General features: G+C 44.0%; 2 protein-coding genes across 11 annotated transcripts; one reads left to right on the top strand and one right to left on the bottom strand.

Moving 5' to 3' along the window:
• Positions 1-38,639: 38,639 nt before the first annotated feature.
• CD99L2 (CD99 molecule like 2) lies at positions 38,640-144,311 on the top strand. Of its 5 annotated transcripts, XM_059679011.1 has the most exons (12): positions 38,642-38,861; positions 102,374-102,433; positions 110,738-110,806; positions 112,376-112,450; positions 123,712-123,780; positions 123,894-123,977; positions 126,389-126,454; positions 133,818-133,856; positions 134,363-134,482; positions 138,306-138,323; positions 139,782-139,847; positions 141,278-144,311. In XM_059679011.1, exons 1-12 carry the CDS (start codon positions 38,795-38,797, stop codon positions 141,340-141,342), a joined length of 798 nt encoding a protein of 265 aa, XP_059534994.1. In that variant the 5' UTR covers positions 38,642-38,794; the 3' UTR covers positions 141,343-144,311. The 5 variants fall into 5 exon arrangements, with proteins under 5 accessions (XP_059534998.1, XP_059534997.1, XP_059534996.1 ...); XM_059679014.1 differs by lacking the exon at positions 112,376-112,450 and having other exon boundaries at positions 38,641-38,861; XM_059679012.1 differs by lacking the exon at positions 138,306-138,323 and having other exon boundaries at positions 38,648-38,861.
• A 1,187-nt stretch (positions 144,312-145,498) lies between these two features.
• Positions 145,499-209,477, bottom strand: MTMR1 (myotubularin related protein 1). Of its 6 annotated transcripts, XM_059679001.1 has the most exons (19): positions 209,123-209,477; positions 202,283-202,388; positions 187,619-187,642; positions 187,018-187,044; positions 185,402-185,452; positions 182,027-182,102; positions 178,493-178,587; positions 178,028-178,135; positions 175,811-175,912; positions 175,421-175,504; positions 174,821-174,970; positions 173,585-173,773; positions 164,670-164,855; positions 164,017-164,223; positions 161,722-161,814; positions 153,697-153,810; positions 152,111-152,287; positions 147,695-147,878; positions 145,499-147,587 (listed from the first exon to the last, which is right to left on the bottom strand). In XM_059679001.1, exons 1-18 carry the CDS (start codon positions 209,263-209,265, stop codon positions 147,717-147,719), a joined length of 2,094 nt encoding a protein of 697 aa, XP_059534984.1. In that variant the 5' UTR covers positions 209,266-209,477; the 3' UTR covers positions 145,499-147,587; positions 147,695-147,716. The 6 variants fall into 6 exon arrangements, with proteins under 6 accessions (XP_059534984.1, XP_059534983.1, XP_059534985.1 ...); XM_059679000.1 differs by having other exon boundaries at positions 145,499-147,878; positions 209,123-209,474; XM_059679002.1 differs by lacking the exon at positions 185,402-185,452 and having other exon boundaries at positions 145,499-147,878; positions 209,123-209,471.
• Between the last annotated feature and the right edge of the window lie 2,543 nt (positions 209,478-212,020).

Here is a 212,020-nt window from a genome sequence, read left to right on the forward strand (position 1 = left end):
TAAGATTGCTCCTCCTTAACCTGACCCATTACAAATTCACATCCAAATAACATGGGTGGGCCCCTAACCAGTTTGGCTCAGTAGATAGAGCGTTGGCCTGTGGACTGAAGTGTCCCTGCTTTCATTCCAGTCAAGGGCATGATCCGGCCTGAGTCAGAGAATGTGAAGGAGGCAACCAACTGATGTGTTTTTCTCACATCGATATTTCTCTGCCTTCCACTCTCTCTAAAAATCAATGGAAAAATATCCTCGGGTGAGGATTTAAAAAAAAATAACATGGGTGGGCAAGGATGTGAAGAAATCGGACCCCTCATTTACTGCTGGTAGGAATGTAAAATGGTTCTGTCACTGTTGAAAAGTCTTGCAGTTCCCCAATGATTTAAACATATGACCCAGCAACTCCACTCCCAGGTATAGACCCAAAGACCAGCAGTAACAGTGGAAGAAATGCAAATGCTCATGCCCCACACCAGACCTCTGGACTCAGAAGCTTTAGGCTGGGTTCCAGGAATCTGTGTTGTAACAAGTCCTCCAGGGGCCACTGATGTGCCCTGGAGCTTGCCAACCACAGAGCTTGTTTATCTGTGTCTGCCTAGGACTATTGCTACCTGGTCACCCTGGTCAGGGGTGAGGTCTGTCCTCAGTGCACCCACAGAGCACCCCTCTCCCAGCACCCTTGGGCCACACTGTCATCCTCTGCTCATATGTCTTTCTACTGAACTGAATACTGCCAGGGTAGGGGCTGTGTCTTCTTGTTCAAGGTTGTATGTATTCTTTTTTTATTATTCTTTTTAAATTTTTTATTGCTTTCAGAGAGGAAGGGAGAAATAGATAGAAACATCAATGATGAGAGAGAATCATTGATCAGCTGCCTCCTGCATGCCCCACACTAGGGATCAAGCTTGGAAATTGGGCATGTGCCCTAACCAGGAATCAAACCATGGCCTCCTAGTTTATAGGTTGACACTCAACCATTTGGGCGATGCCAGCCAGGCTGTATTCTTGACATTTGGGTTTTTAGTAGGCGCTCAATCAATACTTGAGTATCTGACTGGCTGAATGACTGACCTAATGAATGTGCTCCTCTGATGCTTGAGAGACACATGGTACCTACCCCTTGTATTTCCTGTCACCTGGCAGTGAGGTCTAGAGGCTTAGTGAAGAAATGTGTAATTTTGAAAAGTACTCCAGGTGTTCAAATAAAGTAAAAAGAACTCTTTCCTGTTCCCCTTTCAATTTAGGGACCAACCTTCCCTTTTCATGCCTATGTGAAAACCATACTCTTCACGGAGATCTCTGGATCTGCTGGCTTCCTTAGCTCACAAGGACACACAGAGGGCCTGGAAAGGACTACTACAAGTGACTGGAATAAGTGCGTTGGAAGGTGTATGGCAGAATACGTGTGAGGGATTACATGGAGGTATGCGTGTATGCGGTTGTGAGCATATGTGAGCAAGTGTGTGTGTGAGGGCATATCTATGAGAAAGAATCTGTAAGTGTGTGCATTTGTGTGAGAGTGTGTGAGTATGAGAATGCGGCTGTGTGGGGGTATGTGGGTGTGTGTATATGGGGGATGTATGTGTGTGAGAGTTATGAATGTATGTGGGTTTGTATGTGCAGCATGAGTGTGTGTATGTAAGGGCACATATGTAACTGTGAGAGTGTTGGTGTAGGAGTGTATGTATGTGAGTGAGGCAGTATACTGAGGGAGTGTGTGCATATGTGAGTGAGGGTGTGAGTGAAATAAGTGCTAAGAGAGAAGGATTCATAGTGACAGCAGATGGTCAGCCTCTGCTACGCAGTAGTGAGTATGACTTCCAAGCACATGCAAAGTATGCCTGTGCCACACAGTGGACCTGTGAGCTTTAAGCCCCAGGTTGGGTGCCCTATTTGGCCCCTTGCAAACCTGAGCAAACTGAGGTCAGCAGCCAGAGCTGCTGCTTTACCTTGTATTCCCTCAATGCTTGCCCGGGGCCTCTCACAGGAGGCCAGCCAGGACATGTGGATTGAATTAAATTGACAATAATTATGACTGGCTTTAGGACAGGCACAGTGAGAGTTTGCTCTGTCTGCACAGCCCCCTCCTGCTTCTCTCCCAAGGCCTAGGATCACTCTGAGCTCCACTCCTGTGGATCAATGAATGGACTGCCCTGAATCAGCTAAGTGGAATATGGTATGGCTTTCGAAGTCAGCAACAAACAATAACTGACCGCTGACAGTCCATAAAGCACACACTTGTGTAGAAGCCAGATTACTCCAACAGGACCTAAGGTAGCTTGTTGCTTACAGAAAGCCACACTGCTAGGCTGGCCTGTGAGCTCTGTTGGGCTGGTCACTTGCTGGGCAGGGAAGGCCTGTCACCTGCTTGCTGGAAGACTTGTTTGTGTGCTTCTGATGAGTAATAGGAAAACAGTTCCACACAAGTGGCAGCAAGAGAACTGGGCTCTGTGGTCCTCGCCCTCCAGCCTGCTCTTGCTTCTGCTTTCAAGAGCAGCCCAGGGAAGTGACCTCTAAGTGAGTTTTGGATCTTTTCGGAGGGTGAAGATAGAGGAGGAGTTAGTAGTGGGCTCTGGGCTTTAGACAAGGCAAGAGATGGGTGGGAAGAATATACCAAGGTGCCAAGGAGTACCAGGCTGGGTCAGGGCCTATCACAGGGTATCACTTGTGCTACTGGGTGACATGACTTTGTTCTCCACTTTGTTGTCCATCTATACTATTACATCATTTCTGGGCTTGGCCTCATCTCCTTGTCTCTGCCTAGGCAAGAATTAGGGCAAAGCAGTGTCATCAATAATCAATTTCAGGGAACACTAGAGTATGCAAACAGTCACCACTGGAATAACCCCTCCTCCCCCCAACAGAAGGATGTCAGCTGATCTGGCTCTGCCAGCAATTCCGTGGGTAGTTCAGAGGTGCATGTAAAGAGACCATTTTCTCCCCAACAAAGAGGCAGGAGATCAGAGAAGCTTAAAGCTAAGGTGTTGAGTGCCACTGGGGCCTGAGTGATGCTAAAGGAAGATAACCCCCTCTGAAACTGTCAATGAGAGAAATGGGTTTAAGACTAGATTTACATGCAAATCTTCAGGGATGTCTGAATCTCCAGATCCTCCTGCAAATAATGGTGGCCTGCATGGAGGAGAGGGCGCTTAAAAAAAGTAGGATCCACAGGCTTGAATGGGGCCCATATGGAAGAGTCTTCCTTCAGGTAGGAGAGGGCAGGGATCTTTATGCTGGATAGTCTCAAGGGTGATTGGAATGTTTGTTGGAGTTTAAGGACAAGGGCCACTCCAGAAGGACTATGACAAACTCCTTCCTTCCTAGGAGATTTCTGGTCTGGACTCCAACAGAGAATCCAGTTCAGCCATGGTGAGCCCCTGAATGACATATTCTCTCCTGTCTCCCCTCCTTCCCTACCCTGGTTTTCTTTGTTTGCCCCGTGCTCCCACAATTCCAATCATCCCAATACTCAGGCCTTGGCCTTGGGCCCCACACTTCTCTGAAAGTGCTCACTCCTTATGTGGCCTTGAAGAGTTATCTCTGTAGAGTGCCTCCTCTGCGATCTCTGCCTTCATCTGCCTGGTACAGAGGCTTCTCTTTGAGACCTCACTGTCACCTCCCAATCAAAAGAAACGCTCCCTTCCCCTCCTCCTCCCTCTGCCTCCCTTCTCGTTCCTCAGCCCTCCCTCTCCTCCCTGAATCTTTCCTTCCCAATCTCCCAGTCTTTGCTTGAGGCCTTTACCATTCAGATCACCAAGACAGAACAGAGAGGGTATTCTTTTTAAAAATATATATTTTATTGATTTTTTACAGAGAGAAAGGGGGAGGGATAGAGAGTTAACAACATCGATGAGAGAGAAACATCAATCAGCTGCCTCCTGCACGCCTCCTGCTCACCCCCTACTGGGGATGTGCCCACAACCAAGGTACATGTCCTGGACCGGAATCGAACCTGGGACCTTTCAGTCCGCAGGCCGACGCTCTATCCACTGAGCCAAACTGGTTAGGGCCAGAGAGGGTATTCTTGAACTTAGCCATCCCTATTGTTTGTCTCCTCTTCTGGCACTGGCACTGGCACTGGCACTGCCACTGCCACTACTTTCATTCCTACTTCCATTTCCCCTCCCTGGCCTCCTGGAAGAGCTTCCTAACTGGTCTCTGCCTCCAATCGTATCCTGCTTCCTGTTTGCTCAACCTTTCTCTCACCTACTCATAGGACAGCAAGAGCCTCTAAAGAAAATGCAAATTTGATCTGCTCACTCCAGCTCACACTTTTTATTGCCCCATGTAGGCCACAGGACCCAGTCCCCATCCAAGTTCCTTACTCCTATGGAGCTGTCCACTTTCCATTCCCCACTCCCACCCCCCATGTATACTCCCAACGCTTACAGTCAGCAGCTGCCCCTGGGGCTCTTTGAGCCCCAGTTTGAGAAGACCTGCCCCATGTCTCATGGCTCCAGCCTTTTCTTAAGCTCTAGCCTCTCACAGTGCTCTGCACATTTCTCAAAGAGGCACAGATTTCTACCTGCCACTCCCATTGCCTGGGTGAGAAGAAGAGAGTAAAGGGAGGAGGCCATGGTCACACAGCAGGTTGGTGTCAGGTTGAGCGGTAGTGTTGGGCAGTGCAGGGCACTGTGCTTCAGCAGGTACAATAGGCAGGGTCACTGGAGCCACAGCTGATATGGCCTTTGTGACCAGAAGATTAGTACCACATGGGGGAATTGGGCAAATAAGTAAATATATTGAGGATAATAAAGATCAGTTTTCTTGCTATTGGAAGAAGGAAGTGCAAATATAGTGGAGAGTAATAATAAACTCTGGGTTATTGGATTTGAATGGCAGGAATTGGCCTATCATGGTTTTTGACACATAGACATAGATGTGTGTACTGGTACATGTGTGCATATGTGCATGTGATTATACACACATATATTCCCTTGCTCTGTCCACTGAGAGGGCCTAAAAGCAATGAAATACAAGTAGCAATGAGCACACCTGGTCCCCAGACCTTGGTTTCTAAATAAATGAACCAGGGTTCCTTGGAGAAATGGTTAATTTCCTGGGACAGTGAAGTTGACAGATGAGTCTTGAACATCTTGTACTTCCAAGAAGAGGAGGATGTGCTCTGAGAATGATGGGGACATGCTGAAAGGACCCAGAAGCCAGTTTGAAAGGACTCTCACAGACCAAGTCTGGGACAATATGAGTAGCAAAATAAAGAAAATGATAGTAATGAATTATAGTTAGAATTCAACTGAGGCTTTGTAGGTGGAACAGAATATTGTCTCCCAACGATATTTGTGTCTTAATTCCAGAAACCTTTGGATATCTTATCTTACATGGAAACAGAAACTTAAGGATTCAGTGATTAAGTTAAGGATTTTAAAATATATATATATTTTTATTTATTCAGAGAGGAAGAGAGGGGAGGGAGAAATAGAAACATCAACAAAGAGAGAAAATCATGGATTGGCTGCCTCCTGCACGCCTCCCACTGGGGATGGAGCCGGCAACCCGGGCATGTGCCCTTGACTGGGAATTGAAAGTGACTTCCTGGTTCATAGGCTGATGCTCAACCACTGAGCCACACTGGGAGGCAAGTTAAGGATCCTGAGATGAGAAAATTATCCTGGACAATTTCGGTGAGCCCAATGACAAGGGTCCTTACAAGAGGAAGGCAGGAAGGTCAGAATCAGAGAAGGAGATGTTAGGACTAAAGCAGAGGTTGGAGTGATGCAGCATAAGACAAGGAATGTATGTGGGCATCTCTAGAGGCTGGAAAAGGCAAAGGTATGGATTCTCCTCTAGAGCTTCCAAAAGGAATGCAGCCATACTGTCACCTTGACTTTAGTCCAGTGAAATCCATTTTGGACATCTGACCTCCAGAACTGTAAGATACTAAACATGTTCTGTTTTAAGCCACTAGCCTGTGTCTATTGATTACAACAGCCATAGAAAACATGTCTACCCCATCTCCTCTACTGTGGACAGTGTGGGGTTCTCCAAGGCCTGAATTATCCTGCTCACATCCACATCCCTGCAGGGTCTCCTCACCTGAACCCTACTAGGTACTCAGGAAATATTAGTTTGAATTCACTCAACCAGGACAATGTAGGTTGGAGGAGCATGACAAATGTATGAGGCTCCTGAGGGACCTTCTGAAAGAATCAGGGTACCTATGGATGCTTACATCCCATTCTGTTTGCTAAAGATTGGTCACAATTCCAGTTGCAGGGATGGTATACATGCCTGAAGGGGCAGAGTGGGATAATTTTAATGCCTGAGAAAGGAGTCCCAGACCCAAGCACTTTGTCCAAGAAGCATCTGAAGCCTTCCATACCCCTGTTCCCACTTGTGCAGGTGCCAGCTGGCTCCAGTGATAGGCTGTATACCTTCACGGTCTCAGAGCTCCCCATCCCATGTACCTTCGCCATGCCCTCCTGCTAGGGCAGAGATACTCACACAGTGCCAGAGCTGGAAGGCCTCCACAGACTAGGTGGGCCCCCTCCCCAGTCCCAGCTCTGGCACTTTGTAGGACAGAAAAGCATACCTGGAGAGGGGAAAGGCTTGCTCAAGGTCTCATAACTGCTCAGTGGCAGAGCTGGGCTGAGAACCCAGGTGGCTGGCCCTCCGGTCACTGACCTTTCACTACCTGGGCCAGGAAGGGGGATAAAGGGACATTTTGCAACGCTGAGTGCATCTGCATATGGGGGGCAATGCAGGGTTTAAAAGACATATTTGGTGATGGAAATGTTCTAAAAAGTGATTACGGTGATGTTTGCACAACTCTACAAATTTCCTAAAAATCACTGAATTGTACAGCTACAGTTTATAGAATCTATATTAAACCTCAATACATCTGTAAAAAAATCCTCAAAGGCATCATACCACCTCTTTGTAAAATCCACAAAGAAACCTGTATTTTCCCAGCACAAACTATTGAAATGAAGGCTTGCATTAATATTTTGTCCACTGAGGAGTGGTGTTTTTTGTTTGTTTGTTTGTTTGTTTATTCTGGGAAGTGGATTTAATAAGGTGGGGCCCCTGTCAGCCTACCTAGGCCTCCCTGGGGCAGACACTATGGTTGACCCCACAAGCTGTTGTTTGTCTAAAGCTTGCCCCTCTCTTCCCTTAAGGAGCTTTCAGTAGGGAGTGAGATAAGGTGCAAACAGAAGTGTTTGACTACCAACGATATCTGGGGTGACAGGGATCAGTGTTGCCAGAAGGAATGGACAAGGTACCTGTGACTCTAGAGTGGGGAGAAGAATCAGCATGAGACAGAGGACCAGGACTTAGAGCCCAGTCCCCAACCCCAACCAAACACAGAGAGTGCCAGCCACCACATCAGCCCCCTCCAGCTAGCTGCCTTGGGTGCTGTGTGGCTGGGCCTCCCCTTGCAGCCTTCCCTCTATTCCTCCTTCAACTGGATCCATTACCTTATGTTTACAGCCTCTTCAGAGAGTATTCCTTGGCTTGATGCCAAGCCAATTTGATTTAATTTTCCAAGCATGACCCGGTGAGTCACTATATTAAATGCCTTCCAGATAGTTCTCATTGCTGCATACACACAGTGCATTTGGCCAGCCATCTGCAATCACAATGAGGTGCCCAGCCCAAAGATGCAGCACCCAGAACCAGTGACAATAGGTCCAATAATGATGCTGATACAGGCTGGGTGCAGACAGACCCACGGCACATGCTCTTCTGGGTTTGTTTGTTTGTTTGTTTTTGTAAGTTTAAAAGAGATAGGTCAGCTAAACAAAGGACTGCCCAATGATTGCCTTTATTTAAAAGAAAACAACAACTTTGTTGACATATAAGTCACATATCATACAACTCACCCATTTAAGGTGTACAGTTAAATGATGTAAATATATATATATATTATTGATTTCAGAGAGGAAGGGTGAGGGAGAGAGAGATAGAAACATCAATGATAAGAGAGAATCATTGATTGGTTGCCTCCTGCACACTCCCTACTGGGGATTGAGCCTGCAACCTGGGCATCAGTCCGCAGGCCAACGCTCTATCCACTGAGCCAAACCAGCTAGGGTCAATTAAATGATTTTTTTGGTATATTCACAAGGTTGCCCAACCATCACCACACTCAATTTTAGAACATTTCTGTCACCCCCAAAAGAAACCCTGTACCCTTTAGCTATTGTCCCTCTACCTCTCTACCCAGCCAGCCCCTGGCAAGCACTCATCTACTTTTTCTCTCTATAGATTTCCCTAGTATGAATTTCATATGAATGAAATATGTAGGTTTTAGTCAACAGCCTTTCAAAAGGAAAATTGCCCAGGGGTTGAAGATCGGGATTTGGGGGTATGGAGAGGAGGGTGGCCAAAAAAGGAAGAGGTCATGACCCTATTGTTTTAAGGCAATTATAAGGTGGGGGGGGGAGAAAAAGAAAAAGGTGGGGTGTGAAAGGGATTGCCCTCCTCCATTCAGTGTGGAACAGTCCCACTCTCTCCCCCTATCTCCATAGATACTTACCCTTCTTTGACACTTCATTGCCCCCACTCTTCTCACTCCCCCCCACTGTCCTTCCCTGGGGCTACTGCCCCAAAAAAGAGAGGAAAGGCCCTAATCGGTTTGGCTCAGTGGATAGAGTGTTGGCCTACAGACTCAACGGTCCCAGGTTCGATTCCGGTCAAGGGCATGTACCTTGGTTTGATGTTTCTAACTCTCTATCCTTCTCCCTTCCTCTCTGTAAAAAATCAATACAATATATTTTTTTAAAAAGAGAGAAGAAGGAAGCTGGAGGGTGCCCTGTTTTGTTTGTACCCCAGAGAAGAAGTGCACATACATACTTGCTCATGCATAGCCTCTATCTCCTTACAGAGCCCTTTTCCTGAAGGGACTGCCATTATGTTAATTTATTGCTAACTTCCTCCCTTCTCCTCCTTTCCAGAGCCAATTGGCCTTGCTCCAGCTCAGGAGAGTACCACCGAGGACATTGGCAGCCTCCCCACAGTCATCACTTGACTCACTGGGTAATCTATAAAACCCAAGCGTCTCAAGGTTGGAGGCTTAGACCCCTGTGTGTGGCTCAAACCCGGTCAAGGACTCATCTGCTTACACACCTCAAGTGACCCTCTCCTCAGTACCTACCAAGGCCGTCCTGGATAAAATCCTGTAGAAAATTCTTCCCAACATCTTCTTATGGCTCCTACTTTTACTGCTTAGGTCTCAGGGAGAAAGTCTAACTCCTTTCTCCTTTATAGCCCTGAAGAGATTTGAAGACAGGTACCAGCTGCTCTTGAGTCTTTTCTTGTTCAGGATGAGAAAAACAATCACCACCACAACCACAATTAGAACAACAATGCCTATATTTAAGTTTTATCTGCAATCCTCACAACAGTCCAAGGAGGCTATGATCAGACTCACTTGACCAATAAGGTAACCGAGGCACAGAGAGGCGCAGCAAACAGTCAAAGAATGTTCAGCTAGTAAGGAAGGAAGTTGAGACTTGAACCCAAATTCCCCTGACTCTAAAGCCCATGCTCTTGTCCTCTTCACCCACTACACACATTCAGTGCTGCTTGTGCAATTTACTTTTACTGAGCTAGAATTCACATACCAAGACATGCACATGTCCCTTTTAAGGTGGACAATTCCTTGTTTTTTAGTGTATTCATAGGGTTGTGCAACCATGACCAATTTGTAATTCCAGAACATTTTCATCACACCCAAATGGACTTCCATAACCAGTAAGCAGTCACTCCTCATTTCCCGCTTCCCCAGATACTGACAATCACTAATCTAATTTCTATTATAAATCTGCCTATTCTGGACATTGTATATAAATAGAATCATGCAATACATGGTCTTTTGTGATTGGCTTCTTTCATTTAGCATGATAGTTTCACAATTCATCTATGCTGAAGCATTAATCACTACTTCATTCTTTTTGATAGCTGAAAAACATTTCATTGAATGACCATAGCACAATTTGTTTATCCATTTATCTGTTGGATGGACCTTTAGGTTATTTCCACCTTTTGGCTAGTGTGAATAGTGCTGTAATGAACATTCATGTACAAGGTATTTGTTTGAACACCAGTTTTATTTATTTTATTTTTTTAAAATATATTTTATTGATTTTTCACAGAGAGGAAGGGAGAGAGATAGAGAGTTAGAAACATCGATGAGAGAGAAACATCGATCAGCTGCCTCCTGCACATCTCCCACCGGGGATGTGCCCGCAACCCATGTACATGCCCTTGACCAGAATCGAACCTGGGATCCCTCGGTCCGCAGGCCGATGCTCCATCCACTGAGCCAAACCGGTTTTGACTGAACACCAGTTTTAAATTCTCTTAGATCCAAAGACAGAGAAACAGCGATCAGACTATTAATCCCCAGAGGGAAAGTAGGGGAGGGAGGGGGGTAAGGGGAAGAGATCAACCAAAGAACTTGTATGCATGCATATAAGACAAACCAATGGACACGGACAACAGGGGGATGACAGCATGAGTGGGGGGAGGAGCATGGGGGTGTAATGAGGGGGATGAGGACACATTTGTAATACCTTAACTAATAAAGAATTTTTAAAAAAATAAAAAAATTCTCTTAGATATACAAAAATATGTAGAACTATTGGGTCATATGTTAATTACTATTAATACATTTTTATTGATTTCAGACAGGAAGGGAGAGGATGAGAGAGATAGAAACATCAATGATGGGAGAGAATCATTGATCAGCTGTCTTCTGCACGCCCCACACTGGGAATCAAACCTACAACCCAGGCATGTGCCCTGACAGGGAATTGAACTGTGACCTCCTGGTTCATAGGTTGATGCTTAACCTGTGAGCCACACCAGCCAGGTGGATCATATGTTAATTCTATGTTTAATTATTTTTTTAGCACCAGCAGTGCACAAGTGTTCCTTTTTCTCCATATGTAATACCCTTTGTAATACTTTAAGCAATAAAAAAAAAATTATTTTTTTAGGAAGTGCCAACCTGTTTTCCACCATGGCTGCATCATTTTACATTCCCATCAGCAATATAGGAGGGGTCCAATTTGTCAATTTCTTGATAGTGTCATTTAGAAGCACAATGATTTTAAATTTTGATTGAGTCCAATTTATCTACTTTTTTTTTGGTCACTTGTGCTTCAGGTGTCATATCTAAGAAACCATTGCCTAATCCAAGGTCATACAGATTGACAACTATGTCTTCTTCTAAGAGTTTTCCATTTTGAGTTAATTTTCATATATGCTGAGAAAATTCTCAGAGAAGGAGTCCAAATTCACTCTTTTGCATGTGAATATTCAGATTCCCCATCACCAATTGTTGAAAATACTATTTCTTCCCTGACTGCATTGTTAGGGCACAATTGTAGAAAATCAATTTGTCATAAAGTGAGTTTATTTCTGAACTCTCAACTCTATTTCATTGATCTATTGTCGATTCTTATGCCAGTACCATACCCATGCAATTTTTTTTTCTCTCTCTTTTTTAATCCTTACCCAAGGATATTTTTTCCATTGATTTTTTTTAGAGTGGAAGGGAGGGAGAGATAGAGTGAGTTGGGGCAGGATCGAAGCTGCAAGGTACATGCCCTTGACCAGGAATGGAACCCATGACCCTTCAGTGTACAGGCTGATGCTCTAACCATTGAGCAACAGGTTAGATGCCCATGCCATTTTTATTCAAGGGTATCGAAATAATATAAGGGCAAGGAATTATCCTCACCAGGATGTACCCTTGCCAGAATGTATTTTTTGAAAAGAACTGTTTTTAATTTTGATGCCATTCAATTTGCCTATTTTTTTTCTTTGTTAGCTTTTGCTTTTGGTGTCATGTCTAGATAACTATTGCCAAGGTCATGACAATTTACCTCTCTGTTTTCTTCTAAGGATTTTATACTTTCATAGTTGTAGCTCTCATATTTAAGTCTTTTATCCATTTTGAGTTAATGGCAAAAATGACAGGCCTGATTTATATTCTGTCTGGCTCAAAGTCTCATTTGCTAAGGTTGCTGTTTCATTTTTAGTTTCTGAAGGTGAAGTGCAGTCAGTGCTTGTTCTGCTATAACTTGATCAAGAGGTTTTGGCGGGGGGAAAAAGAGTAAGACTCTTTTAGCAGGGTCTGAGGAGCCTCTCACCAGATCCTCACCCTTTGAGGGGAGGAGCTGAGCACAGAATTTTTACAAATGAAGAGACTTGCTCTGGAAGAGAGGTGGCTGGCTAAAGGTCACACAGTCAACAGGTCCACTGCACGAACTCTAGCTCATGTCTTTTGACTCAAATCCCATGTTATTTATATTCTGTCATGATGCCTGCCTTAAAATGGAACAAATAAGAATCAACAGAGGCCCTGGCCAGTGTGGCTCAGTTGGTTGAATGTCTTCCCATGCATCAAAGGGTCACCAGTTTGATTCCCAGTCAGGGCACATGTCTGGGTTTTGGGCTCAATCCCCAGTAGGAGGTGTGCAGGAGGTAGGCAATCAATGATTCTCTCTCATCATTGATGTTTCTCTCTCTCCCTCTCCATTCCTCTCTCTGAAATCAATAAAACTAGAATAAATAATTATTCTCTCTATATAAAAGGCTAATATGCTAAGTGTCCAACCATCCAACCCGTCGCTATGATGTGCACTGACCACCAGGGGACAGATGCTCAACGCAGGAGCAGCTAAGCTGCAGTGACTTGGCAGTGGCAGTTCTTGGGTGACGCATGCCGAAACCAGAGAAGAGGGAGCCCGATTCCTCGTGGAGCTGCGTGATTCCACCTTTAGTGGTGGGTTACGTTGTTGCTGGGGCACTGTCAGCCCCGAATCTGGTTTACTGCACACTTGTGTTTGCATTCCACACCCTGTACGACAGCAACTTTGCGAGTGCCCTCTCACACTCCAGGACCCCTCGGGGGATGTCGGAGAGCCAGGCTGAGGGACCCCACCTGCCAGAGGGACCCCACTCACTCAGTAGACACCCTTCAAGCCACAGCGCCACCCCAGATGCAGCCAGGGAAGGACCGCGGGAGGTTGGCTCCAGGGCGTGTCCTGCCCTCTCGCCCAGTCCCGCCCCGCCTAATTAGTTAATTTCTAATTAATTTCCTTCTAATTAATTTCCTTTCAATGTGCACGAATCTGTGTATGGGATCACCAGTAAACAAATAAAAAAGAAAGACTGAGAGGCAGACTGCCTTTAAAACTAAGCGAATCAGCAGGAGACAGAAGCCTAGAGGGGAGAGAAGGAAAGAAGGTGAGTTCACAGCAGATCACTCAATGGGTATGTTTTAGCAGTGACAGATTGGACATAGGAGAATTTCTGGGTCTTGTAGGAAAGGTGGAGTAAAGTTTATTGCAGTGTGGGTAATTCCTAAAGAAAGCTTAAAGGAGTTGAAATGATTTCACCTAATCAAAAGGCCCAAATAAAGCAATGGTGAATTTCTGGTTTATGGGTGCTCTGTTTAGAAGCTATTGTACACTTGCCCTGAGAACTAAGCAAGAGCAAACAAAATGGGTTTCGATCATGGTAGGAAAGATTTAAAATAGCCCCAATGAAGAGCTCCTAGGAGTGGAGTTGTTAGTTGAGAAGAAGCCTAAGTGATGACCTTGAAATGGTCCAATCACTTGGAACCCCTTTAGATTGACCTTCATCTTCTCCTGGGGAAAGACCCAGTCAGCCTTGAGCACCTAGTATGTGCAAAGAAGTATGCCTGGGACTGATGGCACCAATCCCTTTCGATACCATTGGTGGAGAGCCTGCACATAGGGAGGTAGAAGATTTTACCTCATGGCATTTCCAAGTGGGAGAGTCTTCTATAGAAGACACAGAATAACTAGGGTACAAAATAGCCTCTGTTTCTCTCTCACAGTAATCCTCTGAGAGAGACTGCATCAAATGCTCAATCTAAAAAGGAACTTCATGGGGGCAAACTATAGTCTATTTTCATACTTTTGCATGTGGCTTTCCAATTTTCCCAGCCTCTTTATTGAAGAGGCTTTCTTTTCTCTATTGTATGTTTTTGACTAACTTGTCAAAAATTATTTGTCCATATAATAGTACATGTGGTTTTATTTCTGAGCTCTCAGTTGTTCCATTGGTCTGTGTGTCTGTTTTTCTGCCAACACCATGCTGTTTTGATTATCATTGCTCTGTAGTATGATTTGAATTCAGACAGTGTGATATCTCTGATTTAGTTCTTTTTTATATTCAACCCAATGTTTACTGCATCCTTATTCACAGTGGCCAACACATGGAAACAACCAAAGTGTTCTTTGATAGATAATTGGATAGAGAAGATGTGGTACATATATACAATGGAATACTACTCAGTCATAAGATGAAATACTGCCCTTGTGACAACATGGATGGACCATGCTAAGCGAAATAAATCAGTCAGAAAAAGCTAAGAACCATATGATTTCATTCATATGTGGGATACAAAATTGAAACTCAGAGACACAGACAACAGTATGGTGATTACCAGAGGGAAGGGGTGAGGGGGGTAGTAAAGGGGAAAGGAGGCCAAATATATGGTGACATAAGATGATTTGACTTTGGGTGGTGGGCACACAATGAAATATACACATAACTACCATAGAAATATACATTTGAGACCTATATAATCCTATTCACCAATGTCACCCCAATAAATTTATTTTTAAAAAATCCTCCACAAACTTAAAAATAAAATAAAAAGGAACTTCACTGCTATCAGCTCCTCCCTAAGAAAATGTCCTTTCCTAAATCCAGAACCAGTGACTATCTTACTTTACATGGCAAAAGGATTTTGTAGTCAAGGATTCTGGGATGCAGAAATTATTTTGGATTACCCAGATGGGCCCAATGTAATCATAAGGGTACCTATAACAAGGATACAGAAAGGGGGGGAGAGAGAGAGAGAGAGAGAGAGAGAGAGAGAGAGAGAGAGAGATTGAAAAATGCTATGTTTCTGGTTTTGAAGATAGAGGAAGGGGACATGAGCCAAGGAATGCAGGTGGTCTCTAAAAGTGAAAATAGGCAAAGGAACTGATTCTTCTCTAGAGCTTTCAGAAGAAATGCAGCCTGCACACACTTTGATTGGAAAACTTTTGATACCCATAACTATAAGGTAATACATTTGTGTCATTTGAAATCACTAAGTTTGTAGTAAGTTGCTACAGCAGCAATAGGAAACTAAAACATTCACTAAGCTTCAGGCTAGCCTTAATACTATAGAACAGAACAGAGTGAGGGTAAACATCAATTATCTTCAAAAACTAAGTACAGGTTATTCAGCAAACATAGATTTCCTTGTTGCATGTCAACTGAATCCAAGTGATAATTTTAAAATGTGGGTGGGGTACAGCCGAGTAGTATTCCCTTGTGTAAATGAGCCGTAACTTTTTTTAAATGGCTTGTCCAGTAACCAGTGCCACCTATGGCTTTTCATTTTATTTTATTTTTAAAATCTTTATTGTTGAAATTATTACAGTTATCCCCCTTTTTGCCCCATTGACCCCTTCTAGGCTGCACCCACCCCCTGCCCCAGGCCTTCCCTGTATTATTGTCTGTGTCCATGGTTATGCATATCCTATATAATAAAAGGATAATATGCAAATTGTCCCCACGGGAGTTTGACCAGGAGACCATGAGTTCAATCGCTCGCTATGACATGCGCGGACCACCAGGGGGCAACACGGAACATGGCAGGCAACCAGCGGCTGTGGTGACAGGGTGCTGAGGGAGTGAGGGAAGGAGGAGGCAGGGAGGCCAGGAGGTGGGGAACCTGATTGGCCCTGATTGCTGGCCAGCCTAGGGACCCTACCCATGTACGAATTTCGTGCACCAGGCCTCTAGTATGCATACAAGTTCTTTGGTTAATCTCTTCCCACCCACCCCTGCCTTCTGTCTGAGATTCGACAGTTTGTTCCATGCTTCTATGTCTCTGGATCTCTTTTGTTCATCAGTTTATTTTGTTCATTAGATTCCACATATAAATGAGATCATGTGATACTTGTCTTTCTGGCTTATTTCGCTTAGCATAATATTCTCTATGTCCCTCTATGCTGTCTCAAGGGTAAGAGGTCCTTCTTTTTTTACTGCTGCATAGTGTTCCATGGTGTAAATGTACCACAGCTTTTTTACCCACTCGTCTACTAATGGGCATTTGGGCTGTTTCAAGATCTCAGCTATTGTAAATAAGGCTGCAAAGAATATAGAGGAACATATATTCTTTTGAATCAGTGTTTCTGGATATATTCCCAGGAGTGGGATCACTGAGTCAAAAGGCAGTTCCATTTTTATTTTTTTGAGGAAATTCTATATTATTTTGCATAGTGGCTGCACCAGTCTGCATTCTCACCAACAGTGCACCATGGTTCCCTTTTCTCTACATCCTCACCAGCACTTGTTCTTTGTTGATTTATTGATGGTAGCCATTCTGACCGGTGTGAAGTAATATCTCATTGTGGCTTTAATTTGCATCTCTCTGATGAAAAGTGACATTGAGCATCTTTTCATATGTCTATTGGCCATCTGTGTGTCCTCTTTGGAGAAGTGTCTATTGAGGTTCTTTGCCCGTTTTTTAATTGAGTAGTTTGTTTGGTGTTGAGTTTTACAAATTTCTTTATAAATTTTGGATATTAAGTTCTTATCAGATGAATCATTGGCGAATATGTTCTTCTATCCAGTGGGTTGTCTTTTCATTTTGTTGATGGTTTCCTTTGCTGTGCACAAACTTTTTAGTTTGTTATAGTCCCATTTGTTTATTTTTCTTTTGTTTCCCATGCCTGTGGAGATATATCAGAAAAAAAAATATTGCTATGAGAAATGACCAGAAAAAAAACACACCTCATAGACACAGACAAGAGTATGGTGATTACCAGAGGGAACCAGGGGTAGGAAAGGTGGAAGAGGGTAAAGGGAGGGGGTGAACACACAATACAATATACAGATGATGTATTATAGAATTGTATACTTGACACCTACATAATTTTATTAACGAATGTCACCCCCTAATAAATTAAATAAAAATATGAAAAGAAATAAAAAATAAAATAAATACATTTCTTAAAAATTATGGGTGGGGTAAGCCCAAATTAATTAAATAAAACAACCATGTAATGACAAGGTAGTTGAGTGTGAGACTTTCATATAAGCATAGCTGAATGGGAAATATATACATACATAGGTAGCAAGAAATTGTAGCATATTTTTAAATAGCTCTATGGGGATATAATTCACATATCACATAATTGAACTATTTAAAGTATAAACTGCAAAAGTTTTTGGAAAATTCACAGATATATGCAACAATTACCATAGTTAATTTTAGATAATTTTCATAAATTCAAAAAAGAAACCCTATCTGTACCTTTTAGCTATGACTGCCCTTTACCTCCACCCCATCTCCCCATCTCTAAGCATTGACTAATCTGTTTTCTGTCTCTATAGATTTTCCTGTTATGGACTTGTATATGAATAGCATCACACTATATGTATGTGGTCTTTTGTGTCTGGCTTCTTTCACTTAGCATGAAGTTTCCAAGGTTCATTCATTTTATAGTATGTATCAGTACTTCATTCCTTTTTTGGCCAAATAATATTTCTACCATATGGATAGAATACAGTTTGCTTATCCATTCATCTGTTGATGGGCATTTAGGTTGTTTCTGCCTTCTGGCTATTATAAATTATACTGCTATAAACATTAGTGTACAGGTTTCACTTGATCCAAGTTTGGTGCAGAGGAACACCCACCATTACTAGGCCAGATTGACTGAAGTGAGTCAGGAGAGTAACTATTCTATGGTGTCTGGAGCTATACACATTTATTCACTGAGCCTGCTCACCGATCTTGAATACCCAGGCCATGGAGGTGGCTGCTTCTTATCCCAATGTTCTAGATAGCAGGAAAAAAAGGAACACCGTGGACGCTGAATGCGAGGAACAGTCAGCTTTGCCTCAAAGTAGCAAGAAATTACAAGACTGTTTGGAAGATATTATGGGTTGAATCATGTCCCCCAAAAGGATATGTTGAAGTCCTAATCCCTGGTACCTGTGAATGTGACCTGATTTGGAAACAGGGTTTTTGCAGATGTAATCATGTTAAGATGAGTCCACACTGAATTAGGGTGGGCCTTAAATCCAACAACTGGTATCCTTGTAAGAAGGACATATGAAAACAGAGGCAGAGATTGGAGTGATGCTTCTATAAGCCAAGGAACACTAGAAACTAGGAGAGAGGCCTGCGACAGATGCTTTCTTACAGCATTCAGAGGGAGCATGGCTCTTGGTGAATGTTTGATGAATGAATAAGCAAATATAGCTCAGACTTTAAGCCAAACATAGTTGAAAGCACAAAGTAGAAACCCATAAAAGGCTGATGATTGCTAAAATAAGCCAAGAGTTCACTTCTTGAAGTAGTTCCTAAAGAGGAGGCTTGTTAAGGCAGTGGAAGAATAATATTCCTGACCAGCCAGTATGACTCAGTGGTTGAGCACCAACCTATGAACCAGGAGGTCAAGGTTTGATTCCTGGTCAGGGCACAAGCCCAGGTTGCAGGCTCAGTCCCCAGTAAGGGACGTGCAGGAGGCAGCTGATCAATGATTCTCTATCATTGATGTTTCTATCTCTCTCCCTCTCCCTTCCTCTCTGAAATCAATAAAAAGTATATTTTTTAAAAATTAAGAATAACACTTCTTTGACCACATTCTGCCCTGACAGGTAGGGCAGATGGCACTGTCAGATAGCTAGGCAGAGTGAGGCAGGAATGGCTTCACCCAGAATCCCAGGCTAAGGGAATCTGATCCTATGCACTAGGAAGCTGGTCTGCTAAGATTGAAGAGTGTGGCCCTCCACTATGCCTCCTGTTATTCCATGGAATATGCCAGTAAGTTCCAGAACAGCCAGGGCATTAAACATAAAGGAACTTAGTTAGGCCAGTTTAGACTGTCCTTGGCAAAGAGCAAATGCACACGGAATGCCCTGTTCTTGAGCCCAAACTTCTGTGACTACAGTAACTTCTCAAAAGCATAGCACATCAGGGGAGTTGTATCCATTTCCTTTGGCTGCTGTAACAAGTTACCACCACATTGGAGGTTTCAAACAACACATCTTTATTCTCTTACATTTCTGTAAGTCAGAGGTCCAAAATCAGTTTCACTACCCTCTCTGAGGAGGCTTTAGGGGAAAATCTGTTTGCTTGGCTTTTCCAGCATCTATAACTTCATTCCTTGTGTTTCTTGGTTTATGGGCCCTACTTCCATCTTCAAAGCCAACAGCAGAGCATCGATTCAGTGGTCACATTGCCTCTGTGGGCAATGATCCTCTGCCTCCCTCTTATGAGGACATTTGTGATTATATTTAGAGCCCAGCTGGATAATCCAAGATAATCTCCCCCCCCCCCCGAAAAAAAAAAAGAAAGAAAAGAAAAACAAGATAATCTCTCCATCTCAGGATCCTTAACAAAATCACATCTACGAAGTCTGTTTTGCCATATAAGGTAATATTCATGGGTTCTCAGAATTAGGATTCCATTATCTTTGTAGGTCAGCCTCCCATAGGAATGGAGGTGGCAAATGTCTGCCTGTGGATTTGAAATTTCCATTGACCAACCCAAACCTTCCCCCTTAAATGGCAACGAGAAAGACTCCAGATCCCCTAAGAGGTTCTCTTTCTGCTGGTCTGTGTCACAATGACCCCAATTCCCATGCTCTCCGGTGGAGGGGGAGCAGCACCTGGTGGATCTAGAGTTGACTATATATCCACATTCCCTGATTCTTGTTTGTAGGCCACCTGCTTTTCTTTGCTGATATATCATTGCACTCTCCAGCCTTCATACATGCATTTGGCGTGGCTTAGTGGTTGAGCATCAACCTATGAATCAGGAGGTCATGGTTCGCACATGTCCAAGTTGCAGGCTCGATCCCCTGGGGGGGTGGGGGCGTGCAGGAGGCAGCCAATCAATGATTCTCTCTCATCATTGATCTCTCTCTCTCTCTCTCTCTCTCTCTCTCTCTCTCTCTCTGAAATCCACATCAATAAAAATATATATTTTTTTAAATTCACAGTTTGAATTTCAGCTCCCCTCCTGAGCCATGAAATGACCTCCTAAACCAGTGGTTCTCAACCTGTTGGTCGTGACCCCTTTGGCAGTTGAACGACCCTTTCACAGGGGTCGCCTAAGACCATCCTACATATCAGATATTTACATTACGATTCATAACAGTAGCAACATTACAGTTACGAAGTAGCAACGAAAATAATTTTAGGGTTGGGTCACAACATGAGGAACTGTATTTAAAGGGCCAGAAGGTTGAGAACCACTGTCCTAAACAGATTTCTTATGTATGTAGGGGGTGGTTAAATCCATTCAAGTGAATCTCTTTGAAGACATGCCACCTACAGGTCAGGGTAGTTCGACATCAGTTGAATTCTTTTCAAGTACACTCTGTGACAATTTCTTCATTTGTACAATATTTGCCTTTGAGACAGGCCTTGAGCTTATGCATTTAAAGGGGGGAGTGGGATTGAGAGACTGTAAAGCAAGCTAAATGATTTGGGTTGGTTTGTTCTGTTCTGTGCCCATGAATAGCACTTGATTCATGGACTGCAAATGGAACATTGCACAGGATAGGCTCGTCAATGGGCACAGCAGAATTAGTCTCGGAACACTCTCCAAACCTCTCTTCCTCTCTGACCAGATGGCAAGCTAAACTGAAAATAAGCACAAATCCTCTAATAAGGGTAATATTGTTTGCACTTCCAAAGAGCCCATAAGAAATGGCACTAAGAGAAGCAGCATCACCTGTAACTTAATGCTTGCAAATTACAAGCATTAACTTATTAACATTTAAATCAACAATTATCACCCCTTCAAATGCTGGGCTCCATTGGAGAGAGTCAAGTTATCCCTGTGTTGAGTCAGTAGCTGGTCCCTCCTGTGGTTTACAAGTGAAAACCCTGCTGGTGGTTAAAAACCACTCTGCTTGATTCGAACTTGGCAGAAGAATCTGACACAAATGAAAGGCCTTCTTAGAGGACCAGGCAGCAGGAGTGGCCCCCAGGGAGCCACTAAACAGCCACGGTCCAGGAAGCTGCACCACCAACAGCTCCACAGGAAGGCAGGAGGCCTGTTTTACATCATTGATGCTGTGTGACCTTGGACACGTGGCTTTCCCTCTTTGGGCCTTAGTTTCTTCATCTTTAAATTAGGGGCTGCTGAACCAGATAATATTGAAGGAAGGAGCCTTCTGCGCTATTGGGCTGAGCTGGGAAAGCCTCCCATGTACCTTTCATCATCCATCTGAATGAAGAACTCTGTAAAGGCATGGATCACACTTAAATGTCAGAATTTCATTTTTAAGAGATGAAAGGGCATTGTGTACTTTAGAAAGGATGGGCTGGGCCCCAATTCAGCAGCTAGACCCTGGCCTTGATCTAGATAGAATCCCAGGACTTTTTTCAATATGTTTGCTTTTCCTATTCATCTATTCATCTTGCTTCTAAATACAAAAGCTCCTGGCAGAAGCTCTCTCACAGCCTCACTTTCTCAGCTCAGCATCACAGGGTAAGAATGGAAAGGTGGGCAGAAAAATCTGTGTCCATTCAACTTGACCATAGGCAGGATGTGGCAAAGCCTCAAAGGTGTGTCTCAAATTGGGCTTAGACTAAACAGAGGACCTGCCAAACCCTCTGTTTGCTTTGCTCTAACAATTTTGGAAAGCAGCCTTTCACTATTGTCCTGGCCAAAACCTGGTGGGGGAGGTCAATGTGTCATAAGGTCTCCAAGATGGAAGAAACATCAAAGAAGGACTAGAGAACCAGGCCTAAGCATCCCCACGAGACCAGCCAGCTCTTCCATCTTTAGGTTGTTCTGACCCTTAGAAAGTTCCATCATCCCATAACTTGTCCCTTTATCTTTGTTTCCACAGTTGAGGCCACTCACAACAGTTCAAATCCCCCATAAAAACCCTACAGGATTCTCCATCATCCTTCCCCCTTTAACTCTTTTATATATATATATATATATATATATATATATATATATATATATATATATATATATATTATTGATTTTTTACAGAGAGGAAGGGAGAGAGATAGAGAGTTAGAAACATCGATCAGCTGCCTCCTGCACATCTCCCACTGGGGATGTGCCCGCAACCCAGGTATATGCCCTTGACCAGAATCGAACCTGGGACCCTTGAGTCCGCAGGTCGACGCTCTATCCACTGAGCCAAACCGGTTTCGGCACCCCCTTTAACTCTTTAAAGTCATCTTTTTCTCTTGCCTAAACACTTTCCAAGATTCCTTGTATGAAAGTCCTGAGCTCCCTTTGACATCTGGGTCGTTTATTCCTGGAACAAGTCCAGCTTGTTAATGCCTCTCAGAGAGGTTACTGGTAACCAGAAAGGGTATGCATCCTGGCACTGTGGGCTGACCAGGAGACAGGAGGACTGTCACCTCCCTGCTTATACAGCAGAACAAGGCTTTTTGAGAGGGTAAAGGGAAAAAATATGTAAAATATTTCTGTTGTGATTCAGGAAGTATACATACCCCAGATGATTTCCCTATTGTGCCTCCTTCCCTTCCCACCTACTTAACCAAACTAATAATAGTTAAAACAAAACAACAACTACCACCCTTGAGAGGTTATTGTAGTCCAGGCACTATTCTGTGTACTTTCTATGTGTGTTAATGTATATTTTAAAATATATTTTTATTGATTTCAGAGAGGAAGGAAGAGGGAGAGAGAGATAGAAACATCCATGATGAGATAGAATCATGGATCGGCTGCCTCCTGCAAGTACCACATTGGGGATTGAGCCCACATTCCAGGGATATGCCTTTGACCAGAATCGAACCTGGGACCTTTCAGTTTGCAGGCCGATGTTCTATCCACTGAGCAAAACCGGCTAGTGCATGTGTTAATGTATTTTTACAAGCCGCCCAGTCTATGGCACTGTTATAGCAGTCCGAACAAAGACAACGTTCCCAGCTGCAATCTTTGAGGGTTTAAATTCATCCATATTCCCACCAACACTTTGTCTGCCTTTTTTATTATAGCCTCCCTTGTGGGAATGAAGTTGGATCTCATTGTGGCCTATTGCTCTCTTTAGAGAGTATGTATTGGCTTCACACTGGGACAAAGCTCCCAGGTGGGAAGAGTGCTAAGGAGACAGTGCTTGCAGAAAAGGTGAATCTTTCAGGATGTGTTGTGAGTGGTCAGACATTCCAGGAAAGGAGATAGCCTGGACTGAGCCCCAGAGACATCCATATTCCTACTTCATTTTTTAAATAACCAAAGTGTGCCAGCCCTAGCCAGTTTGGCTCAGTGGATAGAGCATCGGCCTGTGGACTAAAAGGTCCCGGGTTTGATTCCAGTCAAGGGCATGTACCTCACTTGCAGGCTTCTCCCTAGCCTGGGCCTTGGTAGGGGCTCATGCAGGAGGTAATCAATCAATGTGTTTCTCTCACATTGATGTTTCTCTCTTTCATCCTAAAAATCAACGGAAAAATACCCTCGGGTGAGGATTAAAAAAAAAACAACAAAAGAAGAGAAACAAACAAACAAACCAAAGTGTGCCATAGTGCAGTATCAGAGTCATAGGAGTTATGACAGGGTCTGGGCCTCAGGGTCAGATGGTGGGGGTGCCTGGAATCCCACACTTAAGAGATTGGAGACAAGTTGCCATTTGTAAGCTCAAAAGTCAAAGGAGGAAATCTGTTTCAGGACAGCCACCCAACTGCCTGTAGAGCATGGGTTCATGGGTGCAGCGCTGGAGACAATGGGACCAGGGAGCAGCTGGTCCAATTATCCTGAAGTGAGACGGGGACAACTGGAACCAGGGAAAAGACAGTGGTGACAGCAAGAAGAAAGTCTCAGAAGACACAGTGAGGAGATCCCTGAGTAAGATACTTTCATTCAGTTCTTTTAAAAAAATATATTTTTATAGATTTCAGAGAGGAAAGGAGAGGGAGAGAGAGATTGAAACATCAGTGATGAGAGAGAATCATGGATTGGCTGCCTCCTGCACACCTCTCACTCGGGATCGAGCCCACAACCCAGTCATGTGCCCTGACCAGGAATCGAACTATGACCTCCTGGTTCAGAGGTCACTACTCAACCACTGAGCCAGGTCAGCTGGGCTCACTCAGTTCTTTCATAATTTTTCGCCACAGATAGATAGTTTCGGAAAAATTCAAAGGTCAGAGTTTCCAAAGGAAAATTCCCACAGATGACAAAGGGAAGGCTACTGACCTCCCTATGCTCTGTGCCCAATGCCAGCTCCCCCTCTCCCTCAGAGTCTGATGGAAAGAGTGAAGGTGCAGAGGAAGGAGGGACTCAAGTGCCAGGGGCACCTAATATTTAGATGTGCCCCCTCCTTTTCACCCAATCAACTTGACCAAATTTCATTTCATACCAATTATATGCACTGTGGAGAGAAACACAAAGTAAGAGGCGTCCCTGGCTTCCAGAAACTTTCCATCTAGATAAAATCAACATCAGGGTATATGTGAAAAATAGTAAAAGATGGGAAATGCCCACCCAAGATAGTAACAGATGATACCTTATTAAATAGACAAATAATATCTGACTTTCAAAGGCTTTGAGAAAGATGTACATGTTGCCCTTGGGCTTAGTGCCATTAGCATTTGAATACCAGGATACCCACTGTGCTAATGGGTAACAGAAAGGAAAAGATATGCTCACACAAAAACTTGTACATGCATGTTCATAGCAGCATTAATCACAATAGCCCCAAACTGGAAACAACCGAAATGTCCATCTATTGATGAATGGATAAAATGTGGTCTATCCATAAAATGGAATATTATTTAGCCATAAAAAGCAACCAGGATCATGCTACAACATGGATAAGCCTTGAAAACATTATGCTGAGTGGAAGAAGTCAGACACAAAATGTCACATAGTGTATGATTTATTTGTATGAAATGTCTAGAACAGGCAAATCCATAGAAACACAAAAGCAGATTTGTGGTTGCCAACGGCTGGGGAGGAGAAATGGGGAGTGCCTGCTAATGGGTATGTGGTGATGGAAATAATCTGGAAGTAAATAGAGGTGATGGTTATGCAATGCTGAATGTGCTGAATACCACTAAATTGTACACTTCATTTATTATTTATTTATTTAAAACTAGGGGCCCAGTGCACGAAATTCATGCACCTTGAAAGGAGCTGTGGGCTGTGAGGCTGTGGTAGGCACAGGAGCAGGTCTTGGCCCATCCTCCAGGCCCTCCATGGCCCTTGGTCCCCTGTCTGCTGGCAGTCCCGCTCCCACCTGCCGCCGCTGCTCCCACACACTGATGACACAGAGTGATTGGGGCCAATGCCAGCAGCGGGTGCAAGAGGTGGCTGCTGGCTTTGATTGCCCCTCAGGAGCAGGGGGAGGTGGAGAAGCCCTGAGGGGCGATCAGGACCAGCAGCCACCACTCACACCCGCTGATGGCACCAAGTGATTGGGGCCAGCATGGAGTGCCGGCAATGGTTGCTGGCAATGGGTGTAAGTGGCAGCTCCAGTGCCGGCAGCAGGTGCGAATGCTGGGTGGGACCACGGAGTGCAGGAGCAAAGAATTTTCAGTAACCACCAGAGGCTCACCCCGATGACAGCAACCAGTGCCCCACCTTGGTCTGGCACCCCCTGCTCACCTGCTCCACCATCTCGCCATGGCCAATGTCCACCATGTTCCATGCTCTGCTGCCTTCTGCCAATGCCAGCCATGTTCTGCATGTGCCCCCTGGTGGTCAGCGCACATAATAGCGACCAGTTGTTCAGTTGTTTAGTTGTTCTGCTGTTAGGTCTACTTGCATATTAGCCTTTTATTATATAGGATTGTACACTTTAAAAGGGTGGATTTTGCCCTAGCCAGTTTGGCTCAGTGGATAAAGCATCAGCCTATGGACTGAAGGGTTGTGGGTTCAATTCCAGTCAAGCGCATGTATCTTGCCAACCAATCGATATGTCTCTTTCACATCAATGTTTCTCTCTCTGTGTCTGTCCCCTCCCTTCCACTCTCTCTGAAAAAAGAGGGGCAAGTTTTATGTTATGTGAATTTTACCTCAATTTATAACAATTAAAAAATAAAAGCTTCTATCATGTTGCCAGGGTTGAGAACCAGGGCATCAGTGAGAGGAGACAACAATTTTCAAAGTAGCAGGCCCAGTTCTAAGGGACAGTCCAGCACAGAGACCATAGGAGTAGAAAGAATGGGCCCCTCACCCTTCTGTGGTGGGGGAGAGAGGAATAGGGAGGACAGTGTGTTCTAGTAAGGCCTGGGGGATAAACCAAAGCCAGTCAGGTGGAAAAGAGAAGGAAGGTCATTTAGTCAGGCATTGGGATTTGCTCTAAGTGAGATGAAGAGTCTTTAACATGAGATTAATGGACTTTAAGCAAGAGAACAACATGATCTGATTTATTTTTTAAGAGGCTCCCTCTGGCTGCTGGGTGGAGAATGGGCTGGAGGCAGCGACACAGTTATTCAGGGCAGAGATGGGTGCCTACATCTAAGGGTGTTTAAAATATGTTTTTATTGATGAGAGAGAGAGAGAGAGAGAGAGAGAGAGAGAGAGAGAGAGAGAGGAAGAGAGAGAGAGAGAGAGAGAGAGAGAGAGAACAGAAAAGAGAAGAGAAGAGAAGAGAAGAGAAGAGAAGAGAAGAGAAGAGAAGAGAAGAGAAGAGAAGAGAAACATTCATTAGCTGCCTCCCATACGTACCCCATACTGGGAGTGGATTGAGCCTGCAACCTGGGCATGTGTCCTGACCGGTCTCAGTCTTTCAGTGCAAAGGACAACACTCAACCAACTGAGCCAAACCAGCCAGAGCCATCCAAGGCTGTTTAGAAGGCAGAGTTTTTAGTACTTGATAATGGAGTGGATTAGACCAGGAGAGGAGTCAAGGCTGTCTCCTAGGTTTGTGGCCCTAGAAACTGGGAAATCCGTGGTGCCATTTACTGGTGGGGACCATGTGGGGGAGTGGCAGGGTGACAAGGATGTATTGTTCTGTTTTGGACATTGCAATGCCTCTGAAACAGCCATTAGACAATACAGAACAGCCATTTGAATGTAGATATCTAGTTTCACAGAAGAAGCACTGCTGGAGAGGTAAAGGTGGGTGTGATCTACACGTGGGAATGAATGAGATGGCCCAGGGAGAGAGGTTAGAGTGAGAAGAAAGAACCTGGCAGAAGGTACAGTGTGAGCAAAAACACAGAGAAAGGAAGAAGCACAGAGGTTTAGAGACCAGCAAGTGCTCCAGTGAGAATGGAAGCTGGGGCCAGGAGCAGTGGGAGGGAGATGGCTGAAGATGTCATCTGAGGCCAAGTTCTGCAGGGCCTTGAATGCTGAGCTCAGGAGTTTATACCAGGTCCCAGGAACAATGGCAAGAAGCTTGAGCAGGCAGGACTGTGATCTGACTGAACACTTTCAGATCCCTCTAGTATGAAGAGTAGACAGAGAAAGGGAAGTAAGGATCCCAGTTAAGATGCTCCATTTTCTTGCATTAGTCTCAGGTGGTCACTTGTGCTGGGGTGTCCTTAGTGGGGATGGAAAGAGGGGAGTGCTTTGAGAAGTCTTGAAGGAATTGAATTGCTAGGTACTTAATACACGGTAATAAGGTTTTGTTAAAATTCACAAAATCAGTTAGTGGCAGATCTGTACTGCTCTGATTTTTCTCTCCCTCAGGTTACCCATGCCTGGTGATAAAAGTCTGAAATCAAACAGAGGTTTGACATTTGCATAGGAGTTAATGGAATAGGATGGTCTTGTTGGATGGGCTGGTATTTGGCTACTGTAATATTCAAATTCACATCCACCAGTGCCCTATGGATGTGTGTGTGTGCGTGTGTGTGCATGTGTCTGTCTGTGTGTAGGAGGGTGTTTGATGTATTTGGTGCCCCAAAGAAGTGGCAATACCCATTGAAAACCAGCAGGAGGTTATCTGAACACAATGCTGTTACCATTAATAGGATGCTGCTTTCCACATTTGTGTCCTGTAACTTCTTCTGAGGGGTTTCTTGGACTGCTTCCATTATAGGAAAAGACATAAAGAGGCCAAATATTGGTTTCTGTGGTTTGTGTCTCCCAAGTGCTTCAGGTAGACTTCACTACGTAAGTTAAATAAGTTCCTACATCTTCACATTTGGTAGGCAAATGTTAAGTCCTATTCCTGCAGAGGTCAGGATTCAGAGTGGAAAATGCTGCCTCAGAAGTATTACAGAGACATAAATTATTTCTTGCCAAGTGCTTATGCAAATTTCATATTAATTCATCTGAGCACTAGAAAGAAATGTACAGAACAGTCTCTTGCATTAGGAAAACATGCAGGTATGAGGTTTTGCCCTGCTTGACTTGGCACACCGGCTTCCAGAAGATGGGTGGGCGTTTTGCATTTAGATTTCCAGAGAAGAGGACTCCTTCTCATGATAATGAGCCTTGAAACCAAGTCCTGACCCACTGGCATTTTGTACCCGTCTTCTTTTCCTCAGGATTGTTGTCACCATGGCCACCATTGCCATTATCATCACTGTTGTATGGTCCTTGGTGTATTAAAAAAAAAAAACCTCATGGGGGGGGGAGCAGCTGGGGAGAGGTCAATGGGGGGGGGGAAGGAGACATATGTAATACTTTTAACAATATAGAATTTAAATTAAAAAATAAAATAAAATGAAGAGAAAAGAACTGAAACCCCCAAACGTGAATTCTAACAGAAATAAAAAGGATGAGATGATTACTATCTAATGGGAATCTGTGGCACTGGATTACAAAATGCTCCGGTCAAAGGATCCCTTGGGGAGGTGGGGGTTGAGCAATTTTATGACACAAAGTTGCAACAGGTATGATTGGCGGGGGGGGGGGGGGGGAAGGGATTCTGCAGAGGTGACTTCCAGAGAAATTGAAGTCACCTCTGTCTATAAAGCTTCAGCTCCTGACCAGCCACACTGGGTTGTCTCCAGACAACCAGCAGAATCTGAGAGTCCACATCCCAGCTCTCTGCTCCACCTAAGCCTAGCTAAGCACTCCTGGAATTCTTGCCCCAGCCTCCTCACTCTTCTCCCTGCCTCTATGCCCCATCAAGATCCCCTCTCTACTTTCCCCAGCTTTTTATTCTTCAACTAGTGGCCTGGTGCACAAAATTCATACACGGGTGGGGGGTGTCCCTCAGCCCGGCCTGCACCCTCTCCAATCTGGGACCCCTCAGAGGATGTCCCACAGGGATCAGGCCTAAACCAGCAGTCAGCCATTCCTCTTGCAATCCAGGACTGCTGGCTCCTAACCGCTCACCTGCCTGCCTGCCTGATTGCCCCTAACCACTCTGCCTGCCGGCCCGTTTGCCCCCCACTGCCCCCCACTGGCCCTTTTGCCCCCAACTGCGCCCCCTGCTGGCCTGATTGACCGCAACTGCCCCCCCATTGGCCTGCTTGCCATCAACTGCCCCCCCTGCCAACCTGCTTGCCCCCAACTGCCCCCCCGATGGCCTGCTCACCCCCAACTGCCCCCCCCAGCCAGCCTGATCACCTCAACAGCCCCCCTGCCAGCCTGCTCACCCCCAGCTGCCCCCGTGCCAGCCTGTTTGCCCCCAACTGCCCCCCCCACTGGCCTGCTTGCCCCCAACTGCCCCCTGCTGGCCTGCTCACCTCCAACTGCTCCCCCTACTGGCCTGATCGCTCCAACTACCCCCCCGCACTGGCCTGCTCGCCCCCAACTGCCCCCCCCCCCCGCTGGCCTGACGGCCCCCAACTGCCCCCCACTGGCCTGCTTGCCCCCAACTGCCCCCCCCGCCAGCCTCATGGTCCCCAACTGCCCCCCGGCAGCCTGCTCACCCCCATCTACCCCCCCTTCCCAGCCTCGTGGCCTCCAACTGCCCTCCCAGCCAGCCTGCTCACTCCCAACTGCCCTCCCCTCCTGGCCTGATCGTCCCTAACCTCCTCTGTCTCGGCCCTGCCACCATGGCTTTGTCTGGAAGGTCTCCTGGTCTCATTAGCATATTACCCTTTTATTAATACAGACTAGAGGCCCGGTGCACAAAAATTTGTGCACTCTGGGGGAAGGGGGGGTCCCTCAGCCCAGCCTGTGCCCTCTCGCAGTCTGGGACCCCTCGGGAGATAACGACCTGCTGGCTTAGGCCTGCTCCCGGGTGGCAGAGGGCAGGCCCAATCCCTAGGTGCAGCCCCTGGTCGGGCTCAGAGCAGGGCTGATTGGGGAGTTGGGGCGCCACCCCCTGTCATGCACAGAGCAGGGCAGATTGGGAGGTTGTGATGCCACCCTCAGTCACGCTCAGGGTGGGGCCGATTGGGGGGTTGGGGCACCATCCCGTCACACTCAAGGCAGGGCCGATGGCGAGGTTGCGGCGCCATCCCCTGTCATTCACAGAGCAGGGCCCATCAGGGAGGTTGGGGCTCTGTACCCTGTCACACACAGAGCAGGGCCAATCAGGGGGTTTGGGCGCTGCCACTCTCACACTCAGGGCAGGGCCGATGGGGAGGTTATGGCTCTACCCCGTCACACACAGAGCAGGGCCTGTGGGGGGGGGGTTGGGACGCTGCACCCTGTCACACACAGAGCAGGGCCAATCAGGGGGTTGGGGCACCATCCCCTGTCACACACAGAGCAGGGCCGATCAGGGGGTTGGGGCACCGCCACTCTCACACTCAGGGCAGGGCTGATGGGGAGGTTATGGCTCTACCCCATCACATACAGAGCAGGGCCCATGGGGGGGGGTTGGGGCGCCACCCTCTATCACCCACAGAGCAGGGCCAATCAGGGGGTTGGGGCGCCACCACTCTCACACTCAGGGCAGGGCCGATGGGGAGGTTATGGCTCTACCCCGTCACACACAGAGCAGGGCCCGTGGGGTGGGGGGGTTGGGGCGCCGCACTCTGTCACACACAGAGCCGCAGGGTGATCAGGGGGTTGGGGAGCTCCCCCTCTATCAGGCACAGAGCAGGGCCGATCAGGGGGTTGGGGTGCCTTCACCTGTCATGAACAGAGCAGGGCAGATAGGGAGGTTGTGGCCCCGCCCCCTGTCACACTCAGAGCTGCAGGGCGATCAGAGGGTTTGGGCGCTGCCTTGTCACACTGATCCCGGTGCCGGGAGGCCTCTCAGCTCCGCTGATCTCAGTGCTGGGAGGCATATTACCCTTTTACTATATAGAATAGAGGCCTGGTGCATGGGTGGGGGCTGGATGGTTTGCCCTGAAGGGTGTCCTGGATCAGGGTGGGGGTCCCCACTGGGGTGCCTGGCCAGTCTGGGTGAGGGGCTGAGGGCTGTTTTCAGGCTGGGACTGAAGCTCCCAACTGCTCTTTTCTCTCTCTCTTTTTTTTTTTATTCTGGGCCAGCTTTAACTCTGAGGCTTGGCCCGGATTAGGGGATGATGGCTGTTTGCAGCTGGTCACACACCCTTCTGGGTGAGGGTCCCCACTGGGGTGCCTGGCCAGTCTGGGTGAGGGGCTGAGGGCTGTTTTCAGGCTGGGACTGAAGCTCCCAACTGCTCCTTTTTTTCTTTTTTATTCTGGGCCAGCTTTAGCTCTGAGGCTTGGCTCCAGCTCTGAGGCCTCAGCTGCTGAAAACAGGTATCTGGTTTGTTTCGGTTCTATAATCGAAACTCTGTATCAACTCCAGCTCTGAGATCCCAGCCAGCTGAAAGCTGGTTTCTGGGGTTTTGTTTAGCTTCTATATTTGTTACAATGTTTGAAACTGCAGGCTCAGAAGCCGGCAAGGCAGGCGGGGAACGTTGCAGTCCTCCGTCACTGAAGCAAGCAAGCCTCATGTTAGTTTCAAGCTGCCTGGCTGCCGGCCGCCATCTTGGCTGGCAGTTAATTTGCATATCACCCTGATTAGCCAAGGGAAGGGTAGCGGTCGTATGCCAATTACCATGTTTCTCTTTTATTAGATAGGATGGCTCTGTCACCTAGAGTAGCATTTTCTAAGGGAGATGCTGGATTTTGTACAAGAGACCCCTGAGTCTCTGTAAAGAAATGGATCCATGAGCCTGGCCGGCGTGGCTCAGTGACTGATGTTGACCTATGAACTAGGAGGTCATGATTCGATTCCCAGTCAGGGCATATGCCCAGGTTGTGGGCTCGATCCCCAGTAAGGGATGTGCAGCAGGCAGCCGATCAATGATTCTCTCTCAGCATTGATGTTTCTATCTCTCTCTCTCCCCTCCCCTTCCTCTCTGAAATCAATAAAAAAAAACCTATATTTTTTAAAAGAAATAGATTCATGAAATGCCAATCTGATCTTGTCACTCTGCAGTCTCACCCCGGCCCCAGTGAAAACTCTTTGGGGTTCCCAGTTGCCTTTGGATAGAGTCCAAACTTCATTTGCTCAGTGAGCCCTACAAGGCCCGGATACAGCTGACTCATATTCCATATGTTTTGAGCTTTCTCATTTCTGGGCCTTTGCTTTATCGGTTTTCACTCCCCCCCCCCCCCCCGCCCCCGTCACACACACACACACACACACACACACACACACACACACACACACCTATCTGTGTGGTGAATTATTACTTTTCCTTAAATCAGCTCAACCCTGGTCATCCAACTGGGATGGGCGCCCACAGTGCCCTGTGTTACCCTCCCTAATTGCCTGTATCACATGGAGTTATAATTGCTTGTCATCTGTCTCCTCCCCACAGGGCACCTGGGACTTGCTTTCCTCCCTGTCCTGAGAACTGGTACAGACCCAAATACCTATCCCCTCCTTTCATGGACACTGCTTCCTCTACCACATATGTACTCTGAATCTAAATAGACTCTTCTCTTCAGCCCCACAGATCCCAGCCTCTCCCTGCTAGATGATGCCAGTAGCCACTCCTATAGTCACTCTGCTGTTTAATGGTTAAAACCCTGTAGTGGCTTCCCTTTGTTCTCAGAATCAAATCTTTGCTCATTAGCATGGCATTCAAGGCTCTGCCTGACCTTGCCTTATCATAAAATCCAAGAACTCTGTGGAGAGGCGTAGAAGACTGAGAGATAATTTGCTTACAATTCAAAAAATATGAAAGGGATTATTGTTTTAGAATCAATTTTCAGGGCTTCTGTTTACATATGGGGTGTGGTGTGTTAAAAAAAAAAGTCCTGTTTCAGGGTCCTGGGTGGGGCTGAATATGCTGGTATAGGCAGTGATTCCCAGAATTGTGAATTTTACTAACAAGTAGATTTCTTTCTTTCTTTCTTTCTTTCTTTCTTTCTTTCTTTCTTTCTTTCTTTCTTTCTTTCTTTCTTTCTTTCTTTCTTTCTTTCTTTCTTTCCTTTCCTTTCCTTTCCTTCTTTCTTTCTTTCTTTCTTTCTTTCTTTCTTTCTTTCTTTCTTTCTTTCTTTCTTTCTTTCTTTTCTTTCCTTCTTTCTTTCTTTCTTTTAAATTTGGGGATGGGTAGGGTTGCCAACTTCCTATTTTGCAAAGTAAGCACATTAAACAAAACACTGCCATCTTTTCATGAAATAAAGGACTTTTGTATACTAAAAAGCCTATGATTTCAGAATAAAGGTCAGTACTCTAGCTTTATGGGGAAAAACTTGCAACAACAACCGCATTTTTCTTTTTTCGCCTGGGACTGGTAAAGACCTGATGTGTGATGTCAGGCATTTGGGGAACTGTTGTAGCCCTTGGTGCTCCCCCGCCCCTCTACTAGCTAGCCTCTGTAATTCCCATTGAAATGCATGAAGTCTTTGTCGCTTAATTGGCCTGCACAGTGGGGAGTTCAGGGGTAGGGGGGACGTGGCTCCCTTTCCCACCCCTATCGTGCAGGGGCCCACAAACTAGTTCGGTTAAGAGGGATTAACCAAAGGCTGTGCCAGAAAAGAGGAAGCAGGTGGAAGGGCTGTTGAAGCCATGAGCACAAGCTGAGCTGCCTTGGGTCCCATCAGCCTTTGTCGCTGTCCTCCCTCTCCATTCTGGCCCAAGGATCAATGGGAGTGGAGGTTAGCAGGAAATGGCACTCGTGACATGGACACTGGTGCTCTAAAGTGGCCCCTTCCACTCCACAGTGGTGGTGGCAGCGGTGGCAAGGCCTGTCCAGTGGCCTGGTGGGCAGATGCTTCTAAGTGAGAGTGATTTTGTTTTTATTTTATTCTATTTTTAAATCTTTATTGTTGAAAGTATTACATATATCCCCCCCTTTTCCTCATCGACCCCCTCCACCTACCCCCATACCAGCCCCAAGCCCTCACCACTGGTGTGAGTGAATTTGGCCATGGGTGAAGGAGGCCCCCTTGGGGGACTTTGCAAGAAAGGGTCTGTGACACTTGGGATACAGACTGGAACTCTGCACTATGATAGTGAGATATAGCTGTTTTGGAATTTAGAGTACTCTTCTCAAGGCTATGGTGTGTAATGAGGGTGAGGGCAGAAGGTTGGGAAATGGTGGAATACCAGGCTAGCCCTCAGAAGTCCTCCCAGCTCCATCTGTGCCTCTCTTGTACTCTCAGACTCAACCAACTTGCCTGATGGCCATTTGTCTATGGCAGGGGTGGGCAAACTTTTTGACTCGAGGGCCACAATGGGTTCTTAAACTGGACCGGAGGGCCGGAACAAAAGCATGGATGGAGTGTTTGTGTGAACTAATATAAATTCAAAGTAAACATCATTACATAAAAGGGTACAGTCTTTTTTTTCAATAGTTTTATTCATTTCAAACGGGCCGGATCCGGCCCGCGGGCCGTAGTTTGCCCACGGCTGGTCTATGGGGTATTTCTCTGTCAGAGCTGAGGAAAATAGGGCTTTTTAGGAGAGAAGCTTGTCAGACCAAATGGTTTTCCAATTGGTGACAATTTTCAGGATGTGAGAAGTTCAGGAAGGTGTAAGGACTTGCAAGAGGGTGGGGACAAGGCTGGCTGGGCCAGGAGTTGGCCCCAGTTCCCATGTTCAGGGGCAGTGGGGAGTGTATGTGTGTGTGTCCAGGGGCAGGCACAGAATCAGTTTCTAAGTGTAGAATTTCCTGTTGTAAGTCAACTCCATGTTCCATTTCAATTCAGCAGGATAACTACTATCTGATTGACAGGATTACCAAGTTCTAGGCTGGTCTTCAGCCTGGCAGACTCAGGACCTAGATGTCATCAGCCTTTTCAGACTCACACTAACCTAATTTATATGAGACTTAGAGACTAGCCTGGGCCCAGATGAGTCATTTTACATAGGGAGAGTTATCTGGTAGGATAACTGACCTCAGACATTTTGAATATTTTGATTAATTACATTTTTGAGTGGGTGTCTTTTGGCATACGGTAAACATTATCCTTTTCTCTTTTTTAAAAATATATTTTTACTAGTGGCCTGGTGCATGAAATTTGTGCACATTAAAAGGTAATTAATTAGAGGAAATATTTTAATATTGCTATTTGCCCTTTCTCTATAATGGAAGTGTCAGAAATGAAAGAAAATTAGTAAAATGTATATGAAAATCTTCTTCCTGTCAGAGTCTGGGGCATGCCACAGGACCGAGTCAAGTCCCTGCTCACCCGCGTGCACCTCGAAATCTCGTGAGACCCAGACCTAGCTGGCCCTACTCCCATTAGGCGAGATCCAGACCCGGCCCCACCCCTATCAATCCCTGCCGGGAAGGGGGCGCAGCCTCAGGTCCCCTGGCCCAGTGCTGGGATGGGGGGCGTGGCCTGAGGTCCCTCATCAAGCCCTGCTGGGTGGGGGGCATGGACTGAGGTCCCTCGTCAAGCCCCACCAGGCGGGGGGCATGATCTGAGGTCCCCCTTCAAGCCCCACCGGGCAGGGGGCACGGCCTGAGGTCCCCTGCCCTGGCCCAGTGCCACGCAGCCTCAGGTCCCTGCTGATTGCTCGTTATGGCTAGTTATGGGAACCCCACCTCCACTGTAGGAACAGCCATCTTGTGTTACGGCAACCCCGCCTCTGCTGTGGGTGCAGCCATCTTGTGACAGCATCATAGAGTGAGGGTCAATTTTCACATCACCTCTTTATTAAATAGGATTGACTTCAGAGAGGAAAGGAGAGGAAGAGAAAGATAGAAACATCAATGATGAGAGAGAATTTTTGATTGGCTACCTCCTTTACACCCCACACTGGAGATTGAGCCTGCAGTCCAGGCATGTGCCCCATACCTGAACCGTGACCTCCTGGTTCATAGGTCGACACTCAACCACTGACCTACGCCAGCTGGGCAACATTACTCTTTTCTGTTGGTTCTTATTCCTGTGTCATCCTGTGTTCTGGTGGAGCACACTGTTTAGGTCTCACACCGTCACCTGTTAATATTCATCCTTTTCACCCCTGGCTGGTGTGGCTAAATGGTTGGACATTCTTCTTGTGCACCAGAAGGTTGCCGGTTCAATTCTTAGTTAGGGCACATGTCTGGGTTGTCGGCTTGATACCCGGTAGGGGGTGTGTAGGATACAACCAATTGATCACATCCATGTTTCTCCTTTCCTCTCCTTTCCTCTCTCTCTAAAAAATTCAATAAAAAATATTTTTAAAATATTCATCCTTGTCAGAGTTCAAGATGCTAGAACAGAGGCCAGCAAACTTCTCTGTAAAGGTAGTAATTATTTTAGGCTTTATGGGCGCCATGATCCCTGTCACAATAACAACTCTGCTGTGCCAGCACAGAGATAGCCATCAACAATACAGAAATGAATGGGTGCACCCACAAACTTCATGGGCCCTGACATTTGAATTTCATATAACTAACTCTCCCATGTCACAAAATAATCTTCTTTTGATTTTTTTTCAAGCATTTAAACATACAAAAACACTCTTAGACTGCAGGCCATGCAGAGAAACAGGTGGGCTGGATTTGGCCAGTGGGCCAATTACCCGAGCTAGAAGATAGTTTTACTGTGTATTACACCATGACCAGTATTCTGCTGGTGGGGTTTAGGTGTCTGCATTACACATGTACCAGGTAGAGCTCCTGGTGGGTGTGACTGTCCAGGGCATGTTGACTGTGATGGCCTCAACTCAGAGGCTGCATTTTCCTCACTTCCTCAGTGTAGGCCACCCACTTTCCACCATGTCAGTTAATCCTTAGCACAACCTTATTGAGTCCAGCCAGGATTTCATCTCTGCTTGGCTCTAAAGCACATGTTCTTAGCCATTCACCCACTGGGCTTCCTAGTGATCCCCTTGTGCCTTTGGACACTAAGGAACTGGAGCTGATTTACTCTTCAACCTCAAGGAACCTCCATTTTACTTCTTTCCCTCATTAATCATTGAGATGCTACATGAAGTTGTGAGGAATAAAAAATAAGGGTAAAATACCTAGAGTATACCATGCATATAGTATGTGTTCGATAACTAGCTATTTCTGCTCGTAGTGACACAGAATTAAGCACTGCCCTGAAAATCCAAACAGCCTTATGTTTTATTTTTCAAGCCCCAGGATTCAGGGCAAAGGATGGAAGTCACAGGCTCCATTTCAAGGAGACCCTTACCCCCCACTATGGCTCAGAGGGTGATTGAAGGAAGGCACTAGTGGTGGTGGGGTCTCTGGTGGGGTGGGTCTGGCGGTGTGGGGGACAGGAAGTCTACGAAGGAACACTGGGTGGACGTGGTAGTAGCTGCCCTTTAAGGACGACGTGGCCCAATGCAGCCCATGTCGAATAATGGTAGGGACAGGCTTGACGCCCCTGCTCTGCCACTCAGGACAGCAGCGGTGCTTTCTCTTTGTCCTCGAAAGCTGGCTGCAGCTGGAGCCCTTCTTGAGGGCGTTCACCTCAAAGGCTGGAATGGGCATTTTGCTCTTCAGGGCAGTGCCAGAGTCTGATTTTGCCCGGTCCAGGACACGGACTTCGTTTGCGGGGGTTCATGGGAAAGGACTGCAGCGCGTTTGTCTATTTGTGAGCTCGTTTACAGCGCGACTCTGCAGATATGAACTTGCGCTTTCGGCACATTCATCAAAGTCTCCGGAGAGCTAACCCTGTGCCTACCCCTTTGTCCCCTGGGCCCCGCGGCACTCCAGTTTAGCCCGCCCCACCCCTTCCCTCTGGCCTGCCCTGGAGCCCCGACCTCGGGCTAGTTTCCTCCAGACATACCGCTGTTTTGCCAACCGTGGCCAGACACGAAAACAGCCCTTTTTGTTAACCTCTGGACGGGGTTCCACTACAGTTTCCTGCAGGCATCAGCGAGTGGGCGGGCAGCCAGCGGCTCTGAAAAACTAAGGTCGGCTACAGCGACTGAGGCAAAAGCGCGGGTGCCATCCTGGAGCCGCAGCCGGAGGGGCCTTTAGGGAAGAGCCTTTATCCTGATGACACCAAGGTCAGAAGGGGTAGAGCTCTGTCCAAGGGTCACCAGTCTGGCAGACCGCACCGGGCATGTGCGCCGCCCTAGGTCCCGCCACGGCCCGGAATCTGGCGCACTGCGTGTAAATCACCGCACACTCGCCTCCCGCGCCTCTGGCTCCTCCACTACTGTTGACTCACTGCTCTGGACCCGCAGGGTCCACCTCGGAGACTTCCATCTCCAGGACCCTGGTGGGAAGGAGCCTGCGGCCCGCTTGCTGGTGCTGGCCCCGCACCCAACCCAGACAACCCCGCCCGCGGGGTGTCTCTGGATCCGCCTCTGGCACACCAGCCCCGCCCCCGAAACTGCAGGCTCCCCCAGCCGCCCGCGTCTCTGGTGCAAACCCGCCCCCCCCCCCTCACCTCACCCAAGCCGGGCGCGCCCCCGGCGTCTGCGCTCGCGCGCGCCCCTTTCGTCCCTCCCGGTGCGCGCTGCACGCACCGGCTCTGGGCGGGTCCTGCGGTGGTGGCAAGGCTCCTCCTCCTGCTGCTCCGCCTCTTTCCCCACTCCATCTGGACCTACTCCTCGGGTGCTCTCGCGCAAACTGTTCTCCTCTGGGTCCCCTCCGTCCGCTCCCAGCAATGGTGGCCTGGCGCTCGGCGTTCCTCATCTGCCTCGCTTTCTCCTTGGACACTCTGGTCCAGAGAGGTAAGGCGAGCGGGGCGCACGCGGGGACCACCCCCCTAGGGCCCGTGGGGCGGGGGCTCGACGCCCTTGCGGCTCAGTGGTGCGCATGAGCGGCCCGGTGCCCGCCCCAAGGGCCTGCGCCGGACGCAGTTGGCGGGCGGTGGGGCGGGGGTGCGAGCCCCAAGCCCACTGGGGGCTGACCCTGCTGCGATCCACGTGGCCGGAAAGGAGGCAGCGGGACCCCTTCTGGTGCTGGGCTGGAAACAGCAGGATAGTACCCCTTAAAATTCTGAACAAGGTGTCACCACCGGTGACAACAGCTGTCCCCAGGAGATTGCCTTTGGGAAACCTTGAAGAGAGCACTCATTCCCTCCAGCGGGGCTTCTCGAAATGTGTTTCTAGGTCACCTGCGACAGAAACACCTGGCGAGCTTGCTGGGCGCCTTCCTACCCCCTTTTTCAGGATCTCTGTGGGGACAGCGAGGTGTAGGTCTAACCAGCTCCCCAGGTGCCTCTGGTGACCACCCCAGTTTTTGAAACATTAATGATATTTTTGCCAAAGATGGGGAGAGAGAAATCCTGCCGAATCAAGGGAGTAAGTTTCTTAGATCCTGGCTATTCAAAGTGTGGTCCAGGGCCCCCGCTCCATCACCTGGGACTCGTTAGGAATGCAGCATCTGGAGACCCCTGCCTCTGATCTACTGTGTCAGAGTCTTCATTTTAACTGGATCCCCAGGTAATTTGCTCTCAAGTTTGAGAAGCATCTTAGAATAAGTTGTCTGTGGTTAAAAATAGGGTCTCACACTTGTACTGGCAGAATCTTCTCAATTATTTATATCCCACCCCCACATCAAAAAAGGGGTTTAAAAAAAACAACACTGCAGTTGAGTACAGAATTGTGCTCTGAGCTTCTTGACAACCAAGGCAAATTCAACTAATGAAAAACAAATGAGCTGAGCAAAAATAAAAGTTTGTCCTAGCACTGACTTCTTGTGGGCTTTATGTTACATATAAGGAGCTCTAGAAAACAGTAGACAGTGCTAGACAAAATAGTTTTGCAAAAGATGCAGAAATGTTTCTCATGTGGGCAATTCTCCTGGAGTTGGTACAACATGGGGCAAAGGTGCCAGGCTCTGTTCTAGACACTGGTGGTGCAGTGAACAGAACTGAGACTGCCCTCATGGAGCTGATGTTCTGGTGGGGGGTGAAAACAACTACAAACATGGCAGTATGGCATATTGTTCGTGCCTTGAAGAAAAATAAAGTTACAGGGTTGTGGAATTTTCTATTTCTTTTTGTGTATAATGCATTTGTGGGAAAAATTATAATCATTTAATTGACTTGCATCTAACGATGTGGAAATTTTGAGTGTGGAAGCACAAAAAAGTTAGAAAAATGATACTCCTTTAAAGGCTATCTTCTGAAAGTTTTCAACATGCTACGTACATTGAGAAGGTGAAGAATGTAAATGATCAAGTCTCAGTTTTTCACCATCATGTGTTACACTAGGTCAGTGGTTGGCAAACTGCGGCTCACAAGCCACATGCAGCTCTTTGGCCCCTTGAGTGTGGCTCTTCCACAAAATACTGACTTCTGCGCATGGGCCATGAAGTTTCAATCGCACTGTACATGCGCGCCCGCACGTGGTATTTTGTGGAAGAGCCAGACTCAAGGGGCCAAAGAGCCGCATGTGGCTCACGAGCCGCAGTTTGCCGACCACTGCGCTAGGTGATTTAGGAGGTGGTAGAGGAAACTGCGAACTGGTTGAGCCTCAACCCATGAACCAGGAGATCATAGTTTGATTCCCAGTCAGGGAACATCTCCGGGTTGTGGACTCCATCCTCAGTAAGGGATGTGCAGGAGGCAGCCGATCAACGATTCTCATCATTGATGTTTCTCTCTCTCTCTCTCCCTCTCCCTTCCTCTCTGAAATCAATAAATAATTTTTTTGGTTAATCCTCACTTGACGATATTTTTAAAATAATTCTTTATTGTTGAAAGTATTACATATGCCCCCTATTCCCTCCATTGACCCCCTGCATCCCACCCCCACGCCAGGCCTTCAGTACCCTATTGTCTGTCCATGGGTTATGCATATATACATACAAGGTCTTTGGTTGATTACCTCCCACCCACTCACCCTCCCCTGTGTTCCCTCTGAGATTCTGCATTCTGTTCCATGATTTGAGTCTCTGGATCCACTCCATTCAGCAGTCGAGGATATTTTTTCCATGTTTTTTTCCCCAGAGAGAGTGGAAAGGAGGGAGGGAGGGGGAGAAATGAGAGAGAGAGAGAGAGAGAGAGAGAGAGAGAGAGAGAGAGAGAGAAAAACATCGATATGATATTAGAGACACATTAATTGGTTACCTCCTGCATGGGCCCTGACCGGGGCTGGGGGTCAAACTTGCAACCCAGGTATGAGTCCTAGACCAGTAATGGAACCCAAGACCCTTCGGTGCATGGGCCGACACTCTACTGAGCCACGCTGGCCAGGGCCAGTGAAACCATTTTACAGATGAGTAAATGGAGGCGAATAACTTTCCTCATGTGGCAAAGCTAAGATTTCATCCAGGCTTGTCTGATTCCACAGTCCTTGCTTTCAAGCACTATATATATGCCCTTACTCCTGGAGGTTGCCCTCCTTCTACAGCTTACTGGCCAAGTGGCCTTTGGAAAATACTCTGAACCTTGGCCAGTTTGCTTATCTGGATATAGCCTAACAACTCACAAAGCTTTGTGGAGGGGACCAGGTATGTGTCACTCTCAGATCTGCAGCGTTGTCACCAGCTACCATCTCCAGAGTGCTTGCTGTGTGCTAGGCACTTCACATTTATTGTTTTTAATTACCCCAACAATTTTGCTGGTCCTTCCAATTGAGGGACACCTGGTCAAATAGCTTAAAAAAGAGAGCCAGGATACCATCTAGATCAGTGGTTCTCAACCTTCCTAATGCCACGACCCTTTAATACAGTTCCTCATGTTGTGGTGACCCCCAATTTCATTGTTACAAATTGAACATAATTAAACATAGCGATTAATCACAAAACAATATGTAATTATATATGTGTTTTCCGATGGTCTTAGGCGACCCCTGTGAAAGGGTTGTTCGACCCCCAAAGGGGTCACGACCCACAGGTTGAGAACCGCTGATCTAGATAAAGCTGCTACCCAGTGAGCTTTTTTATTTTATTTATTTTTAAAATATATTTTAATTGATTTTTCAAGAGAGAGGAAGGAGTGGAGAGAGAGAGAGAGAGAGAGAGAGAGAGACATTGATTGGCTGCCTCCTGCACACCCCTTACCAGGGATTGAGCCTGTAATCTGGGCATGTGCCCTGACTGGGAATTGAACCTGCAACCTTTTCATGCAAGGACTATGCCCAACCAACTGAGCCACACTGGCCAAGGCCTTTTTTATTTTAAGTAAGAAAGCTGAACCCGAAAAAGCTTTTATTTTTTTCTTTTATTTCTTTTTTTTTTTTTTTTCAGAAGAAGCTTTTGCTTCAAGGTAGGGCCCAGGTTTCTGGATCTTTTGTGCAAAATACAGTGATAATTATGGGTTTCACATTGGTGTTTTTTTCTAGGTATGTGGGCAGTTACAGTTTTAGAATGGCTGTGTCTCCTGGAGCCCCAAAGTGGTAGATTGGGTGGGCCTGCCCAAGAGCCACTTTATTCTGGTCTTCATCCTCAACAGTGAGGTGTGACTGAGAAAGCCTAATTGGCTTCAGAAAGCGCACACAACCTTGAAGCATGATTTGTGAAATCCCTCCAGATGCTGGCAAGTTGAAACAGACTTTAGGCTCCAAGGAGTTTAAAAGGGTGGTTAAGAAATCATCCCTGTTCTAATTACAGATGGGTTTTTAGTGCATTGTGTATTTTACTAGTTCGGAAAGCTCTGAGGACAGGTCTCTAGCCTGTGTGCACCTACAGAAATGGGAAGCTGTTCTTTTGAGCAGTGGGGAGAAGCAGCTCAGTGGAACAGGTGTGTAGTAATCATAACGAGGGCTCTGTTTCCCCAATGTCTTCCACACTCCAGGCCTTCAGTGCCTCACACCCATCTCCTCATCATAACTGCCCTGAAAGGTTGGCATGGTGACTCCTCTGTCTCCTGAGGTCTATAAGGAACATTTGCCCACAGCCTTGAAAGTAACTGAGTGGTAACCCCTATCTCAGATGAAAAATATGTGGTCCAGTGAGGTTTAGGTCTTGAATGCAGGTTTATGCTGAATAACCAAAGCAGAGGGCATGAATGCAGACAATTCTAGGATTGAGGTAGGTCATAGAAATGTGAGAAGTGGTCGAGAATAAGTGTGGTGAGAGAGCCTGCTTCCTTAAAGAGAGATAGCCCAGCTGACAGGGAGAGTGAAGGCTTTGGAGCAATCCTGCCCAGTGCTACTACACCCTGGGGCAAGTCACTTAACTGCTTGGTACTTTGGGTTTCTCATCTGAAAAATGGGGATAGCCATACCATCCATCTCATGGGATTGCTATTAGTATTACATGAGTGCAGTGTTTAGCAGAGCACCTGGCTCCAAGTGAACTTTATGTTAGTAATTATTCTCATTGCCTAAGACCTTCCAAGCCACATCCAAAAAATACACAGTGCCAACCTTGAAGTAATTATGCTAAGTGAAAGAAACTGGACACAAAACCTCACATATTGTATGATCCTACTTATATAAAACTAGAGGCCCAGTGCATAAAATTCGTGCATGGGTGCGGTCCCTAGGCCTGGCTGGTGATTGAAGCATGAGCGTCTGGCATGGACGGGCAGATCCCAGCTGACCTCTGGGCCCGGGGCAGCACCTGGGCCCCCGCGTGCCCCACTGCACCTGAGTCACAGTGCCTGAGTCCCCACATGGAGATGTGGTGAGTGTGGTCGGATGCCACAGGCCAGGGTGCAGCGTGGGCCTCTGGGCTGCCCAGCAGCACTGTGCAGAAGCCTGGCAGGCAGCACACTCTTTCCTGGCTAGCCTAGCAGACTGGCTCCTGCACGAACCTAGGGGGAGACTGACTGGCCCCTGTGGTCCAGTGGCTGTGGCCTGGCTCACCCGGAAGTGGCCATGTGGGTGCAGGGTGGGCTCCTCGCGGGCACCTGAGTGTGGGGGCTTCCCAGGCATGCCAGCCCTAGTGTCTGGGGGGTGGGAGGGCGAGTATCAGGGGGAGTGAGAATGAGCAGTGGACACCCTGCATGCATTCTCACCACACCTCTGTCCCATCACCCCCACCCCCAGGTAGCCAGCGAGAGGTCACAGCACATCACCAATGCCTGTCATGTTCTGCACTGCTCCCTGGTGGTCAGTGCATGTTATAGCAAGTGGTCAAACTCCTGATCTCCTAGTGAAATGACCTCCCGAGGGGGCAATTTTCATATTAGGCTTTTATTACATAGAATGTCCAGAGTTGATAAATCCATAGTGATAGAAAGTAGATCACTGGTTGGCAGGGACAGAGGGAAATTGGGAGTAACTGCTTAATAGGTATAGGGTTTCCTGGTGGAGTGATGAAAATATTCTGTAACTGGAAAGATGTTGGGGTCCAGCCCCAGCAGGTCCAGGGGTTCCCAAAGGTGTGGACGAAGTCGGCAAAGAAGGAATGACATGGAGACAGCGTTCAGTTGATCAGCAGCCTAGCCAGGTTCTGTAGCCAGGATCTCCAGCCAGGTTCTGTCATTTATTGTCTTGTTACATCTGTTTTTATACCAGTTGATTTTAATCCTGTCAATTTCTATTCCAAAGGTTAGGGCGTTTCTTATCTCCATTCCAGGGAGTAAAGATTATGTAGCTTAAGGGTGATTGTTCATAGTTCAAGTGATTAACTACCCACCTGGTATTTAGTTAAGGGGTTTTATTCCCTCCCTAACTTCAGGGAAAAATCCCTACCTGGGGAAACAACCTTTCTGGGAGAGGTGACCTTGGATAAAACACATAGCGCCAAGAAGGTGAGCAAACATATTAAGAACAGTATGCCATATACACCAAGTCCCTTGAAACATATGCTGTGCAGATGTTTCTTCCCTGCAGCAACTGTGTCAAGCAGCAAGGATGGACCTGCTTCCGGCAAATTCCCCCTTTTTTATTTTTTAAATGATAGCGCATGTAAATCAGTGGCCACCTCTCAGATTGGGTTGTTTAAGACTCGGAAGAAGACTGACAACCAATGATAGCGAGCATAGCTATAAACATAGTGGATGGAGTGCACAAGGAGCCTTGTTCCTGTAGAAGGTTGCTGGCCTCTTCAGTCAAGGGGTTTCAGCTGTCCTCAAGTCAGTGGTTTGGTTGTTCTTGTTGATCTGGCTAGCGGGCGGCGTCATTGGCGACGGGCTTCCCAAAGCATCAGCGAGTTGAACAGCTGGATCAAAGGGTCCATCAGGGCTGCGCTTGATGGTGGTGTTGGCGTCCGAGGAGGAGTCAGCTGTGCCCTCTGGGTCGGCTGATATGGATGATACCGGGGAGGAGGAGGGGGAGGCAGAAATGGAGGGTAGTAGAGAGAAAAAGAAGAGAAATCAAAAGAACTACACATTGGAAGTGTTTAGAAAGCACTTGGGAGGACTGGCTGCAGGGGTTCCAGTCCCCCCAGCCCAGACTTTGCCCTCTTTGAGGCTTGGTCACAAGTCCACTGACTAGCCAGTCTTGGTTTGCATGTAAAAGCTTAAAGTCATACTAAACACCTAATAAATGGGCAGGAAAACCTTTCATGCAGGTTCCAAATGGAGGCAGGTGGGAATAATAATAATAACGACCCCCAGAGATTTCCATGCCCTCATCTCTGGAACCTGTAACTATGTTAAGTTACATGGTAAAGGGGAATTAAGATAGCAGGTGGAATTAAGGTAGTTCATCCTGGGTTATCCTGGCCAATTAAGAACAGGGTCCTTTAAATATGGAAGAGGGAGGCAGTAGAGTCAGGATCAGAGTGTTGCTATGCAAGAAAGATTCAGCTGGCCTTTGCTGGCTCTGAGAATGGAAGAGTCCTTGAGCTAAGGAAAGCACATACAGCCTCTAGAAGCTGGAGGAGGCAAGGGAACAGACTCCTAGAGCTTCCAGAAGAAATGCAGCCCTGCACACACCTTGAATTTAGCCCAGTGAGACCTTATTGGACTTCTGACCTCCAAAACTGTAAGATAAAAATGTGTTTCAAACCCCTAAGTGTGTTGTATTTTGTTATAGCAGCAAGAGGAAACTAACAGAGAAGCTGAGGGGTAGATATTAGAGTCCTCTTCATTCTTTGAAAAAAACTAGCTTGTGATGTTTCTTTTACATTGTTTTAATTTTGCCAATTTAAATCCATCACCAATACTCTCTGAGTTTAGGATTTTAAGGTAAATGTGCATAAAATTGGATGGCAGCGATGATTTTGGTGCAGCAATAAACCTCAAAGGGCTCTGGAAGGCAGCCTGATTTCTTTAGCTTGACTTTGATTTAAAATTTTTTTAAATCGATTTCAGAGAGGAAGGGACAGGGAGAGAGAAAGAGAGAGAGAGAGAGAGAGAGAGAGAGAGAGAGAGAGAGAGAGAGAGAGAGAAAGTAACATCAATGATGAGATGGAATCACTGATCAGCTGCCTCCTCACACCCTCCACTGCGGATCGAACCCAAAACCCTGGCATGTGCCCTGACCGGGAATTGAACTGTGACCCCCCTGGTTTATAGGTTGATGCTCATCCACTGAATAACACCGGCCGTGCAAGCTTGGCTTTGATTTTAAACTACTTCACAAGGAGATTGGAGCCTGTCCCTGTTTCAGAATGCATCCCGTTTTGTAGGCCTGCAGTGGGGGCCACCGGCTGTCTCCCAAGAGGCCTTTCTCCCTTCCCCAGTCCTGATGGCTGCTCATGAAGCAGGAAACAGTCTAAGGCCAGCAGACAGAGGGTGTTTTTGAACAGTTTTTTGGGGGAACATTACTTGTAACCTTGGTGTATCAGGACAATGCTCTAACCCACTGAGCTACCAACTGGCTAGGGCAGACAGGGTTTCTTATATGTTGAGCCTAGGCCTGCCCCTTTGCTGCCAGATGACTGCTCTCTGGAGGCAGGTGGGGGGAGAGGAACAGAGCAAGGGTTGATAGCCTGTACCTCCACTCTAGCTTCAACCAGTTTTGAGCTCTGTTTTTTATTAGTTTTCTACCCAGGGCTGCTTAGAAGATGTCAGAGTGTTCTGCAGCTTTAAAACAAACAGTTGCCCTAGCTCAGTGGTTCTCAACCTTCTGGCCCTATAAATACAGTTCCTCATGTTGTGACCCAACCATAAAATAATTTTCGTTGCTACTTCATAACTGTAATGTTGCTACTGTTATGAATCGTAATGTAAATATCTGATATTCAGGATGGTCTTAGGCGACCCCTGTGAAAGAAAGGGTCGTTTGACCGCCTAAGGCGTCATGACCCACAGGTTGAGAACCGCTGCTGGTTTTTCTCTGTGGTGCAGGGGTGGGCAAACTTTTTGACTCGAGGGCCACAATGGGTTCTTAAACTGGATCGGAGGGCCGGAACAAAAGCATGGATGGAGTGTTTGTGTGAACTAATATAAATTCAAAGTAAGCATCATTACATAAAAGGGTACGGTCTTTTTTTTTTTTTAGTTTTATTCATTTCAAATGGGCCGTAGTTTACCCACCGCTGGGTTAGAGCATTGGCCCACGGATTGAAGGGTCTCGGGTTCGATTCCAGTCAAAGGCATGAACCACAGTTGGAGGCTTGATCCCTGGTTAGGGCATGTGTGGGAGGCAACCAATGGATGTCTTTCTCACATCGATGTTTCTCTCTATCTCCCCCACCCCCCACTTTCACTCTCTAAAAATCAAAGGAAAAAAATATCTTTGGGTGAGGATCAACAACCACAAAAAAACCAAACCAAACAAAAATAAAATAAAACAAACAAAATCACTTTGAAAACTAGAGTAGAAGAATGCTATAGGTGACTCCCACTGAGAGGAATGCCCCTGCTCAGTGAACATCTGTTTAAAGGAGAAGCTCGACATCTGGCTGGCATCGTGAGGTGGCTTTATTTGGGATTATTCTACTTGGGATTATTTTCTAAATTAGAGGCAGTATCCTCAGCAGGAAGCATTGTTGCAGTGCAGAACTCATTACGACCAAAACAGTGCCAAGGCACAGACAGGGCTCATTTTGGCATTCTTCTTTTTATTTATTTTTTGCTGCCTCAGCTAGCCTAGGATGAGGGAATTAACACAGGGCCTGCATTCCAGTGTGGCCCCACCATTTGCTGTCAACAGTGGTCTTATCTGATCTCTGCTTTGTTGGCCTCACAGAATTGTCTGAGTAGGCAATTAATTACTAATGCAAACAGACTGTGTGTTGTCAAGGTATTAACCAAGTTAGGCTCCCTAGAGGGGACTAGAATGCAAAAGGGGCCACCTGCTTCTTTGGTTCTAATGAGAATCCAGGGGCTGATGTCCACACAACAGCGTTTGGCCAGAACCAAAGTGCCAGCTAAATTACTGAGATGAGCTCAGGAGGAATTGCCCCAAGAGCAACTCTAATTGGGTGGCTTACATATCCTCTTGGCTTCCTGCAGAGTTTTACAGTTCATTCATTTGGCTATCCAGCTCAAAAAAAAAAAAAAAAAGCCAAGAATCCAAAGTGGTACATAAAAAGAAACCAACAAAATCCATGTTCTCATCTTTTACTTGTCAAATACAATATACCACTGTGGAGTTGTAGTTTGGGGCTCTCATTAATTCCCTCCTAACACTTTGCTTCCTACCTCTCCCAGGAGACTGCTCCTTGCCATGGTCAGTGATGTCTTCTGTGTTGCTAAATCAGGTCATCTGACACCTCTGATCACACCCTCCCCCTGGAAGCATTTTCTCTATTTAGCTTCTGGGAAGCCGAACTTTACTACTCATTCTTGCCTTTCTTACCTCCCTGACCTCAAGACTGGTGGCAGTGCCTGGGGCTTAGTTTTTGGTCAGCTTCTTCTCTACAGGCTTCTTTCCCCACATTTGCTTTCCAGATGCTTCCACCAGCCTCATGGCTTTAAATGCTTGTGAGTCTTCAGTTTCTATCCCCAGACCTGCTCTCTCTTGACCTCCAGGCACCTACACCCAACATCTCCATGTGGTTGTCTCATGCTCTGCTGGGGTAGGTTATTGAAATCCTTCAGGTTCACATATTCTTCCCACCTAATATTCGAATCCTGGCTCTTACACAAAGCCCAGCAACGAAGGGGTTCATGCCTTGCACAACATGTTAAATTAGTTTGACTATTACCCCTGCTAATAGGCATCTTGAAAGGACCCTGTGCAAACCTGAGTTTCTGCCTGCTCCCTTCAAACCCCTTCCTCCCACCTGAGTAACTGGAAGCCCCATTCTGCTGGTGGCTCTGGCTACTCCTCCAGGGTTGCCTTTTCTTTTTGCCCCACAACTGATCTCTCACTAGACCACATGTGAGTACCCTCAGAATCATCCAGACTCCTACCTCTTTTCACCTCCTCTCTGGCTACCTCCCTTGTCTAGACCACCATCCCCTCTCATTGGAGCCCTTGCAGTGTCCTCCCCACAGTGTCTCAGAGTCCACTCCTGCCCCTACAGTTACCTCCACACAGCAGCCAGACAATCTTAGAGACCTAAGTCACATTGTGTCCCTCTGCTTAGAACCCTCCAGTGGCTTCTAGTTGTAATGAAAATAAAACCCAAACCCTTACCATGGCTTATAGGTCCCAACGGAATGGACCTCTGCTGGTGATCTGACCTCAGCTTCCACCCCTGCCCAGGGCTGGCTTGCCAGTCTTCCAGTGTGCTAAGTGCTCCTCCACCTTGGGACCTTGTGTTTGCCCTATCCTCTGGCTAGTTCTTCTCCCAGGGAGGTGTATGTCCTTACTCATACTTCTTCCCAAATGCCCCCACCTTGGAGAGGCCATCCCTGAACACTGTACCTGAAATTGTACTATAAATACCCTTCTATCACCAGCTTGCCCTTATCTTCTGGTATTATCTGCCCAACTGTTTCTTTGTTTACTGTCTGTCTCCAGCACTTGACTTTGGGCTCCATGAGGGCAGGGATTTTGTCTTTGTCTACTTTGTTACTAGTATCTAGAACAAAACCTGGCACAGTCAGGGACTGGGCAGGAAATGGGTGGCACCCTCAAACCAAGTAATTGAATATCTAAGCAAAAGGCTATTTACAAGATATGGGCAGGGTTAAGGGAGACCAACAAGGGGTGGTGAAGCCCCTTGGGTGGTGAAGAAGCATCTGGAGGGTTTACCACCCTGGGAGTAAATGAGAACATAACCAATCTTTGTGGATTGGTAGCAGCTCCCTTTGACTCTAGGAGTATACCCTAGGCTCCTTGGTGAGCTTTGGGCTCATCCTTAGTTCGATCAGGCACATCACTAATCTCTTTAGAGAGTTATGTTCTGCCTAAATTCCCAGAGATGGCTACCCCATTTATTTTGTGTTGATCCTTATTAGTTTCAATTTTAGATGGTGGCCTTGTCTTTTTAAATATGTTTTACAATTTTCTGAGAACTGGTGGAAAAGAATAAACAGAAAACTGAGCTGAAGACTTGACCAGGTAATTCATACAAGAAGAAATCAAATTGGACAACAAACATGAAAAGATTCTCAACTTCATTAGTAATTGGAGAGATTCAAATTAAAAGATAAAAGATAAAATTACATGCCCTCCAGTAGGCTAAAATTTTAATAAAATCTGACAATACCAGGTGTTTACATGGCCAGAAGAGTAATATGTGCTCTTGGTAGTAAACTTGCAAATGTAGAAGAGTGTAGAGAAAATGCAAACAGCATAACCCAGGGTTAACCACTGTTAACATATTGGAATACAGTATTTCAATACTTTATTTCTCTGCAGAAATATTTATTTTACATTATTGGTATCAAACTGTATATATAGCTTTTCCCCTTTTTGTGAAATATAAATACAGAAAAGTGTGCAAGGCCTTTAATGAATAAGTGTAAAGTGAAAATCTGTTATCACCAATCAGGGTGAGAAATAGGATGTTAACAAACACCCAAGTAGAACTCCTTTGCCCCTCCTGATCACAGCCCCCTTCCCCCCCACAAAGGTGACTAATAGTTTCACTTTTATGCAGTTACTTTCTTGCTTTACCACCTATAGTTTAGTTTGGCCTGTCTTAGAAATCAGATTACACTGTATACAGGCTTTTGTGTTTTGTTTCCTCCCCCCCCCCAAAAAAAAATAACCCCCATAAGATTATGATCTGTTGTGTGTATTTGTGCTTCATTAATTTTGATTGTTATGCATTATTCCACCTGTATGAGTATACCACAAGTTTTTTTCTTTTTCTTTTTTTTTCTTCTTTTTTCCACAAGTTTTTTCTTAATTCATTCTTTTATTGATGGGCATTTGAGTAGTTTTCTCCTTTTGACTGTTTCAGGCAGTGCTGCCATGAATATGGTTATACAGATATGCATAAGTTTCTCTAGGGCAGTGGTTCTTAAATTGTGATTTGGGGACCCTTGAAGGGCCTCTGAGACTTCAAGGCTTAACTGTTTTCATAATGACACTAAGGTGTTAATTGCCTTTTGCACTGTTCTCAAGAGTGTACAGTGTTTTTCAGAGTTGATGTGACTTGTAATATCATTGTTCTGATGCCTAACAGAATGTTTGCTGTGTCTTCTTGTGTTTAAAATTTTCTCAGTTTTAATTTCTTTTTTAAAAAAATATTTTTATTGATTTCAGAGAGGAATAGAGGGAGAGAGAAAGAGAGAGAGAGAGAAACATTAATGATGAGAGAGAATCATTGATCAGCTGCCTCCTGCACACCTCCTACTGGGGATTGAGCCCACAATCCGGGCATGTGCCCTGACTGGGAATCAAACTGTGACCTCCTGGTTCATAGGTTGATGCTCAACCACTGAGCTATGCAAGCTGGGCCTCAGCTTTAATTTCTAATGTGAGAAATATAATGGATATAACCCACATAACAAAAGCTCTTTTGAGATTCTTAATTTTTGAGTATATAGAGTCCTAATACCAAAAAGTTTGAAAATTATGGTTCTAGGGTTCTACCTAGGAGTGGAGTTTCTGGATTATGTAATGTTTATAACTTCAATCTTACCAGGTGATGCCACACTGTTATTCTAAAGTGTCTGTACCACTTTATATTTCTATCAGGATTGTATAAAACTTTCTGTTGTGCCAAAGCCTCACCAATACTTGGTATTATTAGACTTTACTATAATTTTAGCAGTTGATAATTGTGTAATTTTATATTATTACTAGAGGCCTGTTACACGAAAAGATTCGTGCAATAGGCCTTCCCTTCCCCTGGGAGCCGCCTTCAGCAACTTCACTGCTCCGGCCAGAGCCTCCTTCAGCAACGTTGCTGCTCCGGCCAGAGCTGCCTTCAGCGCCTTTGCTGCTCCGGCCAGAGCTGCGTATACAAATGAACTGCCATCTTTGCTGGCGGTTAATTTGCATATCTCGCTGATTAGCTAATGGAAGGCGCAGCGAAGGTACAGTCAATTACCCTATTTGTCTATTATTAAATTAGACTAGAGGCCTAGTGATTGAAAATTAGTGCACTGGGCGGGGGGGGGGGGGCATTCCTCAGCCCAGCCTGTGCCCTCTTGCAGTCTGGGACCCCACAGGGGATGTCAGACTGATGGCTTAGGCCCACTCTCCAGGGTATCAGGCCTAAGCTGGCAGTCAGACATCCCTCTGGCAGCCTGGGAGTGGGCCTAAGCCATTAGTTCAGTGGTTCTCAACCTGTGGGTCACGACCCCTTTGGGGGTCGAATGACCCTTTCACAGGGGTTGCCTTAGACCATCGGAAAACACATATATAATTACATATTGTTTTTGTGATTAATCACTATGCTTTAATTATGTTCAATTTGTAACAATGAAAATACATCCTGCATATCAGATATTTACATTACGATTCATAACAGCAGCAAAATTACAGTTATGAAGTATCAATGAATGAGGAACTGTATTAAAGGGTTGCGGCATTAGGAAGGTTGAGAACCACTGCATTAGTTGGACATCCTTAGTGCTGCCGTGGAGGTAGGAGAGGCTTTCACCGCTGCTGCTGCACTGGACAGCCATGAGCCAGCTTCTGGCTGAGTGGCGCTACCCCTGTGGAAACACACCACCAGGGGGCAGCTCCTGCATTGAGCATCTGCCCCCTCATGGTCAGTGCATGTCATAGTGACTGGTCGTTCCGCCCTTAGGGTCAATTTGCATATACCTTTTTATTATTAGGACTAGTGGCCTAGTGCACAAAATTCGTGTGTGGAGGGGGTTCCCTCAGCCCAACCTGCACCCTCTCCAGTCGGGGACCCCTTGGGGGATGTCTGACCCTGTGGGATCGGGCCTAAACTGGCGGTCAGACATCCCTCTCGCAATCTGGGACTGCTGGCTCCTAACCGCTCACCTGCCTGTCTGCCTGATCACCCCTAACTGCCCTCCCTTGCTGGCCTGATCTCGCCCCCAACTGCCCTCCCCTGCTGGCCTGGTTGCCCCTAACTGCCCTCTCCTGCTGGCCTGATCTCACCCCCAATGGCCCTCCCCTGCCAGCCTGATCTCTCCCCTAACTGCCTCTGCCTGCCTGATCGCCCCCAGCTGCCCTCCCCTGCTGGCCTGATCTCGCCCCCAATGGCCCTCCCCTGCCAACCTGATCTTGCCCCCAACTGCCCTCCCCTGCAGGCCTGGTTGCCCCTAACTGCCCTCTCCTGCTGGCCTGATCTCACCCCCAATGGCCCTCCCCTGCCAGCCTGATCTCTCCCCTAACTGCCTCTGCCTGCCTGATCGCCCCTAACTGCCCTCCCCTGCTGGCCTGATCTTGCCCCCAATGGCCCTACCCTGCAGGCCTGATCTCTTCCCCAACTGCCCTCCCTTGTCAGCCTGATCTTTCCCCTAATGGCCCTCCCCTGCCGGCCTGATCTCACCCCAAACTGCCCTCCTCTGCTGGCCTGATCACCCCTAAGGGCCTCTGCCTCAGCCCCCACCACCATGGTTTTGTCTGGAAGGAAGTCGGACGTCCAGAAGATGGCCAGTGGACCTGGGCTCATTAACACATTGTTTGCGGGTAGTTTTTATCGCATGCTAACAGGTGGCGCGGGCCATTTTTGCTAATTTTTTGTGCAAATGGCAACGTTCAGTAAAATTACAGTAACTTTAGTTTACATATTTATACGTTACCCACATTCTACCGCTAGTCTATAAAAAACGTATTAATATGTGTCCCGCGCTCTACTACACTGGTAGAACGTATGAACACGTAAAACGTATAAATACGTTTCCTGCATACAATGTGTTAACATATTACCCTTTTAGAAGTATAGATAGATTATATAGGATAGGATTGCTTAAATGGGGGGGGGAGCCTTTTTCATCAGGGGGAGATGCTCTTGGCAGACAAAAATACATAATCCCTATATCTGGACTGATAGCTAGCCATATGCTCTATACTGTGAAACCAGACATTAGAAAATTGAGCTGCTTTCTTACACCTTACACCAAACAGCTATTGCCCTTAAAACCCCTCCTCAGCCCCCACCTTAGGTTATGCCTTCGCAGTTCACCCAGATTAGGTTCTGATTGGTCGGTTCCTATGCCAGTGTCAGCAGCCCCAGCAGAGGCCCAAGAGAAAGAGAGGCACGGCTGCTGGCCAGGCTCAGAGCAAAAGAGAGTGGCAAGTGCTGATCAACAGCTGCCACAGAGGCTACGGATCAGACCCTGCTTTTCTCTCCAGGCCTCTCTTTGGGCCTGATCCGCAGTCCCCTCGGCAGTCAGTGCTGAGTCGGGGCGCCCAGAGCAGTGGCAGTCAGTGCTGGGTCACCTCGGCAATCCAGCACTGACTTCTGGTCGGTCGAGCATTTGTTCGTTTTGGATGTTACGGACCCTGGATTTTTATATATTTGGTTGTTTTGGATGTTACGGACCCTGGATTTTTATATATTAGCATGTTTTAATTTGCATGTCTTTTGTTACTGATGAGGTTGAGCATCTTTCCATATGTTTATTTTCCAAATTGATTTCTTCGTTAATGAATTGCCTGGTCAAGTCTTGGCTCATTTACCTGTTGTTTTTCTATGGTTCTCACTCATGATGCTTTATTTTCTCTTGTGCTTGGTTATTTTTGGCTGTGTACTGCTCATTGTTCTTAAAATATATTTGTAGGGCTTCTTTGAAGTCTAGGGCAGTGGTTGGCAAACTCATTAGTCAACAGAGCCAAATATCAACAGTACAATGATTGAAATTTCTTTTGAGAATCAAATTTTTTAAACTTAAACTATATAAGTAGGTACATTATTATTAATTAGGGTACTCCTAAGGCTTAGGAAGAGCCACACTCAAGGGGCCAAAGAGCCGCATGTGGCTCGCGAGCCACAGTTTGCCGACCACTGGCCTAGGGTATGTGTGCCTTCTTCCAGAGAAGATTTGGCTTTGATTTTTGTCAGGTGCCTTGGGATGTTATTAGCCTGGGATCATCTGAAATAAGTTCCCAACCTTTTTCCCTTGTTTCCCCAGCACCAAGAAGCTTCCATTGCTCTCCTCTGGAGATTGAATTGGGGAGAAGCAAGTTTGTTTCTGAGTCACTCTTACACCATGGGTGTAGCCCTTTGGAATCCCAGTTTAATGTGGGAAGGCATTATATTAGAGTCTTCAGTTTAGGTGGTCATGGGCCTAACTTCAATCCCTTTGCCTGCCTTGGGAGGTGGCTGAAATGAAAGGCAAGTTTGTCCAGCTTGGCAAATGCCTTTAGATTTGTTGGCTTCTATCTTTGTAGAATTTACTAGTATGCTGTCTCTTAGGTTTTTTATTTTCCCATGATCAGTTTTATACTATCTTGTCAGTTCTTCAGTCCTTTTAAGGGGATTTTTAAAAAATCAAGCATTTTAGTTGTTTTTAATTGGAAGGTTGGTCCATATAATCTATTCTGCCATTACTAGAAGCACAAATTGATATACATCTTTATCCTATTTAGGTATTTAATGTTATTTGAGTATTTTCTTATATAATTAGATGATTTTGAATATATGATTTTTGATGGATATTGTGTGGACTCCAGGTCTTTGCTGTTATAAAGTATATTTCAGTAAGTGTCTTTGTGCATAATATTTAGCTGAGGATAATGGTACCTAATTACAGGGTGGCTGGGAGAGGTTGGAGAGAGAAGTACTGAATCTTACTTAATAGATATTAGATGCATGCCAACTATTGTTACTGTTATTATCACATATGCACATGGAGCGGTCCTGTCTGATGGCCTCAGTCTTTTCTATGGATGGGGAGGCAGGTCTTGTGCTGAGAGTGCCGGGAGCTGGCTGTAGAGTTAAGGTTGGAAGGAGTAATGCCAGGGAACAAAGGGAGCTGATTATGGAAATGTGGATTGCCAGGGTACCCTGAAGGCCAGTCTCAAATCAAACATTTTGAACTGGCAGTTGTGCTAATGCTAGTCAGCACAGGGATGTGATACCTGCTACTGCAAAGTGGCGCCACCGCAGAATGCAGCAGGGCAGGTGGCAGGATCACTCGGCATAGTCAGTTTATTTCAAGCAGTAATTAAATGCTGCTTGAGTGCCAGGCACCCTGCATGATGCTGAGCCAAAGGAAATGACTCAGACACTGGCCTTGTTTCAAAGAGCTCTCAGTCTAGTGTGGCTACAGAGTGGGTTCTCCTGTCAAAATTGGGGATTGGTGGGAGAGGGTAGAATGTTGTGACAGGAATTGTCAGTGCTGGCTTGAGTCTCTGCCATGACTGACTTGGGACTGTTCCAGGTGGGAAAAGTGGAGGAGTCCGTTAAAATCCCTAAGGAAAATAGGAAGGGATGACAAAGGGCTGTCTGGCAGGTTCTGCCGATCTGCTGGGGCAGGAGGTCTGGCCAAACTTGGGAAGATAGTGCCAGGCCAGAGAGTGAGATTTCCAACGTGGCACAGTTTCTTGTCCAGAGTGGGGATGGAATTGCCTTTATCTAGGAGAGGTGAGTGAAGGATGTTGGAGATGAGGAAGGAGGTGAAGGGGCCAAGGGCAGGATTTGGAGAAGATCCAGGCCATAGATGCCAGCATAGGACAGACAGGCTCATAGGGTAGCGAGAGAGAACCCAGCCACTGCCAAACAGCATTACCTCATTCCATGACTAGGAGGCAATGTGCTAGAAGTCATAAGATGATGGTCTCAAGGAAAGGGGCTGCAGCCTTAAAAGTGAAGGGAGGGTTCTTTGACAGTGAATGTGGGTTGCTTAGAGGGCCCCAATATTTTCTCTAGGGGAGGAAACAAGCAGAAAGTCATAAAGGGACTTGCCCGTGGTCACAGATGGGATCTTTATATCTGCTACCTCTGAACTACAGAAGCCTTTGTATAGCAGGTTGATTTCCTTTCCCCTCCCATATGTCAAAACAGTTCCATTTTCATATGTTATACAATTCACATACTTAAAGTGTACAATTCATTGGTTTTTAGTATATTCAGAGTTGAACGACCATTTCCGCCACTGAATTTTGACACATTTTTTCAACCCCAAAAGAAACCCTTTAATCCTTTAACAGTCCCCTCCCCCAGGAACAACTTATTTGCTATTTATATAAATGGAGTCATAAAATATGTGGCCTTTTGTCCCTGACATCTTTTATTTTATTTTATTTTTTAAAATATATTTTTATTGATTTCAGAGAGGAAGGGAGAGAGAGAGAGAGAGAAACATCAATGATGAGAGAGAATCATTGATTGGCTGCCTCCTGCACGCCCCCTACTGGGAATCGAGCCTGCAACCCAGGCATGTGCCCTTGACTGGACTCAAACCCGGGACCCTTCAGCCCGTAGGCCGACGCTCTATCCACTGAGCCAAACCAACTGGGGCTCCCTGGCATCTTTTAGTGGCATAATGTTTTCTTTTTTTTTAAATTAAAATGAAAAAATATTTATTGTTGAAAGTATTACATGTGTCTCCTTTTCCCCCCATTGACCCCTTCTAGCCTGCCACCCCTCCCCCTGCTCCAGGCCTTCAACACCCTTTTGTCTGTATCCATGGGTTATTCAAATATGCATACAAGTTCTTTGGTTGATCTCTTCCCACCCACCACCTCCCCCACCTTCCCTCTGAGGTTCCAGTTTATTCCATGCTTCTGTGTCTCTAGATCTATTTTGTTCATCAGTTTATTTTGTTCATTAGGTTCCACATATGAGTGTGATCATGTGATATTTATCTTTATTTGACTGGCTTATTTTGCTTAGCATAATACTCTCTGGGTCCATCCATGCTGTTGCACATGGTAAGATTTCCTTTTTTACAGCTATATAGTATTCCATTGTGTACATGTACCACAGCTTTTTTACCCATTTATCTGTTGATGGGCAATCGTGCTATTTCCAGTTTTTATCTATTGTAAATTGTGCTGCTATGAACATAGGGATGCATATGTTCTGATTGGTGTTTCTGATTTCTTAGAATTTTTCCTAGAAGTGGGATCACTGGGGCCAATGAATCATTTTTAATGCTTGATATGGTTTAAGGGAAGAAGCTTGTCAGGGGTGGGCCTGCAAAGGAGCAGAATGGAAGCAAAATGACCAAGGCAGGAGTCAGTAAAACAGTGAACTGGGGGAAGAGCCAAAAGTCACCTTCTAGAATCATCTAGTTCAATCCAATTGGTGACCAATTGGTTGCAGGAGGAGCAGGCAATTAGGTATTCCAGGAACATTTCTCAGATCATTCTAAAAGCTCCATTCTGTTTCATTTAGCACCAAGGATGGGAAGGGAAATGGATAGACAAACGCTATTTCAAACATTCCCAGATCCTGGTTACCAGATGGTTCAGAGTGTGAGTGTCTGAGAAGACGAGGGGTAAGCACACTTCCTAGAGCAAGTTTACCAGGGAATTTGGGGGACTGTCCATGGAAAAACTATAGACAGCTTAAATAAGGAAGCTTTGCTGGATTTAGCAATAAAACTCTATTCTGTTCTGATACGTGGTAGCAAGATTTGACCAGTTTGACCATGGTCAGACCATTACATTTAGCTGGAGCCTTCCTGTTATATTTCTTACCTAAATTAGCTGATGAAGGAAGAGCTTATGATTATATCAAGTTCTGATAGATCCCAAATGGTAGAGGTTGAATTTCATCCCCAAATTTTCTTGAAGAGGATTCCTGATGTCCATTTCACCTGGACTAAGATTTAGTAGCAAGGCAAACAATATTGGTTAATATTGATTGAGCACTTAATATGTGTCAGGCACTTAGCTAAATGCTGGACTTAAATTTACTTATTTAATCAACATAGCATCCCTTCAAGGATAGTTAAGTATCACTCTCACATCCATTCACATTTTATCCCGTTTACACTATTATTATCTCCATTTTACCAATGAGGAAATTAAACTGGTGTGCAGGGAATTTCAGTAACTTATTTCAGTAACTTATCCAAAGACACCCAGTTAAGAAATGGCAGAGCCAAGATTTGACCTAGGCAGTCTGCTTTTGGAGCTGTCACTGCCAGCCACCCCATTGTCCTGCCTCATATCTATATTGTGCTGCTCTGGGGCGTAAAGCAGAATAGAGACACTCCCAGAATTGCTTGAACGTGCCTTTTGCCTTTTTTATTACTACACTGATAGATGTCTTTTGGGTTTTGCTCACAGCTGCCCTATTCACTTGGGATTTTAGATATCGTGCAGTAAAAGCCTTGCTAATTTCCCAGTAATGAATTATAGGAGAACCAACTTACTTAAGGGAGAGGTCTGAATTAAATAGTGATTCCATAAATTCCATGTGGTGGCATGTTTCTTTCCCTGTTTTTCAGATCTGTGATTTCCCTGTAATACTCAAGGGTGATGGAGGTGAAGCAGATATGGTTATCTTCATTTCTCAGATGAGAGAATTGATGTTCAGATTTCAAGTGACTAGGTAAAGTCACACACCTGATATTGCACAGGAATTAAGGGATCACATAATATGCCTAGGTAGATGATTTATCTCTTCTGGTGATCATTTTTTAAAATGTATTTTATTGATTTCAGAAAGGAAAGGAGAGAGAGAGAGAGAGAGATAGAAACATCAAGGATGAGAGAGAATCATTGATCAGCTGCCTCCTGCACAACCCCTACTGGGGGTTGAGCCTGCAACCCAGGCATGTGCCCTGACCATGAATCAAACTATGACCTCCTAGTTTGATGCTCAAGCACTGAGTCACACTGGCTAGGCTGGTGCCCCCCCCCCTTTTTTTTTTAAGAAGCCTAGACAGAAGGATCAAATCACTTATCAGAGGAAAAGAAGCTAGGTGTACTTCACCCTTTTTCATGACAGGAGTTGATGTCAGAAGCCAACAGGGCAATACCTCTATATAGCTTTGAGGGGAGGTAACACAAAGGCACTTTGAAAAATGTAAGGCTTCCTATATGCAAATGTTGATGGCAGCTTTATTTCTAATTACCAAACACCAGAATCAGCCCACATGTCCTTTGATGGGTGAATGGATAAACAACCTATGGTGCATCCGCCCCATGGAACTACTCAGGAATAAAAAGGAGCAAACTGTTGATACAACAAGCTGGATGAATCTCAGATACATTATGTTGTGTGAAAGAAGCCAGACTCAAAAGAATATATATTGCATGGTTCCATTTCTATGATATTCTTGAAATAACATCATTATAGAGATGGAGAGCAGATTAGTGGTTGTCAGGTATTAGGGGCATGTGAAATGGGAGACAGGTAGGTATGCTTATAGAAAGGCAGCATGAGGGATCCTTGTGCCAATGGAATTGTTCTTTATCTTGACTGTGGTGCTGGTCACATAAATCTACACATGTCATAAAATTGTATAGTACTTAATAAATGCACACAAATGAATGCAAGTAAAAATGGGGAAATCTGAATGAGATGGGTAGATTATATCAATGTCAATATCTTGATTGTGATCGTACACTATAATTTTGCATAATATGACCTCTGGAGGAAATTGGGTAGGTATAAAAAGGATCTCCTTGTATTATTTCTTACCACTCTATGTGAATCTATAATTATCTTGATAAAAAATTCAATTTAAAAATGTAATGCTTTGGAAGCTGTGTGTCACTCAGAAACCCTACTGGAGACATCTAGTTAATAATACAAAAGAGCCAAGCAAGGGGTGATTCAAAATGATTCAGAAAAGGGGAAGCCAAGGGAAGGAAGAGTTGGCAGTAAACACTGAAGCATTTCAGCAGATCTCAGGCTGATCAATCAGAGAGGTATCTGACAGGAGGCCCTGGGTCCAGAGCTCAGAGCCACTTTGTGTTGAGGATTTAGATTTGGGAGGGGGCAATAAGAACTGAAATTATGGGCCCTGGCCGGTTTGGTTCAGTGGATAGAATGTCGGCCTGTGGACTCAAGGGTCCCAGGATTGATTCTAGTCAAGGGCACATGCCCAGGTTGTGGACTTGATCCTCAGTAGGGGGCGTGCAGGAGGCAGCTGATCAATGATTCTCTCTCATCATTGATGTTTCTATCTCTCTCTCCCTTCCTTTCTCAAATATATTTAAAAGAAAACTGAAATTATGGGAATAGGTGGGATCAATCTGTGAGAGGGTGAACATGAGCTATCTGGGGAACACCAAAATTGAGTGGGAGGGGAGAGACAGAGTAGGATTGGTGAAGAAGAATGAGAAGCAAGAGGACAAGAGCCTGAGGAGGAAGTGTCACCCAGATTCAGGATAAAGTGTTTCAAAGAAGGTCACATGCTCTGGAGGGGTCAGAAAGACGAGTCCTATTGTAAATCATGCTGCAGTGAACTAGGGGTGAATATATTGTTTCAAATTAGTATTTTTCATTTCTTTGGATAAATACCCAGAAGTGGGATTGCTGGGTCCTATGGTAGTTTTATTTTTAATTTTTTAAGGTAACTTCACACTGCTTTCCACAGTGGCTGTACCAATTTACAATCCCATCAACAGTGTATGAGGACTTCCTTTTCTCCACATCCTTGCCAACACTTGTTTGTTGTTTATTGATGATAGCCATTCTAACCAGTGTGAGGTGGTATCTCACTGAGGTTTTGATTTGCGTTTCTCTGATGATTAGTGATGTTGAGCATCTTTTCATATGTGTATTGGCCATCTGGAGGTTCTTTGAAGAAATGTTTGTTCAGGTCCTCTGCCCATTTTTTTATTCAAATATTTTAAAATTAATTATTTACTTTAATATTTTTATTGATCTCAGAGAGGAAGGGAGAGGTAGAGAGAGATAGAAACATCAATGATGAGAGAAAATCATTGATTAGCTGCCTCCTGCATGCCCCATACTGGGGACTGAGCCCACAACCTGAGCATGTGCCCTGACCGGGAATTGAACCATGACCTCCTGGTTTATGGGTCAACACTCCACCATCAAGCCACACCTGCCAGGCCAGGTTTTTTTTTTATGTTGGGGTGTATGAGTTGCTTATGTAGTTTGGATAGTAACTCCTTATTGGATGTATCATTTGCAAATATCTTCTCCCATTCATTTTACTTCACTGTGCAGTTTTTTTTCTAGTTTGATGTCTCAGTTATCTATTTTTGCTTTTATTACCCTTGTTAGAGGAGACATCCAAAAATATATCACTATGACCTCTGTCAAAGAGTTTATTGCTTTTGTTTTCTTCTAGGACTTTTATAGCAGGGCAACTGGTGGTTACTAGACTTGTGGTGATGACATCATAGCTATATAAATGTCGAATTGAATCACTATGTTGTACACCTGAATACCAACTATTCTATATAATAAAAGGCTAATATGCAAATTTTCCCCTCAGGAGTTCAACCGGGAGACTGGGAGTTTGATCGCTCACCAGGGGGTGGTGTGGAACATGGCGGGTGACCAGCAGCAAAGGTGGGGTGCTGAGGGAGCAAGGGAAGGAGGAGGTGGGGAGAAAGGGAACCTGATTGGCCCTGATCACTGGCCAGGCCTAGGGACCCTACCTGTGCATGAATTTCATGCACTGGGCCTCTAGTACTTTAATAAAAGGCAATTTTTAAAAACTCAGAAGGATGAGTCTTCAAGTCTGCCTGGACATGGCATTTCTCCCCGAAGCTGGCCTCTTCTCCTATGCTCCCCAGCTTGGTGGGTGGTATCACCATTCTAGCCCACATGTCAAGGGACACGTGTAAGTCATCCTCATACTCCTCTCACACCTGCATCTCTTAACTGTCCTCACTACTCTTCCCCAGTTTGGCCTTTCTCATCCACCTTCTCTGGCCATTCCCTGCCACATACAGTGGGGCCTTGACTTACGAGTTTAATTTATTCCGAGACCGAGCTCATTAAGGAGCTCGTTAACTCAAATTACTCTATCAACTCAATGCAAAAAACTGGCCGAGAGACAGCTGGTATCTCAAAAAACTTGTTAGTTGGGACACTCGTAAGTCAAGGCCCCACTGTACTTTGTTCTAGCCCTCCTAATTTCTCTCTCCTCATGATACCTCCTTGCTCTCTGAGAATGGTGGCTGGGCTACTGTATCTCTAAGGCAAAGGTGGGGAACCTTTTTAGTGCCAAGGGCCATTTGGATATTGATAATATCATTCACGGGCCATACAAAATTATCCACTTAAAAATTAGCCTACTATATTTGGTCAAACATTTAATTAACTCATCCCTCATGCTTTGGCAGGGCCAGATCAAATGATTTCGCGGGTCTTGGGTTGGATGTTCCCCACCCCTGCTCTAAGGTTTGACTCAGGAGGTTTCCTTTGTGCCAAGGTCGTCTCCCTTTGCTCCCAGAGAATGCTCACTTTCCTAAACTTAGCCCAGCTTGCCACCCGCTCCTTAAAGCCTGCCAGGCAGAGCAAGTGATGTGCTGCCAAGATGCACAGCATCTGGCACATGAAGCTATCATTACCCCAATTGTTTAAATGTCTTCGCCACTGGACTGAGGTTAAGAACTGCTCTTTGTTTTCATCTTTCTCTCTTTCCCAGTCTCTGGTATTTGCTAGGTCTTAAGTGTTTGGTGACTAAATAGTTCTGTGTGAAGTTTCTGGTTCCATAAACCTATGAAAAGCATTCACTAAGGATTTCCTTTAAATGAAAGCTCCTTGGGTCACTGAAAATAAGATTGCATTTGCAGACATTTGAGTCACATGTAGCAGGGTCAGAACACTTTTGTTGTGTTTAAGCAAATCGTATCAGCCCCTGGAAGTACACCCTGTTTTATATTTGGGCAGTCAGGCTCAGACCCTGGTTAGGAGCCAGGTATATTTATAGTGGGCAAGACATCTGCCCTATCTCTCCTCCTCTTCACACCCCAGGTACTGCTTACTTCCGTTCTTCCTCCTACTTCCTATTATCCAGGCCAGCCCTGGTTTTAGATGGGAGTAGGAGCTGGGGCAGCCAGAATCCAGCCCAGCTCCCTGTAGTCTCTGACTCATATCACCTTTACACTGGCTTCCATATGAATATATCCTCTTGAAATGTAGTTTCCTTTTTCTATGGCTTAAAATTTTTGAGATAAAATTCACATAACTTACAATTCACCCTTTTAAAGAGTGGCATGGAGGACATTCACAAAGTTGTGTGACCATCGCCTCTGTCTAATTCTAAGACATTTCATCACCCCAAAAGGAAACCTCATGCCAATTAAGCATTCAGCCTACATTCTCCTCTTCCCTCCAGCCTTTGGCAACTGCTAATCAGCTTTCTGTCTCTATGCACTTACATATTCTTGATGTATCATATATATGGAATCATGCAGCATGTGCTCTTTTGTGTAAGACTTCTTTCAGCAAAAGGTTTTCAAGGCTCATTCAGTTGTATGTAGCATGTGTCAGAACGTCATTCCTTTTATGGCCAAATACTATTTTGTTGTACAGATAGACGACGCCTACTAGAATGCTGCTCTGTAAGGGCATCACTTGGAGCTGCCTTGTTCATGGATGTTTCCTAGGGCTGAGATCAGAGATGGGCACCTTGCCATGCTGATCAGTAGCTATTTGTTGGATGAATGAATGGAGGTTGCTGGTTTCCCTGTGTCTGGTGATTCTCTGTGTCTGCTTGTATGCTTGAGTGGAAACCCAGCTGGAATTTCCTCTTCCTGGACTGGGAGGCAGGCTGCAATCTGGGAGGATGGGAAGGCTGCATATTGGGGCTGTGGATGGTCAGAGAGCTAGTGAACAGGCTGGGGCTGGCCTGAATGGATCCCCTTCTAGGTCCCGGGACTGCTCAGCTGCCAGCTCCTCCTTGCCAGCTTGCTCAGTTTCTTTAGAGAGGACTAGATTTTCAGCTTCTCTGCAGCGAGGGGGCTGTGCAGGAGGCCAAGGGGAGCACCAGGTCTGCACACAGTTCCTAGGCTCCTTCTCCTTCCATCTCCCACCATCTACCTCCCCTGACACTGACTAGAGGAAGGGGTAGGGGGTCTTCTACCTAGCCTGCACACCTCCTTCTGGGCAGGTGATGTCCTCCTGAGTTTGGCTCCTTCCCACATTTTTTCTTGTTAGGTTCTTTTTTATGGGAAACATGTCATATTAGAAATCAGGGAGAATTGACATCTTTCTGATATTGCAACTTCCTATCCACAACTTAGTATTCAATTGTTCAGGTCTTCTTTTAGGTTCTTTAGTATTATTTAAAAATTTTAATTAATTCTAGTACATTTGCTAAGTATCTTTTTAAATTTACATACAAGTAAATGCTAACTTTGAATGCATATCAAAACAGACCATTTTTTTGCCAGGGTCCAGGGGTTCCCAAAGGTGTGGACGGAGTGGTCTAAGAGTGTTTTATATGGAGACAGTGTTCAGAACTCTCTAGCTCTCTCTAGTCTCCATGGATCTTCCTGTGCCTGGCTGAGGCCACAGAGAAAGACCCCGAGGCAATCTGAGCCTTTTTTTAATAGTCAGAGGTAAACAAGGTAGTGGTTACTAAAGTTACACTGTTCTTGTGAGTTTCACTTGTTTTTGTTCTTGTTGCACTTCCCTCAGCCCATTAGCTTCCCAGATAAGATCTAGGGAGTGTTATAAGGTCAAGCCTAATTATGCTTAAGAGGACTGTGCCCTCTAAGCTGGGACTTGTTTGTGACTTTGCCAACAGGTCAGTATAAGGCTTAACCCTATAGAGGCTCCCCACAATTTTTATCACCCCAGAAATTTCCCTTATATCACTTCCCAGCCTCCCCCTCCCCCAGGCAACCACTTACCTGATTTTTACACTATAAGATAGTTTAAACCATACCATGTTTACTTCTGTGTGTCTAGCTTTTTCATGCAGCACGATGCCTTCAAGTTTCATCCATGTTACAGCTTATATCAGCAGTTCCTTTAAATTGCTGAGCAGTTTTCCATTATATGGATATCACAGTTTATCCATTTTCCTGTTCACTGACATTTGGGTTGTTTCCAGTTTTGCACTATTAAAAATCAAACTGCTGTGAAGATTTGTGTACAAGATTATTTGTGGACATATGTCTTCATTTCTCTTGGATGGAGACCTACAAGTGAAATTGCTAATTCATGGGGTACGGATAGGTTTAACTTTTGTTGTTGTTGTTGTTGTTAATCCTCACTGGAGGACATTTTTTCCATTGATTTTTAGAGAGAGTGGAAGGGAGGGGAGAGACACACAGAGAGAAACATGGATGTGAGAGAGACACATCGATTGGTTGCCTCCTGCACTTGCTGCAACCAGACCCAGGGATCAAGCCTGCAACTTGAAAGGGCCAGTCGTCTCAGGGCCTGACCACGCTGCTGGCGGCCTCGGGCACCGACTCCCCAGCCCATGGCGGGAGCCCGGCGCAGGCTGCCACCCGCCCGCCGCCCCCGGACCGGACCCACGCGGCAGCAGCAGCAGCGGGGCGGGGCGCGTGCCCTCGCCCGAGGAGATGGAGGAGGAGGCGATCGCCGACACCCCCAGGAACGAGACGGAGGATGTGGACTTCCTGCCTGGGCTGGAACTGGTCGATCTACTGGACCCCCAGCAACCGGACTGGCCCCTGGAGCCCGGGCTCAGCTCGCCCTGGGGGGGGCTAGGACTGCACCCTCCATCTTGCCCTGGGTCCTCCATTTTTGGGGCGGCCGCCATGTGCTCAGGAGAGTGCCTTCTTCCCGGAAGCCCAGGCCCCTGCTGGCCACGCCCAGGATTTCTTTAAACTAACCAATGACAATCAAGGGACGTGCGCGCCATAGAGATGACCCGACTCGCGCCTGGCCAATCAGTGGGGCCCACAGTCCCCTCTCCTGCCCTCACTCCACCCCCCTTTAAAACCCCCTGTCCCATCAGGCCTCTCTCTCTCTTGGCCACTGGAGCTTACCGTTACATCGGTGAGTGTGGCAGGGGAGCCAAACCCGGGTTTGAAATAGATGACTCTTTGCTTTTGCATCGGACTGACTGGCTCCCTGGGGGTCTTGGGAACTTTGAAATCTGGGCACAACATTTTGGGGGCTCTCCCGGGATTCCCAGGACCACTGAGGGACCCCCAGTCCGAAGAGTCTGACTGACCGCGGTAGGTGTGTGTCCTTGTGTGTTCTGTTCTGTTTGAGCTCGTTTCTGGATTGCCTGAGGGGTCTAGGCGGACGCGCCGTGAACGACCACAGGCGGGGGAGAGTTGGAAGATGTTCCGCTCCCCAGGAGGGATGGATATGCCCCTCAGAGGGATGGATATGCCCCTCGCGGAAAGCAGGTCGCTCCTGCTAGCTAGTTTGGTATAAGGCCATTGTCTAGCTTTCGGGTTTGGCTTCCATGGAATTGGAAGCCTGTATTTTCGGGCCCTGTTTAGTGTTCTGTGTTTGTACTGGATGGATGTTATGGGATGGACTCAGACTGCACCTTTGGGTATTGTGATTGATCATTTCAAGGAGACTGGGGGAGGCTTTAGAGCTCCCTCAGGGGTTGGGAAGTTGTTAGGAATTGAATGGATTGTTTGAATGTCTGAGTGTGGAGGGAGGGGGACTGCCCTCCCCCCTCCTTTGTGTGGTAGTCCACGGCCGCCTGAGTGAGGGTCTGTGGAAACAGGTCACCCCCTCCCCAAGTAAATGCGTCTGGGATTTCTGTGCACTTGTAGGGAGAAAAGCCGGCTTAAAACTAATGTGCGCACCGTCCGATTTTGGATAGGGTTTTAAGCTAGCGTCTCCTTTCAAAAGTGCAGGATAAATCCCAAGACTAATCCATAATAAAGAACAGTTTTTCCAAAAGGGAAAAAAAAAAAAAAAACTGGTCCTTTGTTAATTAAGAAAGCTTTTCTTAATGGAGGGAGGAGATAGTCGCCTCCTGCCTGCAGCAAAATCTTAAAGAATGTGGTCAATTTACATCTGAAAAGACCAGGGAGGCCAAAAACCTGTCTTGCAAGGCTCGAATGTGGTTCTCCAGAGCCACTTGAAAGTAAAAAGTAATTTGCCTCATGAAAAATCTAGAAGACAGAATTAAATCTGTTGGTTAAGTATTGAGAAATGAAATCTAGAAAACACTGCCTTCCTTAAACTAAGGACAATTAAAGGTTATGTCAAAGTGTAAGGCCGCTGAAACCTCCCTTCCCCCTTTTAACTAACTTTTCCAGTAATCCCTGGTTATTGTAAGAACAAAGAGAAAACCCCCCCTCCTCCTGTGTTTTAACTGACCTTTCCAGTAAGCTCTGGTGCCCTGGTCTGGTCATAGCATAGCTATCTTATCTCTTCCTGGGATCAGTATGTGTAAAGACAGACCACCCTGCCCCTTAGGAAAGGAGTCAACTACTAACACAGGTCTGCCCCCTAGGAGATGAGTCAACTGTTAACTGTTAACCTAGTTCCCTGTTTTACCGGCCACCTGCGTGTGGTTTTTGCCTTTATAAACTCATGTCCTGCAATTGCTCAGGGCTCCAGTCAGCCAGCACTTCCCTTGTGTTGCTGTCTGTCTGCCTGAGAGCCCCTGCGCTGCGCTTGTAATAAAGAACCTCTTGCTTTTGCATCAAGTTTCGGTCTCCGCGTTTGACTTGGGGTCGTCGCCCCCTCCGTCGGACTCACCGGGGGTCTTGGGACCTTACATTTGGGGGCTCGTCCGGGATTTGGGGCGACCACCCCTCAAGCGCCGACATCGGTCTTGGAGGTAAGCAGACTCCGGAGTCGTTCAGTGTTTGTCTTGTCTTTTGTTCGTTCTCAGTTTTGGTTTTTCGGGAAGACAGGTTGTCGGCTCCGTAAGGAGTCGGCTCCTCTGGTCGAAGGGACTTTGGCCAGAAAAACTGTCACCCTGGGGGACGCCCCAGGGACGGGTGGTGACCAAGAGGAGGTCTTGGTCACTTCTGGTTCGGGCTGTCCGGCAACGGGCACTCGCGTGTCCGGCCGGACTAGCATCAGGGAGGGATATCATCCCTCAGCGGGCATTCTGTATCTGGGTAAATTCTTGTGGATCCGGTGTCTTGTCGCGTCGTTGTTTGTTCTTTGTTTTTGTCTTTTACTCCTCTTCTCCCATCCAGGTAACATGGGCCAAGGAAGCAGCACCCCTCTTTCTCTTAACCCCTCAATCTGAGAAAAGGCGGGTCGCTCCTGCTGGTTGGCGCGCAGCCAACGTCTGGCTTTCAGTTTGTTTTGTTTTTTGTCTTTGTTTTTTTGCTTCCATGGAGTTGGAAGGCTGTATTTCTTTGGGCCCTTTAGTTGTTTGTGTTTCCGTTTTATTTTGTGGACTTGCTGGATTAATAATTTCAAGGAGATTGGGGGAGGCTTTAGAGCTCCCTCAGGAATGGGGAAGTTGTTAAGAGTTGAATGGATTGTTTAAACTCTGAATGTATATCTGGTGAAAGTATATAAATGTGAAGGGAAGGGGACTGCTCTCACCCCTCCTTTGTGTGGCGGTCGGGCGGCCGCCTGAGTGAGGGTCTGTGGAAACAGGTCACCCCCTCCCCAAGTATTCTAAAATTAAAATCCTTCTTGTAATTGAAAAGCATTTGCAAATTTATAAATGCATCCGGGATTTCTGTGCACATGTAAAGGGAAAAGGCCAGTTTAAAAACGAGTGCGCATAGTTTTGAGCTGGACTTGACTTTTTGCTGTGTACAGAATAAAAACCCGACTGTTGTGGTCTTAAAAATGGCAAAGATGAACCTGAGAAAGAAATACAGGCTGGTTTCCCAAGGCGATCTAAAGTAGCTCTTTTGAAATTTCTTGACTTCCCCAGCAGGAAAATTGTGACCATTTTGAAATTTAGCAGTTATGCCAGGCTTATTGGCTGGAAACTTAAAACTTTTAAGTTCAAATCATATAAAGTATTGAGATTTATAATGCTGAAATGTTGATCTGAGTATGCCTAGTATGAAGTCTAGATGATAGAAGTTAATCTATTAATTGAAAATGCCTTATATTTTATTTGAAATGTATCCTTAAATGTAAAAGTCTCTTTTCTTGCCATTGAAAAAGTTTAAAGCTACATACTTTTTTAATGGAAGGAGGGGTAGACACGCCCTTCCCCTAGCATGTAGGTAATCCAATTCCCGCCAGCAGCCATCTTTAGGAATGTTAATTTGCATTTCAATGGCTACACCTTTTGCTAGAGACCTTCCAAGAAAAGGTCAAGCAGCCAAAAGGTGGCTCCTTTGAAATCAGCTTTCCGCCAGTAGTCATTTTGTTAATACCTACAAGTTCGCTTCTCAGTTTCCCCATGCAGAAAAAAACATGGTTTAAAGTTAATTATTAGATTTTAAAATTTATTCTTAAAAATATAAAAGTGTAGTTAATCAAAGAACTGCTAATATTTGACTTGTAAGCTCTGAAAGTTTAAAGTGCAAATTGAATCGGGAGAAATTAATTAAATATCTAATGTATAACTTGTTTTTGAAAAAATAAAATGTGTTTTCTCTTAAATGATTAGGAATTCAAAATATGTTACTCATTGGTCTGATTTAAAAAGGAGGATTAATTTTATGATCTCAACAGAAAATTTTTTAATACAAAAACCAGTTTAAATTTGATTGATATGCTTTAAGATAATTATAAAAGGTATAAACAGCTAATGAGATTTCTGTTTGTCTAAAATATAATGTTGGTCATCTATCTTTTAGGGGTTTTGGTTTGCTCTGTCAAAGAACAGTGTAGACAGCCGCCACTTTGAGCTGCCTGACTTGGCAGCCGCCATGTTGGCCGCATGGCCTGCCGCTCCCCTGGGGGCCGCCATCTTGAAACAGCAAAGGCCCCGCCCACCCTCTGACTTAGCCAATCACAAAAAGAGTGTCTGCTTACTAAGGGAGGATAGAATTTCAGAGGTGGAGTTTTAAGGCGGAGTTTTACTGTGGAAATGCGGATGGGGCAAAAAGTGTGCTAGCCTCGTGGATTTATTTAATACTTAATAAATTAGCAATCACGGTCTTAATATAATTTCAGTGGTATGATAGCAGTAGAACCACAGTTATACATAATATCATAAACAAATTAAAAGTAATTGATTCCATGGTCAAGACTAAATCCTATTATGTTGAGAACTGTTTTTAAGTGTTGAAAATGTTTTCCTAAGTTTTACCTAGGTTACCCAAGAAAGATTTTTCTTTTTTCTGTGTCTCTTAAAATGTATTGCTAATCACCTAAGAATTAAGGCTAAAAGTTCTAGCTACCTGAAAAGCATGGCCTTGATATAATAAAAAGAAAAAAATATATATTAAATGAATAATATACCAGTGAGCTGGGACTGGTCACTAATGGTGGATGTGAGAAAGGGAGCCCTCCCCATCTGTTCCTGTCTGCTCAAGATCCCAAGACTGTAAAAGTATTTGTTCACTGAAAGGATGTAAGTATAAATGTTTATTTAATGTTTGTATGTCTACTTGGGTATAATTATTTGTTCATGTAAATGTGGAAGTATATTCTATGCTAGGTTGGGATTTTGGAATTCTGGGGTAGATTTAAAAGGTATTTGTGGCTTTTCTAGTCTGATTGGGACATTTAAGGGTGGGGCTCACAGTTCCTCAGGGCAGGGATTCCATGGGCCCTTCCCCCTGCCTGTGCTGAATTAAATAATACAGGCCAGTGTCATTTAGCTTGCTGGTTAAAGGAAGACAATGGGCCTTAGAATCTGTAACGGTGGGCAGGAATGAAGCTGGTCAAATGTACTGAAAGGGTTTGGTACCTGTTGCTGCTAGCAAAGGAGGGGCTGGTACCCCTTCTAGCGCACTCCCTTGAAAGAGGCCTGGTTGATGCTCTGCCACAAAGGGAACTGATAGAAAGGCAAGAAAGCAGAGCGCTGTAACTGATAAACAGGGTTACCTAGAAGCCATCAGGACTTTGAAGTTCTCCAAGAGAGGAGGAGTCTGACTCAGAGACTTGTGAGGACTGGGTCGCTTTTTCTTTAACTATCTCTTTCCTTGAGAGGGCTCCAGAGGGCGCACGAGGACATTTGGCCACGCCTCCGCGCCATCTATGAGACCAGCCCAACCCCAGCTCCTCATCAGCACAGACCAGGAGATTGGGTCTACATCAGAAGGCACCGCCGGGAGACCCTAGAGGCACGTTGGAAGGATCCCTACATTGTGGGGCTGATGACCCCCACCGCTCTCAAGGTAGGCGGCATCACAACCTGGGTCCATCCGGAAAGACTTCATCACCAAATGGAGCATCGATCGATCGAAATCAACCCAACCTGCTCAAGCTCAAGCTACGGAGTGCTTGACCTGCCTGATGCCGGTAACATGAGTCGCGATCGCTCCTGTCACCAGGAGCCCCCACAATACTGTGTAATACACTTAGATAATGCCTGCATCTTCATGGACATGGCTCCAAAGAGACAAGGACCATTTATAGAATCACATGTTTAGTGGTAGATTTGGCTACCTGAAGCGGCATGATGCCAATATTATGTTTATGTTATATTAACCTTTGATTCTTTTGCAGGTTTGAATGTATGTTGGCTGTCCTGGAAGGGAGCTGTGTGGGGTGACCCCCAAAAGTAAAGGGTGCCTAGCTGCCAAGGGGGCAGGTGCCCAACTGGGCAGGGAAGGGTGCCCATCAGGTTTTGGTCTCTGTTGAGAGACAGCTAACAGTTGACAGCCTGTAATACTGTCTTGCAGGCCTGGGTCACCATGCCCATGTCAGGGGTAGTGAAGCTGGTAAAAGCCTATTTAGACTAGAAAGTCTGAGGCATGGTTATGCATAGAAAGAAGGTTTTATACCAACAATTACTGTTTTGTTTTAAACCCATGAAAAGGAATTAGCAAGGAAAGTCAGAAAATCTTAGAGTAGATCAGTATGTTTTTCTCCTTATGTAATTCCTCCGAAATCTGGCAATGCTAAATAAGTACGTTTCTTTGCATAGATCCAATGAGACTGGTTCCTAATAATGGTTTTATTAACGGAAAACTTTGACTGGAGTATCATGTTTTAAAGAGCCCTGCCTGAGCTCTAAAGACTTGAACCCACTAAGAATGCCACGAAGAAAGCCTGGTATCCTGCTTGGGAGCCCTGAAGATGGCTGGCGCTGGAGCGTCAGGCCCATGCCCTACCATCACTGGCGGTTGGTAAGAGTAGAAGGGGAGCAATAAGGATGCCTCTGCATCTCTGCGAAACCCCCACACACTCTGGGCCGCAATGAGTAGGAGGGCTACTGAGATGGGCCTTAAAGCCTGGAGCGTGGGCTCAGGTAGAGTTGCTACAGGTGAGGGATTCACCTAACTCAGCAGATACTGCAGGCAGGCTTGATGGCAGCTGGATGGCTTGGCTTCCTGGCCCTACGGGGCACATTAAGGTTCAACCATGAAATTCCAGCAAAGGTAGTCAGTTACCATTCTTGTTGTGTTTATGCAAACATCAGGACAGTAAATAAATTTATCTTGATTTGGCTTTTTAATAGCCATGGAGGAATTTTAAGAAGAAAAATCCTATTTCAATGGAAGTTGTTAAATCTAAAATGGTTTCTTTCCCTTCCACCGGACCATTTGTTGAGTGTATAAAATAGTTCAGTTGATAGTTCTGTGTGCTCACTATGGGCCCCTAGCGACAGTGAAATAAAAGTGCAGTCCATCTCATGATTGAGACGGAAGTTCAAAGAAAAGGGGGGAATGTAAGGCCGCTGAAACCTCCCTTCCCCCTTTTAACTAACTTTTCCAGTAATCCCTGGTTATTGTAAGAACAAAGAGAAAACCCCCCCTCCTCCTGTGTTTTAACTGACCTTTCCAGTAAGCTCTGGTGCCCTGGTCTGGTCATAGCATAGCTATCTTATCTCTTCCTGGGATCAGTATGTGTAAAGACAGACCACCCTGCCCCTTAGGAAAGGAGTCAACTACTAACACAGGTCTGCCCCCTAGGAGATGAGTCAACTGTTAACTGTTAACCTAGTTCCCTGTTTTACCGGCCACCTGCGTGTGGTTTTTGCCTTTATAAACTCATGTCCTGCAATTGCTCAGGGCTCCAGTCAGCCAGCACTTCCCTTGTGTTGCTGTCTGTCTGCCTGAGAGCCCCTGCGCTGCGCTTGTAATAAAGAACCTCTTGCTTTTGCATCAAGTTTCGGTCTCCGCGTTTGACTTGGGGTCGTCGCCCCCTCCGTCGGACTCACCGGGGGTCTTGGGACCTTACAAAAGTCCTTCAGGTAGAAACTGTGGTTTCATACTGATCTTAAAGGGCTCCAGTTACCTTGCCAACTCAGTATTTGGGAGACCCAGGATATGCCTAAGTTTAACCTAGGTTCTAGATAATGTGTTTACTTAAATATGTATCTTTGTTGTTTAAAATTGTTTAACTAGTGCTAATCACCTAAAAATTAAGGCTAAAAGTTCTAGCTACCTGGAAAGCATGGCCTTGGTGTGATAGGAGGAAAAAAGATATGTTAAATGGATGGTAGACCAGTGAGCTGGGACTGGTCACTAATGGTGGATTGTGAAAAGGGCTGGTTGTGGCCTAACTTCTCCTTCCTTGGTACCCCTGAAGCGTCAGAGGGTACTTCTGGCCTTGGTTTTCCAATGTGTTTAATCTGTCAATTTTGTTGTTTCGCCGAAATCCTCTTGAGTGACATTGAATGATTCTTTCCTTCCTCTTTAACTTTTGGGGGACTGTGTGAATGGATTAATAGCTTCTAGATGGTATTCACCATCTCTGAGACTTCCAGAGAGAAGTCAAAACTCAGACTGGCTACACAACTGAAACTGATTTGTTGGTATTTTGTGATATAAATGTGGACCGTTTCTATCTGGATGAGACATAGGTCAAAAGTCCTGTCCTAGGATGTGAGAAAGGGAGGCCTCCACATCTGTTCCTGTCTGCTCAAGATCCCAAGACTGTAAAGGTAGACGGTGTCGCGACCTGGATCCATCACACTCACGTCCGGTCAGCGGATCCATCCATGACCCAGAAAGACTTCATCACCAAATGGAGCATCGATCGAGATCAACACAACCCGCTCAAGCTCAAACTACGGCGTGCTCAACCTGCCTGATGCCGGTAACATGGCTCGCGATCACTCCTGTCACCAGGAGCCCCCACAATACTGTGTAATACACTTAGATAATGCCTGCATCTTCATGGACAAGGCTCCAAAGAGACAAGGACAATTTATGGGGTCACATGTTTTTCATTGTATTGATATGTTATATTAACTTTTGATTCTTTTGCAGGTTTTGAATGTATGTTGGCTATCCTGGAAGGGAGCTGTGTGGGGTGACCCCCAAAAGTAAAGGGTGCCTAGCTGCCAAGAGGGCAGGTGTCCAACTGGGCAGGGAACGGTGCCCATCAGGTTTTGGTCTCTGTTGAGAGACAGCTAACAGTTGGCAGCCTGTAATACTGTCTTGCAGGCCTGAGTCACCATGCCCATGTCAGGGGTAGTAAAACTGGAAAAAGCCTGTTTAAAATAGAAGGTCTGAGGAATAGTTATGCATAGAAAGAAGGTTTTATACCAACAGTTACTGTTTTGTTTTAAATCCATGAAAAGGAATTAGCAAGGAAAGTCAGAAAATCTTAGAGTAGATCAGTATGTTTTTCTCCTTATATAATTCCTCCGAAATCTGGCAATGCTAAATAAGTACGTTTCTTTGCATAGATCCAATGAGACTGGTTCCTAATAATGGTTTTATTAACGGAAAACTTTGACTGGAGTATCATGTTTTAAAGAGCCCTGTCTGAGCTCTAAAGACTTGAAGCCACTAAGAATGCCACAAAGAAAGCCTGGTATCCTGCTTGGGAGCCCTGAAGATGGCTGGCGCTGGAGCGTCAGGCCCATGCCCTACCATCACTGGCGGTTGATAAGAGTAGAAGGGGAGCAGTAAAGATGCCTCTGCATCCCTGCGGAACCCCCACACACTCTGGGCCGCAACGAGTAGGAGGGCTACTGAGATGGGCCTTAAAGCCTGGAGCGTGGGCTCAGGTGGAGTTGCTACAGGTGAGGGATTCACCTAACTCAGCAGATACTGCAGGCAGGCCTGATGGCATCTGGATGGCTTGGCTTCCTGGCCCTACGGGGCACATTAAGGTTCAACCATAAAATTCCAACAAAGATAGTCAGTTACCATTCTTGTTGTGTTTATGCAAACATCAGGACAGTAGATAAATTAATCTTGATTTGGCTTTTTGATAGGCATGGAGGAATTTTAAGAAGAAAAATCCTATTTCAATAGAAGTTGTTGAATCTAAAATGGTTTCTTTCCCTTCCACCGGACCATTTGTTAAGCTTATAGGGATAGTTCAGTTGATAGTTCTGTATGCCCAGTACGGGCCTCTAGCAACGGTGGAATAGAAATGCAGTCCGTCTCATGATTGAGCCGGAAGTTCCAAGACAAAGGGGGGATTGAAAGGGCCAGTCGTCTCAGGGCCTGACCACGCTGCTGGCGGCCTCGGGCACCGACTCCCCAGCCCATGGCGGGAGCCCGGCGCAGGCTGCCACCCGCCCGCCGCCCCCGGACCGGACCCACGCGGCAGCAGCAGCAGCGGGGCGGGGCGCGTGCCCTCGCCCGAGGAGATGGAGGAGGAGGCGATCGCCGACACCCCCAGGAACGAGACGGAGGATGTGGACTTCCTGCCTGGGCTGGAACTGGTCGATCTACTGGACCCCCAGCAACCGGACTGGCCCCTGGAGCCCGGGCTCAGCTCGCCCTGGGGGGGGCTAGGACTGCACCCTCCATCTTGCCCTGGGTCCTCCATTTTTGGGGCGGCCGCCATGTGCTCAGGAGAGTGCCTTCTTCCCGGAAGCCCAGGCCCCTGCTGGCCACGCCCAGGATTTCTTTAAACTAACCAATGACAATCAAGGGACGTGCGCGCCATAGAGATGACCCGACTCGCGCCTGGCCAATCAGTGGGGCCCACAGTCCCCTCTCCTGCCCTCACTCCACCCCCCTTTAAAACCCCCTGTCCCATCAGGCCTCTCTCTCTCTTGGCCACTGGAGCTTACCGTTACATCGGTGAGTGTGGCAGGGGAGCCAAACCCGGGTTTGAAATAGATGACTCTTTGCTTTTGCATCGGACTGACTGGCTCCCTGGGGGTCTTGGGAACTTTGAAATCTGGGCACAACACAACTGACGTACTTGACCGGAATCAAACTCGGGAATCTTCAGTCCACAATCTGATGTTCTATCCACTGAGCCAAACCGGCTAGGGCAGGATATGTTTAACTTTTTAAGAAACTGGTAGAGTTTTCCCAAGTGGTTGTACCATTTTCCACTTGTACCAACAGTGTGTGAGAGGTCCAGTTCTCTTACATCTTCTCCAATATTGGGTGACATTCAGCTTCTCTGACTTGGATTTATGTTATTCTGATCTCATCCACCTTTGTATTTCTGAAGTTCATCTCTTCCCCACCCCTTCTTGCTCCCAGTGCTATTTTGAATGCATTCATGCACTCTGTTTCTTATATCTCCCAGGGGTTTTCAGAGATAGGGGGTATAAATATGCTTGGTCCACCATCTGGAACTGGAAGTTAGGGCAGATTTTTAGTTATCTGAGTAGTCTCTAGTGTGACATTTTATCTTGAAGGTCTCTGTAAAAAAAACCAAACCAAAACAACAACAAAAAAACCCAACTGTTTTCCTGTCTTTCTCTTTTCTGTACTTGTTTTTAAAGCAGCAAAGAAAAAAATCAGTGACTTCTGTTTTCTCCACACTTTCCAATAAAGGAATATTAACATTTCGGCCTAAACTTGATTGCATGTCCAAGAATAACTTATTTAAAGGGAAATGGGACTATTGACATTTTACACAATTTTAAATGTTAAAGATCTTTTCATGGGTAGGATTGAATGGAAAAGGTCTGTATGAGACAGAGGTGGAAGATGAGTGGTAGGAATTGTTTCACTCAGTCTGGGGAATACTCAGTCCCCAACCTGCATGTCATGTGCAACTGGTACCATCACTTCTTGCATTTCTCCTTCTCTGGAGTATGTGTTTGCATGGTCTCGCTTGTCACATCTTCAGAAAAAAATAACTGCTTGAAGCTTTTTCTTCTCCCCAGAGCAATACAGGCTCTCCCCAGAGGGTTAGGGACTTGAAGGCTGGTAGGAAGGGGGTGAAGTGGGGCAAGACAGTGGTTCTGGCTGTCCTTGCCCCAGTTAGGGGAGTGTAGTAGGTGGGTCTTTCTGCTGGCAGCAGTGCCTGGGCTGGGTGAATATATGAAAAGGACATCCATTGTGACCAGGCATTAAAATGTTTCATACACATAACCTATACTTTGGGGGTTTAATGTATTGCTTAGGTTATCTTTTTGAGAATAGAATATGATATATCTGAAGAGCAGGGTGGACAAATTTGCATGGTGCTAAACTGCTAGGAAGCAAATTCTAGAATTCACTGCTGCTGTTCCTTTGCTGCTGCCTCTGAAAGTACTAGTATGGCTCAGAATCTCTGTACTCTGCAATGTGTCCACTTTTTCTTCTCCCTAACAGTCTTTGGCTATCAAGGGTGTGTTGAAGAAACATGAACATGCTTTCAGCAAGGAATATTCTGCCTGGGAGGGAAGCACAGGGTGCCAGCCCAGGTTGTAGGCCTGATGATTTGAAACATCTCCTTTCAACAAAATGTCTCACAGCCAGCCAAGCTAGGAGTGGGGGGTGGGTAGAGTAAGGAAGAAACCTAATTATGCAAATTTTGATCTTAAACCTTTATTCATATGTTTCCTGGCAGGCTGTTCTTTAATCTCAAGAGCAAGATTGCTCAGAATTACCATGTATTCCAGTTAATTGCGATAAAATTATAGCAAAGGTTGTTTTTGCTATAATCAAGAGTGATTTTGATTAATACTTATGAAATCAAATGCCTCACCAGCACTGGGAATGAGAACAACCTTTTCAGTCAGCCTTCCTTTCTCTCCCCGCTCCCTTTTCCCAAAGGCCAAGATAGAAATATATTTGAAAGGTTTTTCTTTTTTAAATCTATTTACTTATATGGATAGTCATTTTTAAATTTTTTTCAAAGAGAGAGTCTGAGTATTTCCCTCTGTTTTTAGTGCAAAGGTTATAAAATAGCTCTTTATTGAGGAAAGCAAAGAGGACCTTAGCAGAGGTCTAGGCTAGTGACAGTGACAAGAGCACATGCCATGTCCTAATTGGCTGTCCTGGTACTGGTAGAGATTCAGGGCACTCTAAAGGGTATTTTCTATTGGATCATTAGAGCACCTTGGGAAGATCCAGAAGAAACCTGCTGGAGAAGAGATGACAACACACATGAAGAAGACAATCAAATTAATATAGGTATCAGATAACAAAGTGGAAATTAACTATAGAGCAAGGTGTGCACACTTAAAGGACTAGGGTGGTGAAAGTGGGCATGAAAGAAATGGCTGGACTTGCTCAGCCGGTATGGCTTAGTTGGTTGAGCGTCATCCCATGCACCAAAAGGTTGCCGGTTCGATTCGCGGTCAGGGCACATGCCTGGGTTTTGGGCTCGATCCCCAGTAGGGGGTGTGCAGGAGCCAGCCGGTAGATTTTTTTTTCTTCTTATAGATATTTCTATCTCTTCCCTCTCCCTTCCTCTGAAATCAGTAGAAAAATATTTTTAAAAAGAAATGGCTGGATTTAATATTTTTCAGTTGAATTGACTGCCTTCATTGATGAGTTGGATGTGGGTGGTGAGGGGATGGAAAAATCAAGGGTAATATAATGCCCAAATTTTCAGCCTGAGTGGCTGTAACTGGTAGTTCCACTTACTCAGATGATGATGATGATGGGTGATGATTTGGGGAAACCTAGTCTCGAGAAGGAAAGTCAAATGCTTGCTTTTAGCTCTGATAGAAGCAGTAGGCAGTGGGTGAGACAGCAAGAGCCGCTAGACCAGAGGTTCTCAACCTGTGGGTCGCGACCCCTTTGGCGGTCGAACGACCCTTTCACAGGGGTCGCCTAAGACCATCCTGCATATCAGATATTTACATTATGATTCATAACAGTAGCAACATTACAGTTATGAAGTAGCAACGAAAATAATTTTATGGTTGGGTCACAACATGAGGAACTGAATTTAAAGGGCCAGAAGGTTGAGAACCACTGCTCTAGACTCTAGACTCTAGAATCTAGAGTCATTCTAGGGTGTACCCTCTTACCTCAGGGTTGCAAATCTACCTCTCTGTCGGGTCACTCCCCAGTAAGGACTAGAATAAGTCCCACTTGGCCGAGGTATTCATGAGAGCATTCTGGGGGATGATGTAGAACACCTAGTACAGTGTCTGGTACCAGCTTCTTCCTGAGCCTTCTGGCTATAGTAACAAACTACAAAGGGAAGAATGCCTATCTTCCCCATCAGCAGAGAAGTTGGTAGTTGGACTTGGCAAGGATGCACAGTGTTAGGCCAGTGGAATCACTTGCCAGTATGGGTGGAATGATACAATTTGAGCATACTTTATGTGTCAGAGACCCTTTACTTTTCAAGTACTTCTGCATATGCTGTCTAAGGTTTATATCCAAATGTATACTCTGTGAGTACAGTAGAGTAGAGCTATTGTCCTGACTTAAGAGATGGTGAAATAGAGGGATAGAGAAGTTAAACTGCAGACGGCCACATAGCACATTATGTAATGAGCTCTGGAGTCAAGAGACACCAACCAATACTAAGCACCTACTGTGTGCCAAGTAGTGGGCCACTTCAGTATTTCTGAGATATGTAGGGATTGTCAGCTCCAATAAATTGAAGAGGAAATGAGTCTTGGGTGTAGGTGTGCTCAGAGGAGAGACCATGGTATGGCCTAGGTCGGGGCTGGAGACGTAACTTGGGAGGTCTCAACATGAGATGAAAACCAAGTCATGGTCCTAGACCACATCACCCAGGAAATGGGGTCAGGAAGGAAAAGAGGGAGGGAAGAAGGAAGAGTAACAGCATAGTTTAAGGTTGAGGAAGCAATATCATCAGGAGCCAGAGAGGTGGAAAGAAAATCAGAAGAAAGAGAAGCCCGGGTGGAACAACTCAAAAAACAGGGAGCCCTTTCCTGTGTTCTAGCTCACATTCCTGAGAACAGTTTCTTGGAGTGGTGGGTGATGTCAGACTGCAGCAGGTGGTGGAGTGAGGCCTGGAGTCCGTATTTGTCTTGCCTAGGGAGTGAGGGAGGTATAGAGAGGGCAGTGGCTGAGGGGCAGTAGGGACTAAGGAGACTTGACTATTTCCCAGGCTGTTCAAGAAAGGAGACAATGGAGGTGGGGGAGGATACCATTACTGGATCAAGTGCCTCTACACACATGCACATCCAGGATCTCATTAGGGCCTCCCTGGACCCATGGGAAGTATAATGGAGGAAACAGAGGTTCTGGGAGAGGTACAAATCTGTCCAAGGTCACATAGCTAGTGAATGGCATTGCTGGGTTTGGATGTAGTTGGCCCAGCAATTTTGCCTTTGAACAGTTGCCAGCAGGCCCTGTGGCCAGAGCTCTCAGTTTTATGTTCCTGCATAGGAAGTGTGATTTTCAGATCAGCTCCCCACTGCCTTGGTATGGCTGCCTTCCCCTTCTAGATCTAGTGGTGTGTCATCTCCATGATTAGCCATACCTCCATGGTCAATGTTAGTTACAAAGATGAGGGAATCTTAGGGCTGGACTTTGGGACTGGGTGATCGCGGTAGAAAGTAGGAGCTGGTAGCTCCCTGGCTACTTCTGAGGACCTTCATGTCAAAGACAGTGCAGCTCCAAAGATGGGTCTGTAGACAAGCAGGTCCCGGTGCCTCTTCTGCTGACCACCACAAAAAAAGCTCTGAAAACTAGCCACTAGGTCGGGCCAGGTTCACTGGAAATGACCTGATATGTACAGGGAAACCCTTCCCTAGTGCTACTCGGCTCCCCAGGGAGCTAGTGCAATGCATTACAGGGGACTTTCAAACCCTCTCGTTATCACCTTCACCTTGCCCTTTCACTCTCTCGTCTCTGTCCCCAAAGCACATTTTGTCACTGCGTCCTATTGATTGTATCTCAGAAATATGCTGCCTCCTCTATATTCCCAGTTTCGTTATTCAAATTCACCTATGCTATCATATTTTTTCTTTGACATATAATTCACATACAATACAAATTATTTTTAGTACATTCACAGTGTTGTGTGACCATCACTACTGTCGAAATCCAAAATATTTTTATCATCCCAAACAGAAACCTGTACTTATTAAGAAGTCACTCCCCCGCCCCCCCATCTCCTAGCATCCACTAACCTGCTTTCTTTCTCTATAGATTTCTCTGTTCTGGACATTCCATATAACTGGAATCATATAATATGTAGATTTCGGATTTCGGCTTCCTTCACTTAGCATGTTTTTAAGGTCCATCTGTGTTGTAACATGCATCAATATCTCATTCCTTTTAATGATTAAATAACATGTTCTTTTTTAAAAATATATTTTTATTGATTTTAGAGAGGAAGGGAGAGGGAGAGAGAGGTAGAAACATCAATGACAAGAGAGAATCACTGATTGGCTGCCTCCTGCATGCTCCCTACTGGGGATCAAGCCCTTAACCCAGGCATGTGCCCTTGGCTGGCATCAAATCCGGGACCCTTCAGTCCACAGGCTGACGTTCTGTTCACTGAGCCAAACCGGCCAGGCCTAAATAACATTTTCTTTATCCATTTATCTGTTGATGGATTGGTCTTTTAAATATTTACATAAATGCTGTTATTTTCTATGTATCACTATTCCACTTAGTTGTATGTCTTGAGGATCTTTTCATGTAGACCTCTGTCATTCATATAAACCATTGGCTTATATCCACATTATCATTGTACCTGCTTTGATGAATTTATCCATCCATAGTCATTTGGATTGTTTCCAGGTCTTTCGTATAGCAGTGCTGCAGTAGTCATCTTTGTATAATTGTCCCTATGCCCGTGTGCCAGATGGGTGCTGAGAAGTAGACTTGCAAGGTGATAGGATTTGGGTTTCGGATTTTGATACTGTCAAATTGTTTGCCCTCCCTCTGGGAGCAGTGTGTCAAGGCACTACAAAAACTGTTTCTCTTGGAGTTAATGTATGTATGTATGTATGTATGTATGTATGAATGAATGAATGAATGAGTGAAAAATGAGTGAGCGATTTATTGGCTCAAATACATCAAAAGCCCAGATGTTAGTTTCAAGTGCATATAGATCCAGCCTCTTAAATGATGTTACCTTGACTATTTCTTCCCACCTCACAGTTTTGCTTTTCTCTGAGTTGGCTTTATGCTTTGGTATGTTCTTGGCAAAGTAGCCACAGGCAGCTGAAGTTTACATTTTACCAGCTTTAGAAAGAGTTTTTCTTTGCCAACAGTTCCAAAAAAGTCCTGGATGTTTTTGGTAACTGTTCTTAATTAGGACTTTTTTTTTCTGTATGTTTCTCTTATTTCAACTTAACTTCCCGAGGGCAGGGCAAGATCTCCCTCTGTGAGCAAAATCAGAGCTTCTGATCACCTGAGCAGAGGCTGGAGATGAGGCCAGGAGTCCAGGTGAGTTACCTGTGTAGTGGAGGCAGAGTCTAAAATGTCTACAAGGGCTTAGATCCTACTTGACACAAAACACCTCCATGGGCTCTATTAAAAGGAATGAAGTCTCCAAAGGAAGCCACCCATCTTTTTGAGTCTCTTAAACCCAGGCTGAGAAGTAAGATGAAGTAGGATCAGGGACCTGTCTAAACTTTTTGAAAAAATAAACTTTAAATTTTAGACCAGTCTTATATTTACAGAAAATTTTCAAAGATAGTGCAGAGTTCCCATATGCCCCATACCCAGTTCCCCTGTTATTAACATCTTAAGTTAGTATGGTACATATGTCATAATTAATGAATCAATGTCAAGCTAGGTCCCAGCTTTATTCAGATTTCCTTAGTTTTCCCCTAATGTCTCTCTTCTGTTCCAGGATCCCATCCCCTACCTGGCATTTTGCATCCGACAATTACTGGGCTGAATGGTCAAGAATTCCAAGATTGGGGTTCCCAATGCCTTTGGGTTCTCCATGGCCTGAATTGTAGAAAGTTTCCTAAACTGGGTTTTTGAAAACACTACTACCAAAACTTCAGTATAGGTTTCATCCTCTTTTTTCCTGTTGCAATGAAAGCTGATGGAGTTCAAAGTTACCCCATGAATCTGTTTCCATGGAAAAGTGTGTTAATGCTGGGGAGGGGAGAGTTTCCATTTCCTGAGGACTTCCTGTGTACCAGCCACTGTGATGGGCTGAGGTCTTCTTTGCCTTGTCAGTCTTTCTCTCTTAGCTCTCTAGTGTGGATAATGGAGTTCATCTCATTTCTTGGTACTGACCCACTGTCACCATGGTGGCCTTACAAGGCCTCTCTTTCATTTTGTTTTATATTAGTTTTTATTCCCCTTCATCCCCCTTCCCACCTTCTTTCACCTCCCTTCATTAAACACTTGTTCTTTTTTAAAAAACATATATTTTTATTGATTTCAGAGAGGAAGGAAGAGGGGGGGAGAGAGAGAGAGAAACATCAATGATGAGAGAGAATCATTGATCAGCTGCCTCCTGCACACCCCCTACTGGGGATGTAGCCCGCAACTCGGGCATGTGCCCTGACCGGGAATCGACCCTTGACCTCCTGGTTCATAGGTTGATGCTCAACCACTGAGCCACACCAGCCAGGGTAAACACTTGTTCTTGATACATGTTATTAAATAAGTACATTTCTGTGAAATGTATAGAGTGTGTGATATGCATAAATCATATAGTGCCTATCTCTTGTTTGCATTCAGTACCATGTTTTTAAGATCTCCCCATGTTATCACATTGGATTTGTTGCTTCCAGCCACCCTATGGTATGAATATTTCTTTGTAAGCAGTCACCATGTTGTACTTTGATTCTCTGCCAGCCATGGACACCCTCTGAAGTTGTCTCTAGTTCTCCACCTTGCTCCCTCTTAGACTATGGATAGACTCCTTGCCTCTTCCTAGCTTCTGGTGGTAGCTGCAATCCTTGGTGTTCTTTGGTTTGTTTCTGTATCATTTTAATCTCTGCCTCTATCTTTATATGGAGTTCTTCCCTGGGTCTGTGTCCAAATTTCTCTTAATAAGAATACCAGTCATTGAATTAGGGGCTATTCTAACCCAGTCTGACCTCATTTTAATTTCATTACTCCTGCAAAGACCCTGTTTCCAACCAAGGTCAAATTCACATGTTCTGGGTGAACTTGCATTTTGTATTCTCGGTTTGAATGACCAAAATATGCTTTTGTCAGGTAAATAAAGGCTCTGGTAGTTAGACCACCATCATTTGTCACCTTGCCCTGCAAGTACAATAATTGGAGAAAACTGCACAAATGACAGAACAATGGTGTAATGTTCACAAATGCCAACTTATAGCAAAGGTCTAATAATATACTAGGTGTGAATTATGGACCATAATTAAAGCCTTTGTCAGTCATATTACCCAATTAGAAAATCCATAATTGTAAGTAGGACTTTTTTTTTTAAAAAAAGTAATTGCTTGTTGAAAGGGTGACATTACAGGTTTAGCAGAATAGGATCTGGAAAGATTTCTAAATGAATACTGCCAACCTGTTAAAAGTAAAGGTGGGCACTTAGCCTCTTTCAAACAGTAGCATTTCTGGTGACTTCTCCAGGGCAGGGGATGCATTGTTCTTGCTATTCTCCAGGTCTGGGATGATGTGTTGCTCAGCAAAGTTTTGTTGACATAACAGATGAACACTTACATGGAAGAAAGGAAGGTCTATTGCTGCTGTAAGAAATTATCACAAACTTAGAGGCCTAAAGCAACACAAATATATTTTCTTACATTATGGAGGTTGAGAGTCTGACACAGATCTCACTGGGATAAAATCAAGGTGTTAACAGGGCTGCATGTGTTCCTTCCAGAGGCTCTAGGGGAGAATCTGTTTCCTTGCCTTTTCCAGCATCTGGAGGTTGTTTATATTCCTTGGCCCATGGCCCCTTTTTCCAATCACATTGACTTGTGTACCCTGCCTTTTCCCTCTTTTACTTATAGGGACTCTTGTGATTAGCTTGAGTTCACTCAGATAATCCAAGAGCATCTTCCCATCTCAATAGCCTTAACTTAATCACATCTGCCAAGTCCCTTTTGCTATATAAGGTGACATATTCACAGGTTTCTGGGTTAGGATGGGGACTTCTTGAGGGATTCTGCCTACCACAGGGGGTATTGGTTAGTTTGTGTTACATTACATTGTTTTTTTTTAAATAGTTTTGTTTTTGAATATGAAATTAATAGATTTGAGAAAATAAAGAAGAAAACAAGCATCTCCTCTGGATAACTACTGTTACTATTTTGTGATATATTATTCCAGACTTTATGAAAACACCTCGAGGAGGTTGGTGAAGTGGGTGGTAGATCTGTGGGCCCTCAGAGGCTATTGTAAGGATTTTGGCATTTACATTTCCCCCCAGTGGGTGTATATTTTATTGAAGTATAATGGACATACAATAAAGTGCACGCATTCAAAGTGTATGGTTTGATCAATTTTGTCATATGTATACACCTGTGAAACCATCACTAGAACCAAGATAATGGCTGTCTTCATCAGCCTTAGATGTTTCCTTGTGCCCCTAAGAAATACCTCTCTGTCCTTATCCCCATCCACAGGCAGCACTGATCTGCTTCCTCTCACTATAGATTAGTTTACATTTTCCAGCATTTTTTAGAAATGGGGTTATGCAGCATATACTCTTTCATTTTCACCTGGCTTCTGTCACTCAACATAATTATCCTTAGATTTATAGATGTTGTGTGTATATTAGTCATTCGTTCCTTTCCCTCCCACACAAGAGAAAAGCCTCCTTTTTGTAGGTTTTCGTGTTACTAAAAAATACTGGGCTAGGTGACTTCATTTAACAAACGTGCTAAGTGCCCAGTGGGTCTGTGCCACACCTGGCCTTGCTTCAGGTGCCATGGAGGAGAAGAGGCACAAATCTCAACCTGAGATCTCCTAGACCACCGGTCGCCAACCTTTCGGACCTCACAGACCACCAGTGGTCCGTGGACCACCGGTTGGCCATTGCTGCTCCAAAGGTTTCCTCCCCCTTTCTGTGAATAAGGTAGTTATGAAGAGAAGTTAGAATTCAGCTTTCTGAATTTGTTTCTGTCTTTGTCAAAGGTGCCAAGACAATTCGAGTAGCCTTTGTTGCATCATTTGTTGCTAGGTGCATGTCTAGGGATGAAAACTATGTTTCTACTAACTCTGGGATCTATGTCGGCAACAACTGGAAGATAACTATGGTCTGATGAGTTGCTGAGGTTCTTAATGTTGAGCGTGTGCACTGCTGAGCCTGGCTTGGTTCATGTTTTAAGGGACACATTTGGGCTGGAAAGAAGCTTAACAAATACACAAGTTGGATTCTGTTCCATGACACACAGGAAGCTTTCTTGGGGCCCTTCCAGCTTCCCTATCCAAACTGAGTAGGAATGTTCAACAATGTAGACTTGCAGGATGCTTGTCATTTCTAGTGGATTTTTAAAATTGTCATTGTGTCCTTAGCATCAACCCCCATTGACTTGTGTACAGAGACACAAGTAGAGTGGTGAAAAGGTAAAAGGTCAGCTGAAAAGCTATGATTTCATTTTGTATAGTATTAAATACATTATTCCCTCAAAGAACTAGCTCATTTACGGACTTATTTGACTAAATCAAGTAGACACAGGCCTGGATATGTTCCTTAAAGTTGCTATATCGCCTAAGACACCAATCTTCCCTTTTCTACTCAGGTGAAAACTGGGGAGGGAGTCTCATTCCTTTTGAGGATTTGTGTTGAAGGATGAGTTAGATTGATGGCCTACTTCAGTGATAAGCTAGCCCCAGAAGGAGCTTATGGAGCAGGATATATTTATACCCAAAGACTGGCTCTTCTGTTTTACACACAGCTTCCAGATTGCTTACTCAGTGTTTACAGAGTGCCATGCAAGTGCCAAGGGATGTTTGTCATTGGATATATCAGGGAAGAGAATTGGAGGAAGGTATTTCTTGCAGATATGACACACATGGACAGGTTTATGGAGAAAAGTTGTTCAAGTCAAAGGGAGGAAGGGGTTGAGGAAGAAGTGAGGCATGTGGCAGGGAGATGAGATCTGGTGCTGGTGACTGGTGATCCTCACCCCAGAATTCAGGTGTTTGTCATGGGCAACAGGGGATGGACTTATTCGTTGTAGTGCCAGAGGATCAGGGTCAGTTTGGGGTCAACACAAAAAAAGAAGTTTCCAACAACCTGCCTCTTCCAATGAATGACCTTCAAAAGCACCTGCTAGGGCCCCCAACTCAATTGATTCTGAGAGAAGAGGTTCCTCAGCCCATCCCTCCTGGCTGAAAACCTCTGAGTCATACATTGGAGATGAGTTTGCTGTTTTCTGATGAATGGTTGATTAGTTTACATTTCAGGTTCTGCCCAAAGTTAATAAGTCCTGAGAAAGTTGACCTTGCCTTTGTGAAGTTTGTTTTTAAGAATCATAGCTTGCCCAAGCCGGTTTGGCTCAGTGGATAGAGCATCGGCCTGCAGACCCAAGGGTCCCAGGTTTGATTCCAGTCAAGGGAACATACCTTGGTCGCAGGCTCCTCGCCCCCCTGCCGGGGGGGAGGGCGGGCCTGGTCGGGGCTCGTGCAGGAGGGAACCAATTGATGTGTTTCTCTCACATAGATGTTTCTCTCTGTCTTTCCCTCTCTCTTCCACTCTCTCTCTCTAAAAAAAAAAAAAAAAAAAAAAAAGGGGGGGGGGAAGGACAAATATCCTTGGGTGAGGATTATAAATAAATAAATAGTGTTTTTTAAAAAAGAATCATAGCTTGCTGTGGTTTGTTAAATTTTTAATTGTGGAATAAAGAAAGCAAAAAAATTTGTGGTAGAAAACACAAAACCTAATGTTTACCATTTTACACGTTTCTGAGTTTACAGTTCAGAAGTTAAGTATATTCACATTGTTGTGCAACCAATTTCCAGTTTTTCATCTTGCAAAATTGGAACTCTGTACCCATTAAACACTAACTCCCCATAATCCCTCTCCTCTCAGCTCTTGAAAACAACAATTTTACTTTCTGTCTCTATGAATTTGATTACTCTAGACTTCACATAAATGGAATCATACATTATTTGTTCTTTTGTGATTGGCTTATTTCACTTAGCATAATGTCCTCAAGATTCATCTATATGATAATCACTTGCTAATATTTTATTTATTTTTTCACATCATGTAAGATTTCCAGAGTGGACATACATTATTTGAAAACAAATTTAAAAATTTACATAACACATTGAGAAGCATAATACAGGAGAGACTTACAGAGAGAGATAGGCAGGGGCCAGGTTAGTCTGGGCTTTGCAGGCTATAGTTTGGCATGTGGAGTTTATATTCAGTATAGTGAGGAGGTCTTTGAGCAGGGAAATGATGTTTGTTTAAAAAAGAAAAAGGGTGTCTCCCTGCCTACGGTGTGGAGATTTGGTTACGGTGGGGAGAAGGCCTAGAACGACCAGGTGGATGGGTCTTATGGTTGTCTAGGCAAGAGATGATGGCTGCAGTGGAGATGTGGATAAGTGGGTGGACCAAGGGCATGTTGTGGAGGTAGACTTGACAGTTCTTGACGGTGATGTGGTTATGGAGTATGGGAGAGATGGCTAGGGTGATGTGTAATTTTCTGACTTGGAAATGGGTGGGGGTGGCTGTGTCATTCAGTGAAACAGATGAGAATCCCAGGAAAGGGTCTAGTTTGGTGGGGCAAGTGCAGGTATTTGGTTTTGGACATGCTGAGTATGAGGGGACTTTGAGGCATTAAGGAGTGATTGGGAGGGGTGAGAATGGAGGCATGGAGTTAAAACAGCCATTTTATAAGTTTGGTTATAAAGAGGAGGAGAGAGAAGGCAGTGTCCATTTGTATAGTAAAAAATCAATTTTCTAGTTTAAAGTGGGAGAGATTTGTGCACGTTTAAAAATAGATGGGATAATACTTCCCAAATTGATCTACAGATTTAAGGCAAGCTCAGTCAAAATCCCAGCTGTTGCTTTTGCAGAAATTGACAGGGAGATCCTAAAATTTATATGGAGATTCAAGGGACCCGTAATAGCTAAATAGTTTCGAAAAACAAGAATTAAATTGGTGGACACACACTTCCCAATTTGAAAACTCATTACAATACAGCAGACTTCAGGACTGGCTATTACTCAAATAAGGATAATCATATAGATCAATGAAATTGAATTGAGAGTCAAGAAATAAACCCTCAAATTTATGACCAGCCAAATTTTGACAAAGGTGCCAAGATAGTTCAATGAGGGAAAGAACAGTCTTTGCAACAAATAGTTCAGGGACAACTGGAGATATATATATATATGAATATGGATTCCTACCTCATACCATATGCAAAATTAACTCAAAATGGATCATAGATTTTATTTTATTTTATTGCTTAAAGTATTACAAAGAGTATTACATATGTCTCCTTTCCCCCTCCCCCCCTTGACATTTCCTCGGCCTCCCTTACCCCTCAGTGTCTTGTGTCCATTGGTTATGCTTACATGCATGCATACAAGTCCTTTGGTTGATCTCTTACCCCCTACCTTCCGCCCCTCAACCCTCCCCGGCCTTCCCGCTGTAGTTTGACAGTCTGTTCGATGTTTCTCTGCTTCTTTATCTATTTTTGTTCATCAGTTTATAATGGTCTTAATTATCCATGAATGAGTGAGGTCATGTGGTATTTTTCTTTCATTGGCTGGCTTATTTTACTTAGCATAATGCTCTCCAGTTCCATCCATGCTGTTGCAAATGGTAAGAATTGCTTCTTTTTTACAGCAGCATAGTATTCCATTGTGTAGATGTACCACAGTTTTCTAATCCATTCATCTGCTGATGGGCACTTAGGCTGTTTCCAGAGCTTCGCTATGGTAAATTGTGCTGCTATGAACATAGGGATGCATATATCCTTTCTGATTGCTGTTTCTGGTTTCTTGGGATATATTCCTAGAAGTGGGATCACTGGGTCAAATGGGACTTCCATTTTTAACTTTTTGAGGACACTCCATACTGTCTTCCATAGTGGCTGCACCAGTCTGCATTCTCACCAGCAGTGCACGGGTGTTCCCTTTTCTCTGCATCCTCTCCAGCACTTGTCGTTTGTTGATTTGTTGATGATAGCCATTCTGACAGGTGTGAGATGATACCTCATTGTTGTTTTGATTTGCATCTCTTGGATGATTAGTGACTTTGAGCATGTTTTCATATGTCTCTTGGCTTTCTGAATGTCCTCTTTTGAAAAGTGTCTATTTAGGTCCTTTGCTCATTTTTTGATTGGATTGTTTATCTTCCTTTTGTTAAGTTGTATGAGTTCCCTATAAATGTTGAAGATTAAACCTTTATCAGTGATAACATTGGCAAATATGTTCTCCCATGCAGTGGGCTTTCTTTTTGTTTTGTTGATGGTTTCTTTTGCTGTGCAGAAGCTTTTTATTTTGATATAGTCCCATTTGTTCATTTTCTCTTTAGTTTCAAGTGCCCTAGGAGCAGTATCAGTGAAGAAATTGCTTCGGCATATGTCTGAGATTTTGTTGCCGTTGGATTCCTCTAGTATTTTTATGGTTTCTCATCTTACATTTAAGTCCTTTACCCATTTTGAGTTTATTTTTGTGTATGGTGTAAGTTGGTGGTCTAGTTTCATTTTTTTGCATGTATCAGTCCAATTTTCCCAACACCATTTATTGAAGAGACTGTCTTGACTCCATTGTATATTCTTGCCTCCTTTGTCAAATATTAATTGAGCATATCAGTTCGGGTCGATTTCTGGGTTCTCTATTCTATTCCATTGATCTATATGTCTGTTCTTGTGCCAGTACCAGGCAGTTTTGAGAACAGTGGCTTTGTAATACAGCTTGATATCTGGTATTGAGATCCCTCCTACTTTGTTCTTTCTCAGGATTGCTGCAGCTATTCGGGGTCTTTTTTTATTCCAGATGAATTTTTGGAGAGTTCGTTCTAGGCCTGTGAAATATGCCGTTGGTATTTTAATGGGAAGTGTGTTGAATTTATAGATTGCTTTGGGTAGTATGGACATTTTAATGATGATGATTCTACCAATCCATGAACATGGTATGTTCTTCTATCTGTTTATGTCTTCCTCTATCTCTTTGTTCAACGTCCTGTAGTTTTCTGAGTAGAGGTCTTTTACCTCTTTAGTTAAGTTTATTCCTAGGTAGCTTTATGTTTTTGGTGTGATGGTAAATGGGATTGTTTTTGTAATCTCTCTTTCTGAAAGTTCACTATTGGTATTGAAATGCCTCAGATTTCTTGGGGTTAATTTTGTATCCTGCTATATTGCAAAATTCATATATTAAGTCTAGTAGTTTTTTGATGGAGTCTCTAGGGTTTAGTATGTATAATATCATGTCGTCTGCAAATAAGGACAGTTTTACTTCCTCTTTTCCAATTTGGATGCCTTTTATTGCTTCTTCTTGTCTAATTGCAATGGCTAACACTTCCAGTACTATGTTTAACAGGAGTGGTGAGAGCGCGCATCCCTGTCTTGGTCCAGTTCTTAGGGGAAATGGTGTTAGTTTTTGTCCATTGAGTATGATGTTGGCTGTGGGTTTGTCATATATGGCTTTTATCTTGTTGAGGTATGATCCTTCTAGTCTCACCTTGCTGAGAGTTTTTATCAAAAATGGGTGTTGGATTTTGTCAAATGCTTTTTCTGCATCAATTGATATGACTGTGTGGTTTTTTCTTTCAATTTGTTTATGTGATGTATCACGTTTATTGATTTGCGGATATTATACCATCCTTGCATCCCTGGGATAAATCCTACTTGGTCATGGTGTATGATCTTTCTGATGTACTGCTGGATCCGATTTGCTAAGATTTTGTTGAGGATTTTGGCATGTATGTTCATGAGGGATATTGGCCTGTAATTCCCTTTCATTGTGTTGTCTTTATCTGGTTTTGGTATGTGGGTGATGCTGGCTTCATAGAATGAGCTTGGAAGTGTTCCTTCCTCTTGAATTTTTTGGAATAGTTTGAGGAGGATAGGTTTTAGTTCTTCCTTGAATGTTTGGTAAAACTCCCCTGTGAAGCCATCTAGCCCCAGGCTTTTGTTTGCTGGAAGCTTTTTGATGACTGCTTCAATTTCTTCCATAGTTATTGACCTATTGAGAATTTTAGAATCTTCCTGATTGAGTTTTGGAAGGTTGTATTTTTCTAGGAATATGTCCATTTCCTCCAGGTTGTCTAGTTTGTTGGAGTAGAGTTGTTCATAGTATTTTTTAACAATCATTTATATTTCTGTGGGGTCTGTTGTTATTTCACCTCTATCATTTCTCATTTTGTTTATTTAGGTCCTCTCTCTCTGCTTCTTGGTGAGCCTGGCTAGAGGTTCATCAATCTTGTTTATCCTTTCAAAGAACCAGCTCTTGGTTTCATTGATTTTCTGTATTTTTTTTTTTGTCTTTATGCCATTTATTTCTGCTCTGATCTTTATTATCTTCTTCCTTCTGCTCACTCTGGGCTTTTCTTGTTGCTCTCCTTCTAATTCTTTGAGTTGTAGAGTTAGATGATTTACTACCATTTTTTTTCTTGTTTTTTGAGGTAGGCCTGTAGAGCTATAAACTTCCCTCTCACGACTGCTTTCATTGTGTCCCATAGGTTTTGGATTCTTGTGTTTTCATTGTCAGTAGTTTCCAGGAGTTTTTAATTTCTTCTTTGATCTCATTGGTAACCCATTCAATATTTAATAACATGCTATTGAACTTCCAAGTCTTTGAGTGTTTTGGATTGTTTTTATTGTAGTTTATTTCTAATATTATGCCTTCGTGGTCTGAGAAGATGCTTGGTATGATTTCAATCTTCTTGAATTTGGGGAGACTTTGCTTGTGACCCAATATGTGGTCTATTTTTGAAAGCATCCCATGTGCAAATGTTCAGGACACTGTTGAGAAGAACGTATATTTTGCAGCTTTAGGGTGAAATGTTCTGAAGATGTCAATTAAGTCCATCTGATCTAGTGAGTCATTTAGGATTGCTGTTTCTTTGCTGGATTTTTTGTCTAGAGGATTTATCCAGTGATGTTAGTGGTATATTAAAGTCCCCTACTATGATTATATTGTTGTCAATCTCTCCCTTGATATATTCTAGGAGTTTTTTATGTATTTGGGTACTCCTGCATTGGGTGCATATATGTTTATCAGGGTTATAGCCTCTTGTTGTATTGATCCCTTTAGTATTATGAAGTTGCCTTCTTTATCTCTTGTTATGGCCTTCACTTTGAGGTCTATTTTGTCTGATATAAGTATTGCTACCCCAGCTTTTTTTTTCATTTCCATTTGCCTGAAAGATATTTTTCCATTCCTTCACTTTCAGTCTGTGTGAGTCCCTTCTTCTGAGGTGGGTCTCTTGTATACAGCAAATGTATGGGTAATGTTTTTTATCCATTCAGCCACTCGGTGTCTTTTGATTGGAGCATTTAGTCCATTTATGTTTAAAGTTATTATTGAAAGGTATTTGTTTGTAGCCATTTTTATTTTTGTGTGGCTGTTTTCTTTCTGAGCTTTTTATTTCTTCTTTTTACACCAGTCCCTTTAGCATTTCTTGCATTGCTGGCTTGGTGGTGAGAAACTCCCTTAGCCTTTTTTTTGTATGTGAAGCTTCTTATTTCCCCTTCAATCTTGAATGATAGCCTTGCTGGATAGAGTATTCTTGGATTCAGTCCTTTGCTTTGCATCACTTTGTAAATTTCCGTCCATTCTTTTCTGGCCTGATGTGTTTCTGTTGAGAAATCATTTGATAATCTAATGGGATATCCCTTGTATGTCACTTTCCGTCTCTCTCTTTCAGCCTTTAAGATTCTCTCTTTGTCCTGAACATTTGCCGTGGTAATTATGATGTGTCTTGGTGTGGGTCTTTTCGGGTTAACCTTGTTTGGGACTCTCTGTGCTTGTGTGACTTTTTTCTTCCCTACCTCAGGGAAGTTTTCTGATATTATTTCTTCAAATAGGTTTTCTAAGTCTTGCTCCTCTTCCTGTTGTTCTGGCACCCCTCTTATTCGTATGTTGCTTTGTTTCATGTTGTCCCATAGCTCCCTTGGGCTCTCCTCCTGTCTTTTAATTTTTTTCTCCAATTGCTGTTTAGTTTGGGTGTGTTTTGCTTCCCTGTCTTCTAATTCGCTAATTCGGTCCTCCCCTTCTCTTAGTCTACTGTTGAAAAACTTTCCATAGTGTTTTTTATTGCTTCTATATCACTCTTTATTTCTTCTTGATTCTTACATAAGTTGTTGATTATTTCCTACAACCAGTTTATGCACTCTAAGACCCTTATTCTGAATTCTTTTTCTGACATATTGAATGCCTCCATTTCACTTAGCCACTTTTCTGGTGAGTCCTCCTTTTCTTTCCTTTGGGGGTTTCTTTGTCTACCCATTTTTGGTCTCACTGACTGATGTAGATGTCGAGTCGTGCAGGGGCTGCTCTTTGGGTGGCAGTGGTTCCTCAGGCTGTAGTTTTTCAAGTGGTCGCAGTTGTGGCTGCTCCTCAGTTGGCAGCGGCTCCTCTGGTGGGTGCTGTTTGCAGCAGTGGTGTCTCCTCTGGCTGGTAGGTGAGGCTGCTCACACAGCTGCTGTTCCTTGGACAGGGGTGGGCTGATCATAAGGCTGCTGTTCTTCAGGTGGGGGTGGGCTTAGCTCGGCTGCTGCTCCTTGGACAGGAGCAGGCTGTTCCCGTGGCTTCTGCTCCTTGGATGGGTGTGGACTGCTCACGTGGCTGCTGTTCCTTGGATCGGGGCTGGCTGCATGCTGCTGCTGTTCCTCAGATGGGGCGGGCTGCTTGTGTGGCTGCCGCTCTTTGGACTGGGACAGGTTGCTTACAGGGCTACTGCTCCTCGTACGGATGTGGGCTGCTTGCGCAGCTGCTGCTCTTCAGATGGGGGACGGGCTTCTTGCATGGCTGCTGCTCCTCAGGCGGGGGTGAGCTACACATGTGGCTGCTGCTCCTCAGATGGGGGCAGGATGCTCACCTATCTGCTCCTTGTCGGACAGGTGCAGACTGCGTGTGGCTGCTGCTCCTTAGACCACTGTGGGCTGCGCAGGGCTGCCGCTCCTCAGATGTGGTCAGTCTGTCTATTCGTGTGGCTGCTACTCCTCGGACAGGGGTGAGCTGCTTGGGCGGCTGTGGATCATAGATTTGAAATGTAAGAACTAAAACTGTAAAACTCTTCTGAACACCTTTGGAATTTTCTCTGAACAGTTGTGTGGAAAGGAAGAATAAAACATCTTTTAATTAGTGAGGTGACTTACGCAATTTGTAAAAAAAAAAAAAAAAAAATCCTCCTCCCATCTTTAAAATCAAGCTACTTTCCATGTATGTAGGACACATAGACACTTCCTAGGAATATGCAAAAATGCTTTTAGCAATGGCACCTGAATATAAATCCTTCTCTTGTTTACCAAGTTTTCCTTTAAGTAGCAGGTAACTGGAGTGCAGTGTGTCCTGTGAATACCTGTAATCAAGCGCCTGGGTCGGACACTGCAGATGTGTTAATGGTGGTGGCTGTTTTGGACTGAAATGCTGATCCCTGGCTTCTAGTGAACTACAGCTTTTGCGTCATTACTGTCCTCTCTGGGAGTGCTTTAAATTTATTCATGAAACTAGTGGGAGCTCAGGTGGCAATAGCTATATCCATTTAGTAATCAGAATAAGAGGAAATCCACTTTCATGTTCCCTTGCAATGCTGCAGTGCTTAGCTAACCTAGAGGATATTAATTACTCAGCATGCTTTGAGGTGTAAAAGCATAAATTTGGCAAGACAAATGTGTTCAAGTCTAGATTTAAGCAACAAGAGTTAATTTAAAACAGTGCAGAATTTCAGGGAAATCAGGGACTAGCATAATTTAGTGTTTTTGGTTTGCTCCCACCCTCTCTAGCACCAGGTGGGAGACCTACTTGTTTGTGTTAAGGAAGAAAAGTTATTTTTACCAGAGACATTTGTAAAATTGACCATGCGTGCCAGTGAGTTTATTGCATAAATTTCCCACAAGCAGTGTTCAGGAATGTTTCCATGGCAGGCAGAGGCTTCCTGCAGCACAGAGGTATAAAGTTGTTTTTCTGATCTGCAGGTTTTCCTTTTATTACTCTCTAGAGGCCCAGTGAATGAAATTTGTGCACGAGTAGGGTCCCTAGGCCTGACCCATGATCAGGGCCAATCTGTGGGGTGACGGGTGGGTGGGGTGATTGGGGGACCCCTGCTGGCACCCGCCTTGGCTGGCCTGGGGCCTGCAGGCTGGAGGCAGCTCCTGCGTAGAGCGTCTGCCCCCTGGTGGTCAGTGCACATCATAGCAACCAGTCGTTCTGCCATTCTGTTGATTTGCATATTAGGCTTTTATTATATGACTAGAGGCCATAGTTTTTTATTGATTTTAGAGAGGAAGGGAGAGAGAGAGAGACAGAAACAGAGAGAGAGAGAAACATCCATGATAAGAGAGAATCATTGATCTGTTGCCTCCTGCATGCCCCCTGATGGGGATTGAACCCACAACCTGGGTATGTGCCCTGACCGGAAATCGAACCGTAATCTCCTTGTTCATAGGTCAATGCTCAACCACTGAGCCACACTGACTGGGCTAGTCTTATTTTCTGAACCCAAGTGATTATGGGTATATGCCAGAGTCCTGTTAAATGTGTCATGATTTGACCCCTTAGATAAGAATTTGATTCTGGCCCACCTTCTAGTGGGTCCTCCTTGCATTGGACAAATTTAAGTATAACATAGATGTTTATGGAAGCTCCATTTAGACAGACAAATGGAAAATCCAGAGATGTCATATTTATGATTTACGAGTCTCAGGTGTCCTTTGCATGCTTATTTATCCACAGAAAAGGGCCAAGGTTTTAAAATTTGAAAACAAAAGCAGTTTATGTGAGTTTTTATTCATGTAGGGTTTGTACTGGACCCTTTCCAAAAAGGAAAAAAAAATAGAAAGTTTCTCATATGTACATAGGAAAAAGGGAGATGAGAAACCATCCTTAGAGAGCAGGGGAATAGATATAATTGGACACTTGAGAGGCTCCCATCTTCCTGGCTGAGTTGTGACTATGCCTCTGAAATCTTTAGCAGCCAGAGGTCCATATCTCTGCAGTTCTTAATCCATCAGCAGAGAGCAGACATGTTCCTCTGCAGAGATGAGTTTGCTATTGGCATGAAACCCAAATGGATTTGTCACAAAATAATATCATGTACGATCTACTGGTGAGTCTGTGGGGAAAAGATCGAAGGTATTCTCACAATATGGAGACACCCTTTGAATAATCACAATGAACAGGGAGTGCCTCCTTACTTCTGGGCCTGTGCATAGGCATGGAGAAGACCAAGTCCTAGTCTCTGCTTCAAGCAGCTCACTGTCTAGAGCAGCACGTGCCAATGGAACTTTCCATGATGATGGAAATATTCTTTGTCAGCACCGTCGAACACAATAGCCACCAGCCCCATGTGGCTATGGAGCACTTGGAATGTGGCTAGTGTGATTAAGGAACTGAATCTTAACATTTTTATAGAATTTTCATTAGTTTTTATTTAAACAGCCACATGTGGCTAGTGGTTCCCATGATGGACAGGATAGGGCTAGAGAGAGAATGAACATATACACCTAACTGCAAAGGGCAAGCTTTCAGGAAAAACTAAGTGGAACAGGCAGGAGAACAGAGGAGAGTGGCTAATTAAATAAAATCCAAATGGAAGACTACTTAAGGGGCACATCACGTGGGTGCTCTCATGGATCAGACATTTCAATCAAGACAGCTGCTGGGTCCTGCCAGTTCCTGGTGGAATTCTCTAACAATTGCCTGCTGTGCCTTGTTTTACAGCTCTCTGAAAATGTGCCCTTAGCTTTAGACCCTAGTCACAGTGGGTCAGGTTGCAATATGAGGTCAAGTTTGTGTTCCCTCCCCAAGGGACAAAATCCACGTTAGGACAGACACAGACCTCTGGGCTATCTGTGGGTAGAAGCAGCGTTTTCCTTACTAAATGGATCTTCTCAAGGACATGTGCAGGGCTTTGTGTAATACTTCCAAAAGTTCTGCTCTATGAAAGGATGTTTTTATACAGGTGTGACCAGTTCATTACATGCTTTTTCCATTAAAACAAATTTTTGTGACCCTCTGCAGTGGAATGAGGTAACTTTTCTTTTTCTTTTTTTTAGAAAATCAAGCAAGACTTTATTGACAGCAGCAGAAATATCATGAGGTCCCTTAGAATTGGGGGATATGTACCTGCAAGGGGGGGGGGGGAGAGGCAATGGCATGGGTGTGCTACCTGGAGGGAGAGAGGGCTGAATGAGGTAACTTTCCTGCCCCATACTGGAACACTGGTCCCCCAGATACACAATGATTTGGGGTTTGTAAATTGACCCTACGATGAATAAGCTGCTTTCTAATGTGTGCCTGGTGCCAAATGATGAGCCAGTGTTGTTAAAGTGGAGCATCCTTGTCTGCCTGCACCCAAACTGAGTTATTTAGTTACAGATTGCATAGAAGAGGTATGGAATACAACTCTACTTTAGACCATTTGAGGTGTGGTATTTCTCATGAAAATATTTGTTCCCATCTTGATTTTAGCAGCTATGCTTGGTTGTACGCTCTGAAGTAGCCTTAAGAGCTCAGGATGTATTAGATTGAGATTGAATGGTTTTGTCCACAGATGGTTTGGGTCTATTGAATCCAAGGCCAATGAGGGATTAAGAAATACTGCAAAATTGTGTTATATTGTTCCTAACTCTTTACTTGATGATATATAACAGAATGTGTCAGCAAACAGTAGTGGAGTGGCTGAGGCTAAAAATATTACTTGTGCAAGATGTTACTTGGAAGAACCTATTCTTCCAATTCTTGGACTAGAAAGTAAGAATAGAGTTTTAAATGGAGACCCAGTAGGATGATAGGCTTATGATTTTGGAGGGTTGATACAGAACTTTTAAATTATCATTATCATCATCATAAGAGAAATATATGTACATTATTAAAAACAAAAAAGGCAGAGAAAGGTTTAAATTAATAGTAAAATGCTCATTCTTCCTGACTCCTATTTTCATTCTCTAAACATAACTACTGTTAGCAATTTTTCTAGAAAATTTTTATGGATATGTATATAGACAAATGGAAAAATACTCTCTGCACCTTGCTTTATTTATTTAATAGTATATTTTGGAGCCCTTTCCTATCTATAATAATAAAACTGTAATATGCTAATTAGACCGGACAGCTGAATGACCTTCTGCTGGACAAAGCCGCGAGGCAAGCCTGCGGCTGCGAGGGCTGAGCCCCTTGCACGAATTTCTTGCATTGGGCCTCTAGTGTCATTATATAGGCTTTTGTTATCCTTTTTTCAATAGATTTAATTTTTTTATAGCAGTTTTAGGTTAACAGCAATATTGAGCAGAAGGTATGGAGTTTTCTTATATACCTTCTGCCCTCACACACAGTCTCCTCCATTTTCTTTTTTTTTTTTTTCAGTTTTCATAAAGGTCTATTTTATTGTTGGTAGGTAATGCATTTAACAGTTAAATATATTAAATAATATATGGGTGACTGCATCCTCCATTATTAACAATCCCCATCAGAGTGGTACATTAATTATAATTGATTAATCTATATTGACACATCATTATCACCCAAAGTCTATAATTTACATGAGGGTTCACTCTTGGTGTTAATATATTCTATAGTCTTGGACAATTATGTTTCCTGCTTCTTTTTTCCATTTAGTGACTTTTTTGGATTGATTTTAGTTACTGTTGTTGAACTTGCATGTTTACTTTTTGAAAGAGTTGAGGTTACAGATCATCTCTTAGTGGTTACCCTTAATTTTTGCTATAGGAAATGGATATTAAAATATACTTTATTTTTAGAACAGTTTTAGATTTACAATGCAAAGCTAGTACAGAAAGTTCCCATATGCTCCACACCCAGTTTCCCCTATTATTAATATTGTACATTTGAGCTCTTGCCAGTGTGGCTCAGTTGGTTGAGCGTTGCCCCATGCACCAAAAGGTCACCAGTTCGATTCCCGGTCAGTGCACATACCCAGGTTGCAGGTTTGATCCCCAGTCAGGATGTGCGTAGGAGGCAACTGATCTATGTTTCTCCCTCACATTGATGTTTCTCTCTCTCTGTATCTCTTTTTCTCTCCCCCTCTCTCACTTCCCTTCCTCTCTGTCTCTAAAATAAATAAAACATATAAAAATATGGCACATTTGTCACAATTAATGAACTAGTATTGATATACTATTATAAACTAAAGTTCATATTCCATTCAGATTTTCTTAGTTTTTATCTAAAGTCCTTTTTCTGTTCCAGGATCCAATCTAGGGTACCACATAACTTTCCATAACTATATCTCCTTAGACTCTTCAGGCTACTCCAGTTTCTTAGACTTACTTTGTTTTTGATGGTCTTGATAGTTTTGAGGAATACTGATCAAATATTTTTTAGGATGCCTTCAATTGGAATTTGTCTGATGTTTTTCTCATGATTATACTGAGGTCATGTGTTTTTAAGAGAAAGACCACACACGTACTATAGCACCCTTCTCATCGCATCATATCCAGGGTATATACTATCAATATTACTCATCACTGTCCGTGTTAATCTTGATTATCTGACGCTCCAACAGTGAGAAAACTAGCTTCTACAATCCACCATTCATTTACTTATTCAGTTCCAGTGAGAATGCATAGCTGTTTTCTTGAGACTTGATAATGTATATACCCCCATGGGAAACTACATGCCGATCTCAAGGGAATGATAGCTGTCAAATTCCAAAACAAGCAGCATTGAGCAGATGGAATGGAAGATTCTTTGTGGAAAGCTTTTCCCCAGAGTCTTTTCAGTTATGTATTATTGGTTAGAGCTACTAGTCTAGGTGTAGGTGCTAGGGTCGGGGAGGAGGGTACCCTGAGTTGACAAAATGCAGAGTAGCTTTTGTGAAACCTGGGGTGGGGTGAAAGATCTTAGCCCATTTTCAGTGGAGCTTTGGGCTCCAATATTACCTGTTACAAAAGTCATACATAACATGTAGAAATATTTTTGTAAGATTGTACTTTATGTTCTATACACTTGGGCCTTCACACTTCTAGTGGACTGAAGGATGTATTTTTTTGGGGGGGGGGGGCAGGGATAAGTTGTTTGTGGAAGGATATCAATTCATTATATCTTTGGGAGGCTTCAACTGATCTTCTTTTGTGGCATTACCTTCATGACACTAGCTAAAGAGAAATGGCCATTACAAGAGAGTATTTTAGTATTATTTTGTTTCATGAAAATATAGTTAAAATTAAAAAATTTTATTTTTTAGGATCCGCGGACTTTGATTTTGATCTGAGTGATGCATTGAAAGAAACTTCCTCAGTAAAGCGTGAGTAGTAAATTGAATAATCTATTAAAAGCAAACAATAGCAATTAATATGTACCATCCACTCAGAATACATACTCAAGGAAAATGGGTGGCCTGTATTGCACTTGATCAGATAAAATATGGGTATCATAAATTATATTATTCAAAAGAAAATTTGAATATTTAAATATTCTTTATAAATATAAAATAATATTTAATTATTTTATTTAAATATTTAAATATAAAATATTCTTTTGTGGAGAATACCAAGCAATATGTAATAACTGATACAGCATTTTCTCCAGCTCCTGTCATAGCCTGTACTGGTATAACATGCCAGCAGGCAGTGGCCTCCAAGCTCAGAATAAGGTACTTCCCTACCTCAGAATAAGGTACTTTGAAGTGAATAAGGGATTTGTTTCTCCTTTTAGATAAAAAAAAAAAATGGCTTTACTTAAGATGGTGTCTGCATGTAATCTCTCAAATGGTAAGCTTTGTTATCAGCTTGTCTTTACATTTAAAAAATGTATGAATGCTTAGAAAGTAAAGCTGAGATTTTCCTTGACCGCTCCCCATCCTACTAAAACCCACTCCCACTCCAAGAAGGAACGGCTGATTAGTGTTCTATGTCATTATGCACATCTATACACATAGTTCTTTTTTTGTTTGTTTTACATAACGTGTAGGACTTTTTAATTTAGTCATATGAATATTATTTCATAACTTGTTTTTTAGTTAATATGTATCAAAAGACCTGAGTGAATATATTTATTTATATTAGTTTCCTAGGGCTGCCATACAAAGTACCACAAACCGGGTGGCTTAAAACCACAGAAATTCATTCTCTCAGAGTTCCTGAGGGCAGATGTCCAAAATCAAGGTATTGGCAGGACCATGCCCTTTCCTAAGGCTCAAGGGGAGGTTTCTTGCCTCTTCCAGATTCTGGTGGTGGTAGCAATCCTTGGTGTTACTTGGTTTGCCGCTGTGAGATTCCAATCACTGCCTCCATCTTCACACAGCCTTCTCATTTGTGTGTGTCTTTTCCTCTTCTGTTTCTTATAAACACAGTTTTTGTTGGATTCAGAGCTCACCTGGGTTATCCTGTGTGGTATCATTTCTAGAACTTTAACTTAATTACATCTGCAAAGATCCTTTCTCCAAATAAGATCATATTCCTGGGTTCTGTGGATTAGGTCGTGGCTATATATTTTGGGGGCCACCATTTAACCTACTGCATTATTCATATACTAGTATCTCAGACACAAACCTGTGCTTTGTGGAACTAGCATTTCAGTGATGTGACTGTGGACATGGCCATTTTGTTACTGGTGGACATGTAGTTTGTTTCCGTTCTGCACATTTACAAATAAGGCTTCAGTGAACATTTTTTCTCCGTATCCTTTGTGCCCAAGTACAGTGGAACCACAAGGCCGAAAGGTATATATATTTTATATTTTAACAGATTTTGCCAAATTATTTCCAAAATGAATTTACCATTATGTACTCCCATTGATACTGTTATAATAGTACCTTTTATCCCAGCCTCACACCACCACCAGATTTTACCAATCAAAAACATTTTACCAATATGATGGACAAAATATCTTACTGCTTATTATACATTTCCCTAATTATACTAAGATGGAGCATTATGTTACATAATAAAAGGCTAACATGCAGATTGACTGAACAGCAGAATGACCGGTTGCTATGATGAGCACTTACCACCAGGGGGCAGACGCTCAATGAAGGAGCTGCCCCCTGGTGGTCAGTGTGCTCCCACAGGGGGAACACCGCTCAGCCAGAAGCCCTGCACCAGCTTAGGCTGTCAGTTGGACATCCCCCAAGGGCTCCCGGACTGGGAGAGGGCATAGGCCTGGCTGAAAGACTCCCCCTCCCCTGCTGAGTGCACAAATTGCGTGCACTGGGCCTCTAGTTTCATATTTTTACTAGAGGCCCGGTGCACAAAAATTTGTGCACTCAGAGGTAGGGGGTCCCTCAGCCCAGCCTGTGCCCTTTCGCAGTCTGGGACCCCTCGCGGGTGACCAATTGCTGGCTTAGGCCAGGGGATTGTGCCTAAGATGGCAATCAGACATCCCTCTGGCAGCCCGGCAGCCCTCAGGGGATGTCCACTTGCTAGCGGGGAGAGGACTAAGCTGCAGTCGGACATCCTTAGGGCTGCTGAGGAGGCAGGAGAGGCTCCCACCACCACCGCTGTACTGGCAGCCATCAGCCTGGCTTGTGGCTGCGCAGAGCTCCCCCCTGAAAGAGTGCCCTGACCACCAGAGGGCAGCTCCTGCATTGAGCGTCTGACCCCTGGTGGTCAGTGTGTGTCATAGTGACCAGTCATTCCCAGTTGTTCTGCTGTTAGGGTCAGTTCGCATATTACCCTTTTACTATATAGGATAGAGGCCTGGTACATGGGTGGGGGCCGGCTGGTTTGCCCTGAAGAGCATCCTGGATCAGGGTGGGGGTCCTGCTTTGGTGCCTGGCCAGCCTGGATGAGGGGCTGATGGCTGTTTGCAGCTGGTCACACACCCTTCAGGGTAGGGGTCCCCACTGGGGTGCCTGGCCAGTCTGGGTGAGGGGCTGAGGGCTGTTTTCAGGCGGGTGGGTGACTGAAGCTCCCAGCCTCTTTTCTTCTTCTTCTTTTTTTTATTCTGTGATTTATTTACCTTCTATGGCTGTCACTGGAGCTGAGAGCTGGCTCCAGCTCTGAGCCGGTGCTGGATGAAAGCAGGTATCTGGGTTTGTTTAGCTTCTATAATTGAAACTCTGTTACCATCACTGGCGCTCTAAGCTCTGAGCTCGCTGCCAGCTGAAAGCAGGTATCTGGAGTTTGTTTAGCTTCTATAATTGCAACATTGTTGCATCCGGAGCTCAGAGCTGGGCTGCGGCAGGTGGGGAACCTTGGCTTCCTCCGTCACTGGAACAAGCAAGCCTCATGTTCGCTTCAGCTGCGTGGCTGCTGACCGCCATCTTGGCTGGCAGTTAATTTGCATATCTCACTGATTAGCCATTGGGAAGGGTAGCGAAGTTACGGTTAATTACCATGTTTCTCTATTATTAGATAGGATTGACCATTTGCACTTTTCTCTTTGGTGAATTGTCTCTTCATATTCCTTCCCCATTTTTCAACTGGGCTATTGGTTGTTTTGGGGGGGGGGTTTATGGGTTTGTGGGATCCCTTTGTATATTGTGGATTGAGAAAGGCAGGAGCTTTGGCATCTGATTTCCTGTGTCTGAATCCTGCCTCTGCCACTTATTAACTATCACCTTAGGTGAGTCACCTGACTTCTCTGCTCCTCAGTTTTCTCATGTGTTACATGAGGCTAATAATAAGCACTACCTCCTAGGATTTTGGTAAGGTTTAGATGAGCTGGCCCTTGTGAAGAACTATGCAAAGGACTTGATATAAGGTGAGTGTTCAGTGTATGTGTGTGTCATTATTGTTGTTCTTTGACTGATTTGATTGGAAAGATTGGGTCTCCAGTGTAAGAGTCAGGCATATGTAAGAAATACTCACCTGCTTACATTGATCAACAGACTAAATGCAATTTCCTGTCAAAATCCCAGCTAGAGTTTTGCAGAAATAGACAAGCTGATCTTAATTTCAAAGTACCCAGAATAACTAAAAAAAATCTTGCAAAAGAAGAAAAAGTTGGAGGACTCACACTTCTCAATTTCAAAACTTACTACAAATCTGCAGTAATCAAGTAGTATGGTACTGGCATAAAGATAGACATAGAGCTCAATGGAATAGAATTGAGAGTCTAGAAATAAACCCTTGTATCTATGACCAATTTATTTATTTATTTATTTATTTATTTATTTATTTATTTATTTATTTATTTTTAATCCTCACCTGAGGATATTTTTCCATTGATTTTTGGGGAGAGTGGAAGAGAGATGAAAGGACAGAGAGAAACATCATGTGAAAGAAACACATTGATTGGCTGCCTCCTGCATGAGCCCCAACCAGAGCCTAGGCTGGGGAGGAGCCTGCAATCAAAGCACATGCCCCTGACCAGAATTGAACCCAGAACCCTTTGGTCTGCAGGCCGATGCTCTATCCACTGAGCCAAACTGACCAGGGTGACCATTTGATTTTTAAATTTTTTTGATTTCAGAGAGGAAGGGAGAGGGAGATAGAAACATTAGTGATGAGAGAGAATCATTGATTGGCTGCCTCCTGCATGCCCCCTACTGGGGATCAAGACCAGAACTTGGGCATATGCCTTTGACTGGAATCGAACTCAGGACCCTTCAGTCCACAGGCTGACGCTCTATCCACTGAGCCAAACCAGGTAGGGCCCATTGATTTTTAACAAAGGTACCATGACTATTCAATGGGGGAAAGAATAGTCTCTTCAATAAATGATGCTGGGACAACTACCTAGTCACATGCAAAAGAATGAAGTTGGACCCCTGCCTCACATCTTATACAAAAATTAATTTAAAATGGATCATATACCTAAAACTATAAATCTCTTGGAAGTTCATTTTTATGTATGCTGTGAGGCAAGATCTTAGGGTATTCTCAGGTTTTTGCTGAGCATGCACACAGTCCTATACATTCAGGTAGCCTTTTAGATTCCTAAGAAAAAAAATACAACTAATTTATTATCGGTGGTTTTAATGAAATTAAATTAACATCTCCAAAAACAAACATGATCTAAAACAAAACAGAAAAACTTGTTAAGTATAAACAGACCACCAATTAGTAAATTTATTAATTTCCTACTGGAGGGCTTTTAAATATTTACATCACCTTTTCAGTCATATGCCTGTCCATCAGATTTTACTCATCAGCACCCATCAGCCAGTGTGTCTGGGATGCATAGGACCACCAATACAAGATGTCTTTGGTTGCACATGATGTCTTGGGTTGAATGATATCCTTTAAGACCACATCACTCTGCCATCCTTTATTTTTCTATTTTAGCTTACACTTTATACAACTAAAATTTCAAAGACACAGGCCTGCCCATCTCTCTTTGGCTCAATTATTTTTCTGGCAGAGAATGTTCTTCTTTGTATATTGTACATTTCTTTTTTAAAAAATCCCTGAACCACCTACGTCAGGGTATTGTAAAAGGCTTTCAATAATCCATTCAGTAATGTTTATTGAGTACTTGCTTGCTGCTAGTCACTATTCCAAGGCTGGACTTACCAGGTGGCCTAGGTCAATTTCCTCATGAAATTATTTTCTCTGGAAGGACATAGACAGTACATAAAATAATTTCAGGTACTACTGAGCACTCTAGAGTAAATATAGCAGAGTGATGGAACAGGGAGAGCCCAAGGACGTGGTAAGGGGTAACTACTTAAACATGGTAAAGAACTCTCTGGTGAAAGTTGACATGCATGGAGCCGGGAAAAACCCTTGAAAGCCAAGGGATTAGATGAAAGAACCATACAGCAGAGACTTAGCTTGGCTCTAGGGCTTAGAAGGTAGTCTATGTGATTAGGAGTGTAGATAATGTTGGAGAAAAGACAGAGAAGTTCCCAGGAGATAGAGCATATAAAGTCTCAAAGGCATAGTGACACTTTATTCCAATTACAAGAGGAAACTCCTGGAGTATATATTTAAAAACAGCCTTATTGACATATAATTCACGTACCATACAGTTTACCGGTTTAAAGTGCACAATTCATTGGTTTTTAGTGTATTCACAAGGTTGTGCAACTATAACCACAGTCAATTTAACATTTCTGTCATCTCAAAAAGAACGACAACCCACTGTACCTTTTACTTATCACTCCCTAATCCCCTGATTCTTCCTCACCCCCCAGCCCATGGCACCCACTGATTTCCTTTCTGTCTCTATACATTTTCCTATTCTGGTCATTTCATATCAGTGGGGTAATATAACATGTGGACTTTATGTTTAGTTTCTTTCACTGAGCATAATATTTTCAAGGTTCATCCATGTTGTTTTCAGAATTTTGTTCCTCTTTCTCTCCCCCCTTTTCTCCCTTCACTCCTTCCCACTGTCTCTCCTTCCCCCACCCCCCCACATCCTTTCATCTTTCTCTGTGTGTAATCATCTCACAGGGGAATTCACTTCTCCTCTTTTCAAATAAAGCTTTGTATGAGTGTTCTCTTTTCCTTGGAATACCATGGGTACCATCATTAAGCCATGCCTGGGAAAACCTGACCAGTTTTTTGTTGTTGTTGTTTGTTTGTTTTTAAATACTTATCTGAGGATATTTTAACAGAGGTACATGTCCTTGACCAGGAATCAAACCTGTGATCCTTCGGTCTGAGAGCTGATGTTCTGATCACTGAGCAAACCGTCCAGGGTGAACCTGACCAGTTTTATTTACTTTTTAAAAAATATATATTTGTATTGATTTCAGAGAGGGAGGGAGTGTGAGAGAGAAACCTCAGTGATGAGAGAGAATCATTGATTGGCTGCCTCCTGCACGCCCCCTAATGGGGATTGAGCCCACAACCCCGGCATGTGCCCTTGACTGGAATCGAACCTGGGACCCTTCAGTCCGCAGGCCAACACTCTAGCCACTGAACCAAACCGGCTAGGACTATTTATTGTTTTATTATAGCACATATTATAAAGAATCACTCCTGGTAGGAATGCCATATTGCTGACAGTGTTTGCTGAACAGCAAAGAATCCTTTCTAAGTTTTATTTTGAGAAAGGCTTCATAGAAATAGGTTTCTTTATTTTAGGAACTCGCTGCTTTAGTGAAGTTGACTACTCTTCTAATTCCTTTATAAGTAACTAGAGTTTCCTCATCTCACTTATCCTATTTAAAGGCTAACAACAAGATCTGTCGCTAATATTATCTTAAAAAGTGCACAGATCCAAGCTTATGTTCCATATCACTGCAGGCTCAGGCTCTGACAGAGCAACTGGTTCCATATGCATGTAAGGAAGGCCCTTTCTTGAAATGGCACCTGAAGATCTTCAGAGAAACCAGACATTTCTAGAAACTGTGCATAGTAGGGCAGAACTCCCCAAAGCTGTAGTAATCAAGACTTGTGTGATATTGGCATAAGGATAGACATGTGCAGCAATAAAAAAGAAATGAGTTCAAAAATAAACTCTTACATCTATGAATTGATTTTTTTTAAACTGGGAAAACAAGTATTTTTATGCCAGTTGTTGTTGTTGTTGTTAATCTTCACCTGAGGATATTTTTTCCATTGATTTTTGGGGAGAGAGAGGGAAAGACAGAGAGAAACATCGATGTGAGAGAAATACATCGGTTGGTTGTGTCCTGCACGAGCCCTGACCAGGGCCCAGGCCAGGGAGGAGCCTACAGCCAAGGTACATGCTCTAGACCAGAATCGAACCTGGGACCCTTTGGTCCACAGGCTGACACTCTATCCACTGAGCCAAACTGGCTAGGGCCATATATGTTTTAAATTGTATTTCTTCCTGCTGGATTCATCCTTTAATCATTATAAAATGTCACTCTTTGACTCCTGTAATGTTTGTCTTAAAGTGTATTTTATCTGATATAGTTACTCCAGCTCTCTTATGATTGCTATTTGCATTCTATAGCTGTATCTATCATTTTACTTTAAATTAATTTATATTTTGTTTTTTTCCTGAGTAGTCAATAATTATTGAGTGATTGCTGTATATAAACCTAAACCTGTTTCATCTCTGCTTTCCCATTACTCAAATTTTCTTTCTCTCTACTACTTCCAATAGTTTAACAGTTACAGCACAGTCTTGATATTTAAGAAAAGAAACTATTGGAAAACTTGTACATGGCATGCCTTGTAATTGTTGTAAAAGAATTCCACAATTTTAAAGGAATATGGTTAAGCCCATAGACCTAATATTGGCAGTAGTTGCCACACTGATATAAAATAATACCTTGGTGTTATAACCACTTTTAGTTTATAAGACACTCCCATACTCTACGGGGATCATAACTTCCATCCATCCATGGGCAGTAGTGTCTGTGGTTATGCTGCCAGGTTGATAGTGGTGGAAACCAAGGCTTGAAGCTCACAAGGGTCATGCTCCAGCTCTGGAACTCACTGGACCATGTGCCCACCTTTAACAGATCTGGGAGGAAGCCCCCGCTCCATTAGTCACAAGTTGCATGTGGGACAACATCTACCTCACCACCCATCCTCTGAAGAAATGTGAGCAGAACTTGTCTCTTTTAAACCTCCTATATCTCCTTGTCATCCTTCTCTAAGTGATTCTCAGAGGCCTACTAGGGGACTCAAGGACCAAGACCAGGGTACGCTACTCATGATGTGACTTCCCTGAGCCATGAAGTGGCTGCTATATTTTGTTACTAAACGTGCTCCTCTTGCTGTCCCCCTCCCTCCTTTAGAGCGATGGGACCATGTCACTACCACAACCAAGAGGCCTGGAACGACCAGAGCTCCGGCAAAGCCTGCAGGTAACATGCTACTCTAATGAGGGCAATGAGGAAGGACCCTGTGGAGCTCCCTCTGGGGTAGTATAGTGTCCAGATGAACTACCCATAGCTTTAAGCCCTGTATATGCAATGCCAACCAAAACCTTTATCTGAACATTGGATTTAAATTACTAGTAATAGAGGATATAGCTGGCCAAATCACTGTCTTTGTGTTTTTTTTTTTTATGAAAAGTTTTACTTGGGAAAATTTCAAGAGAAAAACCTGTTTGGATTTTCTTCCCCTTTCAACCATTTCACATTCTAAAATGTGAAAGATGTAATTGTATAGGTTTTATCACCCCCCCCTTTCCCCCCCTGTCAAATGCTTTCTCAGGCTGTTGGAACATTTTGGATGACATTTATTTTACAGTGCCATTTTCAGTAAAGGATTTTGGAACTTGATGTTTCTTTGTGACTTTTTCCTGAAGTTGTTTTAACCTTTGTCCAGATGGACCATCTTACTATTCGGACATCTTCACTGATATAAAGACAAGCTTAGCCTTGGAGTGGGAGATGCAATCATTGATTCTATCTGGCAACTTGTTACTAGTATTTAGGAGCATGCTACCATGTGCCTTGAAGTAGGGTTACTTCTAAAGAGACAGTCTTGACTCAGGAGAGATTTACTATCGCTTTATGATTTGCCCTTGTGTCTTCACATTTGCACCCTCAAAAGGGTGGGGTTTTTTTGGGGTGTATGCGACTATGAAGTCTCCCTCTTGATGGTCCAGTTTATGCACTCTATACAGCTGGTTTTGAATATTGGGTTAATATCTGTAATCAGTGAGTATGCTGTGATCTGATTGCTGGCCTAAGGAAAGCGTATATAGAAATATAAAAAGTAGAAAGTCCTCCTATATAATAAAAGCCTAATATGCTAAGTGTCCAGTCGTCTGGTCAACTGGTCGGCCTTTCAACCAATCAAGGCATAATATGCTAATGATATGCTAAGGCCACTCAACTGCTCGCTATGACATGCACTGATCGCCAGGTGTCAGACAGTTGACCAGTCGGCCAGTCGCTATGACATGCACTGACCACCGGGGGCAGATGCTCCCACTGGTAGGTTAACTTGCTGCTGGGGTTTGCCTGATCAGGACTGAGCGAGTTGGACCGGACACGCCCTGGAACCCTCCCACGGTCCCTCCCCAGCTGGCCAATCTCCCACATCTCTTCCCGGTCCCGATCGTGCACCGGTGGGGTCCCTTGGCCTGGCCTGAGCCCTCTTGCAGTCTGGGACCCCTCGGGGGATGTTGGAGACCTGGTTTCGGCTGATCCCACAGGCCAGGCTGAGGGACCCCACTGGTGCACGAATTCGTGCACTGGGCTTCTAGTGGTAATAACATGCAAAGGCAGAAAGCAGTAACTTACTCCATCCTGCTGGTATTTTCATTATTGATATCTGTGGAAGGAGTTAGAACCCAATTTAAGTTTTTTTTGGCTTAGTCCATTGATTAACTGAGCTCATGGGTGTAGTTTTGCCTTTTTGGAATCTTGCACCCAGTCGTTAACTGGTTGGCTGTTTCCTTTATGTTTTGGTGCCCATTGAAGGTGATGATTTTGACTTGGCTGATGCTTTGGGTGATCGAGATGATGGCCGCAGAAAGCCAAGTGCAGGAGGAGGAGGTAAGTTGTAGCTGGTTGAAAGCACTGGCCTGCACTGTAGCTTATCGGTCGAGTTGTAGCTCATTTACTACTGCAGCCCACAGAGCCACTCCTGGCTTGGCAGAGCTGGGGGCACTTCAAGGCACAGGAGAACCCTAAAACAGTATTCTTAAACTTTTTGGACCCCCCAAATTATTGAGGATCTCAAGGGTTTTTGGTTATGTGGGTCATATCTATCAATATTTATCATCTTCACCCTAGCCCAAGCATGTAGGAGGTAGCTAATTGATGTTGATGTTTCTCTCTCATTGATGTTTCTTCTCCTCCTCTCCCTTCGTATCTCTAAAATAAATAAAAACAGCCCTGTCCAGTTTGGCTCAGTGGATAGAGTGTTGGCCTTCAGAGTAAAGGGTCACAGGTTTGATTCTGGTCAAGGGCATGTACCTCGGTTGCAGGCTCCAGTCCCGGCCCCAGTCAGGGTGCGTGCAGGAGACAACCAATTGATGTGTCTCTCTCACATCTATGTTTCTCTCTCTCTGTCTCTCCCCCTCCCTTCCACTCTAAAAATCAATGGAAAAAACATCCTCAGGTGAGAATTAAACACAAAAAAAGTGAAGTAAAATTAATAAAAGCGTATTTTTTAAAAACACACATTTATTATCTTACAGTTGTAGAGGCCAGAAGTATGATCTGGGTTTCACTGGGACAAAATGAAGGTACTGACAGGTCTGCATTCCTTTTCGGGGTTCTAGGGGAAAATCTGTTTCCTTGTCTTTTCCTGATTCTAGATGCCACCTACATTTCTTGGTTTGTGGCTACTTCCTCCATCTTTAAAGCCAGCAGTATAGCATCTTTAAATTTCTCTCTCACTCCCATCCCTCCTTCCATCATCACATCTCCTTCTCTGACTTTCTTGCCTCCATCTCTTTCCCTTATATGTGCTTTTGTAATTACATTGGGTCTACCTAGATAATCCAAGAGAATCTACCCATCTCAAGGTCCTTAGCTTAATCACATCAGCACAGTTCCTTTTCCCATGTAAGGTAATACAGTTACACATTCAGGATTGTTGGCAGAATTCATTTCTCTGCAGTTATAGAACTTGTATCTACTTCTTCAAGGTCAGCAAGAGACTCAGAGTCTGCTTCCTCTAATGTCAGCCCAGGGAAGGCCTAAACAACTCTTTTCATGGGCTCACTTGATTAAATCATACATAATATTCTCCATTTTGTGTAATTTAGTCATACTGATTGGGCATCTTAATTCAGCCTGCAAAATCCCTTCACCTCTGCCATATGTCATAACCTGATTATGGGAGTGAAATGGTCCATCTCATACTCAAAGGGCTGGGATTATACGGGGTATGTATATCAGCAGGGCAGGAGTCTTAGCAACTATGTTAGAGTTATACCTACCATATTCATCTAGGACAGTGGTTCTCAACCTTCCTAATGCCGCGACCCTTTAATACAGTTCCTCATGTTGTGGTGACCCCCAATTTCATTGTTATAAATTGAACATAATTAAAGCATAGAGGTTAATCACAAAACAATACATAATTATATATGTGTTTTCCGATGGTCTTAGGCGACCCCTGTGAAAGGGTCGTTCGATCTCCAAAGGGGTCACGACCCACAGATTGAGAACCACTGATCTAGGACATTAAGTAAAACTGGCATTCTCTTTCAACTGCTTTTGTATAGTGAAGAATCTATTGATTCCTCGTACTGTTTGGTGCTACTGCCTTGGTTCATTCTAGGGCCAGGTTTACTCACCATTGCTTTTACCTCATAGTGCAAATATCAACCCTGTAAAAAGGGCAAAAAATATCTGAGGATGATTATGAAAATAGTTATGACCTCATGAACCCCAGAGGTCCATGGAACAAACTTTAAGAACTTTCTGAGAAGATGACTACATATTTATGTAGCATCCTTATGTTTTCCTTCAAATCACTGAGCTCTTCAATATTAATGTGCAATGAGCATGTATTTGTGGAGTTGGGGCAGGAAGGTCATTTTTATGTGTCTTCTGTGTATTAAGTTATACTTTTATAATTTCACTTTTGTGATAATCATATAAATTAGTTAAACGTTTTAGGAGGGCAATTTGAGAAAGTCTTTGAACGAGCAGTTCTACTTCAAAGCATTTTCCCTCTAGGTGCACTTATGTATGTGTGCAGAGATACAGTTGGAATGGCTTCTGCAGCTTTCCTGTGTTTCGTATCAATCTAAAATTACTCTCACCAGGCCGGTGTTACTCAGTGGTTGAGTGTCAACCCAGGAACCAAGAGGTCACTGGTTTGATTCCTGGTCAGGGCACATGCCCGGGTTGCCGGCTCAATCTCCAGTAGGGCGCCTGCAGGAGGCAACTGATCTCATCGATGTTTCTGTCTATCCCTCTCCATTCCTCTCTCTCTAAAAATAAAGTAAAATATTAAAAAAATTAAATACTCTCAAATCTCATGGTTAAATTCATAAATTCTGAACTATTCATACTATGCAGCCATTACAAAAATATGGTAAATCTCTAGAACTGACATTAAAAAAGCAAGTTACAGAATAGGATATATGTAGTATGACTCATGTTCTTATCAAATATAAGTATATGTGAACATGCAGACACACACACAGGGGCATGCATGCAGGTCTGAAAAGATTCATGGTAGCCATTTCTGGAGAAAGATTTAAGACTTACCTTTATATTTTCTCTCTTGCCATTCTACACCACTGGATTATTTTTTTTTTTATATTGAGCATATATTCCCTTTTGAATAAATTTCAACTTTAAAAAAATTAAAGCCATCTTTATTAATGAGGAAGAACTCTAGATGACATAACCCGGGAACACCTTAATGAATATGTCCTCCTGTCATTGTTCAATTGAGAGGAACTTGTCCAACGTCCTGCTGCAAGCTAACAATGCAGCTGGACTGGAGCCCAGAGATTCTGGCTTTACCTTGAGGACTTTTTCCTCTGCTGCATGCTGCCATTGGAAGTGCTTGCACAGGCAGGGTAATGATGACCCCAAAGGTGAGTTTAAGGTCAGTTGATGCACCCTGGCTGAAGAAGCCCTGGCAAAGGCCTCTACTCATCCATAGGTTAACCTGCCCCCAGAAAGTTGTGGCAGCACCTCGAAGCCAAAAATATCAGCTTTGACTTGTAGTGTATTACTAGTCTGCTTTGCAGTTTTCTTAGACCTGGAAGATTAGATCCAACAATCTAGAAAGCTGAAAAGGGGACTAATCTTTATGAGGTAAGCACAGTGTGATCACAGAAAAAAGTGATCCCGGGCTCTCTAGAAAAGTTGTGTTTTATATACTCATTTCAAATAGAGAATTGTGTTACTTGCTCTAGAAAGATATCCTTTGGAGAAGAGTTTCAGTGTTGTACAAACCATTGGGATCAGGAAGGAAGAAGCTTCAGTTGTCTGAAAATTTTCCTTGTGTATACCACCTCATTTCTAGATGTTCTTACCTACGGCTATGTTCCCCCAACTCAGGACTACATGACTTACTCCTTAGTTTTTCAGATTGATAATAGCCATTCCTGGGCCCTTGAAGACCAGTCATTTATGCGTCAGATTTTTAAAAAAATATATTTTATTGATTTTTACAGAGAGGAAGGGAGAGGGATAGAGAGTTAGAAACATCGATGAGAGAGAAGCATTGATCAGCTGCCTCCTGCACACCCCCCACTGGGGATGCCCGCAACCAAGGTACATGCCCTTGGCTGGAATCGAACCCGGGACCCTCCAGTCCCCAGGCTGACGCTCTATCCAGTGAGCCAAACCATCCAGGGCAGTTACATTTATTTTTATATGTTTTTATTGATTTCAGAGAGGAAGGGAGAGAGAGAGAGAGAACCATCAGTAATGAGAGAATCACTGATTGGCTGCCTCCTGCATACCCCCTATTGGGGACTGAGCCTGCATCCCAGGCATGTGCCCTGAGTGGGAATAGAACTGTGACCTCCTGGTTCATGGGTTGATACTCAACCACTGAGCCATGCCAGCTGTGCTCAATCTTTAGTTTTAAATTGACTTTTTCTTTTGAGGTAATTGTAAATTCACATGGAAGTGTAAGAAATATTACAGAGAGATCCTGTACATCCTATACCCAGTTTCCCAATGGTAATATCCTGTAAAATTATAATGTCACAGCCAGGAGATTGACATTGATATAGTCTAGTGATCTTATTCAGGTTTTCCCAATTTTACTTGTATTCATGTGGATGTTTTCCCTCTTGTGCAATTTTTAAAAAACATATTTTTATTGATTTCAGAGAGGAAGGGTAAGGGAGAGAGAGATAGAAATATCAATGATGATAGCAAATCATTGATTGGCTGCCTCCTGCACAACCCCCACTAGGGATTGAGCCTACAACCCAGGCATGTGACCTGACCGGGAATCCAACCATGACCTCCTGGTTCATAGATCGATGCTCAACCACTGAGCCATGCCAGCTGGGTCCTCTTATGCAGTTTTATTACCTGTGCAGGTTCATGTATCCACCTTGATAGTCCAGACAAAGAACAGTTCCTGATTACAAAGATCTCCCTTGCTGTCCTTTCATGAACAGAACCCTTCCCTCCTACTACCCTCCCACCTTTTTCCTTTCCTAACCACTAATTTGTTATCCACTTATAGAACTTGGCAATTTAAAACAAGTTATGTAAATGGAATAATCTAGTATGTAATGTCTGGGGATTTTTCACTCAGCATAATTGCCTTGAGATCCATCCAAGTTATTGCATGTATCAATAGTTTGTTGGTTTTTTCTTGCTGAATAATAATCCATGATTTACCAGTTTATGAAGGTCATCTGGGTTGTTTCTAATATTTGGAAATAAGTACTTATATACAGGTTTTTGTATGAACATGAGTTTTCATTTCTTTGGGGAAAATGCCTAGGAGTGTAATTGCTGAGTCATATGATAGTTGTAGATTTAGATTTTTAAGAATATTTCAAAACTGTTTCCTAGAGTGGTTTTACCATTTTAAATTCCCACTGGCAATATATGTGATCCAGTTTCTCTGCATTGTTAGCACTTGGTGTTATCACTGTTTTTTTTATTATAGTCATTCTGATAGATGTGTAATGGTAAATCATTGTGTTTTAATTTGCATTTCCCTAATTGCATATGCTTACTGGCCATTTGTATAAACTCTTCAGTGAAATTTCTCTTCATGACTTTTGCCCATTTTCTAGTCAGATTTTTTTTTTTTTTTACTATTGAATTTTGAGAGTTCCTCATATATTCTAGACCAGGGGTGGGCAAACTTTTTGACTCGAGGGCCACAATGGGTTCTTAAAACTGGACCGGAGGGCCGGAACAAAAGCATGGATGGAGTGTTTGTGTGAACTAATATAAATTCAAAGTAAACATCATTACATAAAAGGGTACGGTCTTTTTTTTTTATTAGTTTTATTCATTTCAAACGGGCTGGATCCGGCCCACGGGCCGTAGTTTGCCCACGGCTGTTTTAGACACTAGTCCTTAGTCGGATATGTTTTGAAATATTTTCTCCTACTCTGTAGCTTGTCATTTCATCTTCTTAACAGGGTCTTTTCCAAAAGGAAATGTTTTAATTTTAGTGAGGTCTGATTTAACATTTTTTTGTTTTATGGATCGTGGTTTTGCTTTCAAGTCTATGAACTCTTGACCTAGCCCTCATTCCTGAAGATTTTGATAGGGCTTATGTTAAAGACATAATAAGATCAATTGGAGGAGAGTTGACATCTAAGTCTTCAAATCTATGAACACAGTATGCCTCTTTGCTTATTTAGGTAGTCTTTGATTTCTCAGATTAGCATATTATTTTCAGCATGCAGGTCCTGTACATGTTTCTTTTTAACTGAAATATAGCTAACATATAACATTAATTTCAGGTGTACAACATAGTGTTCACCATGATAAGTCTAGCAACCATTGTCACCATTCAAAATTTTTATGATGTTATTCACTACTAGAGGCCTGGTGCATGAAAATTCATGCACTGGAGGGGGGTTCCCTCAGCCCGGCCTGCCCCCTCTCACAGTCCGGGAGCCCTCAGGGGCAGGAGGAAACCCGGCGATCAGGGGAAGGTGACGCCCCATCAGACCTCTGCTGCTGCCACTGCCAGCAGTGCAAGCCTCAGCCGGCCCTGGTTACCTGAGTCTTGGGCTGGCCCTGGACGGGTGGGCAGCCACCATCCGAGGCTTGCCTGTGCTTCGGGCAAGCCCTGAGTGGCTGGGTGGCTGAGGGGACTGGTCGCCGCCATCTTGTGGCTGTGGGCACTGCCATCTTTGAGGGTGGAGCAGTCAATTAGCATATTCCCTCCTTATTGGTTGTGGACACCACCATATTTGAGGGTGGGGCGGTCAATCAGCATATTTCCTCCTTATTGGCTGTGGGCGCCACCATCTTTGCTACAGCATGAGGGTCAATTAGCAATTGCCTCTTTATTAGATTGGATATTTCCTGTGCTATACATTACGTCCCTGTGACTTATTATATAAGGAAGTTTGTACCTCTTATTCCTCTTCACTTATTTTATCCTTCTGCCCACCACCCTCCTCTTTGGCTATCATCAGTTTGTTCTCTGTATCTTTGAATCTGTTTCTGTTTTATTTTGTTTATGCATATGTTTATTTTTTATATTCCATATATAAGTGAAGTCATACAGTATTTGTCATTCTGTATCCAATTTATTTTACTTAGCATAATGCCCTCAAAGTCCATCCATGTTGTCACACATGTTACGCTTTCACTCTTTTTATGGATGGATAATATTCCATTATATTTATGTACCACATCTTTATCCATTTACCTATTGATGGGCACCTAGGTTGTTTCCATATCTTGGCTATTGTAAATGATGCTGCAGTGAACATTGGATTGCATATATCCTTTAAAATTAGTACTTTCATTTTCTTAAATACCCAGAAGTAGAATTACTGGGTTCTGTATATGTTTTTTTAAGTGTACACCTAAATATTTTATTTTCTTTGGAACAATTATAAGTGGTAATGTGTTTTAATTTCATATTTCATATCTAATTACTATTATATATGATTGATTTTGATTTTTTCAATCTTATATTTTGAGACCTTTTATTGGTTCTAAAAATTTTGTTTTGTAGATTCCATGGAATTTTTTATCTGCAAATAGGGGCAGATTTATTTCTTCCTTTTAAATCTTTAAAAAAGTTTTTTTCTTGCTGCAATGTTATCACTTCTAGTATTATCCTATATAATAAAGCGGTAATATGCAAATTGACCCTCATGTCCTCACAAGATGGCTGCTTACAACCAGGCGAGCAGGGGGGTTAGTGAGAGATGACCAAACGACTGAACAAGCAGGCTGCGTGGGGTGACCAGGCGAGCGAGGGGGGTTAGTGAGGGACGATCAAACAACTGAACAAGCAGGCTGCGTGGGGTGACCAGGCCAGCAAAGGGATCATGAGAGGCGACCAGGCCGGCAGGGAGGGCAGTTGGGGGTGACCTGGCTGGCAGCAGGGGGCAGTTAGGGGCAACCAGGCCAGTGGGGGGGCAGTTAGGGGTGATCAGGCCGGGAGGGGGGCCAGTTAGGGGCGAACAGGCAGGCAGGCAGGCAGGTGAGCTATTAGGAGCCAGCGGTCCAGGATTGTGAGAGGGATTGGACCTAAACTGGCAGTCGGACATCCCCCGAGGGGTCCTGGATTGGAGTGGGTGCAGGCTGGGCTGAGGGGACCACCCGCACCCCGCCCCCCCCCCGCATGAATTTTGTGCACCAGGCCTCTAGTGTTAAATAAAAGTGGTGAGAGCAGGTTCTGTGCCATGTTCCTGATCTCAGGGAGAGAGTATCAGTCTTTCATCATCAAGTCTGATGAGAGTTATAGATGTTTTCTAAATGTTCTTTATGAAGTTGTGGTAGTTCTATTCTTAATTTGCTGTTTTTTTCATAAATGGATATTGGATTTTATATGTCAATATAATTATACTAGTGTCCCGGTGTATGAATTCGTGTACATTGAAAAGAAATTAATTAGAAGAAATATTTTAATATCACTATTCACCCTTTCTCTATAATAGAAGTGTCAACCAAATTCATGATCAACAATAACAGATTGAAACACACGTGTGATTGGCACCAGTGAGAGCTTTATATGTATCATGCATGCACGAGTCAACAGCCTTTTATAGATATAGAATAAACTTACTTAATTAGACCTGCTTTCTGATGTAGCTAAACTTTTTCCAGCCCAGTGAAGCACCCCAACTTCTCTTTCAGGTAATTGTCAGCAACACAGCAGTAAATATCAACATGAAGCAGATTATTATTGTAGATCAGGCAGGGAGAAGAAAGAGTAAGATATTTAACTGCAGCAGTGTTTGACTATATTCTGCACAGTGAGAAAACCTGTCAAGTTCCACCATTTCTTACTTCTTTTAAGTTGGGTCAAGTTTCTAAACTTTCTAAATCTCCGTTTTCCAGCTAATGAAAAGAAAATAGGATTCTATGGAGTCTCGTATCTACCTACTCCAGGACTTCTGTGAGGATCTAATGAGATGAGGCATGGGAAAATGCTTCACAAACATTTGGTTAAACTGTAAAATGTTTGCACCTGGCTATAAAGCAAGTTGGGTTGCTGGGCTGAAGGAACTCCAAGGAAGCTAGTTGCTAGGGAGAGGAAGCTGGGCGTTGCTATGTGATGTCATTACCTGGCATCCACAGTGACCGTTTCCAGGCTGGGCTGGGCTGTGGGTCGCATTTTGTGCCATGGGGTCTCGGCAGCATTGGCTGCAATTTGGTGGGGTGTCACTCCGGGGTGGTGGTGAGGCCTGTGTCCCACTTGGGGGAAGCTGAGTATTGGTTTGTTGGTGCTAGGTCCATGGTGCTGTTTATTTTTAAATGGCCAATGTGCGTCATGGCAACTCCTGTGTTGAATGTCTGACCCCTGGTTGGTCAGTGTGTGCCATAGCTATGGTCAGACAGACAGACACTTAGCCTTTTATATATATAGACTAGAGGCCTGTTGCACGAAAAGATTCGTGCAATAGGCCTTCCCTTCCCCCGGCTGCCGGCACCGATTTTCCTCCGGCACCCGGGACCCAGGCCTTCGCTCCAGCTGGAGCTGCCTTCAGTCTTCGCTGCTACGGCCGGAGCCGCCTTTAAGCCTTTGCTGCTCCGGCCGGAACTGCCTTCAGTCTTTGCTCCGCCGCTTTGCGCCTACGTATGCAAATTAACCACCATCTTTGTTGGCAGTTAATTTGCATATCTCGCTGATTAGCCAATGGGAGGCGTAGCGAAGGTATGGTCAATTACCATGTTTGTCTATTATTAGATAGGATGGTTTTCCTTCTTTAGCCTGCTGATATGATGGTTTATATTTGTTTTTAAATGTAGGTCCAGACTTGCATAACTAGAATAAATCCCATTTGTTCATGATGTGTAATTCTTTTTATATATTCTATTCAGTTCACTAGTATTTTGTTGAAGATTTTATGTATTAATTCATAAGAAATATTGATCTGTAAATTTTTTATATGCTCTTTTTCTGTTATCAGGTTCATAAAATGAGTCTTCCTCTTGGGAATTAGTCTTCCTCTGTTTTCTGGAAGAGATTGTGTGAAATTGGTGTAAATTCCTCTTTAAATATTTGGTATACTTCAGCAGTGAAACCATAAAAACCTGGAAATTAAGTTTTTTGGAAGTTTTAAATTAAAAAATTCAGTTTCATTAATGGTTATAGGAATATTGGGATTATGTGTTTCACCTAGGTTGAATTGTGGTGTTTTTGTGTGTGTTTTTTTAAATGTATTTTTATTGATTTCAGAGAGGGAGAGAGAAATGGAAACATCAATGATGAGAGAGAATCATTGATCAGCTGCCTCCTGCACGCTCCCCACTGGGGATCGAGCCTGCAACCCAGGCTTGTGCCCTTGACCAAAATTGAACCCAGGACTCTTTAGTCCACAGGCTGATCCTCTATCCACTGAGCCAAACCAACTAGGGCATTCAATTGTGTTTTTATTGTAGTAAACATACATAACAAAATTTACCATTTTAACCATTTTAGTGTATGATCCATTGGCATTAAGTATATTCCCAGCATTTTTTAAACATCACCTATGTTTAACTTTTTGAGGAATCACCAAACTGTTTTCCACAACAGCAGCACCATTTTACATTTCCACCAGCAATGTACCAGGGTTTCAATTTATTCACATCTTCTACAACACTTGCTGTTTTTTTCTTTTGATAATTGTTATCCTAATGAGTGTGAAGGCCTATCTCATTATGGATTTAATTTGCATTTTCCTAGTGTCTAGCAATGCTGAGTATGTTTACATGCATTTATTGGTCATTTGTGTATCTTCTTTAAAGTCATGTCTATTTAAGCCCTTTGCCCATTTAAAAATATACTGGTTTTTTATTGTTGAGTTGTAGGATTCTTTTATATAGTCTGGATTTTAATATCTTATTGGATATGTGATTTACAAATATATTCTCTTATTCTATGGATTGTCTTTTCACTCTCTTGATAGTGTCTTTTGTACAAAAGCTTTCAAATTTTGATCCAGGCAAATTTATCTATTAGTTTACCTGTGCTTTTGGTGTCATATCCAAGAAATTATCACCAAATCCAATATCATGAAGGTTTTCCCCTATATTTTTTCTAAGAGTTGTATAGTTTTAGCTCTTGTGTTAGGTCTTTGATCAATTTTGAATTAATTTTTATATATGGTGTAAGATAAGGTTCCAACTTCATTCTTTGCATATCCAGTTTCTTGGAACCTTTGTCAAGAATCTATTGACCATATATGTGAGAGTTTATTTCTGGGTACTCTGTTCTATTCCATTGGTTTATATGTCTGTTCTTATGCCAGTACCACACTGTTTTGATTACTATAGCTTTGTAGTAAATTTTGAAATTAAGAAAGTGTGAATTCTTCAACTATGTTGTTTTTCAAGTTTGTTTTGGCTATTTGGGGTCTTTTTAGATTCCATATGAATTATAGGGTGGTTTTTAATATCTCTGCAAAAAATGTCAAAACTATTGGAGGTCTATAGGTCGAATGAGGGACAACATCCACCTCACCACCCATCTTCTGAAGAAATGTGAGCAGAACTTGTCTCATTTAAACCTCCTACATCTCCTTGTCATCCTTCTCTAAGTGATTCTCAGAGGCCTACGAGGAGCCTCAAGGACCAAGACCAGGGTACGCTACTCATGATGTGACTTCCCTGAGCCATGAAGTGGCTGCTATATTTTGTTACTAAATGTGCTCCTCTTGCTGTCCCCCTCCCTCCTTTAGAGCGATGGGACCATGTCACTACCACAACCAAGAGGCCTGGAACGACCAGAGCTCCGGCAAAGCCTGCAGGTAACATGCTACTCTAATGAGGGCAATGAGGAAGGACCCTGTGGAGCTCCCTCTGGGGTAGTGTCCAAGTGAGCTACCTGTCATTTAACCAATTGATTTTCTCTTTTATGAAGTTGATGATTTTGACTTGGCTGATGCCTTGGATGATCGAAATGATCGAGATGATGGCCGCAGGAAGCCAAGTGCAGGAGGAGGAGGTAAGTTGTAGTTGGTTAAAAGCACTGGCCAGCACTGTAGCTCACTGGTCGAGTTATAGCTCATTCACTACGATAGCCCACAGAGCCACTCCTGGCCTGGCAGAGCTGGGGGCACTTCAAGGCACAGGAGAACCCTAAAACAATGTTCTCAAATTTTTGTACCCCCCAAATTATTGAGGATCTCAAGGGTTTTTGGTTATGTGGGTAACATCTATCAATATCTATCATCTTTGAAATTAAAACTGAATAAAAGTATTTATTAATGAAAAATGAACAGCAATAAGCCCATGCATGATAACATAAATAGCATAGTATCATGTGAAATAACTATGCTTGGCAAGATAAAAGAGGACTTTAGTGAGAAAAATTTTTGCAAATTGATATGATGGCTATCTTAGTGGAAGTGCTAGAGTCTCACTGCTGGTTCCAGATTCAGTTGTAACATGTTGTGATGGTTGAAGTATATGGAGGGAATCTGGCCTCATATAGCTATGCAGCTGGGGAAGGGAGGAATATTTTAATAGACTTTTCAGATCACTGTGGACATTCTTGGATAAGACACTAAAAACTTAAAACTCAACCAGTAGTTATTTCTTTCAGGTTAAGTGCAGTCTCTACGTATAAAAGGCTAATATGCCAAGTGTCCCCTCGGGAGTTCGACCGGAAGACTGGGTGTTCGATTGCTTGCTATGATGTGTGCTGACCATCAGGGGGTGGCATGGAACGAAGGAAGGCCTGGGCCGGTAGCTGGAAGGAAGGGCCCAATCGGCCCTGATCATCAGCCAGGCCTAGGGACCCTACCCATGCACGAATTTCATGCACCGGGCATCTAGTGTGGAATATAAAATTGTATCAGTGAACTTCCCATAATTGAGTTAAACCCCGTTCTTGATTTATGTACATTGTGCTTTGGTCGTTTGGAAAATATTGTTGCCCCTAGGTCCTTTGATCTTTCAAATAATGCCGTTTCATTATGCAATTCCCTAAATTCACTTTTGTTGATATTACCACCCATCTCATCAGAAAAAATCTTTTATAAAAAAATACTTTTACTGATTTCAGAGATGAAGGGAGAGGGGAGAAAGAGATAGAAACATCAAAGATGAGAGAGAATAATTGATTGGCTGCCTCCTGCATGTCCCCTACTGGGGATGGAGCCCATAACCCAGGCATGTGCCCTTGATCAGAATCAAACCCAGGACCCTTCAGTCCACAGGCTGACGCTCTATCCACTGAGCCAAACCAGCTAGGGCGGAAAAAGTATTTAAGTAGAGGGAAGTTATTTTGTTCACAGTGGTAGATAAAGATTTTTGAAATTTTAATTCTTGTTTGAAATCTTATCATTGACAACAAATACCTCCAGGGATTTTAAGTGACAGCCTATTTCATTCATTTTTAAGAAATCATCAGCCCAATATTTAAGATACCACAATCATAGTTTGCCCATCACTCAGTCTTTCCTGTGAAAGTTGTCTTCCATGACACAAAGCATCTAATACAACTCAGAACTGAACCAATCACGCGGGTGCTTTTATGAATTAACTATAATGTTTTAGAGTGCAACAGAAATGCTTTAAGCATACTTTCATTTCATCACATAGAATATTAAACAATGTGTACTTAGTGGTTGAGCTATAATAAAATTAATTACTGTTTCCTAGTATTAGTTTTCTATTGCTGCATAACAAATGATCCAAACTTAGTGAGTTAAGACAACACCCATTTATTATCTCAATTTCCTTTGTTGGGGAGTTCAGGAACAGCTAAGCTGAGTTTTCTGTTTAGGGCTTCATACAGCTTCCGTCAAGATGTTGACCAAATCTGTGGTCTCATCTGTGCTTGGGTTCTCTTCCAAGGTCATGTAGTTGTTGACTGAGTACATTTCCTTGCAATTGTAGAACTAATGGATCTTTGCTTCTCCAGGACCAGCAGGAGCCAGACAGTACAAAGACAGAGAGGGGTAGAGTGGAAGAGGACGACTAACTCTGTTGTTTCTAGTATCTGAATTCAGAGAAGGTCTCAACACTATTTTAAAGGTCTCATCTGATTAAGTCAGGCCTTTCTAGGATAATCTCCCGTTTGATGAATACAAAGCCATACTCATTTGGTGCCTTAATTACATCTGCTAAATCCCTTCACTTTTGTAATGTAATATAACCTAATCACGGGGGCAATAGCCATCCTATTCATGGTCCTGCTGGCACTCAAAGTAATGGGATATTATACAGGATCGGTATACTAGTGGGAGGGAATCTTGTGGGCCATCTTAGAATTTTGTCTACCACATTGATCAAGAACATTCTTAAGTGGCAATTATTGTCTGGGGTTGTTGGGCAACATTAACCTATACAAGTTTCTTGTCACTGAAAAATGTATTTTTGCCATTGAAGTATATATTTTTTTCTCTCTAGGTTTTTCGGACAAGGATCTCGAAGACGTATTAGGGGGTGGTGACTACAAACCAGACAAGGGTAGAGGTAGGGGCATTTATCTGTCCAAACAGCTTATTCTCATTCACAATGTGATTACATGATTCGCCTCTGGGAAGTCAGAGGTAGTTCCCAGACATCTGCGCTTGCAACTTGGGGTTCACTTGGAATGATGCGAGCTCTGCAGCTCAAGGAGGAGAGTTTATAAGACAGTTTGGCAAGGTCACACATTTTCTCTGATGTTCCTAAAGCCAGGGTGCTGCATGGGTTAACGTCTCTACATTAGAAGAAGCCATTTGCCAAGGCAGCACCAATTACAGTAACTGAGGGTTACAGAACTCATTGGGAAGTCCCCCACCTGGGAAGCCTGTCACTCTTGGGATGGGAGAAGCAAAAATCATTGTGACAATCATTTTTTAAGGAGATCCATAGCAAGCCAATCATCTTTAAATGTTATATATATATATATATTTTAGAGAGAGAAGAAGAGGGATAGAGAGAGAGAACCATCGAGGAGAAACAATCAGTTGCCTTCTGCTTGCCCCTACTGGGGATTGAGCCTGCAACCTGGGCATGTGCCCTGACTGGGAATCAAACCAGTCACCTCTTGGTTTATGGGTCAATGCTCAACCACTGAGCCACATTGGCCAGGCAAGCCAAACAGTTTTTAAAATATCTTTTTATTTTGACATAGTCTAATGCCCACAAGAAGTAAAAGCTGTGTATCTATCACCAAGTTTCCCCTATCTTACGTAACCATAGTACATTGTCAAAACCAGGAAGCTGATATTGGTATAATACTGTTATTAAGTCAAGCATCAACCTTATTTAAATTTTATTAGATTTTATATGAACTCATGTGTGTATTTGTGTGTGTGTGCACATGTGTGCATCTGGGTCTATCACATTTTATCACAAGTGCAGATTTTAATAACCATGTGTACAATCTGAATTCAAAATGCAGAACTCTTCCATCACAAGCAAACTCCCTCATGCTAAACCTTCATAGTCACATCCTCCCCCAAAGCCAGTTATTTTTAATTGCCCAAAATACCAATAATGCAAAACTTTTATCATAATACTAGAGGCCTGGTGCATGGGATTTGTGCACTGGTGGGGAGCGTGGCCTGCAGGGATTGGCCCACTGTGGGAGCACCGCTCATCTGGGTCAGCTGAGCGGCTATGGATCTGCCTCTGAGCAGCTGCTCCCTGGTCTGGCATCTTCTGTGGAGCCAGAGCACTCACCTCTCCAGGGGACCCGGTCAAGGCCAGGCCCAGGGACAATAGCACTGAGAGGAGGTGGAGTAGGCCTCAGTTCTGCAGTGGCCATGAACCCGCCTCCCAGCCTCTGGGGTCAGCTCTTCAAGCCCAGTGGTGGCTCTGCGTGACCTGTGGGCATCCAGAGGAAGCAGCAGGGGGCGAGAAGGAGGAGCCTGGGGTGAGGAGGCAACAATTGCAGCCCTGGTTCCTGCTCATTGACCCAGGATTCTCAGCGGAAGCAGCTGCTCATCCTGGTCAGCCAAGTGGCAGCACAGTGACTACCGGGGGGCAGCTCCTGTGTTGAGCATCTGCCCCCTGGTGGTCAGTGTGCATCATAGTGACTGGTCCATTGGTTGTTCTGGTCATTCCGCCATTCGGTCACTGGGCTTTTATTATATAGAATATGTCAAGATTTTATCTTAATATGGAGAGAATATTAGCCAAACTTGATGTGAAAAAACAGGTTGTGGTTGTAATTTGTGATTGTTACTTATGGTTGTAACCTGTTCTGATGGTAAGCTATGGTTGTAGCAGTTTGTGGTTGTAACTTGCTGTGATGGTACGTTGTTACAGTTATGTGTGTGAGAAGTTATTGGTAGTAACCCTGTGATACTCCCCACAGTTCTGGCAGTGGTACTAGCATTTGCTCCTTTTTTGCAGGAACTGTGTACTTTTCATATGGGAAGAGTGTTTTCTTCTGATCAAAGGATACTGTAGTCAAATTTGTCCTTCAGAACACCTTTCCAGACAGTGTCATCTTGAGTAAAAAGCTCTAAAGGCCTCTAAATGAAACTTGCAGGTGTCAGGAGTACATGGAACATTTAAAGGGCAAACCCAGCAAATGAGCCAATTACTCCTGGGTGACAAATGGTATTTCCAGATGGGGAGATTAGGGCAGTAGTAGTGTATGTATGCATGCACATGAATAAAAGTCTGAATGATTTTATTCCTTATTAAAAGTACATGCTTTAGCAATGAGGAAGTGTTAGGAAATTCTTTAATTAGGCTCATATTTGAACTTGTCTTATAAAGAATCAGTTGTTAGCTCAAGTTTTACCCTCTGTCATTATGGATCTCAGTAAAAGAAGATAAAAGGGGTCCTAGCAAAAAATACAAGTGTGAAACTGAAACATTTTGATAAGCACATGATGCATTTCCCACTCTCCTCTGTGCCAACATGCTAATGCCATGTGTGAAGATAAAACATCACATTTAAATAAATGATGATCTTCACCCTAAAAACAATTATAATTCATGCAACCTTGATTCTTAGGCACATAGACTCAACTATAGTTTTGGAGTGTAATTCTGAAATGTTATTTGTTATATATTTTTTCTCCAGAAAACATTTCTGCTGGCCTTATAAGAGCCCCCTTGTCTGTAGGTGACAGTGACAGTCTTGTCAACAGGTTGCATCTGTTATCTCACCTCCTACCTTCCTATGAAATCCCTGTTGAGTTTACTGGTTGGTGGCTTGCTCAGGCTAAAGGAGCCGCTGGCTCTCCCTATTCACTTGCTACTGAGATTGCCACATTAACTGACAATACTGCAAGTCACGTGGGTCCCCTTTAGCAGCTGCAGTGCAGTTGCTGGTTTTTATGGCCTGTTTACTCCACCTCAGTTGAACTAGTCTGGGGGAGGGGGGAATGTGAGCAAGCCTGGGCAAAAAGGCCGCAGACTCCAGCTGTTCTCACTGTTCCCTAAAATGGCTGTCTTTGATTATCCACAGTTAGAGTTGCTTTTTGAGGAGATGATTTATTCATTCCCTCATGCCAGAAATCCTCCCCCTTAGTATCTTTTGAAACTGGAATATTACTTCTCTTTGCCTCCCCTCAAGCCCAGACCCATGTCATCTCTGCTTGGGTCATCACCTTAACCTCTTAACTGGTCTCCTGGATGTAGTTTTTCCTCCTTGCAGTGGCCAGAGAGAACCATCAGGAATATGAAAGTGATCTTGTCAGACCTCTGCTTAAAACTATTGTATATTAATGAAAAGATAGCCCAGCTAAAAATGAGCATAAGATTTGAGCAGAAACTTCACAAAGGAAGTTATATGAAGATGTTCAAAGTCATTAAGGAACTGCAAATTAAAACCACAAGAGATATCACAACACACCCACAACAATGGCTAAAATTAGACAGATAATACCAAATGTCGGTCTGGATGTGGAGCAACTGAAACTCATACATTGTTGGTAGGAATGTAAAGTTTCTTATAAAACTGAACATAGACTATGCATTCATTGACTCTGCAATTTCATGTATTTTCAAGAGAAATGAGAGCTTACGTCTAAAAAAAGACTTGTAAAAAATGTTCATGGCAGCTTTATTTATAATAGCCAAATAAAAGCAAAAAACTGGGAGCAACCCAAGTATCAATAGGAGAATCAGTGGATAGATAATTTATGATATACACTCATATGATGGAATAAATTACTGGTACACATAAAAACATGGATAAATGTCAAAACATTATGCTAAGTGAAAGAAGCCAAAGGGAAAAAAAGAGTACATACTAAATGAGCCCAAACATATTAAGTCATAATACTTGCAAACTAATGTGTTATGTTAGAGATGAGATTCATGGCTGTCAGGGCTGGGATACGGACAGGGAGTGATTGAACAGGGACATGAGAGAAATTTCTGAGGTGATGGTAACATTGTGTATTTTAGTGGGGATATGGATTTTGAAGTATATTCATCTACCAAGACTTATCAAATGGTACACTTAAGATTTGTCTATGTAAACTTTACCTTCAAAAGGAATCATAAGCAAATGTGGAACTCTAAATATGTTTAGAGGTTAGTATACTGATATCTGCAACTCTGAAATGCATCACAAATATAAGAAATATCATTGGATGGACAATGATAAAGCAAATAATGCAAAGTGTTCATTATAGGATCCAGATATTGGATATACTAGTATGAGTGTTCACTCTACAGTGCTTTCAGCTCTTTTGAATGTTAGAAAACTTTTTTAAAGAAGCAAACAAATTCTCTTTAATGGCTCTCCACTGCCTATAAAATACATTGAAGCCCCTTAGCCTGCTGCCCTATTTTTCAGGCCTGGACCACCAGGTTCCTTTTATTTCCAAACATATGAACTGGTAATGCTTATCTTTAGGCCTTCACATTCTGTTTCTCTGTCTAAAAAGCCTTTCTTTCACCAGATGAATTCCCACTCATTCCCCAGAGAGTGCTAAGCCACCCATCCTTCAAGAGAAACCTTAGATTGCTTCTTCTCTGTTTTCCATAGCAACTAGACAATTTTACATTCCCATCAATAATATCTGAGGGTTCCAATTTCTTCACATCCTAGCCAACACTTACTTATTTTTTTTATTATAGGCATCCTAATGTGTTTAAATCAGTATCTCATTGTAGGTTTAATTTGCATTTCCCTAATGACTAATGATGTTGAACATCTTTTCATGTGCTTATTGGCCATTTGTGTGTCTCTGGAGAAATGTCTATTTGCATCCTTTGTCCATTTTAAAATCTAGTTATTTAACTTTTTATTATCAAGTTGTAGAAGTTCTACATATATTGTCAGTACTAGTTCCTTACTAGATATACAATTTGCAAATGTTTTTTCCAATTTGTGGGTTTGTCTTTCCATTGTTTTGGTGAAGTCTTTTAAAGCACAGAAGGTTTTGATTTTGATGAAATCCAACTTATTCTTTTTGTTTTGTTGCTTGTGCTTTAGTACTAAAGTTTTTACTTTTGATATCTCTTCCTTTTTAAGTTTCTGGATTTTGGGTCATGTTTGGAAACTCATTCCTTGCCCCAAGACAATATAAATGTTGTCCTACATTTTCCTGTAGTGCTTTTATGGCTTCATCTGTTTTGTATTTATTGGGAATTTCCATGGAAGGTATTGGATTAGATAAATTTATTTTATGCCAGTGGTTCATCAGTTGTCCCAATACTATCTTTTATACAGCATGCATTTCATAAAGGAACTGGGTTCATTCTGTGCTCAGAGGAAGTAAATAGAGCTCTGTTGCCGAATGAGGATCAAAGCCATGACACTGGCTTGGCTAACTGCAATGGCAGGTCTGTGTGGCTGACTTTAGTTTAGGTTCATGCAACTAGAAGGGATGGAAGGATCTTAAATGCCTATTTTTTTCTAATTGTTTAACCTCACGGTGTTTCTAGCTCACATGTCCATCTGAGCAATGAGTCTCCCACAGGATGGGATCACTTTTTTTTGAAGGGGAGAGAAATAACATGGTTTTTTAAAAAATAATCTTAGGATAATGCTTCCGTACAGTCACAGGTTGTCAGTTAGTGAGGAATTTGTAGAGATGTGTTGAGATTTTGAGTCTTATTGACAGCCTGGGAGAGTACCAGGTCTCTGTTTGCATCTGGATGAACAATAGCCAGCGGCAGTCCTGTTTACATTTCATGTAACACCCTCTTAACTCAGCCATCATATAGACTGTGAGGTTCAAGTTGCTGTGAATCCTCATGACCATATCATTAACAAGGAAAGAGAGACTTGTGAACACTCAGCGTCATTTCCCCTCAAGGTGAAAGAAAGAATAGGTTGAATTGCTCAGATCTATCTGGAAATCTGGTGACATGTCAGTAGAAGACGCCTGTGAAGGGGCTTGCCTCTCTAGCACAGCAGAGGGGGGCCACTGATGAACCCCCATTGTGGTTTTTAAAATCCCAGTGTTCCTTTCTTTGTAAATAACCATTCATATCCAATCATGGGTCTTTATAAAATGCATTTAACCCAAGGGTTCTGCCCCAGGTGGGAACATAACAAACCTCATTTTCTCCCACAAGATTCTTTTTAAAAAATAAACTATTTTTTTAGAGCACTTGTAGGTTCACAGCAAAATTGAGCAGAATGTACAGAGGGTTCGAATATCAACCCTGCTCCCACACACCCACAGCCTCCCCCATTACCAACATCCCTTCCCAGAGGGTGGACATTTGTTACGATCCAGGAACCACATTGCCCCAGACTCTTTGATTGGTGAAGGAAATGTCAGAGTTCATTGCCTCCAACATCCCAGGGCGGTTCCCCCTGAGGACTCTGGGCTTTGTGAACAGTCTCCCTCCGTTAATGAGTGTTATGTCCTGAGAAGAAGAGGGCGACATGAAAGGAGTGCTCAAGGCTAATTAATGTCTTGAAATGGCACCACTTGCTTGGCAGGGAGCTGTTGGTCTGGGGAAGTGTGTGTGTGTTTGTGTTTTATGAAGTTTTATCTCATGTATAGATTCCTGTGACCACCACAGTCAAGATAAAGGACTGTTGTGCCATCGCAAGGATCCTGCCTGTTTTCCTTTTATAATCACAGACAGCCACCCCCCCCACTCCACCCTCCTTAACTCCTGTCAGCCACTCATCTCATCTCCATCTCTGTGATATTTCAGAACCTTTTGAATTTCAAAATCCTGGGTAAGGGATTGTCAACCTGCATTTGTGTATGTTCCAAGAACAACTCCAAATCTATGCCAAGCTGGAAGTGGAAGCCCTTAAAAACTCTTATGATTTAATCCTGTAGCATCTCATAAGGATGCTGTATTTTACCTAAGTTACATGAACAGAAACATCTGGATGTGAAGAAAAACAGATAAAGTACTAGGCACAGGAAGAAAGTAAATTGAAAATATTAACTGTAAATCTCACTGGCTGGTGGGATTATGAATATTTATGCTAGCCTTTCATCTTTTTTAAAACAAAGTTTTACATACACTTCAGATAAAGAATAAATACTTCTTACCATAGTAGATACATGGGACACACATACTGTTGTCATTCAGAGTCAGGCTCACCTGGCATGAGCCCAGCTCAGCCACCTGTTGGCAAGTCCTTTAGCTTCTGCTCTCTCTTCTGTAAGATGGGGATGATCTGCCCCATTTGATTGCAAGGAAATTCAGTGGAGTACTGTGCATTAGGATCTGGGATATAACAAATGCTCAATGCATAGTTGCTATCATTTTGAAAATAAAAATTCCTACCTGGAAGCCTGGGCTTTGCGAGTCCTGCTTCATTTGGGAGGTTTACTGGCTGGAGCCTGTGCAGGGGGTAATAAGATGGGTCAGGGAATTGGAAAGGGACTGTTTCTCCTAACCCCGAGCTGGATGGTCACCGACTCACAGCGGACACTATGTGCTTTTGTCCTTTCTCCAGGTGATGGCCGGTATGGCAACAATGATGACTCTGAAGCTGGTGAGTTTGAGTCCCAAGATTTCTGTTGGAAACCACAAGGAGACATAGTGCTTGCCCACTCTCATCGCAGAGTTGGCCTTCCAGACCTTCCCCTGAATGTTTCTGCTAAAGAACTGTGAGGCCAACAGCAGAGGGACAAAGTCATTTAAAGGAATGAATCATGAAAACATGGATCCCCAGGGAGGTCATCCCATGGGAACCTCGCTGGCATGAGACCCAGAGACCTAACTGGAACTGAGTTAAATAGGGAGGGACTGCGCCATTTCCATGTCCACCTTTTAAGTTTCTCAAAATGGAAATCCTTATGGAAAATGAGAAGCATTTGGCAAGTCCAAGGGGGCACTATGTCACTTGAACCCTTTTGATACAAATGGCTGGGCCTCTCAACACTGGCTCAGAGGTCCTGAGCATTAGAACAAACTTAGGTCAGTGTCTGAGCCAATCCTTGTGGTACAGTTAGCTTGACCTTGAGTCTTCTCCTTTCTCCCACCCTCACCTTTACCCAGGAATGTCACCAGAGACCGGCACCATTGCTGGTGTGGCCAGTGCCCTGGCCATGGCCCTGATTGGTGCCGTTACCAGCTACATCTCCTACCAGCAGAAGAAGTTCTGCTTCCGCATCCAGCGTAAGTGGATCTGCCTTGTAGCTGCTTGTGGCTGTGCCCGCAGCAATTGTATTCCCCCCAATCCTGGATGTGAATGAATGGTTAAGGCCTTTTGAGGGAAAGGGGAAGAAACATGAGCAAGTTGAGATTCTGGTCTATTCCACAGCCTGCCTGAGAGCAACTCCAGAGAAGACTTCCTGGGGGTGGGGCAGGGGAGTTGCAGTTTTGGAAATCCTGGAGGACAGGTCTAGGCCAAACTGAAGTGTAAACCAGCCTAGAAGAGAGGATGGGGCTGGACACATTGACCTTGGTCTTCCAGGGTTCCAGTTTCTAGAAGCCAGATTTCTGTGGGGGCAGAGCCCAGTGGCCATTGTGATGTTTCCTTGTCATAGAACAGGAGAGACCCTGGGAGCTTCAGAGGCTCTGGGGTCAACAGCTCCCTCTTCTGCTGTCATTTTTCTCCAGAGCAGAAGGCAGCAGTCTCTGGGGACCACTCATTCTGGCAACCTTTCCCTTCCTTTCAGATCCCAAGAAGTCACTGCCCTGGTGTCCCTGCTCCTCCCCGTGTGAGCCAGAACATCTTAAAATACGTGGAATTGTGAATTGTTTTAAAGGAGTAGGAATGCAAGAGAGAAACTAAATGTAGTTTTGCCCCTTCCTTTACATGCTAGATTTGTGAAAGCTAGGATGCATCTGTTTTATGCCATGGTTTTCTATAAGCTGTGGTACAAATGGAATTCTGTCTTGGAAGCTGTCAGGTACCCGTGGGAATGCTGTTGGGCGGGGGCAGAAAAACCACACTTGTTGGTTTTATAAGCACAGCTTTGATGTGTCACTGTTTGCTAAGAGTGTATCCCTAAGACTGGTGATTTTTAGTTCAAGGGACAGTATCTGACTCAGCAGTAGATTTCCTCTTTCCTAAATTTAGGATTATCCCCTATGAGGCTTCTCTTACCCTTGCTCTAGGACTCTGCCCTTAATTATAGCTGGGAGCTGAGCTCCCCAGAAAATTAACCCAAGTCCCAGAATGTTTTGAATGTGGATATTGCTGAAATCTCCAACTACTTTTTCATCTGGCCATCATATTTGCTTCTTTTACTCTTATACAACATTCTTGACCAGGGCCACCACATACAGCTACACAGACTGCGCATACTACTCTGGGGGCACCATTCACATCTCAGTACACAACCTGTGCAACTGTTCATGGTCTCCCTGCTGGAGATACTGTCACCTCACCAGGAATTGCGAAGCTTGGCTGTAGAGTGGTGTGAACAAGGAAGAGTCAGAAGGAGTGCAGACCTGGAGGCTGGATTGTCCTTAGAGCTTTCCTTTGTCCCAGCATAAAAGAAAAGAAACGGACTGGCTTAAAACAACAGAAATCTATTCTCTGCCAGTTCTGGAGGCTAGAAGTCCAAGATCAAGGTGTCAGCAGGGTTGGTTTCTTCTGGGAGCTCTAGGAAATGATCCTTTCTTGCCTCTTCCAGGTTCTGGTGGCCCTAGATGTCCCATGGTATATGGTTGCATCACTTCAGTCTCTGCCTCTGTCTTCACATGGCCTTTCCCTCTGTGTCTGATTCTCCTATTTTGTCTCTTATACAGACACTTGTCATTAAATGTACGGTCCACCTGGATAATCCAGCCTGATCTCATCTCAAGATCCTTAACTTGATCACTTCTGCAAAGACCCTTTTCCAAATAAGGTCACATTTACAGGTTCCAGGACATATCTTTTTGGGGGCCACCATACACTCCAGTACAGCATCATTACCCAAAGAGTAAGAACTCCCACAGCCCCACTGATTAGGGATGACGTACACCCTCATCTCATAGATGAACAGAGGCACAGACAGTCCTTGAAGGAACTTACTCCAGATGGGAAGCCATGAATCCAGAAGGGGTACCAGTAGGTAGAAACAGGGAGGAGAAAAAAGGTTCATTTCCAAACTAAAAAAGAGATGTCTGGGTTGTATCTGTTTGTCTCTGTGGGGGTACTAAGGTGAAATGAAAATACATTATTTTCACATAAAACAGACAGATATGAGCTTTTCAAATTGGATTATCAGGGAAGCCAAATAAAATGTGAACACATGAAGGACTTGGTGTGTAGAACTGAGCAATTTATATGATATTTGGGAAAGAATAAACCCAAAAGAGGGAGTGTTAATGACAGCTGAAAGTTATGTGGCAACAAAGCTGGAAGGCATGGATGTGACCTTTCTGGGGGGTAGCCTCGAGGTGAGGGTATTGCTGGGCCAGGCAGTGGGGGTGAGCCTGCTGGCAGGGTGGCATAGGCGAGGGAAGCAAGTGGGCTTGTAGGACTATGATGGCTCCAAAGAAGTTCATGGAACCCACTGGCCTCACAGATCCCTGAGTGGGAGCCAATGGGCCTCTCCCCAACCCCCCATTCAGTCTAAAGGAAGGCTTCCCTCCCTGCCACAGACTTCAGACTACACCCTCTGGCTCCTGTATGAGTGGACCCTCATCTTTGGCCCTGTTTTTTCCCCCCTTCAGTCTGTTAATGATGTCATTATCATTGCTTAACCTACATTGTCCTGAATCCCTTTACTGGACACTTGTGCAAGTGCTAACATCACCCCCAATTTACACAGAAGGGAACCAAGTGTGAAGTATCCCCCAGTTTTGAAAAGGACCTCTTTTGCTTCTGTATCCACTCCCTGTACTACCAAATTTCTCTTCAGAGTTTTTAAGTTGCGTCCACCCCATCCTTGTGGCCCCTCTCACAGATTCCACCAGTCCTCCTGGATCCTCCTGTCTCCTCATGCCACATCCGTGGTTTACCAATCCTGGAGCTTGTGCCCCCTGCTCTGGGGTCACACCACCACGGCCCATGCCTTTCCAGGGCCAGGTCTCCTAGTCCTCTATCTGGATGGTTCCATCAGCCTCCTGCCTGCCCTAGTGTTCCCCACACTTCCCCCTGCCCGGAGCAGCCAGAAGGACCTGCTTAAAAATGCACAGAACCAGCTCTGCCAGGACCTCCCATGTTCCCCACTCCTCCCAGGTCATGGCTGAGCCCCTGAGCTTGTCATTCTGTGGTTGGTTCCACTCAAACCACAACCCTGCCCTTTCGCTCCCCTCCCCACCCTTGCAGCCATGGCCCCATAAGATTTTCTCCATAGCCATACTCACTTCCTTGAGTGTGCCTTGGGGCCTCCAGCATCCTCTCTTGCTGTCCCCTCTTCACTTAGCCTTTCTCATTCTTTGGGCCTGGGTTACCTTCCCAGGAAGCCTTCCGACCCTCCCAGCCTGATGGCCCTGACTAGATGTCTCTCCTGGATGTGCCCACAGCGCCCCCTGCTGACTGGTATGAGATCATGAGGAAGGATTGGGCTTGATTGTTTGTTTCTGCATCTGTGACTGCTTCCCTGTTCACTCTCTGGACTGTCAGCCTGTGGGAAGACTGTGTGTGCTTCATGTGTTATGTTCCTGGTACCTACACTGGGTGGGAATCAGGAGGAATCCCATGGATGTGGGGTGGCTAAAACCACTGTGAAGCTGGGGGCTGGGACTTCCTGCCCAGGGTGGCCTCAACTATCAATGCGTGGAGGTCAGGAAAAGCAGAGCAGAAACCACTCTGCACGGGGTGCACCAGCAAGCCCCCCAAGGGATGGCGTGTGGCTACTAGGAGGGTCTCTCCCCAATGTGGCCCTCAGGGGCTTCCAGCCTTTTCTGCCATCAAAAGGGCTCAGGTTTTGGGTACCCTTTGCTTCCCGTCTCTGCCTTCAGTGCCAAGGGCCAGCGTGTTTCACCAAAAGCCCGTGTGCTTTGTTGCCGGGGGCTGAGTTCTTGCTCCAGGGTCCTAAGTTTTGTGTCTTGCCTTCAGATGCAGCAGAAGGTCAAGGTAACAATGTACTTTGACTTACTTGTTTTTCTCTTCTGCTTTGGCCTCAATGCCTCATTGTCTCACCCCCCTCCCCCCACCATCCTGCTGCTCTTGCTCCTTCTCACCGCTCTCCACCGCTCTTCCTTGGCACTTTCCAACTTGGCTGCAACCACATCATCTTTAGCTTTCCCTGATACACACGGGAGGGTGCCACCTGCCAGACTTTCTGTTCCTAGGCTGGGTTCAGGGATGTGTGGGAGGGGGTGAAGGTCCTGTATAGGATTCAGATGCCCCCTGGTGGTCATCCCTGAGGAGCAAACCAGATGGCTGCCCACAGGTAAAAGCCAGTCCACTGCATGCCAGGGTGGCAGCTGGACCGTGATCAGAGGTCAAGGAGTCTCCCATCCCCTGCCCATCAGCTGGGGATAGCTTTTCCCAGCTCCATCACCTACCCTGTCCCATATGGGGGCCAACCACACCTGCTGACAGATGCCCACAGTTTTACTGGACCCATCTGGTATCGCCTTGAGCCAGCAAGCATCAGGGCATACAGGCATACTTTTCTAGGCAAGGAGCCTGAATGCAGCCTAGGAGGATGGAGTGACTTACACTGGTGCCTACTCATTTGGTTGGTTGGTTGTAACCATGATCCAGTGTTCCTGCAGGCCCAGAGCTCTGATGAGATTTCCAGTCTCTTGCCCATCTAAGGATAAGACAGGGGCTCTTGACTCTCCCCAGGCAGCAGGGGTTGGGTCCACTCTGAGTCCTGAGTAATGGCCCTTGTGTCCAGCATGGTGCTGCTCAGTGGCCAGAGCGCTGGCATGCAGAGCATGCTTTGTAGAGTCCCCAAGTCCCTCTCGAAAGTAGGTGGGAGAAAGCCAAATAACTAGACTAGAGCAGCTGTTGCTGGGCCCTAGCACCTGTATGTGCTGGGGCAGGGCCAGTGCCATTCCCACTGCCTAGAGGATCTGGTTGGCCTCTCCATGCAGGTGTTGCCGGGAAGGCTGTACACTAGCAGGAGGCTTTGCAGGCATCTCCAAAGTGAGCGCCACTCAGCTATCTGCCCCTCTACTCAGCATCCATCAGTTACTCATGCAGTGCTTGGCTCCCTCTCTGCCTCCCTGGCCCCTGGCCCAGCATATGGGCCCATGGGTGACACTGAGCCCTGCTATTGGGTGCCCCCTCTGCTGAGCGGAGCTGCTGTCTGGCCCACAATGTACATGCGGTGCCACCTGCCCTATGCGGACGGGGTTTGTCAGGGGCCTTTGCCATGTGATATCATTTGTGAGGAGGATGATGAGAATTGGGCAGGCAGCACACTCCCAGGCAGCCACTCTGCCTAGATGAAGACATTTACGTGGCTCAGGGTGCAGGGTCCGAGTCTGTGAAGGGAGTTGGAGGACTTAGTCGGGAGTGCTTGATCATGGTGGGAGACCCTTTGGTTCAGTTGCTAACTCTGCCCTTTGCCCTTTGCAGAGGGTCTCAATGCAGACTACGTGAAGGGAGAGAACCTAGAAGCTGTTGTGTGTGAAGAACCTCAAGGTAAAGACTCTTTGGTCAGTGTCCCTTGCCAAAGGTCCCCTAGTTGGTGAGCCCAGCACTGTGCTAGGGAAGCAGGAAGTGCAGAGGTGTCTGTTTCTAGAATATCCAGGCAGAACAACGGCTGCAGTGGCCTAGAGGTCCCTGCACTCAGCCCCTGATCAGATGGCCATCAGGGAGAGTGGGACCACAGCCAGGGCCAGCTGATGCTGTGTTGAGGACTTCGGTGCACTATTGGGGCTCGGGCTGTGCTCCTGAGTTATCTGAGCATGAGCCCCAGGCCCCTGTACTCCCTATAATGAAAATAGATGACTCCAGACAAATTCTCATAGAGCCCTGGGGAATATTTTACCCTAGACACATAAACTTTCCATTTGAAAATTGCCAAAGGCAAGAGGGAACTTGGTTAAAACATAGACCCTATTATTGGAACCCATCTCCCTCCCTTCCTTCCTTCCTTCCTCCCTCCCTCCCTTTTCCCTCCCCCTCCCTCATTTCCTCCCTTTCTCCCTCTACCCTCCTTTCCCCCCTCTCCCTCCTTCCTTCCCTCCTTCCCTGTCACCTTCATGGTCATGAAGCCCTTTCTGGGTGCAGGAGCCATCAGCAATGGAGGCTGCATAAGGTCAAGCTGCTGGCCTGGAGGGCCAATTACTCAGGGTAGATACCACCTGTGGCTCTAGAATTTGAGTGGGGTGGTCAGGAAAGGCTGTTTTCCTCAGTAGAGGCTGGGTAGGCATCTTGTGGCTATATTAGAGGGCAGCAGCAGTGGGGGTGCACAGCGTGCCCCATGCCCTTGCTTAGGATGGGTACTTGACAGTACTGCACTGAATGGATTAAAAAGCCCTGAATTAAAACATGGGAAAGCTGGCTCGACAGCAGCATTCACTATAAGCATTTTTTAAAAATATATTTTATTGATTTTTTTTACAGAGAGGAAGGGAGAGAGATAGAGAGTTAGAAACATCGATGAGAGAGAAACATCGATCAGCTGCCTCCTGCACATCTCCCACTGGGGATATGCCCGCAACCCAGGTACATGCCCTTGACCGGAATCGAACCTGGGACCTTTCAGTCCGCAGGCCGACGCTCTATCCACTGAGCCAAACCGGTTTCGGCAGCATTTTTAAAACTCTTAGCCAACATTGTGTGAGCACGTTCTGTAGACCAGGTACTGTGTCGAGTGCTTTATTTAAAATCCGCCCAGCAACCCCATCAGAAGCATTCCCGTTACAGATGAGGAAATGGGTTGCCCTGACTGGGGACAGAGTGGGCACTAGAGGGGAGTTTGGCCAGGAGGAGCTGTGCTGCCCCAGCCCCTGAACAGGACAGACAGGGAACCAGCTCGCTGTCCCCAGCAGGGGCTGACTTGTGTATTTGCGCCTTCTGTGCAGCGTGGAAATGAATCCCTTCTAACGGGTGTTTTCTCTTCCCAGTGAAATGCTTAGAACTGCCACCACAGTCCGCGGAGCCACTGCAGCCCCAGCCGCCTCGGATCTGAGGGTCCCTTGCAGCAGCCACTCACAGTGGTCCTGCCACTGAGGACCAAGATCCTTATTTCATTTGGACCCGCAGCTGCTGTACTGTTCCTTTGATATCATTGGCTTCTCGTTGTTCTTAAGTTTTCTGGATGAGCTCTTGGTGTTTGTGAGTTTGGTTTCTGTGCCCTGCAGACAGGATGGTGGTGCCCTCCCTGCCACAGATACCCTGAAATCCAGCCGTGGGAGCTGCTGGGTCACCCACTCCCCAAAACTAGACAATCCCAGGCCTTAGTGAGCTGGGGAGGGGGACCAAGCTGAGAGAGGCCAAGAGGACACTTGTGCTTAGGGGACAAGATACTGACCACAGGGTAGTGTGGTTCCTGACTCACTGGCGGATTTCTGCCAAAAGGCAGCCCTAGTGTGACCCAGAGAACAATCAGGGGGCCCAGCTAACATACGGTGCTTAGAGCCCCTGCAAGGAACGAATTAGTGAACACCAGGTAACACGGCACACACGACACCCAGGGTGGAGGTGGGGGGTCATTTCTGTCCTTTCCAGTTCCAGCTTTGACACTCACTGCTGGGCTTCCAGAGAGCTGGTCCATGTGGAGACTTTACATTTTACATTTATTTAATTGCAAAAATGCATGCCATGCTAGTCCTGCCCTCAGAGTTTAGGAATTTTCTAGACAAGTACAAGCTGTGACTCTCAAGTCTAATTCCCATCTGATTCCATAGGGGACTGGATGTGGTCTCCAGGCTGACATGATTAGTTTTTAGGAATCATTTATGTACTAGAAATGAATTTATCCCCCTTCTTGTGTTCTTATTTGGTAGCAAAAGATACAGACATCAAGAATGAGCATCAAAGCCAGAAGCATGCTTGTTGTTTGCTTAGAAATATATTTGAGGGGAAGGGGAGGGGAGAAGAGGGAAGGGATGTTTGCTTGGTTTAGTGACATATGCCTGCCTTGGCAAGTTTATAGATATACTGTCTGGCCTGTTGATGATGAGCACTGGGGGCCTGCTCACTGTGGGAAACACCAGAACCCAGGGACTGGCTCCTCACTTGACCTGGCACTATCTTATTGGGGCTGGAGCAGAGCTGACTTCCTGGAATGTTCTCTTTGGCCCACATGTGGTCCTGTTTCTGGGAGCTCTGCTGTCAGAGGCTGAGCTAGAGTATAGAGTCACTGTCTACTGATAATAAGTTTGGAGTGTCAAAAGTTACTCCCTGAGAACATAACGAAGGTCAGCAGGAAGATAGGCTCCTATTTACACAAGTTCATGTGCCTCTGCCCTGCACAGGAGGCCCCACCAGTCTCCCAGGCTCTGTGTTAGCTCCTTGTCTGCTGAGCTGGGAGAGCCAACTCCAACTTAAGGAAACAGTTGAAATCTGAACAGATCCCATAGGTTATCTAATGCATGCCTCCTGTGTTCATTTATGCACTTGTTTTAAAAACATACTCCATTGTGTGATGGTAATCAGTCCAGTTGGATTGTGTGGCTCAGTGCTGCCCTTCAGATCCATTCCCAATGCAGGCCTGCAGGTCCTAAAATGCCTTCTGTGTGGAGGTACCTCCCAGTCAGGCCAGGGGTATGTGTCTTTGAAGGGGCGTGGAGCACTGAGGACACTGGAGGAAGGAAAATGTGGCCTCCCCATGTTCCAAGAGATCGAGCAGGGGAGTCATTGCTTGCAAGGTATGCCTGTTTCTAACACCTCCCAGCCCTTCACTAGCCAGATTGTTGTCAACTTTGCCCGGCTTCCCCATCCCAACAATGACAAGAACTGATGGCCTGAATCCCTGGCCAGTGCTGGGCTGGAGGCAGCTATGAAGGATTTTTGCATCTATGGCTTGTTGCTACGTAGATAGGTTGACCTCAGGACCCAGGGACAGCCAGTGTCCTAAGGACATGAGTCAGAGAGGGATTGTGTTAGGATGTCTGAGCACCAAGGCCCTCCTGAGGCCTTTAACGGGGAAAAAAAGGGCCAGTGTTTGCATGTGATTAAATACTCTCTCCCTGCCACTGGGAACTGTGGCCATTTTATAGAGAAGTCAGTCACAGCAGTGAGTAGGATGAGGAGTGATGTGGCCTCATCATTGATGTTTCTTTTTTTAAAAAATATATTTTATTGATTTTTTTACAGAGAGGAAGGGAGAGGGATAGAGAGTCAGAAACATCGATGAGAGAGATACATCGATCAGCTGCCTCCTGCACATCCCCCAGTGGGGATGTGCCCACAACCCAGGTACATGCCCTTGACCTGAATCGAAACTGGGACCCTTCAGTCCGCAGGCCGACGCTCTATCCACTGAGCCAAACTGAGGCTTGTGATGGCAAAGAACCTGCACCCCTCCATCTGGGATGAGAAGTCAACACGCTCTGTAAAGCCACATTCTGAGCAGCACTGACTTCAGTTGCCAAACCCATTCTGTTCCTCCCTAGCTCTCGGGGTGCCTTCTGCAGAATGAGTGCTCAAACCTGCTGCTAGTGGCTGGCCAAGCCTGGAAAGTCACTCAGAGCTGTCAACCCAGGTGGAGTACTGATACTTGCAGAAGCCTATGGGGCTTTTGTAACTATGTGATTATCTGAAAGTTGCATTGGCTGGTGTGGGCCTCTCTCAGATGATAAGGGAGATAAAGTGAGTGAATTAGAAGGGCCAGTTGAAAAGAGCCAATCTGTATCAGCTTAACGTGGTGGGCAGGTTGGGTGGGAGCTGGGGTGGGGTGGGCAGAGCTGGCTCAGTGTTATTAACAGCACGTGGAGGAAGGAGACATGGCAGTTTTGTGGGGTGGAATACCCTCTCAGGTCAGACCCATAGAACAGTGCCAGTCCACTGCCTTGGCTACTTGATTTGGGAGTTAGTATCAGTTCTCTGAGGAAGAAGAAATAGAGACTGATCAAGACCCCAGTACTTTTCATGTGCTTGTATTTAAGAGTGAATTGTAAACTGTCTCGTCTTTGCATTAAACAAAATGGAACCTAAGAGATTATTGCATTGTGGTGGCGTTCAAGGCATTTCCTTTGTCAGGTGATGCTGTTTTTTTTTCCCTAATGATATGGAGCTGACCTCCACACCCTCCCCAGCCAAAGGTATTTCTTTGGAAGGAGAGAGGTAGGTTAGGGCTTCCAGCGGGTGGCCCCACTCAGTGTATAAGAAGCTAAGGCCTAGAGCTGTACAGTGACGTGCCTGATGTTCCAGGGTGTGTGAGGGGCAAGGGGTGGCGGGAGGGCAAAAGCTCCAGACTCCTGACTCCCAAGCCCACTGCTTTGCCTTCTTCAATGAAAGGCAATATCGAGGGTGGCTGTGAGGTCTGTGCAGTGGTTTCAGCCAGAGAAACTGAGCAAGGAGGAGGGCCCTGCACCCCATCACTCATTGCTGCTCTGTGTGGAATGGCCTATTTGGGATAAAGTGTGCTCTTGTCATGACCCCACAGCTTGGCTTACAGAGTGAAAAGACAGCCTGACATTTCAGCATGAGCAAGATGCGGTGGACAGTAGGAGGGCTTCCACATTGAGGTGGGTGACATTTTTGTTCTACTAGTAAAACAGCACTAAGTCTTCAAACCCAAACCCACCGAGTGACTTTTCAGTGCAGAGGTTCTGCTTGGCCAACTGGGGTCTCACACAGTGGCCCTCCCAGACTTGCCACTCAGCTGTCACTGCTGAGGACTACAGCTATAGTGACTGCTCCATGGAGAGGGACAGGGATCGAGGACTTTTTAAGAAGGGTGAGCCTCAGGGGTACCATGGTTTCATCCAAGCCCTTACAGCACTCCAGAAGGCCAGCATTCCTTATGTAGACTTGGGTTGGGGACTCTGGGGCTTCTCAGAAGTGCACCCAGTTTTAGGCTCCAGGACTCATGGCCTGGAAAGACAGTTCTGCCTCCTCAGAGCTGCATCTGGTTCTCAGGTGTCTCCAGTCCTTTCCTGTGTCCTTAACATTTTTTCAAGGTTAAGGTCAAGAGGCATTTCAGATTTTTAAATCACAGTACTTACCCATTTCAGCCAAAACACTGAAGACTTAAGATAAATTGCATTTATGATTTAGTAAATGAATTCAATTATTTAAAGGCACATAATAAAATAACATGGATTGAATGTTTACCATGACTAATTTCCCCCAAGGGAGGGAAAATCTACCCAAACACTTAAAAAAAGAAACCACAGAGCAAAGATATTATCATTTTAATTACAGATTGTAATATAGTGCATCAGGTGAGGCAAATACGATACTGTACCAGTTTTTAAAAATCTGCACCGTAAAGGTTTTACATTCTAGTACACTTAAATAAAACCGAAAAAAAGAACTGCTTAGGTAACAAAACTATACTTCAAATTATTTTAGAAATAGTTTTGTGCTAGGAACATATCAAGGAGAATGATCTCGATTGCTGCTTTCAAATCGAATGGGAGTTTCGAGGGCTCCTCCTAGGGCCCCACATGCAGAGGAGGGTGCGACAGCCCAGCCTAGGCCCCCACCCTGCCCAGCACCAAGCTAGCTGACCTGGGCAAGAATGAGCCCATTCTGCTGCTCTGGTTCTGTCAGAAGCCTCATCCAGTCCCCACCAAGTTTAATAGTCTTAGCGCAGCTGGGGATTAAAGGATATTTGTAGGGAACAAAAAAAAGGGAATGTCTCCATTTAGGAAGAAAACAGTGTATCAATGAATTATCCAGTTTATCCATTTGTAAATAAGCTTTCAGGTATGTTGGGAGCATAAATCAAAAGCTAATATAAATTGAACTATGATTTAGAAACAAATCCCCAGCTGATAAAAATGGAGAATTCATTTTAGGTAATCAAATTACTTGGAAGAAGTACTTCTGATACCTTACAAGTACCAGATAATTTTCTTTAAGAATCAGAAAGTTCCAAGTTGAAAAAACATCTATTCTCTTAACTATTTGTAAAAAAATCTTTTTCAAGAATATATTTTCAAAAATAAGGTCAATATGTCAGACTGTGCATGGCGTCCACTAATTAAACAAACTAGATATTCCAATGCAGTTGTACTCAGCTCTAACCCTATGGGCTTCTGAGGCTCCCTGACTCCAAAGGCAAGCTTAACTCCTGCAGTGATGGGGGTCCCAGTGATTGGCAGAAATGGGCAGGGCAGGGGGAGGGTTTGGCCTGCTGGAGCGGGTACAAGATTCTGTGACACCACACAGAGGAACTCAGCTCTAGCACTAGTGGATGGACCAGCTGATGGTAAATTAGTTCCTGCCCACAATGACAGAGTCCCAGAACCCAAATTCAGGAGGGAAGGCTCAAACCTGGGAGGAGAGGCCTGGCCGGAGAAGGTTGGATCTGAGATGAGAAGACCCAGGGAAGTGCGTGTTATGCTTTTGGCAACTGAAGCCACAGCTCAGTGGTTGCTTTAAAATACTGACATGAAGTCATATGAATAAACTGAAAGAGATCTTCAGACAGGCAGATAACAGGTGAGAGCGGACTCAGAAGCAGGAGGCTGCAAGGTCAGACAGGCCAGGAGCTGTGGACAGCTCTGTGAAGGAGCCCACGGGGAGGCCAGCGCAGAGCTGCCAGAGTCCTCCCCCTCTGCAAAGCCATCCCGAGGGAAACTGCTGCTATTGCCATCAGTGGCCTAGGCCACCTCAGGAGGCAAGTACCAAAGTTAGGTGAGGCTAGAACACAATGCCTTTTAAACAACAGTATTCAAGTTGCGTTTTAAATGTACCACATAAAAGTTATCATGAGCTGTTTTTTAAAAGAATTTCTCACAGTCCAGTTAGCAGATACCTCCTGGGATGACTAGTATAAACATAAAAAAGGACATAGGAAAATAAATGCATATTTCTCTTTTTAAAAAATACCTTACATGTACACAGCAGTAATTGGTACAGGGGCCCCCTTGCAAGAACTCTAGAACAGAGGGCAATGGTCTGTTTTTCCCCCAAAATAGTTAACTTTAAAACAGTCAAGTTGTAGCAAGGAGCTGAAAGAAGCCCGGGGCTGGCAACATGGTCTCTAAGTAAATGGTGTTTGTTTTAATGAAGGAAAGAAATGGTATGAGACTTTCTTGAACCTAAGCACTATGTTCCATTCACTATGGCTTCTCCCAAGCGCCTGGGCCGGTCACAGGGTCAATGGGACAGACAGCCACCCCTGAGAAACCCCACAGGAGGGAAATGGGATGTTCAGAAAACAAAAAAGTATAGACGACAGTGGGAGCTGGCACCTAGCCACACACAGGGTCGCTGGTTGGAAGTGCTGTCCAGATGTGGAGGGCACTGGGCCTAATCCTAAAAGACAAGATCACAATGTATAGCCGAAACAGGTCGCAGGAGCCTTGCCTGAGTCACCCGGGAAAGCAGTGGAGCCGCAGAATGGCCTTGATGGCTGGACTCACCGGAACTACTGTCTCTGCAGCATCAGACTGAGGTGTGGACGGGTGTGACTGAGTGGGAAGGCGAGGAACCCCGCTCAGATGGGGATGAGGCTCGAGTGGCCACCTCCCGCTGCAGGTCCTCCACCCTCTTCTGCAGCTCCGCCCTCACAGCCAGCAGCTCCTTGAGATTTTGGTGAATTGGCATCTGGGGGCAAGCAGGACACAGCTGCATTAGCCACTCATGGGTACTTGCAGCATGCAGATGCTTCTAACTGCAGGATGAGTTCACAACCAAGATGCCCATGTGTCCTCATGCCAAGCTACAGGGACTCTCTACCCAGGAGCCAGAGATTCCAGCTAACCCCGTGGGGATGCTTTTGTCACCCTGTACTCCCCTGCCAGCTTGGCCAAATTCCCAGAGAACACAAGCGGGCTCAGGTGAAACCTCAACCTGCGCATCAGGCAAGGCCACAGGTACTGACTGGTCGTAAAATGCTACTGGCTTCTGTCCCTCGCACGCATACATACCTCCATTGCCTCTGAATTTTTACAATTTTATAAATAGCTCTGCTGACTAAAAATGCTTCTGTTAAATCAGCACTTTCTACAACTTGAAGTTTTATTCATTTTCATTGATTGGAATAGGAGCTAGCAGAAGCCCCTGGAGAGAGCAGTGCCAGCAGAGGGGAGTCCCCTGGGGACACTGGCTCTTCCCTCCCTCCTTCCTTCCTGGCTCTTCCCTCCCTCCTTCCTTCCATACAGCTAGGCACAACCACTTAACACCCTCTAATGCAGCGGGTCTCAACCTGTGGGTCGCAAACAATGAAAATACTTCCTGCATATCAGATATTTACATTACAATTCATAACCACAGCAGAATTACAGTTATGAAGTAGCAACGAAAATAATTTTATGGTTGGGGTTCACCACAACATGAGGAACTGTATTAAAGGGTCGCAGCATTAGGAAGGTTGAGAACCACTGCAATGGCTTCTTTGTGCCACCCTAAGGGTAACAGCCTGGCCTGGTCCTCAAGGCCCTGTGTAGTCTGACCCCAGCCTGCCTCTCCTGCTCACCTCTCACCAGGTCCAGCATTCCAGAACCTTCCAGGTATTGGAAGCATGTGCTGTCCCTTCTGCCTGGAGTACTCTTCCCCAGCCTTTTCACACACGTGCTTGCTTCAGCCCATAGGGACCAGTGTAAATAGCACATGCTCTGGGGGTGGGGGGACACTTTTGGACTCTCCACTCCTACCAGGCCTATTTCATCATTTACCTCCACCAAAGACTGAACTGTCCCATTAGGGAAGCCAATGATGACAAGCCTGACTGGAAGAAAGAGGGAAGGTGGAAGACAGAGGAGCAGGTCAGAGATCAGAGAAGGGGGAAACAGATGAGAAAGGGACAGATGAGAGGGAGGGGCAGAGACATGAGAGAAAGAGGAAGAGAGAAACAGAGACAAGGGGGTGACAGAGATGAGAGGGAAAGAGGGACAGGCAGAAAACGAAAGCGGGACAGAGATGTGAGTGAGCGAGCCAGAGAAGAAAGGAAGTGAGATGAAAAAGAGACAGGGCAGCCAGGTGCCCCCATCATAGCACGGTGGTTTGGTGACCAGCACAGAAGAGGCCGAGAACAAACTCCTGACTTTGGCAGGTCAGAGGAAGAAGAGAGCAACAAGGCCCAGACCTACCACCCATCAAGGTACGAATTCATTTTACACTTGTACCCACAAGGTCTCAGTGAGGCTAAGGGCCTTGCCCCACATCAGGCATCAGAGACAGTCACCGCCAGAAATAGGATTTGGCCCTGGCTGCTTGGGGGCAGCCTTTCCTTCCATAACTGGCTGCACCAGGAGGCCTTGTGTGACTGACTTTGGCCACTAGGGGATGAGTGGCTCAAGGAGCAGGCCACTCCAAAGAGGAAAGGAGAACAGATTTTGGAACTGTGCTTGTGAGGAAGCTTTCTGGAGGCCAGATGATTGCTAACTGATATCATGGCACTCTGCACAGATGTCACAGAGCTAAGGACAGATGCTCGCTGGTACAGGGATAAACTTTACTGAACATTTAAAATGAGTTACTAATGGCTTACTGGCCACAAGTGAAATTAAAAAAAAAAATCTGTATTTAAAACATTGACCACTGACCAATGTATACTAAATGTATACTATTTGTTTTCATGGAGTAAAGAGTTGAGACTGTGTCTCTCCAGCTTCAGATGTTCTTCAATAAAGAAAATACTTTACAACTCTTAGAAGTTAGCATTTTTGCTACTCAAAGCACACACTACTAAACCCAGAACCCGTTTGGTATGTAGAAATGTGCTCTGGCTGCCTTAGTGCTGAGATCCCCTCACACCAGTGTGGACATGTGTGCTTCCCTTGCTACTCTGCGCTGTAACATAGGAAGTGGCTAGTAGTCCCTTGCACCACATTAGAAATCCGCATGAGACACGGTAACAGCAGCTGGGCCCTCATATAGTAAATGGAGGGGAGTTTCAAATTACGGAAGTGTTCTAAAGAAGGTTCTGAGACCACCAGCTATTGCTACCATGAGAGGCAGAGTAGGGGGTGACTCAGCGGCAGCCTGAGGGGCATGGAGTCCATCAGTCTGGGAGGAGGGGTGGCAGAGGCACAGGTGCAGGGGAACCTGAGGCCTGGTTCTAGGACCTGCTTGGACAGAAGGACAAGTACTGGGCTGAGCGGGCCCTGATCACAGAGTTCTGGAAAATAGGCCTCAGGTCTTAAGGGTGGCATGGCTGACTCAGAGGTTCCAGAGTTGGAAAGGGCTTCTGTAGCTAAAGCTTCGTGGAGCAGATGGAATGACACAGGAAAAGAAGCAAGTGATGAGCACCTTGGGCTGTGGTGTGAGAGAAAAAGGGAGCTGGTCAGGAGATGAAAAGCAGTGCCTTGGGCAGCAATTTGCACCTGTCAAACAGAACCTGGAGCTAAGTCTACAGTGAGTGACTTTTCCAGTAGGGTGGGAAGGTTAGTGAAGTGACAGTACCTTCGAAGTTCAAGTGCCAAGCCAACTGAAAAGGGAAATGAACAGTTTAGTCTTCCCCAAGGTTAGTGGGGCTTGGGATTGTTATAGGTGGAATCGTATCCTATCCCCTCATTCATATGTGAAAGTTCTAACCTCCATACCACAGGTTGTGACTATATTTGGAGAAGTGTTTTTTATAGAGTTGATCAAGTCAAAGTGAAATCATTAAAGTTGTCCCTAATCCAATAGGACTGGTGTTCTTATAAAAAGGGGAAATTTGGACACAAACACACATAAAGGGAAGGTGGTGGCCATCTACAAGACAAGGAGAGAGGCCTGGAGCAGATCATCCCCTCATGGGCTTCAGAAAGAACCAACCCAGCTGACACCATTCATCTTGTCCTTCTAGCCTCCAGATGTGGGAGACAACACATTTTTATTGTGTGAGCCACCCAGTCTGTGGTACTTTGCTATGGCAACTCTAGCAGATTAAGACAGATGAAATGTGCCTGGAGAGACTGAAGACACTGAATGAGGGAAGAATTGAGAAGGAAGAGGGCAGAGAGGAAAGGCAGATTTGTGTATCTGTGGCCAACAGAAGCGATGATGTTAAGCAAGGCCCTGGAGACATACTCCAGGTGGACTGCCAGGAAATCCTAACAATATTTAACTTTAAAAAACAACTTCAGCAAAAAGCCTGTCCACGGAGGTGAGGGCTGCCTCCAACAGTATGTTCCCCACCTAGCACCAACCATGCCCTGGCCACCCATGTGGAGGAGATTGAGGGTGGGGCAGGACTGTGTAGAGCAAAGGTTTGAGGAAGCACCATGGGGACCCTAACTGGTAATGTCTGAACCACAGCTCAAACTGAGCCCCTGAAGACCAAGGGTGACCACAGCCGGGCTGGGCTGCCTGGTCCTGATGTGCACTGTTCTCTATTTTTTTAATCTCAGAAAATATCAGTGAAAAAGTGTGGCAGGAGAGGGAAACTTTACCCCTTCTTCAAGGGGCACTGTTCTGCGGCTCAGCACAGGCCCCCTTTCTGCTGTGCTACTAGAATCTAGAAACAAACCACGATGCATTTTTCAAATACCCTTCCACTGACTCCCCATATGGTACTCTGCATAATTGGTACTGCTACCCCCATAACACCTCTGAGTCAAGTTCCTGTAAAAGCTGAGTCAAACTTGGTAGCTAATAATACTTCATCTATGTACCATCAGCATAAGACAGAGGTGCTAAGATTTTTAACTCTAACCCGGCAAATGGCATCTGGGTTGGTGTGTGAAAGGAACCTGCTGGAACATGACTGTAAAGGGTTGAACCCTGATAGTCAAGGGCAGAGGGCCTTCAGTATAATGTGCTTACACCTAGCATGCACCCATTTCTGAAATACCATCTTTACTTGAACAGAAAGACATGCTCTTTTGAAAAGAAGAAAAACAAAAAGATACCTGAGGCCTCATTCGTGGATTCCATCGCACATAATAGTTTACCCATAATTCCAAATGACTCATACTAGCAACAGGATATAAGACGTGGTTTTCATAATTCACAAAGAAGGGATTAGAAAATTCATCGATCTGACTATTGATATAAGACCATAAGGATATAGTCTTCGTATATATATCCTGAAAAACAAAAAAGGAATACATTGAAATAAATTCAGCTTTTCTTCACATCCTTAAGAATTTGTATTACATAAAGAAAAGGACTTGCATAACAAATGAATTGAATTCAAATTTTTATTTGAATTCAATTTACTAAGCCCCACACCCATCCCTCTGTCATGCATCACCTCATGCTAGGGATGACATGGAAACACACACTGATTACTGTCCTGGAAAAATGGATTGCTGAGTTAACATCTGGCAACTGCGTCTGTGTGAAGGCGGAATGAGAACTTTCTAACAGCCATGGAATGATGGGGCTCATCCATAGCAAATACATTTTTAATTTCGGTTTGCAGTTCGTTTTTTGACTCTTAATATTAATGACTGTGGGTAGAATTTACAGATAAGATTCCTTTCATTGGGAAACCATGGCTACCTTGTGCGAAACACACCAGGGTTGCAGGCTGGAGAAGCCTTATATAGAGAAGTCAATATATCATTAAATTATATCTCCCTGATATTATACCACCTGATTTTGTGGTACATGGTTTAGAAATGTTATAATCATTTACATTGCTCATGTTTATAAATGCTATCATTTACATTGCTCATCTGAATGAGGATATCCTGGTGGGGCAGGTAAATATTAAACATGGATCAAGCCCAGTGACAAAATAAAAACAAGAAAATGATGAGGCCAAGAGTATTTTCTACCATTCTGCTCTTTCCAAGACAGCTGACTTCCTCACAAGCTATCCAGACTCTGAAAATTCAATTCAGACCTTTTCATTACTTTATAAGAGAAACACCAGCATAATTCAAGGGACCCTGAATAGCCAAAACAATTTTGAAAAAGAACAAATTTGGAGGTCTCACATTTGCCAAGTTGAAAACTTATTACGAAGATACAGTAATCAATACAGGTGGTAGTGGCATTGCATGGATATAAATGTGGATCAATGAAATAGAAAAGAATACAGAAACAAATCCTCACATTTACAGTCAACTGACTTTCAATAAGAGTGCCAAGAAAATAGGGGAAAGATGATGGTCTTCTCAACAAATGGTGATGGGATAACTAGATAACCACATGCAAAAGAATGAAATTGGACCCTTACTACACATTGATGGGAAGTGATTGCTAATGGTATAGGATTTCTTTTGAAGGTGACAAAAATTTTATGAAAAATGGTGATGGTTACACACTCATTATACTAAAAACCACTGAACTGTACACTTAAAGGGTGAATTTATATCTCAAGAGAGCTGTTTTTTTTAGAGTACATTTTAGCAAAAAAAAAAAAAAAAGCGGGGGGGGGGGGTTACACCTATGTCCCTCTCCATTCAGTCCCCCTTCTACAGTGGCACTTAATGGGAAAGGCACTTGAGCAACTTGGAAAGCAATGGACAGGATATAATGCACTTACCTCTTTGAACCGCTGCTGTTCACAATTGCACAAGAAAGTCCCAAAGAGACAGCTATAAAGGTGATCCAAGATTGTAATCAAGAATAGCTCATTAAATTCGAACGCTGAAGGAAACTTAAATGGAGAGGGAAATAAGGTTAAAGGTCAATGTCTAAAACAGATTGGTACCAATATTTTTGTGAAAAGACAGCTGACACATAACTATCTACAGTTTCAAGTCCAAGCTTATAGATCTGGCTGAACTGGAAGCAATAAAAATTGTACCTTCAATGCCTAAAAAGCTTATGGAGCCCTGGCTGGTGTGGCTCAGTTGGTTGGGCATCCTCCCATGCACCAATGGGTTGCTGGTTTGATTCCTGGTCAGAGCACATGCCTGAGTTGTGGGCTCAACCCCCTGGGGGGTAGGGAGTGTGCAGGAGGTAGCTGATCAATATTGCATTTTCACATCCATGATTCTCTCCCCCACTACCTTCCCCTCTCTCTAAAAATCAATTAAAAATCCAAAAAAACAAACCAAAACTCATGGAGCTCCCATTTCTCTATGATGGTAGAAGTTCATATTCACTCTTCTGTCAGAAATAACTAGAAAGCTGGACAAGATATATGAAACATCTGTTTTCAGAAATTAGCACCAGACAGCATGGAACTGTGACCCCCAAGAGAAAGGAAATAGGGAGGCGAGCCCTACTATTGTCTCAGGTTTCCACCTAGAGGTACATTCTGGGCCATGGAGAAGGGGGAGGGGAGGGATTACAGGCACAGCATATATCAGAAGTGACTCAAGGAAAAATAGAAAGTCTATATGTATTAAAAAAACAACTCATAATTTAAAACCTTCCCATGGAGAAAATACCTTGCACACACCCCCCCGCCACCAAATACGAACCAATATATAAGCAATTGAACCTGGCAATACATAAAAAGGGTAGCAATACATGTGGGGTTGACTTCAGGAATGAAAGGTTGGTTTAACATTTGAAAATCAATAATGTTACAAAAAAATCAATTAGTGAAATTCACCATATTAACAGAGTGAGGAAGAAAATCACATGATCACCTCAACTGTTTTAGCTAATTTTTTTTCTATATATTTTTATTGACTTCAGAGAAAAAGGGAGAGGGAGCAAGAGATAGACACATCAATGATGAGAGAGAATCATTTATTGACTGCCTCCTGCATGCCCCCCAACTGGGGATCGAGCCTGCAACCCAACCTGGGCACGTGTGTGTGCCCTCAACCAGAATTGAACCTGGGACACTTTAGTCCCCAGGCCAACGCTCTATCCACTGAGCCAAATCAGCTAGGGCTGTTTTAGCTAATTCTTAATGGGATTTTGGAGAATTCTAACAAAGACTTTTCCTTTGCTAGGAGATTCTAACTAGTAGCTGGCATTTAGTAGCCACGAGAAGGCAACCTGGAAATGATAATAATGATTCTAGTAACAGGCATGTATGGGGGGTGGGGGTCCTACCCTGTGCCAGAATTCTAATTTTAAAACAAAGTGCCCTACGATAGAGGACTGGATAAAGAGGATGTGGTATATATACACAATGGAGTACTACACGGCCATAAGAAAGAATGAAACAGCATCATTTACAACAACACGGATGGACCCTGAGAACATTATGTGAAGTGAAATAAGTCAAACAGAAAAAGCTAAGAACTATATGATTTCACTCGTATGTGGGATATAAAACTGAAACTTATGAACACAAACAGCAATGTGGTGGTTGTCAGAGGGAGGGGGGAGGGGGAAGAAAAGGGTCCTAATATGAGGTGACAGAAGAATATCTGACTTTGGGTGGTGGGGACATGGTTCTATATACAGATTTTGTAAATTAGTAATCCACACATGTAACCTATATGTTCATGTTGACTAATGTCACCCCAATAAAATAAAATTAAAATTATAAAAAGAAAGAAGAGCAAAAACACAGAAAAAAGCATAGTGAAATATTAATCATCTACTGAATGAAACAAAGCCAATTAGAGCAAAACCAAATAGAACTACCCAGCATGTTTTTGTCAATTTAAAGACCTATTCCCCACTCAGAATGATGTTGGCACACTATCATGACTAATCCTGTCACCTCTAGAGTGACAACCAGGGTCACTGATAGACAAGTTTATTTTTTAGCTTAGTCAGGACTGTCCAAACTCCAACTGAGATTATTTTCCTCACCAGGATATTCCATTCTCCAATTTAACCAATTCTTCTCAGCTACCTTGGATTAAGGTCAGCTTCTCTCCATCTTAAGGATTGCTCTTATAGAAACACACAATTCTGTTCTAAGAAGCCCCATCAGAATACCATTTATTCAATAACTTCTAGGAGCTGTGGTGGTTGTTCCTTTTAGCATTCTTGTTCTCAGATTATCTAAATTAATGATCAACTAAATCTGTTTGACATGTTAAAAATAGCTACTGGTAAATCTTCTGTCAGAGCCTTTAAGATTGCCCCTTACAACTCTGACAATGGCCTCACATTCCAAATGGCTTTTAAAAGGGCCAAGTGTATAATATGTCCACTTTCCCAGTCTTTTACTATGCATCTTAGTTATGCCCTATTCACAAATTATTAGAACCATGAAGTTTAATTTTAAGCAAATATATAACATTTGTGTTTATTGAAGTTTTATTAAATCAAGGATAGGAATGGAAAAATCTATTTTCTTTTCAAACATTTAAAAATATGTTTACTAACAGGACAGCAAGACTTTTATTGACATACTAGAGGCCCGGTGCACAAGATTCATGCACTGGAGTGGGGGGGGGGGTGTCCCTCAGCCCGGCCTGCACACTCTAGCAGTCCATGACCCCTTGCTCCTTATCGCCTGCTTGCAGTGGAGGTGGGAGAGGCTCTGGCCACCACCACTGCGCTCGCCAGCTGTGAACCCGGCTTCTGGCTGAGCAGTGCACCCCCTGTGGGAGCGAGCACACAGACCTCCAGGGGGCAGCTCCTGCATTGAGTGTCTGCCCCTGGTGGTCAATGCCCATCATAACGACCAGTCGTTCTGCTGTTTGGTTGATTTGCACATTACACTTTTATTATATAGGATTTTTGAATCTTATGAGTCTTCATTCCTAAGCCTGCATTCTGGATCTGGGAGCTCAGTTAGGTACATTCTAAAACAGCCGTGGGCAAATTACGGACCGCAGGCTGGATCTGGCCTGTTTGAAATGAATAAAACTAAAAAAAAAAAAAAAGACCGTACCCTTTTATGTAATGATGTTTACTTTGAATTTATATGAGTTCACACAAACACTCCATCCATGCTTTTGTTCCGGCCCTCCAGTCCAGTTTAAGAACCCATTGTGGCCCTCGAGTCAAAAAGTTTGCACACCCCTGCTCTAAAACCACTGACTCTGAGCCTTATTCTGGCCTAGTGGGCACCAGTTATGGAAGGTGACATGGGGCAGCCCTCAGCCCAAGCCCATCAGCACTCAAGACACTGGAATGCAAAGGCTCCTACTCACCTCAACTGCTATTCTCATTCAAAGGGCATTGTGGCATTAAATTCAACTCAGAAAACATTTCATGAGGGTAAGTAGCAATAATTTGTTTTGGCCTCTTCTCCTGGAAACTATACCATTTACATAAAAAGTGTGGTCTTAAACCAGGGGTGGGCAAACTTTTTGACTCGAGGGCCACAATGGGTTCTTAAACTGGACCGGAGGGCTGGAACAAAAGCATGGATGGAGTGTTTGTGTGAACTAATATAAATTCAAAGTAAACATCATTACATAAAAGGGTACGGTCTTTTTTTTTTTTTTTAGTTTTATTCATTTCAAATGGGCCAGATCCGGCCCGCGGGCCGTAGTTTGCCCACGGCTGTCTTAAACACTCCACTGAAATCTACACTAATAAAAGAGAAAGATGCAAATTGACTGTACCTTCACGACACCCACCAGCCAATCAGAAGTATGCAAATCAACCCAATAAAGATGGTGGTTAATTTGCATATGCAGGCGCTAAGCGGCCAGGGGCAGGGCAGGACACTTGCATCATTGCCGTGGCGACGATGCAGGCGTTCCCACCGCCCCAGCCGCTCAGGGCCTCTGGGCAGCGTGGGAAGGCAGAAAGGCAGCTCCAGGCCGGAGTGAAGGTGGTGCCGGCAGCCAGGGGAAGGAAGGCCCTTTCTTGCACAAATCTTTGTGCATCGGGCCTCTAGTCCATAATAAAATTCTGCACTTCTTGAGGGGCAAAAATAACAACAACTTAAACTTATCCAAAAAGGTAGAGTCTGTTAAAGTCTGGCTGTTGTAGAATGTCTTTAAGACTCTTTTCTAAAGAATCCCTCAATTTTCCCCTTAGTTCATTTTATATCAATTTGTGTACAGAGATTAGTTTATTTTATTCTGAGTTTTCTGACAGCTTTATACTGCATTAACTTACTTGATTTAGCAGCAGACAACCTAAAAATAAGTTAATCTTGTTATATTAACACATCTTTTCTAACAAGTTACATCCATTCACTTGTGACTTAATTGATAGATAAAGACTAATCATTCATGTTTCTACATCTAATGCACTAACAATATCATTTAAAAATAATTATGCACATTTCATGGACAGAGTCTTAGAGCTGTGAAAGGCATCTGAAATTTTCGAATCCAAACCCCTTATTTTCTTTCTTAAAAACAAGCAGTACAAAAATGATGCAGATTAGACATGAAAATAGGCACTAATCAACATGACAAGTGGTAGTCAGATTGAAGATGTTAATAACAGACGCACATTTACCTAGACATTTGGGAGGAATAAGCTACTTCAGATCCACGAAGTGGTGCTTATCCCTTCAGAAGCATCAGAATTACTTTTTGTGTTCAATTTTTTTAAATATACTTTTATTGATTTCAGAGAGGAAGGGAGAGGGAGAAAGAGATAGAAACATCAATGATGAGAGAAAATCATTGATCAGCTGCCTCCTGCACACCCCCCACTGGGGATCAAGCCCACAACCCAGGCATGTGCCTTGACCAGAAACGAACCATGACCTCCTGGTTCATAGGTTGACGCTCAACCACTGAGCCATGCCGGCTGGGCTGTGTTCAACCTTTTTATACATTTTTTCTATGATGGATTTCACACTTCCTTTTCTTAATCTGAATGTTACCAACATTTAATTTTTGTACTGGCTTGGTATCAACATGAACAGCAAGAAGTGCATGGCACAAAAACAGTGAGACTTCTGGCCAGCCTTGTGAGTACGTGTTTGCTGTTACCTGTCTATCACTCATACCAGGGTGTCTGCCTGTGAGAACACCACTTTTACCCCAACAATCTTTTAATTGACTGCTTTCAGTCAGCTGTGACCTGGCACTCAGATGACTGTTGAGCCCAAGCAGCTCCCTGGTCTAAAAGTAAAATTGAGTTCCAAGAGAGGCCCAAGAACTCTGGGAATTTACTTTGGTTGCTCTGATCTACTGCCCCCTTTTTACTTATTTCTGAAGGTATGTCTATGCTCTCTAGATCCTTGCTGCTCCAAGTGTGATCTATGGACCAGCAGCATGACTTATTAGGTATTTATTAGAAATGCAGACTCTCAGGCTCACCCCTAGATTCACAAATCAGAATCTATATCCTATATAATAAAAGGGTAATATGCAAATAGGCTGAACAGCAGAACAACTGAACAACCAATCAAAGCGTAATATGCTAATGACATGCTAAGGCTGCTCAACCACTCCCTATGACGTGCACTGACCACCAGGGGGCAGACAGCCACTGGTTGACCAGTCGCTATGACATGCACTGACCACCAGAGGACAGATGCTCCGACTGGTAGGTTAGCTTGCTGCTGGGGTCCAGCTGATCGGGACTGAACGAGATGGGCCGGACATGCCTTGGAGCCCTCCCGTGGTCCCTCCCCAGCCTGATTGTGCTCCGGTGGGGTCCCTCAGCCTGGCCTGTGCCCTCTCGCAATCCAGGACCCCTTAAGGGATGTCGGAGAGCAGGTTTCAGCTCAATCCCACAGGCCATTCCCCTTGGGAGGGCGCCAGATGCAGGGTTCATGGCGATCGGGACTGATCAGGTGGGAGCCTGCAGCAGGCACATTGGGGCCAGGATGAGCGGGAGCAGCAGATAGGAGCTACAGGTGGCGTTGGACTGCAGGTTTCGGCCTGATCCCTAAAGGCCACCAGAGGGACCCCACCCATGCACGAATTCATGCACCTGGCCTCTAGTTTTACTATAAGCCAGAGGGGATTTCTGTGCTCCCATTAAGTATGAGCTGCACTGGTCTAGGGAAGTCCTCTGCCTGCCTCCTTCGCTCCCAACCTCTCTCCTTGCTTCTTCCCCTCTCCCCAGCCCTTCTCCCTACCTCTGACTTTCTTTCTCTAACCCTGCCCCCTCCCTCTCTCTTTACATCTCCCCTCTAGCTCTCTGCCTCTCTATCTTCCTGCCCCCTTCTGCTTCCCTCTCTCTCTACTACCCTCCCAGCCTCCCACCCCACTCTCTGCTTCCTTCTTTCTTTGCCCCCTTTCCCTGCCTACTCTTTGCCATCCCTTGTGTCCCCTCTCTTCCCTGCCTCCTCTCTCTACCCCTTCTTTCTTACTCCCCTCTCTTTCCTACCCTCCTCTCTGTGGCCTCTCCTACCCCACTCTGCCTCCTGCCCCTTTTTCTGCCCTCTTTCTGCCTCTGTTCTTGTATCTGTGCACCCCTCTCTGCCTCTCTTTCTCTGCCCTTCCCTAACCCCTCTTGCACTTTTTGCCACTCTCTGCCTATTTCTGCCTGTCTCTCCCTGACCCTCTGGCTCTTTCTACCACGCCCTACCTCTCTTTCCCCTTTCTCTCTGCCCTTGCCCCTCTCTGCCTTTCTCTGTCCCTGCCCCTGCCCCTGTTATGTCCCCCTCTCTCTCTCCTGACCTTTCCTCTCTGCCCCTCTCTTTCCTATACTCCTAACTCTACCACCCCTCTCTCCTACCCCCCTTCTGTCCCCTCTCTCCTACTCTATTCTCTGCCTCCCCCACTACCTCCTTCTGTACCTCTCTGCCCCCATGTCTTCCTCTCTGCCCCTCTGTCCCCCCTCTCTACCTTTTTCTGCCTCTCTCTGGCCCCATCACTCTCTGCACCCCTCTACCTCCCTTACTCCACCTCTTTCTGGCCCTCTCCCTGCCCCTTTCTCTGCTTCTCTCTACCACACTGTCTCTGTGACTCCTCTTTTTTCCTGTCCCTCTCTGTCCCTATCTCTCTCTTCCCCCTTCTCTCTCTGCCCCTCTGCCCCTCTCTCTCTGACATCATCTCTCTTTCACTCTCTGTGTCTCTGTCTTTCTCTCTCTGACTGGCTCTGGCTCTGTCTCTCTCTGATTCCAGGTCCATTTCCATGGCACAATCTCCCATCATGATGGTAAATCCTCAAACTCAGGTTTGGATGTTGGAGATGAGGGGAAAAACAATACATACCTCATGGTCTGCTTTGAATTAAAGCCCTCCAGGTCCAACTGGCTTAGGTGGTCCATGTATGGGCTTCTTGCTTACCAGGGCCCTTTGTGTTAGGGTTTTGAAACTAAGCACCAGGATATGACAAAATACTCTGCAGTTTTCTATCTGCCATTGGTTCTTGAATAGTCATTTCCCTCAGTGACCTTGGGGTTAGAGGGGCTGTGGCCTGGGGGCAGGGTATGGAGACTCCTGGATTCCCTGGTCAAATCCCCTTTGCTGGCCTTCAGTCCCATCCCCATTTCTAACACATTACATTTCTGACCCAGCAGGGGATTGACAGAAAGTGAGCAAGATAAGTAGAATGGCTAAGGAGTAGGGCCTTGGTTTGCAAGGCTTGGGGACAGGATGCTGACAAAGAACACTTGTACAAGAAAAGTAAATTTTGGTGAGAAGTTGTTTGTTTCTAATTTTTGGCTTATATTTCTAAATCTAAATGAATTAGAATAAAATGAATTAAATAATAGAAAGGATCATATTTTACACACGTCTTCATTTTGAATGAACATCAAAATTTACTCTTCAATTCTAAGGAATGTTTGAATCAGACTGTGTAGGTCAAACATGTATTTGAAATCTCTCACCTGTCTTGTCATTTGCCAAACACAATCAATAAACTGAAGAAATATTGGAGACCGGTCAGCATCTGCATGGTTGTCATTGCCATGGCCCACTCGCTGTAAAGAAACAACAGGTTAAATGTTTTAATGTATGCATGGTCCTCTCAAAATTGCCTGGTGACAAGAATAATGTCTCTTCAGAGGGAAGGCAGGGGAGGGTGGATGGGAAGAGATCAACCAATGAACTTGTATGCATATATGCATAACCCGTGGAAACAAACAATGGGGTGGTGAGGGCATGGGGGGGGAGGCATGAGTGGGCTGGAGGAGATTAATGGGGGGAAAAGAAGGACTTATGTAATACTTTAAACAATAAAGATTAAAAGAAAAAAAAAAAGAATCATGTCTCACTCCTATGTCTCAAGGCCTAACAGAATTACCAGCACATAATAGGCACTCAAAAATGTTCACTGAATTGAACTGACTTTCATTAGTCTTAGGAAAAAAATTTCAGTGTACTACATTTTTACACGATGATTGTTTTATAATGTTTCTTTCATATAGCTGGGATCAAGAGTTATAAGCAAAGAGCCAGCATTTTTCAGTCCAAATGATGGGGTCGCCCCCAGCCACCACACCAAGTGCACAGTGTCACCCTGGAACTACCAATTAGCATCTCATAAAGCACATTATGATTGCCATTTTCTCCACAAGTGAAAAAAACAAAACACATTTTTTCCATTGTTCAGAAATGTCAGGAAAGTCTGAGAATAAAAATAATCATTAACAATATACAAATTTTAAGCAATTTTCTATGACTCAGAGAACCCCAAAAATCTCACTCTTGAAATAATAATGGCTAGAGTCCTTGTTCTAGGAGTCCAGTGTTGTATTAATTTTTTTCCAGCTGAGATATAATTGATAGCTAGAATTGTTTTTCATAGTCTTTGATATTTTAGAAGATATTAATAGATTCATACAAAAAGTAAAAGATAATTTCAATCACATAAATAGGACTGATAAAAACCATTGAAAATAAGTCAGATCAGAAGTGAGATTCTTTCTTTTAATAGACATTCACTGAACTCCTATGGTGTCTGTAACACATCTTGCCTGGCCCTCAGGATTTCAGGCATTTTCATGGTGTCTAGTAGAGTCCAGGACCTTGGTTAGGCATCTGGGGTACAAAGACAAATGAGACAGAGTACCCATGCTTGATGATTAATTCATTTATGGTCTGGTCATGGGAGAAAGACCTATAAATAACAAGAGCAATAAAGTGTTCCAAGGGCCACAAAGGAGCAAGTGGCCATCTTAATATGGGGTAGATGAGGGAATGAGGAGGGAAAGTCATACACGTCAGTCATGGAGGAGGTCTCATTTGAGATAAACCTTGGAGGACAGGAAGATGCCTGCTACCTGGCTGGCCAGGGAGATAATATATCAGAAGCAATGGGGGCACCAGGGTGCCATTATTAGCTGGGCACAACTGAGGCTCAGAGGATGAAGCACAGCAAGGGAGACAAAATGAGGCTGGAAAGATGGACTAAGGCCAGATGACCAAGTGCCTTGAATGCCAAACTGAGGAGTTTGCCCACAATCCCATAGGCCATAGGAAGACTCTGAGGTATTCACGCTGGGGAGTGGCCAGGACCTGAACTCTACACATTAAATGGTTAACTCTATGTTATATGAGTTTTACCTCAACTTTTATTTTATTTATTTATTTTTTAAATATATTTTTATTGATTTCAGAGAGGAAGGGAGAAGAGAGATAGAAACATCAATGATGAGAGAGAATCATTGATCGGCTGCCTCCTGCATGCCCCACACTGGGGATCAGCCCCCAACCCGGGCATGTGCCCTGACTAGGAATCAAACCATGACCTCCTGGTTCATAGCCTGATGCTCAACCACTGAGCCATGCTGGCCAGGCTCAACTTTTATTTTAAAAAGCCAAACTGCCCTAGCCAGTTTTGCTCAGTGGATAGAGCGTCGGCTCACGGACTGAAGGGTTGCAGGTTCAATTCCCAGTCAAGGGCACATACCTCAGTTGCAGGCTCAACCCCTGGCCCCAGTCAGAGTGTGTATGCGAGGCAACCAATTGATGTGTCTCTCTCACATGGATGTTTCTCTCTCTGTCTCTCCCCCTCCCTTTCACTCTCTCTAAAAATCCAAAGGAAAATATCCTTGGGTGAGGAGAAAGGAAGGGAGGGAGGGAGGGAGGGAGGGAGGGAGGGAGGGAGGGAAGGAAGGTAGGTCATACCTACATCAAATAATGGAGCAAAACAGTTGAAGCATGAACCTATCTCAACTTACCAGTGCAAACCTATGTCCAAAACTTATCCACTCCTTTTCTATGAGAATCTCAAATCCTTTAATGGTGCGGTAATAACTGTCCAGCATCAGCATAGCCAGAGATGTCAGCTGGGCTGTTCTGTCCCAACCATCGCTGCAATGCACCACCACTGAGGTTTTCCCAGATTCTATTTTATCAGCAATTCTCACTGCCCCGGCAAGAAGCATCTTCAGAAAAGAAGGCACATTAGACCAAGCAACATATCATTTCTGTTATAACAAAAATAATTCTGGGGAGAACACAGGAAGTTCAGATCAATAAGCCAAACAAGAATGTAAGGAATTGAAAATCACTAGAAAATATTAGTAGTATCATGGGAGGGGGAAATTTATACTAAGAAAAACTATAGCAGTAACTAGGGTCCTTTACTATAACAGCCGAAATGTACTTAAAAAGACCTGATGTAAGGCAAGCACTATCTCTTTTTATTATATCACAGAAGCCCCCCAAAGAAGACCAAAGTCTGGATGCTTCCCATAGAAACTAAGGAAGTGCAAGCACACAGCAAATATGTGCTAATTTGCAATGTTGAGAAACCACCTGGATACAGATTTATGGCACCAACACAGAGAAATCTTATCCAGAAAGCATGTAAGGGACTGGCCCTCTTTACCCTGATATACTCCAGCCAATGTGTCCCATCCACGTTGGATAGCCACCGTGTCTCATCAATCGAAGGGTACGCAATCTCCTTTAATTTACGTAGTGACTCTCTCATCACATGAATGTTGTGGATCTCCAAGAAGACAAGTTCCGCATTTGGGTAAGCACTTTCACTTTCATATCCTCCACCCTTTGCCTGTGAAAGACAAAAGAAAGACATCACTTCATCTGAGTTAACTGTTGTCCTCTCTAGTATTACCAAATAGAGACCATTTAAAGAAGCAACAAACTCATCTGTTTATTATAAACTCCCTACATCTTTCATATGAGTTTCCTGTGGCCACTGGAACAAAGCACCACAAACCGAGTGCCTTAAAACAATAGAAGTGTCTTCTCTCACAGTGCTGGAGGTGGGAAGTCCAAATTCAAGATATTGGCAGGGCCATGCTCCCTCAGAACACTCTTGAGGAGGATCCTTCTTTGCCTCTTCCAGCTTCTGGCGGTCCCAGGTATTCTTATTTTATAGATACATTACTCCAGTCTTTGCCTCATCATCACAAGTCCTTTTCCTGTGTCTGTGTCCCTTCTCTTAAGGACACAAGTCAGATTGGATCAGGAATCACCCTAACCCAAAATGACCTCATCATAACTTGATTACATTTGCAAAGACCCTCTTTTGAAATAAGGCCACATTCACAGGTACCAGGGTTTAGGACTTTGACTTTTTTTTAAATGGAGATACAATTCACCCAAAATAATCCTCCATCACCCATTGTCAGTTTTTAAACCATTAAGAAATGGATCTTACTCAAGGCAGTTTAGGCTTAAAAAGTTCTGTTAATGCCATCTGTCTGAACACAAAAAGTTATACAACCACAAAATTAATAAAAATAATAAAATCATTTGTAAATCCCTTACAATGATATTTATTTAAGCAATTTTAGTAAACTAAAATTGTAACAAAAAAGGGGAATATGGTTCACCCCTTGGTAATCTCATAACAAAATATGATCTAACTTATATTTTGTAGAGATCAACATTTAAAACACATCTGTGATGAGAATGTAGAGAAGTTGAAACCCTAATACATTGCTGGTGGGAATTAAAATTGCATAGTTTGTGGGAAAAAATGTTGGTGGTTCCTCAAAAAGTTAAATATGGAATCACCATATGACACAGCAATCCCAGGCCCACGGAATTGAAAACAGGTATTCAAACAAAAACTTGTACACAGATGAACACATCACTATTCACAACAGCCAAAGGTGAAAACAACCCAAATGCCCATCAATGGATGAAGGAATAAACAAACTGTTGTAGGCGTGAAAGACTACATATTGTATGACCCTGCTAATATGCAATGTCCAGAACAAGGAAATCTATACAGCAAGTAAATTAGTGGTTGCCAGGGATTGAGGAAGGGGAGAGAATGGGCAGTGACTGCCAATGAGCACAGGGTTCCCATTTGGGGCTATGAAAGCATTCTAGAATTAGACAGTGGTAATTGTTGCAGAACATTGTGAATATACTGGAAGTCACTGAACTGTAAAACTTTGGAATGGTTAAATGGCAAATTTTATGTTATGTGAATTTTATTTTATTTTTTTATTGCTTAAAGTATTACAAAGGGTATTACATATGTGTCCTTCCCCCGCCCCCCCCCCCCGCCCTTGACAATCCCCTGGCCTCCCCTACCCCCCAGTGTCTTATGTCCATTAGTTATGCTTATATGCATGCATACAAGTCCTTCGGTTGATCTCTTACCCCCCTCCCTCCTGCCCCCCAACCCTCCCCGGCCTTCCCAACTGAATTTTATATTAATAAAAGCAATAAATGCATCTGTCAACTCAAAGACCACACTCATCATTTAGTCTCTAACCATTTGCCTAGTGGGTACTAATGCTCAACCCTGAGTTAAATACTGGAGCAACAGTTATGAACAAGTGTAGACTATAATCCTTAAGGTTTTCAACATTTAGTGGGGTAATCAGGTGAAGAGAAGGGCACGTAAAGAACAGGGGGCAAGTCCTTTCCTGCAGAAGAGCGTGAGGCTGCCAGGGTGGGCAGAAGAGATGTCTATACAAGTTAGGAAAGCTTTGCTGTGGGGAGGAAGGTCGAAAACACTCAAGGTAGAGGGGCCAATCATGTTTACGTGACCAGAGATGGGTGAAGATGTGGTTTCCTGAGAGGCAAGCAAGATGTTCAGCAGAGAACACTAGGGCAGTTGTGAGAGCAGGAAGAGAGGAGGCCAGAGTGGTCAGGTCCTGAATCAGACTTTTACTGTAGAATCAGCACTGGCTACATAGGGACAGAAGGGACTGGAGAAGGGGGGACTTTGTGCAGGTGGACCAGTTCAGAGACAGGCGGTTACCTGGCTGAAGGAATCATGATGGAGGCACCAGGGCAGAGACATGCACCTGCTTTGAGATATTTAAGAGGCAGGACATGGTGGCTGATTGGGGCAATGGAACTGGGGAACACAGGAGGTGACACTGATGCTTAAAATTCTGGACTGGGTAACCTGAGAGATGGTGGTATTATTTACTGGGATACACTATTAAAGAAGAAACAGTGTTTGGCTTTGAGTATAGTAAATACAAAATGCCTGGGAGGAATTCAAGTGGAGAGGCCTGCAGGGTGTGGGATACACAGGTCTGAAGCTCAGAAGAGAGGACTGAGCTGTGCATATCAATATGAAGTCGAGGACATGTGGATGATATTGGAGGACAAAGGTCTGGCACATGGTGCTCAAGGATAGCATGTAATGTGAGGAGACAAGTAAAGACCAGGAACTTGAAGAAGGCCAACATTTAAGGAATATAAAGCAAGAGAAGATCAGCCAGAGATTGAAGGAAAAAAAGAAAAAGGGGAGAAGTATTTTGAAAAGGAGAAAGGACTTAACCATGTCAAAAGCTCACGAAAACAAGGAAAAGAACTAAAAAAAAAAATACACATTGAATTTTGTGAAAAGAAAACACTTGGGGACTTTACCAAGAACAGCCGGGGTAGAGATGGGGATGGGAGCTAGTTTCACATAGCTTAAGGGGTGAGTGAGTGGCAGTGAGCACTGAGGGGGATCAAGGAGGCAGCTCCTCTAAGAAGTCTTGTAAAGGGCAGGAGGAGCTCGCTGGAAAGAGACAGTGATGATGAATCCAGGGAGGGCGTATCTATGTAGATGGAAATGACTCCATGGGAAGGAGTCAGTGGAGGGGAAAGGTCAAAGATCCCAGAGCAAGAAAAGGGATGACTGAGCAGGTGGAGAGGTTGGGAGCTAATGGCAGGGCACAAGAAGGCGGCCGCCCCTTCCACAATAACAGGAGACAAGAGGCTGCCACAGACAGCAATGCAAGCTAGTTTCCATGTGTGGTGGCAGGAGCAGTGGGAGTTCCTGTCTTAGGATTGGTTTACCCTCTGTGGAGAAGGAAGGTCAGCTGTTGAGGATGAAAGGGATAGAGCAGGGTCATACAAAAGTCATTAGACAAGAGTCATGAAGAGGCTGAAACAACTCCTGGGGAGTCTATTGGGTGATTGAGGGGGGAAAACTTTCCAGCAGTGATGAGGGCCCAGTCTGGAGAGTATAAATCTGGAGTGGCTCCAACCTGCACATTGTGAGCCTCTTATCCTCTGGAACACTCAGCAGCCCAGATTGTGGGCATGAGAAAGGCAGGCAAGGAGAAGTGAACTGGGTCAGGCAGGAGTGCTGAAGGGCTAATGAGCCAAGATGCTGGCCAGGAGACAGACAACCTAAGGAGCCCAGGCTGGGCAGGGTCATGTGGATAGTCCCAGAGCTGAGAGAAACAGGAGGAAGTGCAGGGTCTGGGGGTCCGTGCATCGAGGACCAGCTGTGGAGCGGCCTGTAAGCACAGGCACAAGAGGCTAAGGTCTGAGAGGACAGTTTGCATCTGAGAATTCAGAAGGAAAGCTGCTCTGGGGAAGACCAGAGGCTGTGCGTGAGGCTGAAATCCCGGTCTCTTGGATGTAGGAACAGTTGCTGAATATCTGATAAAGTCTGTACGTGGCAAACATGACTAACAGGAAAACAACATAATTTTTGTATATTTGGATGCCAGCTTATACTCCGTTATTTTACAGAATTATATGAAACACCTAAACATCATTAAAACACTTTTTGAACACCAACTATGGACAAAGCAGTTTAGAGTCCAGTCCTGCTTTCCGTGGCATAATTATGTTTTTCATAAAAAAATATAAACCTTAGCACCTGCTGAAGATGCTGCTTGCTAAGGTAGGAACAGCACAGTATAATGGTTAAAGGCACAGGCCTGGGTGGCAGGGAGAGTGGGTTTGTAATCCCAGTTCTGCCACCCAAATGCCACCTCAGCTTTCTCACTTGTAAAAATCTCAAAGGGTCACTGTGGGGATTAACTGCTAAGTAAATTAATAAAATAAAATAAATTATCTTAAAGCTAATCCATGCAAAGCTTGGTGCCTGTCCACCATCCCCCAAAGTCACTCAAGCACTGATATAGTATTACCTCACCAGCACCTACCATGTCCGAAGCCATGGGCCAGGCGGAGCCCTTCCCTGAGAGAGTGCTGAGGAAGAGGCTCTAGGAGGGGTTGGGCAGGGCCTCGTGCTTATCAAACATGTCATCATGGAGCTCATGCCAAAAGCTGGGTTTAAACAGGAGAATGTATAGCAAGGCAGTTTGTTGCCTGGAAGCTAATTACTAAAGATCCAAATGAGGCAAATGACAATCAGAAAATGGGGTTGTAGCCCGAGCTGGTTTGGCTGTGTGGATAGAGCGTTGGCCAGCGGACTGAAAGGTCCCAGGTCAAAGGCACTTGCCCGGGTTGTGGGCTCAATCCCTAGTTGGGGGCGTGCAGGAGGCAGCTGATCAATGATTCTCTTTCATCATTGATGTTTCTATCTCTCTTCCCTTCCTCTCTGAAATCAATAAAAATATATTTAAAATTAAGGAAAGAAAATGGGGTTATAAAAGAGAAAGAGTGTGATTACCCACTCTAAGCCAGGACACAAAGAACAGACAGCTGGAGGTCTTGAGACAGAAGAAGGGGAAGGAGGGTGAGAAGTGTCCCAGCTGGAACAGGGAGAGAGTTTCAGAGAGTTCTGGAAGACAACTTGCTGGCCAGACCTCTTTCTATGGGGGCAAGCAGGGCTCTGAAGAGGAGCTAGTGACACTGGGGCACTGTTACAGACCAGCCCCCAAGTTTGCAAGAATAAGCTGATAGCAGCGGAGATAGGGCCATCCCAACACTCTTGGGAAAAGGAAACCTGAATACCAGTAGCCGGCTGAAGGATGTACTCAGATTTCCTTGATTTCAAACAGCTGTTCAGTGCTTGTTGAAGGTGTACAGCACTTTCTGCCCATCAGCATGCCAATCCTCAGTAGCAGGGAGGGCTCCCAGGTGAGAACACTGAAGCCTCAGAGAGGGCAGGCAACTCCTAAAGGCCAAAGGGATAAACTGCCAGGGCAGTATTCATTCCCATGTCCCCAGACTCACAAATCCACACTACTCATTATGGACTGCATGATTCTGTCCCTGAAAAATTCATATGTTGAAATCCTATCCCCCAAAGTGATGGTATTAGGAGGTGGGGTCTTTGGGAGGGGATTAGGTGATGAGGGTAGAACCCTTATAGGAGACACCAGAGAGCTGGCCTCTTTCTGCTCTTAGATGTGTGAGGACACAGCAAGAAGGTGGCTATCTAGAAACCAGGAAATAGGTTTTCACTATACACGGGATCTGTTGGCACCCTGATTCTGGAATTCCAGCCCCCAGAATTGTGAGAAGTGTTTATTGTTTACTAGAGGCCTGGTGCATGGATTCGTGCACGGGTGGGGTCCCTTGGCCTGCCCTGCACCCTCTTGCAATCTGGGACCCCTTGGGGATGTCAGATAGCTGGTTTCAGCCTGATCCCCACAGGCCCGATCCAGACAGGAAGGAGCCCGATCCCTGCAGGCCCAATCCAGATAGGAGGGAACCCGATCCTATGTGTTAAGCATCTGTCTCCTGGTGGTCATAGCGAACAGTCAACCGGTCATTCAGTAGCTTAGGCTTTTATACATATAGATAAGCCACCCAGTCTGCAGTGTTTTGTTATATCAGCCAGAGCTGAAACACCCTCTTCCATGGTGTCCTGCTTCTATCTCTTCCACATTGGATGAAACACAATGAACTTCCCTTGCTCTGTTGGATGTTTAGAAGATCACCTCTGTGAATATAGCTTTCATCTTGTGTTTTATATCTTTGGGATAGTATTACAGCAGTGACAGGAAGTATGCAGAGACATAGAAAGACTGACAAGGGTTAGTGATCCACCAGATGTGGGTAGCAAGAGAAACTGACTAAGATATCCACATCAAATCCCTGGCAACTGTGAGCATGACCTTTTTTTTGAAAAAGAGGTATTTGCAGATGTGATTAAGTTAAGGATCTTGGGATGAGGAGAACTCATGGATTATTTTGGGTGGGCTGTAATGTCATCACAAGTATCCTTAGGAGAAAGGAGAGGACACAGACACAGGGGAGAAGGCCATGTGAAGACACAGAGGCAGAAATTGGTGTGCTGTGGCTACATGTACAGAATAGCCAGCAGGATCTGCAAGAGGCAAGGAAAGATTCTTCCGTGAAACCCTGCCAAATTTCAGACTTCTGGCCTCCAAAACCATGAGGGAACAAATTTGTGTTAAGGTGCCAAGTGTGTGGTAATTTGTACTGCTGCCTCAGGAAACTCATGTACTGCTCATCTCCATCCCCACCCTGTTCCTCTTCCAGTCTTTCCCATCTCAGTAGCCGATGCCACCCATCACTCCCCAGGACAGACACCTGAGACAGTGAGCTTATCAACGTCATGTACTGAGTTCTGAGGATGTACCCAGCACGGAGCTGAGTCCCTTATGTGCATTATTCCCACTTAATTTTAATCCTTACACAGCCCTCTACACAGGGCACTGTTATCTCCTATTTCATAGAAGAGGAACCTGAGGCTTATGAAGAGGTGAGGTAAATGGCTCAGGGCTCTACATAGAGTCAAGTGGCAGAACCTGAAGAAAAACTCAGTTGTAAGTGATTACCAAGCCAAGGGTTCTTATACCCTGCCTCAGAAGTTGCTGAAGTTGTTACCTGGGAGACAGCCAAGTGGAGATGGCAACTAGACAACAGATGGAAATTTTGTTTAGACCTCAGGAGGAGTGAGGGTGGGATAGAAAATTGGATGTGAAACTCAGCATATAGATTGTTTAAATTCATGGCATAGGAGGAGAGTGCACAAAGTTGAAAAGAGGATCCCAGATTGAGTTTGAGGAGCTTTGCCATTTGCAGGTTGGGAAAGGAAGAGGAACCAGTGAAGGAGACCAAGCCAGCCAGGTTGGAGACAGAGAAATCCAGGGGGTGAATGTCATAAAAGTCAAGAGAATGGAGCAGTACACTCTGAGGTCAGTAACAATGACAGCTAAATTGAACCAAATGCTTTCTCACAGGGTAGTGTCCTAGGCCCTTTACAGTAGTCTCACATCCACTCCAGGAAGTAGGTTTACTGTCACTGCCACTTTAGAGATGAGGCAATCATGGTGCAGAAAGATGAAGTCATATAGCAAATAACCAGTTTCTTTCTATGCTCTCTCAGAGCATATTTCATGTTCCTCCATACCTCAGAGGATAACCATGTGGCAGTTGCTGTGACTACTTGTTCACTATGTGTCTCTCCCAATACCTAGCAAATGCCTGGCCCATAGCAGGCACTCAAGCACTGAAGGAAAATGGATGGCTCATTTGCTCCTTGAAGAAGAAGGTAATGGCTTCTCTGAAGAGTGAGATGGGGGGAGATGGGAAGGTGGCTTTTTGGAGATTGTGGTCAAGTAAATAATCACTGAGGAAATAAGAGGTTCAAGTTGCCCAGAGACACAAAGACCTCCCTAAGCACTGCTGAGGAGAACATGAGGGATCATGACCATGCTCTCAGACATCTTCCTTCTTGCCACTCTTGTGAATGACATGCTCTGGCACACTGTTGGGTAGGTACATGTGCTCTCTAGAATGCCCTGCTTGTCTCCACCTGCTAACCATCCAAAGTCAGCTCAAATGGTGCGACCTTCGTGAAGCCTTACCCAGCTTCACAAGCAGGCCTGGCCAGTCCCTCTCCTGGCTCCCCCAGCACACTGAGTTGATACCTGTAAATAGCACCTCACCTGGTCTGTTGTGGTATATCCTCCTAGTAGGTACTTATTACATGTTTGTTGCCCAAAAGACATGAGATGGTAAGGGCTGTCACCACCTTCCTGATACATGAAATTACTTGTGGAAAGGGCCAAGCCCTCTGACTGCCAAATACCTACCTGTAGTAACACATCGCTGGAAAATCAATCATGGGAAGTAGAAATGACTCAGTTCAGAGCCTTTTCTATTTGGATAGTGGGTATTGGAGGCTTGATGTCATAGCTATTGCTAGGTTTGAAGGATCCTGTCCCCTTCAGCTACTGAGAATCAAATGTAGTGGTCTGCAGATGCTTCTGCTCCATGTGATTTATGGAAACATTTATATTTCCCTAGTTTCACATATTTGACTCCATTCTAACAGACCTTCAGACCAGATGTGAATTAGTCAAGCAATCACCATATTTCACAGGTTAAAGGACTTCCAAGGGCCTCACGATCATTTCATTAAGGTACTTACTTGTTTCTTTTGGTGATAATTCTCTTTCTGGGTCTTTGCTTAATTAATTCAGCAGACAGGATTGTGGAGGAACAATAAGAGAGACAAGATCCCAACTCACATGAGACATCCACAGGCTATATCCCAGGGAGGAATAGCTATGGTCTACTTGGAAAGATTCTACCTTCAGGTGGGGAGGAAGTCAATGGCTATTTGAACTGCATAACAATTTACAGACAGTACATGAGACAAGACCTACTGGTTCTGCAATGTCATCAAGAATGTACCTTGTTGGTATCGGCGACACTGTTTTGTCGGGCATCGAAGATGATAAGTTTGTGAGACTGTGCATTAGCATCCATTATTGTCTGCAAGTATTTTTCATCTTCTTTGCAGCGTTTATCACTGGGACCCACAAGTGGCTGGCTGCACCGAGTGATTGTTGCCTGACTTTCTGGATGAATCCATGACAACACCTAATGTGTGTAAGTAACAAATATGAGTACAGTTCCTAAAACAGTATGTGCTCTAAATTCCATGTAGTAAAAACAAGTTCTCTTCTCAAGCACAGCTTCTTCTGTATATTTTCCTCAAAGTGGAGAGGTCAGGCCAATCACAGCAATGACAGTGGCTATGAGATGCAATGTTTGGGTCAGGATGAAAAAAGTCTGACTAGATGAGCTCTAAAAATCCCCTTCCACATCTAAACTTCTATGATTCTAAGAAAAGCAGAAACTAAGTGAAAAGGTTATTAACATCAAGCCCCATTCCTATTTGATCGACTAGTTTTATTTTGTCTCCTAATTGAAAAAACATCTTTGTATCTCAACAATGATATATGTGGCCAGATAAGGACAAAGTGAATATACAGTCTCTCATAAAATCTAAAACGATATCCCCAAACCTCCTTTTTTCTTCCTGTGGCCAAGAGAATCAGGATTGTACCAGACTGCAAACTCTAGGCTCAAAAATGTTCACTCCCTCCTGGGTTGTGGTGACAGTATCATGGGGGTACGCATATGTCCAAACTCATCACATTTTATACATTAAACATGTGCCATGTTTTTGTATATCAATTAATCCTCAATAAAGCTATTTTAAAAACCCATCCCCTGCTGGCTCCTATGTTTCTTTTCATAATGGTGTCCCGCCCATGCAGCTGCAGCCTTGCACTCAGCATCCAAGAAAGAGTGTCTTTCTCCGAGATGAGTTGGTGAAACCAGAGACACAAACCATTAAAGCAATAACATGCTAACTCATTCTTGCTGTCTTTTGTTATACGTACTACATTTTGAGAGCTAAACTGAAATTACCCTTGTACTTAGTAATGTGAAGTCATATGAGGCAGTCAGCAAACATAATGTTTACATAATTAGGTAGTTCCTGAGAATCAAAGATATGTTCAGGTTTTCAGGCTTATTTTTCTACTTTTCATTTTGTTCACTAGATTTTTTTTCTATTTTCTTCCCATATTAGATCTAACACAATATGTTTATACCTAAATGACAATGTTTATTACTTACAGGGACTCTGCCTTTTGCTCGAAAGGCTGCTACTTTTGCAAGGTCATCATCTTTTACATTAGTTGGCACAACAATGATAGCAGGGTAAGTGTCACAGAACTCATAATTACTGTTTACTTTGGATATTTTCCAACTCTCATTTGGCAAGCCCTGTAGGGTGTTAGAGAAGAAAGAAGAGGGGGAAAGCATACTTTTATACTTTTGAAAAGTACTAAGCATGAACCATATCCATTTCCTATTTTGTGCTAAAATCTGTTTATAATTTGTCCAGTGCTAGTTAAAAGTTTAAATATATATTTATCGAATATGACCCATTTCCTACCCATTTAAAAATTTAATGAAGCATAAGAATTTCCAAACATACTAAAAAAAATGAAAATTATATACTAGAATCCCAGTACTATACATTTCTTGTAGTGTTTTTATAAAGAATGAGCATAGTGTTGTCTTCAAAAATACTCGTGAAATTCCTCTAGAGACAGAAATTTCTTACCAATATCTAAAATAAGTAATACATATCACCACAACATTTCTAACCTTTTAGAAAACAAAAAGATGTTCAACCTATTATTTTTAGTTTCGATAAGCAACGTACTTTACCTGTCTTTTATATTCAGCTACTGGATCATAAACTTTCCATCCATTAATTGGAAATTTTTCTTTATAGTTGAATGCAAAGAGTGTCTGGATACAAAAAAACACAAAATACATGTCAGCATTTCTTTGCTATGTCATATACCCAATATTAAAGCTTTTCATTCAGTTATAAGCTGAATGTATTAAGATTCCTCTTTTAATTTGTAAATGCTGAAGCACCAAATATGCAGCTTTCTTAATCATTACACAGAACTGCTGAATTTTAAATATTCTAATATTAGTTGCCAAAAGAGAGAAAACAGATAAAGGCAACCTCTGAAAAAAGGGATAATTAAGCATGAAATTTTGGACCCTCACAAAGGAATGCAAAAAGGTTTATATTGGTGTACTTACCTGCCCATTGGAAAGAGGAAATGCATGTTTATTGAGGTTTTCAAATATTCCCAGTTTACTCTGTTCTTCTTGTTTATAAGCAAGTCGCAAGTTTCTCATATCCTGTTAAACAATTAGCAAAACTCATTTATTTAATGTGTATTGAGTACCTATTAGTCATAACCATGCTATAAGAGATCAATAAAATATTTTTGGTCATTTCTCATGTTATACTTTATCTTGCTCCAACTAACAAAAGGTAATTAACAAAAACACCTCCAACAAGATTTCTTTTCCTTTTTTAAAAATATGTTTTTATTGACTTCAGAGAGAGGGAGAGAGAGAGAGAGAGGGAGAGATAGAAACATCAATGATGAGAGAGAACCATCCATCAGTTGCCTCCTGCATGCCTCCTACTGGGGATTGAGCCCAAAACCTGGGCATGTGCCCTGACTGGGAATCAAACTGTGATCTCCTCGTTCATGGGGCAACACTCAACCACTGAGCCACACAGGCCAAGCCCAGTGTGGAAATTAAGTGAGGAAACTGGAACAGAGGGCATGTGTTGGAGGAAAAAACTCTTCAGATAGAATCAAGAATAAAGTTAGTACATCAAGACCTGCGCATTTACTTCCTAAAGATATGAGACACCCAATCAATGGTGAGCTTTAAACTATTGAAAGAATCAATTACAGATCTTGAACCCTCCACAAAACAGAAATGCAACAGAGGTTCCTTCCCAGAACTCAAAGCAAGGACTCTGTCACAGAGAGACTACCGCCTCAGTGACTTCCTTACAAAAACGATAATACTCTTTCTTAAGACCAGTTTCTTAAAATGCCCCACCATGCAAGCAGCTGTCCAAAAGCTCAAATGAAGGTGGGGAGGAGCGATTCCTGTGAGGTGGCTCATATGGGGCAATTTCTTCCCAGGACTGGTTTGAGCAGTGTCCCCCAACCTTCTAAAACCATTGCTGGTAAACACAAAACTATCACTATTCTTTAACATTATTTGAAATTAAAAAATAATTATGGCCACAAACAAATTTAAGGTAATTTGGAAATGAGGAAGTTATTGTTGTGATATGTATAACAACAGCAAAAAGATGGAAATAATCAGAAGCTGACTAGAATATAATGGAATACTAGAGTGCTGTTAAAAACGAGACTCAGCTTGCTATGTATTGATGTCAAGGAGCTCCGAGATACATTGTTAAGGGGGAATGGAAAGGGCAGAATGTTTTCAAAGATTATACATACATCTTATGTGCAGAGGGTATCTATGAAAATGATAACAGTGGGAGCCTGCAAGGACTGCAATAGGGGTGAAGAGAGATGTACTGTCTGGCCAGCCTGGCTCAGTGGTTGAGCATCAACCTATGAACCAGGAGGTCACGGTTCAATTCTCAGTCAGGGCACATGCCAGGGTTGCAGGCTCCATTCCCAATAGGGGGCATGCAGGAAGCAGCCTATAGATGATTCTCATCATTGATGTTTCTTTTTTTAAAAAATATATTTTATTGATTTTTTTACAGAGAGGAAGGGAGAGGGATAGAGAGTCAGAAACATCGATGAGAGAGATACATCGATCAGCTGCCTCCTGCACATCCCCCAGTGGGGATGTGCCCACAACCCAGGTACATGCCCTTGACCTGAATCGAAACTGGGACCTTTCAGTCCGCAGGCCGACGCTCTATCCACTGAGCCAAACTGGTTTCGGCTTCATTGATGTTTCTATCTCTATCTCTCTCTCCCTCTCCCTTCCTTTCTCTCTAAAAATCAATAAAAACATATTTTTGAAAAAGTTATATGGGAATTTTCGACTGTGCAGGCAGTTGGTGCCCCTAAGCCCCACATTGCTCAGTGGTCACTGTACTGTTGTCCCTTTAGGAAGTCTTTGACCATCCGTTGTTCTGAAGATTAGTCTTAAAACAACAAACTGGGAAAATATGGATCTCTGCTTTCCACTTGATCTCTCTGAAATGTAACAAATAATATCAGCATGTAGGTTACAGGTCCATGCTAATTAGAATACTTCAATAGGAAAGAAAAGGTTTACTTCAATGGCTTACATAATGGTATGAATTGGTTGATACAAGATTAAAAGAGGTTTCTGTCCTAAAACATTTGAGTTACTAACAGTACAAATTACTGTGACTGTCCAAAGAACAGGAAAATTGTGTCAGAAAAAGTTCCCAGCTGACTGCCTCTTGCAGTCTTACTAGTGTTGGTACCATACCTTGCACACTATCTCTATACCACAAGAATTGTCCCCATGGCTCTGTGCTCCAATCTTCTCAACTCTGCTGATCACTCCCAGGGGAACATCCAGGATAAAATGTGGGTCCTGAGTTTACAAATTAAGATGAATGCCTGTTAGTGTCAGTCAACAGAGTTTTCATATTGTAAGTCTTCCCTGGCTTAAAACTTATTTACTTCACATTTCCTCTTTGTCCCACCTAAGAAACTGAAGTCTGATTTATAACATGTTTTCTAAAGATGTTTAGACTTCCCCTCCAGGTATAAGTGCTACTTTAACAGCTTTTTTTCTCAAGATACAAAATCTGGTTGTCAATGTGCACATCTTAAAACTCACCTGGTTCTCTCAGGGTGATGGGATTTCAGGGCACTTCTTACTTTCTTCTTTATTGTTTACTCGCTTCTGACGTGTTTTTTAAAATAAAACATACTTTTAAAAACTCACCCTCTCTACATTTTTGAAGTACATCTTAAAGTCCGTCACAGTCAGCGTTCCACTCACAGCTCCCATAAATGGGCAGATATACATGACATCTTTCACTGAAAGGAAAAACTCAAAGTAGCAACTACTGCCATAGACTTGTGCTTCAATAAATTATAAATTTGTTATTACTTTAAATAGACATGGATAGTCTTCTAATAAAATTCCTTTTTATCAAACAAAATTCTATTTTGGTACTTAATGAGGTTTTAAGTGAAGGGCTTCATAATAAGCTACATTTTGTCATTTTTTCCAAGTGGTTAACTTTTTTCTATGAGTGATAAATTAATCATATCAAAACATATTCATTAATCTCTGAAGACAGTGGGCTACCAGTTAATAAATTACTGCTAATGAAAACTAAAGCTAAAAACTAGCCACTAATGCACCTCCTAAAAGCAACTGCTTTACAGATGACAAAAACCAAACCACATCAATGGAGTGGAAAAATAATTATTTGCTTCAAATTCCTTATCAGCTTCCATATAGACTTTTATTTTCATATTTAGAATATCAATATCAGCATATTTAATACTAGAGGCCCGGTGCACAAAAATTTGTGCACTCGGGGGGGTCCCTCAGCCTGGCCTGTGCCCTCTTGCAGTCTGGGACCCCTTAGGGGATGACCACCTGCTGGTTTAGGCCTGCTCCCTGGGGAATTGGGCTTAAGCTGGCAGGAAGACATCACTCTGGCAGCCCGGGAGCCCTTGGGGGATGTCCACTTGCCAGCAGGGAGCAGGCCTAAGCTGCAGTCGGACATCCTTAGCACTGCTGAGGAGGCGGGAGAGGCTCCCACCACCACTGCTGTACTGGCAGCCATTCTAGCTGAGCAGAGCTCCACCTGTGGGACCTCACTGACCACCAGGGGGCAGCTCCTGCATTGAGCATCTGCCCCCTGGTGGTCAGTGTGTGTCACAGTGACCAGTCATTCCCAGTCATTCTGCTGTTAGGGTCAGTTTGCATATTATCCTATTATTATATAGGATAGAGGCCTGGTGCATGGGTGGGGGCTGGCTGGTTTGCCCTTAAGGGTGTCCAGGATAAGGGTGGGGGTCCCACTGGGGTGCCTAGACAGCCTGGGTGAGGGGCTGATGGCTGTTTGCAGGCTGGTCACACCCCCTTCAAGGTGGGGGTCCCCACTGGGGTGCCTGGCCAGACTGGGTGAGGGGCTGATGGCTGTTTAAAGGCTGGCCACACCCCCTTTAGGGTGGGGGGGTCCACTGGGGTGCCTGGCCAGTCTGGGTGAGGGACTGAGGGCCGTTTTCAGGCTGGCCAAGCCCCCTGGCAACTCTCCTTTTTTTCTTTTTCTTTTTATTCTGGGGTTTATTTACCTTCTATAATTGAAACTTTGTAGCCTTAAGAGGAGCTTAGAGCCGGCCAGGGCGGGCAGGAGGGAAGCCTCCTGCTCACTCCAGCTCCGTGGCCATGGCCGGTTGAAAGCAGGTATCTGGGGTTTATTTACCTTCTATAATTGAAACTGTTGCTTTGAGTGGAGCTCAGAGCCGCTGCAGCAAGCGGGAAGCTTGGCTTCCTCCATCAGTGGGGCAACCACGCCTCCTGCTTGCTCCAGCTCCATGGCTGCCGGCCGCCATCTTGGTTGTGTTAATTTGCATATAGTCACTCTGATTGGCTGGTGGGCGTGGCTTAAGGCATAGCAAAGGTATGGTCAATTTGCATGTTTATCTTTTATTAGTGTAGATGGTATCAACAGCATATTGATTCCTATGCTTGTTAAGAACCTCATGCCTATCGAAAAACACCTACAAGATCTTCCCAAAGCATCATTCCACTGGAATGACAAGAATGTACATAACTACAGATGAGTCCAACTGGATCAATTAAAGGTACAAAAGTTGTCATCCAGACAAACACTTCCATTAATGTCTTCTATAACTCATTATGTACCGAGTTGCTTCTATTTTTGGGATTCTAGTTCCTGCCCACAAGTAGCCCGTGACTTGTGAGTGACAATACATATAAAATGGCCATTATACTATAGCCTAATAAATGCTATCATAATCATGTGCACACAATGTGACAAGAGCTCAGAAAAAAGATCAACTTAATTTGGCAAGGAAGCCCAGGGTGGGGGGTGGTGGGGAGAGAGAGGGGGGGAGGAGAAAAGAAAGAGCAGCCAGTTGCTGGATCAAAGAGTACATGAGGATGATAGGACATGAGGTCAGAAAAGACTTGTTCATGAATGTTCAGAGCAGCTTTATTGGTAATAGTATAATTTGCAACCAGTATAAACAACCCAAATGTCCACCAATAGATGAAGGGATAAGCAAACTGTGGTGCATCCATACAATGGAATACTATTCAGCAATAAAAAAGAATGACTATTAACCCATATCACTGTATGAATGAATATCAACATAATGATGCTGAGTAGAAGCTAGACAAGAAAAAGAATGTACTCAATAATTATATTTCTAGAAAATATAATTTAGTCTATAGTGCTTGGGAATGGGGAGAAAGCATGGGAGCAAAGATTTATAAGGAAACCTAAGGAAACTTCTGGGAGATGAAGGATATGTTCATTATCTTGAACGTGATGATAGTTTCCCAGGTGTATAATGTGTCAAAACTCTTCATGTTCACTTTAAATCTGTGTAGTTTGCTGTCAGGAGAAGCAGAGGCATGACATAATTAGCTTTGCATTTTAAACAGATCATTCCCAAAGCAGCTTGGAGGCAGGGCTAGAAGAATTCTCAGGGAAATAACAGCCAGAGAGGCCAGAGTGAATGAGGTACTGGGAGCCAAAGAGAGAAAGAATGCCAAAACCAAGGATAGGATAGGCAGGGTTCAGAGCCACAGAAGAGGTTATTTAGTGGGGGTGGCTGTGTGCAGGCCGTGGTAGGAGAGTGCAGCTACTCAGAAGTTGTTGACACAAGATTACCATACTCTGAGACTGAGCACACATCTTTGGAAGGGAGCCATGAGGGAAGAAGGCAATACTCAGCCTAGCAAAGCAGACTGTCCTAGCCAAATCCAGCAATTATAAGGTAAAAAGGTCCCACCCAGCTGTCCTCTCATCCACGCATGGCACAGTGGACTATCTACTGAAATGCCTGCTAGTCCACAGTGGGGGGATGTGAAAGCCTTTAGGCCATTGCCCTTACAATCCAGGATGGCAACACATACCCTTTTCTTGCACTAAAATTGCACTTTCTTGATACATTTTCCTTATAGTGAAGGATTCCAACAAAGCAGTGAACTGACATAACAAGTCTAATCAGCTTTCAGTTCATCAGGAAAAGGTGGATCCTTTTCTGTTAGTAATGCCAACTAATACTGAATCAGAGTTTAAAGTGATTCTCTATAGTCTTCTATCTCTTAAGGTCATAAGGACATTAATAAGATTGAAAAGACCTAGTCCATTTGTCGTCTAAAGAAGTGTTCTGACTGATCTTGAGCAATTACATCACATGTGCTCACAACGAAAGTGCCATGTCATTTTATGGATTGCTATAAGCAAAGTGTACGCATTAAACTTACCAATGGCCTTGATGGATTCTCCTGGAAAAAGCGGTGCTTCTTCCATCTGTGCCAGCTTATTTCCATCCCTTAGAGCCTGGCAAAAAGCAAACAGGAGTAAATCTCACTTCCCATCTGTATACATGGGAATAATTGTGGTGTTCTGTGCTCTCGCTACAAAGTTACAGAAGCGTGCAAAATGTATGCTCCCTCCCCTTACAAGACAGTTTCAAAGCTCAACATCACAGGACACCATGCTGCATATTCTAGCAAATTATTACACATATTTAAAGTTCACAGAAAACATTAATACAGAAATGGCTTGACATAACAGATACATACTCTAATCACTACACAGACAGCTATTATAAGGTGCCTCCAGAATTTGGAAATAAAGTAAAAAAAAATTATCTTCTGAGCATAAAACTAATTCAAATAAAATCAAAATTAGATGTAGGTGCTTAGCTAGTTGTAGAAATGGCCAAGCTTATGAGATAATGTGGGAAACCCTGAAGTCTAAAGTAGTCAGGGAGGTGTCTCAGGGCAGTGATATTACTAAGGAAAGCTCTCGGCTTTTGTATTGCAACCCAGCCACCCATGTGTATATACAAAGTTCAGTGGCTTGTCAGTGTGTATAGCATCCAGACCACAAGAAAGCGTGCCCTCATCTGGCAGACAAGAGTATGTAAATCAAGACTGTGGAGCAGAGTGTGTTAATCAAGCTTCGTCAAAGTCAATTCATCCTTGTGCTGATTCCATGCTCACCAAGCAAGTTGCTAATGAGGTACTGGGTTTCCTGGCTACAATGATGCTAGGAAAAGGATGTCTTGGATAGATGACTATTACAAGGTGCCTGGGTATAAATGTGGGTACATGCCCACAGTTGTCCAGATTGGCATGGAAGTCCAGTAGTCAGTCTCTTGTGAGTTTGGTTGGATAGTGCCAGGGAACTCAGAAAAGTTGAGAAAATGGTGCTCTCGAACTACAAAGCTGGGGACCAGAACCTGAACTCTGGGCCTATTCCAAGGTACTGCCATCCTCTGCGATGCTGCCAAGGAAACTGGTTACTTTCTCCTTGGCATCTCTGACACAATGTATCACGAATAAGAGTAAGATGTTCAAAACCCTAGAAACCCCAAGCTGTGTTTCACAGAGCATTAAATTCCCAAGAGATATGAATAGGTCTTTTTTTGTGTGTGTGTGAAAAGTTGAGGAAATGCAGGATTAAAGAAAACAAGTTAAACTTTATGTGTGTGTGAGACCAGTCTTTAGCATGTTAATGTACGCCAAATCAGCAAGAGGGCGCTAGAGTATGCTGCATTTCCCATATCTATTTGGTCATGAGCTGCTTTCTCCAAAAAAAATATTAGTTAACATCAGGAGGCCACTGGTGTTCAGAGGAAAACAGATCGGACAATACCAAGTTTTCAGCATAATTTTGTGAAGTAAAACATTAAAACTTGAAAACTTTTTAATTCTAATAAAATTATTGAAAATTCAAAATAACTACTTTTCATAGTTATGAGTATTTCATTATGATTTATTAAAGGGACTCGATTTTAAAACACTAAACATAGTAGTTTCATCAAAATTTTGAAAATAAAGAAAAGGAAAAGGTGAAGACATAAAGAGCAAATTCAATGCTAAATGTTGGTCTGGATATGTCTGTTCTATGGGGAGGGCACAAAATAACAAAGTCCATCCTCCTCCTTATCATTAAAACAATACAAATTACCTCCAAACACCTTTATTTCATTTGAATTTTTAGTGCAGATTGGTTTTAAGAGACTTTTCAGCCCAAAATTTTAGGGACTTAGAGGACTACTAAAGAGGACATGAGAAAGTGTTTTGGGGTTCATTTTAATATTCACACCTGATTTGGCAATATATCTTTTACACACTAACGCATAAACCAACACATATTTTTAAATGTCTAGTTTTATAAACAGTAAGAAATCACAAATCCTTAATAGAAGCCTTAATTTGAAAGTCACCTTCTTTAATTTATTGCTTGCACTAGAGGGTAATTTTATAATATAGTTACAATGTGAGAAAGTCATTTTAATCAATATTCAAGTTTTGTACTACTTCAATTATTACATTGTTAAAGCTTATTTTAATGGCTAAGTATTATATTATATGTTATATAGACTTACATTTTTAACTTATATTTTAAAATAAATGAGAATAGGTTATTTTGAAATATAGTTACTAAAGCAAGCTGTTCTAATTAACTATATCTAACTGTAGCTGGAAGGGATGGGGGAAATGTGGCTCACTTTAAGCCTTATGTGGAGCCACATTAAACACTTTAAAATCCTCAACCCACGACTACCTAGCAAAATGTGCGGATGGAGACAGCTGTGATTGGGACCATTTTGAGAATATACAAGGCTCTCAAGGTAGAGGTTGAAGATCAAACGTTTCCCTTTTCTTCTAAAAGCCATGTTGAATTTGGCTTAAAACACCTGTGCATTTATATGAAGCATGACTGTGTTGGTGAGACAGTGAGATAAACCTCACTAATAATAATTAAATCTGGGACATGCTCTTTAAGTAATGAGAAAGCAACTGTCAGAACAAAACGAACAAATGATCCTGCTGCTTCAGATTTCCCCATAAAATGTTTATTTTGTACAGGAAACACATTTCACTTTAGCATAGGAATTCAAGAGGAGAATAGTTTTTAAAGGCTCATTGTCTGGTGAGTACAGTAGATTCCCTTTACCAATCTGATGTTAGGAAATGGGACTCACACTTGTGCTACATTAAGCTTTTGTTGCAACTATTAAGTTGCACAAGACATAATTTGACCCTTGATTTATCCAACCCATGTACAGCATAATCAAAGAATGGATTCTTGTGAACAAAATTTGATCTCATGAACACACCTATTCCTCTTGGTGCCTTTGCTCCAAGTGTTGCCCAGTTGAGGAATTTCCTCTGATGATCTCACCCAAATCCTGTTCCGGTGACCCTGAAGGTCCAGCTGAAGGCCCACCAGCTCTCTGGTACAAGGTACCATGCTGGGCACGGACCATGAACATTTGAAGAAAGCAAAGTCTTCACCCTCAAGGAGCATGCTTAGCATATGCATCTGTCCCCTCTAAGTCTTTGTAAAGGCCCGTCAGAATCCTATTATGTCTGAGGCTCATTAACACATTAATAACCCTATGTGGGAAAACCAAGAAGTGTGGATGAACAAGTTTCTCGTTGACAAAATGTTGGATAAACCAATTTTTGCAAATAATGTCATCATGGAATCTATCAAACTTGGACAGGAGGGCACTACTGTAGTGGTAAAAGCATTTGCTTATTGTCTAGAAATCTAGTATGAAATGGCTTCTAAATACACACTCTGTAGCTACAAACAGATGAACATGTAGAACTTGCCACCTGATCGGCTTCAGCTTCAGAAGGGTAGCCATTGTGTTCTTCCTGAATCTCCTGCACAGCACCAGGTGCATGGACAAGAAAAAGCAAAGAGGAGAAAGAGAAACACGTGCAAACAGACAGGTGAAAGCACAGAACTTCTTTTTTAAAGAGACAGTAAGCATGTAAAAGTCGACACACCTTTCATGGCTTTGCAAATCACAACATTTCACCCCTTGGAGGTAAGGAAATAACGTGTAGGCCATCTATAGCATCCTCAGCCTAAAGTGGAGTATCTATTCTGTATTTGTGTTGGGGTAGAAAAATGGAAAGCAAACAAATATCATGGATTTCAAGGAATGTACTGTCTTTTTAAAATCAAGCAATTCACACTATAGCATATAGTCAAAGAACAAAACAGCAGACAGGTAATATGCTCATGGAAAATAAAGAACACCACAGAAACCAGGTAAAGGGCAAAAGCCAGCCAAAATACAAAGGCAGTTCATAGACATGTATTTTAAACACAGTAAGTATTCATATACTCTCAAGAATTATTATATTGTCCAGCGATCAACTCCACTGGTATTACCAAAATTTCCACAAACATGCTCATGCACGTATCATGCTAGAGATATACATATACATATAAATATATGTATACATATAATCTGGTATTTATTGCTTATTACTAATTAAATATTGTGAATTATGAATCAATGCCATATTAAATATTTCTAATTACAGTATCAACGTGCTTCAAAGAAACAGCTAAGAGATCACATATCTTTATTTAAATTTTTTCCAATCCCTTTAAGGTATACTGTTCTTAATTTAATTTCTTCATAGAATCAATTTTTGAAACTTTAAAAATTGGATGTTTAGTTCAGCAGATGGTATAAAAAATACAAATACTTAAGATGACAAAATTATAATACCTCTTATTGTATCAAGTCTCTAAGACTGAAAATATTAAAATTTAGCATAGATATATATTTTTTCCTTCATAAAACTGGTTCCACTGACTATATTTCTTTGAAAGGCAATCAGTGAAGAAGTAACAAAGATTTAAAATAATTTACTATTTCCCATCTTTCATTTTTGCCAATAAAGTGAAATTGTCACTTAATACATTTGTATACTTTATATCAGACTGAATTTAGTACACAATTGGTACTGCTCCCCTTCAATGAAGGTTGATTTTTTTTAAATGCAGCCAGTTTTTTTTTTTTGAACTTTCCATTTTTAAATACAAAGAGAATTGAATCATTCTTTGACACAAATTTTAAAAACAGAAAAATGAATGGCTAAACAACAACAACAAAAATCACACAGCATTTCAAAGTCCATGCAAGTGTAAAGCCAAGCACTAATATTTAACAATGTGAATCAGTGAAAGACAATGATTCTCACGAGTGAAAGAAAACAGTGAAAACAAGATTAAACAAAGATAAACCAACTAGAATCATAAGAATTTGATGTAGCCTGCTTATTTTTGTACTACTTATTGGCTTCAATAAGATTAAGAATTTTAAACTGAAGTCACTAAATTATTCTATCAAAATCCACATTGTTTTCATTTAATGGAAATAGGTTAATTTTCAACATCTAATACTCAGGCTTAAATGCATGCACATTACCAATCTTTGTCTTGCTTTATGAATACTCTGAAATAAAGGGAAGGAAAATCATGAAGGAATATAAGCTATAACCCACTAGATGTAATAGTTATATTTGTGTTTTAAGAAATACTAAATGGGACTGATTTTGCTAAACTTATTTTTAGGATTAGCACTTCTACTTTTGGGATTCAGCATGCAGACATGAAAGTGACTTATAATCTTATTTAGATAGGGTAGACAACAACTAACAATTTTGTTGTTGTTGCTAAATTCTTTAGCATGACTTACATACTAAACAAGGTTAAAAGAGGACTCTGGCTTATAAGCCCCTGCCACGAAGATCCATTTGGTCAGAATTCATGTAACACAACAAAAGTCAGTATTTCACACTGGCAACAATTTTAGTATCCTGCCCTCATACACAGTGGCTATTATTACACATAAAAACATTTTAACAAATAAAGCGTTTCCAGTGAACACTTAAAGCTATGACACAGCAGAGCAAATTGATTTGAGTGACTCATAAAAACCAGTGAGAAGGTAAAGAACACTAAATAGACTGTGTTCAATAAAGCACAGAGACACACAAGTAGGAGGCCCATCTGCCAAACATCCTTACCCTTATATCAGGCCTCCTGAAAACCTGTTAGTTAAAATACAGAACATCATCATCACAAACACATTACTATTGACCTGTACAAAATGTCATTAGGTTCACCAGCCCATTCCCTAATAAACATCATAATCCTGTACATAAAACCAAACAGATCAATCCTAACACATTTGCCCTCTAAAGTTTCATTCAACATCAAATCAATCTTAACACATTTGTCCTATAATTTTCAGGCAAGTCTATGGTTTGAAGAAACTTATTGCCCTTAGGCTAAGACAAACAACATTATTTTAAACACAAACCCCTTCTGTCAAGTGCTATTACTAGCCATTGTGAACAGGCAGTGTTTGAAAAGTTCATTTGTGTGTCTGTTTGGAATACTGAATACATTTCCCCCATAGAAACAATTATATAAAAAGGCAGTTCTAGTCCCAAACCAGCCCACAGAAACCAAACCAAACCTAAAACCCACAAAAGCTCCCACATTTGACCCAGAACATAGCTCAGCTACAGTGTTAATGGTATCGTGAAACTTAGATAACCACAAATCATAACCTGGTTTCTGTAGAAATTATATTTCCAACTCGCACTTGGGACTCCAGAATTTGACTCCCAGATGTGGCCGCCCCACCAAGAGAAAAATGCCTCTCTTGACCCCCAGGCCCCGCTGCCTGGAGAAGGACAGCTCCAGGTGAGAAGAGGTAGCTGGCTGGTCTGGGAGAGCCAGAGATGGGGAGGGGAGGCCCAAGCTGCTGCCCCTGCAAGGGAAGCCAGGCTTTATTGAATAAGGGACACTAATTTCAGCAATGTTCTTCCTGCACCAATAGCCTATGAATACTACTTGAACATGCAGTATATGCATTCGGGAAGCCTAGGACAGAGGAAACAATGAAAGAAACTTTTGAAAAGCGAATGGTGGTAATTGTCTGAGGAAGACCTGAATCATGTGTTCCCCATTCCAAAGTCTGATTTCTGATCATCTAACCACTGGATGTTCTATGGAACATAGATTATTTTAAAAAATCACCAGAGGGTCTTATTAGCTGTATAGATTTTCCTCAGGATAGATAAGCACATGAAGATTTCATCACTGTATCATCATTAAATGAAAATACTCTTGAAGTAAAAAAAGCTTTCTGAGTTACGTGATGTTGTAGTACAAAGAGATTTATTTAAGCCCATAAGTTCCTAAACTTAGACTATTTAGACTAAGAAGCTTAAACCTGGCTTTGTTTTTTAAGGGCACAGTGGGTTATATATATATGTTTATCATCTTAATTGTGGTAACCATTTCATAAGTGTATACCTATCTAAACTTATTAAATTGTATGTGCTAAATATGGAAAGTTTATCGTTTGTTAATGACAACACAATAAAGTTAGTATAAATATGCATACTTGTGTTAATAAAAACTCAAAATGGGACATATATGGCAATAAAACTTGAAATAGAAAGTCTCCACCCCCTGAGCTTCATTCCTCAGTGATAACCATGTTTAACTGGACCTATTTTTAATTCTGTGGATCGCCTCCATAACCATAAATATGGTTACACCTTGACTTCTTGATTTGTCTACCTTAAACAGTACCTAGTTTCTTCCCATTTTAAAAGATGAGGAAATAGGCTCTCTCAAACTACTACCTCCCTCTTCCTAATCTCTGATTATTGAAAATTTGATTTTTAGTTATTTTATTGTCTTCCTTAAGCAAAGTTGCATCATAAAAAACTCATGGGGGTGGGAAGAGTTTGAAGAGACTCATGGGGTAATAGAAGGATAAATAATGGTGAGGGAAGGAGACTTGACTTAGGGTGGTGAAATACAATACAGTATATAGATGATGTATTTATATAATTGTACACTTTAAACCTATATATTTTTATTAACCAATACCACTACAAAAATTCAATAAAAAATTTAAAATACTCATGATATGATTTTTAGGTGCCAGACACTCTTCTAAGCACTCTGTATGTATTAATTTATTTCATTCTCAGAACAACCTTGTGAGATAAAAACTATTGGTTCCAGTTTTGATGAGAAAACCAAGTCAAGGTTAAATAATCGGCCAAGTTCAAGGTGGCAGAGCAAGTACTTAAACCCAGGTGGTCTGCTACACTGCCTCAGGATGGCATCACTATAATTAACACATTTAAACTATAGTCTTCAAGCATACAATCTCCCTTTTAGGGTTAATGAAAAAAATCAACACCACTATCACTTCCCTTGCTCCCCCTCTCTACCTCCAAACTTCTGCTCTAGCAAGCCATTATTTTCACATTTGTTCTATAACTACAATATTTCTGACACTTTCTCTATAACGTGATACCAACAACTGAAAACAACAAGGCAGCATTCACAAGTAGTGTAACTGAGCCCTCCTTCCTTATATGTAGGACATATACCATTATCAATAAGCCTTTCATATTGGAAGGAGAGACTAACTCAAAAGCCTGGAAAGGGGTAGGATGATACATGCTTTTATACTCACATAATTCTTTTCTTTTAAATATATATTTTTATTGATCTCAGAGAGAAAGGGAGAGGGAGAGATAGATACATCAATGATGAGAGAAAATCATTGATTGGCTGCCTACTGCACGCCTCACACTGGGGATCAAGCCCCCAATCCTGGCATGTGCCCTGACTGGGAATCAAACCGTGACCTCCTGGTTCATAGGTCGATACTCAACCACTGAGCCACACCCGCCGGGCCTACACTCACATAATTCTTTATCGACTGTAATGAAATCCTTAATATTTTTTATATAAGACCAAGAAGGTCTCCCGAAAGTCTGTAAGTGAATGCCTAAGTGTTTCTCTCTGGTTTAGTTTACATTTCTTCTGAAATAAGCCATTTCAGGTACACAGAGAGATTCATTCTTTTTTTTTCCCCTTGAATTGGATTCTGACCGAAGCTAGAGAAGAGAGTAGTGGTTTTAAGTTAGGAGGCCTGGGTCCTACCAGTATTTAGGGCCTCTTAATGCCTGCACTTGGTCCCAGTCTCTATAAATACAAGAGGAGAGGAGTCTCCAGAATGACTGCAAGGTCCTGATCAGCTCTAAAACCACAGGAGTTATGTATCTAATCCTCAGGGAAATACTTCAGAAAACATCTTCCCAACCAAGGCTTCTGGATGCAAACTGGCATAGTGGTTGGAAGAATGAACTCTGGAGTCAAATCTTGTGTTGCTGCCCGCCAGACCCCTGAAGAGCAACACAAGCCCTGGGAGTTTTAGTCTCCTTTTCTCTAAACCAGTGATGCTGGGCACACTTCCCTCGCAGGTTGTTGGAAGGGTTAAATTGGGTAACAAAATTGTACCTAGGTGGATAAGTACTCAGGAAGCAGTTGTTAGCATCAGTACTATTTAGGTAACCTTTTATAGTTGACTAGAGGCCTGGTGCACAAATTCCTGCATGAGTGGGGCCTCTCGGCCTGGCTGGTGATCAAGGCCATTGCACTGAGTCCCAATCAGGCCAACCGGGTTGGGGAGGGCCCACAGGAGGTTGGCCAGCTGTGGGAGGTTGGTTGTGGGAGCACACTGACCACTAGGGGGTATCTCCTGCATAAAGTGTCTGCCCCCTGGTAGTCAGTGCACATCATAGCAACTGGCCGGTCGTCCGGTCATAATGGTCACTTAGGTTTATATATATATATATATATATATATATATATATATATATATATATATATATATATATATATATATATTAGAGGCCCAGTGCACAAAAATTTGTGCACTCGGGGGGGGGGGGGGTTCCTAGCCCGGCCTGTGCCCTCTCACAGTCTGGGACCCCTCTGGGGATGACCACCTGCTGGCTTAGGCCCGCTTCCCGGGGATTGGGCCTAAGCTGGCAGGAAGACATCCCGCTGGTAGCCTGGGAGCCCTCAGGGGATGTCCACTTGCCAGCGGGGAGCAGGCCTAAGCTGCAGTCGGACATCCTTAGTGCTGCTGAGGAGGCGGGAGAGGCTCCCGCCACCACCGCTGTACTGGCAGCCATCAGCCTGTCTTGTATCTGAGCAGAGCTCCCCCTGTGGGAGCACACTGACGACCAGAGGGCAGCTCCTGCATTGAGCATCTGACCCCTGGTGGTCAGTGTGTGTCATAGTGACCAGTCATTCCCAGTCATTCTGCTGTTAGGATCAATTTGCATATTACCTTTTTATTATATAGGATAGAGGCCTGGTGCATGGGTGGGGGCCAGCTGGTTTGCCCTGAAGGGTGTCCTGGATCAGGGTGGGGGTCCCTGCTGGGGTGCCTGGCCAGCCTGGGTGAGGGGCTGATGGCTGTCTGCAGGCTGGCCAAGCCCCCCAGCGGGGACCCTCACCCCTTGAGGGTGTGGCCATCCTGGGCTTGAGGGGCTGATGGCTGTTTGCCACGGCCCCCAGTCACCCAAGCTCCCAGTGGAGGCTGGCTGGAAGCAGGTATCTGGGATTTATTTATCTTCTGTAATTGAAACTTTGTTGCTTTGAGCGGAGGCCGCAGCTGGCCAGGGCAGCGGAGGCTTGGCTTCCTCCATCACCGGGACAACCAAGCCTCCTGCCTGCTCCAGCTCCATGGCTGCCGGCCGCCATCTTGGTTGGGTTAATTTGCATATAGTCGCTTTGATTGGCTGGTGGGTGTGGCTTGGGGTGTAGCAGAGGTGTGGTCAATTTGCATGTTTCTCTTTTATTAGATTAGATGGGTCTCAGCCTACCCAACTTGCACCACAACTATCTTGACCTGCTTCATATCCCCTCTCTCACCACCTACACATGCCAAGAACCTACGAGAAGGTGCAAAAAAGTTAATGATCTTAGTCTATTTAACAAAACAAACAGACTACCTGAAAGTTAAGTATGGAGTCAGAGTGCTTCTGGATTGAACGCATGCTTGGAGGGTGGTTCAACTGCTCCTAACTCTAGAAGGTCAGAAGCTCCTGCATTTGGGACCCTCCCAGACCTTGCCATTTTATCTCTTCATCTGGCTGTTTATCTGTGTTCTTTATCATACCTTTTAAGAAATTGTGTTTCCCTGAATTCTGTGAGCTGGTCTAGCAAATTGTCAAATTCAACAGGGGGTTGTGGGAGCCTCTAACTCAGTGATGGTGAACCTTTTGAGCTTGGTGTGTCAGCATTTTGAAAAACCCTAACTTAACTCTGGTGCCCTGTCACATATAGAAATTTTTTGATATTTGCAACCATAGTAAAGCAAAGATTTATATTTTTGATATTTATTTTATATATTTAAATGCCATTTAACAAAGAAAAATCAACCAGGAAAATGAGTTTGCGTGTCACCTCTGACACGCGTGTCATAGGTTCGACATCATTGCTCTAACTTGTAGCCAAGTCTAGCAGAAGTTTTGGGGAAACTGGGAACCCACTATTTGCTTTGGCATCTGAAGTGGGGGACAGTCTCATGAGACTGAGCCTTTGACATCTGGGTTCTGCATTAACTCCAGTTAGTGTGAGAATTTAATTGAATTGGAGGACTCCCAGCTGGTGTTGGAGTATTGGTTGGTGTGGGGGGAAAATGCCAGCCTGCCTGGACAACTTTGACTTCTCCTTTGGGGCAGAGCCCCAAATTCTTCATGTACACTATAGGCAGGCTGGCACACAAAGCCCAGAGAGGCAAAGGGGGCGCAGTAGCTCTCTTCCCCAAATCCACCCAGAGCAAGTGATCATCCTGAGCCCTTGCCTCTCTAGTGGGGAGTGCCCCAAAGAAAGATTTGAATGGAACCTGAGAGCAGAGGAAGAGAGTTTTTTTGCCCAAAACAAACTTTCATACAAATTTAAATTTGGGGTATTCTCTGGAAAATAATTCACTGTTTCCCTCCCAGCTACTCACACTGCATACCTAGAACACTTCTGACACCAGATGTGCATTTTCCCCCCACACCAACCAGGGGGCATGCAGGAGGAAACCAATCCATGTGTCTCTCACATCTGTGTTTCTCTCTGTCTCTCTCTCTCACCCCCGCTCTCTAAAAATCAATGGAAAAAATATCCTTGGGTGAGGATTTAAAAACAAACACAACAAAAAAGCCAAAACCACACACACACACACACACACACACACACACACACACACACAACCCAGCACTCCCAAAAGGCCACAGACTTTATTTTTTCATTTATATACTGTATGTTTTCATTTATATAACAGTCTTGAAATGACAAAATTATAGAAATGGAGAATAGATTAGTGGTTAAAAGGGGCTAAGAAAGGGAAGGGCAGGGAAAAAGTGGATGTGGCTATAAAAGAACAACTTTGGGTTCTTGTAGTGATTAAATTGTTCTGTATCTTGACTGTGTTAGTGTCAGTATCCTGGTTCTGATATGGCGGTATAGTTTTGTTATATACTCCCATTGGGGAAATCAGATGACATGTACATAGTACATGGAATCTCTCTGTATTGCATGTAAACAATATTTTGATTAATATTTATAAAAACTCATGATATATCAAAAGTATGATTTAAATGAAACATATAGTTATGCTATGATATGTAAAAACAATTACAAGAGAAGTGTATTGTAATTTCTGAGTCCAAATCACTTCTATAAATGTGATGTAAGGCACCTGTTCTTTTCAAGGGGCTGGGCTGGGCTGCATGGAATTCATAGTAGGGGAAAGAGACACCAGAAAACATAGTACAAATTGGACTGTGGTGAGCATTCAAAGGACAAGTCAACAAGGTGTGGTGGGAGGAGGGGAGGGAGCAGAGCATGGCATTCTGGGCATTAAGCCTGAGTGCCTTTATCAGCCTCCTCCAGAAAGGGAATAGGTTTAGGTGAGGCCTTTTCCAGGTTAAGAGCATGGATGCTAAAACTAGCCAGCTTGGGTTTGAATTCCCACTCTGCTTTGCTGGCTCTATGACCTTGGGTAAGTTACTTCACCTCTTGCTGCCTTGGTTTCCTCATTTGTCATATTGGTATAATAGTAGAATCTCCTTTCCCAGTGGCTGGGAGGGTTGAGATAACACCTAAAACATTTACCACAGCACCTAACATTGAGTGGATCTTGTTGATAATTGTATTACTGGTACTGGCTGGGTTTGAAAACTTTCTGCAATAACTTCACGCTGTTGAGGATTTAGGGGTGTCAACTACCTAAAGGAGAATTCAAACAGAAGCTGAACAGATACAGACCATAATAATTGCTCAAAGCTGACTTGAAGGGCCTGGCTCAGGTGTGAGGCCACAGTGGGCCCTGGATAACACACACTTTTCCTCCTGCATGCCCCGACCAGGGTCGGGAGCCTGTGACCGAGGAACATGCCCTTGACCAGAATCAAATCCGGGACCCTTCAGTATGCCGGCCGATGCGCTGGCTAGGACAGGAGTGCTGTTTTGTTTTGTTTTTTACTTAGTGTAATTCCCTTCTCTCTGTCCTCTCTATTCTGCTATTCAGGTTTTTTAAAAAAAAATTTCAGTTACTGTATTTTTCAGTTTTAAAATTTCCATTTGGTTCTCCTTTATCTCATATTTCTTTGTTTAAACTTTTCTATTTTTCCGTGACATTCTATTTTCATTATTTCAAGTATATTTGTAATTGCTTATTGAAACAATTTTATGATGGCTTCTTTCAAACCTTTTTTACATCATTCTAATATCTATCATCTCAGTTTTGGCATCTATTCTCTTTTTTTCATTCAGTTTAAGATCTTTCTGATTCTCGGTAAAATGATTAATTTTCTTTTTTTAATCCTCACCCAAGGATATTTTTCCATTAATTTTTTAGAGTGAAAGGAAGGGAGGAAGGAGGAGGAGGAGGAAGAGGGAGGGAGAAGAAAGAAAGAAAGAAAGAAAGAAAGAAAGAAAGAAAGAAAGAAAGAAAGAAAGAAAGAAAGAAAGAAAGAAAGAAAGAAAGAAAGAAGGAGGCGGGGAGGGAGGAAGGAAGGAAGGAAGGAAGGAAGGAAGGAAGGAAGGAAGGAAGGAAGGAAGGAAGGAAGGAAGGGAAGGAAGAAGGGAGGGAGGGAGGGAGGAAGGGAGAGAAACATCTATGTGAGAGAGACATATCGACTGGTTGCTTTCCACATGTGCCCCGACCGAGGCCAGGGATCAAACCTGCAACCGAGGTATGTGCCCTTAACTTGGAATAGAACCCACGACCTTCCCTAGCTGGTTTGGTTCAGTGGATAGAGCATCGGCTTGCAGACTGAAGGATCCTGGGTTCGATTCCAGTCAAGGGCACATGCCCAGGTTTCAGGCTTGATCCCCAGTAGGGGGCGTCAGGAGGCAGCTGATCAATGATTCTCTTTCATTATTGATGTTTCTATCTCTCTCTCCCTCTCTGAAATCAATACAAATATATTTTAAAAAGAACCCACGACCCTTTGGTCTGAGAACCAACACTCTAACCACTGAGGAAAACTGGCCAGGGCTATTAAGTGATTTTTTAAATAAAAATCTAGACATTTTAAGTATTATATGATCGTATTTAAACCTGCTGTTTGAGCTCGCTTTCTCTGACACTGCACTAGCAGAAGGGGAGGATGGGCACTGCCTCATTACAGTCTAGCAAGGATTGAATTTAGGCTCTCCATTTGGCTTTGCTGGAGGGTGGGTGTGGGGCCAAAACTTTTTCTGTGGTGTTTGGCTGGAGTACACTGGTTAGTGTCTAAGAGTTTTCTTTTTGTTAGGCTGCCCCTTTCATGGTCCTTTGGTTACAGAGTAGGCTTTTGTTTGTGCCTGTTGGCATTTTGGGGTTGCTGGCTTCTTCAGCAATAAGTCTGGGACAGTATGTGGCAAAAACAAAACCCAGGGATTTCACTACCCTGTCGTTCCTTGGGTCCTGAGGTGCCTGACCAGTTTGCCTCTTCTCTCTCCCTTTCATGGAATTCTTATGTTTATTTTACAGATTATGTCCAGGGTTTCTAGTTGTCCTTAGCATGAAGAATAAGAAAAAGTTAAAAAAAAAAAAGAATAAGAAAAAGTACATCTGCTCCATCTTTCTCAAAGCAAAAGCCCAAATCCTGATATTTCTAAGCAATAATTCTTCCCCACATGTAACCCTGGGAGACAGGATAGCACTTTTCTATTAGAGTGGTTACAAATTAGATGCCTGTTGCTCAAATAGGCAGCAGGCTTTTTTCTAATTTAATTATTCTAGGGGGAGATGCTGTACTCTGCAGTTCCCCACAGCTCTCTCCTATATCTGCCAGCATTAACTATTTCATGTAGACATTTGTATTTCCAAACTCAGATTTAATAAATAGATCATGAGATCAAGCTATCAACAACGGATTACAGCCATGGATTCCAAAAGATCATGCTCAAGCCGCCCTTTTCATAGTACTTCATTTAAGAAATATTAACTAAGACTTAGTTCAAGCATAATTAAGCCTTCCCCATACACTGCATTCCACTTCTCTCCAAAGCCCTTCAGGAAATTTTTGTTGAGCATCCAGAATTTAATCACTATACTAATTTGTTAAATGATTAAACTTAGTACAGGACCCTCTCCATTATCTTCTTCAGAATGTTTAAAGACAAGATCTAGCTACTGTATGTGTATGGATGAGGGGAGAAGTACATAGAGGTGATGATGATAATGACAATGATGGAACCAGAGGAATGAGGATGATAACATTAAAATTATAATGTCCTAATTTCCTGAAGGCCAGCCAGAATCAAATCCTTTTTGGACAAAAGAAAATTGAAGAATTTTCTAGAAAGAAAGGAGTTTAGAGACTTGCAATCTAATCCAAACTCTTTTATCCTTACAGATAAGGAAACTGACAGTCATGGATTATACAAGTTCACAAAGCCAACCAGTACTGTTTGTACTATTCCATCATGTTCCCTCTTCCTGGCCTAGTCCTACTTTCCCAGCAATGAAAACTGATCAACTGTGTCACTTTTAATAGTTCCTAAAAATGTTTCAGTACAATTCTTAACTATATTATTTCATCTAATCTATGGAACATTACATTCTGATCTTGTTCTTAAATTTATTGACAAATTCAAGATAGAATTTTACTCTTTTAGGCCAGTAAAAATGAAAGCAATTGAGTAGTAGAGGGGAAGGGCAAACAAAACAAAACATCTACACTAATAAAAGAGAAACATGCAAATTGGCGTCACTCCACTATGCCCACCAGCCAATCAGAGCGACTATGCAAATTAACCCAACAAAGATGGTGGTTAATTTGCATACACAGGCACAGAGTGAAAACTGAAGGCTCCGGCCAGAATGAAGACTGAAGACTGAAGAGGCTTGGCTTCTCCACTGCGGCCACAACGGAGAAGCCAAGCCATGCTGCGGCCGGACCAAAGGCCTGGGTCCCAGGTGCTGGAGGAAAACCGGTGCTGGCAGCCAGGGGAAGGAAGGCCTATTGCGTGAATCTTTGTGCAACGGGCTTCTAGTTTTATTATATTTCTTCTAGGAGTCTTAATTATTAGTCAAATCTTCAGGATGAATTGGTATTAAAGCAAACATTTATTAATTTAGTTGATTTACAAATCAACATAAAGGCTATCTACTCTTTCATCAGCAACAATGTTTCTCAAACTTCTGTCATTTCATATATTGCTTCTACAAGTTGGTTTGCTGTATCTGTATAGTGCCTGTACTAATATTAGTATTTACCTTTATATGGCCTTTAAATCCACTCCTTTTTCATACTTTCCCTAGCTCTAAGCAATAACATCCATTAAACTACAAGTGTGATGTGCTGGTATTACTAAACTCATTAAAATAATTATGTAACTGTTAAAAATGTCCATGGACATACCATCTAAACTCATCACATGTAAAACTGGTGATTTTCTTACCACACTTTGGGTGATCTGATTCTGAGCTGTCAATTTATGATATGAGTAAATAATAAAACAATCATCTCCAAAATCTATCATGGGTTGCTAATTATTCAGATTTGTGGACATGTACCAGAAATGTATGGTCCCATCACTAATTTCAACAGATATTAACCTTGGGAACCTAGCTTTTCAGATTTTATTGTATGTAAGAAATATATGAAGCACTGGAGCCTGCCTTCAGAGATTCTGATTCACAGAGTAGGAGGGGTCCAAGGAATTTGCATTTTTGCAGGTACCCCATTGAGTGCTGATGTGAGAAGACCCAAGGGCCACATTTTGAAAAACAGTGGGCAGAGGGGTGGGACAAATTTTAAAACTCATTCTAGCTCTTCAATGGGATGATTTGGGTTCAAATCCTAGTTCTGTTTTTTTTTTTTTTTTTTTGGTAAAGTTGTACTAGCAAAACATTAGAGCTTTAATACCATCTTGAGTTCAAATCCCAGTTTTGACTGTATGATACTAAGCAAATCAAGTGACTTCTCCAATGCTTGGTTTCCTCATCTGTTAAATGATGATTATAATAAAAGTGACCTTACTGGGTTATTTTAAGGCTTAAATGGGTGATATGTCAAAACCACAGAACCCTGTACATGCTAGGAGGTTGATGAGGATGTGGAAGCAGTCTCAGCAGCCTGCCATTCAGAAGACAATCAGCATCCTATATAATAAAAAACTAATATGCAAATCAACCAGATGGCGAACGACTGGTCACTATGATGCACACTGACCACCAGGGGGCAGATGCTCAATGCAGGAGCTGCCCCCTGGTGGTCAATGCACTCCCACAGGGGGATCTCCACTCAGCCAGAAGCCAGGCTCACAGCTGGGGAGCACAGTGGCAGGGGTGGGAGCCTCTCCCTCCTCTGCAGCAGCACTAAGGATGTCCAACTGATGGCTTAGGCCCACTCCTGGACTTCAAGAGGGCACAGGCCTGGCTGAGGGACCTCCCTAAGTGCATGAATTTCGTGGGTCAGGCCTCTAGTTTCAAATAAAGATACAAGTGCTCTGTTCCATACAAACACCTGCTCCCATTTAATTACAAACCTTGAATTTTACCTACAATAAATTAACCTCCAAATTGAGTGTGTATTTTTTTTTATTAAGTTGATTGGGGTGATTTTGGTCAATATGAACATATAGTTTTCATGTGTGAATTTCTATGTTACAAGATCTGTATATTGCACCGTGTGCCCAGCATCCAAAGTTTGAGTGTGTATTTTAAATAAGATATTTGTGCAGTAGACAATTTCAAATATTACTGATTGATGACTACAAATTAAATTATCAAAGAATTGTATCTGGCTCTATGGTTTGGCTCAGTGGATAGAGTGTCAGTCCTCGGACTGAAGGGTCTCAGGTTCCATTCCGGTCAAGGGTATGAAGGGTACATTCCTCTATTGCAGGGTCCAGCATCCCAGGGGCACATACGGGAGGCAATCGATGTGCATCTCTCACATCAATGCTTCTCTCTCTCTCTCCCTTCCACTCTCTCTAAAAAATCAATGAAAAAATATGCTCGGGTGAGGATTTTTTTAAAAAGAGTTATATCTGGACCTTTAGGGAAAACCCCAAACAATGGGTCCCAGGCCAGAGGTGTCTCAAAGGCCCATCTGGGTTACTCTGATTTTAAGAACTACTTTATAAGTAGCATGTAAAATTATCTTTGTGGTTTAGAATAAAAAATATTTATTATTAAAAAAAAAAACTTGTTCCTTGAAAAAATATAACTCCCGAATAATAACTTTAACAGCAACTTTGTAGATTTGACTACAGGCAAATATAACAAAGACAATGATAAGACAATAATTCATCAAAGACTTTAGCCATGATCTGATGTAGATACTTAAAATTCAATTTACAAAATATAGAAAAGCCTTAGTTTTTTCTGAATACCATCTGTTAAACCATTCTGATATGAGCCGATTCTGCTACACAAAATTTGTAAATAGACTAAAATTTAAAAAAAACCACTTAGTTGCTTTATGTTAAAGTACAGACTCAGTCTGATGTATTAATAAAGAGGTTAGAAAGCTATGCTCACAATCAACATTCAATATTTTATAGAACCCACACATCACTAACAAATATTTAACCAAATGAAAACATTACAGTTAACTCATTAATTATCAGTACAGAAAATCACTCCAAGGACTAAGAGCTGTTCTCTGCTAACATGGGTCCTTGAGCTTCTCCACTCAACAGGGCATTTACTCAGTTAAAGTGGAGGCAATAGGGCAACCAGTAACTGCTCAGTGACCAGCCACTCAAGCATCAGCGATACAGCAGATGTTTCTCCCACCTGGAGATGGCATATTTGCCCAGCGGGTTGTTTTTTTTTTAATATATATTTTTTATTGATTTCAGAAAGGAAGGGAGAGGGGGGAGAGAGATAGAAACATCAATGATGAGAGAGAATCATTGATCGGCTGCCTCCTGCATGCCCCACACTGGGAATCGAGCCCACAACCCAGGCATGTGCCCTTGACCGGAATCGAACCTGGGACCTTTCAGTCCACAGGCCGATGCTCTATCCACTGAGCCAAACCAGCTAGGGCGCCCGCCAGGTTTTGAGGACCTGGAGTCCCAGCTGCTACTACGTGGGCAAACACAAAAATCAAATAACAGAGAAACTTATTAAGGAATACACTGTCGTCCTTCTGGTTGGGCAGATTATCCAATTTCTACTAATCCACAGCCAATGCTTTCCTTCGGTAGGTGTCATCAAAAGCATTTGACAGCTTGTATGAAGCAAGTACGGCATGACAGCCAAATTTTCAATTACATGGCCTCTTGAGCCAGTCTTTGCACTTATGTTATGAGCTAAAAAGGAACTGAGTCCAGTGTCCTTAAACAAGGAGCGGCTATTAGGAATGAATTAGGGTCTTTATTGTAGTTCTTGAATTGTTTGTAAGATTTGATGCCTGGCAAGGACCATGATTTTGAGAGACTGTTGACTGAGGGTAGTCTGGAATACTAAATGTAATTTGCAATACTTATGAAAACCAATTATCTCTTACTAGCAGGCAAAATTACTATAATAAACAGAAATCTCAAATCAAGCAAACATTACAACCTGAAAAAATGTAAACACAGTTTCATTTAATGTACCTGTTAATAGTTTATTTACATTAAAACAAAGTTAATCTTCAACCTAAAAGATGGAGTACTCAAGTGTTTTATTTGTTAATTGATTCAACAAATATTTATTGAGCACCTGCTAAGTTCCAAGATCATGCTAGGGAAGCAGTGTTGAGTAAAAGAACCCCAGCCCCTCTCTACTGAAAAGGAGCTTATCACTGTTAACTTTAGAATAAGCAGAAAATCCAGCTTTAAAAATAAACAACAAGATATTTCTTAATTTAATAAGGACTAAAATATCAGGCTACCCATAAAATATTCTTGAGATTTTTACAAGTTTTTTACATTATATCATCACATGTTAATGCTAAATACCCACAGGTAGTATCTAAATACAGAAACAAATTGTAGGAAGATACTGTACATCAGATATTTTCTGAAATTTAGAATATTAACAGAGAAGATATAGGTATTTATTACAATAAGGTAAAAAAGTAATATATAATATAATATATATTAAATCATAAAATGAAACTGGAGTTTTAAAATAATTATTATAATATAAAGACATCTTTTCCTCTCAATTACAAAATTATGACCACATATACCAGATCCTGGTAAAGTTTCTCTTCTAAAGTTCACATCTAACAACAGAGAATCTTTCAGCCTTGTTCCCAAGCAAATGGCCATCCAGCAACAAGGGACCAAAGTCTCACTCGGTTTAAAATTGCAAAGCTTCTTGGCTACTTAGCATATTGAAAACGAATTAAGAACTCAATGCTGCTTACCTTATAATCTCTGGATACATTTTCTGATGTCACTGAACCTGAAATCTGACTAGAAATTGTAGCAGCAATAAGCTGTTTACACCATTCAACATGTGATCCTGTGGGACTAAAAGAAATAGTGTGATTAAATATTTTAAGACATAAGTTCTTGGTGAGAAAAATGAGCACTGACTGGGGATATATATACATTTCTTTTTTCAGATCAACTTTTATTAGACTATTTGGTTACCTTTACATTTACTATAAGAACTGAAATACTGACTAATAACTAGGAAGTAAGTTAGCTTCCAGGTTGATTTTAAATGAATTAAAAATTTATTTTTAAGATTCTAAGCAAGTTATTCCCTATCATTTAATGGAATTTTACTCTTCCAATTACAGTGGTCGGCAAACATAGGTTTACAGTTGTGAGTATGCAAAAGTTTATTCTTATATTATTACTGATTAATTATTGTATTACTAGAGGCCCAGTGCACAAAATTTGTGCACAGAGGGGCGGGGGGGTTCCCTCAGCCCAGACTGCACCCACTCCAATCGGGGACCCCTTGGGCCTAAACCGGTGATTGGACACCCCTCTCACAATCTGGGACTGCTGGCTCCTAACCACTTACCTGCCTGCCTGCCTGCCTGATTGCCCCTAACCCCTCTGCCTGCCTGCCTGCCTGCCTGATTGCCCCTAACCTCTCTACCTGCCTGATCTCCCCTAACTGCTTCTGCTTGCCTGATCGCCCCTAACTGCCCTCCCTTGCCGGCCTGATCTTGCCCTCAACTGTCCTCCCCTGCCAGCCTGGTTTCCCCAACTGCCCTCCCCTGCCGGCCTGATCTCGCCCCCAACTGCCCTCCCCTGCCAGCCTGGTTTCCCCAACTGCCCTCCCCTGACGGCCTGATCTTGCCCCCAACGGCCCTCCCCTGCCAGCCTGATCTTGCCCTTAACTGCTCTCCCCTGCCGGCCTGATCGCCCCTAACTGCCTCTGCCTGCCTGATCACCCCTAACTGACCTGCCCTGCTGGTCTGATTTCGCCCCTAACTGCTCTCCCCTGCAAGCCTGATCTCCCCCCAACTGCCCTCCTCTGCTGGCCAATTTGGTTCTGATTGGTCAGTTTCTATGCCAGTCAGCATCTCTGGGCCTATCAACGGGGCTTGATCAGAAAGGGGGAGCTGATCAGCAGCCCTGGTGGAGGCCTGGAGAGAAATGGAGGCACAGCTGTTGGCCAGGTCGGTAGAGAAAGAGGCAAGTTCTGATCAACGGCTGCCACAGAGGCTACAGATCAGAGCCTGCCTCTCTCTCTGCAGGCCTCTCTCTGGGCCTGATCTGCAGCCCCCTAGGCAGTCAGTGCTGGGTCAGGCGCCACAGAGGCCCCAGTCAGTGTTGGGTCGCCACAGCAACCCAGCACTGACTTCCGGTCTGGTCGAGCCTTCGGTCTTTAGGACCCTAGCTCTATATAGATTTTGCCAACCTCTATATATAGAGTGGATATTCTTAATGTGCTGTATACAGGAAATTAATTATAAAGTAAAATATTTATCTTAAAGTATATGCTTTTTAAACATTCAATCGATTTCATGTTGGTAGTTTCAAATCTAGAAAATGTAATTTTGAATAAATCAAAGTAACTCAATGTAGCAAAGTTGATTATGTGATTTTTAAAAGAACAGAATAGAAAAATGATGTCTGTGTCTAGTAATAATGCTTCCTTATATTTCTGTAAAGGCTTTGATGACTTACAAAGGCTCTTCCAGTCATTATATCAGAGCCTCACACCATGGTATAAGAAGACAGAACAGAAAATAGCCAACTTGTTTCTGAGATGAGATAATTGAGGCACAAGGGGACATACCTGGTAAGAAAGTGGCAGGACTGCCTTCACTTCCATTAGGGCTGTTCTGCCAGAACATGGCACAACCAGTAGTGGCCAACTCACTGAGCTGGAAGGCAAAACAGAGGCCAGCACCATAGATGCCAGCCACTGCCTACATGAGAACACCACATTGCAATGAAAATGGTACCTTCCACTTGTATGGTGCTCTAAAATATTCAACACATTTCTACTCACAGCCTCACCCCAGCCTCACAGTGACCCATCTTACAGATGAGAACACTGAGGTTCCAGTGTTTGACCAAAGTCACATGGCTGGTAAGGGTTCAGAGCTGTGCACTCCTGACCTAAGGACCACATAAGCAAACTAGGCAGAGAGGGAATTATAAACTGCCCCTAGGGGCCAGGTTTTTCTCTTAACTGGTCAAAGCAATGAAGAGATCAAGCAAAAGGACAAAACATTTACCTTGCAGGTAGCTTTCACTGTAAACAATATTCAAGACCTTTAAAAATCTCATCTCTAATTAAATACACATTCATGTATGGAAGAATAGAAAAACCTGGATTACCTAGGCAGTATGTAAAATAACCTAAGTAGTGAAATAAAGATATTTGGTGTTCTCTACTAGTGATCTAAATTGCAGTCTGACAAAGATATCTCAGTGGTTATCTGTGGGACTGAAAATATAAGTGAAAACATGCACTAAATGGGCAGACATTCCTACAATATGTCAAGAATTCATTTACCACAATTTCTAAGAGGAAGAAGGAAGGAAAGGGGAGGGATTTTAGTTTCCTTTTTAAAGGCTGTCACCTTTATTGCCCAGTTATAGCATACTTTTCTTATCATGTAGGCCCTTTCCCTGTCAGCATCTACCCCTGACTGCAAATCTAACAGAAACCTGCCTGTGTACGCACCATGGGTGATCTGTTGTTACCATCTGCCCAGCATTCTTTCCCCCTTCTTCTGATAAGGACACTTCTCTCTACTGTGGGGAACAACCCCTCAACTTCATAGGCTTCTGTGGGGGAGGGAGAAGAGTGACTGACCTCTTGTTCCTCCTGCCCCCACTTGTAGGGAAGTGACCCAGGCTGGGCCAATTGAAGCTTTTCTCTTAGACCCTGGGTTGGATCCACCCCAGTCCACTGAGGGCCACTCCCCACCCATACCACTTTGAGGAACCCACAGAGATAAAGAGTAAGACAAGAAAAATTCGATAGATTGGGGGGCAGGAAGGCTGACAACACTATTTGCAACTCTGGTGCCAAATGTGCTATGGCCATTTATCTGCAGCAGTGATGTGCACCAAGACAGTTTGTTCTTTGGCTTAAGCTAGAATGATCTGTATTTTTTGTCACCTGAAACCAAAAGTTACAAACAGTGTGGTTTAGTGAGAGGGTAGAGAGGAGGTCTGGATCCAAGTCCTGTTTCTGTCATCTGCTAGCTCTGTGACCTTGAGCAAGCCACATCCTCTTGCAGGACCACAGATTTGACATCATTAAGAGAAGTACAGTATTCAGAAGACAGGAGAGGGTCCCACAGTCTATGGCTGGAGAGCCATGTTCCATACTCATGGTCACTCTTAAGAGTGTGAATCAGAACTGTGAATGATAGACCTAAGAAGGGAAGCCATATCCCCTCTTCCCAACCTCTTCTCTTTAGTCTATGAAATTTTCCTCCACATGCCTGGTATCAACAATCACTTGGTGCCTCCCAGCCTTATTTCTCCAACCTGGGTGTGGATGCCCATAATCCTAGGACACATCACTAATCGGTCCCAGAGACCCTGCCAACTCAAACTTTCTGAACCATCATCAGCCCCATGTTTTCTAAATTAGAGGAAAGCACAGCCAGTTACCCAGGCCCCTAAGGCCTAAAAGCTGGGGTTTACATTGAAGTCCACCCCTCACTTCACTCTCACACCTAATGTCACAAGAATGCACCTTGCTTGATTGCTATTCCAGTTTCCCTTTCCAGACACCCATCATTCTTCTGTGTTCTCCTCCTGCCTCATGAATTTAAGCCCAGTCTCTATGCTTAAACTCCCAAATTGAGGTCTGCAGCCCAGACACCACCTCTGAACTCCAGGGTCATATAAACCAACTGCCTCCAGGACAACTGGCATCTCATAACTGATAGTACAGAGCTAGAGCCTGCCAGTCTCCTAAAACTGTTTCACTTAGAGGCTTCTCCAACTCAGCAACACCACTTCCTACAAACCAGCAACCTCAGGATTGTTCTGGATTCTTCTTCTATCTTACCCAACAACCAAAAATCAGCAAACCCTATTGGCTCTACCCTGGAGCCTTTCTTCAAATTATGTCCAGAATCTGATCACTTCTCCTCTATCCTCTACCCCTCACTGTTCCAGTCTAAGCCATCATCCTCTCTCACTTGGATGACTGCAGTAGCCTCTTACTTGCTAGTCTCTCTGCTTCAACCCTTTCCCCTTTTGCTCTGTTGTCCACACTGCAGTCATGGAGATATTACTCAGATCTAAATAGATTATATCATTCCTCTGCTGAAAGACCTGCAATGGCTCCCCATGACTCTCCACCATCTGCCCCTGTGATCTCTCTGCCCCTTGTCCCCTATTGCTCTCTCCCTAGCTCCCTACCCGCTAGTGACACTGGTCTCCTTGCTGACCCTTGAACACTTCGATCACAGTCCCACTCAAGGGTGCACAAGCTTCTGCCTAGAATGCAGTCATCCCAGATATCTGTATGACTGGATTCCTCACCTTTTTAGGAACATTATTCAAATGTCACTTTCTCAGCTAGGCTTTTTGTGACCACACTAAATAAAATTCCAATCACTTCCCAAGTGCATAACCCCAACAATTCCCATCCCTTTCCCAACTTACTTTTCTCCTCTAGCACTTATCATCATCTAGCAGAGAACACATTTCACTTGTATTTTTGTCTTTCTCCCACCAAACATACACTCCTCGACGGCAGGTATTTGTGTCTATTTCCTGCTATACCCTCAGTCCAACATACAAGTAATGCCTGACACATAGTAGGCACCTGTATTTGCAGAAGAAATGAATGAATGATTAGCATTTCCATAATCTGATAAATAAGGCTACCTGCTTCCAATCCGTTCTCAAATGCCAGTCCCATCCTGTAGTTCACTTGATGGAAATCCTTTTGTGGTCCCTGCATTAGGGTGACCATATAATTTCCCCTTCCAAACCAAATCACTACTGTGAGTTGAAGGAGAACACTGTTAATAATTACACTGGCCCAACTGGTAAACCAGTACCATCCTGGGCAAAAGAGATCATGTGGTCCACCCTACATGTAGTGCCAAGTGCTTGTTAAAAATGCAGAATTCCAGACTCCACCCCAGAGGTGGATGGACTAGATTTAGGGTGAGACCCAAAAATATGCATTTAAATCAAGCACTGTAGGTGATTCTGTGGCGGGTTATACAGAACCATGCCCTGAGAAGCATTGGCCCAGAGGATAAAGGCAAAATGCCCTGGGAAGGCACACTGGTCCCTTCAAGATCTGGCCCTTGTTATCCCGCCCTTTTCCCTTACCAGTTCCCCACATCCAGTACCACCTCCATGACTACACATTCCACTCCAATGGCTCAAAGCCCTTCCCACCCTGTCCCCCGGCTAACTTCTCATTCTTTATCACTCAGTTCAAATGTCAGCTTCCTCCGAAGGCCCTTGCTTACTGTCCAGACTTGCCAATCCCCCCACCACTAACAAATAAATCAAGTACCCACTTCCGTGTACCCACAATGTAGCAGATCACAGCTGAGGCTGTGACCTTTTTGAAACTACTAACTTCTGGGCTTCCCCCCAAACCTCCTGAATCAGAAGCCTTAGGAGGGGGGCCTTGCCCCATGGAGTTCTTTAAAAGCTTCTCAGATGATCCCCATCTAGAATGTTTCCATGTTCACACTACCTTAGCACTTACATTCCACATAAACTGCTGGTTTGTCCTCTCCACTAAATGATAAGAGAGCAAATATTCTCTGACTCTTCAAGCCCTCAGACATTACAGAGTATTCACAATGAGGGGAAAATTTTGACCATTCCAAGTACTGTCTTAGCTGTGTTTAGTTTTCAGTGAAGCTGACCACTTGGGTGATTAACTTACTAAAATACACTGTAATTACACAGGGGTAGAAACAAAGGGTGTGTTCCTTGTTGTTCCTATGCTTTTGGAAATTTCCCAAAGTTCAGCTCAGTAGTGTGACTAAGCCAGGCAAGAATAAACATCTGAACCTGATGGAGCTGTGTCTCTTGCCTAACTGCACTCTGGTGTCAAGTGAAATGGCCAAGATGTGGGAATACTGGATATTCTGGAGATGGCATAACCCACCCCTTGCATTAGGGGGCATTAGGATGGCCCTGCCAGTTGGACATGGTCAGTTTATGCTTCTAACTGATGGATCTTAGTTCTGAGACTAGGTAACAAGCAGTCGGTTCATGTGTTCAGGAAAACATCCAACTGGTTCCTACCAAGGGTAGAGAACTGAAAGTAAACGATTGCGTGTTCTGCATCAGGAGCAGTTTGGACATTTTCTATCCCAATTTTTCAAATCAGGGTATCTTTGCCCCCATGTAAACCAGCTCCACACCCGCGGGGTTCCACCCCTGGCCTCCACTCCCAATCCCAACATCAAAGACCCCAAGCATGGTGCTGCTGATTTATGGTGGTCTTCAAACCACTACGAGAGGAGAGCCCGGGTGAAATATCCTCCCCAGTGATTTGTGGCTGGGGCAACGCCAGCCCAGGCACAGTAAGAGGTGGCACTGGAAATGGTTTGACAGCTGCAAAGCCCCTCAGGGGAACTCCTGCGTGCAAGGCGGAAGTGAGCCAGGTGAGGGGTCTGGAATGTTGACATGGGGTTCGGAGCCTCGGAGTGGGCCAAGTAGGGGGCCAAGGAGGAGGACGCCGCACCCACACCTCCGACCCACGCGCGCAGAGGGGATGGCTGGGGCTCAGGAGGGGCCCTAGGGAATCAGGGTGCGGAGGCCTCGGCGGGCCGGCCCCCCCTTACCTGTCCAGGGTCTCCACACTGGGCTGCCGGGAGCCGGCGGGCGGGGCCCCCGCGACCCGAGGGGTTCTCCAGCCCCCAGCCGGCCCCGGGCCCGGACCCCCGGCGCCCTCGCTGCCCGCCGCCGCCGCCGCCTGCCGGTCCATGGAGCGCCCAGACCGCCGCCGCCGCCGCCGCGGGGAAACCGCGATCAGGAGCAGAGAAGCGCCGGAATGTCCCGCCGCGCTCCTGAGGCCCTAACTGCCGCCTGCCGGCTTAGGCGGTCGCCGCCATTAGCTGTCACCTGGCGGCCCTGCGTTACCCACAAGTCCGCGCGCGCGGGAGTGGGGGTGGGGGGGTTCCAAGGAGGGGCGCGGCGCTGGCGGCTCGGAGGCCAGGCGTCCGGTCGCCCCTCACACCCGCCCACGCCCACCTATGCTCCCGCCAGGGAAACCGGAACAGGGGGCAGAGGCTGGAGCAACTTGGACGCGACCCAAGCCATTTGGGATCGCAGTCTACAAACGGCACAGAACGTGATTTGCTCAGTGAACTACCAGATTGATTACTGAGACACGGCGTTTAAAAAAAGTTCAGAGGCATTCACGGATTAAAAATCATTTATTGTCTTTCAATTTTTCTTCCCACTTTTAGCCAAGCAGTTTGTTACAAGGAAAGTTTTGGGGGTGGGGAAGCTCAGGCCCCTGGGCGTCCCTAGTCACGACCTCTCCAAGCCAGAGCAATTCCATACATTTTAGCAATTTCATCCCACCCCCTTTTCTCCCTCCCTCCCACAAAACCCACCTCCAGCCATCTGTAGGGCAACCTCGGAATTTTTGCCCTTGGTTTATATTAAGAATAACATTTAACTAATGTTGGTTAAATCAGTGCTATGAAAATCAAGCCAATATCTGATTCTGGACTAGACTTATGTCCCTGCTCATTTCGCTAGGGTTCACATATCCAACTTCTCACCCTGCGGGGGTCCAACCCCAGCAGGTCCAGGGGTCCCCAAAGGTGTGGACGGAGTCGGCGAAGAAGGAATGACACGGAGACAGTGTTCAGTTGATCAGCAGCCTAGCCAGGATCTCTAGCCCGGATCTCCAGCCAAGTTCTGGTCTGGATCTCCAGAGAGATTCTGTGTCCATGTTCTCTTGCTAGGTTCTCCAGCCAGGTTCAGTCACCAGGTTCTAGTCAGGTTCTCTTGCCATATTTCTGTAGTCAGGTTCAGTCCAGGATCCTTTGCCATGTTCTCTCCAGCGAAGTTCTTCTGTCTCCAGGCTCCGTGTAGGTTCTGTCTTCTGAATTCTGTCTTGTAAGTTCTGTGTCTTGCTGTCTAGTTACATCTGTATTTATACTAGTTGATTCAATCCTATCAATCTCTATTACAAAGGTTAGGGCGTTTCTTATCTCCATTCCAGGGAGTAAAGATTATGTAGCTTAAGCATGATTGTTCGTAGTTAAAGTGATTAATTACCCGCCTGGCACTTAGTTGAGGGGTTTTATTCCCTCCCTAACTTCAGGGGAAAATCCCTACCTGGGGATTCAACCTTTCTTGGAGAGGTGACCTTGGTTAAAACACATAGTGCCAAGAAGGTGAGCAAACATTTTAAGAAAAGTATGCCATATATGCCAGGTCCCTTGAAACAGCAAGCATGGACCGGCTCCCGGCATCACCCCTTATCAACTCACCTCTGGTTTTGTTGGAAATCATGGCTAGGCCCCTTCACCTATGATTGCCCTCTGTATGGACAACAAACTTTATGACCCTGGTAAAAGGCAGACCTAGAGACATGAAGTTCCCGCTTCCCATCCCAGACCCATCCTGCCCTACCAACTTAATAACTTCAAACTGAACCTTAACATGTAATTGCTGGAGCCCCAGAAGCCATATTACACACAAGAGGAGGTAAGCCTGGGGAGAAAGGGCAACAGGAGAAGGAAGCATTCGAGGAAGGAAGGGAAGATCTCTAGGCACACTGTAGAGCTACCTCCTGCAAGGTTCTGTTTTTCCAAAATTGTAAGTCAAATGTTTACCCCATTATTACAGACTAAATGTTTGTATCTCTCATCCTCAAATTCATATGTTGCAGCTCTAACCCTCAATTAATAATTGGAGATGAGGCCTTTAGCTGATGGTTGGCTCATTAGGAGGGGACCCTTGGTCTGATGGGATAAGTGCCTTTATAAGAAGAGACACCGGAGAGATTGGTTTCACTCTCTCCATATGCAGGCACGGAGGAAAGACCATGTGAGTTCACAGTGAAAAGAAAGCTGTCTGAAAGCCAGGAAGAAGGCTCTCACCAGGACTCTCATAAAACCTTGCCAGGACCTTGACCTTGGACCTTCTATCTGGGAATGTCTCCTTATACCAACATTCTTAACTTAGCTATAAATTCATTCACTCAGTGGTCCAGGAACATGCAGAAACCTGAGATAGTCATGGAGAATTGCCTTTCAACACACAAGTGCCCCAACCCATATCAGGGTTGTTGGATTGACCACACTGCCTTCCCAGGAATCACTTAAGGGGCCATATATCCACCTGTGTGGTAGGAGGCAAGGTGAGGAATGAATTGTCAGGCCTGCACTGGTGGGATACTAGAACACTAGCACTTACGAGGCAAGTGAAAGGACAGAAGCCGTGGAATAGCCTGAGGCAATACCAGAGACAAGTACAAGAGGGGACCTGAGAGCCAAAAAAGTAGAGAGTTTTAAAAAGGAATGGTTTAGTGTCAGGTGGTGCTGAGACATATAGTAAGGTAGGGCAGAGAAGTGGGCCCTCGAATCAGCAACGTGGAGGTGGTTTGGACTTTGATGAGAACACTTTCAGGGGACAATTGGAGCTGGAGATAAGGGTTAAGAAATGTCTGGGAGGGTGTATTAACTTCTCCAGAGAAACAGAATCTATCGCTCTATCTCTAA

This window comes from Myotis daubentonii, chromosome X, assembly GCF_963259705.1.
Source record: "Myotis daubentonii chromosome X, mMyoDau2.1, whole genome shotgun sequence".
Lineage (NCBI taxonomy): Eukaryota > Metazoa > Chordata > Mammalia > Chiroptera > Vespertilionidae > Myotis > Myotis daubentonii.

Excerpts from the sequence above, each read along its gene's own strand:
- MTMR1 (XM_059679001.1), bottom strand. The coding sequence starts at position 209,265 with ATGGACCGGCAGGCGGCGGCGGCGGCGGGCAGCGAGGGCGCCGGGGGT. Across the intron at positions 175,913-178,027 it reads GTATAGAGATAGTGTGCAAG|GATATGAGAAACTTGCGACT; the intron begins GTATGGTACCAA and ends ATTGTTTAACAG. Across the intron at positions 147,879-152,110 it reads ATCCACGAATGAGGCCTCAG|ATGCCAATTCACCAAAATCT; the intron begins GTATCTTTTTGT and ends GCTTGCCCCCAG.
- CD99L2 (XM_059679011.1), top strand. The coding sequence starts at position 38,795 with ATGGTGGCCTGGCGCTCGGCGTTCCTCATCTGCCTCGCTTTCTCCTTG. Across the intron at positions 123,781-123,893 it reads AGCTCCGGCAAAGCCTGCAG|TTGATGATTTTGACTTGGCT; the intron begins GTAACATGCTAC and ends TCTTTTATGAAG. Across the intron at positions 126,455-133,817 it reads CAAACCAGACAAGGGTAGAG|GTGATGGCCGGTATGGCAAC; the intron begins GTAGGGGCATTT and ends TCCTTTCTCCAG.